Source organism: Aplidium turbinatum, chromosome 3, assembly GCF_918807975.1.
Source record: "Aplidium turbinatum chromosome 3, kaAplTurb1.1, whole genome shotgun sequence".
Lineage (NCBI taxonomy): Eukaryota > Metazoa > Chordata > Ascidiacea > Aplousobranchia > Polyclinidae > Aplidium > Aplidium turbinatum.
The window spans coordinates 5,001,309-5,289,666 of NC_137474.1; the positions used below are offsets into that span (position 1 = coordinate 5,001,309).

The following is a 288,358-nucleotide window of genomic DNA, read 5'->3' on the forward strand; positions in this document are numbered from 1 at the left end:
AGACCTCCCCGCCGCTGGGTGTCGCCTTCGGCGAACACGCTCTCAGGCTTCGCCTGCCGGCCGTCAACCTCCCCTCCCCTTTCAAAATACCTAGCTACGCCACTGATTTGGATCATTGTCATTGGGGCCCGCAAAGCATATTCCGCACAGACGCCGAAATACTCTAAGACCGAAACTGCAGAAAAAAGAAAGTGTCAAGAACTATTTGCTTTATTTCATTTATCAGAGTATACCCTATAGTTCTATTGTTTTCCAACATTTCAATAAAATCGAATTCACCCCAAAGCAATGGTTTTCATCTTAGGACAGTGGCAAGCTTTTCGTGGGGATGAATGATTCAGGCATAAACTTCAAAATAAATCATTTCATTTACCTGCTTGACCCCTATACCATTTGTTTCAAAATGACTAGGAGTAAAACATGTAATTGCACTTGCTCACAAATTCACTGATCGGTAGCGTTGACAAGGGATACGGAAAAGTTGACAAAACCTTTGGATATGGGCACGGCATGATTTTAGGGTCTCTTAATCTTTCCAAGGGGTCCGGGAGCTTGAAGAAACTGTCGCATATTTTTTGAATGTAGTGTGTTTTTCTTAGAAGTGTCTTGATTTGGGCTCGCGGTATTTCATTGGAGTCGAATCCAAATTCCCCTCTCAACCGCCATGTCTCTGATTGATAGCAGTATCCGCTCCGTGGTTACCTGCTCGGCTCAAGATCACGCGGCGTTGGTTCGACTCTCGGGGTGTGCGCTTGAGCAACGCATTTCAGGACTGCTCTCCATTCAGCGGCATCTAGTGAATGGAATAATTCCCCGGCAACAACACTTCAACAATCGGAAAACTTCACTCTGCCTATCTCCTATCTTGGTAACCGGCCCTGCATCAAGAGCCTCTACAAGTATGCGAAACTACCAGGGATAACCTATCAAGGCTTTGTCAGTCCGAGGATAAAGATTCAAAACCAAATTCACTTGCTTCCTGGCGTGTTTCATATCAACAATTATCACTTAGACGCTTATTTGTGCCAGTCGCTAAACGCTTACGGAGTGAAGCTGATAAACAATGTATCTTTGCGTCTTCATTAAGCTTATCGAGCGACGGTTAATCGAAACGACTGTTCATCGAACGGCGGTTAATCGAAATAACTGTTCATCGAACGACTAACCCTAGATAAAATTTGTTTCGGGAGATTCGTCGTCAGATAAACTGTCCTTCGATAAATTGTCGCCTCACGCTCGGAACCTAACGATCTTGGGCTTATTAAGCGGAAGATATTTTCTGTCACAGGAATCTAAGCATGTCAAACAGCATTGCCAGTCCTTAAGCATTCAAGAAGTTTGCTACTTTAAATTGTAAGCTACCTAAACTGTCAATAAGTATCCTAAGAAAAATTAAGTTGCAAAATTAACTTGTTTAACAATAATTCTTAAAACTCATCATTAGAATAAAAATAAAATTGCCTTTGAAAGCAATGATTGCCTGAAATGACATCTTTCGTCCCTTAGATACATTTTGAGGTTGTTAAAACCTCATGCGATACAAGGCATCTGGCATCCCTGATGCGATATCTCAAAAGATTCCTCTTTCAAACAGTTGTTGAGATTTTGATAGTTTTAGCTCACAAGATGGTGCTCTTGAGTAAAGAATAGCAAAACAGCAATAAATGCAACCTGGCATGACCGCCACAGCTGCAAATAGCCAATATTGTAGGCCTATACAACATGCTATAGCGAACGCCTGGTTATAGAGAACATATTTTGTATCGTTTTATTCATAAATATTGAAGTTGCAAAAAGTATGCTAGAACGCGATGGTCTTCGTCTATGTCAGGGTTTGGTTGCCTGAAATGTTGCCCATCTGTCTCAGCAGCCACTGATACGAAGAAACAAACGTTAATAAAAGTACGTTTTCTATAAAGTTTCAGTCTATAAGTTTACAAAAGGCACGTTGCAATCGCGTGAAACGTTTTGAGAGTTCCAGCAAACACGCGCCAATTTACATGCAAACAGGATGTACGGTACTAAACACGTCGTTTATTTTCCAAATGATGCAACACATTTTTATTTTATTTTACTAAAACTTTCAGGCTCATGCAAAGAATGAATTTAAGATGGCATTTCTCCAGATAAATTGTCATCTACCAAAGTTAAATGAATCAATGCATGTCCATTTTGCAATCGATTCTAATTTTCCACATGCTGCAACACAACATCAAGTTGTGGTAACGAGCCTATTATATAAACACTTTTCGTGATATCCCAAACAGCTTTTTGATCCGTCAAGATTACTTTCATTCAAACAGGCGTGATACATGCAAATCGTCGTCATAGTTACTGCATAGATTACGCAAAAAAGGCTCAAAACGAACAAACGATTACACTTTCACGCCCCGTCTTGAAAGCAAACCCCACTAGTAAGCAGAGTCGTTGGGAGAATAACTTGTTGGGAGAATAACTTGTTGGGAGAATAACTTGTTGGGAGAATAACTTGTTGGGAGAATAACTTGGGCACGGCACCAATGAGATCCCCGGACCTCAAATCATGACACACCTAAAATGAAACTATTTGATTCCATTTTATTTGAATACGGCACTAACGATGCTTTAAAGTTGTACAGCGAAATGCGTATGCCATAAATAGGGCTCTGCTGATTCTCCATGCATTTTTAATAATAAAGTACTAAAATGGAACTATATCCAAAGAATACGCTATGTTGCTTTCAAGTTTCTGGCCCCCTTGTAAAGGTTGCGGCCTGGTTTCAAACGCCTCAATCAACGCCCCTGCCAGTAAGTATGTAATGCACTGTAAAGAAAGATCCAAGTAATTAGCAAAAGGCAGAATATTAAAGTAAGGCAAATTCTAAGTAAAAATGAAGCATCGGAAAGCGAAACGTCACAAAACGTTACATTGTACTTGGCCCAGGCGAGCTAAGGCCACGAGAGTACCCATAAAAATGCTCAACACTGGCTGTTGCAAGGATTTTGTGACAACAAAATTCCAATCTACCAGAGCAGTTGTTCAGATTGCTTTTTCATTAACATTCATTCACATTGTATGAAAATAGATACAGATTGTAACATAAAACACTTGAGGTTTAGGCTATACCGGATGGGATTTAAAGTAGTGACACGCCTTATAACTCTAATAAAGTCTTTTGGTTTCTTCCCTGAAGTAAGCCCGTTGACAAGCATAAAACGTAAAAGCACCTAACACGACTTCAATTATTGTACGTCGTCTAGGAATGGACTAAGTTTGCAAAATTCACGAAATCCATAAATTTTTACTCGTTTAAAGATTTCCAGTTTGATTAATGTGGAAAACTTTCGAGCCTATTTCAGGTTTCAAACAAAAAATTCGAGTTGTGACGTTTTGTCAAATTAGGGCCTAAAATATCAGGCTCGCTTACAACCCGCAAAGGTTGATGATGAAAGAAAAACACGATATAGGACTTTGCCTACAGTATTACAGTTATTTTCCAAGTCTCATTCTTTTATCTTTCAGCGTCTCCCCTCAGAGGCTGTTATAACGTTTCCAAGCATTGACTGATGGTAAAATGTGACTTAGGGAAAATCTCAGTCATACTGTTCGCAAAAATCTGCCAAAGTCAGCAAAATGTGGCTAATCCTCAGCAGCCACGGAGTAAAACAATTACAACAAAAAAACACACAATTACAAAACCTATAATGCAGATCAACATTATTATCGATGTACAGTATTGCATTGATTATCATATATACAGGGTTTTGAGAATATTACGCCACTTTGAACTAAACCTTGTGGTCCATATTCAGCAATTGGGGTCGTAATGGCCGATGTTGATTCTAATTAGTGGGACTTGTCTTGAAAGAAATCGTCTTCAAGAAAAGGGATCCCTGTATATTTCCTAGTATTATAGTAGTCACTTTTATGTGAATTCGAGAAAATACAAAAATTGTTGACTGTAAAGGTGATCTACTTACTGCGCCTTGCCAGGGTAAGCCTTGAGAGTCCGCAGCGGTTTATGTAGTTTTAATGTGTGAATAAGTCGGTCAAAACTTGGGAATTAGATATCAAGTTAAAAACATGCGACTCACTAAGTTTTGTCATGCCACAAGAAATTAATCAAAATTAATTTGTAACCTAGACACTCCTCATAAAGCTACAAGTACCACAGTCATGAATGCAAGTCGATAAGAACACATGCTAACGTAAATTGGTGGCAGAAGGGTTCACTGGGTCACAATGGGCGCGAAAACCATCGTACGCTCATTTATGAACGCAAATTAGTGAACGTTTAACTTGTACTGAAAACTTGTTGCGTAATTTCATTCTAGACTACTATTGTTCGACGTCAATTAACCGATTTCAATGAAAACGCTTTTATCTGCCCACAAGGCAAACGCAAGTTGCGTATGAATCGACATTTCATTGTCGATAACGCTTAAATCAAATAACAGCTGACGACTTTGCTTCAAACTGTGCAAACAATGTGTCCCAGAGCCAGCAAACGTTGCCAATTTTTATACTTTCAACGTCGCTAAGCCTTGAAATGACATAAAAAAGCAGCTTTTCCTAATAGAAAAACATGTTTGACCGTGGCCTAGTATTTCATCCATAAAACATGCTGAAAACGATCCAACGTACGACAAATACAGTACCACACAATGAGAACACGCGAGTAAAAGTGCTTCAGAGTTGCAATGCTGCAGCAGAATTTCATCAACCTAACGCCATAAAATAAAAAATAAGCTTTAATAGTCTCGTAATGTCGATACAGAAAACAACAATGGTCGTTCAAAATGTATAAAATGGTAAAAAGCACTTTCTGCCCCAGTGGTAATTCAATACGACTAATAAAGCAACGTGACCCAGACAACAAAATCTGTAATTTTTACATTGATTCAACGTCTGCAGACGCTAAATCAACGTAAAAATTAACACTTAATGTAAAAATGACGGATGTTGCTGTCTGGGAACCTACAGCAGATGAAAGATGATGAATATCGGGCAGATTTTCGTTGACTGTCCCGGTCATTGTGTAAAAACATCTTTCAAGTACTTGTGTAAAGTCGCATTCCACAGAATGGAAACGTGTGTGTTTCCGGGCATGTCAAAGCCATAGACCGGTTGCTTTTGTTGGGCTTTCCATTTCAAGCACGCAGAGCCGCTCCATACGTTAACGGTCCCGTCTCCGCTTCCATCAACCAGCGACGGGGAATCGTCAGGAAATAAAGTCTCATCGTACACCAATGTCTGAAAATAAAATTTGGTGATATTTTTATGTTTTCAAAGCCATCAGACGTTTAATTAGAATGCAGTTAAAAAATCGATATGAAAAATAACCTTATTTTTCGAAAGAGGGGGTATTTTCCAGTCGAATTTTTTTCTGTATGGGTATGGTCCAGTCGGAATATTTTCCATTCCAGATATTTTTTATAAGGATATTTTATGCATGGGTTTGTTCCGTATGGATTTTTACCGATTACGGTTTAATTACATTGTTCTATTCATCTAGAATGCAAAAACGTATCCAATTTACACACTTTATCTACAAGTCATTAAAAGATGACAATGCACTTTCACTTGGTATACAATTAGCATGCGCCCACACTTCCCTTTGAGCATACTGTGCATAGGTTGCTACTGACAGATGATTTGTTAACATATTCAAACCATGCAATGCTTGACAAGATATTCCCTTCAAGGAAATCGAAATCAGAACTCACTTCCGGAGTGGGCGTTTCAGTTCCATATATACAATGCACTGGCACAGATGGCGGTTTTAGTAAGCCCAAAGTCTTTCCATTGTCCTTCCACATGTCCCAGCACCATGGGCACTTGATACGCTGGAACAACGCTTTGTAGTCGAAAATAGTGTAGTTTTTGGTTAATGTCACCATCAGTAGCTGTTTATCTTTCGGCCACACGTCAGGGTTGGGGAGCACGAATGGAAAGGCGGGAGCTGTTCTCACCACTGCGCGCACCTTCAACCTCGGAAGAACGAGATCGTGACCTTCTGTTTCGCCTACAACAACAAGCACGATTAGTGCTGCCAACTTTGGATATTTATCAGGATCCCCAGACAGCAAAATCCGTCATTTTTACATTGATTCAATGTCTGGAGACGTGGAATCAATGTAAAAATGACGGATTACTGGTGTCTGGGCATCTACTTACTCATCTGGCAACAGTTGCAATGTTGATCTGAAGAGAAAGTAAAAGAGTGAAAGCAGAGCCATGTGAGTTGTTACTGCTTCACTGACCTTTCGTCGCATCCTATTCGCTCTGAGGACGATTACTTTCATGGTACGCGAAATGTCAGAAGCAATAACACAATCCATATATTTGAATGTACGTTTTTTTTCTTGCTCAAACATTCATTTAGACGAGCATTATAACCATTACTAGAAATAAAAGCCAGGAAACAGTCACACTGAGAAAAGCTGTATACAACACACTGTCGTGACGTTCTGCTGTTACTCATGAACTGAATTATGCGTTCGGTGATTATGCGTGTAAACCAAAACAAATAGATGAAATCAAAACATACGGTGTGATATTTCGCACCAAGAGATGATCAACTTCCGTATATGTTTGACTCTAGCAAGTATTGATACAAAAGAATAAACAAAACTATGAAAGGTTGAAACCGTTAAAAGGCAATAAAATATATTGTTAAAAGAAGTGCTATGAATAATGCAACTCCTGCACATTTTATAACACAAGGTGAAAGAACATTGCTCCATACCATGTCATTGTTTGTTTGTTTGTTTGTTTATCTTTATCCTGCATTGCGGGAAAGCGGACTTGAGCGCTATGCATCGGTGTACGCCTTCCGACGTACACCTGACCCACGCTGCAGCTGACGGCAATGACTGTTTCCGGTTGTCTACTCTACTTATGACTTAAATTTGGTACTACCCATTACTCGAAATCGATCACTGGGTAGAGGCAATTATCGTAAAGTTTCTTGCCCAGAGAAACAACAGCAAGTGCGGGTGGCTGGAGTCGAACATGCAGGCTCTCGACTGCGAGCCCAACGCGCTAACCACTCGGCCATTGCTGCCGACCGTTATTTAACAATTATTAACAAATTTGTTAATCTTAACATGTAGACATGTTGATAGACTTTGTTACAAAGCAAGTGAGGGATGCGCTGTCCAATACATGAATGTACACTTGTACACAGTACAGCAATAAAAGCTGTGGGAAAATTACCCTTTGCTAAGTTAGAGAGTTGAAACTTGGTTTATTTGGCATAACAAACGTTATGTAATATAACCATGTCAGCAGAAATCTATAAAGGAAACAACCAAGTGCCAAAATAACTGGAACAAAGTGGATAGCTGGCTGGATGTCTGTCACGACCAAAGGGCAAAGTGTTGCAGTTGTGTGCTGTGCTGCTTACGTAGCATTACTCGTCATGTTGCAACACTGATGCTTCTTCTCCAGGTTAATGGCAACAAACAGGATAAAGGGTATTACTCATCAATCATCATCATCATCAACCAATTTTGATTATACAGGCCATGAATTAATCCTCATGTCGAGGGTGTGACCTGTCTGTCTGTCGAGAACGAAGTCTTCCCCTCCACACCTCGCGATTTATTGGGTTGGCAGAGTCCATGTTCAGGGCTACAAGGTAACGTTTTACAAGTTCTTCCCAAAAAAGTTTTGGTCTCCTTTGACCCCGCTGTGCTGCGATGTTGACACATCTGACCTGTGAGATCCAGCTTGAGCTGCGCTCAACGTGACCAAGCCATCTCAGTCTGCCTAATTGAAGGACTTCACTGATGTCTTTTAATTTGAGCTTTGATAGTAGAGTCTCAAAATGGCTCTGAAACGTGAGGAATGGGCCAAACCTCCAATATAAACTTTAAATGATAGGCATGCGTGGAATGCTTTTATTGTTACAGACCTAACTAATCCTCAATTTGTTATCGTTTGGTTAGTGAAATGGATATGCTATTAATTATCCTTTTAGAAAGTGAAATTTCGCCGCACAGCAATTTACACTGATTCATTTAACAGTTCTTTCATTCAAATTGCAAATTGGTTATTTTTTAAACAAACAATTTAGTGAGGTCAACCCTACACACAGTCTGTGAAAGGTATTATGTAATTGTGCGAAGTTCTAACTTTCACATTTTATATTTGCAAAGCTTGAAGAATAAAAAAGTCTTTCGGTACAACAGAATTTGTCGAAATACGTGAACCCACAGTAATCAAATACAATGTTTCTGCTTTTACTTTCGAATTTCATCAGATGAACGCTGCAACTACTGCTAGAAAAAATAAAAATATTTAAAACAAACCAAACTGACATGTACTTATTAACACAATTACCTGAAGTTAGAGCCTTGAGTGTTTTCACAGCACCCTGGTATGGGCCGCTCACAGATGCAAATGAGTCAACAAACTTTTGCTTCCAACTGTCTGGCTGATTGTTCAGGAAATACAACAAAAACATATTTCCAAGACTGTGACCAAATAAAACAACTTTCCTGTTGCCATTTGTATAATAAACTTTTTCAGTGAGAGAAACCACTTGCTTAAAGTAGTTATTTTGTTGATCTGAAACGACAGAAAAATTATAATGTTTTCTTTTGAACCCATTGTAACAATATACAGTGCACTGCAATTACCGGAATGGCCCGTTTCGGTGAGTCCGATCGTGGCCACGGTCCGATCCCTATTCGGTGATTTTTTCATTTTTTTTTTTAAATTATCGGGTACCGTAGCCTAATTATCATTGCCGTTTTAGGGTTAGGGGTTAGAGGTTAGGAACTCACCGCATCGGACTCACCGAATAGTAGCAGACCAGCAATTACAGGTGCAATAACATAGACAGCTAAACCAAGAGAAGCGACATGCACCCTTTGAGTCAATTGCTCCAACTTTTTTGGGGTGTCCTTGAGCGTCTTGCCCAGCCTAGTGCTCAGCAGCGGTATCGAACCAACACTCTTTCGAGCATGGTGACGTTCTCGACACTTGGCCACGCAACCAACAAAACGATTAATAATTTAAAATCAAAGTTGGCAAACAGCGTTAAAATCAAATTGGATTTACTCCACTGTATCGTAACGTCATTTTAAAGCTTGGTATGCTCACAGGGTGCAAGTCTCCAGTCAAACGGAGCTCCAGCTAAATCCTTCCCTCTTGTGTAGCCGAGGCTGTTCACCATGTACTCAACCAGTGGTGCAAAGTATTTGCTTCCTATGAGACAAAGCAGTAAAGACATTAGCAAAATATATTATAAAATACGGAAAGCCTTTGGTGCAGTTTATAATAAAACATGATGATCCAACCAAATGAAAACCTTTTTAGAAATGAAGAAATTTTTGACATAGGGGGAGTCACTGCACAGACAACTGGTCGACCCTGATGTTTCGGGATGAAGACCAGGCTGTTTTGAAGTAAAATGGAGAGAGAGAATATTTAGAAACATTTGAGATCATTAGATTAAGTTACTTCAATTTCTTGAGAAAATTGATCGCAATCCAATGTTCTGCATCAAACCCCAAACAGAGTTAGATAACACCTGGAGCATATTTATCTTCGTCCAAATATTCAAACGCCGTTGTTCCTCCAAAATCTGGAATACGAGTATCCACACCAGGGCTATTTTTAGAGGCCCTAGTGACATTGTTGTATTCCATCCTAGCAAGACAATTTGTTTGTGTTATTGAAATAATAAACAGTCAGTGAATGCACAAGGCCAAGCACCATATGGGTTTAAACCAATTAGTTTGAAAATATCACAGGTCATTCAGATATTCAAGGAGACCATGCCAGAAGTCTAATCCACAAGTGAAGTCACTAAAAGTTTAATAAATTATACGAAACTTATTCTTCTTCAACAGCGATTGTTCTGTTTGTTTTATTAGCAATTCCAGCATGCTTTCCATTCCCGTAATTTGCTTGATATTGTCAAAAAAAAATTCATTTCTTGTAGTCCTTTTATTCGTTTGTCTTGCACCAGATCCAGATCGGTCAACATTTTCCAATGAGTTACTTTTTACAATGTGTCCGAAATATCGTAGTTTTGTGAGGTTGATATAAGTGGGTCCACGTCTATTAGGCGCAGACAGTTAGGCGGTGGTCAAATAGGCGCGCACACTGTGGCGTTAGGATATTAAGGTGCGGAGCACTGTGGCGCCCGTTCATTTAGGTGCTATTCCTAGTAAAGTCTGCAGATTGTATCAGCTCAGTTTTGGCAAAACCTAGTCGGGGTTTTGACGGAAAACTAAGTTACTCTTCACTCAAGCCTACCATCCGCTTGAATATAGGCTACGGTATATTTTTTACTGATGTTTAGTGTAGTTATTATTTGACTTATATGACTAAAAGTTAACTCAGTCATGCTCGGAAACTTGAATAATTTATTGATAAAGCTTTCGCCAACGCAAACCTGGACTAACAACAAATAAATGCCGAACACGCCCATTAAAAAACCAATATATTTTTCTGTTCAATATAATAAGATTTTGTGTGAAAAGCATTGCCGGTTTAAGCAGCTTCACTCACCGAAGCCATGACATATTTTTCTGTTCAATACAACATTTTGTGTGAAAACTGAAAGCATTGCCGGTTTAAGCAGCTTCACTCACTGAAGCATGACTAACAACAAATAAATGCACGCGCATTAACAAAAGAACACATTTTTCTATTCAATATAACATTTTGTGTAAAAAGCATTGCCCTACCCGCCAAGCTGATACAATCTGCAGACTTTACTAGGAACAGCACCTAAATGAACAGGCGCCACAGTGCTCCGCACCTAAATATCCAGACGCCACAGTGTGCGCGCCTATTTGACAGGCGCCTAACTGTCTGCGCCTAAAAGACTTGCTCTCATATAAGTTAACTAGATTCCAGTTATCGTCTGGGTTCGATTCCAGGTCGGGTCATACCAAAAGACTTTAAAAACGGTACAGACTGTGTTCTTTCTTGCATAACGCAGTGAGGATAAATCGGGTAATAATCTGGTGACATATCACCCTCTTCCAATCTGCCTTGAGCCAGCATGGAAGCAGTATGGCTCATAAAATCACATGGAACCCTGTCAAGTAACCCATGCATGTTGATGCGCAATCTGCTGCAAGCGGAGATAGCGAATGACTATTAACTTCATTTGTTTTTCTTTCCATCCAGCTGATGCGCAATAGTCTCCTGTGATACCACGTTTCAAAATTTTTAACTTCCAGTGTCACGTTTTTTGCATGTCCAAATTTCATATTCGTATGTGGCATTTGAGAATGCAAGAGTTCGCAGTAAAATTAATTTTGTATTTTTGCCAATTGACCCCTGTTTCCACACCGTTGTGAGTAATGTCACAACTGTTTTTGCCATCGCAATCCGTCTGCTGATTTCTGTGCTATCATCACAAGTGTCTGTTCTGACACTACTCAGATAGCAGAAACTTTTAACATTTTCAATAGCATTTTCGCCAATGTGTTTGACTTGTGTAAGCCTGAACAAAGTTTATTTTGTTTTTATAATGGTTATCGTCTTTGTTTTTGCGGGATATAACTGCATACCATATTCTTCACTTGATCCTATTCAAATGTTCCTGTATTTCGGTTACACTTTCACCGACACTATGTCGTCAAAATATCCGAAGTCGGTTACCATTTTCCTCCAATTGTTACAGGGCCTTCAAAATTTTTCAAAGCTTTTCTCATTATGCATTCAGGATATATATACGTTGAAAAGATATGGTGACAAATGACAATATACATCCCTGTCTGACACCTTGTCTAATGGAATCCACTCACTAAGTTCATTTTTTTACTTATTACTGAAGTATAATATAAATTGCTAAATCAAAATTGGTCTAAATTAATATCAAGACAATGGATAAATAATAAATATAGTTCACTTTTTGTTCTCCGTTTTATCAAAGTTAATAAAAAAAAGGATTCACGACTATCCGACTGCGCCGACCTGCCGCAGAGACAACTCATGTTGTACATCTCACCCCAAGACTATTTGACGCAAATTTAACTTTTATTGAGCATATCTTGCCTTGTACAAATGCTTTTTGATACTCACACTGAAGTTGCTGAAATCATCTCCAGTATAACTGCTATTTTGTTAGGGCCTCTCCTTATATCACACAATTTCATGTTAGTATTTTCACAGACTATCAACGACCCCTGATAGCAAAATCCTTCATTCAACGTCTGCAGACGTTGAATCAATGTAAAAATGACGGATTTTGCTGTTTGGGACGTGTTTAAACAACCGAAACAACGATTCTGGCATCCTTCTGAGGCCATATGATTATTTTTGAACAGTTTCTTACTACCATTCCATGTAAGAGCCACTGGCTTCCATCCAGTGAAGCCAAATTACTGAATGTATCAACACAAAACATTATAATAGCATCGATACATTATTTCCTTCAAGTTGTAGGTTAGCTTTGATGTTTCTTCGTAGCTTGTATTGCCTTAATTAAAAAAATGAATAGGCTAATCTTTGGGTCATTACAAGTGTCTAGTAAAAACAATTTTGGTGAGAATTCAACACTGATAAACAAAAATGTCTGCACCATGCAAGATAAAAAAGAATTGACATCAAACAGTCTCGCTCTGAAATGTACCCTGCGACAGGTCGGTCGCGGTCAATTGTCTCGCGTTGTCGGCCATGACAGAATGTCTTGATCACATAAAAGTACTGGCAAAGTAAGTTTACTTTTGAAACGTTGTGACAGTTAATTATGACAATTGAATTTTATAAATCCCAGTAGAAATCAAAACGTTGCTTCTTGGAGTGGGAAAGTATAGTTTTGGTGACAGGAAAACTTTTCAGCGATAAGTAAAACAACAGAAAAAAGATTAATGATGCAAGATAACATAGCAGGGGTGTGCAAACCATGGTCTAAACAAAATTTTGTGCCACATAAAAGATTTAGGTTTTAATAGAAGGCCAAAGGTTTGGCCCAGAAACGAAGTCATTGCATCGACAATTTTTACTTCTGACTTAAATTTATCTAGTGTTAACTGTTTTTTGTTGGGCAACCCAATCTTTTTACTGACTTGGTAGTAGGCATGAGATGGCTGCATATTCATTTCCTATGTGCTTATTGGTCAAAATCATGTCTCACTTATGGTATCGAACTCATCTTTTATACCTGCCTGCAAATGGCTCCATGTGGTACTACAAATTTACACACCATTGTTTAAAAACATACAGTCTCAATGATGCAGTTTGAAAGTTGTATGTAGGCTACACAACTTCTGTCTTACTTCATAAGATCCACCCAACAGTCCACCTCAAATGGAACGAGATACTCTATATTCAGCCACAAACTAATGTAGTCTGAGGTCTCCTTTTTGCAGTAAAAAGGACAGTTTGGATTATCCAGTTTTGCTTCTATTCTGGAGCCAAGAATACCTGGAACTGCACAAACAACAAAAGCAGCTGATTGAAAGAGATACGCTATATAATTATGGTATGTGTCGTCATGGATAAAATAAACTAACAGTACCAGTAATCAGTATACTGTAGATCCCGTATCCATGATCCAGAGTAGAATTAGGCCTACTTAAAATTGCAAACAAATTTTTAATCAAATAAAAAGAAAAGTTCAGTGCCTGAAGCTTACCCATTAGAACGGGCTTTCTTTTAAAATCATTTTTTGATACAAGTTTAGTATTGTTCCAATTCTTGCTAGTGTTAGAAAAGTTGATGGAAGGCTTTGATTGGAGGTAGTGAGGTAGTAGAATACACCAAATATAACCAATCAGAAAATGTTTAAAAGATACAAAAGGCATACTGTGGAATAACTTAAAATATCTGCAGTATAAATAACAATATATGTACATATATTGATTTCCATTAAGGATATGCTAGGGGATCTCCTGACTAAGAAGCAGCGGGCCAGCGATTCTCCATCAAGTATCAATTAATCATTCTTTATTACAAAATACATGGAAAATCAGCAGAGCCCTATTGGCATATGCATTTCGCTCTAACTTTAGAGCATCTTTAGTGCCTAAAAAGCAAACATAAGAAAGCAAAACCTAAAAACTGTCACTAAATAAATAAATAAATGAATCTGCAGTAGCCTAAGATACTGACCAAGACTAACTGCCAAAACTAACTGGTAGAATACTGCGTAAATATTAACTGGCTGCGTAAAATATTTATAGGCAAATTTAAATTATATTTAAACTAAACTACACGAACCTAACTACTATGACAAAATAATGATGACAATGCGCAAAAACAAACCAAGGTTGATGAGAGTCGAATGGCTAAAGCAATACGTACAAAATGAAACTGTGTGAAGATAGCATGTCAAAATAAAACTAAGTGACAGAACATAGCAAAATCAATGGGTCCATGACCTAAGTGTTAAGTGCAAATCAATAAGATAGCGCAGCGATAAATTCACAATAAAATGAAGCTGGAAAAGCAGGACCAGCGATCAGAAACCTCTACTTAACAAGAGGCAAAATCATTCTCTTAATGTTAATCGAAGATTTGATTAGTGATGCCCGTTTATCTTCGCACATGTCCAAATCTGCAACGGGTGGCTTTTCAACAAATGTTACTGTGAAACAGTCTGCAATAGATGGTTTTGTGTTTATGTACAAAGAGTGGCAGGAGGCGTAATGTTTGAGTAATGCCGCCTTATCACCCCCCGGACTGGTGTCAAAAGTGTTCCATGCAGACCTATGGCCGGACCACCTGGTAGAAAAGCGATTGGAGGTTTGGCCAACATATTGTTCCGAGCAGAGTTTGCAGGAGGCAACATATATCCCGTAGTCGCTACAATTAAGGTCTTGCCGAAGTTTGATTACACTATCCCTAGATTGTATTACCCGGGTCCAAGGAACCATACTTTTATTATGGTTCCGGAAATTACCACACAAAGCACAATGTCCACATGGTTTAGAACAGCCGAGTGTCTTTTCAAGATTGTCCGAAAGTGCAATGGAACGGTAGTTGGTCAGGGTGTTGCCAAGAGTGAGAGGTCTTTTATAAACAATGCATGCTGTCGGTTGTAGGGCTTTTTCTTTGGCAGTAAGTTTCATGGTAGTGGAAAATGAAGAAGCCCAAATTGTGCGTTTATTGGTAGTTTTATGATTCTTGGGGCCAAACCGTTCCTTCCAATTTTTTGCTAATGTAGTGATGCGTTCTACCATGTCCTGTTTAAAACCAGAAAAATTACATTTATTCTGTAGTCTTCGTAAAGAGTTGAAAAAATAACGCATCACTACATTAGCAAAAAATTGGAAGGAACGGTTAATATTTTACGCAGCCAGTTAATATTTACGCAGTATTCTACCAGTTAGTTTTGGCAGTTAGTCTTGGTCAGTATCTTAGACTACTGCAGATTCATTTATTTAGTGACAGTTTTTAGGTTTTGCTTTCTTATGTTTGCTTTTTAGGCACTAAAGATGCTCTAAAGTTAGAGCGAAATGCATATGCCAATAGGGCTCTGCTGATTTTCCATGTATTTTGTAATAAAGAATGATCAATATAATTATGTACATTGCACAAGTAACACAAAACTTGATGAATAAACAGCACAAAAGCCAAACCAATCTGAACGCACATGCAAGGACATCAAGTCATAATATAACTATTGAAATGTCCATGACATATGCACTTAGGTTATTTGCATAGGTCATGGACTACTACATAGGACTACTACATGCCACAGTGGCTACACTTTGTACAATGTATCAAAGCAAATATTATGGGGTCTGCTACTATTCGGTGAGTCCGATTCGGTGAGTCCGATTCGGTGAGTCTGATTCGGTGAGTTCCTAACCTCTAACCCCTAACCCTAACTCCTAACCCCTAACCCTAAAACGGCAATGATAATTAGGCCACGGTACCAGATAATTAAAAAAAAAGATTGAAAAAATCCCCCGTTAAGGGATCGGACTCACCGAATCGGACTCACCGAATCGGGCCATTCCGAATATTATGGTATGCTTTGTTGACAGGCAGTGGATATAGCTATTGCAAATGATGCAAGGTTTTAATAACATATATGATACTATTACTATGTGACATGAATTAGTGGTGCAAACCGTGCAATGCTGATGAGCCCAGCCTCATGGGTAAAACATGTGTCTACTGCTGTTAATTGTTGCTACAATTGGCTGCCAAGAAACATATAGTTGATTGGATGGTCTTGGTAAGTAGCGTGAGAGGCTACACCATTATGGTTAGTGAAAATTTTGTAAGTTGCTAGATGTTCTAATGATAACAATAATATGATTTTTTAACTGTTTTGCTATTTGGTTATTGACTATAAAAATAAATTAATCTTCAACAGCTGTTTTGACATCGAAACATAGGTCACATCAAATAACCTACTAAAACAGATTTCGTTTCAGAAACTCTAGCTGGCCCCCAGAATACAATAGACTCAAACAAAGACTACCTACTAATGAATAAGACTAATCAAAACATAGCACAGTAAAATTTGGCATCCATTGCAAAGTCCCATTTGAAGTAGGCTACATGTAGACTTCAGTTAGTGTTTTCAGCTATAATGACACTTTTTGAAGGTCCCTTCAAGTTCAGTTCAGTTCAGTTCATTTATTTGTCACAAACACAAACATGAAAAGAATACAAAGTATACAATAATAATCGGTTGTGTGTCATATGACGAGGAGACTGCGAAAAGACCAAACGGTCATCTAGTCAGCAGCCACCTCAAGCTTGGTGATGTAGGCCTAAATAACATATATATATACAGTAAATACACAAACACACATACAAAAAAAGAAAATCAAGCATTTGGTGATACAGATACACATGTTTTCATTATGCAAAAGAGAAAAAAAAAAAAAGCAAACAAACTAAGCAGGTATAGTGAGTGTCACTATAGGCAAGCTATGGCATATACTATGTAAGTTTGTGGTGGTAATAATAATGTTGTTTGTTGACTTTTTGCTCTACAACTGTTATGATCATTTAAAAAACCTATTTTCAATTTTGTATCAAACTTACATTATGAGCACATCAGTAGGCAATTTATTCTCACCGCTTCCAGTAGCCTAAGCAAAAAATACAGTCATGGAAAGGTATACCCTACCAGAGTCAGCAGCACTCATTGCTGATCTCTTTTATCTTTTTCCAGACCCTTGCTATATTATGACAAGTGATATTTTTTGCTTTATTTTACTATTTATTTGGATCAGACAAGAATGTCCATATTCAAATCACAAATCATTCAAATCATATGCAGCTGTGATGCAAAAGTATTTAAAATGAAATTACGAGCTCATTTTGATCATACAACCAACCAATAAGATTTAACGTTATCAAATGATGACTGTTGATATCTTTGTGCCATGACAGCCTTCAACAGTACGCATAGTCTTATTGTAATGAAGACAGTAGTTCGATTTACAATAGCAGTTAGACCTCATCAGGGAGGCAACAATAGAGTTTGACGACGATTTGCATATTTCAACCAAAGGAAAAAACATATTTCCATACTAATGCATTAATAGATAGTTATAATGTTGCACAAGACTTGATGCTCAGGAATACTATATTGTTTGCGCAAATTGTGACTTTTCTAAATACGTTATTGAAGGCAACACTCAAGCAATTAATGTCACGTTAATAACAATTTTTTCACTTTGATGGTTAGAAATAAAACACGTAAAAAAACTAAGACTAAGAACCTTCTCATGATCCCAAACAAGCTGTCCAGGATGTTAGAGACTAGTAGGCTACTTCTGTAACTGTATTTGATGAGACTGAGGAAGATATATTGCCCAATAGCCTTGTCACCAGTGTGAGATAGGCAGCAAAACACTTGTCTACCCTGCCCGTATAACTATTCTTGTTCTCAACTAACACATTGTGGGCTACTGCATGTCTAAAACTAAATTGATTAATTTAACGTGACACTTTCTGCTGTTGATTATCCGTTCAGTCACAGCAGTCGAATTTCGTAATCTCACTAAGAGCATCTTACAATCTGACAAAAAGCAGTAGAGTTCACTGACCGCCAGTAACCTCGGTTCTTAACCAATCAAATTTTTAAAGTGGGCGTTACCAAATGTTAGACAAAGCATGGGTTTGGCAAGCAAGGAAAGGCTTGTTTACTTTTGCTAAATTTTGTTTGTTACATTTGACCTGTATTTTCCAATTACCACTTTTTAAGTGTGTGGTCAGTATAATTGCAAGACTAAAGTTTAGCTTTTTTGTTTCCTACTTGGCTGATTTAATTTCCTGTTGCGAAGGATGTCTCACCATGAGGGGTTAATATCGGTCAAATGCTTGTCAGCTGATTGCTAGTGCTTGAGTGGCAAATAGTAACCTTGTCTAAACTGAGAATCGATTACATGAAAAGCTTGACGGAAAAAAAAACCCAAAGTTGATTGGGCAATAACAGCAAATGTTTGCCTCTTCCCAGTTGGCAAAATTCGACTGCGTAGCCGAGTGGTGAGAACGTCTGCGCTACGTTCGAAAGGACGTGGGTTCGATACCGCTCCAGAGCATGCGGCTGTGTCTCGGCAAAGACATTTAATGGCAAGCCAAAATAAGGGGAGCAGCTGACTCGAAGACTATATGTCACTTCGCAGCTTCCTTTCGTCTGTTGCATCGCATCTGTGAGCACAGTATTCATTATATTATCGCAATGGGCGCAAACAAAAGCATGATTATTAAAAGAATATGTTTTTTAACGTTGATGCAACGTTTGTAGGCGTTGAATCACTTAAAAAAATAAGACAAGTCATCCCTTGTTTCGTTACCAAGTGTTATCAGATGCTCTTCGGATTCGCAACACAAGTGCCAAAATCTAGCACAACATACAATGAACAGTAAAAATGGGGATAGGGCAAAAATAGCACTAAATTGGCCAAAATTACACAAAACACACCCAAAGACTATTTTAGTCAGAACACATATTTATAACTGGCGATTCTGATTTCCATCAAGCGTCAAACACGTCAACGACAAGGGAACACGTGTCCAGAGGCGGATTAGCCCATTGAACGTTTTCGGGCTTTTTCGTTGGGCCGTTTAACTTCGGGCTTGTGCTGTGTGTAAGTGCAACTGTGTATGAGAGGTGTGGACCATTTTAATTTGAAAATGCGTGTACTTTCAAGTTTCAACCAAATACGTAAATTGTTATCGTCAAAAGAGTTGATCATTGTGCTGTGTTAAAAACGTCTGGTTTATAAAAAAAAAAATGAGACCAGTCTTGTTTTTAAATTTCCGATCTGACCAACCAGACTCACTTTTCTGATAAATTCCTACTCGTGTCCACGAATGGTTTAATGTTTGCTCTGACTAAAAAAATGTCCTACCGCTCGGAATATTTTCTTGTTGCATCCATATTGTACGACTATTAGGAATTAATCATGTTAACCCATCTGCAGCTGGCTAAAAACGCCCACTTCTGGTGAAAGTTGCTAACACAGCCATTGAAATCGGTGCTGACTTTATCATCACTGGAAAACGAATTTGGTTGACTTTACCAATTCAACAGAAACTAGTAACTACCGGTACTGAAAGTAATTTCTTTGCCACTATATAGACTAACCGAATGCAAACAGGAACACCCACTGCCCAGTAAACTACAACCTAGTTCACTAACAACAAAACAATCTGATGCAATTGAGCATGACAATAAATATGCCCTTGCGCATCTGACATGAAAGCTGTTAACCACCCAACCATGACTAAGCAAGCATGCATTTTGAGCGGTAGCCACTTTAACAAGTCGAAATTCTGCCACTGCGAATGACTACAATGCAACCGCCAACCAATCAGAACATGTTATAAGAGGCTACCGTCCAATTGTGACCCTTCTAGCACTCATCCAGAGAGTTAATGCTTGTTTTGAACTTTATTTGGTAATTACAGAAGAAAAAGAGCAATAGCAGTGGTGGGAATCGAACCCGCGTCAATGAAATGACTACTTTCTAGCCCTAACCCCTAAGCCAACCAGCTGACAAAAAATCCATCACTTAATTTGCTTTCTATCATCTTCTTTTCGCCATTTTTTACGTCACTTAAACCGTAGCTTATGATTGGTTGGCGGTTTCATTCTAGTCAAGTTTAGTGGCAGAATTTCGACTTGTTAAAGTGGCTACCATTTTGAGCCTGGTCTGGCCAACAAGAGGTTTGAGCTTGCATTTCAATGTGTGCGATCGACCAATGAAATGGCTTCAACACAAGAAAAATGACTAACACCGCGGATGTCCATTCTTGTAGAATAAACTTATTCAATAGACTAAGTGCAACTCTGATCTCTGAATAAAGGGCTATTACCCAATTAAATGGAAATTATTAAAACTGGTTAAACTCAATGAGTAGCTTAGATATGAATATGATGTACCGTAAGTAAATCATCATTGGCATTAAAGTAGTCTAAAGCTCTAGCCTAAACTAACCACGCAAAGGTTCTATATGCAATCTTAGCAAAACAGGGTAGGCCTAGTAATGCAATAGGCTACTTTGTCAAAAAGAACTACGGCCTGTTTAGTCTTTGTAGATCTAACAGCTCCATCCGATACTTTTTTGGCACTACGGATTGACTTGTAATCTGCTTCGTTTATGCAGACAAGCAACCGGCCAACGTACATAATCACGTAGCTTGTCAGCAACAGAAGTTTCACCAACATCAATGTGATTACGGCAAAACAGAGCCATTGAGAGAATAGTTTGAGCAGGGGCGCCGGAACGATTTTTGATTGGGGGGGGGCAAGATTACGAAAAAAGGGCACTTTTGTTTACTAAAAGGCCAATTTTTTTTCAAGTTTTAAGATAAGATATAGCGACAATGCTAATCTATCAGCTCACTATGTATTGAGTAGGCTAATGAATGATAGCCTACAAGTGTCCGGTATACAAAGAAGGGCATCATGCTATGTTATAATGATGTAACCTACTGTCAAGCCTTAAAGAAGCCTGCGGCCATGGCCGCTAAGTAGTGTTTGAATGACCGCCGGTGCTACCTCCTCAATCGGCCAAGTTTGGCCGCCGGTCTCTTCTAGCCAATTATTTAATTTCGCAATAGAATGATCGTAGATTAACTGTCGAAAATATGTAGTATCAAAGAGTGACGCAAAATTAGGTCAGCGCGTCATAATCGCCACTGTTGCATTGTGCGGGAATATTTGTTATTGATGGAATATATCCATCTGCGATCACCAGCGCTGTAAGTCTTGTTTGTAATACTAATTCCCGACGTTAATTTTAACAAAGTCTTAATCCGAAGTGCTAATTTACATCGGCTGGCAATATTGTCGTTTTTATGTCGATTCGATGTTGTCGGACATTAAAAAGGAGAACTAGGTTAGTTAGGAAGGAGAACTAGGTAAGTTGACATCCGAGGGGAAAACATTTTTTGATCATATTTTGCAAAAATTATGCTTCTTTTAGTAATGTCCTTCACATCATTGAAATACTTATTTTATTACCTTGCCGTCATCGTCAACACATGTCGAACGTTATGTTTCGTTGCTAAACAGAATTCTAGGGGAGTGGCGAACTTCTTTAAAATCAGCCACATTGGAGACACTCGTGCGAGTGTCGTTATACGGTTAGATGGTCCCGCAGTACTGGATTACAATCCCGATAAAGCAGTTATTGCGTGGTGCAACGATTCTATTGTAGGGGGACGTTCAAATATTACGTAACGCCTTCGAGGGGGAGGGGGGGAGTTATGCAAAGCGTTACGTTAGCGTCACATCGGGGGGGAGGGGGTTCAAGCAAAACGTTACGTAACGCTTTCGAGTACGGAATGGTAGTTTTTTGTGCTGAATTTGTAGTGAAAAAGCGTTACATGGGGGAGGGGGGGATTGAAAAAAGCGTTACGTTGGCGTTACATGGGGGAGGGAGGGGTCAAAAATTCGGAAAAAAAGCGTTACGTAATATTTGAACGTTCCCTAGGACGTCGCCCAGGCCCAGACTTCAACAACGCTAAGTGATCATTTTTGAATTGTTTCAAGTTTAATTCTATTTACTTGTGCTATTGTTACTTTTATTTTGTATTTTGGCCTCCAAGCACGCAAATTTGGCCGCCGAGAAGAAGCTCCCGGTAGGCCACGATGGCTGCCGAAAAAAAAACGAGTTTTAAGGCCTGTAGCCTACTAAAGCGAAAAGCAGAAATTGTTATATTGCAAAATGTGCAGTAGCTTACATGAATTTAAAAGGGGACCATTGCCCCCCCTTCCCCCCCGCTTCCGGCGCCCCTGAGTTTGAGCCTGGTACAAAGATCTCCGAGATTCATACCAGCGTGACAAGACTTCTTCCAAGGAAGGCAAAATACTAGGCTTATAATGAAGTCACCAAAGAAAGCGGTAGTTGTTCTCAAAAAAACACAAAAAAGAAACAGATAAACTAACATGGACTGGATGCCAGCGCAGCAGTAGCGTAGCCAGGAATTAAATCGAAAGGGGGGGGGGGGCTTTGACGGCCGGCGGGCAAAGCCCGACGGCGTTTTCGCCAAAGGCGACACCCAGCGGCGGGGGTCTGGGGGACCTCCCGCAGAAAATTTTGAAAAATTACTTTGAATTTGGTGCATTCTGAGAGCATTTTCAACAAAAATGTGGGTATAAATATTCCTGTAAAATGGTGCTGTCCGGTGGCATGGCAAAAGGATAAGATCATGTTTTCTTGGGCATTTTTCGGAAATAAAGCTAAGTTTCTATGTTTTCTTGTTGCTAATTTTTGGCTGAGTTATTTGAATGTTTGGTATTGGCAAAACTCGCTCTTTTAATGCAGTTTCGTTTAAAATTAGGCAAACTTTGTTTTAGAGACATAGAAACTGAAAGCATCATTCCCTATATCGCGACGTCACATGCGTGCCAAAGGGGGGGGGGGGGGGTTGTAACCCCCAATTGATTTCATCATTGAGCTATCAAAGATAATCAAACTAGTGTGTATCAAATGAGTGAAGACCTTTTTTTTGGAACTCCATCTCTGATTTGCCATTTTCGCCACCTTTTAAAGGAAATTTGGTTTTCAAAAGTGGGTGGGCCAGGCCCACCCAGAAAATAAAGTAGGTGGGCCCAGGCCCACGAGGCCCACGTGGTTCCTCCATCCCTGGCCAGATCCGCTATTAAATTTTGGAATACGGTATCTCTTCTTTCAGAGGAAAGGCACTGAGTAGTGAGTAGCCTGTTAAGAATAAAATGTCTACCGTAGCAAAGATCTCTCATGATAAAACTCTTGGCATGATCATACTGAGGATGCTGTGATAACAAAATCGATTTATGATTAAACATTGAGGCTGATAAACTGTTTGTTGCGTTGAGTACAGGGCTGTCAGATTGGAATAATTGATTTTAGATCTGGAATCAAAACGAACTGCCTAGTAGAGAAAAAAAAATGTCTGTAATCTGGAATAATTTTTAGAAGCAAATTGGGATTGTTTAGACAAGTCTAGATTGTTTCGGTAATTATCTTTTTTTTCATTGCATTTAGTAGGAATTAACAGGTTGACGGCTGCGGTCAGACTGAAGATTAGACACACTTGCCGACAAGTGTTCCATTTGGTGTTGTAAGCGATCAATCTGTTGCATTAGTTGAGCATTGGGATTTTTTTCTGTGGTATGCTGCACTGCGTTTGCTGTGGCATGGGAAACGTTTGTTAGTTTTGACATTTGATCGGCAGCTTTTGCTAATTCGTTTAATGACATTTCGAGGTTGCTGGTATTTACAACGTAGGCTATACTGCGTATTAAATGGTATTTTGTTTTAGACTTAAAATGAAATGTCTAGACCTGCAATCTGGAAGGGAAGGCTACAACTAATCTGACAACCCTGGTTGAGTACCAATGATACGAGACAGTCATCCGCTGCAAGTGGACAGTTTGCTGGATTGTGTCACAAAAACAGAAAGGTTTTATTAATCAAAGATCTCTCATTGTAGTAATTTTGTCATTTCTCACAATGTACCATAAAAACATATATACACACGTTATTAAACATGTTTACAATAAACATCTTAGCATACTTTGCTTTTCCCACGGATTACATTCAAATACAACAAAAGATATGTGTAAAGAAACTGCATCCTCAGACACTTTGTCTGGTTTGAATTTAACCAACCAGCAAAGGCTGCAGTTTTTACATCTAGCGACGTTAAAAAGCTGTAAAGATATGTTTTTCTGGATGATCTAAACTAAAGAGCATCCTATCACGTGGACAGCCATCATTCAGTTATACTCACTTACAAATAATAATTAAGCCTACTATAAAATAATAATTAATAAACAACTAAGCGTTAAAACGAACGTTGGAATAACGATGAAAGTTGCTGTTTAATTCAAAAAGGACACTACACTGCTCGAAATAAAAACACAGTGATAAGTAGAACTTGGACATTATTAACATACAATGCAGCACTAAAACTGAAGCAATTGGGTGGATTGAAAGACTTTGGAAGGTTAATATGGAAATAGAAAAACGAGTTTAAAACCCACTCTCAACCAAGGCTTTGTGGAATAGGAGTTCTGGAGTAGGATAAAGTTGGATCTAAAACATTGCGAAACATGGCATTGTTTTCTTTAATTTAGCCAGCCCTGGGCTCGGCTTAAATTTACCATAGAGCCATTTTTTGTCTTAAGGTTTACAAAATTACTATACACCTCAACTTGCTTTTCTAACATTAGTAATGGGCGAGTATTAAAAATGACTAGATTGAGGTTAGAAAAGTATTTCTCTTATTTCGTATGTTCCCACCATTGAAACGTATCAAAATGAGTTTGCTTGTGAGTTGCAGTTTTCAATGAACCATACTTCGGTAATAAAGTGTCGACCCCTGCATCCCTGAAGTCCTACGAAACTTCTATAATCCACCTACACAGTTGATTGTCAAACGCATGCAAGATGTTACGCCACTATTACCCAAACTTGTACGTTAAATATTTCCATTAGATTGTTTCAATGTTTCATTGGAACAACATAAAGAATTTGATTTAAAAGCAAGCCTGTAACGATGCTACAACTTAAAAAACAAAAATCTTCACTGGAAAACAAAAATATTACACAAAAGCATCAAGCAAACCAGGCCAACACTACTAAGATGTGACAACGTTTACAATAAGTTTACTGGAAGAATAGAAAAGGACTTTTTTCTAATTGTCAAAGCTATAATAATGTACAATAAACCGTAAGATGCAAAATGCATCAACAATGTCACAAAGTTTTCGTGCAGTAGCATTTGTGCTAATTTACAAGAAGTGCGAGTAGAGGCTTGGCACAAAGCAAGAAATATAACTTATCAAAGCAAAGCAACTTACATTTAACTTTCAGATTAGCAAATTAACTTGTTGGCGTCAAATCAAAAACACCAACAAGAAAGTTTATTGAACGCACAAAGTTATTTTCAATCGTGTTCTTCATTCTTGGTCTGTCTTGGTGAACAGTGCAATGTAACTTGAGGAAGTCGTACTCATGTTTGAAGTTTGACATTGCAGTGTCCAGTTTAATCATCCAGCTGGCACAGACAGGCCACACCCCTGTTGACCCAATGCGACGGAGTACCCCCACAAGGAAATCTGGGTGAAAAAAGTTTGTATACCTCACTTTTTTGCAATAAAAAAAAAAAACGATCATCAAAAGTCAAAGCGGTCATTTTAACTTATGATGTCACTGAAATAAGCTGAAAATAAATCAGCAAAACGTTAATATTGGTAAGATTTTTACGTTCAAAATACTGCAATGGAGTGAAATCTCATTGAAAGATATTTTGAATGGACAAGTTTTTTAAACAAATAAAAGCGTCTGTTTTCCTACATCTCATAACTTACTTAATCGTCAGGACGTAATTGGTTGAGTGACCAGTAGTCGAGAGAACACCTCTTCTGGCACTGGTCTTGTAAACTGGACAGTCATATATCTGTTCCTCTGCATCTTTTTTGTCTTTGATGGTAGTGGGCTCGAGCCATATCTGGCAAACTCAAAAGGTTAAAAAAACGTTTCATGTTTTACAAGATTACAACGTAGCCAGACGATGTAAAGAAGGTATCTTTTGCTGCTTGGGTTTAAGTTTGATAATAAAAGTTAGCAAACTTGAAAACTTTAGCTGTTTTGCATTGGAAAAGTCACCAAATATTCATCATGAGCTGAACAGGATGAGCGTAGCTGGTGCGTAGGCTAATCCGTAACATTCATACAGAAAATACTCACAAAGGAAAATATCCCGACTGGAAAATGCTCACACAGGAAAATTCCGACCAGAAAATATTCACTCTCTCAAAAAATAAGGATATTTTCATGTAGAGATTTTTCTGTATGGAGTTTTTCCGTGTGGATTTTTATTGATCTACATTCAATTGGCCTGCTCATACTGTATATTTCAACGGATAGACGTCTCTTCGAGGTGGGAATAGTTCTTTTTGGTGATGCGACAACGTATTGGAGAAAACAAAAGGGAAAGCACGGACTATAAGGTTAATTTAATTGGCTCTCAGCCATGTTCAAATGACAAGATAACTTGTTGGCTAAGAAAGCATTAGAAAGCATAAGCATTGGCTAAGAAAATAGAAATATCTAAACATGATGTTCTTCTAGGCACCTTGTCTCTTGACGCACTATGAAGCTTCGTAAAAATAGATTTATTGAAAAAAAATGAACGTTTCAGACTAACATGTCGAAATTTAATATTTCATAAATGTTACCGTTGGTATTTGATCATAAAGAATCTTCTTGTTTGATTCCACAATTTCGGCTCTTGCGCTGCTCCAACGTGCTCCTTCCATGTACAGCCCGTCAATAAAAACTCCAACGAACTAAAGGAATCAGAATAAGTTGAGATTTAACTCGACATGTTGCAAGCACTTCACCAAGTTCAGCATAGTCAAAACTACATGTGGAAGTATCGTTTGTACAAACTTCACTTATTATACAGATGCAATACGCTATATGATGGAGTGGACTCTTGGAGCGGTGTAATGGCACAACGGGTAAGACTCCTGCTTTCAAAAGACGCGATCCTGGTTTGGCTCCCAATTAGACTGGATGTCGAAAGAAACATCCCCCGCTATGCTTAGGGTGTAATAAATTGGGTAGGCGTAATTGCTGAAAAAAAGACAGCCCAGAGAAAGGACTGGCTGCCCTACTCTTGTTAGTGCCGAAGGCTCAGTATTACGAGGACCTTGCATTCTTTGATCTTTCTAAACGTGCCCACTCTACGTTAATGATTTCTTATAAAAGCGAGCTGCTAAATGCAACAATGGGCGTTACAACGTTTTCCCGCATTATCCTTTGTGCAAATTGCTGGGTTTGGTACTGGCAAGAAAGCAGGGGCGGGCCGGACCCGGCCGGCGACAAGATTGAGCGGCTCGCAGACAGTTTCCGGTTTTACATGATAACGTGGCAAGCAGACACAGTCTGCCGCAATTCCCTACTAGGCCTACTTGCTTACAACGTCAAATATTGGTGACAGTTTGTTTTCTTTGTGTTGTTTGATGCTTTGTTTTTGGTTTCTAGTCAAGTGACAAGCATGGAATGTTCCGTCATAAAGGGCCTTTTCATCTTTTTCTTTGTCTCTTGCTTGAATTTTCTTCAGTCTCAAGCCTTGCCTCAAGTGCAAGGCAAAAAAAGTAGATCAAAGTGAAATCTGGCTGATTAGTGTAATAATTAAAGGCGGAACGGACACAAATAATAGTGATCGTTAGTTATTCTGTAGTTTGGCCGGCCCGTCAGGTGCTTCATTTTTCCACATCGGGCCACCGACTGGAAAAGTTGCCCGCCCCTGCACTAAAGGCTACTGGAGGCACATAGTTTGGGGGCAAACTACAAGAAGATGTGCTAAAGGCATTGAGTTTGATATAACTTAGTGTTTGCACTGCAGAATTAATCTTAATAACAAACATTTAACCTGAGCAAGTAACTAAACTTGATTCAACAAAATTTTGCAGCAATAACGCCTAACAATACAGAAACTCAACAGACAGCATTCAAGACAGCAGCCTCAAGCCAAACAAAAGTGCAGCATAAAACCATGACTCACCGACTTCAACACCATTCGTCAATCGTCATAGCACATGACCAGGGAACTGTGTTCCGAAAGCTAGCGCAATTTGTTATTACCACAGCGAACTCGCAGCATCAGGCTAAAACAGGTCATTAATATCTACATTGTGAAGTAAGCAACGATCATGCTGCTAAAAGCGAAACTCAATCTATTGCATAACTAAGCTTAATTTATCATTACCGGTTGGGATTTCGGTGGCTGGGCGTTGACATGGAATTTAAACTTCAGTTTGTCAATCGGTATTTGATGTCTTCTTGCATAGTTTTGCATTGTTCCCGTGAGAAAGGACTGAGTGAAAAAGAAGCCAGATATCCAAAACACAGTTGGTTTGCCATTGATCACCCATTTCTGTAAGCATAAATAATAACAATAATAATATTGCATGTTTTTACATTGGGTTGTGTTGTATCCATAGCAGATATGCGTTGCTCCTCTCAGAGCTTTAGAAAGCAGACAGTGTCAAAGTAGCCATATATATGCGTTGTCGAGAATAGCCTACATTATATTGTTTTGAGTTCTTTCCTTTGCTAATTAAATGGTGATGACTATAGCCTACTCGCATGGCGTGTTCTGCAAAACCATCACATATTGATATTCGTTTGAGCACTCTGGCGGTTTCAGCACTCTGGAAAAGTGAGTGAAAGTATCCAAATGTCGTTCATTGCGTACCACACACGGAAAAATCACAACGCTGTAATAAGGCGTTCAAGTGTAGCGTACGTTTACTGCACTGATGAGTCCTTAAAGTGGGTCGAAACAATGACGTTCTGTCTGCACTCTGCAGTCGTGTATAACTCCATCTTGAACTCTGAGCGTTGCGAGAAAGAAGAAGATAAAAAAGAGTCCTTAAGGTCCTATTATGTTATTTCAGTGTTGCGCCTGACGATTGTACCTGACGATTGTAGCATGAATCCATGAGTAGCATGAAACCTGACGCCTGACGATTGTAGCATGAAACCTTAGGTAGCGCATAACTTAGCCAATAGCCATTTTACTTTTGTAATCACTAACTCTGCTACCTGCATTGAACACTTTGTTTAGCATTTGCTACAATCTATTCTTGGAAAGTATTATGTTGTACATACGTTGTGCAAATCTGGCCTATTGTTTTGTTACCCAGCCTATCGTTTTATCATCCAGGCTTTTTCTCGGTGGTTAAAGATTTAAAATAAGTAGAAGGGGGGTCAAGCAAGCTAAATCGTGTTTTCGAGACACATTTGGATGCTTTCAATCGGCGCTGAAGCAGTGCTTGTTCAAGTGTCGCACAGCGGTCACGCTCACCTCTTTGCCCATACCGACGATATACCGATGTTGATAAGACATATTTTTAAGCCAAAATCTAAAATATTTCACTGCAATTTTTCAATACATGTATGGTAAAGCTGTATTTAAATAAACAATATATCGAAACTGTCAAACTATGAATCTTTAAGCTTTTATGGATATCATCTTCGAATCATACTTTGAAAAATTGTATGCGTGAAATCAAGTCGCTGACGTAGCTTCCGAGTGGCTTTAAAGAAGGATAAGATTTGGCTGACCACAAGTTCGGGACTTTCCCCACCAGCATACTATCCAGCACTTCCTCTAGTTCTGACGACAAGAGAACTAAGCCACATAAAGCGCGTTTTAAATCCTGCAAAAAGCGAAAAACAATGTTTAGAATAAATTAGTTTGAATTGGTTAGAATGCATTGTGCACAGATTTATATCAGTCCTTTATTTTTCGCCCGATTCCATAGCCCTGGCTATGTCTGTCCTTATCGTTTGAGACTTTAACTCAAGAACAATGCTGTTATGAGAATAATTTGGGCGAGCTACAAATGAGATGTTTGGACCCCAAATGAAGACACTTAAAAAAACGCACTCAATCTAAAAAAATACGTTGTGGTTTCTTCAAGTTCTCGGGTCTAAAAGTAGCCCATGAGGTCTTTTGTCAACGCTACTGGTCGAGGGTCTACTCTTTAACTACTCCAGGGCGAAGTTTAGCCGGAAAATACCGAGAGGCTGCTTGTAAAGAACAACCAGCCCACAACCAGCCTTTCCAGGACAAGCAGGGGTTTAGCTCCATTTGGTGAACGGAGAATGATACAACAGTTGATGGTCGCTTTTTCTTCAAATATGTGATGAGTAGTCAAGTTTATATAAGAACCAGAACCCTTTTTAGACAAAAGCAAATTTTGTTGATTGTTGTTACCTACGTTGGTACCCTGCTTGTTATAATGTCTAAGGAAAGGTTAATAATGCTTAGTTTATTCAAATGATTTATTAATTCATGCATGCTTAGTTTTAAAACAAATTTAAAATTTCCGAAAAAAACTCATTCTTGTTTTGATTAGATGTACAAAAGGTTCACTATAGTTTATTAAGTGACCTGCAAAGTGCTTCTGACAACAGAGGTGAGGACATTGAACCGAATAAGTTCTTGCGCCAGTACAGTGTTCATACTCTCAGCATAATCAGTGGGATATTTCGTTTGGACTTCTTCTAGTTTAAACTCGGCTGGTAACTTTAAAAGGATGTCTGATGCCAATTCTTGCACAAGGTTCTAAAGAAAAAAAAGTATAACATTGTGTGTTTATGGAAAACAGTGTTGAGCAAACATTTTATGCAACGCCAAAATTCTTTTGGCACACAAGTTGACTTTCTTAACAGATTCTTCATTTTTTCAAGTCTTTTAAATTTTGTTGATATAATTCATTAACTATTAACATTGAAATAACTCACCATAAACCTAATTTATTCAACACTGTATTGCCTATTTTTCCTTCTTATTAGTTCATTTATAATTGCACAACGTTGGCAACGTAAAATAGCCAGAAAACGTAAATTTTACTTTCCACATGCCCTTGTACTTGATAGCATGTCACTGCTGTACCTGTGAAGATTTCCCTCCTCCAGTTGTCGTTTGCCGTGGTAAAGTGGCAAGAATTCCATGGAAAAGTTGTTGGGTTTCTTGTTGGTCTTTTGATATATCAGCATTCTCGTGGAACCCGAACACCTGAAGTTGTTATTAGTATTGTCCATTATCCGTTGTCAAATCGTAGCTTCGTTTTTTATTTATTATAAAACAAGGACTGGTGAAAAGATTTTTCTCTGGCAACTAAATAATACGAAAATAAAGTCACCTTGAACTTTTACCTAAAAACTGTATTCTTCTATCTCTAGCTCTAATTCAATTTCTAAAGAAAGAAGCCAACACAATTGTCATTTTTTCATCGCTTTAATGTCCCCAAATGATGTAAAATGGCAACTTATGTTCCCAGTACCAATTAAAACATCTATTTCATACTCTCCTTCCCACTGCAAGCTCTTATTTCATGTTTCCAGTTCTAGGCATATGTTTGCGTTAAGGCTAAAAGGTAGAACCTAACCTCTGGATGGGTATTGATTGGAAGAGTCTTAATGTGAGCAAGAAAATCGTCATAATCCGACTCTTGAGGAGCGAAATATAGTGGGCTCGTTGTGAGTTTGTAAGATGGCACTTCATATACTTCCGGACACAAGAATTTGCTTAGCAAACTCTGCAAGAGTCTCCGGTCATGATCATCTGTCACTCTTCCACCGTAGTTGCATTCACCTAGTTCAAAACAAATTTAAAAAAAGTGGAACATGAATATGATAAGGTCATGCAGCAAGTGAATCTCTTGTACCCTGGTACAAGGCGCGTAGACGTTGAATCGATGTAAAAATAACCGATCCGTTGAAGCGTTGACTGACCGAAGTCCAGGTCAGTAACAAGAAAATGTCCAAGCAGAAGTTTAAAATAAATAATAATAGTCGCATTCACCATTTTTTTTTATGACTTTATTTTTTCTATTGACATTCAGTGTGTTTCTTTCCAGCATAACAAAACAAAATAATTCAAACGCTTTCAGGCATAGATGTTCGGTAAATTTGCTCTGTGATTTGTTGTAGTTTTAATAATGTGATTCAACTGAATTCAACCCATCTGTTTTGTTGTTAAATATTCGATGATAGACCAAAAAGTTCTATTTAAAATTTATACTATTTGATAGAATTATACTTTCGTAACTGGTTGAAACTTACCGATCAAATACTTGAGTGCAACTAATGGCACTTCCGCATAATCCTTGAGGAACATTTGAGTTTGCCGGATACTTATCCGGAGATCGGATTCGTTGAATCCGTACGAGATGTTCCATCCCAAAGGACCAAAATTTCTTCTTTCTTGCACAAGAGCATGAAAAAAGCAAAGGGAAAAGAGAATACGTTTCCAGATCTAAGAAAAGGGAATGGTTATCACGTTGTATGAGCACCAAAGTTAGATCAATTACACAGTTGTCAGCTCAATTACATTACAATTAGGCTACATTGTTTTGAAATTTTGAAATTACAATTTTGAATTTTGAAGTATGATTTTTTACTACTTGTTTTTTTTTGCAAAGACAAGCAGAATTGCATTTGATAAAGATTAGGTTGCATGTGGAAGTCCCCTTTGGACCCCAACTAGCGGCTCAACAAAAGTACCGTAACTGATATCATGTGTGCTACTTAACAAATGTGCAGTAACTGTAATTTGGACCAAATTTTTTTAAAAGTACAATTACACAATGACAAAAAGTCTCAATTACAATTACATAAAATAAGTAATTAATTATATTCAATTACAATTGTAGTTGATCCAACTCTGATGAGCACTGTGTTCAGGCTAAGCTAGCCACGTGAGAGGTTAAACCAAGACGAGGGATTTAAAGGAGATTTTAGTTTTTTCAGAACTAAAAAAATAATTTTTTCTCACTCAAATCAGTTACGGTAAATCACATTAGCTAGACATTGATTTGCAATGATACGACGATTTCGTAGTTAACAGCACAAACTGTCCTAACTTTAAAGTAAAGGTTTAATCTTTTATTGCAATTTTATGGTCTCTTTTAATAATGCCCTTAAAAATTGAGAATAGCAAAACGAACCGTATCTTTCCCATCTTGGGCGCATGCATTGAAGAAGACAGGGTCGGATATCGGGTCGTTCTTGTACGACCTGACCAGGTTGGCACGCAATCCTTTTGGAGGTTCATTTGTCATTTTTACACTATTTTGTAAAACTGAAACGGGAAACTCTAGGGACGGGTAACTGGTCAACCATAACCGAAATTCGTCTCGAGTTGACTTGTCAGTTATTACCTGAAAAAAATTAACAAATTAAATGAAAAACAAAATGGATCGTGTGTAGCTTAGGACTTAGGTTACTGTAGATTCGTGACGCATTATTCACTTATTCAGATTTCGCGTTACAAATTTGTTGGGTAGTTTTCATACAGCATGTTAAGCTATATCAATCAAACACACTTTATATTCGTGATTTATTTAAATGGCATCTTGGTCAATCGCTAGTAGGCTAGTTGCATTATACCCTACAACCCTCATGCCAATGCTTTTTTTTACTTAAACTGCTGTAGATTTTGGCTAACAATTTATTTCTTTGTACAAAACGAAAGATCACCAAACGCTTTTCAGAATGGGCCAGGTAACTGTGAGAAGAGATGCCCTTGGGCAAGATAACTATTTTGTTCAGTAAAGATTCTTAATAATTCGATTCTTATTAAATCTTAATAAGTTTATTAATAACAAAATTCTTAATAAGATTAAATAATAAGGTTCTTAATAAATTAGATTCTTAATGAATTACACTAAGAGGTTAGACCGTTAGATTGTTGTGTAAATGTCAGCATTTGATGAATGCAAAATAGCAGTACCGGTACCATCTTTGATTAGTACAGTCGGCGTGATGGCCATTCAACAAAGTGAGTGTGATTTATCTAGCCGTAAGCAAGGCCGTTGGGCCGGTACTAATGAGATTCTTCGGCTCCAAAATCAAGACCTTTTTAAGAAAAACGCACCATATCCTATAAATACGTGTTGGCATCTTCAAGTTCCCGGGCTCCTTGGAAAGGTCACGGGCCCCTACAATGATCCCGGGCCCTGGTCCCCTAGACCCCTTGTCAACGCTACTGACCGTAAGCAACAATTGACACGTTTGGTCGTTGCAGGCGAATGGGTTAAGAAAAAACTCAATGTTTTTTCATAAACTCCAAAAGTCACTCAGAAACAACTAAAAATGTAATAAAAAAACAACCTGTATTAAACCAAGCAAACTCCATGAAACAAGACTTACTTCTTCACAGATTCTTCTAAGCTCTGGAAGCCAAGACACAGCGAGATGACAGTTCTGCAAAACTACCCAGGTACCATTTGTACGGGCCCATTCAATCATTCTCTCAGCTATTGGTCCTTGACCTTGTCCAAGAGAAATCGTCTGCATTCCAGAGGACATTCCTGTGACGGAGCACAATTACATCACATTTTATCAAATGAAACAGACTATTTTCGAAAGCAAAAAAATTAGTAAGTGCTTATGATTCGTTGTTAACAACACAATGCTAGCTGCAGCGAAAGGGTTATGACTGTACAGTAAAACAATATTGGATGTGGTTAAACATCTATCATTGTTTATCTGTTTAATGCAGGGGTGTCCAAACTATGCCCACGGGCAGTGCCGGTCTTAGGGTATTTCGGGCCCTGTGCGGAATATGCTTTGCGGGCCCCAATGACAATGATCCAATTCAGTAGTATAGCTAGGTATTTTGAAATGGGAGGGGGTGGTTTGACCGTCGGCAGACGAAGCCTGACGGCGTGTTCGCCGAAGACGACACCCAGCGGCAGGGGGTCTAGGGGACCTCCCCCAGAAAATTTTGAAAAATCACTTTGAATTTGGGGCATTCTGAGAGCATGTTCAAAATTTGGGTATGAATATTACTGTAAAATGGTGCTGTCCGGTGGCATAGCAAAAAGATAAGATCATGCATTCTTTGGCATTTTTCGGAAATAAAGCTATGTTGAGTCTGGATGCAACCTATTTCGTCCCCTGAAAAATTCGTACCCTGAAATCGGAGTGACAAAATCAAATTTCGACCTATTTCGTCCCCTGAAAAGATCGAGAGAAATTTGAAATGTTTGTGGCAACAACAATCAGCAACTTCGGCTATGTTGTTTTTTTTTCTCGATCTTTTCAGGGTACGAAATGTTCAGGGGACGAAATAGTTTGCACCCGTTGAGTCTCTATGTTTTCTTGTTGCTAATTCCTTTGTTGAATTCACGTGTTGAATTTTTCCATTGGAAATGACAAAATTACTGAATTTTCTGAGTAAATTGCGGGCCCCCTAATTTGCGGGCCCTGTGCGATCGCACGGTTTGCACACCCCAAAGACCGGCAGTGTCACGGCCAACTGCGGCCCGGGGTCCAGTTTTTATTGGCCAGCGGCAAATTTGGAAAATAAAATTGAATATGACCAGCACAAGAAGCTTGAAACTGAAACGTGCTACACAGTTGAGCTTAACACTAGATGGAGCTAGCCATGGAAACAGTGCTTCGCATCTGTTACCGCTACTAAACAAAATTAAGCAAAGAAATATTTTTGCCGCGAATCACCAGAACTGGCAACACTCAAAAAACGAAAATTAGCAAGTGAGTGTAGAAAATTTTAAACACGTTGGGAAGTGATTATTTTTTCAAAGAAATGTAATCGCGCCAAACAGATGTGGAAAAAACGTTAGCTACAAAACCTATTTTTAGTGGGAGTATGGTCCGTTTGAGTAAAGTAACGGTCCGTTAAGCGAAGAAAATTGTACAGAAAAATCAATTTAGATTCGGGATCAGCGGAAAATGGTCCGGTTAAGCTGGTAGTCAGTGGGCCAATTAGCCTAAGCGGGATTGATTGTATAAACTGAAAACGTTTCGTGACTGCCTTCCCTCAAATATGCAGTCTTGAAGCTAAGGCTGAATTTTAAGGAAAAAATTAGTGAAAAATGTAATGCGGCCTGCCAAGACTCACGAATAGCAAAATGCGGCCCGTGTCTACAAAACTTTGAGCACCCCTGGTTTATTGGCATAAAAAATTTAAAACCATAAAATCATGCGTTAAATGAAGATTAGTGTGATAAAACAACATGCAGATGAGTAGAAACATACTATTCCATATTCCACTTTCTTGGGTCTGATTTTGTGTTGCTTGGATGTCAGGAAGAGAAGGTGCAGTGTTGATGACTATACCAGTTGTTGAGTTTGTTGTGATGGGTTCTGTCGCATCTACACTTGCTGTTTTCCTTTCAACCTGAACTTCAACTAAGTTATTGCTTTTTGGTGGTAAAAGCAACGATGAAGTGCGACGAAGAAGCTTCTCTTGATCCAACGATCGCTTTCTCTTGGATTCGTTTACATAAGGAGGTCTAGGAGGAGACCTAGGTCTTAAGGATGCTCTTCTGGAGGATGGAGTTCGAGGAGTTTTAGGTGTCACAGATGCAATGCCACTTGGCTCAATCATTCCTGATGTTAATGGAAAAGTGATGTCAAAGATGATGAAAGCAACGTAAAAGCAACATGAAAGATGATGACACACCATGCATCATGCAATGACAAGTATTAGGAAGCACACAATCCATAAAAGTTACAAAGTATAACGTTAAAAGGAACAACAAATGAACCAAAATAAACTGATGCATTCTATTTTGATAAGCCTTTGTCTCAAGCCAGAAGCCAGTAAGATAACTTTGGATTTATTTTGACTAAACTTGTGTATTTAAAAAATATAAAAATATCGCACTTTATTTGCAATACAATTTATGGCATGAAACTTGGACTGCAAGGTGATGTTTTTCGGCCTATTACCAAGGCGTAAGCGACTTAAAATTTTCGGAAGGAACATGTGAAATTTGGTGGTAAAATTTTCGACATGATTTAGCTAACCCCTTACACACCCCGATAGCTCAGTTGGTTAGCGCGTGACTTCGTGAACAAAGAAGCTTCAAAAACAAGTCTCGCGGGTTCGACTCCTAGGCTGTGAGTTTGAGCAACGCATTCTAAGAACTGCTCTCTATTCAGCAGCACCTAATGAACGAATAACTCCCCGGCAACAACATTTTAGACAATTGGAAACTTCACTTTGACAAACTGGGTAACCGGCCATGAGTCTAAACCTCTTCAAGTATGCAAAAACTACCAGGAATAACCTATTAAGGCTTTGTCAGGCCGACGATAAAGATTCAAAACCAAACCAAGAAGTAGGCTTATGGCACTGGTGAATATGACTTTTCTAACAATTGAAGTAGCCTAGTATGCTAAGAAAATTTGAAACGTTCTTGTTGCTGCCAAGCTAACCTTTTTCCTCTGCAAACTTGAACAAACTTGCCATCGGGTCTGCTCCTGATGAGAGAATGAAAATGAGAGGCGTGGAGGAGCTGGAATCTTTGTAACTTGTATGGAGGTCAAAAGGAGGGGGCTCGATGTAGATTGCTCCCAATTTGTTGACAATAAAATCCTGAAATACAACAAAACAATTGCGATCAATGATGAACTCTGAACTTTCAAGTAGCTTATACTATATCCTATAGCAGCCTAATATTGTCTTCTGCAATCTGAAGGCAATCAAATAAAGTTGCTTTATCTAATCTTGCATTAGTCAGTTTTGCAGGAAAGTGAGCTTTGCTATTATAGTTTGGCAATAATTTCTTTGACCCACATCAAAGATTATACTAGCTCAGCAGCAAAGTGATTGGTGTCACCGTGGATTCACCTTTGATAATAATGAGCCTTGTTTTAATTAAAGTTGGGTCATTCAGAAGATTTTAAAAACAGTACCTATTTTATTTCCCCTGGAATGGCATAGGTAAGCGAGGTAATAATGTGGTCATATCGTGAATAAGTTGAACATTGAGTGATGTGCAGTTGTTCAAATAGTTTAGCTATTGTAAAGCGACCATAAATTAACCAAAACACTATTACTGTTATCAAGAAAAACAGATCTCGCTGATCGCTCTGATCGGTAGCCACTTTAACAAGTCGAAATTCTGCCACTGAAATTGATTAGAATGAAACCGCCAACCAATCACAAGCTACGGTTTAAGTGACGTAAAAAATGGCGAAAAGAAGATAATAGAAAGAAAATTAAGTGATGGATTTTTTGTCAGCTGGTTGGCTTAGGGGTTAGGGCTAGAAAGTAGTCATTTCATTGACGCGGGTTCGATTCCCACTACTGCTATTGCTCTTTTTCTTCTGTAATTACCAAATAAAGTTCAAAACAAGCATTAACTCTCTGGATGAGTGCGAGAAGGATCACAATTGGACGGTAGCCTCTTATAACATGTTCTGATTGGTTAGCGGTTGCATTCTAATCAATTTCAGTGGCAGAATTTCGACTTGTTAAAGTGGCTACCGCTCTGATCAGTGGCATCCCCAATGATTTTTTCTGCGTTAAAATGCAATGGCTGATGAAGCAAATCTTTACGATGAAATTAATGTTACAACCATTATTAAAAATTTTTTCTTTGAACAATGCTTGTGCAGCAGAAGTGCAAAAGTTAATACTTGTTTAACGTAACGTTTGCAGCAGCCGACAACCGAGATCGCTTTTCGGCAAACTGTGAGGGCGTTTATGAAGGCTGGTAAAACAAAAAATCAACCGAATTCAACTGGATTGTGATTGGAAAAAAATCAACCTACTCCAGTTGTAATTACCTGAATAGCTGGCACTACTTTGTCGGGTCTGATACATCGTAGAACGACCAGTTTCTGTAGCGTCGTTAATCTCTTGTCCCACGGCGACGGAAGGGTTTCAGTATGAGGTGAAGAAGAATCGTAAAACCTCTTCCATTGCGAAAGCTTAGTATTAATAATTTTGAGTAGTTAGAGTAAGAATACTAGTATTAAGAGTAACAAAACATGTGGGCAACTTTATCTAAAAAGGAGCATTCTTTCTGGCAATTAGCACAAGGCTGAGTAACTTACTCTATAGACCAGCGAGCGATTGCGATTCGCTAACCATAACGGTTTAGCTTCCACGCTAGCCATGAAGACTATCTAATTAACCATACTGTATATCGAATTTCCGCACAAATGCCAAAAGTTAGTTTCATGTTTGCACGGTAACAGCAGCACAAAATTATCCAGATATCACATAAATTTATTTTTTTCAGTCTTTGCATATATTGTATCGATTACTAATCGAATCAAGAGTTTATACAACCGACTTTGGCTCATGTCAAGCGTTAGCAGATGTAACGTTTGAAACTTGCATGTTGGCATGTTGGCCTGTGTATATAGGGTTGTATAACTTGAACTTGGGCTACAAGTGGTCTGACACTCATGCAAAAATTTTATCAGCAAAAGAAATAAAATTACTTGAAGAGGAATGTGTCTCATGATGTCTGCAAACTCAGGGATTTCATTCAGCCTTACAAGTTCCGCCCATGATTTATCAGACAGCCAATCAGGAGCCGGATTTGGGTTCGGATTATCAAGAGCGATTCCTCCAGTCAGCAGGAATCTCCAGTGGCTGTCTTTAACTTCTCCTCTGAAATCAATTTCTTTTGTTATATCAATTTAAAAAGCTCTTACTGTCAATCATTAGTTAATTTGAGCGAATATCGTTTATTATTTGGTTTCCGAGCGTTTCTCAGTTGCCTACTGCTGATGTGCCCACTTCGCACTTCTTTCAGGTTGCTCGCAAGTTATAATACGATATCTAAAAGTGAAATTCGGGTGACATATTTAAAGATGAGGAAACAACGTGAGCATAACTTTGACGAATAATTAATAAGCGGCTTTCATCTCGTGTTATTACCTAACTAGGCTTACATCTGTGAGTTACATTAGCACTACAGTTTTTTTGTCTACCATTTTTTATAAGATCGGTTTTCCATGTTCAGTAAATAAGAGGTATTGTTTAGTTAGCTTACCCTATTAGCATATGAACTACATCCAAATTAAGTTTCTTTGCAACTTGCCATTGAAAAATAAAACGAAAATAACACATAGCACAACTTAATAACAATATAAATTTTAGCTTTTGATAAAACGATAGCGGAAAAATATTGAAAGCATATTGCCACTCCATTCGAATGTTTTCGTATCTCACAAAAAAACATTGGACGCGTCACTCATGGTTTTCAGAAACCGTTGCAAACTTCACAGTGTAGGTTTTAACGTCTTGTTTTAGCCTGATGGCTAAATCAAGCTAAAACAGGTCGTTAAAATCTACATGGTGAAGTAAACTTTGATTTAACCAAAACATAAAAACAAAACTAATCACCTTCCTCGAAGTATTCCTATGCAAAGAAGAAAAGAAAAGAGGAGTTTATCTTTTTCAAACAGGGACCGGCACACATTGATGTAGATGACGTGTGTGAAGTGATCTTTGAGGTGGGCAACGCGTTGGTCCAAGTTCTTGGACTGAACGCTTTGCTGGATTGACTAAAATGTGCAGCAGTAAATAATTGACAAATCAAATCTTCGAATCAGAAACGGTATTTATGTAGATGAAAGCTTTTGAAATGTTAAAGCGTATGACCTACACGCCTCAAGCCTTTAGTCATGATGACATAGCTTCTCAGTAAATCAATGAAAAAAAATGACTTTAGAAGTTCATTTAGCATATAAATTAGCAACCAAATATTAGTCTATTATACTGTAGGCTATATTATTCCACTATGATAGCTGATAAAATGGAACCGCCTAACGCAAGTTTTCATCATTCTTAGAACATGGCTACCTGAAAACTAACCACTGCAATAGATTTAAAGCACGTGGTATCAACCATTACATTACCTGCATGTAGAGATTGATAAACCAAGACAAGGAATACTGGTACATTGGTTCAATGTGGGCAAGATCAGATATGACAAAGAATAGGATGGAAGAATGAATGGCAACAGGCTTGTAACCATTTCTGGTCTTGTCAATTTCTTGTTCAGTTTTGCTTGTTATTTCTTGCTTTTTCAAGATCTCTGTCGACAATTCTCTGCTCTCTGATAATATTCGGATCGCCGTTTCATTGTTTAAAATATCTCCTGAAAGACAGATTAATTAAAACATTCGATCTGGGCCGTTTTAAGAGTAGACTAATAAAAAAGTTTTACTTTCCCTTAATTCAAACAGAAAGCATTTTGCTTTCCAATAATTTCCTATGTTGTAGTCTATAGCCTATCACACCGGTTGTTAAGAATCAAGGAGTGATTGATAGTGCATTGATTTCCGTCAAGACAAAGTAGGCTAGCTTAAGACTACAAATGGCACTTAGCAACTAAGTTGACTCCAAAAGAGCAGGTTGTTACTACAGGTCGTTACATAAGTCGTTACAGAAAATCAGGTCGTTACATCACAAGACTACAGGAATGATTGAAAAAATATTCAGAGTAAGCTAAGCTCTACCGTTTAATATAAACTTTTACCAGTTTTTGATAGCACTTCAAGAATTCTATCTTCAATGTTCTTTAGTAATCTTTTGTTTTTCGCTCCTTCCATGATAAGTTCATTCTTTTGATGCTCAAGTTCTGGTCTTTCTTGTGCTGCCACCAATCTGAGCAGTTGATCCTCCAACCCAATTGATGTGATCATAAAGTTGATCAAAGTGACCTTAAAGAAATATTTCGTTGAAATATTTTTCAATAAAACTAATCTTTGTTTGTGGTACAAATATTGAAGTGTTTGAACACGTATTTATCACATACTAAGTGATGCACTTTGCAGGATTACAGAGTGTTTGTCCCATTTTTTCAATGTACTGTATAAGACTGGACTTAGACTACATATAGCACTTAGTGCAAAAAACGATGAAGTCTGCAGTGGTAATAAACTCAGCGCAGCAGCAACATAGAAAACAGCACGACGAGCCGCTATACGACCACTTTAAAGATATTGGTTGGTTTTGAATCTCTATCTTCGGACTGAGAAAATCATTTATGATTTTTTCGCATAGCCTACTTGCAAAGGCCTCCAACCATTGACAGAGTGAAGTTTCCGATTGTCGTCATGTTCTTGTGTGCAAATTAATGCACCTACTAGATGCATTGAATCGAGGGCAGTCCTTGGAATGCGTTTCTTAAGTGCTTGATCTAACTCTTTTCTAGCGCACAAAGTCGGACGCTTAACCAACTGAGCTATCGAAGTGGACTTGTCCGTTCTAATACTCTTGTATAACATGTTAGTTGACAGCTATTTGGCAACACTTACTTTCACCGAGACCTCCGGAAGATAATGTGGGTTCCTTATCTGTGTGCTGATGTATAGCTTGAAGTCTTGACTGTATTGAATAGTATTTTCACCCAGTTTGATGTATTCCATTCCATTTTGCTTGAATGTTTGACGTAATAGAACAGGCTCCAAGATTGGATCCAAGTGTTCCGGCACATTCTCGATCAACAACGGATTTGCAAACTGATGATGTACACAGAAAAAATGATTTATCAAGTAATGTTGTTATAATGTAAGATTTAAAATATGAATGCACAAACCAAAACCAAAATGCACACAGTAGATTGTAGTGCATTGGAAGATAACGTCATCAACGGTAATATTTGCAACGTCACTTTTTCTTAAACTCATCAGTTTTTTTTATTATGTTTTTCATATTGTAAAGTGGACCCTAGACTCCATAGCATAATACTTCTATTGAAGTATCTCAATTTTGTTATTGTTCCTTTTGCTTAAATTTTTTGCATTTTTGAAGCTCTGATACCCCTCTTTCTTCTATTTCACAAATAGATAAAGGGAGTCCAGTTGTCCACATCAGCATAGAGATTACACCGATTAGCTGTAATGTTACAATGGCAAATAGCTTATTTGTTTAAGGTTTTGTCGACACTTTGCTAATAATTGCCTGACCTGTATGCAGTTTTCCAGTGTTCGCAAGTAATCATGATCAGTGAGCTTACAAACGTGGAGGTTGTTCTTCTTTTCCATGTTCTTGACCCACTTACAAGCTTGCCCTTGAGGATCGATCATCAACGGCCATCTGCTCGCGTTGTTCACGATGATAGCGTTGTCAACTGATGACCTGTGTACCAGTGTTGTCAAATAAGCCGACTCTACTGATTCAACATTTTTAAATCATATTTATTTTTATTTTTAGCATTATCGCATTAGAAATGGTTTTTGATCGACAAATGACCAAATGCTTCTGAAATAAAGGAAGGATTTGCATTTAGAAAGTTAGTGGAATAATACGAATTTAAATAGATTTTTTGACGTTAATGAAGTTAAATACTCCATAACTTAAATAAGTTTACTCCATAGCTGTGTATGTTGAAACGATATTTCAATGTTTTAACATGTGAATAAACAACATTGGTGTTTCGCCACTGCTGATGTAAACCACTGTGCCCTGTAGGTGTCTAAAAGGCAGTAAAAATCACGCAAAGTTGCATCCTGATATGACACTTGACACGCTTGGAAGTAGACATGAAAATTGTTGTCTAATTTTTCTCACATTTGTAAATCTTACATAGCAAAAGCATCAGTGAGTCTAGCATCTGATCTAACTAAAGTAAAAAATTTAACTTGAGTCGAGACAAAAGTAGGAAAATTTGGACTTAATTTTTGTTATATTAAGGTCATTGCCAAGTGGTTGTAAAACTTAATTGCAGAAGGAAAGGCAGGAAGTTTCGATATTTGTCGTATCCAAGCTTCGAGAAAACAAAGAAGATAATCTTTGTGTCCACATATAAGTATGGCCTTCGTCATCTTATTCTTATTAGAATAATTTTGCGTTATCGGTGGATGCTAAACTGCATTTCTGGCACATTGCAGATATATTGTGTTAAAACAAAATTACTTGTCTTTTGGGAGTCCAGCAAGTTGCCATTCAATGATTTGAACAGGATCTCCCAAAGTATTAGCCAATGAAAACTCATCACTGATCGGAATACTTCTTTCTTTACATTCTTCCCACCATTTTTGCAATATTTCCTTTGAAAATATTGTTTGTTCAAGAATTATATGCTATAATAAATTATATAGCCTATTATTTACATGGTCATAGTGCATTCTTTACAATACAAGAGCTAATTAAAATAAAAGATTTCAAACCAAGTCACACCACGTCAAAGTGGAACCAAAAATATTTGGTGACATTCGCTAAAAATATAAATGAGCACACTCTGCCCTTGTCTTGGATAGATATTTTACGTAGATTTGTCCTTTTTTCTTTTAACATAGCTTAAAAAATATATTATTTCAGAATTTTTCTTTCTTTTCTTCTAAAACTTTAGATTAACGAAGCTGAGGTAAGCCTAATACATATATGTTTTATTATCGTACCAAAATGTTACCTGTTTGTATAAAAGTGTGAATAGAGATTCCAAAACTCTTTTTCTCTTAAACTTTCGACTAAAATACATAAAGTAGGCCTACGCTAGGCATAATAAACGTGTTTTCAAATCATAACAAAATGCTACCTGTCTGTACAAAGGTGTGAATGGGGCCAAATAAGCAACAACTCCTGACGAAAGTAAAACATCACCGACAATGTTGTGGTAAGTGTTGTGGAGTGTCTGAGACAGCTCTGACCACCGTTCTTTCTCGCCTCCTAATCCGCTGATCAACTTCTCAGCCCGGATCAGCTTCACTTTTATTTCATCAATTTCGTCTTCCAAATCCTATCCCATTGGCAAAGTTAGTTTGTTTTTACTTTCATCAGCAAAGTTTTGTTTAGTGTAATACCAGGTATGTATGATAGATCTACCACGCACGATGGATCCAGGAGAGATACTTGATTGTATTCCCTTCCAAAATGATAAGTAATATATTTTTTGTAATAAAACAAGATCAGTGGTTAAAATGTTGTAAGAGGAGCATCCTACAAATTAAACATTTTCTAATGGGCCCTTTCCTTCCAATTGTTTTGCAATATACTGTATAATTGTTTGAAAACTAAGTTGTCGTGTCTTAACCAATTGTTTAGATACGCCACTGCCTAAGCTTAGAGCATGGAGCACAACACGTGAGGCTTAAATAACAAAAGATTGCTTTATGACATTTTAGTCAACAGCAAGCTTATTTTAATTTTACAAATTTGGATTGGTTGCCGAGATACTTGCTCACCATCATGAAAACCTAATATTTCATCTGTTTTATCAAAATCGTTGACCATCTAGTCTCCTCATTACAAGCTAAACTTCATCTAACATACAGGAGTGAAATCTTTACTCTTGATTTAAAAATTCATGATTTTAAGAACAAAAACTACTTTGCGGTAGTTGTTCACTTTTCACACTTAACTTACAGTACCTTTTTTTTATCAATCTTTTCTTTGAGGTTGTCGTTAAGAATTCGAAGTTTGTCTTTTACTTTTTCCAACTCCCCTCGCTTCACTTCAAGCAGTTCCATTTCTCTTGCGAGGTCTTCTTCAGCTTCATATAAGCTTTGCTTTTTTGGAGCCACAACTTTTGCCACTCTGGTCAAAGTATTTCAGGTAACAACTACAAACCTTTAGCCAATGTTGGTTCAAACTGTATATAGAAAGTAGTGGCAAGGTTAAATTTCATCATCATATTATGTCATCTTGACATACTTTTTCGTTAACAATCAAAATCTCTTGCCTTGTCAAAAATAGTAGCCTAAACATTCATTTGATTGATCGATTGAATCTTTATCCTCGGACTGGAAAAGCTTCTTGCAGAGCTTAATCCTGGCAGTTTCGCATACTTGTAAAGGCTGTTGACGCAGGGTCGGTCACCGAGATTGACAGAATGAAGTTTCCGATTGTTGAAGTCTTGTTGCCGGGAAACTATTCCATCCATTAGATGCCGCTGAATGGAGAGCAGTCCATAACGTGCATTGCTCAAGCGCACACCCCGAGAGTCGAACCAGCGCCGCTTGATCTTGAAGCTTAATTCTTCGTTCCAGAAGTGGCCCTTTAGCCACATGAATGTTTCAAGTGCATTTCTAGCCGTAGTAGAGAAATAGGCCGTAAAAAGAGTATAAATTTAAAAACTTTAAAAGTACTTCTACTGATGTTTTTTTTGGATGATATTTTTGGAATTAAATTAATTGGAATTTTACCTGTCGTAAACCTCAATGGCGAGTACCCAGCTGCATAAGCCTTCACAGGCAGAAGAAACTTTTCTAATCAACTCGGGCCTGAAATGGCTGTCACCAATAAAGCGGTCTCGTATCTTCCGCATGACATTGACAGGAATATTGTCTTTATCGTACTCCTGAATGCAAAACGTGTATGATATTCACTGGAATAGTTTTAGTTATACAATCTTACTGTCCTACAGAACTAACGAAAAGCTGTTATGGTTAGTTTAAAATATAGGCTACAGCCAGATTTTCTTATTCACAAGAATCCTGGTATAACGCACGAGGTAAATGTACCAGAATAGCAGGTAGGTCTAATGAGCACTTTTTTTGTATCTTGGACACTTAATTTTATTTAAAAGATGAAGTGGACAGCTTGAACAACTGTGTGTGGTGAACTTTTCAATTCATTTCACAGGCAATTTTTTGAGCGCAAATACCAATTTGTTTGCGGTAACTATTTTTCGCCATTCCTCTAAACCAGTGGTTTTTAACCTTTTGCCTTGTCGGCACCACCTTGAAATTACCAACCAGTTCTCGCAACCCCTCCTAGGATTGGCTGAAAAGTAATAGTCGCCTACAGTTCGAAATTTTTGTTGAAACCTGGTAAAGCAACATTGCTTCTTACGTCATATTATAACAAATCTTGATAATTCAGTATCCCCGCACAGCCTAGGCATAGGTCTCACACCCCTTAGTGGCGCGTGCACCCCTGGTTAAGAACCCCTGCTCCAAACCAAGGGTCTCAAACACGCGGCCCGCGAGGACGTTTTGGTGCGGCCCGGGATACATTTTTGAACTTTCAAATAATTAACAATTAAAATTCACTCTTACTCACTGTTCACTTTATAAGATAATATTCACTCTAAAATTGTTACAAAAACCTGAAAACGCCCATCAAACTTCACACAACTTCTAAGCGCTAGGTTATTGTCCGCCATTTTATTGCGTACCACAAAGCCATATTGTTACATCACAATTACATGGTCTATTCACTTTTTGTGCCTTCATCGTAATAGTAACCTTGGTAGCTCATTTGCGGCGATCAGTTCTTTAACGATTTTGTTTTTTATGTCCTTTTTGAGACGTTGTTGCAAGATTTTTGCTCTCCAGGTTCAAGTCATTTTGTTTGCATTTTCTTTTGATTTTACAGTGTTATCTATTTTTTTGGTCTTACTATTATTTCTTTTTTTGCGATCTTACGTTTTTGGTGCGTTCTCACTATACCTCTTTTATTGCGCCCTTACTGTGTAATTTTGTTTATTGAACGGTGATGAATTGTTTTATCAGCATGGACAACGCACGAGTACAAAAGAATTGACTCGGCGAGAAGAACACAATAAACATGGCCAGGGCAGAGACTTAAAAGAACCGGCCTGCCACACCCGCGGCGGCGGAGAGCTGTGTGATTTTGTGGTGGCGATGCACCTGGGAAAAATCCACCAGCTTAGGTTGCAGGGGCCAGGCTGTGGAGTCGAGGTGATTGTGGAAGGAGAGTATGGATCAAAAATTCGTAGACTGTAGCACCAGTCCGCAAAATTTAGAATGGCAGAACTGGCCAGGGAAACAGGCTTAACTTTCTGCTATGCAAAAAGTATTGCGGTTCTCGAGTTAATTCACAAGCATTGATGTGGCCCTCAGTGCAATTTCAGTTTGAGAACCTTGTTTCAAACTATATTTATCGGGATAATGGAAAACTGGATATAAACTAGCCCAGTCCAGTTTTTTGAGATATTTCAAATTTTATTAAAAAAAAAAATCGATTTTTATATCTTTGGTTCACTATTTAATCAACTACTGTATGACTTTAAATGAAGGTGGTAGTTAAGTTTTCGATTCGCAGAGGTTTCTTAGTCCTTTAGAAGTCAGAAGGTCATTAATATCCTCCAAAAAATGCCAACGATAACTTAACAACTGTTAAGATAAAGTTACCTTCAACGAGTCCAAAAATTTCATGTCTCCAAGCATCTTCTTAGCTGCTGGCCAAAAGTCATCAAAAGCTCTTCCACTAGCGTCTGTTTTACGATCAGGCTTGATGCCCTGAAAGCATAAAGAGGCTACTCAATGCTACAATATAGGGCGGTAAGTTTACTACTGAGGGGAGGTCGGGGAAGCTGTGATAAATTATAATAAGCATTTATCAGCATTATCACAGCTATAGGGTTAAATATTCATCTCTGAAAACTTTTGTCGGATACGGGTCGTATTGAGAATGCAGTAATTTTGTGACAAGTTTCATAAAAAGAAAAACCAACGCATTGAAAGACATTCTGCGAGTTATTGGGACAATTTCAATCTTAGGACATGAACTTTTACATAAGAAGTTCTTGCTATAGACACTTTTAACATCCAATCAACGCCAACGCCAAATCAATCGAGTAAAGTAGCTAGGCCTACATCAATAGACTTAAGTGGCAGCCTAAATTAAACATAAAAATTATATAAATGTCACACTACTTAATATCATGAAAAGTGATAACCCTGGAACGGCAATCGAAAGGGCGCCGGTTCGACACCGCTCAAGAGCATGCGGCTGTGTCTGTGGCAGGACACTTAAAGGCATGCCTGAAGGTGGACACGAAGATTGCCTTCTTTGCCTTGCCGTCCACTTAATCTAAATCTTCAACCACCGAGTGTAAGCCTGGATACGACAAACAAAACAAATCATAAACATTAATAACTTGCACTTTGCCTACCTTCAAAATGCAAATGGCTTCCATAGTAAGTTTAACCCCGTCAGGAGGACTAGTCATTGTTTTGACAAGTGCAATATCTTGCTGTCTCAGTGTGTTGAGAGCAGCTATGGCAGCATTTAGAGCGGGCATGGCAATAGCTAACTTTTCTTCGCACTCGAGCTTGATTGCTTGCGCCGCTTCAGCCGCTATGAAAAATCATAAAGTTTTACAGATTAAATAAAATTATACCTGTACACAATGTACTGTACTTAGGCTACTGTAATATAAGAGTAACTATAAGAGTAACTACTGTTAACCTATACCACTTATTCTTGAATTACCAATTGGTAACATTAACTTATAATTTTTTGACATTTTCTACTCTGGCAACGCAATTAAATATGGCTTAAGAAGCTGAATCTTTTCAAGAAAAGAAAAGTAAACTAAACTAACTTACCAGCAGCTGCAACCGCTTCGTCGGCTTCAACGATCTTTCTTGCTATTTCCACCTCCGCACCTTCAGCTGTGATGTCGGCAACCAAAGTCTCAACCTCCTACAATGAGAGAAAATGAAAAGATCAGCTTGTGCAATGTGCACCCAATTCCAGCTAGTGGGACCTTATAGTGTAAAATTCTATTGGAGAGGAATGAACTAACTTGAGGACTATCAATACAACAGAAAGAACAACTCATCTCATAGGAGAAGAATTATAGATCGACTGAGTAGTGATCCGCCTTTTTATTCTTCGACTATGCGTTATCTGTGGCTCAGTGGTTATCGGCACCGGCACCCGTGGCTCAGTGGTTATCGCCTTCGGCTCTGGTGTTGGTGGCCCTGGGTTCGATTCCAGGTCGGGTCATACCAAAGACTTTAAAAATGGTACCGATTGTGTTGTTTCTTGCATAACGCAGTGAGGATAAATCGGGTAATAATCTGGTGACATATCACCCTCTTCCAATCTGCCTTGAGCCAGCATGGAAGCAGTACGGCTCATAAAATCACATGGAACCCTGTCAAGTAACCCATGCATGTTGATGCGCAATCTGCTGCAAGCGGAGATAGTGAATGATCAACCATGCGTTATCTTGTGTTCACATCTGTTTGTTCTGTATATGATTGGGAATTGCTCCGTTGATGATTTTCTCCATAATTGAAAAAACTTCACAATGTTAATTCAATCTTTAATTAACAAACCGAGCAATATTACAACCTTGTAGATAAATGAAACAAATAGATCTGCACGAAATAACTAAAACGTACAAGACAATGCCTTTCGAGCACAGGCTGTTTTTCAGATAGATATTTTTGCATTTCGTTGATTGCCAGCTCAGTGTTTTGAAGTTTCTCCAAGCCAACAACATAACGATTTTTGAACGAGAGAATATCAAAACGTTTCCGCTCCAACAGCCGTTTAAACGTTTTTATTAGTTCAAGGTAAGACGTTGGTGTGATGTAAGTTCGCCTTCGTAAGGATTCAAAGTATCTGTGAAACACAAAATATTTCCTGAGCAAAATAGTTGACTTTGTTTACTCTTGTTTAAGGGTAAATAGTGCTCTAATGTTTACTTTGTATTGTTTTGCGAATGTCACTGCCATAAACATTAAGCAAAGCATTGCAGTGACATTGGCTTTGCGTATACCAAGTAGCCTACATCTACTGGGTTGAGAACGGTTGACTTTTACTGTTTTTGCACTTTTTCTGTAATCCGTCAGCTCTGAATCGCAGCAACTTGAGCTACAAACTTTCAAAAACGTATCGAAATCATTTGCAGTGCTTGCAGAACAACAGCTTATCAAAAAAATAACAATCCAATTATCGTAATAAGTATTATAACATTCATTACTAAATAAAATGAAATATATCTTATGCTATTACATACTGCATGTAATTATAATCACAACGATTTTACCAAGTAGAGTCTATCTAAGCATTTTATGGAAGCAGTAGTCATACAGTAGCCTTAGCCAAAGTAGTTCCCAGTCAGAATAATTTTCAATTTTAAAACTGACTGAACATTTCAGCGATAGCCTCATTACTAAGCAAATAGTCTACGGCACCACTAAAAACTATCGTTTTTGTTGTTACAAGAGTTACGAGATAGAAATTTTTAATATTAAAACGGTTTTACTGTGTTACGGTCAACCGCCTTGTGTCTTTTTCAAAAAGAAACTAAATTCCCCTTTGGATTCGCCATTGAGGTTAAACTTACTTGTCAGAGAGTGATCTGACGTCCTGATGAAATCGCTTGCACATCTGAACCGCTTCTTGGCGCATACTTTGTCCCATTTCGACGTCATCTAAGAAATGATTTGCCACCATCTCCAAAGCATCATCTGGCCAAGCCTAACATTAAAACAAGAAGAAAGACCTTTCTATCTTACGAAAGCTTTACTGCGTTTTTTAAACCTAATACGTTCGATTTTGCCAAATTCTGTCTCATAAACAGCACTGTAGCTATATCATGTACAATACCGACTTAGCTCCGATGATTAGGCTGTTAAACATCACGCTATGCATAAAGAGCGACGAGACCTACGAACAATATTTCAATTCTCGGTGTTTACAGTTGTGCATTGTACTTGGAGAATAATAATTGTACATTCAGCTGCGCCTAATCGATGGCATAATTTTCAATCTACCAACCTCCATAAAATAATTAAATCCAGTCTATGTCAAAAATTCAAAGTTTTTACATGTACGAAAAATTGTCAAAATTAAGTTTCTAAAAAATTTTTCCAGTCTGAGGACAATAAATGTTTTGACAGTTAATGAGACAATTGATCACAGAACTTGCTTACTTGAAACCAATCAATGGTGCAGCAGTTGATGAGCGAAGGAAAATTTCGAAGTCTGGTTCGGAAATCTTCTCCAATTGGACTGAAAGCTAAGACGATGTGAAGACATCTAAAAAGATACAGAAATTAAATTGTCTTTTATTGCATAACATTCTTTCTTCGTCGTATGAGGTCATTGCATAACATGTGCAGCCTACATGATTGCTTCCACTATAAAAAAAAAACAAAAAAACTAAACTCTATTGAAAATACCATTTTATAGTCATAAGATCTCACCATCATATATATCACACTTTTCCACTTAGATACAATTAAAAAAATGTATTCAACGGTTCATTTTCTATTTTTGCTGTCTCCGAATGAAGGCGTGGGTTCGAATTCCTTTTCTGACACCATGTTGTGTTGGTCTCGTATGAATGACAAAAACATCAGCCACCCCTCAAGTAGCAGGTCTTGCGTCGCCCAACAGCAGTTTGTGCACAGTGCCACATAATTACCATTACGCGGCGTCTTTGGCCTATCAGTACATTATGCGTTTACACTATAGTACACTGTTAAAGGTTAGAATTTGATTCAAAGCGTTTGGAATTGGAGACAAATTCTCACCTTTTCACTCTTTCGATGAATTGTGAATACATGTTCAAAGGGGTAATCTCAGTCTTGTCGTCTTTGTTGATCTGTGTCTCTCTTTGCATCTTGTCAATGATTTCCAAGCGCTCTTCATTTTCAAAGATGTTGGGGATGTCACCAGTGTTCAGGAGAAGGTTTAAATCTTCCAGAAATGATTCGTCCTATTACAAGAATTGTCTATGTAAAAATACTTTATACTACGAGTAAAAAAGTTTTCTGTAAAGTTCATTTGTGATAATTTTTAGCGCTAAACAACTGAACATGGATACGGAAAGATGATTTGAAGAAAAGAAACACAGATGTTAAGTAAGTTATTGTAGGCTATGAATAACATTAGAAGAACAACTCCTATTGATGGTTTCAAGTTATTGATCAATCACGAAAAACGACACGGAAGTTTCCAAGTATTATGCAATCTTTAAAACTTTGGAGAACTATTGTATGTATTAATAGAATCAACGCTTTGTTCACTGTTTCGAGATTCACTTCTAATACTCAGTCAATAGCTGTTGCCATAAAACTAAATTCTAAGGTCAATACCTTGATCTGGTAATCCCCAAAAAGAAAGACGGTTGGTTTAAGATCTTCTCCAGCACTTCTTAATATTTTCTTCAGATCGTTTCTCCATTCCACGCACGAGTATGACTTTGTAACGTTAACTTGGAAGAGATCATACGAAGCCATGAAGGCGGCGATGCGAGCGGAGGATTGTCTCCCGCTGCCTCCGATTCCTGTCAAAGACGTTTTTGTTACGTCACAGAGAGATGTTTTTCAAACATTGTTCCTAACGAAAACCTTTGTACATCCAATTTCAACAATATAAACCAAATTGCACGATGATAAGATCACTTCTACCAGCAAGAAATTAACATTCAAGCAATTCCAATGTCGCACGTAAATGATTCATCATATTAATAAAGAAAAGAATTAAGTCTTTAAACTATTTTTTGTGCACTTGCAAACTACAAGGTATTTAAGTGCTACACAATTTCTTACCGACTAAAAGTGCGTGTCCATTTGGCTGCTTCAAAATTCGACTGATTCGACTGATGTGTTCAATGGCGAATTGAAACATTACCAAGTCCATTGGAGCTTTCGTCGTTCTATTGTATTCATCCAGATAGTGGTCGATTTTGGCGCGGAGTTCTGAAAAATATAAAAACCTTTGCATTGAGAATCAGTAGATAGAAAAAACCCGTATGGTACTGACATTATTTCTTGCTAACGTTTTGCTTTCATTACACTAAGGTCCGTTGAGAAGATAGTTTAGATCCGGTACCAATGAAATTCTCGGGCCCACAAATTGAGACAGTTCTAAGAAAAATGCACTATGTCCAAAGAATATGCAGAGGTTTCTTTAAGTTTTCGGACCCCTTTGAAACGTTCCGGACCCCTTTGAAAGGTTCCGGACTACGGACCCTTGGGGTTCCGGACCCCTTGAAAAGGTTACGAGCCCTTAATATTTTAGGGGAAGGCTCTTGTTTCCTATCCATAATATATTTGGCAAAGTGTTTGTCTTAATCATCTCGGGCCAGGATTCAAAAGAACATCATGGACCCCGTTGTCAACGCTACGGATTACATTACATAACAGAGGTCTTTAACTACTACGTTTTGTTTGATGCATTTTTCAAAATTTAGCTTGAGCAAGGCTTTAAGTTTGAACTGCTGTATTTTGAAAACGGTAACTGCCAGAAAAAAATCAAAACATGAAAGTTGTTGTATATCTACTGTAATAGTCTTTTGAAATAGGTTTACAAATTTTGTATATTTTGTCTCAAAAATGCCCTAAATGACTAAAAATTTTGACAAACTACAAACTGTTATCAACACATATTGCAAACAAAGATTTTTGATCAGTATTGTTTCATGGTATAATCCAGAATGGTGAGCGGCGTTTGTTCCGTCGAGCCATGTGTTCCATCTTTATGATTTAAAGTCACTTATGCAACTTCGCACAAAATCTAAACCGTTTGTTCCTAGTTCAGGTTGAAAATTCAAATTAATTAACAACATAGAGTTCCAAACTTACCCTCCATGTCTGTGATTTCATTGTAAAGTCGATCCTCAGGACCATCTTCAACCAAAGGAGTCATGTAATCCCCGAAGAAGATAGATCTCATATGAAGATCTGAAACATCACGCCGAGTATTCTTCCCACCTACCAAGTGCTGGAATATTATGTTCATCTTCTCTTTGAAGTGCACAGTTGTGGCGATCTGAAAAATGTTTCAAATTCATGGAAATTTATTTTGGGGGTGAAATCCAAAGTGTTCCTGCGCCATTAGTTAGTTAGCATACTGGAAACAGTAAAGAAAATGCAAAGAATTTGACAACCAACTTTATCTAACATTCCTACTGCGTGGGCAATTGACTTCCACACCGTATGGCTGTTTCGCATTGGCGTAGCGTGAGTTTTTTGCGTGCTTACTTTTTCAGTAAACTTTAAGCACATGATCTACTTGTATTTAAAAAAAAAAAAAAAAAATGGCTGTGACTCAGGTGAACCGCACCCAGGGTCTTTTTAAATGCAAGTCGACACAAATTTTTAAAAAGTGAACACCCAAAGAATGGTCACGCTGCGTCATTGTTGTTTTCTTAGTCTCCCTGTCAGCAACGTTGAGATTTGTGTATCGTAGAAGTACACTAGTCTACTGAAATATTCACTTATTAGCTTTAACTGAAATGAGCAGTTCCACCCGCGTCTGTGATGTATCAACAAGCAAGAATGAATACATTTGCTTGTTTTGGCATTTTAAATTTCGATGTCCCAACAGTGTTGGTGGCCTACGCCTAGTATGGGGATCCCAAACAACATGTCAATGTATTGTACTATGATGTTTAAGAGTTTCATTGTGTCATAAGTAAAATAATAAAATAAGCAAGCTATCAGAAGAATGACTGAAAATGGAATGATTTACATTTACACGAACCTATCTTCATTTTAGGACCTGCTTTTAGACTAAAAGAATATTTTTGTGAGTAACTTACTCGGACAATACCGAAAAACTTTTCTCGGTCTGCATCGTCGATTAGTCTGTCATAGAAGACGCGGTAGACTTCATGGACCCACAGCCTGGCAATCTTCATCGCTCCAGGAATTCCTTCTGGGCATCCATCGCTTCGGAACAGCAAGATTCCCTGATGAGTAGTTTTGGTTAGAACTTTCTAAGGACCATGCTTTTAGTGAGAGATTTCACTTAACTATGTACCCTAGAAAACTCTTTATGACGTTTTTAGTAATTCAGAATGTAATGGAGAAGAAATGAATAGGACTCATCTCATAAATAGCTCTGCGAATTAACATCCAGTTTTGCAAACCAACTTCAAATTGAAAAAGGATAGTTCAAATTGTGGGGGCCCTCTATGGTAACGCACTTCAAGGACAGCTCTCTATTTTGCATCAAGCATACACTAAACATTAAACACTGTACCAATCGCGATAAAAGTGCCATCGGTAAACCAAAGCCTCTGTAAGCATGCGAAACGGCCATAACTAAGCTTTTACACTTTACAGTGTTTTATTTTCAGTCTTAGGAACCACTTTCAATCGGTATTCGCTCGCCGCGATCGTGTCGCGGTAAACGGTAAAATCCCACATTTAATCTTGTACATCTAACATGTAGCCTATGTCATGTGTAAAGCAAGATGAAATCTTTGTCTGAATCTAGCCTTATCATAACTTCAAGCCATTGTGAAACTCATTTGCTGGAAGACGCTTTCAGTTAAACTCAAGCAATTGAAATAGAAAGTGTTTAAGGTAAAGGTAGTCTCATAGCCCAGGGCTTCCCAAAGTGGGGGTCGCGACCCCTTGAGGGGTCGCGTAACGAACTTCGGGGGTCGCAGAAAGTATACAAATTTTACACAAAGCACTGCATATTAACACTTATGTGCAAGATGCTGTGAAAGTTATTAATTTCATTAAGAGTCGTGCACTCAATAGGCTACCCGTATTTTGCAAGTTTATAATATAAACTTATTAAAGTGAAATATGGAATGGGAGTTTAAAACCCTCTTTGCTGCATTGTAAACGTGGATTTCAAAACTAAATTTTACCTTCTTTTTTTTTTAAACTAAAGCTAATGCTTTAAAAAGTTATTAGTGTTAAAAAATTAAGTGATTTTTCCAACGAGAAAAAAGTTTAGACTTTTCCGCCGTTTTTGGAAAGGCTTTTCAAATCATGCTATTTGTCAGGTTTGCTTGAATAAGGGAACTAATTTAATTTCTCCTTTCAAGGAGAAAATAGTAACATTTTCGATGTAAATAAAAAGAAAGTTTTTACATTGAAATCTAAAGTTAGAGCCAGTGCCGGTCTTTGGGGTGTGCAAACCGTGCGATCGCACAGGGCCCGCAAATTAGGGGGGCCGCAATTTACTCAGAAAATGCAGTAATTTTGTCATTTTCAATGGAAAAATTCAACAAAGGAATTAGCAACAAGAAAACATAGAGACTCAACAAATTCAACCTATTTCGTCCCCTGAACAATTCGTACCCTGAAAAGATCGAGAAAAAAAACGACATAGCCGAAGTCGCTGATCGGAGTTGCCGCAAACATTTCAAAATTTCTTGATCTTTTCAGGGGACGAAATAGGTCGAAATTTGATTTTGTTATACGATTTCACGGTGCGAAATCGGGGTACGAATTTTTCAGGGGACGAAATAGGTTGCATCCAGACTCAACATAGAGACATAGCTTTGCATTGGGGCCTGCAAAACATATTTCGCACAGGGCCCGAAATACCCTAAGACCGGCACTGGTTAGAGCCTTCATCAAAAATATAAACAGCTAGAAACAAAAGATTGAAAATGCTTTATCTGCAATATTCTCATTTACTGAAAAGTTTTTATCTAACAGTGATGTGGAATCAAACGTTATTAAAGGGGTACTAAAGGAAAAACCTGACTTGGCGATTTTCCACGTTCTTTGTGTTTAACATGCTACCATAAAACGATTTTCAATAAAATTTTGCCCCATTGCGGTCTGACCACCATTGTGCGCGTGCTTTTGTCAGAGCTTTCAAAACGAGATTGAGCCTGAGCAACGAAGCGTGCGACTGTACAGTCTACGTCATAAAGGCTAGCAATCAACCGATCACGCAATAATTGTTACTGCGGGCGATTTGACTGTAGGCTATGTATGTATGTACATCAAAACAGCACATTTTAACATCAAAACAGCAGACAGTTTGCTCAAAACATCAGATGTGGTAACGTGGCTTTTGTTATTGCTGGCTTTTATGACGTATTCTCGAGCAGTGTTTGCACGTTTTGGTCATTTTGAAAAAAATGAAAATAAATGAAACACTGGACTTTGGGCCTTGCCAACGCCATTGAAAACAAATTTTTTTCGGTAATTGTTTTTGAAATGTATTCTTGAATGTTCAGTTTACTTATTTTAATGCTTAATTCCGGTTTGAAATTTTCCTTTAGTATGCCTTTAAGCCTCTGGTTGTCGACACTTGCCAAGACTGTTGAAAGAGTTTAAACAGTATTTTCTTCTAAAATTGGACAATATGAATTTAGATTGGATCCAAAACCTATTTGCAATGCAAAAACAAAGTACCGAGCACCTCTCTTTAAAATCTCAGGAAAAATTTGCAGATTTATTATTTGACTCTTGAATTTTCTAGAAAAAGTTCCACACTATTTGGCTTAGCCTAACGTTAGAGCGAAATATTCACCATTATATGGCTAAGCACTAAGCAGTAGCCTAACCGCACTTCTGCCGTTTGTCTCCACGTATATGTGCGTGTCAGTGTTTTCAACGTTGAGAAAATACTGTTCCAGCGTAAGCAACATTGAAACTGCCTTGAGACCAGCATTGACAAACATCGAGCGACTTGCTTTGTAGCAGAAAGCAGTCGCACCCATCACACTGAATAAATGTGTTTACTTTTTGGTTTTGTTTCCAGCAGGCTACAAGTAGTAAAGTAAGTTTATTGGTTTCGAGTAGCCTACGGACACGGATAGCTTGTTTTTAGTTTTCGTTTAAATTAATCCTTTCAATAAACATCACAAACGTATATTTCGCATTGTTTATCCTTTTAACCGTAAAGGGGGTCGCGAAAAATTTTAGGAGATTAAAAGGGGTCGCAATCAAAAAAGTTTGGGAAGCCCTGTCATAGCCTACTCATTTGGCTTTGGAAAATGAGAAGATACTGTTCTCATCATACTAGGCCTTTGGCACTAACGAGAGTAGGGTAGCCAGTTCTTGTCTTTCGACCACCTTTCTTTCAGTAATTATGCCCACCCAATTTAGTACACCCTGGGTATAGAGGTGAACGGTGTTAAAACTACAACACAACAAATAGCCTAACTAACGCTTACTTGGATGACTCTGGCATAATCTCGTAGGTTGAACAAGTAATGCGATTTAGTTGGTGTAGGTAGAAATTGTGATATAGCTTGAGTGTATACGTCTGTGGTTGCCCATATGACAATGCGACCAAATCGTCTCAATGCATTGTCAAATCCCCTGAATCAAACACAATGCACGAGAACTAATCAGAACATTCACTGAACAATAAACTCAAACGTAGGTTTAAAATTATGTTGAATTTAGTGCACAACCTTTAGGCCTACTGAAGATTACATGAACGACAAAATTTTTATTCAAACCTATTGCTTTTTGTCAATCATCTCGCTCTGTTCAACACAAGTATTTCTCTTTAAAATTCATCATTTTTGTACGATCTTTGATCGCATATATTCCATGAATAATTAAATAAAAGTTCGCACCTGCTCTGCTTTTACAATAGATAGGTCTTCATGAGACAAATCGTAAGAACAGATTTACAAAACAAACATATAGGTCGTATAGGCTACCGAATGTATAGATGACCACAAATTGGTATAAAAACATGATTCAGGCATTTATTATGACTAATAGGCTAACATTAGCAGAAAGTCCAAGGGGTACTTAGGCCCCGTCATAGAAACATTTTAAAGGCCCTGGATCATTTTGAGCCTTGGAATCTTTCCAGGGGGCTAAAAACGAACCAAACACTACCTGTTGTCTGAAATTGTGCTTTCAGAGGTTTCTTATTTGATGACCTCAAATCTCTGGCTACTACCGAACCCAAAGGATCTTTTCAACGGCTCTTATTACGACAAAATGACTTTATCTACATACTTATGTATTCTGCAACCGACCTGTTAAAATGCCAATCCAGCATTGGGAGGAATATTGTTTTCATTGCTTCGTCATCAAACGCATGGATACCCAGCACATTGAAGTGGCGAAGAAACCGTTCTGTAATCTCGTTTCTACCACCGCCAGGTGGCGCCATGGCACACACCATCGACATGTTGGCTAAATGCAGAACGCTGGTGTCCTGAAATTCAGCATTTAACAAATTTAGTTTAGAAATACAGCACTCATCAGAACTCAAGTACTCATCAGTACAGCTATTAGTAAATTATAAGAAACATTTAGTCAAAGTAGAGGTAAAATTATCAGCTTTAACAATAGATAATTGTCCAACATTGAATGATTTAGCGCTTTTTTTAATGTTATGTAAAACGGGTAATAATTAAACCTATCAAGTTAAATACAAGTTTTGCGTTACAATTTTGCAATACCAGCTATGGATCACAAGTTCTGGACTACTATAGGCCTGCTGCAAAACATTTATGGAAATCTGATTTTCTTGGGAGTGGCAGCGCTACGACAAATTGTTGCAAATTAAAAACTAAATATTACCTTCATGTCAAACCAGTAGCCATGATCTTTCCACTGACGAAGCAATTCGATTGCTGGTTGAGCTCCATAGCGCTCCTTAGCGGGCATGTTTAGGTCATCAACAAAAACCACCATTTGTTTGCCCGGGGTCGGGCCGTATACTCCTTTGCGACGTCTACATACACAGAGTATAGCTTTTAAAACGGCAAATTATAAAAATACCTAAAATCTTCTGTTGACGCCTAACTAGTTCAGAATGGGGTAATTTTTTGCTAAATTGAAAATTTTCAATTTATCTTGTAGGCGTAAAACAAATTTGTTAATCCTTTGTCGTACAATCGTACGATATTTTAGAATAATGTGGAAGAATCAAGAAGTGTCTTTATCAAACGGTATTTTTTTCGCAAGTTCCATTGCCATAACACTTGGGGCTAGATGATCACAAGATTTATTGTTCTTTTCATACGAAGTCTTGAGTGTGCACGAGCTGGTATTGAAGCCACATTCCAATTCACGAAATCGCTTTTCCGCCGCGCAAGCAGATAAGTGCTTACTATAACTGCTCCACTCGATTATTTTAACTCTAAAACGCGGAAAATCTATTTTTATTTTCTCGTCCTTTTTTTAAAGTTTGTTTCTTCAGTGTGAACTGGAATGCAATTTTTCACCTTATGAGTAAAACCAATACGTTGACCCCCAAAGGTGCTGAATAGATTGTAGACTACAACTTATGCTGCTGAGCGACAGAGAAGACCAGACAGAGAAGACCAGATCGACAGACTTGGCCATTGATTTACCACATTGATGTAAAACGAATGGACTTTAACAGATGGGAACCTACGCAGTGAACAACCATTCAATAACAAGTGAAAAATTCTCCCTATTAACCTCAAAGTTTAGGTTTGTGTCAGTGGTTTAAAGCCACTACAAGTAGGTTAAAGCCTATTTCTATGAAAAAATACTTTGGTTAGGTTTAAAGGCCTTAGGCTTTGTTTAGGTTTAGGCTTGAAGACCCTTTCAGTCAGAGGGTAATTATTCCCACAACCAATCCATCAAATAAGTTACCTGTCTAATTTAGAAAAAATCATTTCCTGGGTCTGGCTGGCGCTTGTTTGCGCTGAAAAGTTCACATTAACTACGGTGTAGTCTTTTTTGGGTAAATTGCGGAGATAGCCGTTGGTGATGGCCGACTTGCCGGTCCCAGTTGGACCCACAATTAGCAGCGGTTGGTTTCCCGAGATGAACTTCCGCAGAAAGTACTCTTGCCGAAAAGTGTCCACTGTTTCGATAATCACGCTATTTAGCTGAAATTCAAAAATAATCATTAAAATCTTGAATATTAGTACATGAACGTTTGTAAGTGATGCAATACATCAATATGATACGACATAATTTCAAAAAATAAATAAGATATCACTGAAAAGTATCACTTGAAAGCTATATTAACTGCGCATATTGTAACTTAGGAAAATATAGATATGTAAAAATGATCTTATAATGGCCGCTTTTCTAAGATTGAACTTTGCTTTTCAATGCCACAAGCTGCGTGTGTGAAGAATCCGAGCTGCTGCTATTGTTTATACAGCAATGTAACCAGCGTATTAGCATTGACAGAGCGAACTTAAATTAAATGCAGTGCGAAAGGCATTTTTGATACTGCAATACTAACACATTGCACCAGCATATACATAATTGCAGATACAGTTTCTGTCAGCTAATACTGGTTTTATAGTTTACTACACTGATGAAATACTTAAATGATTTTAAAGAATAAACAAGACAATTAAGTGCCAAAGTAAATAAAACTGAAGTGACACTACACGAAAGAAATTGCGGCAGAAAGAAATAAAACGGAAGAGGAAAGTTTTCATGCAGAAATCTAGGAATCTCTTGCTTTTTATTCCTAATTGTTGTATCGATGTTTCTATCCTGCTGCGTATAATTACAAACTTCATCTTACCATTAACCGAACCATATTGTGATCTCCCTGCAGCAATGCCATGGCGCCACCATGCGAGAAGAAAAATAAAAGCGTTAACCAAACAATAAAAAGTTTTGCAGTCCATGAACTTCAAGTATAAATGATTAAGAAAAAAAAAAATGGCGACAAAAAAATTTAGAGACTAATGTCTTTAGACTCTGTGTTTGGTAAGTAGGCTACTGTATAAGCTAAACTTCACAAAATGCTCATGAGTGGTAGTTTGCTTATTTTTCAACGGTTTATCGTTTAGGTAGCCTACTACTGACTTCTTCAAGATATCTATCACGTTATGGCTACTGTCAGCTATGATCAAACGGAATTAATTTATAGACTGCAAAGCTTCCTACTGTTCTTAAGCAAAATTAGTACAGTCAGAAAAATAGCTTGTAGCCGTACAAGCTAAAGTTACAGTTCTAAAGTAATTTACAACACATTACAATACAGATTTGAGTGTCGTTTGTTTTGTATGCGAAGTCACTATGATCATTTCTAATCAGCATGCAGTGAGTAATGCGACCATAAATTTTCATTGACCTTAAACGTGTGGCCTGTAAGCATTGAAGTTACAACTTGCTATAAATCAATACTGATTAAATGACACAACGCAAGATCAAAAGATTCAATTCATGGAAATGCGTTTGTGATGTATGCTATGTTAACTTAGAAGCGCGTGAACGCGGTTTCGTGGCATGCATAGCCTAAGTGTCTACGCAAAGATGTAGTTACAGAAATATAGATTTTAAAAAATTATCATACGAAAAGAAACATTTATAAACCAAGAAAAATAATAAACATCTTAGTAGATCTGTTCATCGGCAATGAAAGAATCAATGTGTCAAACGAAACAATTTCATGCAATATCTTCTTTGTAAGTTTAATCTCTTAAGAAATTGATTAAACTGTGTTGTAACACCAATGGGACAGGCAGACTTGTTGCTAGCAATCAAAGACTTGCACTTTTGATTCAATGCAAAGAGCTTAAGGTTCATGCAATCAAAACATTTATACTTGACGCTGCAAGCTATAACCAAGAATCACTATCTCTTCATGCAAATGTCTTTTAAATTGTTTCTTAAGAAACGAAAATTAATGATTTCCCTATTCAAAAATGATTATACAGGGAAATTATGTACTGAGACCAGAATATTCTTCTAACCAGTGCTGTAGGTTTGGTTAAGTCGTTCAAGTCAAACTTGGCCTTACGACTGCACAAACCAGACCAAATTTAAGGCCTGACTTATGCAGACATTGAACATGTAGGCCATCTTACTTTTCGGCTAGTTTATTCAATCAGGAAATGTCACTTTCGACCCAATTTTGATTCCAAATAATTTTTCTGATTAGGAAGTGTTTCAACGCTATACGAGGGATTACATGCAACTCTGCTTTCAACTGAAGCAAACTATCCTAGACAACCACTTAATCTGGAACATATCTTCATCCAGATCTGGTAAAAATAGCCTATGTATCCGATAAAGTGGTCTCTGGGATATTACTTCCATTCCACAGATGAATACTCAATAAGTTAGAACCAGCAAATTTGTTCTCTATGTTTGCTTAAACGATGGCTACCTGGAGATGCAATCTGATTTGTTACATTTAACTGATTTTTACGAGTGTTTCTGTTTGACTGAAATTAGAAAAGCTAAAAAGCCTCCAGCATGTAACAACTCAGGTAGTATCTCAAGATAGCCATGGCTTAACAAATTCTAACATTAAAAGAACATCACAAAACGACATGATTCCAATGTGCAATAAATCAAGTATTCTGATACATCAAACATGATCATGTGATTTATATCTGTAACATATATTGTGCTAATATTTTATGCACTGAAATGGTCAAACATTCCATCAAAGTGCTTTACCTGTTTATCCAAAGATTCCTTTGCAATACATAAAGAATCAAGAAACAGTACAGATTAACCTATTTGTATCTTGATTGAACAAAAACGGTACTTAGATTGAATCTAAATTAGCTTCAAAGACTGGAATAACGCGTTTTTGACAGCACTATTGGGAGTTAAATTCCATTTCGTCGAAAACCGTGTCAAGTGATGATAATGTTTTTCCATCTAGTTTATTTCATGAAACGTTTTGCAAAATGAATTATTGAGAAAAGGCAGCAGCATTGAACGCATGCAAAATTAGTTTACTTAACGTAGAGAGGGGCACTGTGAGCTTGGGAAACAAATTTGTTATTTTTTATATCAATTTTGGCCGAGTACCAAAGTTGTTAGAAAGTCTATAACACGCTTAGAAGGACGTTGGTTCGATACCGTTCCAGAGCACGCCATTGAGTTTTCGGCAAGACACTTAATGAAATGCTTGAAAGCTTACACGACGATTCTTCTTTTTCCGTCTTTTTGATCGAAATTTTGAAACACTGGACAAATGTGGGTGAAAGTACCCAATTGTGGTTCCATGCGTACCACAAATGGAAAAACCACCACGCCAAGTGACCTAAACTGCACTGAGAAGACCTTAAAGTCGAAACAGTTACGTACTGTCTGCAGTTACGACAAAAAATATCTCTTTTTTTTCGTCGTATCCAGGCTTACACCTGGTGGTTGAAGATTTAGATTAAGTGGACGGGAAGGCAAGGAAGCCAATCTTCGTGTCCACCTTCAGGCATACCTTTTAGTGTCCTGCCAAAGACACAGCCGCATGCTCTTGAGCGGTGTCGAACCGGCGCCCTTTCGATTGCCGTGCTAGCGCTCTCACCACTCGGCTATGCAGCCGACAATATTTCATTGATAGAAACAAAACAAGCTTCAACGGGTTAAATATATCTTATTACACATAGAAATATAGCATAATTAAAATAAACTTAAATGTTTTCGACACGTACTTGTGTCCTCATCAAGAATTACTTGAAATCTGCAATATACATAAAATGAGAATTATAATTAATTAATATTACAGATTTAAAATAATTCCTGATAAGGACACAAGTACGTGTCGAAAACATTTGAGTTTATTTTAATTATGTTATAAATCTTTGTGTAATAAAGTATAAAACCCATTGAAGTTACTTTGTTTTGTCTATCAAATATATAATTGTCGTTCCCAACCAATAACAATCTTACCTTTGTTGAATCTGACAGCTCGGGAGGTTTGGTCAGACTTGCCCATCGATTCCATGATCCATACGTTTTCTTCACGTACACGTAATCAAACACGCTTCCTTTCTTCGGGATGAGGAGATTTCTTGGAATACGAAGTTCTCGAGGACGGGGAAATCCCATTTTTATACCATCAGAATCAAACAATTCCCGAAAGAAGTCATTGAACCTGTTGTTGTCAATCTTCACATTATGACATCACAAATAAAATGACAAAGAACATACAGTTTGCCTAATTGTAAGTGACACCATGGTGACACATTTTTTTGCTGTGGTTTGTAAAGACAAGATGAAAAGATAGGGGACGTTTCATCACATTAAATATCGGACTCAAAACAGTCAGCGAAATAATCGTATAGATCTCCCTTATCTAAGACAGTCGACTAATGTCAATAGTAAAGCTTTGGTAGAGAGTTTGCTTTGTTGAACCATAGAGAAATAAAACATAGTAACTTTAGCGGGTTTAGCATACTTTATTTCACACAAAATATAACATAATTAAATAAAATAAACTCAAACGTTTTCGACACGTACGTGTGTCCTCATCAGGAATTAAATCTGCAATACATAAAATGAAAAATCGTAAGATAAATTTGACTATGCACTGTAACTGTAACGACACTCTGGACTGAAAGCACAAACTGAACAAATGATACGAGAATGATTGCGAGTAAATTATGCGGTGGGAAACAGATCACGTGAGGGGTAGACTACAGGCATTGGACAAAACAATTAGAACACACACAAAAGGAACGATGAGCCACAGGCGAATAACTGCCAAACCTAACAACTAAAAGTGCAATAAACCCAAACCAAACCTAACAACTAAAATAAACCCAAACCTAACAACTAAAAGTGCAATTAAAGAGCACATCGCCTCTTGTGAAACGTGCACTGACAATGTCTCGATCGACCAATTTAAAATCATCTCTCGAGGCAGATCTGATTTTCAGACTAAGATCATGGAAGCCTTAAGAATCAAACGTAACAATCCATCTCTCAACCGGCAGTTATTCGCCTGTGGCTCATCGTTCCTTTTGTGTGTGTTCTAATTGTTTTGTCCAATGCCTGTAGTCTACACCTCACGTGATCTGTTTCCCACCGCATAATTTACTCGCAATCATTCTCGTATCATTTGTTCAGTTTGTGCTTTCAGTCCAGAGTGTCGTTACAGTTACAGTGCATAGTCAAATTTATCTTACGATTTTTCATTTTATGTATTGCAGATTTAATTCCTGATGAGGACACACGTACGTGTCGAAAACGTTTGAGTTTATTTTATTTAATTATGTTATATTTTGTGTGAAATAAAGTATGCTAAACCCGCTAAAGTTACTATGTTTTATTTCTCTAATGTCAATAGATTGAACAATGTACTGTATAGCTTGGACTGTCGCCTGAGTTAGGCTTCTTGACAGGCGGAAAAGTAAAAGTCAACTTTAGCACAAAACTCACCGATTACTTTGAAAGTGGAACAAAAATAGAATTCTACCTTCAGCCACCGCACCAGGCTTTGTTTTCATGGTTTTCTTTTTGTACAAAGCTTTGCTGCTTGGTATATTGTGTACAACGTTTGGATCAGAATACTAATTAAAACGCACCTTTCGTGGGAAACTGCATCTATGCATGCTCCAACGGACCATACTAAGGAGAATAGAAAATGGGCGACAATCATATTTCCATTTTCTTCGATGGTCTGTAAAACAGTGAATATCAACGAATGCTGTCGTCTTTGTTACAACATAGGCTAAAGTTTAAATTTATCGGCGTGATATTCACAGAAAGGACGTATTTGCACCTTTGCAAACCACATAATGACACTCTTGTATGTGAGTTAGATAGCAAATGTATTTGTCTGAATGTACAGTAGACATATAATTTCTATGATAAATATTTTCATGATATTAATAGTTTGAGGAACATTTTTCGGCTACATCACATTTTCCTTTGAGGAAATTATTTGTCGTAGGCACTTTTTACCGCGACGGATTTCTACCTGAATAATTTTACTGAATATTATTTTTTGACTCACAGTTAATTAAACATAACTTTTTTTTTCATTCACAGTGACGTGTAAACTAACTTATCGGTTGTGAAAACACAGTGGAATATTTAGCTTGGATATCTTCAGTAGCACAATTAGGCCTAAGCCATTTTACATCAATTTAACGTCAATAGACATCAAAAGGATCAATTATGCCAAAGTGGGTACTCGCCTTCATTTGCGAAGCAGAAACCTTTCCCTCCTGCGTGTCATCTGTCGTCATTGTTGATATGCTTGCTACGTCGTCTTCATCGAATGAACTGTCCCTTCAAAACAAACAGTCCATGTTATGTCCTGATGCTACATCTCTAACTTGGAGTGACGTCATTCAATAGTTTGAACATCATTATAATGTTATGGCTTATTTATTGTCGCTCTACAACGTCTAATACCTTTAAGGACAAAGCTCTTTTTTTATATCAGATTTACGATGTCACCACATTATTACTTGGCTTGTTCTCACTGTGTTATGCAAGAAAGGACACAATCGGTACCGTTTTTAAAGTCTTCGATATGACTGGAATGACCTAACTTGGAGTCGAACCCAGACCTACCAGCACGTGAGCGGAAAGCTATAACTGCTCGGCCACTGAGCTGGTCATATTTTGAACATAACAGTGCTGTGAAGCTACCCTTCTGTACAGAAAGGCTTGTTTCGTCGTTGATTGGATTTAGGTTAATGTTGCCAATGTGTTGAAAGATAAAAGAACACCACGAAAATTAATTAAAGTTTATCAATGCAAATTTTTTTAGAACAAATGCTTGAGGTTCAACAACAAAAAGAATAAGTACCAACTACCGACTCACGGCCTAGTGGCTCAAATGCCCGCTTCTGCATCGGTGGATGTGGGTTTGATTTCTTATTGGGTCATACCGAAGACTTTTTAAAAATGGTACTAAACTTCATTCTTGCTTGCCACTCAGCAGAAGAGTGGGTTACAGGTAGGTTCGCCATCACTGAGCATTCTGCTCTCTGTATCGGGGGATGAGCCCGCTTCTTTGCGGGCTGAACAAATAACGTTTAGACAAAAACGAGTATACCTTTAAAAAACCGCAGATAGTTGTTGCGATTTAAGACGAGTCTAAATTACTCAGCAAACAAGCACCATCAACTTACAACAGCTCTTGAAGCAATGCAGAATACAGTTTCAGTAGGTTGAGAGTCATGTGCATATTAGAAAGCTTGAGAATGTGCTGGCAATGTTTCTGTACGAACTGAAAGCATGGTGGCAGCTGCATGCAAAGAATATAATTTTAAACCTTTTTTAGCTAAAAAATTACTTTATTGATTAAAATAGTACATGCTTTTCAGTGATTAAAATATTGTTTCATAAAAGGAAAAGGGATCAAATCCTGAAGCTAAACTGGTGGCTTAGAAAAATGTTTCAGCAAGAAATCTGTAGCACTAAAATTTAATCAACTTGTCAATCTTCTAGAGGTGAGTTCTGGTAATTGATCCTTGTAATCAGACGGTTTGACAATAAATCGTGACAGAAATTGTCCTCATCAGCAAAAAGAAGACGCATTGTCTAATAGGTTGAAGAAAATTTAGCAATGGTGCTCAAAGGAGTTAAGTTTACTGACGTATTGCTAATTCAATCGTTTAGTTAATGCAGTATTAGGGCATTTTTTAATCAGATTGACGAACCTAGACAACAAGCGATTCAACTTAGATTTCACGTCGAGATAGACAATTTGAAGTTACAGACCCCCTTACCAGCCAATTGAATAACATCCGGACAGTGTCTTTTTGTTGCTTTGTGAAACACTCTGGCAAACTCGTCTGCATCCATGACGTCACGAGCGCTGTAGTGCCAAGTTCTTCTGGGTCCATGTATATCATTCCACACCTTATGAATTGCAAAGTGTAACTTGCACGAGCACGCACAGTTTTAAAACAAGCCTTTTTGTAATATACAAACGTATTTGTAAAAAACAGTTACAAATACAAACCCCACTCCAAGTTAACGAACATTTTTATGAGCAAAGCAAATTAAAAAGCACGAGTTTTTATTAAGACATACCAAAGCATTGTCATGCTGCAATTATGTAATAGACTGACCTGCTCACTGTAGCGGGAGAAGCTTGTTCCAAGTTTTCCGCTTCAAACATCATGTTCTGCTTGGAATTCATCGCAATGATTTCACCGCTCATCAAGCACAACTGCGACAAAGTTTAGTATTTTACTGCAAATAAGCAAAGCTAAGCGCAAGCAGGGAAGCTAAGTTGTATTAAAATTTATGCAAAAAGAGATTTTCGTATAGCTTGCAAAGTTTCTTACCTTTTTGTTGTCATCCAACACTGTGTTGAGATTTTCCACCCACACTGCATCTACTGGACCATCAAAGATCAACCACTTCCTTCTCTCATCAGTACTTGTGGCGTGTTCACGAAAAGTGTTTGCTAAAATGCCTACAACAAAAGTTTTTTTTATTATATTAGTCAGCTTTATCAATTTTGTATTTGAGCTATTTACACACCAATAAGGACAAAATATAGAAAAGGATTAAATAAACAAAACAAGTGAATTTACAGATATTGGAGACTACAGTCATTTTCGTTCTTTGAGCCGTTTTGTTTATTTTATATCATCCATAGTGTCCGTGTTTGCTTGGGTAACATTGAGAGGTTTGCACAATAGTGTCTTTTATGCAGTAATATTGCCCAAAACTAATGTAATGATTTCAGAGTAAAGACATACTATTTCTACAAGCGCACGTTATAGATTAAAAATATTTAAAACTTCTATAAGTCAGTAAGGTTTCATTTTTATTCATAAAGTAAAAACAAGAGTCTAAGTTTTCTATGCTGTTTTCTTTTCTAGTGTAATTATTTTGTGTGGAAAAAATATCGATCCAAGTTTTTCAAAGTTTCTTTAAAAATCTGAAAGGTTATGATTGGCATCATTTTAAAAACGTCAGCTATAGTATAGATAACACTTTTCAAAACAGCAGTTTATTGCCTCACCGTCCGACCATTCGTGCGACACCGGATCAAATCTTCCATACAGTAGAGCCATGCTTACTGCTTTGGGGTTGATAACACGATATCTTACCTATAGTTTAAATATTTTCTTAAAAATATCGTAAACTTGTATTTTCATGAAGCAAGATTCCATTGAACAAATGCAAAAAACTTATTATCAAACAGTGTGAGTGATATTTGCTTAAAAAAGGATGTGTATGGATTTAACAACACGTAAACTTATACTTAACAATTGTTCTCAAGAACAAAATGTACTTCCACTGATAAAAGATGAGGTCGATTACTAAAATATACGTTTAGCCTACGCTCAGTGTAGCTTAGGCTGTATGGTTACGCCAATTCTATTCAAAAGCAAGTCACACATATCATGAATAATTGGCCATAAAGCTGTCAGTTTACCTCAATTACAGTACATTTGCAGTGTCAGTCGTTTACGATATTTGATGCCATTAAGCAACTACATGTACGCCAACGCATTTCCAATTACCGGCAATTCTTCTACTTCGTCCAACACAGCTATTTCTTCCAACGCAGCACTTAGAACTTTGTAGGAAGTGGTTTTTCCTCCCAATGCTTTTCCTACGACCATAAAGCCGTGGCGCACTTTCATCATTTCATGCAGTTGGATAATTTTCTCCGTGAACCATGGAATGGGCTGCAAAGTAACATAAGAAAAGGAAACTGTGCAATGGTATACATGTTAGTAGATATTAAAATGTGAGCATTAATCTAAAATCACAAATGTAGATACTAACGACCTGTATTAGCCTGATGCTGCGAGTTTGCTGTGGTAATAGCGATTTGCACTGGCTTTCGGAACGCAATTTCCTAGTCATGTGCTATAGTAAACTGTGTTCCCAAAGCCAGTGCAAACCGCTACTACCACAGCGAACTCGCAGCATCAGGCTAAAACAAGTCGTTAATAATATCTACATTGTAAAGTTAGCAACGATCATGCTGCTAGAAGCGAAGCGTAATCTATCGCATTAATTTAATTAAAGCTTCAACTATAGAGAATAAGCTTGGATATGACAACTAACAATGTTATGGATTCTTCACACACCTGCAAGTGCATTTGCAAAATGTTGTTGTGAATTGCTTTTTCCAGAGCCCCATGGTCGGGTTTGGGTAACTTCACTCCAGGGAATAAATCTGAAATGATCCCGTCAAACAGTGGAATGTCATGAGATAAAAACTTCGGCAGATTGACGTCAGTGATGGCTCGAAGCATTAGTTCATCCTCACGCTGGTTGACGTACTTCAGTTTCAGATTTTCTGTTTTAAGCACAAAAATAAATGTTTTATTAAACAAACAAAACAAAAAAACTTGATAAGAGTGCAATTACTTAACAAAGATTATAACCTGCAGCAATTAAGTTATTCAGTCATACCACCGAAGTGGATGTTGGAGAAGTTTGTTTGTTTGTTTGTTTATTGGCCGCTGCGAAAAAATATGTACAATAAATCAAAACACAATGTACAGTAAAACTGTTGAAAAGTTTACAATAAAAAAAAAACGAGTAAAAAATGATGGTAGCATCACAGCAGCGGGAGGCTGCGAAGTGACCGTTCAAGGTCTTCAAGTCAAGCAGCCACCCTTAACTCATCAATGATAATTATAATTGAATAATTGAGACAAAGAGATAATAGTACATAAATAACGGTGAAGCTGTCCAAGATGATAAGAAGTCAAAAAACTGATTAGTAGGTTAATTTAGCATTGTAGGTTAATTTAGCATAGGTTAATTTAGCATAGTAGGTTAATTTAGAAGTGGGTTGGATACCGTGTCGGGTCATATAAAAAAAAACATAAAAATAACATTAGATTTGGTGTCCTCTTAATATTCAGTGAATGAGGGAATAGATTGCAATAAGGGTTATAACGTAACTAATAACGAGGGTGCTGAAAATACCCTTGTAAAGCGCTAACAGCAAAATATCTTTGATGGAAGCAACTCTATTTCCATTTTGCTTCAAAGATAGTTTCAACGCTATGTGAAATTAAACATTATACCTGCTGTCGTCAGTACTGACTTCACTGCTCGCATTCCATAATCGTAATGGTGCTGAGAAGACAACTGTTCCGAGCATAAGCGGTATGTTGCTACAATCTTGGCAGCCAGGTTCCGCGCATCAACAAATCCCATGGAATACAAAGAGATCTCCGCGATCAATGCGTAATCTGGAATCATCATCGCCACTGTACGAAATAGCACTTTCAGGTTGTCAGGTAGTTCGGCTCGCCCTTTAAAACATGCAACAACAAGTGTTTTTATTTCATTAAATGGATATGAGACAGATTTGAATCCTTGAAAGTTTTAAAAACCGTGCAAACAAAACCGATTAATTGCTCAACTAACACGATAAGTTTATGTATGTACGCTTAACTGATTCCATAATAGTTGGCTGTTCCATCCAGGCCGGCAAGAAGATATTTTGGGCCCGGTACCAATACAATTCTCGGGCCCCATATCAAACTATCTTTAAGAAAAGCATATTATATCCAAAGAATACACGGTGGTTTCTTTTAGTTCCCGGACATTTTGGAAAGGTTACGCCCCCCTCAGATCATCCCAGTTCCGAGTCCAAAAGTACTTCTTGGACCTCCTGTCAACGCTACAGGTTTCATCTATTTTTCTCCCAAAGAAACAACTAATCTCCGCCTACTCATTGACTCAACGAAAAAATAGCCTTTACTGTAGACGCTAACTATCCTGCTGACATCTAATTTCTTGTTTTACACTGATGGCTGACTGTTGTACACTGTTGTGCAAACTGTTGTACACACTGTTGTACACATAAACGACAACTGATGCGATGGATAGCTGTCCAAGATTTTAACATTAAATTGCTTCCGATATTTCTGAATGTTCATATACTCAAATGATTTTACAGTCAATCAGCATTAGGGTTAATTGATTTGGTCTGTGACCTGTTTGTGCAGATATTCAGTTATTATATGTAGTTATTGTCATTATTAAATGTACCGGCGTATCCAGGATTCATCGTGATGAAGATTGTGCATGATGGGTCCAGTGATATCTCCGTTCCTTCAAAAACAAAATGTTCCGCTTGGTCGGCTACAGCTCTTTGGATAGTTTGGATTTGTTGGGCAACCACAGACAAAACCTGCAATGGTAAGGTTTTTAAGAATTGTTCAAAACCAGAAGCCATGGTGAGGTTCATTGTTTTTTTCGTGCTTTGAATTAACCCTTTAACTGCCACGCATTTTTTGATGCATAAGAATAAGAGTGCAAAACGTTTTTTCAGTAGCCCGAAATATATTAAAGTAAAATAGTACTGTAGTATTTAAAATAACAATCATTAAGTTTTGTCAAATAGAAGTTAAAACAGATGTTTTTAAACATAAACAAAAACTCCAGTAAAACAAATCATGCCTTTCAGTGGAGAAGGAAATTCACTAGTTTACCACTACACGATTTAATTAATTCTGGATATTGTATAATTATCTTTGTTACTTTTTAATGCTTTGACCTTTAGTACTAAAGCAATCATTTCCAGTAACCGAACACAAATAAACAAGCCATCACCGCAATACACTCAAACCAACCACATAATGAAGTTGCTAATAAGATAAGCAATCCGAAGAGACAGTTCAAAAGATTAGGCTATAAAGCAAGAAGATTTTTACGTGACTTGTCTTTATCCAAATTAACCTCTTGAGCTGAGATTCTATTACGCGTCAATCCGTATTCACAACAATTGTTTTAATCAGTTTATCTAAATGCATGAACGCATAAAACTAAACAGCCCAACTCTAATATACAACAACCCGCTTTATTTGGTCACGACTAAGCCTATGACTTGTTTCAATGAATTCTTAGTAATGCAGATATGCAAAACGCAACCAAACATCGGAAGAAAGCATGGATTTCGTGCGAATAATATTTCCAAATTTAAATCAAATGAAAACTGCTTTGAGCAGTTTAACAAAATATTAAATTTAGTGTGAAAGTGTTCAAAATTTTTGTTTTGAAATAGTCATTTTGTGATGGTATGAAAACTATGCTCAGCATTAAGAATTTTACCTGTAGATTCTTTGAAAATCACCATATATTGTAGCTTATGTTTGTCATAACACGGTTGCGTATTGGGATACAATGCTAGCAATGCAAAGAGGTAGAGGTGTGTGGAAAAAAACTGTCAGGATAAGGAAACATTTCATTCAGTGTACAACAGATAGGAAGCTCTCAAATCTATGGACTCAACTGACTTTTATTTGAGTAAACAAAATAGTTGCAACCCGGAGTTCGGGTTCAGTGGTAATTATAACTTTTTTTGAAATATGAAATTCAACTGATTAAAGTTTGCGTTAACAATTGTCTGTTTTAATTCACCTTATCGCTATTTGGTCTACTCGTAGTATTTCTTTTTCAATGCAGATTTTACAATTTTTTACTGACTTAGTATACAGAAACTCCATACATTTTACCCAAGTTCAGAACGTTCTATTCGCTACGGTTTATTTCAGCATAAAAGACCAAGTTATATGAGTTCGTATTTCTAAGAATTTTAATAAGATTAATTATAGGGGGAGGTGTGGGACCGATGGGACATGGACACCGAAGGGACAGCGCGATATTTTGCCCCTTAGTAAATCATTTTTCGCAGTATTTATTTGTACTCGAGATATTTATCTCAGGTTGCGCATGTGAAAGGAAAAGAAACCAGCTCAAATATGCAATAAATGGCGGCAAAATACTAATTATAAGACACAAAAGTAAACTTTAGCTATAGGATAAAAAAAGGCCTGTGGAAAATATAAGAAATAACAATGGTTGACAGAGAAGTTCTTTAGAATTATTGATGTAAGAAGAATGGTTGGTGATACCAGGGAGTTTCAGATGTCAACAGTATGGATAGAAAAAGAATATTTCTCAAAATGGCCGATTGTGGGACCGATGGGGCAAACTGTTCTTTTCCAAACAATGAGGATGTTGCCTCAATTTCTCAAACAGATATAATAAAAAAATTATTATCGTTGCCACAACCAGTTTGTACAATAACACGCCTAAGCAGCATTCTACGTTTCTCAGAAAATGTTTCGTCTCCAGTTTACAAGTGGATAACGTCAGTAAGCAATTTGCCGTAGTAACCATAGCATCAATGTAAGTCTTCTTCGTGTATCATGCCGGTTCCCATCTTTGGCGTTCATGCACAGTTCTTTCTATTATCCCGGTATTTCACTCCAATTAAACTTGTTTTGTATGTAGGATGAACGTGATCCTTAGAGACTTTGAAAAATGTTTATTATTTTTAGAAATGTGTGAAAGCAAAACGTAGTTATTTTAAAAATGCTTGTGAACAGACAAATGAAACGGAGATTTTTCGTCCATTGTATCGTTATTTTCTTAAGCGTAATGGGTACAAAAGTTGGGGCTACTGATTTTTTGGGATGGAGTGCATGGACAGAATGCGATCCCGGTCCAGACTTGGATTGTACTTGGATTAGGCGCCAAAGATGCTCGAGCTTTGGAGTAATGATAAATTCATCGTTGTTGTGTGTGGGGCAAGACGAACCATTTATTGAATATATAACGGGATTCCCTTGCACAACCTTCTGTGAAGCAGAGGTGAGCCGTTGAAACCTTAAACCAGGAATATCAAACAACAGAATATGCGGCTCCGTCGTCTTTAACAAGAACTCATAATAATAATAATGATAATTTTATTTGCTTCTATTGTGACATCATACAGGGCGTAATATCATTACATATGTAATATAAGAGACAGGTAGAAGCCACGAAACACCGTCATCGAATTTTTTTCTCCCACTGTAACATGTCAAGAGTGACTAGTCAAAACACAGCGGCATGCTCTGGAGCGGTGTTGATTCAACGACTTTCGAATGTTGTTCAATAAGTTGTCGTTGTTTGTCTCTCAACAGCATTGCTTTCATTGTGACAACATAAACTGCATTGGAATTGCAATGCAACAGCTGGAAGCAATTGTCGAGTCATCGGGTCTTTTGACTCCTAATTTAGCATGTCTTTGAGTGTCTTTTCGGAACACAGACGAGTGCTCTGGAGCGGTGTCTAACTGACGTTCTTCTGAACGTTTTCCTGGCACTCTTACTACTCGGCCACGCAGTCTACAGAAAAGTGTAATCATAGACTATGTACTTGTACAGGTAAAGCAAGTTTAGTCTCGTTGTTTGGTATGTATGTAATTATAAATGTCTCTGGTTCAAATATATACTTTTTTTCATGACATTTGTTGTCACAAACTTTAATTATAAATATGAAGGATCAATTTGTTAAAAATTTAAGGTAAATACGAACACAAGGTGGCAGCAGTGAATTTATTTTGTCTTAAAAAGTTTTTTTCGATTGTATTTTAGGAAACGTTACAACAAGGAGAAGCATGTGGCCAAGGCAATTGCTATGATGCTTCTAAGTTTGACTCCATACAGTGCAATGACCAATGTATAAAAACTATTATTCGTCGCTGTTACGACGCAGAAACTTGCACCAGCAGTTGGGTAAACGTTGGGGAACCAACACGATGTTCGAGAACTTGTGGAAGTGGCACAAGAATGCGATACCGACGATGCTTTGAAGAACCAGGTAGAAAATAGCAATTAACCTACTTGTGTAGCCAAAATATTATCCTAACAAACTTGTTTTTGCAATAAATTGAGTTTCGCTTTAAGCAACCATCGTTGTTTATTTCACAAATATAGATACTAACGACCTGTTCTAGCCTGATGCTACGGGTTCGTCGTGGAACATTGGGATTGATGATATTTTTTCCGTCGGCTTGATCTAAATTTTCAACTACTGGACATTAACTTAGATGCAATACAAAAAATGAGTTGCTTTTTAATGAGTTAGTTTATTAAAAAATATGTTTACACAGTTGAAGCTGCAATGCAAATTTTTATCTGCAGTGTGGCAAAGACGCATTTCATATAATTGTCAAGGGTCGAACTTAAACGTGACAGCTATCAGCAGCATTTCGGAACCTTGCAATGACCAAGTATGTCCCATGTGGAGTCCATGGTCTGTCTCCGTCTGTTCTTCATCTTGTGGTAATGGACAAAGAAATAGAAGCTCAACATGTTTTTATATGAACAGCCTTAGTCGTCTTTGCAACGGAGGTAAGATAATTTTAGCAGTGCTGCCAAACATCTATCACCCTATAATGGAGTATAGTGATCCTGATTTTTTAGCGTAAAAGTAAAAAGTGAAACTAAGCATTGTAACTACGGGCTTTTTCAATTTGTTTTAGTTACAAAGCTTAGTGGTGGAAGCATATGTTAGATGTTCGAAAGAATGCCGGTTCGGTATTACTCGAAAGTATGTGAATGTCCATTAACAAGACACATAATGACATAAGTAAACGTAAAAAAGAAGATCGGCATCCTTCTCTTTCCTTACATGAAAATATCAACCACTCGACATAGCAGCTTAGACATAACAATGTAAAACCATGACCAAGTTTAAGATGAGATTTAAACTCGACCAACACTATCAACTTTTACAAATTTAGTAGCCTATTTGGTTTTAGAAGCTGAAAAAATCACTTTTATCGAAGACTGCAACAACGAACCTTGTGAAAATGAATCAGTTGTGAACCCCACTAGGTCTAGCTGCTGGACGGAGTGGTCACAGTGTAGCAAATCTTGTGGAGGACAAAGAGGAAGTCGTACAAGAAGGTATTCATGTCAAGTTATTTAACTAACCCTTGTTATTCTGTTTTTGTCAAAGGTGAGTAGTAGCTCGCTACTTTTGTAGCGCCGCTGCTTTTTTGGTAGCGATAGCGGTATTACATGTTTGTTGATGGAAGCAGTAGCGACTGTTTTTTACCCAATGTAGCGGTAGCGAATGGTCGCTACATTTGTACCAATCATACTTCCGCTACCCGCTACTTTTCAATTTAAAGTAGATAAAATGAATCGATTTTAAAGAATTTTGACGAAAACAATTGCATAAGAATGAAATTTCACAACGACTTTGAAATGGTAGTGCTAGCAAATATGGTATTGAAACGTGACATCTGAAAACGTGACAACGTGAAACGTGACAACGTGAAACGTGACAACGTGAAACGTGACAACGTGAAACGTGACAACGTGAAACGTGACAACGTGAAACGTGACAACGTGAAACGTGACAACGTGAAACGTAACAATGAAACGTGACATCATTCGTTTTCAAGGTAATTTAACTTCACAAGGTTCTTGAATAGAGCTTTCCAGTGTCAACTCAAGCCAACAGTAGCGCCTAAACGTAGCGGGAGCGTGAGGTACTTTTGATCCGAGTAGTGGTAGCAATAACGCGCTACTTTTAAAGTAGCAGATGCCTACATCTGGTTGTGGTAATAATAACTTTCAATCAAAAAGCATATTAGTTCAATGTCAAATTTATAAATCTGCAATTGGGTTGTAAATTTTTTCTATGACAGGCAAATTAACAAATTACAGTTTATAACAATTATAGATAAGATTTTGTTACTAATTACAGGAGATGTGGAGATGAAGTCACACTTTTTAGAAGAATTCCAGAAACAGAGCAATGTTCATCTAATGTGTCATGCAACAGATCAGCAGACATGTAAAGTAGAAATAGTAGATGTATGCTTTCGACTAGGTGTATTATATTGTGTTCATCGGATCATATTCATTGCTTACTGACAACACGGCTTGGGTAGTCTACACTCATAAGGATAATCGCTACAACAGCCACAGAAAGATATTTCTCCACAACAAAACACGTTTAAGGGCAGACGGGTTGGAACGCCTGGTTAATCTGATAAAAAAATGAAGATGCTAAACTCATTTTAAGCTCTTGTTTAGCAAACGTTTCGAAAACTACTGGCTTCATCTTCATGCTATAAATGTTCAGCAAATTTATAGCACTGAAGATGAAGACAGTACAGTTTTCGAAACGTTTTCTAAACAAGAGTTTAGTATCTACAATACATCTTAGACTCTTTATTTTTTGATCAGAACAGCACGATGAGTTGGACGATGGTAAGATTTCGAGGCTATGTTATACAGCATGTGTACGGTCAAAAATACAATTTTTATATTGGCTCACTTGATAACTTTTTGACCAACATGAGCTGCATTGCACAGGATGAAATTAAATGCACTGAAAAACTACTTGTAGTTGTTATTAGTACAATACATTTACAACACAGATGCAATGAAAACATCCCATGCAGTAATTGGGGGACATGGCAAACGTTAACAGATTGTTCAACATCTGATACAAGTAAGATCTTTACCAAACATTTGTAAAAATAGTTGAAGTTGTTATATTTACGATTTAAAACAATGACAGAAACAACTAGAATATTTCTGCTCTTCTATTCAGTGAATGACAGAAAACTTATAATTAATTGTTACGTCACAGATGTGTCGCGAAGAGATTGTCTGAGTATATGGAACATTCAGTTCACGGATACTTCTTGTCCTGATCACCAGTATATCAGAAATCAAACATGTCCACCTTCACTTCAACTACCTGTTACACAACTTTTAAGCTTCAGACTTGGCATTTCGAGTAACTATACTATCAAAACTGCTTGTCATTTTGTTTCAAAATGTTGTTGTTGTTGATGTAATGAGTTGACAGAAGATTTAAACGTATAGACTTAGAACTTTTACTTTGCTCACTGCAACTAACTTTACACCATACGGGATTATGCGCCATGTTAGAAAAACTTGAAACTCTTTTTATTATCTCAGTTGGAGCTGGGGTGCTTGTCATTGTAGTGATCGGAGGTTATGTCTTACTTTGGAGGAAGAAGAAAAATAAATATGAGCAAACTCTCTCAAACAGCAACAACACATTTCGGTAAGGCTGCAGTTCACTTTAGTCGTGGGACTGTGCTAACAGAGATGTACGTATACGCCGCAAATTCTACGCCGCATACTTGCGGCGTAGACATTTTGTTTACGCTAACGCTTACGGCCACATTTTTTGGATAGTTTGCGCTTGAAGCTACGCCGTAAAGTTTTCGCGGTTTTTTAGCGCATAGCGTCAACGCATACTTTTTAATGTATTTTTTTTTCGCTACAACACGCCAATACCTTCCAGCGCTGCAGTTGAAAGAATGTTTTCAATGGGCAAAGACATATTGGAACCAAAACACAGCAAAATGTCAGATGAACACTTTCAGATGCTTGTGTTTCTTCGTGGAAATTCAAAATAAAACTTGTTTGTTTCGAGTGGTTTATACCGTGAATATTTGGCACCTAGCAAACAAAATTAGTTTACGCTAGTGTATGCGCTGACGCTGACGCCGCCAACTTTTTTTACAAGTTGCGTTGACGCATACAGCGTATGGTTTTTCGAACGTTTGCGTTAACGCTGACGGCGTCAATATTTTTTGTATGCGCGTACATCACTGGTGCTAGATATAAGTCCTCATTCAAAATTTGTGTTTTCCTCTGTCTACAATTCTAGTTTAGGCTACAAACAAATTTCTTTTGTGAAGTTTGATTGGGCCTACAAACTGGGGATTCATGTTCATCCATTCTTATATAAGCCTACTTTTTGTTTAAATCACATCATAAGACTTATATATCATAAGTGTTCTAAACAGGTATAGCTGAAATCATTTCACAAAATGTACCGAAGATGAACAATCATAGACACAGTCAAGTTTTGTAGCCTACTTTCCACAAAAAATGATCCTCTTTTGGTGTTTTACGAAACATGAGCAATAAATTTAGCTCTTGATACCACTAAATTTTTTAAAGATAAGAATTATTGAATTTACATAATAAAAAGTTTAGAAATTCCGACAAACGAACTACTGCAAGAAAGTTAAATCACTAAATGATTGTGACAAAAACAAAAAAGAAAGTGGCGTTTGTTCAAGTAGGCAATCTTAAACATAAGTAGCATCTTGTGTTATTTTTTAATTTACTTTCCAGAAATTCAACACCGCCTTCCAGAACATCTTTAGACAACCCGCAATCAACTCCAGAAAATCTTTCTCACACCTTACCAAGTAAAACTACACATTTTAAGCAGATGGAAGCACGATTAAAATAATTTTTGTTTCAAATCAATGTAAAATAAGATAATAAAAATCTCAGAGAAAATTTGCATTTATTATCCAGTCGGGGTAGGTTATTGTATTAGTTTTTACAAATATGTTGAGATAATTTTTGAGTAATGCTACTGGTTTATATTTAAGGTTATGATTACGAAGTTGTTCAATTTCCCTCGGTGCTCCCAACTGAAAATTTGAGCAACAACTTCGCTGCAAACAGTTCACCTTACGCAATGACAACCTACGAAAGAAATGCAAATAACAAGTAAGTTAAATGTACGAATGAAGTGCCATTTGAGAGTAAATGGTTTGATGCTTTTAAGATGATAACGATGCAAAATGATAAAACGTCTATTTTAATGTTTGTTTATGTTAAACTTATGTAAAAACAACTGTAAAACGATTTTGTGAACTTTTTCTGTTCATAATTTAATACTAGACTTCCCTTTTTTAGGTACAATTTTGGTAAAAAACGTTACTTTGTTGAAAGATAAGCGAACAAACTAAGCAACTCTAGGCTACTTATCATGGTACAAATGAAAAAGTACAAATGAAAAAGAAATACAAACCTTTTCGGCTATACGCATCTAGCCATCGTCAAGAAATTGAATCCTAATCTTATTATTTGCAATTAATTGAAATCAAACTAACTGAAAACGAAATGAAGCTACAATACTAGAAAGAGATCACCAAAGCAGTGTACTTTCGTATACAAGGACAATACGTGGCTGGTAAACGTAAAAGAACAGGTCTACGATTACTATTTTAATTGTCACAGTCCAAGTTATGAAGAAAGTAGCAACCCTAGAGGAATAAGTGGCTACGTGGATTTTGATGGAGCAGTAGAAGACGCAACCTTCGAAGGATACTTGAGGCCAATTGAAAGGTATACAGTATTAAGTAAATAGGCTTTTGTCAACGTAACTACTTCACATAAACTAGCCTTGTGTTTTTGTGAAATTATTACTATTATTATTAGGTAATCTTATGAAAAATGAAAAAGCATTGCTGCACTTGAAAAACAGTTTTGAAAAACCTTCTGCGTGTGACCATATAAAACATGAGCAAGTAGTAGCTAAAGTGTTACTTTGGTCAATTGAAGAATCAAAATAAAAATGTGACCACAGAAAGATAATGATAATCATGCAAATATTTTTAGAAATCACATCTTGGAAGGTCAGTCTCGTGCAACTTCAAGAACTTTACTTTAACAAAGATGCGACGTGGCAACTCATAAACCGTTTAATACTAGTTTTAATAATGCTTAATAAAAGTTTACCACATATGAAGAATTACCTTTATTTGAAGCAGATATCTTAAAGACTTTTTTTACTGCAAAAACACTGAGGGTTTTTGCTTGGATACCGCAATGTGAAGCGAAAGAGTAAAGGGTTCTTCCATTGAAATGTCGAAACATGTTTGAAGTTTGTATTGCTGCTATGCTGCGATACTACAATAGCCTACAGTAGGCTACATATCGGTAATAGCTTTGCATCGCTTTCAATGGTGTCCGACAAATTGTTCGTAAGCAGTTGTTCGTAAAGCAATTGTTCGTAAGCAATTGTTCGTAAAACAATTCTTCGTAAAATTAATTCTTCGTAAAACAATTCTTCCTAAAGCATTTTTTCGTGCATGCAGTTAAAATTTGATGTATACGAAGAAACGCTTTACGAAGAATTGTTTTATGGATTTCATTTTACGAAAAACAGTTTACGAACAATTGTTTTACGAACAATTGCTTACGAACAATTTGCCTATAACCGCTTTCAACTGGTCATTCAAGGAAACTAAAAAAGGATGGCTATAACAACAGAAACCCGGTATTAAAGAAGTTGAATTTTAACTCTGACCTAGAATTAATTTTTGTGTCTATTTAAAAAGAGTAATTGATTTTTGCTAAGCCTATGCAAAGATGTTTTATCTAACTTTAAGAGCGCTGAATGGGTATTGATCATTCATAGATGAAGGGAGTGGTCACTTAGCGATTGTATCAGAGTTGCTGAAGCCAGAAGCTAATAGCAACATCAATAAATTTCTGAATGTTTAGTTGGTAAAAAAATCTTTGTTCTACCACGGTGAATGCAATTTAGCTTGTTAAAGCCTTGTCTTTCAAGCAACTTAAAAGTAAATTGTATTGCATGGTATTTCCTGCCTTGAACAATGAAAGCATCTTAAATAGCCTGTGACAAAACGCGTACGTTGTGACATGCTTGAAACCAAAGCAAATAAGTTAGGGAAGTGATGTGTCAGGGCATGTGTGGTAACTCATTATCATTGGAGTCTTAAAAGTTACTGATTTATCACTTCACATTCCAAAACTTTGAAAAATCGATTAATGTTGGTACTAAATGATCGATTAATGTGCTTGATAGTTTATAAAATTGTCAGAAAAAGTAATATGTGACGTCAGCCGCTTTTGCATTTCAAAAATCTATCCTTTACTGCAGCTGTTTAAGTTAGTTAATTTTTTTAATTTTGGGTGAATCTAACTTGGAAGATAACCTTCCTGTAGTGCACTCCCTGTAACCATGGTTGCTTTCGTTCACGATCTCGCATCAAACATGAAAGATCCTTTGTATGGACATATGCCAAACAACTGACACAGCTTATCAAAGCTGCAGCATAAAGAGAATACCAAAATAAAATCAGCTTATCCTTCACACCCTTTTGAAACAATTGAATGTCTCAAAGAAAAAAACAAAATACTAGAATTAAGTCGTGAAAGGTAGTCATCCAAATACCCTAAAACAGTTGAAACGTTTTTGGCAACAAAATGTGTAGGCTATTGACTAGTGTTATTTTTATCGCTATTACTCTTTCTTGATGGTTGTGACTAAAATTTCACAGGAACTCAATTTTGTATAAAGCTCTCCTGATAAAGCGATAGGCTTCTCAAAATTGAAGAGGTTTGCAACTGCACGTGAGATCTCAAACTTGATGTGGAAAGTTAAATCAATCAGTTGTACTGAAGAGTACAAAAATTATGCAGTTGTACTGAAGAGTGCTAAAATTATGCAGTTGTAGTGAAGAGGATTCAATATCTGAAATCACGATCTGCAACATGATAATTTGTTATTGTCTTGCGCCAGCCCTGCCCAGACTACTGTTGAGTGCGTGCAGCCGCTTCGAACCGTTTATGACGTAAACATAAACATAGTCATAAAACGATCCAATGATACTTTAGTAACTAAAGTATTTAATTAGATGCGTTTAGTGAAGAAATGCTTGAACGTTTATATGCTACCGAAGATCAGTGTTTTCATGAGCAGAATGAATTTTGGACAGACATAAGCCTGGCAGCTACCTTAGTCGTGGAGAACTCATTCAATGGTGTTTTCAGATTTATAGATGTGGTAATAAAAGATTACTAAGATAGCGATAAAGCTGTATGTAATTTTAAAACTCTTGTCTAATCTACAGTACAAGCTGATTTGTTTTCAAATGCTTAGAATGGAAAAAATTAATTTGTCCAAGTCAATTTGCAAAATAATGTTAAAAATGCCGTGTACGATCAGTTATTTAAATTTTAAAACAGGCGGCACAGCATACGGCCTGTGGCCCACATGTGACCCGTGAAACTTTGATGGGGTACTCTCACAGGTGATAACAATAGTGAAGAGTTTTAACGACGATACTTTTTTCAGCATTGTATCATATTTACAGTGTGACCACAATGTTATTCCAACTAATACTAGTTGAGTTTTGCACAAAAGAATACAATTTTTACTGCCTGGAAAGCCAGTGGCATGACCCTATCAGGCTGCAAACCAAGGTTTTGTAGCACCAAAGGAGAAAACACCAACTACTGTGTTACCACTGGGTTAATATTTTGCGTTTGTATTGCATACCTACGAGTTATTTTCCAGTGTAAATAGAAGAGAATGACGATTTTAGATTGACCTTTTTACTGTTTAATTTCAAAGGGAAAGAAATAGTCAAAATGAATAGTATTAAATACTTTGTTGTACTGTACACTTGGCATAATTTTATGCAGACAAGCTGTCTAGTATGTAACAGGGGTGCCGTAATAAATTCTACATATATATCCGTTGATACCAATACCGTGCTTTCGATGGTATGTCTAAACGAAAAACATATGTGTGTTCGTGGTGAAGCAACTGGTGTTCATCGCAATGTTACTAGTAAGTAGAATTAGTTTTATTGAAACTTGTAATTTTTTTTTTTGTGTTTGTAATACTTTATGGTAGCCTATAGTTTATTTATCTCTCTTCTGATCATAGGACCCCACTTTGTGCGCAAAGAAACAACACCAAGCGGCGCCGGTTTGACTCTCGGAATGTGCGCTTGAGCAACGCATTTCAAGAACAGCTCTCCGTGGTTTGAATAATTCAGACAACAAGTCGACAATCGGAAACTTCACTCTGCCGATCTCGGTTACCGAACATGGTTCAAGCTTCTGCACTACAAGGATACGAAACTTCCAGGTATTACATTTCAGAGGCTTTTTCAGTCCGAGAACAAAGATTCAAAACTAACCAAGATCTTTTAGTACTCTTTCCGCTTTGTATCATTTTTACGGTCTGCCAACATTTTTACCAGCCTTGTCCCCATTGGTTTACGCAGGCATAAGAACACAATCGGTACTGATTGTAAAATTTGCTTGCAATGGAGAAAACTATTGCTGTACTTTTAAAATTTGTTGCCTCGGTTAAGTTTTGCATTCTATTGTAGCCTATGTGTGTGTACTTGAAACGCCATAGATAGTTTTACCACGCACACACGTCGCTCGTAAGGATGAGATCCCGAAAATCCCGATCCCAAATCCTGGAATTTTAAAGTATTTTTTAAGATAGCGACTTTAACATGAATAAATTTTGCCACTGCTGCCACTGAAACCTAATCATAATCTACGTTGTCTCTGACGTGGAAGTGGCTGTCGCCTTTGGTGACCTATCCCTGGATCTATCTAGTACTCATCCAGAGATAATCATTGCTTTGAACTTTGGTAACTACGAAAGAAAAAAGAATAATGGTAGCGGTGGGGATCGAACATACGCCATCGAAACGACTATACTTTCCTAAACCTAACCAGCTAGTCCACGCTGCCGACAGCGAAAGGTTTACTTAGGCTAATTTACTTTCTGCTAATTGCCTTTTCACGCCTTTTCACGTCACGGAGTCGGATGCATAGCCGAGTGGTGAGAGCCCTGGAACGGCAATCGAAAGGGTGCCGGTTCGACACCGCTCAAGAGCATGCGGCTGTGTCTTTGGCAGGACATTCAAAAGCATGCCTGAAGGTGGACACGAAGATTGGCTTCCTTGCCTTCCCGTCCACTTAATCTAAATCTTCAACCACCGGGTGTAAGCCTGGATACGACAAACAAACAAAAAAACGTCACGGAAAACATAGTTTATAACTGGTTGATTGGTTTTTCAATGATTCAGTTGAGATTTTGGTCCTTGCTTGCGTTAATTCAGTGCGCTGCGAAGGAGATTGCATGCGGTTGGTTCAAGACCTATCCGAGAACGAATCACGATTTCATATTCAAAACTTGACCTTAACGTAAGTTGTTTGTATTTTCCGAAAACATAACATCTTCTTACTAAAGTAGGCTACAATAAATTGGATAATATATCAACAAATATCACTGATTGTAATAATAAACACCATTAACCAATATTTAACATTATAAAATGTAGAATTTGACACTCGAGCACTTACATATATCTACAGTTTAGTTTACTACTTTAAAATCTTTAAAATTATTTATATCAGTTTTATCAGTTTAATGTGTTTTTAGCAAGAAAAAGGTGTTTTAGCATACTTTGCAAAATATTCGACTGTGCATTTGGCGTAGTACCAACTATGAACTTTTTATTTAGGTACTAAACAGTTGATACAAACTGATAGAAGTTTTCTTCCTTGAGCTGTATCTTATAGTACTTGTATTTGTAATTATTTATTATTACCAACTTCAATAACTGTTCAAATTCCTTAGTATGCTAGAATTTTTGCATTTTTTTAGCTGATATAATTTGTGTTTTCAAACAAAACCAATGTGCGGTATGTTGATCTTCTAGTTTTAAAAACTTTCTTCGTAAATACTTCATTTGATTGTTCATGTTCATGCGCAAGGCAATGTTTTCAATTTTAAGCGACATTTGAAACAACCTTGTATTCAGTTCATGCAGACGACGATGTTGTGATAACCATAACTGCAATTTAATGCGAATACCAGCTGTCGAAGAAATTCCAGATCTAACTTCCAGTCCAATGCAAGCCACTACTTCAAGTAAACATTGCAATTTACTCGCATAGCTGGTACATGGTTGCAACTGTAAATCTGCAACCTTTACCTTGATTACCATGTAGCCTACCTTACCATTTACCATGTTTTAATCTTATTATTAACACCAAATTATATTCAATTATTTTTATTCTTAGAATGTTAAGAAACGCTGCATGGTTTATGAGATTAGTCTGATAAAGAATGGGGTTGTTCGATTTGCTTTTTTAAACTACTTTTTATGTAAATCATAACGATTATTTGTGATGAACTTTTACTTTGAGAAGCGATTTCAAATGAAACAAAGCATTGTAACTGGTTTTACTTCAAAACAAAACCAATTTTTTCACTGAGAAATTTAATTCAGTAAAACAGAACTGAACACAGACAACTAAATTTAAGTGAAAAACGAAAGGCATACTTTGGTTACGAGCATAGGCATAGCCAGGGGGGCGAAAGGGGCCATGCCCCCCCCCAAATTTTCAAACTTTGGATTCCGAAGTTGAGCCCTTTGTTGAAAATATAATAAAATTTGTAGAAATTTATAACGTTTTCCGAGACATCTGGCTATTAACATCTCCAAGGACTTGTTTTAGACACACAGAAGGACACCAATAAATTTTGCAAATCGTAAATGGCGCAAAATTTACGCGATTTACGTTTCTTTTAACTAATTTGTGGAAGCAATTTCAGAATGGCTTACTCTGTTGGGTTTTTGTGTAGTTAATGAGTTTTTGTGTAGCTGAGTTTTTGGTGTTCTCTAATTTTAGCTGCAGTTTTTGCCCGTTCGTGTTTAAGAGCTACCTTTAATAAGTTAATAGCTGTTTATCTGCTAATAAATTTCATACAAATATTACTCTAAAAGTGTTTCCAGAAAGCGCTATAATCCATTATTTGAGTGTAATTTTGCAAAAAAATTTCCGGGGGAGCATGCCCCCGGACCCCCCTAGAATACGCGTGCCTTCGGCACGCTCTACCTCCACCACTTTTGTTGCTTTCCTGCTCAACCCACCAGGATACGCCACTGCACATCAGGCGCCGGTGGTTTAAGTCAAACACTTTGTCGTTCTCTTCAATTCATTAAATATTTGGTCCGCCCCAATTTTTTTTTCTGGCTACGCCACTGGTTACGAGTAATCCTGTTGATATACTAAGCCAGTGTGGTCCAACTACAGGCCCGCGGGCCGCGTGCGGCCCGTGAGCTTTCACAGTATTGATTTAAAGTAAAAAGGTAAAGGGTAAAGGGGGGTCCCATACTTGATTCAAGTGTCGGGTATGAGAAGATAAGGTTCTTATTGTACTAAGCCTTCGGCACTAAGGAGAGTAGGGTGGCCAGTTCCTTTCTCTCGGCCGCCTTTACTTCAGCAACTACGCCCACCCAATTTATTACACCCTGGGTAGAGGTGAGCGGTGTTTTTCAACAACCAGCTGAAGCCGGGAGTCGAACCAGGTTTGCATAATTGGAAAGCCAACGCCTTATCCGTTGAGCCATCCCACCGCTAGTATTGATTTAATTTGTATTTATGTTACAGAAAGTAATTTTAATTAAAACAAGTATAGCATTTGGACAAAAAGTGTCAAAAATTTAATTCAAAGTTGTAGACAGCAGGGCCTATACTGTTTCAACCTATCAGGTCTCGTCAGTACAACTGGGCTTCTTAAAGGCTGATATATACCTAGTGTTAAAGGCTGATATGTACCTTATGTGCCTAAACTTCCTGTGCAATCTTGCTTTCCTTACAGACATGACAATGCACATGAATGTGTTAAACCTAAATTTGCAGGGGCAAAATGAAACCTCAGAGTGCTTCTGGAAATTAGTCAGCAAGGATAGATTTCCCAAACTGAAAATTTTTGCATTAAAAATGCACTCAATGTTTGGAAGCACATACATGTGTGAGAGTACATTTTCTAGAATTCAGCAAGTCAAGTCTAAAAACAGAAATCCAACGATAGACGAAACACTGGAAGATAGTCTCCGACTTGCTACCACTAACATTGAAATTGATGTAGAAACGATAGTATCAGAGAAACCTCGACCACAGGCATCTCACTGATAGAGCTTTGAAATAAATTTCAATTTGCTATTAATTTTAACAATTTCGACTTTTAACAACTTTAACAATTTTGATTACGCACTCACTATCATTTTATTGGAAATGGCCCGCATGTTGTCACGTTTTTGTAAAGTGGCCCGTAAGTTAAAAGTAGTTGGACCACGCTGTACTAAGCTATTGAAGCTGAGAGAATTATTGAAATCATGGGATTCTCTGCGAGGTGTTGGGATCTCAATTGTAGAGGTTAGCTGCTAGATAGATCAGATGAATGGAACTGTCTGAAGGACGTTTGTTGGCTATGAGCCACGGCCACCTGAAGACACTGTTTGGCCCTGATTTGTCACATTTCACCAACGGTTGCTAACTGTTTGACTGAAATCCGCTAAAAATCACATTTTCTTTTACTACCTCATGGCCACCTGGAGATGCGGCCTGATTTGTCACATTTTGCAGATTGTGATTGCAGCTACTGCTAGAGCTTGACTGACATTTTTTGAGATGTTTTTACTTTTTGCTGTCGCCTAATGACAAAAAACTTTTTTTTTGCCTTGTGGAAGCAATAGCAAATGAGAAAAAGTAAGTTGAAAAACGCAAAATCAGACTGTTATTGAAAATTAACAGTCTGACTAAAATTTACAAAATCAAATTTTCTTTGTTTTTCAACATGTGAGGATGTTAAAACTTATTGTGTCATCTGGGGAAAAGAATGAAGAAAGCGTAAAAATCTAATTTTTAGAAAAATTTATTTAAACGTGCGCCCAAAGTTAGAAAAACCTGGAAATTTCTGCAAAATGTGACAAATCAGGCCGTATCTTTAGGTGGCCATGACTACCTATTAAACTGACAACACCTTCAATTCTTTGGCGTGCGCAGGAAAAGACGAAAAAATGTAACGTTTAGAAAATTAACAGTTAGCAACAATTTGAAACAGTGAACAAGAAACTTCAAAATGTGACACATTAGACATTGTATTCAATTCAATGTTATTTTTCTTCGCTGGAAAGCAAAAAACAATAACATAAACAAAACCAAAAGAAAAAGTGGCAAAACCACAATAGTTCAAGTCGTGCGTATAATATAAAGATGAAGATCTAAGATGTAGGTAACTGTTGTTAGATGAAAACAATTTGGTACTGGCACCAAACCTTGGTCGTAGTAGCGCCTAAGCCGAGCGAATACAAAACAATATTGTAAGCAACTATTACTAGGTAAAATTTGAAAAAGACCAAAACCAAAAACTTGTACAAACTTAATACTTCGATATAGCAGAAAAACTCACTTATCTGACGATTATAACAACGAACTGTATTAAGGTGAACCGGTTGTGAACCCCACTAAGCCTAGCTGCTGGACGGAGTGGTCACAATGCAGCACAACTTGTGCGGGACAAAAAGGGAGACGTACAAGAAGGTATTCGTGCTAAAGTTAAGGTTATTTAGATTTTGCAACTGAAATTCTGTTCAATAACAATGAATCTACTCAGACAGCAAATCAGTCGTTTTTTTACATCGATTCAACATTTACAGACGTTGGATCAGTGTAAAAAACGACATTTGCTGTTTGGATAAGATCGAGTTTTGTGTCAAAAAACTCACTTTTTATGTCGCCTACCGTACTTTGGAATACCGTACACAGGGCTGTTGAGGGAATATTTTGGGCCTGATACTAACGACATCATCGGGTCCCAAATCGAGGCAAATTTAAGAAAAGTTCACTAAATTGATAGAATTCTTGGAGTTGTTTTAAAGTTCCGGGCCATAAAGATTAAGGACCCCTAAAATCATGCCGGGCCCAGGTTCAAAAGTACCTCTTGGACTCCCCCCCCGTCAGCGCTACTGACCGTACATAACTAAACAGTTCAGTAAACTATTTGTCATTTATCGCATAAACTGCTTTGTTACTGATTGCAGGAGATGTGAAAATGAAACCACACTTCTTGACACAAGTTCAAGCAAAGAAACAGAGGAATGCTTGTCTATTACGCTTTGCAAGAACTCACAGGGCAGGTAAATTAAACTTCTGTTCGAGTAAATGCAATACTTCATATCTATGGTAAGGCTGTTTGAAGCGAATTTTGTTCGGTTGAAAAGCTTTTTTTTTAAGAATTGTCTTCGAAATGAAGTCAAAACAAAACAATTAATTTTTGTGAACTAAAACAAAGCGATTTTATTTTTGAAGCAAAACGAGCCCAAAAAAGAAATTTTGCACATAAACAAAACATATTGAAAATTGGAAATATTCCTTTTTTGAAGACGTTTATATATTAGAGAGTAATAAAAAAACTTTTATTCCGTTTGTTGTGAGAATATTATAATTAATATTAGGGGGGAGGGTAATTGGCTTCTCTTCAAACCCAACTTCAGCCCTGATTTTAAAATGCAATAGTATTATTTCAAGATTTCTAATAGGCTATCACGTCTTTTTTTGTTTATAGTATTTAAAGTTTAAATATTGTTTACTACTGTTTACTAAGTGTAAATATTGTTTACTACTGTACTACTGTTTAAATATTGTTTACTACACGTTAAAAGCGATGCAAGACGGTCGTAAACAGTTTGACTGTAAAGTGGTTATTTCGATTATGTCACATTTTTGCGCATACGCAAAAATGTGACGTAAACGCAAATAATTTGTGTGAAAGTGGTTATAGACTATTTAAGCCGCCGTAAATAGACTAAACCTTATCTTTAAAATTTGGACAAAACATCAAAAAAATCATACTAGAGGTCTTAGAGTATAGACTACTGTTGTATCTTAAAATCAGGGCTAAAGTTGAAATTAAAGTTACCCCCTTCCCTACTAGTATGCATAGCTAAGCTTGCTAGTAGTAAGTGACTAAACGAGGAAGAGTATTATCATTGCTACAATAAATCTCTATAAAATGCAACATTAGGCATAAACCATACACATTATTTTGTTCTCAAACTGATTTGAAATTTCGGAAATGTGTCATCGAGAAAAATGAGGCGCTTTTTCATCATCATCATAATGAATTTTTGTCTTTATAAATTGCAAAGCTAAATGTTGGTAAGTTTTCACCAACATAAGCTACATTACACGGCAGGAATACAGTCAGAAAAACGAACTGTAGTTATTATCATATATTTTCAACACAGATGCAATGAAAACATTCCATGCCATAATTGGGGGACATGGCAAACCTTAACAGACTGTTCAACATCAGATACAAGTAAGATTTTTACCAAAGGAATCGATAGAAAGAGTTGAGATTGTTTTAAAACATAAATATAGCGCTGATACAAATAATGATTTTTAAACAAAAACACGTCATAATTTTCAACATTTTTTGTATACTCGTACCTCACTGATGTTTACTAATATTTACACATTTAGTAAATATGTTAAATCTGGCTTTGTTACTAGGCTTTTTGTGTTTATGGTACTACAAGACAAAGTCCCTACCAAAGTTGTGTGATTGATTGTTATGTCACAGATGTGTCGCGAAGAGATTGTCTGAGTATATGGAACATTCAGTTCACGGATACTTCTTGTCCTAATCACCAGTATATCAGAAATCAAACATGTCCACCTTCACTCCAACCACCAGTTACACAACTTTTGAGCTTCAAACTTGGCATTTCTAGTAAGAATGCTTTTTAAAATTATTGTAATCTTTTGTTGCTAAACGCAAGTGATGACTGAAGTGCCATGTTTACAGCCTTGCAAATTTCAAGATAATTAAGTTAGTTAAACACATTTTCATAGAATATATTTTCTTGAATTTATCAATGATCTTAATAGAATTTATCAATAATCTAAAACAATCAAAGAAATAAAGAGTAAGCTACCAGAGAAACTGGATAAAATCCAATTTGCATTTATTCACAACTTTCCCATTGGAAATTATAACTAAGCTTACATCATACAAGATTATCATTGATTTGGTAGCCTTTTTTTACAGGTAAGATTTGTATGGTAAAATTCAATTTTTTTTTTTTTTTTTAGTTGCATTTGGAGTGTTTGCAATTGTGGCAATCGGAGGTTTTGTCTTTTTTTGGAGGAAAAGGAAAGCTAAGAATGAACGAGCTCTTTCAAACAACACGTTTGAGTAAGGTTGTTATTCATTTTGGGTGTAAAGAACATACGCCTATATTTGTCCATGTTTACAATTACGACACACAAGTGGAGGCCATCTGCCAGCAGTGGCATGATTGGCTGATGGTGATGGTGGATTGTGAACCAAAGGAGTCGTTTCAAAACTGTACTGTACTGTAAATGAACAAACTGTATTCACGAGTACAGTTTGTTTCATTTATACTCGTAACTATAGTTGTGTTTAGTGATTTTTTAAAAAGCTGTTTTTTTGTAATTTGGTACGGAAGCATTGATTGCGGGAATCTTTATCCTTGAACTGAGAAAACTTCTTTGATAGCTTAATCTTGGCACCTTCGCATAGAAGCTTTGAACCACTGACGCAGGTACGGTCGCGAATTTTTTTCCCACGAACTTTTTGTCTCATTTGCATATATTTGTAAGTGTAGCCATCACTGATTACCGCGTGGCGCGCGTAACAAAGTAAAGTTTCCGATTTGTTGAAGTGTTGTTGGCTTGAAGTATTCCATCCACTAGATTCCGCTGAATGGAAAGCAGACCTCAAGCGCACATCCCGAGAGTCGAACCAGCGCCCCTTGATCTTGCAGTTTTTCCGTTCAAACAGCCAGGCGCTTAGCCAACTGAGCTATCGGAGCGGATTAAAATGGTTTGTACGCAAAGCCAGTAAAGTTAAAAATCCCTGGATTTTCAAAAAATTTGAACTGCTGTTACAACTACAGTTCTAACAGTCGCCTACATACTGCAAGTGAGTAAACTATTGCAGGTGAATGAGTTAAAGGAAAAAGAAAGGGTCAAAGGAAGAAAAAAGTTTTATCCTTGGAAAGGATAGCCTATGTTAAAACCTTTCATGTCATACTTTACTCAAAAAATTCCAAAAATAGCCTTTTTTGTTACAATTGGTTAAAGTTGCGTCACGGATGAGTGATTACAGGAACGTAGACTTGGAAAAATGTCTGTTGAATCACTCAACCGTGATCAAAGTTGCTTGAAATTTGCATATAACAATTATGATGCAATAACAACAAGTCGATCAAATTCCATTTTCATAAAGTGAAAACAATGTTTGTTGTAGTAATTTTAAGCGTAATTGGATTTATGTTTTAAATTTCATTCTTGAGTGATAACAAAAATTCTCCATTTTTAAAGGGCTATAACTTTAAAACCATTGACCCAATTTTTCTCAAATTAGTATTATTTTGTTCAGAAATTAACCTCTACAACTGTGTACAGTTTCATGAAAAATCTGTGACTATGGTGACAAAATTCAAAAATTTTTGGATGATTTTACAAAGAATGTCCCAAAGATATTTATCCCTCGATTTGGAAGTTTTAAACGCTCAACTTGCTTCTGTCTGCAAAGCAGCATGCCTAATAGCCTACTCAGATAACTCTGTGGATTCCAGCAGATACTCAAACAACCAAAAAGACGTAAAAATCAAGTTCAGGACATGCTCAGGACAAGGGTTACTTTAAGACGAATAATCAACTTCAAGTGGACTTAGAACTTGCACAATCAAAATTAACGTAGTGCTAAGGGCATAAAACGTAGCCAGGTGCCTGGGTCTTATATACTAATTGTAACGATAAGAAAATTGTGTGGACCTCTTCGGAAGGTCATTATGGAACCTCAGAGGTCCATGGACCCTCATTTAAGAAGTTCTGCTCTATAAGCATGTTGTAACTTTTTAAATTCACTTTTCAGAGCTTCATTGCCGCCTAAAAGTCTATCTTCAGAACACACGCAATCATCCCCGGAAGACTTTCACAAGCTTTCAGGTGAAAATTCAGGTTTTAATTTCATATTAACTGAGGTGTAAATTTGTTTTCTAAAGTAGGCTACATTTTGTGTATTAAGAATGTATGTATTCTAAATAGTTAAAGTTCCTGAACTATAATCTGAAAAATGTTGATGAAAGTAAAATCAACTTTAGATAGTTGACCAAGGGTTAAATAAAAAGTAAAAAGGGCTGGAAACATTTGATTAAACGCAATCAAAGCAATGTAGGATACGCCTTTGATTGATTAGATCAATCGGTTTTAAATCGCATGAACACTTTGCTGCAGGGTTTGTACTACCCCGGGTTAGATGATTCATGATTGCACAATGTTAGCTTTTTATGTAGAGGCTGGTTACGAGGTTGTTCAACTCCATTCCACACGTCCGACTGTAGAGTTAAGCAACAACATCCCTACCAACAATTCGACTTACGCAAAGACGGAATACGAAAGAGACCCAACTTATTATAGGTAAGTTGCCTTTTAAAGCACATTCTACTAGAGTAAAAAAATATTCTTCCAAACTCGGTTTTGCTTACGTGAAGAAAGCTGATTAAAGTAACTTGCTGGACCTTTGTAGTTATAACTCTGTGCCTCAGTTTTAGGCGTCTTAGAATTAAAGTACTTTTCTGATAAGTGAAACCACAATATCACACAAAACATATTCCAATAAAAAAAAATACGTTGAGCACAAAACATTACTAAAGCAAAAAAAAAATTTATATGTTTTTGTCTTTGCTTTCTAATTCATAGGATGAACACTATCTCTGCTGCTAAAAATGTATATTTCCTTGTTTTAGTTCACCATATGAAGGAAATCACGACTTCCCAGAAACGGACGGCTACGTGGATTTTGATGGAGCAACAGATGACAGCAATTTCGATGGGTATTTGAGGCCAATTCAAAGGTATAGAAAAACGATGGATATACAGTAATTGAGCGTAACTCAATTCAGGTTAACTTTGTTTGCGCAAACATATTTTTTGTGGTATCAATCATTACATCCATACATGCGGTTATCTTGAGTCTGCCGTTTTCTAATTAGCCTATTATGCATGGACGACGATCAGCATCTTAATTTGACCAATAAGTCTCTGTTTAATGCTGTTTTATGACTGTCGGGTAAATATGACTATTTAGCATCCCTGGTCTAGCTGATTGAAAGAAATAGTCGCGATTACTGACGAAACGTTAGAAATATATTAAGTTTCTACTTTCAATATCTTGTAGCAGCTTGCAGTCGCCAGAACACGAGAAACTTCAAGATCAAATAATAATAAATTAACACTTTTAAGATATTTCTACTCTAATAATGTACTAAGCACGCTGACACTGTCTGCTTTGAAAAGCGCTTAAAGCAACACATATTTGCAATGTATAGACTACCAAGCTATAAAAAATACACATTATTATTGTTATTATGTATACATGCGAGTGTGCAAGACTTAGAAACTTCGTTTTGCTCAGTGAAGTGTTACAGGTACTTTGAAAATTTCAAGTTGGAAATAGCAGTGTAACCACATGAAGATCACAATCATATAATTTGTTTTAGAACTCGATTCTTGGAAGACCATCCTAATACAACGTCAACAACTTCACATTAATAGCAAAGATGTGAAATGGAAAACCATTAAACCGCTGAAGAAGGACAATTTTAATGACGTATAATAAAAAGTTTACTGACTTTGTCGAATCAAATCAAAACAAAGATTTCTGACTCGAAGAGACAACTGACAAGACTTGTGTGAAACACCAGTAAGAGACAGTACACCTCATTATGCTGACAAAAATATGATGTATGCTGCTGTATATATACAGTTTTTAGATATCTAATTCGTGCCATTTTTTCTGAATTTAAACCGCCATTTATTATACTGTAAAAAGCATGACCTTTTTTGACACTCCACCGGTGATTTTTGACCCAGAGAGAAATCAAAAGATATTTCCTGTCGGTACGTATGAAATGCCTGGTGGCTTTGCTCGCTACACCGATATGCATGAGCCTTAGGTCGGCTGCATAGCCGAGTGGTGAGAACGTCTGCGCGACGTTCGAAAGGACGTGGGTTCGACACCGCTCCAGAGCACGCGGCTGTGTCTCGGCAAAGACACTTAATGGCAAGCCGAAATAAGGGGAGCAGCTGACTCGAAGACTATATGTCACTTCGCTGCTTCCTGTCGTCTGTTGTATCGCATCTGTGATTGCAGAGTTAGATTGTATGTTATTGCAATGGGCGCAAATAAAAGCATGATTATTATTATTATTATTTGGTAGTGCCGTTGAGAAGTTGGCTTATGCTCGGCACCAATGAGAAACATCCCCTGAAACTCCCTGTCAACGCTACTGGCCTTAGGCCAAACGCAGCCAGCAAATCAATCACTTTTTACATTGATTCAACGTCTGCAGATGATTTGCTGAGTGAGGATGATCCAAACAACTATATTTATGCACGCTTTAAAAGCCTATTTTTGACACTTTCCCTTTCATTTTTGTGGTTGTATGTTGCTTGTTAAAGCTGATACCTTTTTTCATCGAGGACAAGTTATGACGAGAAATAGAAAAGAATCAATCAGATTCTAACATAAAACCATGCAAATTTTAAGTCTGTTTGCGAAGTATTATCGTCAATATTTCACAACATATATGTACTAGTACTATTGTGATGTATAAAATTACATGAAGTGTAATGTACTTTTTTCAAAAGTAAACTAAAGTGTTACTTTGGTCATTTAAAGAATTAAAATAAAAACGAGACCACAGGAAGATATAATAATCATGCGAATAGTTTTAAAAATCACATCTTGGATGGTCAGTCTCGTGCAACTTCAAGAACTTTACTTTGACAAAGATGTGATGTGAAAATTCATTAACCATTTAATGATGCTTAATAAAAATTTGCTTCTGTTTAAAGCACCTATTTTAAAGGAGAATTTGTTTACTGCAAAAACACTAAAGGTTTTTGCTTGCATATGGCACATTAGGAAGCGCAAGAGTAGGGGCTCTTGCATAGAAACCTATTGCTGCTATGCTACATGTCTGCAACAGCTTTGCATCGCTTTCAATTGGATATTCAGCAAAATCAAAAGAAGGGTAGGCTACAACCATAGAGTTTAACTCTCACATATGATTAATTTGTGTCAACTTAAAAAAGTTAGTTTCTTTTTATTTAGGCTGCACAAGATACAAATCTTTTATCTAACTTTAACCGTATCTGTTACTGCTTCCTTTTGGCGGCAAGAGTTACTAGCCGAGACCATCAGGTCTACGTCTTTCTTATTGCTATAATTACTCCGTCGGCTTATATCAAATAACAACGGGAAAAAGTAAGCCGATGGTCAAAAGCCTTATCTATCACTTCAATCAATTTATTTCGCAAAATATATTCGTGATTGTGTATTTTAGGTAGAAAAGGTGATAAAGACTTAGTTTTTGAACTATTTTCGCCATTTCTTGGTCAAATTTCTCAGTTCACATTTTATTTTGAAAGTCTTCTTGCGTTGAACACAGAATTTCATCAATTTTTTTTTCCGTTTTTGTGCAAACAGTATTCCATGCACTTTTTGCACTACAACAAGCAACGCATTCTGCGATGGAAACAGCGCTATATAAAAACTAACATTATTATTATTATTATTACAAAGCAATTTGCGCAAATAACAAATTACCTTCCTAATTATTGTCTGCCAGCAAAGAATGACTCATAACGCGTCAGATCGCGACTCCCTACCCAGACAGCAAAATCGACATTGAAAATGACGGATTTTGCTGCCTGGGTACAGAATGGAATTTTAGCGCCGCCGACAAACACAAAATGAAACCGCACGCTAACAGTAAACTGTCAATCAAGCTATTGAATATCTGCAAATTTCTTGCATTTCATAACTGGCTGTGACAAAAGGTTTATTGTGAACTTCACAATTATCCGATACCAACATAATCGGGATTAAAAGTTGGGGCAAGAAAAAAAAGTAAAAGTCAAGAAATCTCAGGTTTCTAGCGTCACTGCTTCTATGTGAAATTGCTGAATTAGCAGAGGGCGAGACCATAGGGTCTACGCCAGTAACAGGTACGGTTAAGAAAGTCAAGCGGATATTACTCATCATTAGACGAAAAGAATCATCATTTAACGATTGTATGAGAGTTGATGAAGAGAGAGAAAACTTTAACTTCGTATGTTGCGAAAATAGTATGGTACAATTATAAATAATCAATAAGAATAAAATAGCACCATAGCAATCTAGATTCCACAACAGACAGGAATCAGCAAAATATTATATCAGTCATCGAGTCAGCTGCTTCCCAGAAGCATAATGTAATAGCAACTTCAATAAATTTTTGAATGTTTAATTGGTAAAAAAAAAATCATTATTCCACCACTGTAGGCTACATCAAAGTTGGTTTAATGTAAAAGCATTATTTGTCAAGCAACTGAAGATTGGTTAAAATTAAATCTTTGCATGGCATTTCCTGCTTTGTACACTGAAAGCATTGTGAATAGCCTCATATCAGCAGACTCAAAAGAAGCATGTTCTGTGTAGGTTATGCCAAACGGAGCCAGCTGCTCAGCAATCGTTTATTTAGTTGCACAAAAAGTGTTTGAAAAGCTAAAAAATCTCTGGTAAGCATTTTTACTTGACCAACAAAGACTATTTACCCGTTCAAGAATGCAAAAGAATGCAAATAATGCAAAATTCGTCAGATGAAGGCTGCAAGTACTGCTAGAAATGATAATGTTCCTAATGAACACCCAAACTTTTCAGTAAGCACACAAAGATAGGTATAATAATCATACAATTTGTTGTAGAACCCGGTTCTTGGAAGACCACCCCAATACAACTTCAATAACTTCACGTTAGCAAATCTGTGACATGGAGACCCGCTGGACTGCTCGAGAAGAGTGATTTTGAGGACGTAGCTTATAATAAAAGATTTACAATTGGAAAGAAATTACTTTGTTGAATCAAATAAATTTGGTAACTCGTAGAGACAACTAACAAGACTTGTTTGAAAAACCGATAAGATTCAGTACACCCCATTGCGTTGACAAAAATATAATATATGCTACTGTATTCATACAGCTCTTAGATGTCTTATTGACATTCTTTCTAAGCACACAATCCATTGGCTGCTGTACCTGGATATAACAACGTGATCTGCGGTGACCTCAGATGCAAAAAGAAGGTTCTTTTTGAATTTGAATCTGTCTTTATTATAAAAAGCATAAGCTTTTTTGTCACTCCACCCGTGATGTTTTGAGCCAGATAGAAAATAAGAAGTATTTTCTGTTTGTATGTATGGAATGGCTGGTGGCTTTGCTCGTTACCGACACGAATGAGCCTCAGGCAAGACCATTGAGAAGATGATTAGGGAGGGGTATCAAAGAGATCCTAAAAGATCCTTGAGGTCGAAATCAAGACACTTCTAAGAAAAATGTTACAATATCCAAAGAGTATGCGGTGATTACTTTAAATTCCCGAAGCACTAAGAAAGTTTACCGGTCCTTAAAATCATCCCGGGCCGGGGTCCAACATTGCCTCCTGGATACTTTCCTGTCAACGCTGTGGCCTAAGGTCTTTCGCTGCCATCAATGGTCTTTCGCTGCCATCCTTGTTGTGCGAATTTTGTGTTTATTGTGTTTTTGTACATTGTTGTTTTTTTTCTTTCTTTTTCGCCAACAAAACAAAATAAATTAAACTGAACTGAACTAAGGCCTAAGATCCAAACAATTACTGTACTGTATATTACTGCACGCTTTGAAACACCTTCAACGTTTTTCCGTTCATATTTGTATCGGTATGTCGCTTGTTCCAGCTGATACTTTGGCTTCATCACGGACAAGTTATGACGAAAAATACAAAAGTGTATGACACGAAATCACACAAATTTTAAGTCTGTTGCTGAACTACAACTACAAATATTGCACAGCATGTATGCACTATTGTTACGTGGAAAATTACATTTAAGTGTAACATTTGTTGAACGAATGCTACAAGCTTTTGTTCTTTTTAGCATTTGAATATTTAGGGAACTGAAAAATCTGCAGTTGCAGTTGCTTTCAGATTATAAGGAAACAACTTTTTTTGTCTTGCTAGAATTTGGCAAAACATTGCAGCTTTGATCTGCTTTAGTTATAATTATTAATATCCACAGTTTCAAGAAACTGAAAAAAAAACACAAGTCTATGCTTCTATTTCTTGTTAGAAAATAAACTCAGCACTTCGACACTCTGGCACAGAAATCGCTTGCGATTCTTGTGACGTCACAATTTGGATTGAAGCTTGCAACTTCCTTTGGTGACGTAACAGAGCGTATAAAGTAAGACTTCGATTAAATGGATATGTAATGGCGTTTCTTGTGCATTTCGTACCAACTTTATCTTAGAACGAAGTCAGAAATTAAGCGATATTACCAGAGTTGATGAATTCGAGAAAGAGGTGCTACTAAAGTGTATAGGTGGTTTCATTAGTCAGTTGCACGCTGCAAAGAAAAGGTTAAAAAAACAAAGAATTAATTTTTGCAAGCTAATATTTTAATACATTGGACATTCAAAATTAAATCAAATCAAAGTTTGAAAAAATTACTCGTTCAAATGATGTGAGCTTGAAATCACTTTGCGTTGCAAAATTGGCAGCTCATTCATTGATTAAAAACTGCACAACAAACTTTATATTTTTGTGACATTTAACTGATAACGGCGCCTTTTGCTTGTGTCATCTGTCAGTAATTATACGAAACAGAGAGTGGTAGCAGCAAAAGAATGCAATTGTTTTTAAAAAAGTTGTCAATTGTTGACGTGTGCTTCAACATCACACTTGTAAGCACAATTTTTATCAACGTTGGCAAAAGCGAGTCATTTGGATGGAGTAATTGGTCAGACTGCTCTCTCGTTGATATCAGGGGCTGCACAAGACAACGCTATAAAACTTGCTCGGGGTTCGAACCTTCCATTAACTCATCATTGTTGTGCGTTGGGCAAGGAGAAGGTTTTTTAGAAACAACACTGGGATTTCCATGTCCGTCTTCATGTGAAAATCAAGTAAGTACAAAAAAAATGTTATGCATAGACTTGGAAATAAAAGGAGATATTCCGCCAAAGTTGAAATTAGGCTAAGAGGGTTGGTCGTTGTTTTTTTCTTTCTTAATTTTGTTAGATAAAGCAATAAATAATTCGTTGAAAAGACGTTTGTAAAAAGACTGATCAAGATGTTAACGATCGCTTTCTAGTTTCCATTTTGTGTAATCCACCACAGCAGAAAACTACAACCGCCAAACTACATGGTCACCAAACTTGTAATTGCAATACTCAGTGACGCAAAGGGGTGGTTCTGCAGTATTTTTTGATACGTACCGAAAACCACATTATGGAAGCGAAAAAAATCAAGAAAACATAGCCTATTCTTCTAATTTTGTACGTTTGCACCTAATGTATTTGTTTAGACAAGGTAATATCTTGATATTTGGGAGAGAGCTAGCTCTTTTCTCGATGACCCTTACACGTATTGTATTTTAAAGTAACATTTTAAATTTGTTTAAACTTTAAAGGATTCATATATTTTGGAGGCTTATGGCAGATAAAGATCACAAATTACCCTCTAAACAGCTCTGGCTGCACTGGTACATTTCAATAGACAAAGATGGTCCGTATTATGTTTAGATACCTGTTCGTGACGTCAGTTGTGGAGTGGGAGATTGCTACGATGCTTTCAAGATAGAGATAATCCAGTGCAATGCAAGATGTGTTAAAACGTATTTCTATCGATGTTATAACCCAGAAACTTGTTTTGGTAGTTGGTTAGAGCTCGAAGGACCAACACAATGCTCACAAACATGTGGTGGCGGCATGCAAGTTAAACGAAGACGCTGCTATATACAGACAGGTAGACAGTCCACTCAATATAACATTTTTTATAACAGGTTCTTAGCAAAAAAAAGTGGAAATTTGTTCTTAAACCAAAATAACAATAACATTAGGCCTAATGCTAACATTTATTTAGCCTACTGCCGCTGCACAGCAATTCAAAGTCATTTAGTGATTTTCAATTTCACAATTTCAAATTTGCAATTGCAAGGTTAGGCCTACCACATTGTCATTCCAACTTATTCGTTAATGTTTGTGGAACAAAAACACAATTGGTAGCTTATTATCATTTAAGTGTTTCGTGTGACCCAACTTGGAGTCGAACCAAGTTTTATCAGAAGCAGTAGGACAGCAACTGGTGAATTACCAAACCGTGGAGGTATTGGCGATACCTCAACCGCCCAAGAACTGGCATTGACAGGTGTAAAACATTGATGTAACACTGGGGGCATTCTATTGAAAGCACAAGTTGCAAATACGGACAGGAGCAAACGATGCAACATCTACTCGAATGTCCTGTCCTAAAAGCAAGGTGCTCTACACAACATTTAACCGAGTTCCACAATAGACAACAAGAGCTTGCGTGATGCTCTGAGCTGCGGCCGTATGACACGCGACAAAGAAGACTAAGCCGGTGAGGTTTGATAAAAATTTGGATAACATCTGGAACTTCAAAGATGTATAGGATTCTATTGAGCTCTACAAGAAAAATATAGTCAGAGCTTAACAGCAGCCTGCAGTAAAAATGACCTTTGATAGATAGTTTCTTTCGTTCAAATTTCTACAGTAACTAGTTTTCATATAATTTCTAACGGTAGCAAAAATTTCATATGTTAAATTTTATTTTCGTCTCGTTATAAAATTTTAAAAAAAATGGAACATTTTTTGGTAGACGAAGACGAAAGAAAATCCTCCTATAACTGCAGAGGGTCAGGTATGAACGAAACCACAATTCACACAACAACTCAAACATGCAACGACCAAGCATGCCCTTCATGGAGCGCGTGGTCAGTGTCTGATTGTTCAGCATCATGTGGGGAAGGATTAAGAACTCGGAGCTCGACCTGCATGTACAAAGGGAATGCCAGCCGATTGTGCCTTGCAGGTTAGATTTGTGTTTTTTCAAAAAGACAATCGATTGTCTGAAATACTATACTGTAAAACTGGCAGGGTAATAGAATGGAGTGGAAGGGCTAGTCAATACAAAATGTAGAATCTGGTACCTCTTTTGTTTATATTTTAAGTCAAGATTTTTCATTTGCATAAAAAAATGTGGCCTGTGGACTCCAGATAAGTGTCTTTCCAGTACTCCTTTCCAGCACAAGAGAAAATCGCGTAGGCTGCATTGATAGGCAAGTAGAATGCAATCATTAAAGAGCTTCATAGCAATAAAAATTGCCTTTTTTTAACAGACACTGAAAATTTAGTCCTAATTGAAAAGTGCAATGATGGACCATGTGAAGAGTCTGATATGCCTGACAGAGATGGATTAGACAATATGTGGCTACAATGGTCCCAGTGTAACAGCACGTGCAATGGACATTCTGGAAGCAGAACAAGAATAAAAAGGTTTGCATTGACATTATGTACAACAATACTGCATTGACATTATGTATAAACAATACTGCATTGACATTATGTATAAACAATACTGCATTGGCATTATGTATAAACAATACTTTACGCATGTCAAATACTGCATTGGTAAATTGACAAAACTATGCTGGATTGTAGGTCGTGGCAAAAACTATGACAAGCTGAGAAAGTACTATGATGCAAGAAAAGAATTACCCTATAGGCTATTCTTAGATTTTCTATGGTATAAATATTCAATGAAAAGATGCAGCCTACTTGTAAGTCATTACCAAATACTGCTAACTCTCAGACGCACTCAAGCTTGACAAGGACAGGCTAAGTTGTTGAATTTTAATATTTTGCCCTTAAATGTACACACATATAATGATGAGAATTAAGTCATTCAATTTTCAGCATAAGTCGGGACTTCATTGATATGATGGCTCATAAAACGATAGCCACTAGAACCGTGAGAGTTCAAAAATTTAATTAAACCAAACAAACCCACTTGCCATTCTGTTATGGGATCAAAAGTGATATACTCATACATAGGCTATATTGGAAGTATAGTTTGGATTACTTTCTTTGTTTACAGAAAATGTTTGGATAATGGTGAAACCGACTGCGAATGCCCAGATCGGGAGATCGTGGAATGCTCATCCAATATAACGTGTAATGGGTGAGGTTTAAACTATTCCCTCGTTATTGCGGTCATTCGATGAAACTACTATTTTAACTTAAGAGGCTTACCCAAAACCGCGAATATTTTTTTTTAATTTGATGAAAGCGCCTACAATTCGCACCTAATGCTTTAAGTAAGCAAAATTTAGTAGTCTTAAATGAAGATAGCTTAACTCTAATAACCTGACAATGCTGAAAACTATTGCTTTCTTGTACCAAAGACAGGCAAGACACAACAATACAACAGGGTTGAGAATTATAACAATATATTTTACATATTTGCAAATAGCTTTTAACAGTCGAACGTTTTCGGCTTAGCTTGATGAGAACTTAAGTTAAGCCGAAAACGTTCGACTGTTAAAAGCTATTTGCAAATATGTAAAATATATTGTTATAATTCTCAACCCTGTTGTATTGTCGTGTCTTGCCTGTCTTTGGTACAAGAAAGCAAACTCTCTCCCGAAACTATATTACATTGTTGGTCTCGACTGATCAAGTTGTTTTAAGCAATTTTTGCACAACCAGCATAAATAACTATGATCAGGGAGTCGAACCGAACCCGAACCGGATTTTTGTAAACCGGTTTTGGTGCGATTTTGTCTAAACCTTAACCGGAACTGAACCGAAAATTTGAGTTAGCTTAAACACTAACCGAACCCGAACCGGTTGAAAAAAGCGGTTCACTCCAGCATTACGTCATTGTTCGCATTGTGGTAAGTGAAGTTGTACGTAGCATGTTGTTATCTTGGAGGCCACATTGTACGGATGAATTATAGCCTATTCCGTAACACACGATCCACTATCATCGATGCTTTGGAGAGGAATTTTTTGAGGTAAGCAACTTCTGTTCTGTGACATCATAGACAATATAAGCCTAATTTTATCGGACCCGAACCGGAACTTATAAAACCGGTGTTGAGACTATTTTTGTCGAAACCGAACCGTACCCGAACCACAAATCATTGTTGTTGAACCGGAGCTAAACCGGAACTCTTAAGTTTCTTCGAACCCAAACCGGAACTGAACCAAATTTTGAAACAATCTTTGAACCAGAACCGGACCCGAACCGGAAAAATCAAACGGTTCGACTCCCTGACTATGATACGTCACAAACATTTGCTTTATTACGTCAGAAACATTTGTTATTGTACGTCACAAACATTTGCTTGCTTTTACGTAGATGCACAGAAAACGTTCCTTGCGATAATTGGGGACCGTGGCATGCAACTTCAAACTGTTCGACATCACCACAAAGTAAGAAATTACAACATAAGATCTTATGTGTTAGTAGTAAAAATTGCTTATCTTGCAGACAGTTATGGTAAAGAGCTCTTCAGAGAATAACTGATTATTTTGTTTCTACAAAAAAAAATGCGAAAAGTTCCCAGACGACAAATCAACTGTTTTTCACGTTGATTTAATGTCTGCAGACGTTAAATTAATATATAAAACGCTTGATTTTCTGTCTGGGTTACGTTTGACACCATTGGTTAAAAAACGCTACATGATAAAATCCTAGAAAAGCCAGAACAGCTATTCGATATTGTTACCCAGCGTTGCCAGATGGAACATTGCGCCCAATTTGGGAAAATTGGGAAGATTTAATAGCCCTTTCTTTAAAAAAAGTCACTAGTAGACATTGAGTATCAGTGGTAGTTGGTTTTTATTTAGTCGGCATTCGTTATATATTTGTAGATGTATTTCGAAGAGAGTGTATGAGTGTTTGGAACATTCAACGTACAAACAACTCATGCCCGAATCATCAGTATGTGAGAAGTGTGCCATGCACCAGCTCAAACTATCTTCTTGTCACACAATCTTTCGGATTCAAAATTGGAATTTCTGGTACGAAATTTTTAAGTTTTTTTTTATCACACAACTACACAAATTAACTTAGTACTGTTTTAATACACCACCAACTAATAACTTCTTTCAGCATGTCAACCTATCAATTAAGACTTTGGACAATAAAATGAAATATTTTCAAATGTATATTTTTGCATGCATTCACTACTTTTGCACAAAAACATGATAATGCTCAATTCACTTTTGAAATGTTACCGCATTTGCAATCAACTGAATTCAATCAACTAAAAGATTTTAAAATGTCAATAATGCGAAAATTTCCTATAACATGTGCCAAAAATATCACCTATATTTATTTGTTAATTTAGACCTACTGTACTCAGTTGTATCAACGTATGTACTATACTCCGTACGTAGGCTACTCAGTTGCGCCTCTATACAGCTGCATTGACACTGTATGCTTTGCAAAGCGCTGAGGAGCAACCCATTCTGCGATGGATACAGCACTATATAAATCCAAGCATTATTATTATTATTGGGCTACATTATTAAAAACAACTTTGCGTTAACTTTTGCTTATCTGTCCTAGAAGTTTCTACTTTCTTCCACCATAGTATTTTTATTTTAGTTGCATGATAATGTTGTGGCACTCTTTAAATTGTAGGTTTGATGTCGCTTGAAATTGAAATGGCACTTTATTCTTGATGGGGTAACTTTGAACCGTAGCTTGTAGTGATGAAACTAATTCAAGTTTAACATCATATCTAAATCGTAATTGGTTACAAACCGTAAAATTTTCATATATAGGCTAACGGTATTGACATCTTAGCCGATGACATCGAATGCTACAGACTGATACTTGAAAACGTTGCAACTTTTCAATATTATCCAAATTCCTTGTAAAATGCCATAAAGTAACCACAGTGGAATATTTAATACGACATGACACAATTTAATACAGTGATCTTGCCATCACTGAAATAAAAAGCATTAGCATGAAATACGATGATATCTATTTCTTTGTACATTTTTGCAGTTGGAGTGGCTGTTATAATCTGTGGTGTTGGAGTTGTATTGTGTTTCAAGAAGAAAATAAAACCGCTCGTTTTGTGCAACAAAAGGACACCCAAGTATGAACTAAAATAATTTGTATTGTGGCATTACAATAATTGTCAAATCAGTTTAACTAATTGAAACTGTAATTTTTTCTGATTAAACTGTTGCGGAATGAACTAATATGGCCTACAGAAGTTGGATATGTCACTCAGATGAAAATCGAGTTTAGCATTATTTAAGATTGAAAGATACAAGTGTTTTTGATAACTCCTACTTTTCTGTTTTTTTAGATCTACGTCCAACAAGAGATTGTCATCTGCCAATTCGCAAGCAACTGATGCTGTTTTTCTCCCCCAGTCATTAGGTAGGAAAAGTTTTTGATGGATTGCATATTAAAACAATGTGTTGATATATAATCATCAAGTACTCGTTTGCGTGATTGAGCTTTCGTTAATTCTTTTTATTGCAAATAACAAGATGTGGGATACGAAAGCGCGCGCGACGTCAATTACGTTTTTGCACGTGATGCAGCAGACAATGGAATCCCTTCTACCAGCTCCGGATACGAAATGACAGCCTACGACATGAATGGAATCCAAAGGTGAACAATAAATGCTATTAAAACTGCAAAAAGTGCTCAATGCCAAACAAAAAGTCAAGCAGAGCGAATTACATCAAATATAGTTTCTATTCTCTACAACCCTATAGCCTGTTTCACCATAAAAGGGGATCATCAGAAGGTGCTTATTAAATACAATCGTTTCTTCTATTTTTGGATTCTATTTGAATAAATACCTTATGATGATTCCCCTTTTAGGGTGAAACGTACTGTAGAGGTGTAGAGAATAGTAACTATATTTGATGGAATCCAAAGGTGATGTTTTTATATCATCCACCGCAGCTGTTTAGATTTAAAAAGTATCGATTATGAAAACCAGCAATAAGATGTTTGTTATAAATGGAGTTCAATTTGTCAAATCTACGGCTGGCATAAGTTTGGACTTTGGTCAACGTAAAAGAAGTGGATTTAAAGATTATTGGAGTAATTTATTGAAACAGGGGCATTTCTGCTTGAAATGTGTTTATAAATAGAAAAAAGTGACATAAACTTTTGGGTTTGTAACCAAACTGTATTCAAATAATATCAAAATTTGTGAATGGTTGAGACATTTGTAAGTTCTTACAAAGATATAATGACGTATAAGAAGCAATACCAACATTGGGGTTTCAATATTTTCATTCTAAAATATTGCTAAAATAATAAATTCATCTTCGCCAAATACTTTTAGAACGAATTTTAGAAAATTATTGTTAGTTAGTTATTGTTAGTTTAATCTTGAATTAGTAAATTTATCTTTTTGGGGTTTCAATATTTTCATTCTCAGTAGCATTGCTAAAATAATAAGTTCATCTTCGCCAAATACTTTTAGAACGAATTTTAGAAAATTATTGTTAGTTAGTTATTGTTAGTTTAATCTTGAATTAGTAAATTTATCTTTTTGAGGGATGACATTTACACTCGATGTGTAAGTTTAGCCCCAGTTTAGTGCACTTGGTATACTTCATACATTACAGCTTGTGCTTCGTTTATGCTGATGCCCAGGCGCAGCTTTTAATATGCTCTTAAAAACTTTCCTTATTGGTAGACAAAACGACACTGAAAAGGTTCAATATGCAACAATATCTGATCATGTGGAACGCGAAGATGTGATGTCGCATACGACTTTTGACCCACAAACTCATCCTAATCAAAGGTAGCCTCTTCAAGTATTTTCAAACAAGCTTCCACATTTTTTTACTGTATTTTAACACAAACAATGCAATACTGTAGAAGTTTCAAGGCTTACACATAGCTTATTTGCAAAACAAGATAGTTTTCGAATTTTTACAAAAATTATTTGTTTTGAATCTGTTGTTCAAACCTGATTGCATGAAAGACCAACATATATCATCAATTTTTGTCTTATCTCAACTAATGTTGGGAAAGCTAAAGATTAAAGGAAGTGAGCGAATGTGTGTGGTGTGACTATCGCCATATACAAATGAAAACCTTGAAAACAGAAACTTTGGTTAAGCTGAATTTTTTTTTGTTTAGGTAAAAAAAGCAGAAAAGTGAAAGTACTGCAATAAAAGTACATCAGAATGGCATTCGATAACCCCACCTCTTTACTGATATTATCAATTACCAACTATCCTTTTGCACACAAAAACCTTTACAATTTATTTTTAGGTTGCCACCAATGGGCGAAATTTCTCAGACCTCTTCAAGAGCTCAAAGCTCAGACTTGCTAGCAGAAGGAAAATCAGCGTTATGATTATTTCATCTGTAAAGAGTTGAGCTTGCTACCCAAGAAGTAGCAGTAGAATGTGCACCTTTGAGTGGTTACAGTGTAACCCACATTTAAGAAAACTCACGCACCAATTTAACTAAAACCCGAACTTTGCCAATACAAAGGAAACATAACTTATCTTTTTCAGTAACATTGGGAAATCGGAACAGAGGCATCAGTGTCTACACCAGTGGTGAAAAACCTGCGGCCCGTCAAAGAATCTTGTGCGGCCCGCAAAACAATTTGACAATCGCTCATGCATTACAGACAAAAGACATCTCAAAGCTGTTTTATGCCTTCACTGGTACACCTTTCCTTTGCTATTTTCTTGCCTTAAACACTAACATTCAGGGTTTGAAGTTAGAAAATATGAAAGCTATAAGGTAAAGTTGCGAAAACACTATTCACCAAATTCAACTTGTATTTTTGGTCGATTACGACAAAAAGTCGTTACAGGTCGAGGCTGGCAGATGAAAATCTTAGTATGCAGTTGAGAGTTGCCACATCGTCTGTTCGACCTAATATTGAACGCTTAGTCAAGCAAAAAACTTTCCAAAAATCCCACTAAGCAAAAAAGTTCAATGCTTCAATGTTATTTTTTCATATTTTATGCTTCAATGCTGCATTAGATAGCTTCAGCTGTATGATTCGCATGGGCTTTTGTTTGTTGTTGGAAAAAGAAATTTCATTTTAAACTTATTTGTTGTTTCGGAGCATAATGGTGGAAACATTTAGTCAAATTGAGCACAAAGGATAGAGCGAAAAAAAGAAGAAATCATACTCATATGAAAACAAACGCTTCGAAAATTGAACTGTCGTCATTATCAGTGCAAGTACTGTTGCTCTATCCTTTTTGCTCAAGTTGATTTGTTTTTATTTTTTACTGTTGTATGTTTCGATTCTGCGTAAGATAATTTCGAGTTTTATTACTTTCATCTGTCGTTTGTTACTTTTCATGAGTAATATCTTGAGTCGCTTCTAAAAGATTTCATAGTAGGTTACGATTAAAAAGTTGTGTGGCCCAATATCTCATGTGTAATTGACAAAGTGGCCCGCAACCGCAAAAAGGTTCGTCACCCCTGGTCTACACCATCACTCAAAAAACATGCATTAGCTTTGTAAGCAAATGCTCTGCGTCGGTAAAGTGCTCTCAAACCAACACAGCAAAGAAAGAAAATGCTATAAACCAGAAGGTTTCAACAATAGGTCCAAAGACTATAGGGATAGGCTATAAGACGTTGGTAACGAGGCAGTATGTATAATATACCTGTGGCGGGAAGTTTTAAAACTTTGTTTATCAATAAGATATTTACCCCTCTAGCCGCATAGTCCTTGCTTTCAGCTTGTCCTTGCTTTCAGCTTGTCCCTGCCACTAGGTCAAAACTGTAAGTTGCTGTTTCGATACTTCATAAAAATTGTTAATAATCGTGTTCACTAAGTGTTACTGCTACACTGAATAGATGTTTTGATTTGCTAGTTTAACGAAGATTTTTCATTGAATTAACTTTTTTGTTGAAGTCAAGTCGCAACAGTTAGTGCTAAGAGAAAATATTGCAACGTTCACGCATGACGATGAATTAGTTAAGTAAATATTCTTGAACTTGGATTTAAAATATTCATAACATTTTTACACAAAGCATGTAAAATATTCCCAAAGATAAATTATAAAATCCTTTGTTTATGTGTTGCTGATGATACACTGAAATTATTAGAAATGATTCATCCAAGGCAGCTGGCAAGGAGCGGAACTTCTTACAGAACACACTGCTATACGTACACTACATTGTGGTAATATCTCTGGCAAATAGGCTAGCACAAGCAATCGTACATTAAACTGGTGTAATATAATAAGCTTACACATCGATTTATGGAAAATATATAAAATAAACAACAATTATCTGTCTGAATGCCTTGATTCTAAGAAGAACTAGAGAGGAGATGTCATTTAAGTTGCATTTAGCAGATATATATAAAGAAGAGGGAAAATTGTTACTCCATAAAAGAGGTAACAAGCCACAGACAGAAAATACCGAGCGCAAATTTTGGAATTGTTAACGAAAACACGTTTAAATTGATAAAGACACTTCTTAAGCGTTAATAGTTTTCATTAAAGCTATTGCGTTTAATCTAAAATGCAATAATAAAAAAGATAACACTAAAAATGTATTGAAGCTGTATATGTTGATGCATTAGATCTGCAGCCAGTTAAAAAGAAGGTTACATGAGCAGTGCCCATGGGAAGTTGATCAAATGATCATCGTTTACCGGACAAAAATAAACTTAGTAAATTGATCGTAAGCAATATTGCATAAAAATATATAAAATAATAAGTATTAAAGACGAGGAAAAGTCAGGAAAACCAAGTCAGGAAAACCCTACACACTTGCTAACCATTTTTATTAGTTTCTCTAAACCAGGACGTAAATAGAAAGTTTTGCTGTGTCCATTGGGAGACATACAACTACACAAAGTTCCGTAATTGGTTGGTGTGAGTGTGCCTTAAGAGCCATGGAAAGTTCATTGTAACCGACTTGCTAAGTTGTGGATAGATGAAATAGGGTTGAAAAACATCAATTTTGGTCATGAGAAAACTTTGTATAAGAACAAGTTTTCTCTTTACGATGTTCTTCAAAATCGTTATTGGTCAATGGAGTTCATGGGCAACATGCGGATCTATACCGGGCTGCTTCCAAAGAAGGGTGCTCCTATGCACAATCGGTGATACCCTCACTGAAGGAGTGCAGTGCGCTTCCATATCCTCTGGGATATTCGAACAAATTACACAAACGGGTTGTGACATTGAGTGTATCACAAACGACGCCTGGGTATCAACAAGGGTAAGTTGACTTTTATAGCAGTATTTACAAGAAATTTATGAAATATTACTGAAGGATGGCTCAGCAGATAAGACGTTGGCTTTTTAATAATGCAAACCTGGTTTTCCTCCCAGTTTAAGTTTGTTCATGATAAACACCGCTCAATCTATCCAGGGTGTAATAAATTGGGTGGGAATAGTTTCCAAAAGGCGGTCGAGAGAAGAGAACTGGACAACCTACTCTTGTTAGTACAGAATGTCTAGTCTAGTGTGATGAGAACCGTATCTTTCATTCCCCAAAGCTCAGCAACAGAGTATGGAACCATCTTAACTTTTTATGTGCTTTTTGTATTTACGCTGAACACCATTCAATTTGTAAAAGAAAAATATCTTAGAAAGTAAGAGTAACAATGTACTTTTGATGTCTCTCAAACCTCCACTCTGGCTTCTCAATGTTAGAGGAATTGCAGATTTTACTAGAATCCATGTATAACTATAAGGAATAAGGATGCGACCAAACGAATAAAATCAGTAAATAAAACAATCAGGTTTGACAACTAAATAAAACAATCATCAGTACTCTTATTTAAATAAAATACTGCTTTTAAAGTAAATTAATGATTCTCAACTAATTAGCGGACTCTTTTTGTACTTAATTGTGTTATTCTTACCCACGGCACTGAAGCAAAAATTACTTTAAGCGGATATATTTGAAACGATTTTATTACATTGCTGATTGACGCATTAGCTTATTGGCCTAGGCCCTACATGTTGTAGCTAGTTGTTGTTATCATACGTTGTTCCTATAGTGGTGTCCATGACAAAAATGAATCATTAAAAAACTGAAAATCAAGATAGAAAAAAACATTGGCAACACTCAAATACTCTTGCACTTAAGTAAGCGTTTTCAGTCTGTCCACTTGCAATGTTTAGACTGCACAAACCTGTCGGGGAAATTGCTATGACGCGAATATGGTGATTCAAGCCACATGTGCAACAAACAGCGCTTGTAGACTGCGGAGTTCGTTTCGATGCTATGATGAAAATTCTTGCGTGGATTCTTGGTCTCGAACAAAAGCACAAACCGAATGTACCTCTTTTTGTGGAGGGGGAACTCTAATTTGGACAACTGCTTGCAGAAATGCTCTAGGTGAGGTTTCTAGCTAATAAAATACTGCATCACACACACACAGTTCCAAAATGTGTCTCTAAAACTTATATTCAGCCCCTACTGTGTTTTTTTTTTAAGTTTTAAAAAAAACAGTTTGTTATTTATAGCTGTCCATTACAACTAAGCTTTTTAATTTATGTTTTTTGCTATACGATTTAAAATGTTGGTCCATTACCTATTGACAAAACGTCAATGAAAATACCACACTACAAACACATTGTAAATACATTTTTCGATACATTGTATTATTTTCATGTTTAGCAGTGCAACTTGTTTCTCTTCCTTTTATCAGCAAAAACTAAATGTTCAGTTTATAACAGGTGATCCATCTTACAATTGCAATGGAACTGATGGTGATATAAACGCAGTATCGTCCGAAGTTGTTCAATGTAACACCAACCCTTGCATTGCGTCATGGGGCAACTGGGCTGCGGTTGGCCAATGTTCAAAAAGTTGCGATGGTGGATTACAAGCTTTTATGTCAACCTGCACTTACAATCAAACCACAACAGAAGCTACAATTTGCAGTGGTAAACATAATAGATACTTTCAAAGTCGGCACCGTTATAAAGTTATTCTGATAACATTGAGAAAAGTAACTTTTTTTAGTAGGCTCATCGAAACCATGCTGTGTGCAGAATTACAGAAAGTGATGTATATGTAGTTTGATGCGAGCATATAAACAAAGACTCTTATTCAAATAATAATAATGCTTGTTTTATATAGCGCTGTATTGCAGAATGCGTTGCTCCTCAGGGCACTTCTTTACAAAGCAGACAGTGTTAATGCAGTCGTATAGAGGCGCATCTGAGTACATTATTACCCGAATCCATTCCATTGCTCAGTACCAAGCAGGAATTAGATTCAGTACCAATTTAAAAAGTCTTTGATGTGACCCGACAAGGTTTCGAACCCATGTCTACCGATTCAGAGGCGGGTGCATTAGCCACTAAGCCACCGAGCCGGTTTAAGGCAATTTTTTTCTTTTTTTTGGTTGAGGTTTATCATAAAAAATTGCTGACTCGAAGACCAATGTAGTTACAAATTTTTTTAAGTTGCAACGTTCAAACCACTTCATGGTCTTGGTGAAGGCCAGACAAAGATTAACTCAAGAGTATATGTTTACTGCCTTAGAGTAGCCAATCTACTGTATTAAAATTGAAAGTCCGAACAGAATTCATCGACATTGTTTGAGTTTGAATTTAAAAAATAATTAATCAGGCCAGGTTTGGGCCTAACTTTAGTAGAGTTTCTAAATATTTATACTGGACAATTCTTCTATTCCATTATTATTCAATTCAAACAATTTGTGTTTTGGGTCAATTTAAAGTTTTGATAAACTGATAAAGTGAGACCAGGTTCTTACATAGATTTTCTGGTTCGCACTGAATATACAGAGCCTGTTCACCAGTTATTTAAAAACATATCTGTATGTTTAAAATGAGTTGTGAACATTTTTAATCATTTTTTGCCAAGGAAGTAACGGTCTAACCACAAGAAGCAGAATGACTGAATGTAATACGGTGCTGTGTGACGATTTGTTTGGGCAATGGACTCTATGGACAAGTTGCCGAAATTGCAGTGGAGTAAGAAGTCGAGAAAGGTAAGAAAGAGAAATCTTTTCATTCGCTTGACAAAAATCGGACTGTAAATTTTTTTATCAAGTTGTAGCGAAGATTTACAATAAGACGACTTGAAGAAAAACTTGTTAAGATGAAAAAATTTATGTTTCAAAATAGTCCTGGTTCTACTTCTCCAAACTTATCGCATGTAATTGAAAATTTGAATTAAGCGGACGGGAGATAAGAATATCAATTTCTATGTTCATTTTTCAATGTTTTATTAAGTGTATTTCTAAGACACATGACGTGCTTTGACGATCTATCCAAAACATTTTTAAAAACGCTTATTTAAAACAAAGCAAGATGAAAAATGTTTAAAATTGTAGAAAGCTTGGTGAATATTATTAAGAAGTAGATGTATGTTCTTCCATTGAATCAAACTTGATATATCTGAAAGGTTATGTGACACTTGCTCAGAAGGAGATCTCGATTTTGTTACTGAATCATGCGAATCCACTCCAGAATGTTCAAATTCACCGGTAAAGTAAGTAAAGCAACACAAGTCAAAAGAAAATCATTCGCACAAACCTGATAGGAACGCTGTCTTTCACAATGAAATTAATTTTCAACTGAAATAACAAACTTATAAACTTATAGTCGCTTATGGTCTTTCGCTATTATCTTGATCGTTATATTATGTATATATTACGTACGGTAACGTATTGTTCTATTCACTCTATAATTGGCGCCAACAAAAATAAATAAATTGACTTAACTTGAATGACTTGACTGAATCCTTGTGCATTAAAATCAATTTAAAAAACTACAAGAAACTTACAAATTACAATGCAGCAACCATCCAACCACAACATTTACGGATTGTGACGTTAGTGGCTGCGGAAAAGCGTCATTTTTGACAGGTAATACAACTGTATTTCACCATTTATTAACCAATATTCTCTGAAATGTTTGACATTCATGTATAAACTATTATTTTGAAAAAATAGTTTAAATAAAGTTTGACAAAAATGTTCGCATCAACAATTCATGACTGTTTTGGTGGTGACATTCAAACAACCTAAACTTCTAAGCAATTTGTAATAATGAGAAAATACTGAAAAAATGTGTAAAATAAACAACAAACAGCACTGTTAGCTCATTAGAGCGCTTGCTAGACTTGCATCTTCAACATCTGTTTATAGTTTATCAAAAGCCACGGATATGATACATTACATACAATAATGAAAGTGACAAAAACAAGGGCTTTTGTGTAATAAATTTCTTGAGTTTTTAACTCACATTAGTTTTTACTTTGTAGAACCGTATTTTATTCCAATGGTGGCTTCTATTGGTGGAGTCCTGGTCATACTGGTTGTATTTGGATTGATTTGTTTAGTAAAGAAACGAAAGAAAAAACTGTCTCCAACATCTAATGTACAATTTGACACTTTTCAAAATCGTAACTCATTTGGAAGCTTGCAATCCAGTGAACCCCATTCTGGAAGAAACAGTGGTAGAGCAAGGTAGGCTAAAAATGAGACATAAAATAACTCAAATTAATTGATCGAGGTCAGGCCAAAATACTTTTCACAAAATTTACGATCAATGTGTTCGGTAAATTGTAGCACAATGGACTCAACCACCCCGTTCGCTAAAGCAACCACCAAGAAAATAAAAGACGAAAAATCAATCAACCCTGACCTTACTTATCTATCCAGTAAGTTGTCTGATGTAAAATATAATCTCTCAAACATTGTCTCATATTGCAAATCTTCATAAGCAATGCAAACATCAATAGGTGAAGTAGGTTACGTTAATAGAAGTAATGGTAGTTTAAATATGTGAAAACATTGCACTGTGGACTTGTGAACACACAAACCTGCTTTCTCATTTCGTGCACGCAACTTTGAAGAATTGACATCAATTTTGCAAAACTGTTTTTTACACTCATGTGATCACAATTCAAAGTATGTGTCCTTACTTTATTGTTATTATAGGGACGGTACATTACGGGACGCGCAACTCCGTTGTTCCTTCAACATTAGAAGGGTCAATTGCCAATTTGACATTTTTTTACGCTTTACTACTGGCTTGCTTTCAACTAAAACCTTAAATTACTTTAAAACCAACTTCACTCTTCTTATGTAACCCATAAAAAGTAAAATATTTTGTAAATTACAAAAAAACGTAACCCTTCTACTGTTGCGGATAAGCCAAAAGCGGATGAAGTTTCGCATGCCTATGATCTACAATCCCTATGTTATTATAACAATGTGATTTATTTCAAACTTATGGGGCAGTAGATGTTGCACAAAGCCAAATACAGTAATAGTAATCATAACATCCAACTCGTGTAAGTGCATACTGCTTATGGAGGATGGCAATAATACAAGCAATAGTTGATTTAATCTGCTGTGTTAATCTGCTGTGTTAATCTGCTGTGTTAACCTGCTGATGTGTTTCATATTTCCGCTTTCAGCTAGTCTTACGATTCATTCTTTACAAAAAACACTGGTCCACAACAAGACAAAAGCTTGCAGTGATCCAAGTGGCCAGTAGAAGCTTATCTCGTAGACATTAATTGATTTTGAAACGCTGTGTATAATTTTATTTCAGACGGAAAGGTAAACTTGAGTTTTGAACCAACTGACCAATATGCTAAAATTGAAGACATTCACACAAATCAAGATAATAAAACTTCATCGTTATCCGGTCAGAGTGAGTTTTTTTGTGCTGTGGTTGAAGCTTTATAAAACAGTTCATCCAAATTAATTTTGAAGTGGAAAGAAATGCAAAGGTTTCAATTGCTGTGATACTAATCTTCTAGATAACAATACTCAATATCCCATTGATGACCCCTATGAAGAAATTTCAACTACAAAGATAAAACGGCCTTCCGTTACCACAGGTAAAAACACCACTTGTACGTTTTATTTTATTTTCACTGAAAAAGCTTTCCACTGCAATGCCCTAGACCAGGGGTCACCAACCTTTTTTGCATGCGGGCCACTTTGGCACTTAGGAGAGCTGTGGCGGGCCGCACTAATAAAATTTTAGGTAGGTTGACTCTTATGCTAGAAAAGAACGCATTTCGTACCCAGTATCCAGCGTTACATGTTGTTACTATTTATCTTAGAATACCGCAACAACAAAATTAGTCGATCAACGCTACTGCCAGGCCAAGCTCCTTTAACAACACTTTTGACTTTGTGAAGAAAGGCGTTCTTCCCGGCTATCAGCACAAGGCTGATTACTCACTAGCACAGCGAGCAGCAGTAACGCTTCGCTAACCAGAACGGTGTAGCTTCCACGCTAGCCATTGAGACCTCCAATAAACGTTTAAGTTATTTTGGCAGCCGATTGTAGCATCGAATAGACAGCGATAGAAACGTGTTTCGCCCATTGAGCCCAGCCTCATGGGCGAAACACGTGTCTATCGCTGTCTATTCGATGCTACAATCGGCTGCCAAAAACTTAAACTTTTGACTTTTTTAACAATGCCTAATAAACGAGGCCGCTTGTTTTGCGCACTTATAGCGAAGCGAGCGGTTTCATCAGAATACTCATCGCCAAGCAAGAGTGATGTTGTCACTTCGCTTCAGAAAATATATCTTACCATTAACAGTTTCAGTAAACATGGAAATGTTTGACACATCGCAATACAGGCAACAATAGTGACATGCAAACATATCAGCAAAAAATAGGCTCCAATAACAGGGAGAAAGAAACCAGGCTCCATGAAACAAACGCTTGTGGAAATCACCGAAAAAACGTTTCTATCGTAACTCATGAACAGTCTTCCCTCTAAAAAAGCAATGAATTGGTTTTTCATCTTTTTGTGAGAGTCTATAAAACCGTCTTTCCTTGATTATTAGACCAATGTCACTTGCGGTGCTTATTACCATGACAAGAATTGTTGATTAACAACATTTTGCAGTACTATGCTAAATATTTTCATAATACCAATATTTTTCCAATTTATTATAAATTGAGTTGGCACACCGACCTATTTTGCCAACAAAAACTTGCATAAAGGAATACTGCTCAGGAAACCCAATAACGGTGAAACGCACACTAGTGTTTACAGGACATTTACAAACTTAAAATAAGCAACCCTATGCTCACAGACATTTTCGAAATTCAAAAACAGACGTTTTAATCAACCACTGGGACAGTGTGGCTGGACTTCGCATTGGAATAACTTTAAACAACCCCTACCTAGAACTACAATCTGATTGGTTGGTCGGTGGAATCGTATGCAAAGCGAAACTATGCTTCCCTGAAAGTTTTTTTTGCCTTTATGCTCTTTAACTCTTCAAGAAAAGTATTTTTGGTTATACTTGTGCGCTGATACCGTTTGCGGGCGCACATAAAATACGTGGCGGGCCGCATGCGGCCCGCGGGCAGCCAGTTGGTGACCCCTGCCCTAGACACGTGGTACGGTTAAGATATTTGCAAACTGGAACAGCTGCTTGCCACTTCATTTCTTCCATGTGCAAATGTGCATTACATTTAAAAAAAATACTTAATTTCACTCTGTGAAGGTCATCTTGCTTTGTACTCTCTTTCTTCAGTAACTGTTTGTACACACACGGTTTTTAATTAAAAAAAAGTTTATATGTCTGAGAAAAAATGAATTTGTGTTACAGTTTGCTATTTTTGCCTACAGCTTAAAGTTTTTGTTTGTAGGCTAACATCCTTAGAACAAGTTTTATGCATTGTAGGCTAACAGTTGTCAGCTGAAACATGTTCGAAAAAATTTTATGTTTCTCGTCTAAGGAAATTTCATGACATTTTTAGGAGAAAGTGCTTGGGCTCCGTCAAAAAGTGGGGTGAAACCGGGTGTGGGGTACACATCAATGCATGATATGATCGATCCCGCCTACACAAGTCTCAGGCCTGACCAGTGGGTAGAGTAATTTATTAGACTGGTTTTATATAGCAGGCAATCAAAAGAATCACTTTGTGTTAAATAACAGAAGATCAGTGTCTCGCAAAATTTTAGACTTAAGCATAACAAGAGTTTATTTTGAGTTAGTGGTCAAAAGTTAAAGGATTATTTCTAATGATTGCGAGATAAAATCTTCCAAAGAATAGACATACACATTTTTCCTTTCATCTGGTTAATATTGGCCGTACCAAAAAGAAGAGTTATTGCAAACCACACTTTAAGTGGGCTAAGAGGCCACTTACTTTGGGTCATCAAATCATGTAAAAGACTTAATTTTTTCTGCTTTAACAGCCCCAAGTATTAAAGCAACAAAGATTTCACATATTTTTGCAACAAATCAAGTTTACAAAAGCATAACCCACCATTTATAATACACCAAACAATTGATATACTGTGCTGTATAGTAGGTTTTATAGCATTAAATACATTCGCAGGCCAAATGCTATTATCATTTCGTTGTGTAACACAATCTTACCACGATAACACCAGTTAAAAGACGTAAGATGCTTAATCATATCCGGAAAGAGTCATTATGATGAGTATCTATTTGTTTACTAAACAATTGATAAAGTAAACCATGAAACAAAGCATATTTTTTTGTTTCAAATTCTGTCAACTATGTTGTAACTATCAAGCTTATACAGTTTACTAGACTTACGAAAAAAAAACATTCTCTATGAAAAAGATGGAAGGCTATATTACGTGTTGATCACAATCCCAAATAAAGGTTTGTGAAAAATATTGTTGTTTGTCTGAAGTATTTCGTTCACTGTTCCTTGTTTTTGGTTATTGCTTGCAGAATATCTAGACAGGGGAGCGTGGCTTCACATCTTACCCGGCCAAGTGATTCGGAAGACGAATCTTGGGGTAAGAATACAAAGTTTGGTTTTGTGTGTTCGCTTACGCAACTTACAACCTTGTATCTTCCATTTTTAAACATCTCTAAATAACTTTTACGCATTGCCAAATAAAAAAAACTTCACATTGTTTAAGGCTATGTATTGTTCTTGTTGGTCTGCCCAATGCATGTGCACTGCAACAAACTTGTCTGATGTGGCCATTGGCGTATGGTGACTATTTTTCTTGGGTGTTTACGTTTTAGAAAGCATTAAAAAACACTATGTCTGCATTTCGCTCAATGGTTGTCCACATTATATCAAAATAAACTGATGTATAGTACGATACGAAGAGTCATTGTGCAAATCAAGTATGTGTTCGAAACTTTCAAAAACAGTGAACGCCCAACCAAAAGGTCACCGAACGCCTCTGCATGTGGCCTATCTTTCACAGATTGCAAGCGCTTTCTTGTAATGGGTACCAGTTTGTATTATATGTGTTCAATCGTCCGATAGATGAAAATGCACGTTATAGTTTCCAACATCCCTTTACTTTAGTTTGCATTGAAACAACGTTTTTATTCCAAAATATTTTATTGTCATTGCCTGCAAAGGTTAGCAAGCTTCAACTATTAAACAGTTGATGAGTTTGAAATTAATCTCATTCCAAACACCGCTTGGCTCCTAAGGTATCTTCCCAACAAGAATTATAAATTTGATAGTTATGGTCAAAATTGTGACAAGATTAACAGCTTTTATTTTATTGAAGCATGACAACTTTGTGCAGAATCATCAACTGGTTCCGGAAGTGACTTTCCTCCTGAAGATGATGTCTCTCACTCCAACCATGCGGTTAGTAATATGTACGCAACTACCATGTCACCGACCAGGGAGAAGAAAAGTAATGGTGAAAGAGACATCCCGAACTCTACTGGGAGGAGAAATGTGCTCATGTACTCGACAATAGATCCACACAATAAAACCACAAAAAAAATAAGTGTTCACAAAAAATCAAGAAAAAGCAGAAAAAGCTCAAGAAGAACTGAATTCACAAGAGGCACAAGTACTCGATTATCTTCTAATAAAGGATTATCAAAAGTGAGATCCTCCTCAAGAGCTCTAGCTTATCCATCAATCCCAGAAGATAAAATGGACTTGCCTCCATCCCATGAACCTTATGAGGTAATTGATGAGAATGTTTTTAATAACAAGCGGAATTTGCGTAAATACAACTGTATCAATATCTTCATTTTGAGGTTTTTAAAAAATGTTTTAGAATCGACTTTCTTAATCTAATGAAATACATTGGTATGTTTTGTGGCAAGACTAAACATTTATTTTCTAACCATGACTTCATGTGAATACTTAAAATAACGCATTGGAACACACACCTAACAAGAAAAAAGCATCATTGAACTTCAGTAGAGGTTTTCAAATCCGGGGTCATTCACTTCCCAAATATAAATTATCCCATTGTAGAAGCAAATTTAAAAAAGGGGAAAATATAAACCATCGGCGGTATAGTGAAAAGATATGGACCTTATAATGGCTTGCTGAAGTAATGCAATCTTTGAAAAGTCTGTCATGATTAAATGACGGTAAAAGGATTCAGACTTCTGAAGTGATCATGTTTTCAAAAACAATACTACTCTGTATTTTAGGTAATGAAAAGCAACGTCATGATCGAATCTCCTTACGAAAATAATGAAAACAAGAAATCTACTACAACAGCATCACCATCAAATATCTCAAGCGAAAAGCGTTCAACTGCCAAGTCATCTGGTGACATAGATCAGCGATCACCAATGCCAATACCCAGAATATTAACCAAGAAATTAAAAATGGCGGCAGAAAGTGACAGCCCGTACGCAGAAGTGCAAGCTGATGAGGATGAGGTGGATAATTATCCTAGTGCTAGTGGACAAAACTATTAGAGATTTGGTAGAGAACTTTTCGAAGGACTCAGATGTCTTCCAAAACTTGCAACACCATGCAAAATTGGTCAGCTTTTGCAATTATAGTCTGTGTAAACCTTTTCAACCACATCTAGAATATTTTATGCGTAAACCTATAAACTACATTTCAACCTATAGCAATAAGCAAATGCCACAATTTATTGAATTTTTGCGGATAGAAAATCATCGTTTGCCTCCAAATAATTTTGAAAGCAACTTGTTACTGTGTGACTGTAATACCCTTTAGCCATGTGACCACCTTTCCTTGCTTATGCTTAGCATAAGTTTGGTCAAAAGTAGTTGCCTTTTCTGATTGTCAACTATTTTGTTTAAAGATGTCTAATTGTCTATGGTGGTTGTAGGTTATAAATTCAAGTTATGCAAATTTTTTGAAAACTGAAAATAATTATAATATTTATTTTGCATTAAAATTGGTTATACACATCAATAAAAGTCTCCATCTTTAGCAATTCTCAGCTAAACTAACTATCAAATAGCAATGCTAACTACCGTGCCGAGTTTTGTTTTCTTTCATTTAATATACGTCGTACTACGTTGTTTATTACAATGTGTATAAATTGTACACACACAAAAACTGTTGCAAAGTTAAATTAATCTCCGACAACTCGACTTACAGCTTCTGATCGAAGATACAGACGCTTTTATCTAACAAACTTTGAAATTACTTTCGGCTTAGTTTTTTTTAGATTTTTAATGAAACTGCAATGTGCTACTTACTATAAAATACGTCACTACCATTAAACTATTGTATGTCTAATTTAGAAAAGCATTACCAAGCATGACGTAGTGCCTCTGTAGTACTTTCAATATAATTACGGGTTATATAACTTTAAGAAAAGATATGTTTTTCTTTTAGTTGGGCAATAAGGGAGTATCACCCTTTTTTGTTAGTGCGTTAGCCAAGAAATTGTAGTCAACAGCATTTTGTGTCAAGCTGTAAATCTTTTTTTGACTTTGCAAGCATTAAACGACTACTCGTTTAATCGCTGAATGAACAGAATGGCAGTCAACAGATACGAGTATCGAACCTATGTCTTCAGTACAGAACGTACAGTAATCAAATAATTTAACAACTAGAACTAGAACATCTATTTTAAACAGTATTCGCCAATAAAACCAATCAAAATATCGCCATCATATAAACACGTAGGCTACTAATACTGTTGGAAATTTCACCGACACAAGGTGACCTCTAAGGCTCTACGGTAGACTTAAACACGTAAAAGTTGCCTTTGCACGGTATAACTAAGAATTTATAGCTTTCTTCATGAAAGCGTTTGCTAGCCTACTTACTTGTGCTACTTTTGCTTAGTAAACTACAACTTTTCATTACATTGAACGTCCTATGCCATAGACCAGAGGTCACCAAACTACGGCCCCGGACCAGAACCGGCTCGCGAACAGATTTCATCCGGCCCGTCACGTGCTGCGGAAATAACAGCTGCACTACAACTGTTAAGGAAAAAGTCACCAAGCTTTTCTAAAGGACTAACGTTGCTGTTGAGCTACCATCACATTGCACCTTTATCACTAGGCCACCACAAATGGGGACAGCCTAGACCAAATTTGGAAAGGTGTAATGTTTTTTCAAGAGCACGATGCCCTGTAGTGTATCGCAGCAGGGAATAACTTTTCCAGCAACCTTTCGATTTTCATCACAACTTTGCTATTCCACCGCTGACTTTGTTATTGTGTTCAATTCAAGTCAATGGAGATTCTAAATAGTTGTATATCTTTTCGCAATTTGCATCCGGCCCGCAGCAGTTAATCTCGCAGCAATCCAGCCCTCAGAGCAAAAAGTTTGGTGACCCCTGCCATAGACCAAGACAAAATATGCAACATATTTCAGTATATCTGAAGTCTTTCTTTTTCAACCAACAATTGTACCGTTTTGTTATACAACGTTTTGTTAACACGTTAACACTGTTTTGTTATACATAAAAATACATCAAAGTTTAAGAAAAATGTTCCACTAGCAATTGTTGCAAAATTTCCTTTTCAATAAGCACAAACAAGCAAAAATCGTTTTCCAGTCTTTCAAGTCAACATTAACGAAGTTATGTGAAATGTGTAGTTCTATCTGGCTATATATCATTGAACACCTTCTAGTACAGCAAGCATATAGTACATGGTTGACTGCATATATACATGCAGGTGCAGCTTGCACACCACGCATCGTCTGCCGATATACACTTAATGCATGCAAACTAAAAATAAAAACTTTTAATGCAACTGCAAATGGGAGTCGGTGAGTATGGATAATTTTCTTCTTTTTTTTATCTGCTATTTGATTTACTCTTACCTCAAGATCAATTCTGTTGAATTCGTCAAAGCACGCCCAAGCTCCAGATTGTGCCAGGCCTTTGAAAAACTTCCCCATCGCTTTGTAGTCCAGGCCGTCGGAACAGTTGAACACAACACATTGTTTGGCGACCGCTTTGGCCAAATCTTTGCAGGTTTCAGTTTTTCCAGTTCCGGCAGGTCCTTCAGGGGCGCCTCCAAGGTTCAGCTGAAGGGCTCCCATTAAAGTTCTGTACAAATTAAATATCATATCAACAATGCTTTGGATCACTGTATGTCATCTTATTTCTTTATGTTTTGGTAATGCTTTGAGTGCAGATTGATATCTGCTGCTTTTTTGGAAAAAAATAATGAGATTTATGAGAAGTTTAGGTTCAACCTTAACAAATATCATGCAGACCTACAGCGAGTTAAAATGGTTAAAACATATAACATAGAAGATAACATAAGAATAATGCTTGATATCACTTTTTGGTATACGTTTGCAAGTACGGTTTTAAATAATACACTCTTTCGTCAAAATCTGGCATAACATTTGATTTTAAATTGTCCAAATGAGTACCTTAAACTGAAAACTTAAAAAATCTGACCTGTAACATCGTTCTGTTAGGGGAGTGATCACCAATCTTCCAGTGTTGCCAAGATACTCGTAGTCGTAAGGTACTGTGGTTGACATCATGCGCACCATTACGACGCTGTCCTCCCAATAATACCGCATTTGTGCTATCCAGTTGAAATCTCTGGCATCACTGATTCCTTCTTCAGCAAGACTTGCAACTACGTCCCGAGCTTCGAAAAATGATTTTAAATCGAAAGCAGCTTAAATTTTAGAAAAGTTGCATGAAACATCATTCACATACAGTACAAGCGTTTATAATTTAAGGTTTACATACTCTTTGGAAGGACTGCTTGCGTAAAACGTTGTTGTTTCATAGAAGTAAGTTAAGGTCTAATATAAAATTATTATTTAATAAAACTAAATCAATTTTTCATTTTGTTAGAAATTTCTGGATTATTTTCTAATGGACCTCTGGAAATCATGGAAATTCGTTAAAAGACAAAAAAAAGTCGTTTTTTGTTGTTTGGAGATAGCACTTACAAAATAGCTTTTACAGTCATTTTTAAGACTTCATCAAATATTTAAATTGTCCAGTCATCAGATTCACTGTTGATAAAAGACGTTTAAACATTTTTGAATGCTTTCGTTTGTTGAAATGATCAAATCTTTTAGTAATATTTTAATCCAACCTCAGTGGATGAATGCAACAGCTGTAGTTTAAAAAATTTAAATCAAATAGAAAAGATTTTGTCAAAAAATATTCTTATGAAAGCAACACAAACCAAAGTGTATCTCACCATGTACGTCAATAGTAACCAAAGCACCAAGGGTAACTCTATTCATCTTGCTAAGTTTCCCTCGCACAAGTTGTATGATGTCATCAATGTGACTAACGCAAACTTCCAAGTATCTTTTCAGTCCACATTCCTCCTTGATAGCCTGTGACATCACATAGCAACTTCGTATATAGCGTATGTCAAACTATAGGCTATGCACATTTCTTCAAAAATTATGGACAAAAAGTAGGCTATAAGCGTGAAAGAAAAGTAATTTTGCTGAAGAATAAGCATAAATCCTAAGTGTGACAGGTCAAGCATTAGGGAAACGATTTAGCAGATCGCAATGAAATACTGTTTCTGCATTTTTTTTTTTTTTTAGTAATTGTTTTTATCAAATTTATCTTCAATACAATACAGATATTGTGCTAAGGTTGATAGCGGGCTGAGCCGGTGAAGGCCTCAATTGCTGTGAGGACTCAAATTCGTAAAGGAAAAGAAAAGCCAGAAAGAGCTCGGATGCCCATTCTTGTAGTGGGCAATATTACAAAACTTACAAGAACTGCTGCAATGGAACAGTCAGTTTCTAATCTAAACAAAGAACAAAAATGCACATAGATGTATTTTCGATAGCTTCAAGTAAATATTTGTCACTAAATAAGGTTTCTTCAGTCAGTTTGGTTTGTTTTTATTTCTGACCATCACAAAGAAAAAGAATGTATGCCAAGCACGCCAAGCATGGCAGAAGTCTAGAAAATGGTAGAAGAAACAAAACGCAAAAGAAAAGATAAAAGTTTATCGCTAGAGTTTAATAAGGGTGATGGGCTATGAAAATTTGCTTATTCATAAAGTTTCAGTGTGTTCAAAATATTGCGTGGTACTAACTTGGGTAACTTCAGCCGTCCAGTAAATGTTGCTTGTGGCCAATACTACCTGACCTGGCCAGCACAAACACCATTTTTTAAAGGGGAGGTCAGGATAAGAATCAATTGCTCTTCCCATCTCTTCTTGGATGCTTAACTTCATCTCTTCTTCAACCTGCAGCAGATGAAAATATGAAGTAGGCTATAACGTATTTTTGATTCTTGAAAATTCGTTTTCTAAAGTTACCAGTCGTGTAGGCTACTGTCGACTCACAAACCAACGTTCTCTCATTTTTCTTAAAGTTAAATTCCTTAGGTTGTCACTTTTGCTTGAGGTTGTGACTATCTCATAAAATCGCTTGAAACACGACAATAAAACAATTTTTCATGTCATCTCACGTAACATAACAAATGTATTGGAGACCAGTCTGCGAAACGGTCTGGAAATGTCAGTTCGAAACCCATCAAAAGCATGCCAATGTCAGTTAGTCATCCCATCCAGGTTTGCTTCTGGTGGTTGAAGATTTAAGTTAAATAGACAGGAAGACAAGAAAAACAATCTTTGTGTCCATTTTGAGGCATCTTATTGAGTGTATTGCTAAAGACACAGTCACACCCCCTTTAGCAAGACACAGTCACATCCCCCTGAGTATTAAACAAACGCCTTTTCAAGAGTCGTACTAGGACTCTCATTACTCGGCTATACAACCGATAATGTCGATGGATGTATTTTGGCAAGACACTTAAAACATGCTTGACAATTGATGAGGGTTGGAATTGTTGTCTAAGCGTTCACTTAATTATAATCTTCAACTCTCATGTACAACATTGGACACCAAAGTAAACACAACAACTAAAATAGGTCGTTAGTATCTTCATTGTGCAGTAAGCAACAATCATGCTGCTAAAGCGAAACTAAATCTATTGCATAAACACAACAAATTTAGATACCTTTTGTTTGATTCAATTCACAAAAGCACCTGTTTTAGCCATATCTCAACCAGTCCACGAGCATCTGCTGGTATGATGACCTTTGTCAGTTCCACTTTTTCATCTTCGGCTGATTGCATGGCAAGTATTCTCTTGTCATCAGTGAAAACAAGGCGGGCGATGCCTTCAAAGCATTTCTTCAAATGAGGTTGAACACGTAAGGGATCTCTTGTCTCAGAAAGGATTTCAAGCAATTCATCGTTGGAAAGAAAGAAAAACCTGAAATAATAAAAAGCTGGTTAAAATAAACAATAACTGACAATCAAACATTTGTTTAGACAGAATATGCCTGATTACAATGCAAAACTTTAATAGTAGTTACTACAATTATATCTGTCAGTTATCACAAGTGCTGCGACTGTTTCAGAACTCCTAATTTAGTTCTGTTTTGACAAGAAAATTTATAAATCTAGCAAAAAACTGATTGAAATATGGCTCATGGGCGACCGGTTTGAGTACAATGGCTTATGCGTTTATAAATTAATCCCTGGAATAAACCAACGTCGTGTTTATGCTGCTAGCAAGTTAGTTAAGCGCCTGACTACAAACGAAGAAACTGCAAGATCAAGCGGCGCTGGTTCGACTCTCGGGGTGTGCGCTTGAGCAACGCATTTGAAGGACAGCTCTCCGTTTAGCGGCACTTACTGGGTGGAATAATTCACACACAACAACACTTCAACAATCGAAAAACTTCACTTTGCCAATCTCGGTGACTCGGCCTGCGTCAGTGGTTCAAAGCCTCTACAAGTATGCGAAACTGTCAGGATTAAGGTTTCAAAGGGATAAAGATTCAATCCATCAATCAATTACCTTGGAAAGAATATCCGCTTGGTTTCCAAATAGTCATTCAAACCTTTCTGAATGTCTTCTAGAAGGGATTGCGACTCTTTGAGTTTGCCCAACATTCCGAATTGCCCGAGGACGACCATGGCTTTAGGATTTTCGGCGGCTTTTTGCATGATTGCTCGGTAATGTGCATCAACCTTTGACAAAACAAGATGCACAAATGGTACTTGACGCATTCAAAAAGACTTCATTGCGAGCATAATGTTAGTTTGTAACGTACAATTACAAACAACTACAAATGTTTTACGACGGTTATGTTATATATAAAGGTTAGATCATGGAGTTGTTACTCATTTCAAATCAGTCAAATAAAAATTTATTTACAGTAGCGTGGTTGAGTGGTGACAATATCTGACCGAAATTCCAAAGGATGTCATTTCTACAGTCCTTGAAACTACTAGACTGTGTTATGGTAAGACATTTGATGATAGTCTATAGTAATACTATAGCCTACCAGAAAAATGGACACCAAGACTGAAAAGTTCATTTCGCAGAAAGCTGCATCAAGTTGTTGCGCATATAGTACCTGAGTAAACTTTTTTCCTTCCTTCGGAATTTGATTTCGGATATCTTCAGATCCAAATATTGGCTCCAAGTAAAGCCAAGCTGCTTGGACAGTTAGCCAGCAATCGATCTTCTCTCTTGCACTTTGCTGTACAGAAATCATGTTTATGAACGAATATATACGTTCGCCGTTCGTTTTGACGACAAACATAGCCATTCTTATCCTGGTGGGTAGTATCTCATATATGAACATTTTATGATATTTGTGCAAAATTACGTTACTGCATCGCTGTTCACATCTGTACATGTTAGCCTACAGTATAAAAATTTGCTGTATTGTTTTTTGCTAAAGAAGCAACAGACTAACTGCATTAAAATCCAAAGCAATTTAAAATTATTTAACACTTGTTGGCACAGGTTTGCAATCTTCCGAAGTAACATATCAGAATAGGAGTGACGATCATTATGAATCACAACAGAAAGAAACTGTACAGACGCAACCATCGCATGTAGAGTAGCTTATAGCATAAAGACAGATAAAACCAAGCAACCACACGGCATTTAACATCATACAATTAGAGTGAACATAATCTATAAACTACGAACGTTTTCGGCCATACTCAAGTTAGCCCTTCTCAAGACCTCACCGTGTGGTTGCTTGGTTTTATCTGTCTATGGTTAAAGAAAATCACCTCTCTACCAAAATTGTCTTATAGCATATAGTTCAAAACATAAACATGTGACATAATTCACCAGAGTTTTTTCCCATTCATCAATTTCGTCAACAAATGGTAGAATGAATGGTGATCCCTTCATGGTATGTGTCTTCACCACATGGTCATCGAGTAGCATCTGAATGTCGTCCACTGCCGAGAGGATTTGCAGATTGCTGTCACGGTAGGTGACCAAGCTGAAGTCAACGGAATCCCAATCTTGTTTCATCTTCATCAAGGCCTGGAATGAAACGATGACCTTGTTCAAACCAGTTGTAATATTTTCCAAGTAAATGTCACAAAGAATTGTTTAAATGAAAGCGTTCAAGAATTACAATCTTGACATCATCAACAGCATTATTCCAATTAAACAATACAAGAATATAGCTTATTTTATAACATGACATATGCACTATGCAGTGCCTTTGCACTCCATTTCTTTACTTATCTGATAGTACAGTATTTTTACATATATATGATGGGAGAAAGCGGCCTATTTTTTACAACAATTTTTTTTAATATATTAGACATTATTATTTACTTGACATTACAGTTTATTGATATTAAGAAGAAATAATCTTATCAGACATTTAAAATTTATATGGTAATTATATTGGCCGTTCTTCGATCAATCGGATTAGAATTGTCTATAATGACTCATTTCTAATTCTACACAATATGCCTCGCTTTACTAGTGCACGTGAATGTCAAGTTAATGCAAATGTTATAACTTTTGATGCTCTATTGCGGAAAACAGTTTATGCCTTTGTGCAACGTTGTTACAAATCTCTCAATTCTCTTATCATAGCATTAATGTCCTCAGACGCTTTCTATAAAACGACATTTTTTCAGCACTATAATGATATGTTGCACATGTCATCCAAGTGTGTTTTTTGTGTTTTGGTTTTAGTATGGACAACCTTGTCTGATACAAATAAATAATAATAATAATGAAAAATACGAATTTTTGCATAGAAGTTTATTTTTATTGTACCGTAGCTATGTTTTGTACGTTTGCAACCATAAAACTACTGAGGTTGCTTTAGGAAGTTTGAGTCTTCTTGATGCGAAACAACGTAGAGTAGCCTATTTCTCAATACGTTTCACACCTTTTCAAGTGCATATTCTTTTCGTGCTTGATTGCTTATCTCACTTAGACCTTCCAAATGCTTTTCCAACTTCATTTGTAACATCACACTGAGAGTTGTCTGTTCTCCCGGTGTCATGTCGACATTGGCCTGAAAGTAAAAACTATCGGTTAAAAGCCTCATTATCGTATAATATACCAAATAAAATAGAAAAACGTAAAAATCATCTTTGTGTTTATCATGATAAAGGTCATGCCTATTGAAATTCAGGAAGTTATTCTTTTATAAATTGGTAATGATTCATATACACTGTATATAATGCAGCATATTTTGAACTTATTGTCAGTAGACTACTTATAGACATATGTCTTTACTAACCAATTTTTTTAAATTTGACTTTTCTTAAAAAAATTGTATTTCTTACCCTTTGTGACATTAGATCCCAATGTCTTGACTTGAGACCTGGATTGCACAACGCGGTGATAAGGGGCATGTTGATCTTAAACTTTTCAAGTTTGTTTTTGATCGTCGCTGCCGCTTTTAAAGGTCCCGGATGCTGAAATCGTTTCATCAACTTGTAGCTTGTTTTCCATAGCTCTTTGATCTGTAACATTTTGATTAATTTGATGAAAGCTGTCCAGCCTTGATGTTATGTTACACGAAAACCAATCCTAACGATATTGAGAAGAAACTAAGGAACAGGCAAGTGTTCTGTACTGTCAATTGGTTAAATGAAAATTTCAACAGAAAACTACAATTTGTTTAATGTAACCATGTGACTACATAATATTGCTTGCACCTTTTCGTCTACATCTTCTGCGTTGACTTCCAGCAGGGGTCCATTCATCCACTTGTCATACATTTTGTTAAACTCAACTACGTTTTTCCACAACCTGTCATACGGCTCTTTCTTGGCAATAATTTCTTGAATTTGATGGTAAGGACTCACATGGCCAACGTCCAGCAGAATTTCTTCTCGATTTACTTTTTGCTTCTATAATAATTAATGAAAGGTTATTTTTACACTATTATTAGGCTAAATTTTTTTGTAGCAGGTTATTAAAGATCAACAAGAAAAAAAAACGTTTCAAAATACATTTAATCCAGGCTCAATATTAGAAACTATTCAAACATGCAAAACGTTAGAAATACACTGAAATCTAAAGTTTAAACGGACTAGTACTTCTTTCAAAAACTGCAAAAAAAATTTTTGCACAGTCAGTTCATAGAGTTCCACCATGAGTGGTAACATGACACGTTATTCAAATAGAATGTAGTTAAATCAGTTTGAAACTTTTCATTAAATGCAGACTAAAGACCACCCATCGGTAGAATATGAACTAATTGTTCTGATCTATTCCAAAAAAATTCACCCGATATGAACTTAGAGGTGTTATTCATAGAGGTAGGAAATTCATTGGTAAGAGGAATGGTGGTAAGCCTATGGGACTCCTGGTGGCTAATATTTTGCATCAAAACACATGAATTGTATGAGCTAAACGTTTCCAGTACAAACACTTTCCTGAGGTTTTTGCATGGTCTATTTCTAGGCCTATTAAGACTGAGGATTCGAAACCGCTCCATATTATTACCTCTTCCATGAATCCGTGTATCTTTGCTTGTATTTCATCAAGAAGATCAACGTATCTCTGCGATTCCGTCATCCTTTCTTTCTTCTGAAATTCTTTTACTTCATTTGCAACATCCTCTAATCGTTTCTCCAGGTCACGTTGCCAGGTTTTTAACTTACTCACTTTCAAATCGTGTTCTTTCTGCAGCCGTTGTTCGCTAGAGACATATGCAGTGATTAAAACCTATTCACTCATTTCAGGATACTTAATTTATTGTGAATATAGAAGTTTTAGAATAGTGTGATATTTTTAGAAAAACCTCTTGAGTTTCCATTCCAGTAAATATGATTGATCGACAAGTTTGCCATAGGCCATTACACTTGAAATAGAAGTAATGTAGGGTAGCCTACAGCCGAGACAGATTGTGCGGTGGACTAGCAGTATATTTCGTGGATCTGCTGTGTCGTGCTTTCATAGCATTCAGCAAGTATACACAGACCATTCATGTATTCCAACATAATGCACCGCCATTAAATTAATATTGTATGAATATATATCACGACATATTTGTTTTTTTATTTTATTTTTTTATTTGCATTAGACTCAAGATGGTCCATATAACAATCAAACATTAAAAGTAGAAGCAAAGCAGATACTCAACTCCGAAGAGCTGAGTCGTATGAGTTTAACGCCGGGAGTTATTAATTACGATATGACTGACCATTACCCAGTTTTCTGTCTCATCACGAGTTGCAATTCCTCATCTAAGTATTCAACAACCTACTCACGCGACAAACGAAATTTTGAATTAGATAGTTATTGCCAAGAAATTTCTGATTGTGTGGAAAAATTGTGAAATTTTTCCATTGGAAATAAGAAAAAAATCACCTAACTCATTTGAAAATTTTTATAAAAATTTACTACTATCATTTAACCAATGATGATGGCTTCAGGACTATGTAGAACTTTTATTAGATGGTGTATTTTGTGTTCATTCAAGCAATTATACCGTAAATTTATGTTTTAGATTCTTTTGCCTCGCTTCATTGATGTTTAATTTGTTACCTTTTCTTTTGTTGAGGGTGGCTGCTCGACTAGAAGACCTTCCAGGTCACTTCGCAGCCACCCGTTGCAGTATCCACACATAATACATTCTACGTTATCGTTTGTTTTATCCGATTTTGTTGAATATGTGTGTTTATACTCGCAACAAATAAAATGTCAATCAATCAATCAATCGTAATGTACCAAATACGAAGATTGATAGTAACAGTCTGTTCGCATTTTAGTGCATAGATCCATTGATGGAAGACAAGTTACATCGGGTTATAAACTGGTATAATTTTTTACGAATGAGAGCTTGAAAGGTTGTGATATTGTTATCAACGAATGCAGAAGTGATGCTGCATCGTATATTGTAATACAGTATATTGTAATCGTATATTATTATATATTATATTGTAATACAGTTGTTGCATCATCTATTACCTGTTTCTGATGATGGGTATGATTCGGTCTGGCCATGAAAACGTGTTGTCATTCAGAAGTACATCGTCTTTTTGTAGGTGAGCATAATCCATGAGGAAAAGCAAGTTTTTAGCTGCTATGTCCAATTTTTCTTTCAGTTTTAAGAGCTCGACTGAAGCGAGATTGTCAATGTATTCTTGAAGCTCCACCAGACCGTTAGTGCTGTAAATAATGTTCTAGTCATTTTCTGAACAATGCTTGAACAAAGCTGAAAATGATTTTAGTGTATATTTGTTTGACCATATGTGGCTTGAAGTGTTTGATAAAAACTGTTTGTTCAGCTATTTATTGATACATTTCTTCACATTTATTTATTTTTAATGTGATATATGTGAATGACAGCAATGAAGTCCAGCTATAAATTTATATGCTTTGTATGATATTTTAAAACAACCAAAAAATCATTGAAATGGAAACCCCAAACAAATAAGTTCAATTGTTCAGTTGCATCCTAAATGAAGAATCTTTGTTAATCTTAAGTATTTTCCAGGGATTCATAGCATCCCTAAACTGGAACAGAAGTAGAGAGGTATTAACGTCTATTTCATCACAAATGTTACAATTTTTTTAAGTGTAAAGTAACCTTTCCACGTGAGATGTGATACGTTTCACAATTTCATCGTAAGTCGTGCAAATCGACCGATTGAACTTCCGCGAAATCTCAATCACATTGTCAATCATCATCTTTTGAAGAAATCTGCTGCGTTCCAGTAGCCACTGAAAAGTGATTTACGTTACTTCTGTAATAACTACTGTAAGGCTACCATATTCACCCATACATTACTGTCATAAAAGGCCGACTATCCAAAACAACATAAATTTGTATTTAAACAATAAATACTATTACTGTAACACCATAAAAAGTACTCAATGTCAAGAAAAAAATCCAGCAGAGCCAATCACATCAAATACACGTAGTTGATAGTCATCTAACAACCTTTGCATCCTGTTTCACCCAAATTACATATTTAGATGTAACCTCTATGTTTTAAATATAAAGAATGTTACTATGATAGATTATTGAAACATATTATAACTTATTTATGTATTTAATAGTACTATAGTAGATTATACTGTATATTAATACCATACCTATATTAATAAAGTAATATTAATTAATATATTACTTCCACGAGCTTATAATTTTGCACTTTTGTACAAAAAAATTATGCTGATAAGTAGAGAAAGTGCCGTTGACCGGAGATCCAGGCAGTGCTTTTGGACGGGGCCCGAGATGATTTAGGGGCTCGTAACCTTTTCAAGCTTGTAGAAACTGTCGCATATTCTTTGGATGTAATGCATTTTTCTTAGAGGTGTCTTGATGTGGGGCCCGAGGGTCCCATTGGTACCGGGCCCAAAGTATTTTTTAACGGCCCTGAGTACAGATGTAAAAATGGAGATGCTCACTGAAAGCAGAAATACTCATTCTTCGTTTGGTCTGCAATATGTCTTCAACTTTTTCCTCTTGTAGCCCTACTGAGTATAATTTTAACAAAGCGCAGTTACTTTGTTGAACTATAAGCAAAATATGAAACCAAGGTGTGACTGCCGATTTTGATTAGTTTCTTTTGCTTATAGCCCTAATAAAGATTACCATTAACTACATAGATCGCGTACCTCATTCAGACTTTCGCAGTCGAGAAGAAACAGATGCATGGGTACATGAACTGGGAGGCTGCTGATATGCTTAGCCATGCTTTTTAACTTATCCAATTCTTTGATATAACTTCTCAAAGGTGGTTCTCTTTTGATAAAGTGAGCAACTTTGTCGGTAGTTTTTGCGTTGAGCAAGTGATGATAAGAAGGTTCATAGATAGAGCGGTACCTAAGAAAATAAAAATGTCGTGGCTTGAGGTTTCAACAAGAAAGGATTTAATGTCGTGGCTTGAGGTTTCAACAAGAAAGGATTTAATAGAATAAAAAATCTCAATGGAAATTTTCGTTATTTCAGTCAATAGAGAGCCGATCTTATGCTTATATTCACGTCTCATTTTCTAGTGGAACAGTTGCTTGTTGCGGGAATGAGGTTATCAGTGGACACCAGGCACTCACCGAGAGGGTCCAAAGCTGTTATTCTGAACAACGGCACTGATACGTTGCTTGGCAACTATCACGAGTTCATCTTCCACTTTGACAGAAGACAAGTGTGCCACGCTGATGTCTTCGACTGCTTGAAATAAAAAGTTTTCCACTCTTGGGAGACCTTGTACACTCTGAGAAAAAACGTACTTTAGCTAGTTCTCGAAGGACAGAATGGTTTATGATAAACATTTGATGTAACATTTGAATATTGATTTTAGTCACGGTGTAAACAAATTTGTAAACTTACCAGAACCATAACATCAATTACGTCATGCAGGTGGCTTATGACGCCATCAAAACCAGGTTCAAAGGTCGTGCAATCACCATTTACGTCAGGACGCTGCAATGGAAAAACAAAGTAATAAAAAAGTTTCTACTGGTAGAAACTAACATCTTTCAGATGCCATCAACATAAATTGGCGGAAGCCGACTCGGTATCCTCAAAAGATATTTTGCTTTTTTGGTTTGGTTTTAATGTCACATTCCAGTATAGATTCTAGTACTGCGGAACGCAAAAAATACGTTGATTGATTGATCTAAAACAATAAGCACTTTTCAACCTATATCATTGCACACACACTGTTACTTATCCGTTATAATTTACCAGAATTTGTAACTTTTTGGGAACAGTTTACTCATAAGCTTATGATTAAAATATAAAATAAACCTAGCTACTAGTATACGATATGCATTATGCAATAGCTTCGAAATTGTCTATCCGAAGAGGTGCATAGTGGCGAAACGATAGTGCAGTGGGGAAGTGTCATAAAAGTGAAACTCTTACCATAAAGAGTTTCAACGGGTGTGGTCTGGACGGAAGTTGAAATCCACTGTTGTCATAGGAAACGTCTTCGTACTTGTTGCCATGCCTACGTAAATTGCAATTGTCGAATTAATTTGATCAACGAAACTCAACATCAATTTCTTGAAGTTGGAACCCCATTTATCAAAATCAACCTAGAGGTTACTGTTAACCTTGTCAGACCCTATTGGGATGTTGGTCGGATTAAGCGGGTGATTTTAATAAATGAGAAGGTTACACACTACATAGTCAAATACGTTTGGGAGGAGTGATCAGCAGTCGGTTTAAGTGAGTGGTCTTTCTGAACGTGGGCCAGTTGTGTGGGATCGACTGCATTGCATGTTGATGATTTTGCCATTTCTTCCCATATATCGAACACCATTTTAACAAACTATGTTCACCAATTAATGTGTAGCCTAGTCTATTAAGAGAATCATGGCACTTTACATGTGTGATACGCACTGCATAACACCTTTGAATTCACATTAACTTATTCTTGAGAAGTTATATTGAGAGAGGAAGAGAAGAAAGAAGATCCAATATTGAAAGAAGAAGAGGAAGAAGAAAGAAGAAGAGAAGGAAGAAGATGCGATGTACAGAATGAGATGGAGAATAAGAGTGAGGGCAATCGCTGCAAGGAGAGAATCGGCTACCCCGACTAGTGAAAAAAAAACGAATTTAGATGATGATCCACATTCACCTGTACAGCTCAAACAGATATACAACGTCGTGGATGGATTTTCTCACTAATTCTCTGATTAGATTAGACATAAGTGTTGCCAAGCAACCAAAAAAGTGATCCATGCGGTCCATACGCAGTTCCTTCAAAATAAACAATAACTGATTGAAGTTCTCATATCTTACAGTTTGCTTGATACAACTTTCATTATTTTGCACAAACTAATGCATAGTAGCTTATACGTACTGTACATATTATTTAATGCACACACTCAGGCATTTAATCGAAGTTTTCTGTGTTCTTCTTACTGTTTCACCGTTTTATCTGAACTTTTAAAACTGACGGATAACTCCAATATGCGCTAAACCCGAATATCGGTTTAGGTTACTTTTACCAAGTAAGGTTTTTGAGATATGACAAGAAAAATGTGTTACGTTTATACTTGGCGTTGCGTGTACCACCTGTTATTGACAACCAGTGTCATTTACACTACTACACAACTATGAAGGTCAGCGCCGGAGAGGCAAAAATAGCTTAAATAAGGTTTGTGGCCGCAGTTTTGCTTGAAGTTTGTGATTTGATGCTAAACATTGTCACAGAGGGTACCCAGATGATTCTTTAGCTTTTTTAAGTTGTTTCTCCTTCTTTGTTATAAGTTTGAGTCATTAAACAATTAACACCAAAATTGTAGCCAGTGGATGTATTTCTACTTTTTCTAGAAGCACAAAAATTATTGGATATACACCAGAAATGTAGGCTTCGTACGTGTAACAAATGTGCGTCAAATGTGCCACTTTTAACAAAAACAATTGTTTCTTTCCATATCTTTAAAATCTGACAAGATGCAAGAGAAATCATGTTAGCCCAGAGGAGGATCCAGCAAGTGGCATAAAGGAGGGAGGCGATTTTAACAAAATACAATGATGTGTAGGTCTACATTAATCCGACCTTGCCAATACACCGAAAAACATAGTTATATTTCTACGGTTTATCACTTCAATCGACCCCGCTCACTGGATTCCCTCTTATGTTGACCAAACGAAATCAATTTATTCAAACAAATGAACATATTACTTCATTATCATCTTTCACCACGCTTTCTATATCGTCTTTGCTTTCGCGGACAATATCTGCGCATTCTTCTATCCACTCCTCCCTGAGCCGAACGGTTGCTTTGGCACTCCCGCGTTGGACTTCTGCCAGTAGATCTTCCACTGTTAGAGGCATCAAAGAGTAAATGCGAGGAATGTCCAGCAAGCGGAATGTGGCATATCTGAAATAGAGTGCATTATATGCCAGTACAAAATGGTATACTTTGAAGCAGGAGAAAAACAAGTTGAATTCTTATAAAACCGCGGTTCATCTTTATTTCCAAGTAGCATTAAATGCATCTATTGATATTCCGCTGTGCAGCAACATCGCTGGCGTATTTGGCGTAAACATGCGAAACTTTAATCACAAGTGGGACCAGTGGGCCTGCTTTAGCCATGCTTCCCTTTGCCGTAAATCAGTAGCTACGTCATGCAAAATCTGACTAAAAGGCGTGAAAGCTATAGGCTACAAAAGAGAAAATACCACTGCAGTATAGCAAGTAAAAGCTGATAAAAAAGTATTCTGTTTTCGTGTTATGTTTGAACTTTAAGGAGTCCAGTACACTACTTTTGTTGTGTGGCCATAGCATATGAATTGTAAGTATCATAGTTTACGTGTGACATGACTTTCATTTTGTGCTTATTCGCACTCATGAATGGTCTAGTCACAGCTTTGTTCCTCCGAGCCGCATTTGCAGGTTACAAAATATACTAAAATTACTTGGTAAATTTGAACCAAAATAAATGAATATCTAAAAAAAAAACTTAATAACTAAATAGTGATTGGTTTTACTTTGTCTCCCATCTATGGAGTATCTTTGCATTAACACGGTGGTTGATGTAAAGAGTAGATTTCATTGCTCTTCTAGAGTGGTTGAGGGTTTCATACCATGGGTACCTCCATCTCCCAGCTGAGTGAGACGGCTGAAATCATAGTTAACGTCAAGAAATATAATTTATCAACAGACTTAATGAAGAAATACTGAAACTACTACGGTAACTATTGAACACAAGTCAGTAGACGAGTCCACTTTGTATAGCATAGTTAAATGTATCAATCTAATTTGTGAATCAAGCTTTCGTTTTAATAAAAACTGAAAATCTTCTCATGAGAGTTGCGCTACAAGCCAGGATTTTTCGAGAAAGTTGAAGACTGTTCCTTTTTTTGACAAAGGCCTAAAAAGTGGCCACATAGCTTTGTGCAGTGTGCCGGACATTTTTTGCTACATTCTGACCAGTAGCCTACTCTGCTATTCATTGCTTTAAAGGCATACTAAATGAAAATTTCAAACCGGAATTAAGCATTAAAATGAGTAAACTGAACATTCAAGAATACATTTCAAAAACAATTACCCAAAAAAAATTGTTTTCAATGGCGCTGGCAAGGCCCAAAGTCCAATGTTTCATTTATTTTCATTTTTTTCAAAATGACCAAAACGTGCAAACACTGCTCGAGAATACGTAATAAAAGACAGCAATAACAAAAGCCACGTTACCACATCTGATGTTTTGAGCAAACTGTCTGCTGTTTTGATGTTGAAATGCGCTGTTTTGATGTACATACATACATAGCCTACAGTCAAATCGCCCGCAGTAATAATTATGACGTGATCGGTTGATTGCTAGTCTTTTGTTACGTAGACTGTACAGTAAGCAGGGGCGCCGGAACGATTTTTGACTGGGGGGCAGGATTATGAAAAAAAGGCACTTTTTTAAGTTTTAAGGTAGGCTAAGTCATAGCGATAATGCTGGGCAGTTAGTTAATCGTTTTTCCCCAATTAGCCATATAAATTGAAATGCGAGACAGATGAAGATAAATGAATGAAACATATTGACATAGCTTGAACAAGTAGAAACGAAAGATAAATTTCACGTTCACAGCGTCACAATCTGCTGCAAAGTATAAAATGTGTCTAGGGATAATTTGTATACAGTATATAGACAAATATCAAACCAATCCAAAGTGCAGCTTACGGGCGTCGGTGGCTCGGATGAGCTCATTTGCAACAGCTTCTAAGTAAATGGTGTCCATCACCTGTTTGTGAATAGTCGCAAACATTCAGTTATTTAAATTGTTGTCTGTCATTGTGGTACGAATGCACATTTTTACTCGCCTTATGGTGCTAAAACTGCGTTCAGCATTCACCTTTCCTAATTTGACCCTATACCATAACGGCTTACTTACACTTTTCCTTCTAAAAAATTTTAACTTCTATAAGGTTCTCACACTCTTTGCTATGCCAAGACGTTTCTAAGCTACCATTCCTTAACTTTCCTACAATTCTGTATCCCTCATATCTTTTTTCTAACTAAAACCAAGACCACGAGGAACATTTTCTTTTCTCATAAGTCAGCCATCAACAATATCCCGACCATCCGGCCCAAACTTTGGTCCTATGCAATGCAAAACGGTCCTTATAGTGGTGCCTCGAATCATTGGCGTTTGATTTTTACAGCTGGTTGTAACATCAAACATAGTTGTGACAAAACCGTCATTGAAGAAGCATAGGAGTGTAGAATTTCAATAAATTATGTTTGTGACCTACACAATAGCTCATTCTCGAGTAGCCTACCGTCATGATACAAGAACTACATACCGGTATACAAATAAGAATGGCACGAAAGGGCATCATGTAATCTACTGTGATATAGAATTTTGTGTGTGAATATAAGTGGGGTAATATATATTAATTATTTTTGAGGCAACAATGAAAGATTGTAATTGGGCTAAAAGCGAATAGCAGAAATTGTTATATTGAAAAATATGTGCAGTAGCTCACATACCATTGCCCCCCCATCAAGAGAAAATTTGAGGGCAGGGGGGGCGATCGCCCCCTCTGCCCCCCCGCTTCCGGCGCCCCTGACACTGTACAGTCGCACGCTTCGTTGCTCAGGCCCAATCTCATTTTGAAAGCTCTGACAAAAGCACGCGCACAACGATGGTCAGACCGCAATGGGGCAAAATTTTATTGAAAATCGTTTTATGGTAGCATGTTAAACACAAAGAACGTGGAAAATCGCCAAGTCAGGTTTTTCCTTTAGTACCCTTTTAAGACAGTCACTTGCTTTTAAATGGTTAGACGTGTTGCAACAGATATCCTCTATTTTTGTTTTGTTTTCATTACTCAATCAATCGTAAAGATGTGGGGATTTGTTGAAGTCATTAAGGAATCGAACGAATGAAAGTGCACCACTGATGAGTCCAATGAAAGTGCACCACTGATGAGTCCAAACGAAGGTGAAACTCGAGTATGGTGATGTCCATTTTCGTTCAATCGTGGTTTTAATGTTAATCAATTGTCTTTGCAACAGTAAAAACTGCCAATATATAAATAAATACTTTAATAGATTTGGCCCGAGTATTAAACGAATTCATTTCTACCTTGTTTGGAACGCGTATTCCTAATCTTGTTTGTTCTTGAGAATCGAGAAGAATATAGTCCAAGACGGATTTCTTCAGACTTTCAGCAAACAGAAACTCCACTTCCTGTGACGCAAAGTTATTAAACGGTTAAGGTGCATTTGATTTTATTTGAAACACAATTCTTTAAGTGAGTGTCGCACTGCAGCTGTGTATTGTAATATGTAGTCCATGCTAGGTGATTTGTGCAAAAAAAAGGATAACTTACCTGAATCAATTTCTCTGAAATGAGAAACGGATCTCTTCGTAGATCTGAGGAAAGCAATTGCATCGCGCTTTCAATCCATTCTTTTGGCAATGGGGATATCATTGAACCATCGATTGCAGTGTGCATGATAGAATAAAATCTATAAGACAAACAAGAAACAATTGATGATAATTTTCTTGCTACAATTAATTTTTGCTAAAAATTAAGCTAAAAAATCTTTTTTTGTCATTGTTCGAAAAATATTATTATACATCACGGTAATTGTTTTGTACAGCTTTTACGTGTTGAACACCATCAATCCAAAAGTATGATAGATGAAGCCTATGCAACGAAATGGACCTGTGAATTTTATTTTCTTATAACTAAATTCAATATTATTCAATTTTTACGTTAGCACATCTAGGGGCGGATTCAGAAAGTAGCCTTAAAGAGGGGTGGCGACTTCAAAACACAATGATGTGCTGAGTAGGTCTGCATTAATCTTACTTTGCAAACACACCGCAGATAAAGTTATACATTGCCCAAATGGCCCCCCTTCTCCTGGATCCGCCACTGAGCACATCTTAAGTACGATGTGAAAGTGGTTGGTTGGTTTTTGAATCTTTATCTTCCGACTGACAAAGCCTTGATAGTCTGGGAGCCTACGACAGAAGATTTCACCCCATAAGGTACAAAAGGTTTGACCCCTTGAAGTTACTGGGGTCAACCATGTCACTCACAAAAAGTATGGAAGATTGACCGCACCGGGTGGATCTGGACCCTAGAGCCCCCTAAAAAGCCCAAAAAGGGGGTTAATTTCACCCCATAAAGTACATGGACCAAACTTGGTGAAAACGAAGTTCTATGTCAGGACATCACAAAAATATCAAATCTAACAATATTTTCGAGTGGAAAGGTGATGTAAGACTCCCCCCAAAGTGACCCCCCAGGGGGTTAATTTCACCCCATAAGGTACATGGACCAAAGTTGGTCAAAACGAAGTCTTATGTCAGGACATCACAAAAATATCAAATCTAACAATATTTTCGGGTGGAAAGGTGATGTAAGATGCCTTCAAAGTGACTTCCCTTAATGTGACCCCCTCGGAAGGTTTATTCCACCCCATAAGGTACATGGACCAAACTTGGTCAAAATGAAGTCTTATGTCAGGACATCACAAAAATATCAAATCTAACAATATTTTCGGGTGGAAAGGTGATGTAAGATGCCTTCAAAGTGACTTCCCTTAATGTGACCCCCTCGGAAGGTTTATTCCACCCCATAAGGTACATGGACCAAACTTGGTCAAAATGAAGTCTTATGTCAGGACATCACAAAAATATCAAATCTAACAATATTTTCGGGTGGAAAGGTGGTGTAAGATGACTTCAAAGTGACTTTCCTTAATGTGACCCCCTCGGAAGGTGTATTTCACCCCATAAAGTACATGGACCAAACTTGGTCAAAACGAAGTCTTATGTCAGGACATCACAAAAATATCAAATCTAACAATATTTTCGGGTGGAAAGGTGATGTAAGATGTCATCAAAGTGACCCCCAGAGGGTTTATTTCACCATAGAGTACATGGACCAAACGTGGTCAAAACGAAGTCTTCTAGGGCACCACAAAATATCAAATCTAACAATACTCTCAGTTGGAAAGGTGATTAAAGACCTACCCAAAAGTGAATCTCCTCCTATAGTTTAATTTACTTCATCCCTTTCTCGAACCAACCTTGGTGTAACGAAAGTGCTATGCCAGGACAGTACGAATGGATTAAATTTAAAAATATTTTTATATAGGTTTTGATGAAATACATTCACAAGCTGTCCCATGATGCATGAAATGGAACTATAGCCTACTTTACAAAAAGTTTTTGTATAAATCATATTAAGTCAATCGAAAAAAGGCAACAGGACATGACAATACATGGCTTTGTAACACCAAAAACAGAAAGTACACAAGAAGCATATAGGCTACAGTAGCCAGAAAATTGATCCAAGATCTTGATACCACCACTAAATGTGGACTTAATCGAACAGCTGACTATCCAAATCAAAACGTTTCGAAATGAATCATTTGGAACGTTAATTTAGGCAGTAATGAACATTTTCCAGCTGCTACAATAAATAACCTAATAAACCCAATGCAGTAAATTTTTATTTAATGCCATTTGCTTCATGTCTCCAATCAGTTATCGTAACTGTTCATTCATAAACAGAGATTGTTCGTGTAAATGTAAACGGTCGTTTCTTTATTCTTCATTGTCACTGCTGTCGCTTTCACTTTCTTCATCTTATTCTTCAGATTCATACAATTCTCCTGTTATATACAGAGATAAAGCAAGCTGTCTGCGATGTACCAGCCCCAAGCAATGTGGTTATCCGCACGTCTGACACTGACTGTCTTGTAATTGGCTTAGGTTGCTATGGAACTTTTGATCCTTCATTAAAGATATGGATAGAAGCTGGCTTGCAAAGCAATAACACGCAGCGGTACATCAACATCAACCAGCTGCATAGGCCTACCGCACTTGGAGTGACGATTTGCAAGTGTTTACCTGCATATCATGCCTTTACAGATTCTGATTACACCTCGTCATTTAGCAGGAAAGGGAAAGTGCGGCCGCTGAAATTACTCCAAGGAAACCACGAAGCGCAGGCAGCTTTTAGCCAACTCGGACACGACAAAGAAATTAGTGAAGACACTATCATCGCCATAGAGAACTTTGTGTGTAACATGTACAAAAACAAGAAAATTAATTATGTCAACGAAGTCCGTTTACAAATGTTTTTAGACGGCTACAAACCCAAAAAAGAAAATGAAAGGATATCATGCATACCAGAAGCTACTGTAGATAGTAGTACTCTACCACTTTGTTTACGAGTACTTCTCCAGAAGACAAGGCGCACACATCTCATCACAAGATGGTGGTTATCTTCAACTAGAAGTGAACAAGCAGCAACGTTGCTGCTAGAGTATGGCTGGAAAGAAGAAGGAGGTTCTTATAAAGTGGTGTGGTTTGAAGGTAAAGGTATAAAGCATCTTTAGATGTCTCTGCGTGGAATCTGATCTCATCCAGGAAAGTCAAGAAGAAGGTAAACAGCATTGGATGTCGCTTGGGTTACCCTTTATAAATATAAAACTTTCTCCTGGTCTATCAGTCGTTTACTTTCTTACTGTAAACATTAGCCAATAACTGGCTGTAAAGTTTCGTTTTAGGAACCTATAACCAATAGTTTCTGCAATCTTGAGAAAAATGCCTGGGTGCACTAAATAACAAATAAATGTTGAACTTTTTCCAGTTAATAGTAAGTTGCAATGTTGCATTATTCGAAGAAAAATAGACGTCTGTAAAAGATAATAAAATTACTATTGTATGTTACGCATATCTGTAGTGCATAATAGCAATTGTTTCGTACAGTCTTTATTTCTCTGTATATAACAGGAGAATTGTATGAATCTGAAGAATAAGACGAAGAAAGTAAAAGCGACACCAGTGATTGATTGATTGATTGAATCTTTATCCTCGGACTGGGAAAGCTTCTTGCAGAGCTTAATCCTGGCAGTTTCGCATACTTGTAGAGGCTTTGAATCACTGGCGCAGGCCCGGTCACCGAGATTGACAGAGTGAAGTTTCCGATTGTTGAAGGCTTGTTGTCGGGGAATTATTCCATCCATTAGATGCCGCTGAATGGAGAGCAGACCTTAACGTGCGTTGCTCAAGCGCACACCCCGAGAGTCGAACCAGCGCCGCTATTGATCTTGAAGCTTCTTCGTTTCAGAAGTGACGCGCTAACCAATTGAGTTACCGTTTACATTTACACAAACAATCTCTGTTTATGAATGAACAGTTACAATAACTGATTGGAGACATGAAGCAAATGGCATTAAACAAAAATTTACTACATTGGGTTTATTGGGTTATTTATTGTAGCAGCTGGAAAATGTTCATTACTGCCTAAATTAACGTTCCAAATGATTCATTTCGAAACGTTTTGATTTGGATAGTCAGTTGTTCGATTAAGTCCACATTTAGTGGTGGTATCAAGATCTTGGATCAATTTTCTGGCTACTGTAGCCTATATGCTTCTTACGTACTTTCTGTTTTTGGTGTTACAAAGCCATGTATTGTCATGTCCTGTTGCCTTTTTTCGATTGACTTAATATGATTTATACAAAAACTTTTTGTAAAGTAGGCTATAGTTCCATTTCATGCATCATGGGACAGCTTGTGAATGTATTTCATCAAAACCTATATAAAAATATTTTTAAATTTAATCCATTCGTACTATCCTGGCATAGCACTTTCGTTACACCAAGGTTGGTTCGAGAAAGGGATGAAGTAAATTAAACTATAGGAGGAGATTCACTTTTGGGTAGGTCTTTTATCACCTTTCCAACTGAGAGTATTGTTAGATTTGATATTTTGTGGTGCCCTAGAAGACTTCGTTTTGACCACGTTTGGTCCATGTACTCTATGGTGAAATAAACCCTCTGGGGGTCACTTTGATGACATCTTACATCACCTTTCCACCCGAAAATATTGTTAGATTTGATATTTTTGTGATGTCCTGACATAAGACTTCGTTTTGACCAAGTTTGGTCCATGTACTTTATGGGGTGAAATACACCTTCCGAGGGGGTCACATTAAGGAAAGTCACTTTGAAGTCATCTTACACCACCTTTCCACCCGAAAATATTGTTAGATTTGATATTTTTGTGATGTCCTGACATAAGACTTCATTTTGACCAAGTTTGGTCCATGTACCTTATGGGGTGGAATAAACCTTCCGAGGGGGTCACATTAAGGGAAGTCACTTTGAAGGCATCTTACATCACCTTTCCACCCGAAAATATTGTTAGATTTGATATTTTTGTGATGTCCTGACATAAGACTTCATTTTGACCAAGTTTGGTCCATGTACCTTATGGGGTGGAATAAACCTTCCGAGGGGGTCACATTAAGGGAAGTCACTTTGAAGGCATCTTACATCACCTTTCCACCCGAAAATATTGTTAGATTTGATATTTTTGTGATGTCCTGACATAAGACTTCGTTTTGACCAACTTTGGTCCATGTACCTTATGGGGTGAAATTAACCCCCTGGGGGGTCACTTTGGGGGGAGTCTTACATCACCTTTCCACTCGAAAATATTGTTAGATTTGATATTTTTGTGATGTCCTGACATAGAACTTCGTTTTCACCAAGTTTGGTCCATGTACCTTATGGGGTGAAATTAACCCCCTTTTTGGGCTTTTTAGGGGGCTCTAGGGTCCAGATCCACCCGGTGCGGTCAATCTTCCATACTTTTTGTGAGTGACATGGTTGACCCCAGTAACTTCAAGGGGTCAAACCTTTTGTACCTTATGGGGTGAAATCTTCTGTCGTAGGCTCTCGGTCTATGACAGGTCATTCCTGGTAGTTTCGCATACTTGTATAGGCTCTTGACGCAGGGCCGGTTACCGAGATTGGCAGAGTGAAGTTTTCCGATTGTTGAAGTGTTGTTGCCGGGGAATTATTCCATTCACTAGGTGCCGCTGAATGGAGAGCAGTCCTGAAATGCATTGCTCAAGCGCACACCCTCGAGAGCCGAACCAGCGCCGCGTGATTTTGAACCGGGCGCGTAACCACTGAGCTAACGGGGCGGACAATAGTGAGTGATTTTAAGCTTTCTGCTAACCATTTAGTGCAATAAAAATCAAGTTAAGGCAGTTAGTTATTTACTTGGGAAGGGAATCTGGTTCTGGAGTTGCCGGTCTTGATAATCCGTGAGTGGAAAAAGTGTAGGGTGGAAAATCTGTTTCTAAAACAGCTAAGGATGCCTCGTCGTGAACTCTGTGAAGCAAAACGTCTTCAGGATAATGTTTGACCAAAGTGTTTGAAATCAATATCTACGTTAGGTTAATTTATTGTTTAAAACATATTATTCAATCCCATTAATTTGTTGTCAATTTTCTGTCTGTATTATTCAAAAATTAATTCTCTTCCAAAACCTATCCCTATTTATATATTTCGTCAACACCATTTGTTGTAATTAAAAAATAAACTTTTATTTCAATGAACTGGTAATAGTTAATAGTTGTTAGTTTAATGTCGTAGGGTAGGATTGAATTCTAACTTTTTGTCAAGCAATATTTATGTCAGTAGAATCACGCTTTGTTGACTGCTAGTGAAAGGCCGCAATGGCGTAGTTAATAGTTGAGCACTGTCCATAGGTTATTTTACGATTCTATTTCTTTCTTTTTATACCACAGAAGCTTTTATCTTTTTTCTTTGGTGCTACCGGGGTAAGCCTAAATAAGGACAGTACATTACGGGACCCGCAACTCCGCTGTTCCGGCAACATTAGAACAACAAAAAGGTCAGTTGCCAATTTGACAATTTTTACTCGTCGCTACTGGCCTGCTGTCAACTAAAAACCTTAAATCACTTCAACACCAACTTTATGCCTCTTATATAACCCACAAAAAGTGCATTATTTTTGTAAAGCAGAAAAAAATGCAACCATAGTCTAGTGTTGGGGATAAGCCAAAAGCGGATGTAGTTTTGCATCCCCATGATCTACAATCCTTAGCCTAAATGGCACACAGCACAGAATATACCAACAAAAATACCAATCAATTGAACAAATCTGATAAAACCAAACTTTCTGTCATTTTATGTTAATGTCCAGTTTTAATTCATGCCAAAGAAAATCACAATCATCTTTCAATTCTTATCTGAAACATTCTTAAAAAAAAAAACTTAACACTAAATTTAAGCCGCAGCAAAGTTTTTCACCTAAAAATTATTTTCAAAACTTGTTTTCAATTTAAACTCGTGAACAAGCACAATGTTTGTGTTACATGCATTTTGAATGCTACTTAAATACGCTCTATGCAACCGTCTTTATAATTTTGGACTGCTTTGCCAATATAAATGAAAAGAATAGAATTTCAACGCACAAGCAAAACTTATGCTTCAGGAAACATTTTAAAAACTAAATTGTTTAGTGAAACTCAAGTTTTCCATCTCACAATTAAATTTTAGCATTTCAGAAAAAAATAGTTGAATTGTTGAAGAGTTTACTTAGTCATGAACTTTATAATCTCAAAAACTTTTCAAAACCCGTGTCAAGATAGTTTCACCTTGCTCCTTCAAATTCACTATCGGCTGCATCTTCTTCCTCTTCTTCTGATCCTGAAGATTGTGTGTAGTGGTTGGAGGAGCTATCCAAAGTTGATTCCCGACTTGCTGTACCGACTCCGCTTGTTTCAGAGATCAACTCAACATGTTTTTGAGATTCCATTTTGAAGAAATCTGACGTAAGCAAATGTCGTGTTTCGTAAAATTTACTCAATGATATTTCATTAGAAATAACATCATCATTGAGTTTCTAGATTCTGAGCAAACAATAAGTAACGGGCTATACAGCAAAATCCGTCATTTTGTAAAAATAACGGATTTTGCTTTCTGGGAAGGGAATACTTTATTTGTGGATAAATAGGATTAAAATAAGTTAGTAAGCTTGTTTTGGTTGAGAATTAAAAGAAATCATTGACTAACAGATGGAATAAGATATTTTTCAAATATGCAAGACACAAACAAAGATATGATTGCAATGCAATGGATACGGTACATCAAGAGAAGTTAAAACCTTTCTTGAAAGACATTTACCCTTCAAAGACGATTGTAGAAAAGATAATTTTCTGCGTTATATGCCGTAAAAAATGATCTTCCATAACGTAACTTAAACTGTAGACTTATAATTTATATACTGTACTAAACTCTACTGATTGCGACAACCTCTTTTACCACTTTTTACATCATCAGATTCCATTTCTTGATATTGAGATTCGCCTTCAAAAAGGTTTTGTTGGCCTTCATCATCATCATACTCTTTGGGGTCTTGCTTATCATAAGAAAAGACGGGATGCACAGTTCGTGGCTCCACGTCTTTTGCATTGTTGAATTTACTATTTTGATTCGGGAACGGGGAAGCAGGTGATGACTTGAGACTCTGCTGACTTGACATCTGTAAGCCACAACTATTTTCATCAAAACTTATTCAGTTTATTAAATTCCATTACATTTTTTTTTATATTCTGTTCAACAGTGACATATTTATAGATAGGTACTCGAAGGACAATCCCTAATCAAAGAGCCCCTAGTTACCATGCTTTTGTTTTAAATGTTTAACTTAAAACGTAAGAAAATGAGACAAGAGTTTCCATGTTTATATTTCCAGGAGGGTTGCCATTCCTTCTTTTCAAATTATGTTGCTGCTTTAATTTTGACAGCCACCATACTGTACTAATGCTTCGTTTATTTATTTTGTTTAATTGTATCAAAAATTATGCTTGGTCTGGAATTTAGATCAACTATTAACCATGAAGACAAGAAATAGAGTATTTGTACCAACTATCAAAAAACACGATTCAATTTATTGATTTAAAAAGAGGCGGTAGTAAAAAATTATTGATCTCTTGTATTTTTTATCATTATTTACAATTAAGAAATAACAATTACAAGAGAAACCAGGCAATTTATATAAATTAGTCAATCTTTGAGGTCGGTATTGTACAATTTTTTTTAATAAGTTACAGAAAAAAAGTATCTAGTTAAGTTCCGTTTGTACAATACATCAACGTTTGTGCGTTTTTTTTAACTTTCAACAGCTGCATGCTTTAAATCTATTTAAATTTTTCGTCAGGATCTTCTTTCATATATTTTGCATCTACTCCTCACCATTTTATGTTTGTTTATTGAAGAGATGGATTCTTTCGTGGTTGATGATGTGAACAATGATGAACGACTTTCATTTGTGAAAACGTAAAACGCTTCTGGAGTTCTTTCATGACTTTTATACCTTGCTCTTCTATTCTTTTCGAAATCAAAATGTGGCATTCTGTTTTCCTCTGCAGAATGTCCTGATTAAAAGCAAATGTTGTTACTTGTAAATTTATCACCTGGAGCTATAACCTCGAGTTAGCTAATGTAGAATTGCGAATTTTGTACATAGTTCACATATCAAGACTGAATACTGAAAAGTTTGGATGTTTATCAAGATTATTATCATTTCAGCAATGATTATTTTTATATCGTTTTGAAACAGTTGACATAAGAGCGAGCCTTTCTAAGCACGTTGTTCCCATGCTTTGCTAAAAAAATATATCTAAAATAATATTACACTAACTCAATCATTGGAAAATGCCCGACAATTTTGGGTAGCCTACTTTTCTATCTTTTTATTTGTATCGGATAAAATTGTTCATATTAAAAAAAACACAAACCAGTAGTTGCAGACGACAAAATGAAAAATAGCTCAATGGCTGTGCGGGCAACTTAAGCTTGAGCCAACGTGGAATGGCACGATACGACAAAAGAAAAAGGTTGACATATCTGTGCGGTATACCAAGCTGTAAAACTGGCTAGAGAACATTAACATCGCTACACCTCATATACGACTGGACGACTTTACAGTTTTAATGATAAACGTTGTTGCATTAATGCAATGCAATCAAAATCGTAAGAACGATAGCTTACCACCACCGATTCTGTGAAAACTTTTCAGACTTTGAGATCTTTGGTGCAAGTTGTTGAAAGTCAGATCGAAATTGTTTGAATCAACAGAGCCATGGGTTGCTTCATGACTCGCATCTTTCTGGAGGATGAAACTTCGCATCCGTTTCCGCCTCATCTCCGAACTTCTTGTGGGAGTAGCGGATATGCTACAAGCAAAAAAATCATTTAAAAAAGTTTGATTGAGAAAACCGAAAAACAACTGCCCCAGTATTGATAGGAAAACAACGTTCTCCAACGTGGCTTAAAGTAAGATGATATTGTTGCCTTCAAGTAACTTACTTATAGTTAAAAAACAGTCACATCTTATGAGAACAAGGTTCCTGCATTTACTGTTATTCCGCGTTTTATTGTCGCTACAATATTCAACTACATCAACAAACAACACAGACACTCGTCTAATTTCCGCATGGCAACACTGGGATTTTGTTTCAGTTTAAGTGAACTCATCAGTCGAAACAAGAGTTTTCAGAATAAAATCAGTTCATTTTCTCAATCCTATCAGCAACCTGGAACATTATTTGGTCATATCGCGATTATTTCAGTCGCAAGCTACCGCTGAATAGAAAGTTGTTCATGAAGTGCATTACTGGACTGCACACATCAGCGAGTAGAACCATCGTCGCTAGAACATTGTCTTTAGATGTTTTCACCCACCGAGTATATAATGGGGACTAGCGTCTTTTACTGCTTGCAGACCACATCATCAACGATTGCATCGTCTTCAACCCACCCAACCAAGCAAAAGGTCTGCATGCTTTGGATGGTGAGATCAAAAACTGTCTGCTCGTTAGTAGCCTTCCATTATAGCCGGGAACATTGTGAATCTGTGGTGGAAAAAGGATAGACCCTCGGCCCCAGAAGCTCAAACGAAAAAAAGCTCATTAAACTTTTGGAGCAAACCGGTTTGTTTTCAAAGTTTTTAGACAATTTTCAGCTATCAAAACTTACACTTTCGCTGAAAACGCTCGATCATAACCGGCTTTCAATGCATTGGCGGAGGTTTGAGAACGATTTATTCGCGGAGACCCGGACGATGACCGGGTGGGGAAGCGATTGTTGGAGGAATGATGATTTCGTTGCAGTTCTTTGTTAAGCCAAGATTGGTTGTCTGAGCGTTGAGTTGTTGGGGCTAAACAAAAAGAAAAGTTTATAACAGGGAGTAGCAGCAGTTGTAAGTCAATTAGCCACAGAAAATAACACTTTCAAATTGTTTTTTTAATATTTTTGTGACGGAGTATTAAATTTCTTATTCTTATGTCTCATGCAAATCTTCCATTCTCAGAGACGTGTTCGCAGCTGTTGCGCGGCATCACTGCAAGCCACCACAGTTAAAAAACTAAAAACAGTCAACATTTACACAACATAAAATCTATAATGACTCTCTGCATACTGCATTATTGTTAGCGACGCTGTTGTTGCCCTAATCCAGTACAAATACAATCCGTTGAAACCGCAATAGCATGAGATTGGTAACCATTATACGAGGTTATTTTTCTACAGCTACTAAACCATGCTTGAAGGTAGCCTACAGATGGTGTTATTCGTAATTTAAAAAACTTACATAACTTAAGTTTGTTATAAAGTAATGACGTTGTGAGGTCACGTGCTTGAGGGCTGTAGTTGTTTCCAATCGAGTCGCTGTAACGAAAATCCAAGATTATGCAAAACGTACGCAAAAAATCAAATAGGTTTTAAAACAAGTCTTTGCTGTGATACAGAACTTAAATATGAAGGAAGGATGATTTTTCATAGCTTGAAGCTGCAATACTTTTCCTCTAACTCGCTTTAGGAGGTTACTGTCAGAATAAATTTAAGCTAAATGTGTTTCCATATTGGCATGACTGGATTCTGACGACAAGTTCCTGGAGAAAATCAGACAAAAATTACTCCAGCTTCGAGCAACGAAAAACCCTCTCCGCGCCATATTTAAATATTTTTTGTTTTTCCTGAAAATCCATTGCTTGATCTTTACCACCTCTGAGCTCAATGGGTTATTCGTAGGCTTACTTTGCAGCAAATATGAACTTTATTTCTATCAACATGCATGTTGTAATCCAGAAGCGCTAGATCTCACTCTCGTTTGGGAAAGAGTAATGTTTTGTATTTATTTTCTAGATCGGCCATTGCGTCTGACTACAAAATATTGACTGAAATTTGATTGAAACCCGGCAAATAAAGCTTGGATGAAATAGTCTGATAGCCGTATGACTAATCTTCCAGAAGGTGGCAAACCTATTCAAGAATTTAATCTGTCAAAGTTATTTCCACTTCAGTTTCTTCAACGTTTCAATCAATTGTAGCTTGTAGCAAGACGTAAACAACTTGCTCTGACCTGACGTGTCTGAAGTGCTTTTGCTCTTTAAATGGTGCCGCCGTTGTTCGAGTACCACGCTGTAAGACGATGGGCTTTTCGCTCCGGCCAAACTACAATAAAAAATAAATGAAGTTTTATAATGATGTCACAATTTCATCCTTTATAACTTTTTACTAAAAGTCAAAGAAAAACAAACTCTTTATGTTTAAAAATAGGCTAAAACAGGAAATTTTTATTATTGTATTGTAAAAATTGTATTTCATTTTTCTTTCAAAAGTCATATAATGTGTTGTTTTCGTTTTTTTAATGAGAAGTCGATTACCAAATCCTACCAAACTGTTTTTCACCATTAGTAATAGTTTTACTATAGTCATCAGCTGGTTACATGATATTACCAACGCCAATGGGTGCCATTTTCAATCAACCTAATTGTTCATTAAAACAGGTTTCTTAAGTAAGCTGAAATAAAAAAAAAATCAGATCGTAGGCTCAAAAACCTGTGCCAAGTATTAACTGTGCCGTGGGTATCCATACTGTGCCAAATTCTGTTTGAATAGGATTAAGGTGCAACAGCCAGAAGACAGCAAAGATTTTAATGCTTTTTGTGTGACTCAGTTTGTTGTCGAACCCAGGTAAACCAAAGAAGCTGCATTACTAGCCTTGAAACAATGGAACAGCTGCGCTTTCGTTGTATGCGCAAGCAGGGCCGTTGAGAGGATAATTTGGGCCTGGTACCAATGAGATCCTCGGATCCTAAATCGACACTTCTAACAAGGCACTCGATCCAAAGAATATGAAATGGTTTCTTCAAGTTCTTTGTTCTTAGAAAGGTTACTGATCCCTAAAGTACTCCCAGACCCAGGTCCATAGTATATTTCCAATTAAACTTTTTTAAATTATTTTTCCGCTTGTAGCGTATCCTTTCTAGCGCTAGTTGCAACGTTCATCTGATGAAAGTGAAAGTAAAAGAAGCAACAAACAGGTTGATTTATTGCTTCACTGATGTTTCGCGCACCATGACAAATGCGTGACACCATTCGCGAGGAGCGAATGTTTTTTCGATCTGAGGATGCGCATTGTCATGGTGCGCAAAACGTCAGTGAAGCGATAAATCAACCTGTATGTTGTTGCTTTTACTTACAATTTCATCAGATAAACGTTGCAACTAGCGCTAGAAACGATAATTGTCCTGACGAACACCTAAACTTTTCAATATTTTGCACCATATCCGTTATTCTCACAAGAAGTTCGGAGATGAGGAGGATATGGATGCGAAGATTTATCCTCCAGAAAGATGCGAGTCATAAAGCGACCCATGGCTCCTGTCAACGCTGCTGGAAACATGGGATGTTTCATGTTTGTGAGCAGCAGCAGATTCAAGGAAAGGCACTTGGCCACGTGCCTGCAAAGCCGAGAAAAAAGCATAGCCTACAACGTTTTTACTTTTTTGCAAAAAGTTTTGTTAAAACTCTGGTGTCTCAAAATTTTTTTTCTGGATCTGCTACTGTCTATGTCTCTATGAGCAAGTATTCGTTGAAAAAAAAGCAAAAAACATGAATTTTTTCGACAAGGTTGAAAAACTTAAGCCACGTTCGGTAAACCATGACCTGCAATCATAGCTGTAAGAGAGGGGTCGGTCGCTCTCCCGCTGAAAAAGAAACGTTGCGAATTTGGAAAAAAATATCCAGTTATTTGGGCAAATCAACCTTACCATGATGTTTCGATATCTCACCAGTTTACAAACGTTACATAATTGTCATAAATTTTGAGATACATTGATATTTTTCAATAAATGTAAAATGTATTATCATCGATTTGGGAAACTATTACATGTTGTAGGCTACTGCAATTTGGGCAGAATGATAAGTTTCGATTCAACATTTTCAAAAAGTAAGTGTAAAAGAGCATAATTAGCGAGCAAAAGTAAGCTTATTCACTGGCATGCAGTAGGTTACATTTCTTCACGGGTAAGATTCAAAAGCCTGCTTGGTACTGGTAACCTTATGAAGTTTCAGGTTTAGCATCGGAAACCTGTTTAGGTTTTTGATTTTTTGTCCATGTCCTACTAATGCAATTATTTGTAAAAATATTTGGGAAAAAATGTCCAGTTACGTAAAGATGGTATTAAAAGAACATTGACTATGATTTCATTGTAACATTACATCAAATACTAAAAGTAGTTTTGTTTAAAGGGGCACGTTTGATGCAAGAAATTCGATTTAATAGTTTATTTACAGCAATAGGAACGCAGACAGGTCTATGAATGTAGATTAAAGTTAAGTCAGCCTTGTTTATCGGGCCCTGTATTTTCGTAGATTGCCAAGTTGATGACTGTGGAGTTATTGGAGTGTTGGGAACCCATGGTTCGCGAGCCATATTTGGCTCTTTGTGACGGCATTTGGCTGACAGAAAATTATATCTTAACTTTTCATTACAACTTAAAACTGAAAATACACTCAAAATGCAATAAGTTAAATGCATTTCTTTAAAATTTTCTGGGGGAGGTTCTGTAGCCCCCCCCCCCCCCCGCTGTTTTTCTTATCCTCAGTAAACACATAACCCCGCTTTCACAATTCATCACCTACCACTACATGTTAGTTGTATTAACTATTAAAGCATTATATGGTTCTTACGGGAATAAATTTCCCAAATTGTACCTTTCACGGTTCTTATGGTTCTTACGGGAATAAATTTCCAAAAATGTACCTTTCACGGCTCTCGTACCTAAAAAGGTTCCCGGCGGCTGTTTCAGACTATCCACTACCTCAGAGATTGTGAATAATGTTGCGTTTTTCAAAGTATATTTGCAAAGACAAAAATTTGGGCAAATTTTGTTTGCTACTTCAAAACGATTTACTCTCCTACGGCTATGCCTAGCATCATCAGCAAAATTGTTCAAACTTAGCTTCCAAGAAGACTCCAGCTCCATTGTTTAACCATGCAAGTAGGCTTTGTACTTGAAATCATTCAATGACTAGAATCACGTTTAATCAGTTCTAAGTGCTTTGTTCACAAACAAAAGACTTCACAGGTAAAACACTTTACTCTTCAGACCACATATCGCTTTTCCATTTATCCAATTTGATATGCAAACAGCCTCTTAGCTTTTTCTACTTTATTATGTAAATATGGAAGAAAGCTGTTGTAGTATTTGAACCGTTAAATTCAAGTTTGTTGTGACATTTTGCTACTAGACTTAAGTAGGACAAGCTTTAACAGTTGCTGCATTTGGTCACTCATTGCCTACTAAGACAAATACCAAATACAGGTCTATTTGTACAAATTTATACAAGTCTAATCGCACTTTAGATAAAAACGCCCAAACAAAAATGGTTAGGCTAATATTTTCCTAAGAAGAACAATGCTTGTAATACTTTGCTCTACTTGGTTAAGTTAGATTTTTGTTTGGCATGGAGCACACTATTTGAAGCATATTTAGTTATCATACTATCAAGCACATTTGTACTCTACATTTGTAATTACATATAATGTATGTCTTTCCAGTCAAAACCTCATTTACACTACCAAAGCTGTATTTGGGAAAAAATTCATACCGCAAAGTCCCGTATGCAAAGCTAAGTTTGAAAAAGTTTATAAAAAATATAAATTTGCCAGAATAAGCATACAATTGCGTATTATTTGTAAATCACCTTGGGTAAGTTCAGTGGCGGCAAATGTGTAATGGAAGTTTGATCCTTTTGAATTTCCGAACTTGGACGTGAGCGAACGTCATAACTTGTTGAGGATATTTCCATGATAATTTAAACTTATTTCTTTTCCTTCATTGCACGCAAAAGTGTTGTTTCTTGTTGAATGTTGATATACAACGTGAGACAGCGTAAATAAATATCATCAGCAATCAATAAAAAAGATGCTACATCTGAAAAACAAATGTTTGATTTAGTCTCGTAATAATTTATAACTTGATTGATTGCAATAAATGTAGCATGCTTGGCCGGCTGGTGTGCTGGAGTTGCCCAAGAACTCGAGATGTGATGCGATATGCTGTCAGAATTTGACATCCATATAACCTACAAACAATTTCTTTAATTGTGCCTTCCAAACGAGCAAAGAAGCAATTTTCTTCAAATTGTTTTTGTTCATTTATTGCATCGCTTAATCTCGTACTAATGTCAAACAAAAAAACTACCTAGGCCTACAGGTTTATAGTATTTGCTGTTTCTGCTCCGGCCTTTGCACATCTATGCTATTATCATTGTACAGTAATGTGATTATTACGGTATTATGAAGGTTGTGATACACAAGGAAAGATTATACAGCAGCCTTCAACCCTGTTACAAAACAAAGTGGTTTATAATTTATTTTAATCGTTCAGTCCGTGTCGATTCTAAATCACTCCATCAACCATTTCTCTCAATAACTCTCGATCTCCAGAACTGAACTGATCTCACGCAACTTTCTTCAACTCATACATTTTTTTATAAATTTTGTAATAATAAAATCAAAATGTATCTTATTTCCGCTTTTAAAACATCGTTTGAATTTAATTTTACAATGAAAATATCTGTCCAGAGCTGGTATTCCTTGCAAGTCTATGGTTATTACTAACCAATTTTCAAGAAGGTAGTCAACACAAAATTTTCTGAAATATTGTTTTGCCAAGCCAACGACCCTTGTCATTTAAACAATAAGTATAGGGATTTAGAAAAAATAAATGTGACTGAACAAAAGCCCTTGTGAATACAAGAAGTATTGACACAAGGTCTAGATAAGAACAGAATCTTATAATGCCCTAAAAGTCAGCATTGGTCCAACACAATTAAAGCAGAAGTTATTATACAAACATTGATTCTTTAGTCTCTAACGTTTGTATTGAGTACTGTTGGATTTAAATGTTAAGGATTTCCATAAGAAACTTTTAAAGCTTTTGCTAATTATTATGGCTGTACGAGTGAAAGCTAAAAATCCCACAAAAACAGTGATTACACTAATAAATACTGGAACACTTGCACCTTAAACTAGTTCTTAGTTTGGTTAAAATTTAGCCCATTTGTGGAATTCACAGCAGAATACGAATGCAAAGTTATTGAAGTACTGACGGTCAATTGCAGCCTTTCAAACAAAAGTCACATGACTTTGATAGGTTGACATAAGAAAAAGTACAAGTGGAATTGAATTATATTAAAATGTGTTGAAATATAAACCCAGCGACAAAGCACCGGAGAACAAGAGAAAATGATTTGTCTTGGACAGATAGATTGAAACTCTCGATCGGGCCAAGAACTAAATTTCAACTTACTTCAGTACAGCCCCATGCTTCTATAGTTTGTGAACAAACTGAAAAACATTAAACTTGCAAGACAACATTTTTCGTCATGAATGTCATGCTCTGTGCGCTTTTCCCAAGAAAATGTAATATAAAATGAAACAATTTGTGAAATATTTTAAGCGCAATTAAAAATGGTATCAAACCGTATTATCATGTATCAAGTTTTGCTTGTATACTGGGCACACATTCATACCATAGCTATTATCATGTTTCTAAGTACCACAAGCTCCAAGTAAGGCAAAGGTGAACATATTCGTTTATTTTCAAGCACTCTATTACCACAAATAATGAAACTATCACAAGGCTACTGTAACTTAATTATAACTTCCATTCAACGCTTTAACACTTTGCAACTCATGATTCCTATCTTTGATATCTAATAAATATCGACTTGAAAAAAGTCTTAGACATATTGCTCGATAAACTAGTTCTTATTTGTTGTATGAATGATATGTTACACTACTCAATACAAAAAGGACTAAACTTTATAAGCCCGCACGAAGATAGCTATTATTTCTTGACTTGTTGTGATTGTAAGACTCTACAAAGCATCTTTAGACAAAAAATTCCACGATTAGCTACTATCTTACTAGCTAATCCTAATACATAAGTTGACAATGCCGAGACGTGTAATTTGTTCTCGTAAGATTAGCAGTTGATGACAGAACAGCAAGCTTACTAAACCAAAACCGCCCAAGATAACGAGGTCTTGAAATGATGTTGTCTATGCAGATCAATATTTGAACAAGGATGAGACGAAATAACTCTAATTGCTCAACGGTAGTTTGGCTGGTTGTCGATCTAATTAATTGTGTTTTCATAACTTTTACTGTTTTAATGTTATTGCTGATTACCTTTTAATGCCGGTTAAGTTACGACTTGCTGAGCGTTGGTTACTGGTTAGGCGCCACTCAGCTACTGCTCATTTTAACCAAGTTTTGACAATTGAATTTACAAAACTATTTGGTCTAAGGTCAGATTAAATAACCGTCTTTAGCTAAATTGTTCAGAATAGATGCAACACTTTTGATTACTTTTGACCGTAGTAGGTGCAGAATTTCCGTCCCTTTTTACATATTTAACGTGTGCAAATGTACTCTAAATAGAATCACTATTATCAAAGCAACCTGTACAGGCTGTACACTGTACAGTGTACATACTGTACAGCCTGTTGGTACAGCCCGTTTCACCCTTTGCGGGATAATCAGAAGGTGCTTATTCAAATAGAACTGATTTACAGGCCGGGGAAAACAAATATTGCAGTTTAGTGAGATACGTTCAGTGTTTTTTTTAATGCAACTGCAAATAGGCTAACATCGTTTTACGCGGATTTTGTTTTTGCAAACTCTTTAGCTCATAGATTGCAGTCCACTAATCGCTGATACAAACACCCATTTCTCTGTAGCCTAGGCTACTGTACTACGATACATCGGTTGACATTTTTTTGGTTTATTGGAGTTTTGTAATTTTTTCAAAAATTAAAAGCTTGATGGGGTTACCATTAGCCGACTTTAAATTTGCAAGGAAAATCGGTTAGCAAAAAAAGAACTACGGACTGAGAAGAAAGAACCATGCTTCGTAGAGAAAAGACTAAAACTATTTTGGAATCCCTTAGAAAAACATCTTTTCGCTTTGTGCAATCAGAGAAATTCTTCAGTAACAGTGCTGTATGGTGATAATAAATTTGAAAGTAAAGATGCTTCAATTAACTGAGCCTTGCAACCTGGGCGTAACTAATAAGACAAACTATAGCCTAAGCCAGCGTTTCTTAACCTTTTCTGACTTTAGCACCCCTGTAAATAGGCCTGAACAGTCTAGCACCCCCTAACTATCATTAACATACGACTATACTGCAATGCCGGATAAACGTTTAGTAGAAGCCGAAATTTTGACATGCCTGCAGATCGCTGGCGATATATTTTGTAATGAAGTCTCTTGTTGTCTAACAAACTGTGCTGTTGTTTGAACGAAGTTGATGCAGAATTTGGCATTTGACTTTCATTCACCATTATGTAAGTGAATCAACTCTCTTAAAACAACAGAACAGTTTGTTAGACAAGAAACCTCACTACAAAATATATCGCCAGCGATCAAAAAGCATGTCAAAATACGGGCGCCGCCATTAACCTTTGGTGAAGGAAAAAAGCGATGTACAAATGCATCATTTGTTTATTCTTCAAAAGTACTCTTCAGGGATACACGGGTCCTAAAAAAACAAAATTTCTGTGTTTCAATGCGCGCAATTCACGCATGGTGAGATTCTGCAGGTGAATACAAAACTGCAGGTATGCACCCACCAGGGAAGTTCGCACAAACTAGCCTACTCAGGATCAAGTTGCGCAGGGAGATGACTACAATAACAGCAAACCAGGTATCAGGCTACTTCGAAACAGCAATTATTGATATGACAACTGCTGATACTGGCAGAAAGACGAAAAAATGCAAAAAAGTAAAATGACATTTTTTGATATTATGCTGCATGCATTTAGCACCCCCTCCAGTCTATTCCAGCACCCCCAGGGGGTGCTAGCACCCCCGGTTAAGAAACGCTGGCCTAAGCTATCTTTCCTGGCAAAGCTGTAACCAACGTGAAAACTCAAGTATTTTCTTCACCTATAGCCTACAAACTAGTCCATTGAACACTGATTCATTCAACGTCTGCAAACGTTAAATTGCTTAGATAGCAGCTAAACGTCAACTAACCTTCAGTAACTTAAATGTCTTGTCAGCATCTGATACGATTTTAAGCTCAAGAATTAATGTAAACTCATAGTAGCCTAAACTAGAAAAGATCACAGCAAAGCACATGTTTAGCAAACTAGTAGCTGGCGTTAGAACAAAGATGTTTATTTCTGACCGCAAAGTTTGCTACATTATCTCATCAGTTTCTACTACACTTTTTCCTCAACACGTTTCAAGTCTCTTCAGAAGCACTCTGCCGATGACGACAGCCCTCACAACAAACTCTCAAAGTGTTTTGACTTCAGCGAAATCGCTTGTTGAAATCTGGTGCTATTTCATTCAAAGCACATAAGCCTATTGGATTTTACACGTTTCTGTTACGTTGACAAACGTCAGATGAACAAATCGTTGCTGCAGCTTTCTGTGGGAGTTTTTCACACAAACGATGTAGGCTACTGGTGTTGCCCAAACCAATGTAACTTTAGGTTTCAAATTCATTGCATGATCATCTGGTTTAATATTGTTATTGATATCAAAGCAATTTAAACCCTGTTTTTATATTTGTAGTCATGGCAATTCACACATAAAATTGAAACTGATATTGCAATCGCCATGTAAAAATTAATTTTGTGTCATTAAACAAGCAGCCACTTTTGTAACCTTTTATCACAAAGCAAAATTTGTCCTTTTCACATTGACCCAAGTCTGAAGACGTTGAATCAACAAAATAGTTCAACAAAAAAAAGACTTCTTGTAGAATCAAGTCGGCAGCAGGGTAGCTTACCGCCTTATCGCAAACTTTCGAAATTTGCCAGATTGTTCCTTCCACAACATGTGGCTCTTTTTAGTTTGGAATAATCGGCTGTAATACCATCGTTGTCTTTAGCAGCTACTCTAGTGACATCATTGCCTTCACATCTATGAGGGGCAGGGGGGGCAATGGTGCCCTTTTAAATTCATGTAAGCTACTGCACATTTTGCAATATAACAATTTCTGCTATTCGCTTTTAGCCTAATTATAAATTAATCATTCATTTTTGCCTCAAAATAATATTTACCGCACAAAATTTTGCAACACAGTACAGGCCTTAAAACTCGTTTTTTTTGCGGCAGCCGTCGTGGCCTACCGGGAGCTTCTTCTCGGCGGCCAAATCTGCGTGCTTGAAGGCCAAAATACAAAATAACGATAGCACAAGTAAATAGAATTAAAATTGAAACAATGCAAAAATGATCACTTAGCGTTGTTGAAGTCTGGGCCTGGGCGACGTCCTACAATAGAATCGTTGCACCACGCAATAACTGCTTTATCGGGATTGTAATCCAGTACTGCGGGACTATCTAACGACACTCGCACGAGTGTCTCCAATGTGGCTGATTTTAAGGAAGTTCGCCACTCCGCTAGAATTCTCTTTAGCAACGAAATATAACGTTCGACATATGTTGACGATGACGGCAAGGTAATAAAATAAGTATTTCAATGATGTGAAGGACATTACTAAAAGAAGCATAATTTTTGCCAAATATGATCAAAAAATGTTTTCCCCTCGGATGTCAACTAACCTAGTTCTCCTTCCTAACTAACCTAGTTCTCCTTTTTAATGTCCGACAACATCGAATTGACATAAAAACGACAATATTGCCAGCCGACGTAAATTAGCACTTCGGATTAAGACTTTGTTAAAATAAACGTCGGGAATTACAAACAAGACTTACAGTGCTGGTGATCGCAGATGAATATATTCCATCAGACCATCAATAACAAATATTCCTGCACAATGCAACAGTGGCGATTATGACGCGCTGACCTAATTCTGCGTCACTCTTTGATACTACATAAGTACATATTTTCGACAGTTAATCCACGATCATTCTATTGCGAAATTAAATAATTGGCTAGAAGAGACCGGCGGCCAAACTTAGCCGATTGAGGAGGTAGCACCGGCGGTCATTCAAGCACTACTTAGCGGCCATGGCCGCAGACTGCTTTAAGGCTTGACAGTAGGTTACATCATTATAACATAGCATGATGCCTTTTTTTATATACCGGACACTTGTAGGCTATCATTACTCAATACATAGTGAGCTGATAGATTAGCATTGTCGCTATATCTTATCTTACAACTTGAAAAAAAATTGGCCTTTTAGTAAAAAAAGTGCCCTTTTTTCGTAATCTTGCCCCCCCAGTCAAAAATCGTTCCGGCGCCCTTGCCTCTGACTCTTCTCAAAGCGTCAGTCTTCGAGAAAATAATCAGATCGTGTTCTAACATCTTGAAGCCAGAAAGACCATGGCCGAGCGGTGAAAGCCCTGGTAGGATACTCGAAAGGGCGCCGGCTGCAACTTTTCAAAAGGTACCATAAAAAATCCCCTACTTTGAATTTTGACCAATCAGAGTCGCGCTGATCAGTAGGGTAGACACTTTAACATTTATTTCTTTGAACTTTGTTTGGTAATTAGTTACAGAAGGAAAAAGAGCAATAGCAGTGGTGGGAATCAAACCCACATGAAGGAAATGACTACCATCGCCCTAACCCCTCTGCGCCAAGTCATCCGATGGCAAATCGATGACTTAATTTAGCTAGCATTTGCGTTTTTCCTTTGTTTTTTTCAAAGTTTCAACATAGGGGATTTTTTTATGGTAGGGTACCTTTTAGAAAGTTGCTCCCCGACTCTCGCATTTGTAATCTGAAGATCGCTGCAGCAGATGAGGTTAATAAACCAATCAGAAGGCAAGATTTAAATTAGCTGATCGCAGTCATGTGACTCATGCACGTAACGCCGTCGGCAGCATGGCCTAGACCAGTGTTTCTCAACCTTTTTTGGCCCAACGCCCCGTTCATGAGCTGGCAAAATTTTACCGCCCCCCCAACAATAACGATTAATTACGAAAAGCAAATATAAAACAATAAATACCGTACTATTAATACTACAAAAAGTGCTCAATGTCAAGCAAAAAGCCAAGCAGAACGAATTACATTAAATATAGGCTATTACCAGTCTTTAAAACCCTTACAGCCTGTTTTACCCTAAAAGGTGGATCATCAGAACGTCCTTATTCAAATAGAATTCTATTGGAATATAGGGACCTTCTGATGATCCCCCTGTTAGGGTGAAACAGGCTGTAAGGGTTTTGGAGACTAGTAACTATATTTGATGAAAAACAAATATATATTTGCGAGCATGAAAACAGTATAGGCCCTACTGATAGTCAATGTGAACCTTGGGCTTGGTGAGAAAGTGCCAGTTTCTTCACCTCCGGTGTAAAGCCAGTGAGAAACATTCGAAGTTCACCTCTTATGTCAAGTGGGTTTCGCTGTTTGGTGTGGCAGAACAGCACAGCTGAATCCCTTTTCCACCAGCTATGAGGTAGGAAATGCTACCACGAAGATACGAGCTCTTTGACGAAATGGTTACGCTGGGCGATAGATGGGTTAAACCAGAATGGTCCCTAATAATCAAAACGCCCCCCTTAAGCCGAGGTAATCATACCGCCCCCCTGAAAAATCAAAACGCCCCCTGGGGGGCGGTACCGCCCCCGTTGAGAATCACTGGCCTAGACGTTAGAAGATTAAAGAAGTAGTCATTTCGATAACGTGGGTTCGATTCCCACCCTTGCCATTATTTTTTTTTCTGGAATTACCAAACAAAGTTTAAAGCAAGAATCAACTCTCTCGAGTGCTAAAAGGATCACAATGACTGTGCCAGTAAGCTAGTTCATAGGGAAAATGTGAGATGTTAAAACGTCTACGCTGGTTGGGGCATGTATCCAGAATGAAGGATGGGCGCATTCCAAAGGACATTCTGTACAGTGAACTTGCCACAGGGAAACGCCCAGTAGGACGACCCGCACTGCGTTACAGAGACGTTTGCAAACGAGACCTGAAGCAGACTGACATAGACCCTGCCAGCTGGGAACTGATCGCAGCAAATCGCAACAGATGGCGCTACGAAGTCAGTGCGGGTCTAGCAAAGGGTCAGTCGAGGCGGAGGAAGCAACTAGAGGAAAGAAGACAAAGAAGAAAAGAGAGACAGCAGCCTCAGAACTCCTCTGATTTCATATGTCCAAACTGTGGACGAGACTGCCACGCCAGGATTGGACTTCAGAGCCATATGAGAAGCTGCCGTACCCAGAGTGCTACCATCATCTGAAAAGATGGAAGGATGCCTACTAAAACGTCTACCGGTCAAAACACCCCAGCTGCTGCAGCGACCTAAAGCTTACGAATAAGCCGCCGGTACGACACCGCTCAAGAGCACTGGGTCTGCGTGATGTGTCTTTGGCAGGACACCTTAAGACATGCCTGAAGGTGGGCACAAAAATTAGCTTTCTTGTCTTCCGTCGACTTAATCTAAACCTTCAACTACCAGTCGTAAGCCTGGACAGTGGACACAACAATAAAAACACTAAAGACGATGCCAATCCGTCTCTTAAACGTCTTTCCGCAGTGGAACACTTTTGTAATCACGTCACTTCATTGGCCGTCAAAGTTAAACAAATATTATTTCGAGCTCGTGCTTTTATTAATAATAAACACAACGAAAAGTATAAATCAAATACAAAGGTGGAGAGCCAAAAACATTGAATTGACGAGCAAAAGCAATGAGGAGTTTCAAATCAGAAACCAACAAAATTGTCATAAAATAGATTGATACAAAAAGTCCTGTTTTATTGAATGACATTTCAGGCCTTCCCAAAGCAAAGGGAACCCCTTACCTAGTAGTCAGTCAGTCGCTTAACAAATCGTTAACAAATCAGTCGCTTTTTACATTGATGTAACGCCTGTAGACGTTGGCTGGCTGAGCAGTTACGTTAAATTTACTCCCATTGAGATAACTTTCAACGTCATATTTTCAAACATAATGTAAGAAACTATTGCTTCTGAAAGACTATCTTTTTGAATTGCAACGGAAATTCAGTGTTTCAGCTCTTGTATTGCTTCGAAGTACAGGTATGGAAACATGCTTATAAATTTTACTGCAAATAAATAGCGACAAAAGAAAACCACAAAATACCAGACAACGATTGTGAAGAAAAGTTCAGATGTGTGACAAAACAGCAGTTTAACGTATTATAAATGTAGAAAGGCAAACAAAAGTATAAATACTTGTCTTCTTCAACAAGCAAAAAGCACGCAGACGAGTGGAAGATGGCTAAGTAAGTGTAGAACACGCTTTTTTCCAATGACAATTTTTTTTACTGTAATCTCCAGAGCAAAATAGGTTTGTTATTGGCAAATAGGTAACGTGCTCTAAAACGATCACGACAAAGCCCAGCAGTGGCAAGACAACTTTGTTCCTGATTGTACGTTTTCAAAACACAGTGATGGGATAAGATGATTGACAAAATGTGCTGTTTTCACATAACAGTTGAGACGTATAGGGTTGCAGAAGCAGTACATTTTAACTTCCCTGACAGCAAAATTTTGCCGTATGGGTTGGGTAATTACTAAATATATAAGCTTTTTTTGTGATCAACCAAGGACATTTTTCGTACAAATCCAGCGAGAAAGTTACACCTTTACATCGCATAAACGTCAACAGACATAGAAACGATGCAAAACTAGCAACATCCCAAGCTGGGAAGTGATGTCGTAGAAATCCGATAGATTGAAATCACTTTGCTGTGACGCTATTACCGCAGAAGTAGAAAAAATAAACTTTTCAACTTGCAATGAAATGAACAAGGAGGACACAAAAATAGTTTACAACAACAAAATCCAAACAAGCAGCAATTTGTAAATTAACTTATCAATAAATAAAACATAATGCAAAAAAACGAAAGTTATCTAATAACTCAAGACGTAGCACATCACGCTAAATCTTTAACAATAATCCAATAATCAAGACATGTATTGTATACTGCAGAAATGGCATCACTGCGAAATAGAACATTGGAGAAGTTGCACTGTCTCTAATATAAAGTACAAATAAAATAACCTCATATTACGTCAAACTGTACCGCGGCTGGCAAAGTTGATATTTTCACAACGTTTGGTTACGTGAAATCAATGTAGAAATAACAACTTCGTAGACTGGGCTGAGTATCACAGTAGCTGAGGGTTGCAACAAAGGTTGAATGTTCTTCATACTTTCAAACCGTTTCCCGGACAGCAAATCAACCATTTCTTTACATTGATTCAACGTCTGCAGACGTAGAATGCAGAATCAAAAAAATGGTTGATTTGCTGTCTGGGTTAGCAACATTATTGGGTGACATGGATTTTCTTTTGTTACATTCGCTTTCATGTAGAATAGGGCTTAAAAAAAAATACAGAAATTAAAAGAAAAAAACTAACAAAATGTATTGAGAAGATAATGTCTTACAAATGAATGTGAAGGCTTACATCCATGGCAAATATCTTATATTTTCTATGATGATATTATTGAGTGGCAAGAAATTGAGTAGGTAAATTTTGCTGATACATTGTGGTAATTGTGTTCATATGACGATTGAATGCTTTTGTATGAGATTTAGCGCTACCTGTTGACATGAGCAAGAAAACAACTAAGACACTAGAGGCAGTTTCAAAAGAGTGACGTTGCAATCTCTCGATGCGCAATGGGTGAAATGGTATCCAACGTCTTGTGTAATACGAAACAAGCCAGCAAATCTGTCCTTTTTACATTGATTTAACGTCTGCAGACGTTGAGTCAATGTAAAAAGAAGCTCTTAAGGTGCCATCAACATATACAACATATAAATAAGTAAACAAAAGCAGAAAGACGTGTAGATTTTGCATTGCATGGTAAAGAACGAAATGTGATTGCTCGTTTAAAGAGGCTTGAAGAGGCAGATGCAGCAAAATTTCAAAGCAGCAAGGCAGGAAACGACAATCTCAAAGTTGTGAAAAGCACGTTGCCTGATTTTTCACATTCAAATCCCATCGGTTAGAATTACACCACATCAGTTATCGAGCCAATGTAATCGTTTGAAAGTTGTTGATTTGTTGATCCGTTTTTTCCGTTCTCCGTTCCGCTAAGAGACTCATCCGTGCTTCTGTTAAGAGAGCTGTCGTGGCGGAGTTCTTTGAGATGCGTGCTGGATTGATGAACAGCAGAACTGTGATGATGAAGTTGTTCTTCTAGGACACTGATCTCTTTCCTGTTCAGAGAGCGACCAATCAATCAATTGCACAACAAAAGCTACGACAAAGCTGACAATTTTTTTGTCTATTTACATCGTTTTAACATCTAGCGACGTCAAAAAAAGCAAAAGTGATTGCATAGTTGATGCCAATCTTCGAGAAATAAGAAAATAAGATTTTCATCAAAGCGACGTAAAAACGATGCAAAAAAAAGTTTGTCAGCTAGTGCTATGGATTTAAGATTTAAATTATGCTGCGTTATAAAAAGTCTAATTTGTTATTACTCGCAGCTTGTATACAATAGTTGTTGACAGGAAGAATTACATAACATTGCGATCAAACTAATTTGAAGAAAATACCATGAATTGATTCTTTCATCAACCCAAAACAGTAGCTTCCCAGACAGCAAAATCCGTCATTTTTACATTGGTTCAACGTCTACAGACGTCGAATCAATGTATAAATGACGGATTCTGCTGTCTGGATTGTTGCTACAACAACACACTAGATTGACTGGTAGGTAAACAGAAAGAAGGTACCTTAAATCTTTTAAGCTGTCGTCAATTTCTTTCATCGTATCTGAAGACTTGAAGCTGGCTGTCAGTTCTCCATCACTTTGAGCTGCAATGTTGTGTTGGTTAGCGATGAACAGCACGACCTTACATTTGACAAACGTGTTTCATACGCTACTGAAACCAAATTTAAGAATATGTTCTTTCTAGGTAAAGAAAACCTTTCATCTCTGCACAAATAAACCTCTTGTGGTGTCTATCTAGGCTTTGAACCAAAAACTCAGATCCGATCGTATCCAGGGTTACGAGTGAGTGGACGGGAAGGTAAGGGAGCCAATCTTCTTGTCCACTTTCAAGCATACCTTTAATTGTCTTGCCAAAGACACAGCCGCATGTTCTTTAGCGGTGTCAAACCGGCGCCCTTTTTGACCAGGGTTCTCACCACTCAGCTATGCAAACTGGGTCACCGAGGTTAACGACGTAAAGTTTTCGCTTGTATTGTTGTCAGAAAACTGCTTTCTCTACTAAACAGTAAACACTGCTGCACACAGAACTCTGTTCTTGAAGTGCGTTGCAAAAGCTAAAAGTTGAATGACTGATTTTGACATTTCTTCGTTCACAGAGCTAAACGCGTATCGCTCATTATCATTATTAACGTTGTGAAACTTACATCTCTCAGTCAACTTTGTGCCGCAAGTTTCTTTATAAGACGGTAGCCATGACAACGAGCGGAACTCTGCTCTGTATTTCCGCGAGCGGATCTGATACCGGAGTTTCTCTCGGCGGCATATCTCCAACTGTTGTACACTGCTGGACAACTTGATCTACAAAACAAACAGTAATTTAATGTATAAATTATCATTAGTGTTTATGTATTATATTGCTCAACAGATTATTACGTTTTGTCTTTTTAGGTGAATTTTCTTATTTTCCTGATGAGGCCACACCACTTTGCAGACAGCGTTAAAATTTATTTTGTTAATTTTTCTCTGCATTGTTTGAATACAGTTCTTCAACTCCATTGATTTGTTGCCTGCGATCTGTTTGCGTTATTGTAAGAATAGTTTCATGAGAAAAGAAACTTTCACACGCTAATGATGCAAAAGTAAGCGAAAGTGAAACACATACAACAACACAATGCCTGTTTATCAACAGCTGCATCAAGTCACCAAGGCAAGTCACCGCTTCAAGGGTGATGAAAGGAAAAGCCCCTCGACCTTTGAACTGACGAAAAAAGGTTCATACGAAGCAGAAACAAGAAAACTTTGACATACAATTCGTTTTCTAAAATTGCCAGTATATCTTTCAAACCGTTCCCATTATGTCGTACCTAGAACCTTTCTTGGCGATAGAAGGTTTGGATGAAGTAGATGTGGTGACGTCATCACAATGACGTCATTCTGTCATCGCAAAATGAGCAATAGAAATAATCACCTGTAATTTATTCAGACTCTTCCTTAAACCCTCATTTGCGTCTACGAGAGCTCTCATCTTCTCATTCGCCTCTTTCAACTTCTTCTCCTGCAACATCCGATTCGCTTTGTTCTTCCTCTTCATGTTGTTCATCTCTGCTTCCTGCTTCTTCATCAATTGATCAATTTCGATCTAGAGACAAATGAGAAACAATTAAAGTTACGTACAGCAACTTATTCATGAAATTTTCAATTTTCACACCGCTACGTCTGTGTCCACCTCTCAGATGTTAATTAGAAATGAGAAGTAAAGGCTACAAACAACTTCAGTTTATGTTGTGCTGAAAAGCAAGCTATTGCGTTACAAGCCATCAATGAAAGACGACTAACTGTTTGGTTACTGTGATTATGAAGTGCTTATTAACTATGAGCGGCATATAAAAGTTAGGATCTATTCTATAATTGCAAAATACAAGATGAAGTGTTGCAAAAAATTCTCAACTGACTCTCACCTGCAAAAAAACATTCCGCTCATCGCCTTTCTTAGCGAAGGCTTTCCACTGATTCAGTTCTTCGGCTAATCTCGTCGTTTCGTCATTATCTCGATCATTCTTTGGAGCAACGTCTGCTTCGCTAGAGCAACGCTGCACGTTACCTTTGCCAACAGCGCAATCCAACTTGGACCGCAGACCTTCTATTTCGTTAATTTGCTGCAAACTTTTCTTCTCCGCTTGCTTCAGCTTCTTCCGTAGAACATTGACTGTTTGCTTGTACGCCTTCAGCTTTGCCGCGTCTTCTGCGTGAAGCTGGCTCATGACGTCACTCGGATTCGGCAATGGAGGAAGTGACGTGTCTATAACCGGAGATGACGTTTGGGTGCTCGATTCGTTGAAGAAAGCAGGTTCATTGACGTCATATTGGACTTGAGGTTTAAGCATAGAACTACCACAGTGTCTACATACTAAGGAAGAAAGATCGTTAGAAATCTCATCGTTCAGACAATTTGTTTGCTGTAAGCTGTTTCTCACTTCTTTTACAGTGGCAGTTTGTGTTTCAGTATCTTTCAGTTCATGCATTTCAGAAAATGTTTTCTCGGCATTCATGTGACCGACTACTTCAGATTCGTGATCCGTCTGAGTAAAAGAATCGTTGAGAGAGGGAATCGAAGTGGGAAAACGAGGTAGTGGTGTTTCAAACCCATCACTTTCAGTTTGTGCAAACGAGTTTGCAACTTCAGACTGGTTGGAACCGGTTTGAGTGGCTATGTCATCAACCTTACGAGAGCATAAGGTGCCGTACTTATCGTATCTGGATAAACTACCAACAATTTCCTCGTCATGGTCGGTTTGTACGCATACGTCACTCCTTGATACGTCACCAGGTTTAGTATCCAAGCCAGAACCAATGGTGGTCTGTGAGAAAGAATCTGACAATTCCGGAAGCTCTTGCGGCACTGGGTTAGTTTGAAGAAAGGACGAAGCAAAGGCAACTCGTTGATTAGTTTGCATAGATTGAGTAACAGGCGAGCTACGTTGTGGTAATTCATTGTCAAGCGCAAAACCTTGCGACGAAACTAGTTCCAGATCATGATCTGTTTGCGCAGAAGCATCGCAATCGGTTTGGTGAGACTGCGACAACAACGGCTCTGGTAGGTTGAAAGGGCTCTTTGTTTGGGAAGAAAACACCATCACTTCATCTTCCGGCAACAGTCCCTTATCCAGCGATGCACTCAAGCGTCCCAGATCAATCTGAGTGGCAGTATCGGTTTCATGCTTGTTATCGTCATAAGAGCAAACGTCTTCTGCAGGAGACAGCACTTTTTGCAGGGCGTACGCTCCACCTACAACATCGCATGCGTGGTCGGTCTGAGTGCCAAACTCAGTGATATCTGGAGGAAAATAAATGGCAAGTTTTTTGCTCATTGGTGTTTGGGTTTGACTATCTCTCTTTTCGTATAATATTTTGGCAGTTCCACCACTGCTGCCAAGATACAGTTTTCCAACTACTTCGTGGTCGTGGTCTGTTTGAGAGAAGCTGTCAGTCATGTTTTCAGTCACGCCTTCTGGTTCGAAAGTAGACGCGTCCCTGTCGTAAACGATGTGCAGGTCGTAAGTCGTTTGTGTATCGCCATCGACTAGCTTACGCTTCGGTAGCAGCAAGGCTCGTTGAGGTAAAGTGATGGCTTGAGGGGCAAGCGATTGAAAACTTTGAGTTGCGACTGTGGGAACCCGCGGGACAGTTTGCGTAGAAACACCAACACCCGGTGCTGGTGGAGGAGAAAAAGGGTCTCGGAGATTGGCTGGTTCTAGAAAGTCTCTGTATAGAAGTGAGCAATCGCTGGAAGATGGTTTTGGCTTACTTGAATCAAACGCATCACCTTGTGGGCCTGCGAGAAAATGTGATCGACATTGTTCGCACACTTGTATCTCATTGGTGGTTCGGGTTGGATTTTTGGCGGGACTGCCGCTGATTGGTCTTTCGTCATGGCTTGTCTGAGTGGATATACTATTCGATATTATTCTTTCAGTAGAAATAGAGTTTCCGGTTGGAGGAAAGGGTTTGCATTCGTGGTCAGTCTGCGATCCATGGTCTAAATATACATAGCATGTAACAATGCATTTCTATTGCTAATATTTAAGAGTTAATAGCATATCAAACTTGTGTGCCACATTTCAAAGCGAGTTAACATCATGGGAACTAAGGTTTGTTTCTAGTTTGAATTGAGAAAAGTTGTTGGACACATGACAAGCAGCTATTTGTGTGGAGAAAACTTTTGAAACTAAAAATGTTTGCATCATTTTTTCAACGGTGCGACGGGTTCTGCGGTTTACAACCCTTGACATACAGTACAAGGGTAAGTCAAGAGTTAGAGTTTAAGATATGCGCTTCATTAGAAAACGGTTCAGCACTACGCCTGACAAAGACTTGACGTCAAAACAATGCCAAACGTTGTTTCCAAAGCGGTGTTGAGAAAAATATGAAAACTAATGAATTTAGTGCAAAACAATAGCAATGCTTTAAAAATCGTTGTTGTATGTTTGGCGTTGATTGTAGACTGTGGAGCGTTACAAAAAACTTAGGCCGCTTTATTTAGAACGTTACCCACCGCGTGTTTCGACGTTTCTCCTGCTGAAGGAATCATTTTCCACAACCTGGAACTTGGCGGCCGCGTCGTAAGCCCATTGCTGGTAGTGCGTCTGTAGCGACGCGACATAGCGCTGCAGTTGCTCCACCGCCTCTCGTAGCTTGTCACGTTCCAGCGTCATCACGCAAAGTTGGTCTCCTGAAGACACAAAAAACTTACAAGAACCTCAAGATCTAAAACAAAAAGGATAGAAAATGTACTCGGTGGCATATAGCTGCTCAACGAGAGATGTTATGAGAGATGAGAATCGTACGAAAGGGACAAACACGTATTTTGTAGCCCTGGCAAAAGTGATCAATACTCTGCGTTACTCCCACCAGGGCATGATACAATCGCATTTTCAACGTTTTGTGAGCGCAACAGTCTTGATAAGAAGGAGATAAAGCCAGTGAAATAACTGATGCTATACCAAAAAAAAAGTTAAACTTGCATGGCAGTTTCAGTTAGTTTTAAACAGAATGTTACCAGCAAGAACTTAATTTCAATGAAAACTCATGTCAAACGAAGACAGCTTAAAGTTAAAGCAGGTGTTAAAGAATAGTTATCATTCACATACTAATATCATTATCTTCGTCGCCTTCCGTATTTTTCTTGTGTTCCATCTCATCGATTTGTCTCAACGTCACTGAGTTGATTTCCATTTTCGCAATCGCCAGCTCTTCCCGCAAGTCCATGTTTTGTTTAGAGAGTGTTTCCATTTTCTAAAAAAGAAAAAAACAAAACTACAACCAAATCGCAACCCTGAAAAAACTGTTCACTCACGACAGTTTCAGATAAATAACACAGTAACACAGTACAGATAATTAATTCAGTAAACAACGACATGGTTGAATAGTATGACGTTGCTGAGTATTCCATTAGCCCTCGCCAACCTGGGGTGAATAAAAGCAGCCCTTTGAGCTCTGACCAAGAAAATAAGAACATTTTCTTTGTCAGAGTAACGGCTCGACCATTTAACGTCTCCGGGATAAGATATGGACCAGATGCCAAGACAACGATCAAACAAGGATTGCGTTGTTTTATCATGGACGTTAATTCGGTGTAATTTATCATCTGATCGATGAAATGAAATGTGATTGATGCAATGGTAAATTATTATCAAACAATTGACAGTAAATTGGAAACCGAAAAATGTTCAACCGAAAGATGTCTGTACCAAGAAAATTTCAAAAACTTTAGTAACAATAAAATGCACAAAAAGAGCAAAGTAAGAGTACAGCAATGCACTATTGCAAAATCCATAGCGAGAACTTTGCAAATTATACGGTGTACACAATACACATACCTTTACGTTAGCTTCTAAGTCCGCTTTCGAAAGTTGCAAGTCTTGTTCTTCATCAGCAAGTCTGTCTTGCAAAGCACTGACTTGCTGAGACAATTTTAGAACTTTGTCACTTTTGTTGGCTAGTTTCTCTTCAAGACTTTCCAGTTGCTGCAAATAAGGAGAACATGAGGTTTCATTCATCAAAGCGACTGCAACCAACTTCTGACTAACAATCGCTGCTTTAGGCGGCAACAAAACCAGCAGAAAAGCAACTGAAATGAACTTCTCAATCCAAACATAATTAAAAATTCAAAAACCCATTACTCTATTGTCAGCCAGCAAAAACCATCATTGATCACATTGATTCAACGTCTGCAAACTGATTTTCTTGCTGAGCTGTCTCAAACACTTTTACCGTGTTGCAATAAAATACATTTATTCGCCGCATGTTTAATAAACTTTCCTTTACCAGTCTCATTTTGGCCGTGGCCACTTACTTGGGCATTACATGGAACATGTGCGGATCTCACGGGTTGGCAACATGATAAAGTAGCAGCCAACTCATCATCGTAAAAGCGGAATGTCGTCAGTCTGTGCTAATACATCCCGCTTCCCAATGTTTATCACAGTTTGAGTTGTTGCTGGCTTTAGTTGAGACTCTGAGTTTCGATGACTGATTTCTTACCGTTAGATGTTGGTGTTTGTCTTCATTTTTTTCTTTTTCCAAATTTTCGTATCGTTTTCTCTCCTCTTGAAATTCTTTATCTTTTGCTTCCACTAAGAAGATTTGCTCCTTTTTCTCTTGGTTGAGTGTCTCTTTTTCCTTCTTCATCCGATTTATCTCTTCCGACAGATCCCTCCTGGACGCTTGGAGCTCAGCCAACATCTGCTGGCTGGACTCATTCAAACTGTCGTCGGAGAAAGATTTCGCTTCGTGGTATTTCGCTGCAGTGTCTTTGCACTCTTCGAGCTTGAAACATAAAACATGCACCAATTTCAGAATTGACTCGCTGCACGAATATTTTAGTCTCGTACTGCGGTATCGGAATTAACTATAAAGAACACAACGCCCTGTTAGTGAAGCGATATATTACATTTGATGGAGGTCGTGGAACAAAAAACAAACATCTTCTTTCCTGTACCCGGTTCGGAAAAGGTGCGCCGCTACACTTTCAAAAAGTTTTGGTTTTCAACTTTTTTGTACGAGCGGTAATGTTAATCAAGAGTTTCATATCGCCATGACAAGACATGCAACGCTGCTCGATAAATACAGTAGTTGCTACTTACTTATCTGGTAAAAAAAAAAAACAAGGAATTATACATTTATCAGAAATCTTTCCTTTCCAGACTGCATTGAAACATTCTACAACAAACTACGCTTCACATAGAGAATGACTTTTACTGTTAACACAATTCTTACTTCAGTGGAACGACCCTAGAAAAGGGAATATTATCGACAAAATAAAGTTTAGAGAGCAATATTAGACGGATTTGGCTTCAACATCTGGATGGTTTAGTCTTAAAGTTGCGTATTGAAAGAAAATTTGGCCGCGGGCCGCATGAAAGATCTCGCAAGAGGCATGTGGCGGCCGGTTCCCCACACCTGATTTGATCTAAGCCTTTAACAATCAAGTGTTAGCCAAGATATGACGAAAAAGTTGACGCATATAATGCTATAAAGATATTACTTTTCACCTGTTTCTCAAGTGTTGTAATGACGTTATCTTTCGCTTTGCTGACGTCATCGTCGTCACTGAGCATGACTTGGCATTTTTTCAAGTCGCTTTCCAAAGCAGCGATTTTCTTTTCCTTGCTAGACAGCAACAACACTTTCTCTTGGTTGGACTTCTACATAAACAGAAACACTTCTTACAAATGAAAATAAGAAGTAAAGGCGTAAATATTTTGTGGCCCTGGAACAAGTGAGCGGTACTTTTCATCGCCTCAGTCATATAAACATATGATTGGCAACAAAGTAATTGGGTTAAAAAAACATTAACCAAATTCTAAAAAAGGTTGCAAAAGAACCAATTCAACGTTTTCGACTCACCACCAAGCCCTCGTCAAAAAACTAATTATGATCAACTAAATCTGAGAAAAAAATCAATAACTTTAGTCAGTTTTAACTGATGACTGAAAATCAGGGTTGATCGGTTTAAACCGGGGCGGTTTAAACCGCCCGGTTAAAACCGGTTAAAACCTGGTTTAAACCGGGCAGTTTTGACCACCTATTACTGGTCAAAACCCCTTTAGTGTATGAATCAAGTTGCTTTTCCATTGAATTAAAAATATTACCCTCCATGTTTAGTAATGATGTTCAACTATATTTTGTTTTAATCAACAATAACCTAAATGCTGGATTTGGAACAAAAAATATTCAATTTCTCTGTTCATTTTTGATATTTCAATCAGTTGGTTATTTTAATTATCGAGAAAATTCAAATTCTAAAAATAAGTTTCTGATGAACCAAAAAATGCTTGGTAAAACGATAAACCAGTTGCACAGCCAACTGAAGTACAAGAATTTATTCCAACAAATTTTTTTTTATGAAAAACATTTGCCATTAATTTTTCCATGAAATTTGCGCAACATTTGCCCTCCCGTTGCGTAGCACATAAGACGTAGCACGACATGTAATTAAGGTAGCAGTCTTAACGCTGTTTGATGTCTTGTTTTTGGCGGCGCTGAAACAAGAGAAAAATCCAAGATAAATATAATCTTTCGTACGAATTTTACAGGCAGCTATCTGTGGCTGCCTGACAGGTCGGTATTGGCGGCCATTAATGAAAGTTCAGGCGGCCATGGCCGCCAGCTATTTCGAGGCCTGCATATCAAAATGGTCACAACTCACAGCTGCTTTTATATTTCCTAAATAGCCCATAGCTCAGGTAGCCGACCATTTACTACATAAAAATATTTTTCTGGGTTTTGACCGGTTTAAACCTAGTTTTCACTGGTTAAAACCAGGTTTAAACCGCTTAGTGGTCAAAACCAGTTTTGACCACTTAGAGATCAACCCTGCTGAAAATGTTTGCTGACAACTTACAAACCTCCAACTTATGCTGATTGGAAGTGGCAGTTGCTAGAAGTGATGAAATTTCTTTCAACTGCTCCTTAGCTTCGGAAAGAGCTTTAGATTTTCCTTCTGCTAACCTAAAAAGTGACAAAATACACTGAGCTCCACGCACACACGGGAGAACAATTGTTTCACAGTGTGGCATAGATTGTAGAGCTTCAATTTGGAATTTCCGACCAAGACTTTGCAAATAAAAAGAAAACATACGAACAGACAACTGAGAACTTAAATACACTCAAGATCCTGCCCCAACGATTGTTCTTGCACAACTTCGCTGATGGAACAGAGATATCTAGAAGGAAACGTGTGCAAACGTAGACTGAATGTAAAACCAGCTGGCTGGGACAAAGTTGATCTTTTCCATAGAGCGAAAACAACTGAACTGGTTTCACAGGTTCCCAACACGTAACAAGTTGCAAAGGCAGAAGACATGCTCACGGGACGTTCATTAGCACGAACACTTTAGTGGCTGATTGGTTGGTATCTTCGGCTCAAGTTCTAACAGGTCCAGGTTCGATTCTAAGTTGAATCATGTGGAAGATTTTGAGAATGAGCGCGTAGCCTAGTGCTTCTGTCTTAAGCAGAACGATGTCGAAAGTACATTATACAGCTCAGTGAAAAGAAGTCGAGGTAACAAAAGCGTTTAATTCTAAGATATTTACAATACAAAAAAAAAACACAATTGCTATAAAAAAACTATTTTTATTTTAGAGCGACAAACACAAAACCGTTGTATCACCAAGCTTGCAACAAGCAACTTACCTCGAGAACTTTCCCTCTTGCTCGACAGCTTTCAACCATGAGCTTTCGTTGACAGCAATGTGAGATTGTAACACACCGAGTTCCTGTTCGACCTTTCGTTTAGACATAGTGGCCGTCTTCAGCTGGGCGAGCAAATGCGTGATCTGCAAGTTATATCGAACTGGTTTAAGATTTGTCAAAGCATGCACTTCGAAGTTGATAGCTGACAGATTGACTGTGCTTCCCAATCAAAGCTAACTCGCAGTTTTGAAATGATACCCCGTGTTCAAATAACTATAGTTAGAAACTTAGAAAGATAGCAGACTAGAGAGAGCCGTGGGTACTCATTAGTTTGAGAGGTGGACTTTTGTGAAACAACGGGCTGTGACAGTTTTTCAATTATCTACCAAAGCCTTGCAGGCCGTGAATGGCTTATTTTTCTCGGCGAAAAACTGAAGTATTGTTGTGACCTTATCTTAATGTTTGGAAGCAACGAGAGGAACATTAGATGACTGAGATAAGATGCAGAGATGCATATGACTAGGGAACTGTGCTCCGAAAGCTAGTACAAACTGCTGTTACCACAGCGAACTCGCAGCATCAGGCTAAAACAGGTCGTTAATATCTACGTTGTAAAGTAAGCAACGATCATGCTGCTAAAAGCAAAACTCAATCTAGAGAATTATTTATTTCATCTCAATAACAAACCTGATTGTTCTTGTCCCCAATTCGTTGCGCATGCGCAGTAGATTCCAACCTGAGATGATCCAATTCAGTTTTTAAACTTACAATTTGTCCTTCAAGTTGAGATTTCAACGAGCATTCCCGCTGGGCAATTCCAGACTATAAAAACATGGGAAATTGAAAATCATCAACAAAATCAAGAATATATAATATTCGTCACAGCACATGTCTATTGTCTAGGGAACTGTGTTCCGAAAGCTAGCGATAAACTGCTACCAACATAGCGAACCCGCAGTATCAGGCTAAAACAGGTCGTTCGTTTCTACTGTACATTTGTGAAAAACCGAGATTGCTTTTGCTAAGTAGGACTGTGGACATTTCGGAAATTGGCATTTGCCAATTGATACGCTTATTGCGTATGAAGAATTGAAACACACAATGTATTCGCAGAGCCAGAAAGACAAGTTATGTGAGTTGCAAAGTCGCACAGCCTTAAAACTTTCCAAGCTTCTCACAGAACAACAACAGTTCCATTGCAAGAATAATAGTACTCGAAGGTTGGGTTAGTAACCCTATAGGTTAGTAACCCTATAGGTTACTAACCCACCAGGCTCATTAACAATGCCAGTTTACCTTTTGCACCATGTCTTTTCTTATCTTCACAAACCCATTCTCCACACGAGACAAATCTCCGTGTAAACGGGATACAGCGCCATCTAACGCTTCTTTCTCTTTCATCACAGTGGACACTTGAAATTGCAATTTCCGCGAAAGGTCATCTTTCTGTGACAAGGTCTTGTCCAATACTTCTCTCTCCGCCAACAATAACGTATTCGTTTTGACCACATCAGATAGCCTACAATTGTCCGAAAACACATACCCCGTTATAACTTTAATCTCGCTAACGTTAAGATAACTGCAACAGCTGATGCAATTGCCAAACTTTGAGCTTGGCAAGAAGATTGTTTGTAGCTTTACGTTTTAAAATATGATCAAACAGTTTCATTGCATTGCACGTTTCGGAGGTTACAAGGATATAACCCTGAAAGGCAACATTTACACTTTTCTAAAGTTCCATAGACTCTTAAGATAGCAGGGTAGACTTCGATAAAACAGTAAACTTTGGCATTGAAATGATAAACACGGAACTAAACTAGTACGGTTGCTATTTAGCCTTTTTCAAACTGGACCTAAAGATCAAATGATGAATCTTGGGAGATTTATTATATTTTGAGGCCTCATTTTGCAGCAATACCGTACGTTACGCACGGATCGTGCTTCACACAAACGGTTTTTCTAAAGAGTAATAAACTTTGCGAAAGAAGACAACTTTATTTTTATTAGTCATAATTGAGTATAGAGTTTCAGAGGTACCAAAATGAGGTCAGAACTCGCAGCAAACAACGAATTACCAATTAACATACCGATCTTCTAACAACTTTATAGTGGTTTCCTTGTTTATCATTTCTCTCTCTTGCTTTTGCAATTCTTTGGCATAGTCGTCGCGTTCTTCACGAATAGAATTAATGTAACTATTGTTTCCACTGCTATCTTCATTGGCCTGCTCTAAGAGGCGCTCCAGCTTTAAGTTCCTATTCATCGAATTGTTGGCCTGTGAAAACGCAACAGGACAGTTTTGATCGTACCTTGCTGTTGGTGCAGTCTGTTATCAGGGTACTGAACATAAAAAATTGAAAAGATATATACAGCTACAATAACAAGAAGTTTAAGTGATTTAGATTTTTCTATGCAGGCCGAAAAAACATGTGGGAATAAACGTACCGGTTAAAATTATTTGAAACAACAAACTGACATTTGGAAAAAAAATCTCTACTATACCGGTATACTATTCAAAATAAAAGACGAAATTCGTCACTAAGCGACAACCCGAAACAAACTTTTGTTTCCAGGAATTTTAGTTTTAGACAACTCCAAGCCCTAATAATTAGGAAATCATCCTAGAGGGCAACTTAAGTTCACATACTTTTGAATTTTACGAGATTTTCGTGCGTTTCCATTTTGTTTTAAGATTACAAGACTGTATAGGTTTTAAAGCTAACAAAACCTTTACTAAAAACTTGCTTTTCAACAAAATCAAGAATAAGTATTAAGTAACTTTCACCATCAACTGAATGTGTTCCACAAAGTTGCGTTTGTTAGAGTTCATGCTTCTCAATTTATCAAATGTAAATACCTCTTTCTCCATATGTTTGAGCTTAGCTTGAGATAATTTCAAATCACTTTCGTTTTCAATGTTTTTGTTATGTAATCGATCTTTCTCCACGGATGCGGCTTCCAGTTCCTTTGATAGTTTTTCACATTTCGTTTTCAGGATTTCGAAATTATTTTTCAGCTCTTGAAATTCGTGGATATGCTTTTCCTAAACATAGATATCGAAAAAAAAAGTTTTGCATTTAAAGCAAGACAATGTACATGAATACAGAAGCATTTGATAGTTCAATACGGTCTGATAGGAAAAACACTGCGCAAGCAAAAATGGACTAATTATTTAATGCTTCACTGACGTTTCCAACAACACACAAATTTTCATCCTTTGGGCCTCAGATTGAAAGAAGACAAATTCATCACACCATAAAAATTACAAGTAAGTAGTATTATATAACTTGTATGTTTTCTCCAAAAAAAAAACATGCTTCAGTTCATGAAGTACAGTCAATGTCTAGTCTTTACTGCAATGATAACACTGGTCATAACGATTTTTGCAGTATAAACTGTGAAAACTGATATCTGATCTCATAGTGTTTTCTATCACGTCAAGTTTTTGAGATCTGATAACAAAATGTTACTTTTGCCAATAGTGGAAGATTCGACGTTGCATCTGTCACACACAAACACTGTGCTATATCTAGTAATCGGTACCATGGATTGTACTGTATATTGTCTAAATAGCTGAAATACATCCCGACCTACAATTTTGAGACAAATTTGTTTTTGACGCAAAATGTTTAACCAAAAAGTAATGACACGCTAAAAGGGAAGGTAAAAGTATAACACTTAGCAGCCTCTGTCAATCTTTTGCATGAAATCACAAAGATGGAAACAAGCCTTTGGCAATGCTTGTCCAATAACCTCATTTAAGCATTACATCAAATCTTGGCAAAAATAAAGTATTTTTGTTATCATATCTAAAAATGTGAAAGAAATCAGAGTTCAGATTCAGCACCTTAAAATTACCCTAAATCAGCTTTTAAAGTCCAAACAGCAAAAAAAGTGTTCTGCAGACCAGTGTAATAATAGCCATATATTTGTTCCAAAATTTATCAAATATATATAATAATAAAAATAAAACAATGAAAACTATTAATACTACAAAAAGTGCTCAATGCCAAGCAAAAAGGCAAAGCAGAGCGAATTAATTTTTGAAACTATATTTGAATATTTTGATTATATCAGGCCTCGAAATTCACGGCGGACACGGCGGTCATGTCCGCCGTCACAGCATGTGATGTCCGCGGGAAGTACCATCTAGATCGGTCATATTTGTCCGCCGAGAAATAACACAGGAACTAGCGATACAAATCGCCGTTGCATAGCACGAACAATTGTTGCAAAAATATTATTTCCCGCGCATTTCAGCGCGCATCTACAAAATGTGAATGCTGTATTATATCCCTTAGCTTCAATTCAAGCAGAAAAATTTTCGATTTTTACATTGCTTCAACGATTGATGACATTGAATCAGCGTAACAAAGGTGAATTCTTCGCCAAGAATCGATGGGAGTACCGGTACTTCTACACTAATCACGCGCAATTTAGTTCAAGTCTTACGTCACAATGTCTAGCTTTCATCTCCGAGTAATATTGATAAGGCAAGGTTGGTTACAAAATTAGATTGTAAGAGTAGGCTATTACAGCAAGACGCAGCAAAATTTGTTAAGTTTTGGTATTGCAGTAGGAAAGAAAAGGCCCAGTGAATATTCACTTTCGCTCACATGATACACAAAAATAAATCTAGAAAAAGCTTAGTGAAACTTTGCACAGCAGAAAATAATAGCGTTAGTGTAGAAGTTTTCCGACTTGTGCCCAGAGCATTGTGACGCAAGAGGCCATACGACCTCGTTAGGTGGAAATTAATCAGTTATGCGGCGTATTAAGCAGCTAGCTGGCGCTTTGACTCTTCAAGCGCACGTCGTTGGTCTGATGAAAGCTTTTCAGAGTGACTTTGCTGAAATTTTAGAAAGCCTTCCACACTGTAGCTATAGTTCTCAAATGGCAAAGAATTATCAAGATAAAGTGATTAAGCATGATGATCGACGTTAAAACTCGTGTGTCCGTCGAGAGACTTAATTTGTCCGCCGAGATAGCTGCTCAGACCGGACACGTTTGTCCGCCGTCAACAAAAACGAATTTCGAGGCCTGTTATATATTATATATATATTATATATTATAATATATTATATTAGAAACTATATTTGAATATATTATATTTGATTATATATTATATATATATTATATATTATAATATATTATATTAGAAACTATATTTGATTTAATAAAAAAAATAAATGTACTTTAATAATGCATATACTCTATCTGCAAATTATATGCTTCATAATAATGCGACATACAATGCTTAGTAATAAACTAAGTTGAACAAAAACTTGGAGCTTTGATAACATCACAGCCTAATTTATTTTTATTTACCTGAGCCACTTCTTTCGTTCTTGTCAAAACAGCAGCATTTGTTTTACTTTCTGCAGCTTCTTGGAGAGCTCCTTGAAGTTTTTCTTTCAGCAACTTATTTGCTTCATTCAAGTCATAATTGTCAAGTTGTAATTGCTGTTTCGACGACACTAAAATGGCAGTGTCAGCCTCTGCTAGCTGTTATTACAGAAAAAATAAAATATAATAAGTGGTAGATCATACAACACTGATATATGTACTAAATGCACAGACAGGTAATGACCAAAGTTATGACGATAAATTAAACAAGAATACCTAATAAACTAGTGACAAAATGGTCTAATGACAAAATTAATTCACCCATCCAATTCACACCAGAGCGAGAACACAGAACACACATAATTATGCGCTGCAACTGCTCCATATACAATCAGTTTTAGTTTCAACAATATACAGTCAGCGATCGGTGTACTCACTCACCTTCAAAGCTTGTTTTAGTTCTCTGACTTCCTTGGCATAATTCACGAGTGGAGCCTGCTGCTCATGAGGAAAATTTAGCATCTAAAAAGAAAAAGGTTGTTTTCAGTGGGAAACTAGTAAACAATGCAATATCCAGACTAATCATACAGTTTTAAACATTTATTTTGTAACATACAAGATGCAGTGGTAGTGCATAAAATCAAAAGGACTATAGTTCAACAAATAACATATTAAGCACCAAGGAAATTAACTACTAAATGTTTACCAATACTTTTTATGTTTATTGCCTTGTTGATGTATATTGGTTGTCTAATTTATTTTTGATGTTTCAAGACATACCGGCATGTTATTTGGCTTTTACCACCACATACTTGACATAAATTCATATACTCTGTTTTGAAATTGTTGTAGCATTGAAAAATGCTATGACTAGACATTTGAGCTTACGTTGAGATTTTGTCTATTTCCATTATAATCACTCAGCATAGTTCCATCCTGATCCAAAGACATGGATGAACATGAATAAGAAGAATATTCAGATGATTTATCCACTGACTCAATATCTAAATCATCCAAACTGAAATGCTTGGATTGCAACACAGTGTCCTTTGTTGGGATGCTTAAAGTTGGTAGAAAGTTTCCTTCAATTTGTGAAATTGGCAAGGATATTGAAGGTGACAGCTGCACTGTCTTCATGGAATTAGCTTCATCATGAGCTGAAAAAACATTGCTTAGATTGTTCTCATCAAAAGATTTTTCCAGGTCTTGTTTCAAAAATAAAGATGGATACGGTTGTTCATGGTGCGTGTCAAGTTTGGAGCACAGTTGATCATCGGCATTATTCATCTTTGTTGAAGTTAATGTTTGATCAAAGTCATCGTCACCAAATGACGATAAATCAGAAACAAAATTTGCCGAGTCTGTTATGCTGTCTTTAGTTGAACACGTTTCAGAATCCTTATTCAAACCTGAAAGTCGGACAGGTCTCCCAGGCTGCAAATCTTGAGATGGAGATGTCTTATCAGTGTTTAAAGAAACAGAAGATCGAGAAGATAGTTGACTAAGTAAATGTGGTTTCTCCCCATACACTCTAAAAGCCGATTGAGGAGTGAGAAGAACTGCTTTTGCTTCAATAATTCTTTCTTTACTCATACTGCATGTACCTTGACTACTCATTTCATTTGAATCATTTCGAAAAACACGCTTTTTAGAACTCGGAACAGTGTTGGATATATGACTTTTGTGGTTGGAAGAAGGATGCAGAAGAAAAGACTTTTCATCAATATCTTGCAGTTGAGAGGTGTGATCACTAAAATTATATGATATATATAAACAAAACAGGTTAATCTGCCCAAGTAAATACGTCTCTAACATCAGTCAGATATTTATGGTTATAAGGAATTCAACATTCTACTGCAATTGCATCCTATAATTTTATAGATATGCATTTTTATAAAGACTGCTTTGATTATTTTAGAGTAAAATATCTAAAGCATACTAAGCAAATCAAAGTATGGTACCGGTACGGTAAGTAATATGTCTGAAAAAAATAAAATAATCAATTGAAAGAAATTTCAATATGTTACTTCCTTTCCATACAACATTGAGAATCAGTAGATGTTTAAAATATCATTTTCTCTATTTGATACAGCTTGATTTAAAATTATTACATTCTAGTATTATTGTTTGCAGAATGCTCTTAAAATTGCATTGATAAAGCTGTCAAATGTCAATAAGTACAGAAAAAAATTCATTTTAAAATGGATTGATTATATATTATACAATTTTTTTCACAACTACACCATTGTTAAGAAATAAATTTAAATGCTTCAAAATTGCTATTTGTATCATAGCCTATTAAATTGAACACTCAATGACCTTTTTTAAAATTTAATTATGTAACTATCTCCATTCTCTATCAAATTCAGGTCTTCTTGAATCAAATCCAATCAAATGTTTTGCTTCAATAGAACAAAGCCATATAAAACTATAAGCATATTCTTGGAACAATGTGATGCACATCAGTACTTTAAGGCACATTAAAGAATATAAAAACAAAATATTATGCGTTATAAACAGTCTGTCAAAACTTCAAAATAAAACAATTTCATACAGGCTCGTAGATTGACATGTGTAGAAAGCACATTTTAATTAAGCTACATTTTTGTTAATAACTTGATGACACGGACGTGAAGTTAAAAATATCCAGATGGTACGGGGGTGCAACCTAGTTCGTACCTTGAACAGTTCGTACCCCCAGTTCGTACCCTGAAAAGATCGAGAAAAAATAGAAAAAAGCCGAAGTCGCTGATCGCAGTTTAATAGCACAAAGCCGAAGTCGCTGATCGCAGTTTTCCCAAACAATTTGAAACAAACTGGAGGGTTAGGTTTAGCGGAAACTGCAGAAAAATGTTTGCGGAAACTGCGATCAGCGAGGGTTAGGGTAAGAGCATAGATTACTCTATAGTTAGGTTTAGCGGAAACTGCGGAAAAAGGTTTGCGGAAACTGCGATCAGCGAGGGTTAGGGTAAGAGCATAGATTACTCTATAGTTAGGGTTAGCTGAAACTGCGGGAAAATGTTTTCGGAAACTGCGATCGGCGAGGGTTAAAGCATAGATTACCGTATTTTACGGACCATAAGGCGCACCGGACTATAAGGCGCACTGTCAATAAACTGCTTTGATTAGTTTTTTGTTCATACATAAGGCGCACCGGACTATAAGGCGCACCGGACTATAAGGCGCACCGGACCATAAGGCGCACCGGACCATATATAATAGTATATCGGTACTGGTTTTGAGTGTAGGCAATAAAGCACTACCGCACTTGATCCATACATAAGGCGCATCGGACCATAAGGCGCACGATCAATTTATGAGGGAAAAAAAGAATTTAAAGTGCGCCTTATGGTCCATAAAATACGGTACTCTATAGCAGTGGTTCCCAACCTGGGGTTCGCGGACCCCTTGGGGGTCCGTGAAAAAGCATTTGGGGTTCCGTGATTACCTTGATGAATTTTGAAAAAAAAAACAACTTTGTTTTATATGGACGGATGGAGCACCAGCTATGCTCGGGAACAAATCCGGATTTGCTGCTTTAGTAAAAACGAAGCTCCTCGGGTAGCTGTTACCAATTGCTTCTTACACAGGTAGGCCTACGCCTTAGCAGCAAAAACTTTACTAGCAAGTCTCAAAGAAATTCTGACGAATTGCGTGAAAATCGCTAATTTCATCAATAGCAGAGCTGTAAGCCACCGTACTTTTAAAGCACTCCGTCAAGTAGGGTCAGATTACGGAGTAATTTTGTATCATTCTGAGGTACGTTGGATATCTAGAGAAGGTTTAAAACGACTGCAGCAGCTAAAAAATAAGGTGTCAAGTCTTTTGAAAGCAAAAGGAAGTCCCCTCTAGAAATTGTTCGAGAGTAAAAGTTTTCTATACAGGCATGGCCTACTTAGCCGATATTTTCGGTCATATTAACAATGTTAATTGTGGCATTCAAGGACCAGGTGTGACAATAATAATTGATGGAGCTGAAAAACTGAAAGCGTTTTTAGCCAAGTTGCCGGTTTGGAAACGCAGATTGGAAGCAGTCAATTACGCTAACTTTCCAATGTTAGAAGATCTTATCTTGATGGATGAAACTCAAAGAGAATGTACTCTTCTGATCTCTATGAGAGAAAAATTTTGCGCACACTTGAAACCCTGCAAATCTCATTTCAACGTTATTTTAATTTAGAACACCTGCCGAACGAAGTTGAAACATGGATTCGAAATCCGTTTCTTTTTGACTTGAACAACATTAGCGATGACGATCTCAGTAAAGATGACCTAATTGATTTGAGATCAAAAGAGTTATAACGCACAGAATTTCATTCAAAAACTGTGGAAGAATTTTGGTGCTCACAACTGCAAACCTATCCATTCTTGGCAAAGCAAGCGATTATTGTTTTGTTACCATTCATAACCACTTACCTTTGCGAGGCAGGATTCTCAGTTCTTGTTACAATAAAAACAACATCGAAATCGCCTGGACAGAGGACGTTAAAGATGACATGCGTGTTGCATTGTTAAAACTCAACCGCAGTTCAGTCGTTTAGTTCAGGAAAGGCAACAACAACCATCTCATTAAATTTGCTTACGTTGAAAAAAGTTTCGGCATGGTACTTTGGCATAGGCGCCGGGTTTTGAAAATTGCCGGGGGGGCAAACTTTCTAGCCGACTGATTGCTTACATTCAAAATACTGATGTTTGTTTGTCAGCATTGATGTTTGTTTGCGTCTATCTGCCATTGTATATCGCCAAGCTTTATAATGTAGGCTCAGGCCTCGAAATTCACGGCGGACATGTCCGCCGTCACAGCATGTGATGTTCGCGGGAAGTACCATCTAGATCGGTCATATTTGTCCGCCGAGAAATAGCACAGGAACTAGCGATACAAATCGTCATTGCATAGCACGAACAATCGAACATTCGAACAATTGTTGCAATAATATATTTTCCAGCGCATTCTAGCGCGCATCTAGAAAATGTGAATCCTGTATCCCTTAGCTTCCATTCAAGGAGGAAAACTTTCGATTTTTACGTTGCTTCAACGATTGATGACATTGAATCAGCATAACCAAGGTGAATTCTTCGCTAAGAATCGATAGGAGTGCAGTTACTTCTACACTAATCACGCGCAATTTAGTTCACGTTTTACGTCACAATGTCTGGCTTTGATCTCCGAGTAATAATGATACGGCAAGGTTGGTTACTGAGTTAGATTATACGAGTAGGCTATAACAGCAAGACGCAACAAAACTTGTTAAGTTTTGGTATTACAGTAAGAAAGAAAAGACCCAAGAAAAAGTCACTTTCGCTCACATGACACGCAAAAATAAACTTAAAGAAAAAAGCCTGTAAAACTTTGCACAGCAGAAAATAGCGTTGGTGTAGAAATTTTCCGACTCCTGCCCAGAGCATTGTGACGCAATAAGCAACACGACCTCGTTCGGTGGAAGTTAATCAGTTATGTGACGTATTGACCAGCTACACGGCGATTTGGCTCTTCAAGCGCAAGTCGTTGGTCTGATGAAAGCCTTTCAGAGTGACTTTACTGATTTTTTAAAAAGCCTTCTAAAACCGTAGTTAGAGTTCTGAAATGGCGAAGAATTATTATCAAGATAAAGTGATTAAGCATGACGATCGACGCTAAAACTGGTGTGTCCGCAGTGAGACTTAATTTGTCCGCTGAGATAGCTGCTCAGACCGGACACCTTTGTCCGCCGTCAACAAAGAACGAATTTCGAGGCCTGTAGGCTACTTCGAATTATAATGCTGGTCACTTTGAACTTTAGCTCTTAATACGCGTAGATACTAAACTGAGCAAACTGCACCTCGTTGTTGACACTCCCAAGAAAAAAAAAAGCGGAAGAAATCAAGAAAAACGTTTTTCGATCATCGTTTGCTTCAACGGCACCATGCTGGCGTTTATCAGCTACCGTACTTCTGTTTCTTTTGTTATCTTAGGAGCAGCGCTCTTGTTGCAACAAGTAGATCTTTTAAATGAGATCGATCCGCAATGAAGGTCAAACTAACGCAAATCTAAACTTAGAAATATTTGATTTAGGATTTTTTTTTAATAATTTGCGGGGGGGCAGCCACCCCAAGCTAAATTCACGGGGGGGCACCGCCCCTCTGCCCCCCCGGAGTCGGCGCCTATGTACTTTGGGTTACCTTAATATTCAAATACTGCTGACATTTCTTGAACAATCCATTCATTTTCTTATTTGAGCAGCTGTTAACCTGATATTTCCCGCAGGAGTCACCGCGGCAATGCAATATGACACCGTACAGTAGTTAAGTAGCATAATTATTATAATAGTCAATAGTACTGTGATTGAACTATGACTGTTGTGAAAATAAATTTCTTTGCAATAGTCAATAGTATAAACAGAGAGAGACTGTTCACCAGGCATTTTATAATAAAAGTAATTTGCGTTCTTCTGGTGACTATTTACTAGGTTACCTCCTGATGTTAAAGATGATAACTAGCTTTTGTATTTCCGACGTTTCGTCAGTCAGCACGACTGATTTTATCAAGGTGGCTAAAACAGGTTAACACAACCTGTTAACACAACAACAACACAACAACAACACAACACTGTTAACAACACAACAACAACACAACAACACAACCTGTTAACACAACCTGTTAACACACAACCTGTTAACACGGTTAACACAAATCGTTGCTGAACAGGTTGTGTTAACCTGTTTTAGCCACCTTGATAAAGTCAGTCGTGCTGACTGACGAAACGTCGGAAATACAAAAGCTAGTTATCATCTTTAACATCAGGAGGTAACCTAGTAAATAGTCACCAGAAGAACGCAAATTACTTTTATTAGTCAATAGTATGTTAATTGAGTTTCAGGCAAAATTTAGGTAGGGGTCCGCAGAATTAATAATTTGTCTATAGGGGTCCGTGACAACAAACAGGTTGGGAACCACTGCTCTATCATATAGTTAGGGTAAGCGGAAACTGCGGAAAATTGTTTGCGGAAACTGCGATCAGCGAGGGTTAGGGTTAGATTATAGATCACTCTATGGTTAGGGTTAGCAGAAACTGCGGAAAAATGTTTGCGGAAACTGCGATCAGCGAGGGTTAGGGTTAGAGCATAGATTACTCTACATAGTTAGAGTTAGGGTAAAGGTTAGCAGAAACTGCGGTTAGCGGAAACTGCGGAAAAATGTTTGCGGAAACTGCGATTAGCGAGGGTTAGAGCATAGATTACTCTATAGTTAGGGTTAGCAGAAACTGCGGAAAATTGTTTGCGGAAACTGCGATCAGCGAGGGTTAGGGTTAGAGCATAGATTACTCTATAGTTAGAGTTAGCGGAAACTGCGGGAAAATGTTTGCGGAAATTGCGATCAGCGAGGGTTAGGGTTAGAGCATAGATTACTCTATAGTTAGGGTTAGCAGAAACTGCGGAAAATTGTTAGCGGAAACTGCGATCAGCGAGGGTTAGGGTTAGAGCATAGATTACTCTATGGTTAGGGTTAGCAGAAACTGCGGAAAAATGTTTGCGGAAACTACGATGAGCGAGGGTTAGGGTTAGAGCATAGATTACTCTACATGGTTAGAGTTAGGGTAAAGGTTGGCAGAAACTGCGGTTAGCGGAAACTGCGGAAAAATGTTTGCGGAAACTGCGATTAGCGAGGGTTAGGGTTAGAGCATAGATTACTCTATAGTTAGGGTTAGCAGAAACTGCGGAAAATTGTTTGCGGAAACTGCGATCAGCGGGGTCCCACGAATTACCCATAAGCCCCATAAGTACCCATAAGCACCATAAGTCGCGTCGAATTACCCATAAGTCGCGTCGAATTACCCATAAGCCCCATAAGTCGCGTCAAATTACCCATAAGCCCCATAAGTAGCGTCGAATTACCCATAAGCCCCATAAGTCGCGTCGAATTACCCATAAGCCCCGTAAGTCGCGTCGAATTACCCATAAGCCCCGTAAGTCGCGTCGAATTACCCATAAGCCCCATAAGTCGCGTCGAATTACCCATAGGCACCATAAGTAGCATTGAATTACATAGAAGTAACGTCGAATTACCCATAAGCCTGTATAGTGTAGAGTGTAGTCTATAGCCGTCTAGAAGCCTAGTAGTCGGCTGCATAGCCGAGTGGTGAGGAGCACGGGCTGGGCGTTCCAAAATATAGTTCGACACCGCTCAAGAGCAGGACACTTGAAGGCATGCCTAAAGGTGGACACGAAGATTGGCTTCGTTGCCTTCCCGTCCACTTATGTGTAATCTGCAGTTTGCTGCAGCAGATGGAGTGTTTTGTCCGATAAAACACCTTAACATTGGGCAATTTTCCCTATGAACCAGGTGATTGCAGCATAGCAATCGTTCTCGCACTCAGCTAGAGACTTAATTCTTGCTTTGAACTTGATAATTAAAGAAAAAAAAGAATAATGGCAAGGGTGGGAATCAAACCCGTGTCACCAAATTCAATAGCCTTTGCCTTAACCACTCATCCACGCAAACGCTCAGGAAATCTTCGCTTAATTTGTTTATATGGGTAATGTTTCGAGAACGCTCACAATATTATCAGTTTAGTTTGTTTTTATTTCTGACCATCACAACGAAAAAACAATACACGACAAACTTAGCACAGATCTATAAAAGGTAGAAGCGACAAAACGCGGACGTTATAACGTGCACAATACCAAAGCCTGCAGATTACATATACGCTGACATGAGGCGTAAGTAATTCCACGTTGCTTATGGGTAATTCGACGCGACTTATGGGGCATTTGGGTAATTCGACGCGACTTATGGAGCTTATGGGTAATTCGACGCGACTTATGGGGCTTATGGATAATTCGACTCGCGTCGAATTACCCATAAGTCGCGTCGAATTACCCATAAGCAACGTGGAATTACTTACGCCTTCATGTCAGCGTATATGTAATCTGCAAGTCGCTGTTGCGACTTGCGATCGTGTCACTTAAACTGATTGTCCTGCTTTGGTATCGTGCACGTTATTACGTCCGCGTTTTGTCGCTTCTACCTTTTATAGATCTGTGCTAAGTTTGTCGTGTATTGTTTTTTTGTTGCGATGGTCAGAAATAAAAACAAACTAAACTGATAATATTGTGAGCGTTCTCGAAACATTACCCATATAAACAAATTAAGCGAAGATTTCCCGAGCGTTTGCGTGGCTGAGTGGTTAAGGCAAAGGCTATTGAATTTGGTGACACGGGTTTGATTCCCACCCTTGCCATTATTCTTTTTTTCTTTAATTATCAAGTTCAAAGCAAGAATTAAGTCTCTGGCTGAGTGCGAGAACGATTGCTATGCTGCAGTCACCTGGTTCATAGGGAAAATTGTCCAATGTTAAGGTGTTTTATCGGACAAAACACTCCATCTGCTGCAGCAAACTGCAGATTACACATAAGCGGACGGGAAGGCAACGAAGCCAATCTTTGTGTCCACCTTTAGGCATGCCTTCAAGTGTCCTGCTCTTGAGCGGTGTCGAACTATATTTTGGAACGCCCAGCCAGTGCTCCTCACCACTCGGCTATGCAGCCGACTACTAGGCTTCTAGACGGCTATAGACTACACTCTACACTATACAGGCTTATGGGTAATTCGACATTACTTCTATGTAATTCAATGCTACTTATGGTGCCTATGGGTAATTCGACGCGACTTATGGGGCTTATGGGTAATTCGACGCGACTTACGGGGCTTATGGGTAATTCGACGCGACTTATGGGGCTTATGGGTAATTCGACGCGACTTATGGGGCTTATGGGTAATTTGACGCGACTTATGGGTACTTATGGGTAATTCGACGCGACTTATGGGGCTTATGGGTACTTATGGTGCTTATGGGTACTTATGGGTAATTCGTGGGACCGGATCAAAGCGAGGGTTAGGGTTAGAGCATAGATTACTCTATGGTTAGGGTTAGCAGAAACTGCGGAAAAATGTTTGCGGAAACTACAATGAGCAAGGGTTAACGTTAGGGTTAGCAGAAACTGTGATCATTTCGCTTTTTTAATTTTTTCTCTCGATCTTTTCAGGGTACGAACTGGGGGTACGAACTGTTCAGAGTACGAACTAGGTTGCATCCATGGTACAGTACGGTACCTTTCTAAAATGATGCTTTCCTTATCACTTGCCACTTCCACATTTCTTTGCATTGGTGGAATAAAACTGTCTTTATTAACTTGTAAATTGAAATTCATTAAGAATTGTTATGGAACATAAAAAACATGTTAACTAATAACTATACCGGTGGACCATACGGTATACCATTCCAACTGGCCTTAAAAGACCAACAGATCAAAGTTAATTAAAATGCAGTGCACTTTATTTTCATCACCATCATGAATTCATCATTATCGTTGTTAGCAAAAAAAACAAAACTATACCGCTACAAAACAAAATATTTGCAAAACAAGGATGGCAGTGAAAAACCAAAAGCTCAATAAATTCAGCTGCCACCAAAAGAAACTATAAAACATAACTTAAAAATTTAGAAACAAAGGAAAGATGTTTTAAAGCACAGTGTTAACTACAATTTTTTCAGTTAACTAATGTTCACAAAGGTAATTATCAATTGCAATTTGCAAACTACCTACTGCACTACTCAAAGACTAAAAGAGTCAAGTCAAGACTTCTGAAATCTGAATGCTAAATTTGGCTTGGATTGGATTGAGAAAAAACTAGTGTTGCCAGACGATGAAAAAGTTTTCCACAACCAGAATGTTTTCGTCGCAAATCAGTTTTTCTTGCTTCAAGTTTAATTTTATTTTCAACAAAAAGGTTTTTACTTTATTTTGAGGCTGCTTAGCTTACACAAAATGATAACTGAAGAAGTACGCAGCACAACGGGTCGGGTATTTGAGAGGTAAAATTAATTCATTGTTCAGAAAAGGACTTAAGCAGATAACGCAAGATGGATGAAGCTCAACATGAGATAGTGGCACAAAGAAAGCAAAAATACGAGAAGAAGACGTGACAATTCGATCAAAAACTGTTAAAAGATAGCTCCTCCAGCAAATAATTCCCTGTTGAGCCCTAGGTTGAAAGATTTGATGATGAATGTGTTGGTCACAGCGGTAAACCATAATCTCTTCGTGGGAAAATTGTAACATAAAGTTCCCGGATCCGTTTGTCTGCATATAGTGACCGAAAAAGAAACACTTCTTGAAACGTCTATTCTTAAAGTGTATTCCTGTAAAATTAGCCCGCGGCTATCGAAATTAAGATGCAATGCGTACACCTCTAAAACTGTCACTACGATACAGATTACTTGGATAAAAGACGGAGAATTTGTCCAGCTAGCAAGCACCAAATAAACCAGTTAAATGTGCGACCGACTTCCAGCAAACAACTTCGAGAATGAATCAGAAAAATTTGTGATAACTCAAAGGCACGCCAGCAGTTCGTGACGCAATATTTCATGTTTAAACCGGTTTCAACAAGTTTGACACAGGTCTTACGGACGATGGTGCAATTTTGGCTCATGTTTTAGGAATTTCCATGACGTAATATTCAGTAGACCCGAACGGTTTCTACATGACGTTTGACCAGGCGAACAACCGTCTGGAACATAGCGGCCCCTAGTTATGACAGTCTGACATGGCATAACTAAAAAAGAATTGACGACAATTGTGAGCCAATGAATAAAAACACATGATACACAAATTGTTTGAATCACTCACGTTTAAGTTAATACGCAAATACAAAGGGCATGCAAAGAATGAACAGCAATAAGAATAAACACGACGATACATGAAACTGGTACCATAGGTATTAGGTACACGCAAAAATGACGCTATCTACAATGGTTGCGATAATAACCGACTTTTCCGGGCTCAGACAAGGGTCGGCCACCGCAGACAAAACCAGGCTCAAACCCTAACACTTAGGTGGTGTTCTTTACGGGGGCGAGGCACGAAATATCCCTCAACACATAGTCTACTTTCACTTTCCCCGTACTCTCATCATAGTTGCAGGCGGCAACTTTAGCTCTACGAACCACAGGCTTCCCTTTCCTAATTTGTGGAACTACCTCATGCACCCTCCCAAGTTGATACTTCCCACGTTTACCAATGTCCTGGAGAGAACCTACCACTACAAGTTGACCAGGCTCCAAATTCTCGGCCATTTTTAGCCATTTTTTCCGGCCCTGGAGACCTGGCAAGTAAAAATCGATCCATTTACACCAAAACTGCTGAGAAAGTGACAAATTGAACCGATAATCCCTTCTTAATTGGTCACGATCATGCGGTTGCCCAACAGCACAGTATGGGTCTAAGTATGGGGTCAAAAGTGAGGCAGGGGTGATGACAGTAAAATCCCTAGGGTCGTCACTCAAAGGTACCAAAGGGCGTTCGTTCACGATCCGAACGGCACTGCCTGTGTACGTAAGCAGTTCAATAAAATTGGGCTTAGGAATTGAAGAGTCCAAAATGTGAAAAAATGCAATTTTAAATTGTTTAACCATTGCCTCCCAGGCGCCACCTTGCGCCGGAGCATACGGAGGTATAAATTCCCAGTTTATCTCTCTCTGTCTCAGGGCGTTGTGAAATTCAGCTGATTCTATCAACTAGGGTAACTTTATTTGAAAGAAGCATTTAGTCACATCAGCCATGAGACCAAACCTACCAAGCCGAAATCTAGCCAAGACATCTGTTACGGCCAATCTCTGTACAAATCAAACGTCATATAAAACCGTTCAAGTCTACTGAATATTACGTCATGGAAGTTGCTAGAAAATGTGCCAAAATTGCACCAGCGTTCATAAGAATTGTGTCAAACCTGTCAGACCTGTTTGGGCCTGTTTAAACAGGAAATATTACATCAGCTTTAAACACCTGTTGGAATGACTTCATAATTGTCTTTCATTATTGCGTCACAGTACTGCATACGTGAATTTGAGATATTGCTATCTATTCTGGTCATTCGTAAAATGATTGTTTGAAAGTTGGCCGCACATTTAACTGTTGGCTTAGTGCTTGCTAGCTGGACAAAAGTTCCGTCTTTTATCCAAGTAATTTGTATTGTAGTGACAGTTTTTAGGTGTACGGCGTTGCACCAGTCATTTCGATAGCCTCGGGCTAATTTTACTGGAATACACTTTTGAATAGACGTTTCGAAAGTGTGTTTATTTTTGGGTCATTGCATGCAGACGAACGGATTTGGGAATCTTACGTTACAATTTTCCCACGAAGAGATTATGGTTTACCGCTGTGACCAACATCTACCAGAGGGTTTAACAAGTCAGGACCCGAAAACATTACATCATTAACACAAGTTCCTCGAAATTCAGACTTGCCATGGTAAACAATGCGCTTTTTTAATTGTGACGTAACAAAGTATGGTAAATACCATTCAAATCCCTTGACATTTCCTGCTTCACCAGTACGCTCAATATAGCCATTTGATTTAAGATCTTTCATGGTGTCAGTAAGGAAATCACGAAGTTCAGGTTGTTTTAAAGCCTTCTTCCTTAAAGCAGCAACTCTATCTGACGCCAACACAAAATTGTTAGGTAGATCAATATCTTCCTTCAACGGAACAGGTATCTCAAATCGACCATCTTTCAACTCAATATTCGGTTCAACAAGTTCTCTAGCCAAATTATCATTGCGAGACAATTCACAGGTTTCATTTTGCAACGTCAAATCCTGAATGACTTTATTCAGGTCTGCTATTTCCATATCACGAGACTCAATTTTACGCTGAAAGCCAGAGATGACACCCGACTCTGAAGACGTCTGCACTCTGCACACTTTAGCAACGCTTTCCTCTAAGGGTGACTTCCACCACAAGCCAACCAACCGAGAGGAGTGAGTAAAGCATGCGGTTCACTACGATTTTCACCAACACGTTCTTCTTTTGCCCACATCAAATAAGCGTTGTCGTTGCCAATCAGTACATCTACAGTACTACAATCATTCAAATGAAACATATTCATGTCATGAAAATGACGGAAACCATTTAAATCTTGTTTATGCGGTAAAGTTTTAACATCATCAGCCCAAGCTGGGTTAACCACCGAGGTTATATCACAAAACAGTTCATCTGTCTCTAACGACTGGATGTTGAGTTTGACAAGGTCAGCACAAGTAGCTTTCTGACCAGCCAGGGTATCCATTTTAAACGACGCTTTATCGTACGGTTTAAGATCAAGTTCACACACCAAATCACTCGAAACAAACGTCAACTGCGAACCAGGATCATGCTGACAATACACCAACTTCGATTTGCCAGTCATTGGATTCAAAACACGAGCAGCAGTAACGCGGTTAAAGGCTGCTTTAACATTTCCAATCTTAACATTACGCACAGGAACTCTGGCACGAGCATCATCTTTCCCAACCGAATCCAGAGAATCACGTGACGTCACATAAAAATCATGCAGAAGAAAATAGTGTTTCCTATCGTTGTTAGGCCCACACTTACGACAGTTATTTGCATGAACGCAATCCCTAACCATATGCTGGCGCAAACAATTCAAGCATTTGCCAGCTTTCACAATGACATCTCTCCGATCTTTAGGTGTCAAGCGCAAAAATTCTTTACAATTAGACAAAAAATGATATTCAACTTGACCACGTGACGAACAACAAATGCATGCCGGTAGGTTTTTACGTCTGGCTTCACCACCGCGCGGTGCGCCAACAACAGTCGAGTACTGCGAACTCCCTGACATCACATCATCGTGGGGTTTTACGGACGTCTGCCTAACCGGACATGAAGGCAATTTTCCTTTGCCAAACTTTTTAAAATGCTGCGACTCACCAGAATCGCCCATTAGCATAATGCTAAAATCAGTCGACTTACGCGTTTCCTCTCGTACAACAAAATCGAACAAACTCTGAAAAGTAGGCTCATTAGTGCCACCATACTGATCACCTAAAAAGTCAAGATAACGCTGCTTAGCGTCAAACGGGAGTCGCTTAGCCAAATCCAAAACAAAACGTCCTTCCAATTTGTCACGCTGACCATAAGCTTGCGCGTAAAGCAAACACTGCGATAATTCATCTTTAAACTCTTTCAGATCACTGGAAGAGGTCGAAGTCAATTTGCTACCATAGCGATACTTTCTAATTTCCGGTTCTTCAAAAAGACCTCCACGAACCCCAAAACGCTGGGACAAGCGAGCTAACGACATTTCTATCCTGTCTTCCTCTGACAAGCCAGGGGTGTCAGAAACCAAATTAGCAATCGTTTGCGCAGCTGTCCTAACACAAGCTGCTTGTAACAAAGTCAAACGAGTCCCCTTAAAGGGCGAAGCTGCCATTAAGGCCGTAACACGATTTTTAAAGAAGATAAATGGCATATTATTACCATCGTAACCAATCAAGGCCGCCTTATCGAAAAACGTCCTACTATTTTGGTATTCAAAAAAGCAATCCTGCTGTTGAGAACTCGATTTAGCGGGAGAAGACAAGCTATATCCCTTAAGGGGCTGAGTGGGCTCAGTCACATGCACAGCCCGACCACGATCCTCACACACGTTAAAATCAGGAGACGCAATACGCCTCTCACAACCACCCAAATTACGTGTAGCTGGGCGATCAAAACCTAGCGGCGCAGAAAACTGTGAAGGGGGCAAAGCATTACTACTAATGGCGGCCCCGTGACCTGTACGCTCTGGGGGAGGAGTTCGGTTGTAATTCGCAGACCTTGGCTCTACAGCATTCGGAAGACCCTTAGCCGCGGCCCCGAGACCTCCTGAAACAGCTGGAAAACGTGTGGATTGCCCTGGTCCACTCACAGGTTGAACGGGCGTTTGGAAAAGGTTATGTAAATTAAACTGCGATTGATGTTCATTTCTGGAATGCCTAGAAGAGCCCTTCTTAGAGCTACGCCGAGAGCCCACCTCTGATCGATATTCAGCTAAAACTACCTCTTTACGTTGTTCAGCCCTCAACTGAGCGTCTTTGAGTGCGAACTCAGCAGCTCTCGCTTCGGCTCTCGCGGCGGCCTCAGCTGCTCTCGCTTCGGCCTCAGCTCTCGCGGCAGCCTCAGCTCGAATGGCCTCAGCAGCTCTCGCTTCGGCCTCAGCTCTCGCGGCAGCCTCAGCTTGAATGGCCTCAGCTCTCGCGGCAGCCTCAGCAGCTCTCGCTTCGGCCTCAGCTTGTATCTGGAGCTCCTCTCGTCTTAGCTGCAGGTTAATTTGTGCCACTATCCGAGACGAAGTCATAGACATCCTAGTGCTTACATTTGAGGCGCTATCCTCAGGATGTATGTCAGCATCCAACATATCTGAGAACTCACTTTCTTTTTGTTCAAAGTTATTTTTTAACGAGTTAAATTCGGGGTCTACCCTATCACGAAGTTCTGCCAAGATCGCAGAGTTAAAGATTTTAGTCAAAAGAGCATGGAAATGCCGTAATTCCTCTTCTAAAGTAGATAACTTAGATCTAAAAATTAACAGTTCCTGCTTATCACTCAAAGAACCTAGGGCTACAGAAAGTTCCCCAATTTGAGTCAAAATATCCCGTCTAAGATGCCGGGCCTCTCGAACTGACTTAGCCTCATCGTTAATGGGCCCCTCCCCAGAATGGCCTGCCCGACCGCAAAGAACATCATCAGGCTTAAACTCAGTCGAGTCTACGGCGGTCGAGTCCTTGTCGCCACCGAGTGTAGACATATTAAATGTTGGGGCTAAATTAACAATTAAAAAAATTAAGTTACACAAACACACAAAATTATTAGGCTACAGTAGTTATAAAAAACTTAACTGCAAAGACCGTAAAAATACAAAAAAGAATTTAAATGCACGATACCGTAGCTGTACGAGTATGAAGTCCTAAAGTCCACAAACTTGCTTGGATTCTTCCACTTGAATCTACAAGCACAGATGGATTGTCTTTAATCTTCTTTCTTGCCAATGAATGTCAAAGTTATTTTTCTTCAGTACCAAACTGAGAAGAAATGTCTTTACTTTTCTTTGCTTCTGTAAGAGTGTAGACTACCAACCAACAAATCTTCTTTTATTATTTCTTGTACTTCTAAGTAGTTCTTCTGCACTAGCTGACAACAAACACGTCGTTTATTTTTATGCCTTCAAGTGCTTCTTGGCCCACCAGCTAACAAGAATCGTCGTTTATTTTTCTTGCTTTAATTTCTTCTTGACCTACCAACTGATAAGAACTCGTCTTTTATTTTTATGCCTTCAAGTGCTTTTTGGCCCACCAGCTAACAAGAACTCGTCTTTTATTTTTTATGGTCACAGCGGTAAACCATAATCTCTTCGTGGGAAAATTGTAACATAAAGTTCCCGGATCCGTTTGTCTGCATATAGTGACCGAAAAAGAAACACTTCTTGAAACGTCTATTCTTAAAGTGTATTCCTGTAAAATTAGCCCGCGGCTATCGAAATTAAGATGCAATGCGTACACCTCTAAAACTGTCACTACGATACAGATTACTTGGATAAAAGACGGAGAATTTGTCCAGCTAGCAAGCACCAAATAAACCAGTTAAATGTGCGACCGACTTCCAACAAACAACTTCGAGAATGAATCAGAAAAATTTGTGATAACTCAAAGGCACGCCAGCAGTTCGTGACGCAATATTTCATGTTTAAACCGGTTTCAACAGGTTTGACACAGGTCTTACGGACGATGGTGCAATTTTGGCTCATGTTTTAGGAATTTCCATGACGTAATATTCAGTAGACCCGAACGGTTTCTACATGACGTTTGACCAGGCGAACAACCGTCTGGAACATGTGTATAAGGACCCATGATGAATGTTCAATGTTTTCGGCCTTATGAAAAGCGTTTTTCTCTTATAATATTTGCTTTCTTTAATAATATCCAACTGAGCTTTCATGGAAGTATTCGATTAACCTGGTTGGTGGAATATTTCCTCTGCAACTAGAGATGTACCGATATTTCTGTATCGGCATCGGTATCGGTGATATCAGCCATTTTTTGAGTATCGGTATCGGCATCGGTATCGGCAAAATTTGGCCGATACTGTGGCCGAAAATAAACATGCAAAAAAAGGGCGTTTGCTGCTGATTTTCTGCAGAAGCAAAGATATAGATTTTTTAAAGTAGTAACTAACGTCACATTGATGTAGAAAAATAACAACTTGTTCAAAATTTTGATACCTCACACTCCCATGACTTCATGCGCGCAACTTCTGGCATTGTTTGTTTACAGTGATTCTTTCAATTTTGGTAAAGAGGTCATTTTCTTCAACTACAGACATATACAGCCAAGCAACCACACGGCATTTAACATAATCCATTATAATTGAACATAAACTATAAGCTACAAACGTTTTCGGTTATGGTTATGGTTTTATTTATTGTCGCTCTACAACAGCTAAGGTCTTTTAGCGACAGGGCTCATTTTTAATTTGTATCAGGTTTACGATGTTATCACATTATTACCCGACTCATTCTCACTGCGCTATGCAGGATAGAACACAATCGGTACCGTTTTTAAAGTCTTCGGTTTGACCCGACCTGGAATCGATCTCAGATCTACCAGCACCAGAGCCGAAGGCGAAACCACTCGGCCACTGAGCTGGTATGAAAATGAATAACTGATCTAAACACTGAATTGAAAAACGAAATGCAAAATGAAACGGCAGAGCATAGGAGAAAGGCACATCACATGGCGTTTAAATTACACGAGGCAAAGACGCATCATATGACGTATCAAGAAAAGACGTTGAGTAAATAAGAAGCGCCTGAGGCAAACAACTGTGTATTGAGGCGAGGATTATATGATTTTATTAGCAAAGCCTCGTGGATTTTAGTGTCGAATTCGGTGGAACATTTACGCATTTATGCGTATTTATGCGCATTTATTTATGCGCATTTATGCGACACGAAAATCCATGAGGCTTTGCTAATAAAATCATACAATCCTCGCCTCAATACACAGTTGTTTGCCTCAGGCGCTTCTTATTTACTCAACGTCTTTTCTTGATACGTCATATGATGCGTCTTTGCCTCGTGTAATTTAAACGCCATGTGATGTGCCTTTCTCCTATGCTCTGCCGTTTCATTTTGCATTTCGTTTGTCAATTCAGTGTTTAGATCAGTTATTCATTTTCATTGTAGATATGATAAGCAGTTATTTTTGTTGCTTGATAAGGGCTAACGTGTGTATGGCCGAAAACGTTTGTAACTTATAATTTATGTTCAATTTTAATGGATTATGTTAAATGCCGTGTGGTTGCTTGGTTGTATATGTCTGTGATTCTTTCACTCAAACAAAACGTTTTGTTTCAGCAGTGTTGCGTTGTTCGATTCTTAAGCTGTGAAGGAGATTCAATTTCTCCAATATTTATCATTTGTGTTTCTTTTTTACTCTCAGCAGAGGATAAACCCAGGCCAAGACTACCCATTTAGCAAAAATGTATAATTTTGCATCGTTTTTACGTTGCTAAACGTTTAAAAAAACCGTGTACGGCTACTTGGTTGTTTTTAGTAAGCTGGTTCTATCAGTTTTTGATTTAATTTCTCGGTGACTGCCCTGGGTCAATGCCTCTACAAGTATGCCTAAATTTGCTTGCGTTTAGATACCTTGCCAGGATTTCATTATTTTCTGTAAAATTTACGTTTTTGCATTCAAAACTTTAAAAAAGTACGTTCTGGCATCCTGCTCCGTTCAAAGAATAGGATCCTATTCCTTTTTTTGTGGATGTGTGCTGTAGTTGCACGCAGGCTTGCCACTTGGCTATTTTCATAGCCAAATTTCACGAATTTGGCCATTTTTTTATGTGACTTGGCTGTTAAATATATTTTTTTAATAGCCAAGCCTACTTGGCTATATTTGGTTTTTTTGACCTGCTGGCCAGAAACATGGTTTTTATAAGACATATCAAAAGTTCTACTGGTGAAAGATAAAGTTTATCTTCAGCGTTTCCGCTGACTTATAGCCTACAGCCCTACAGTATGCACTATGCAGAAGTTACAACCTCTCGCATTTTCCACGATTAACGATCATTTTAACAAGTCGTTGAGGTTGACACCAAAACACGATCAGGTATTGTGCTTTCAAGTTTGAATTGAATTCAGTTGAATTGGTGTTAATCAGCTGTTAATCTGATTGATGATCTTACCAAAAAATGCGGAAGGATATCCATCCAACATAGTTTCAATGAATTTGCACGATTATTATACACTGTCCATCGTACCTTACTACTCCAGTCAGCAATGCAGTGGTGGAAAGGTTTTTTTCTGTGTTGGCAATTGTGAAAAATAAGAGTAGAAATTTGATTGGTAATAAGACATTGAATGCAATACTAAAAATCCGTACACATTTGCTATTTCAAAATATGTGTCGTGTTAATTTTAAAGTTACTTCAAAAATGTTGAAACTTTTTACAACACACAATATGTATCCTGATTGTGATAAAAGTGATGCATTTGTAGTCATTTTTGACATTTAGATGAGCTTGATTTATCATTGTAACTTTATGATTAAGACTTGGCTATAATTTGGCTATATTTTGGAAGTAGCTTGGCTATTTCCTCAGTTGGCCACCTGGCAACTCTGGTTGCACGACGCACAGCATTTGTCAACCTTGAGATTTCCTGCAAGTTTGGGCTTGTTTTTTTTAAGAAGTGGCTATTTTTTCTCAGTTAATGCCATGGTTACAATCAGGTGTTGCCAGAGTGAGGAATAAGATTAGTGTTTTGATCTTTGCCCAGGACTAAAAAAAAATTTCCAAAATACAAGTTTTTGTTTTCAACAGCTTTAAACTTTTCTCAAATTAGGGCAGAATTCATTATCTGGCAACACTATTGAGGCTACTATTACACTAGCCTAGTGTAAATATAGCCACAGCCTTTTTTTATCTTTGTGTATTTTATTTTGAATTTACGGGTTGGTTGTATTTTTGCAAGTTTCTTTTTTATCTAACTTGTTTTTGGCAATGAAACTAAAAGTTTTTTATTGAGTTACATTAACATTGCATCCCTTCCTTGCGCCCCGATAGCTCAATTGGTTAGCGCGTCACTTCTGGAACGAAGAAACTTCAAGACCAACAGCGGCGCTGGTTCGACTCTCGGGGTGTGCGCTTGAGCAACGCACGTTAAGGACTGCTCTCCATTCAGCGGCATCTAATGGATGGAATAATTCACCAGCTACAAGACTTCAACAATCGGAAACTTCACTCTGTCAATCTCGGTGACCGGGCCTGCGTCAGTGAGTCAAAGCCTCTACAAGTATGCGAAACTGCCAGGATTAAGCTCTGCAAGAAGCTTTCCCAGTCCGAGGATAAAGTATCAATCTTTCAAGATAAATATTGCATATGATGGTGTAATTGATTGATTGATTGAATTTTTATCTTAGGACTGTGGAAGCTTCTTTGAGAGCTTAATACTGGCAGTTTCACATACTTGTACAATCTACAGGCTTTGAACCATTAACGCAGGCCCAGTCACAGAGTGAAGTTTCCGAATTGTTAAATTGTTGTTGTCGGGGAATTATTCCACCCTTTAGTAGGTGCCGTTGAATAGAAAGCAGTCCTTAGAATGCATTGCTCAAGCACACACCCCGAGAGTTGAACCAGTGCCGCATAATTTGGAAGCTTTTTCATTTGCAAAGTCACACGCTATCCAACTGAGTCATCAGGGCAAAATTTCAGTCTTGAAGTAAATGTGATTTATAGATTGTAAAAGTTTTATTTACAATTAAATTGTACCGTGATACTGCGTGCTTGACACTGATTGGTGATGTTTGCATTTTATTAGGCTTGTTTTTGTGTTGATTTGCTTGTTTTAGACTTGTTTTTTTGATTCCATTGCTTGTTTGCAAAAAATAACTTGACATCACTGCTGTTGTACTTTTCGGGTGCAACCTACCGTAATTCATACCATAAACAATTCGTACCGTCAGTTCGTATCTTGATAAGATCGAGAGAAAAAATTAAAAAAAGCCAAAGTTGCTGATCGCAGTTTCCGCAAGGTTAGGGTATCGATAGTTAGGGTTAGGGCATCGGAGTATCGGTATCCGCAAATAAACAAACTAAAAAGATCGAGAGAAAAATAGAACATCGCTGATTGCAGTTTTCGTTTTTCCGCAGTTTCCGCAAACATTTTAAAATTTCCGGTAATGATCCTAAGAGTTTGCTGAAGTCGCTGATCGCAGTTTCCGCAAACATTTTAAAAGGGTTAGGGTTGATTGAAGTTTCCGCAAACATTTTAAAAGGGTTAGGGTGTTTCCGCAAACAAGCAAACTGAAAAGATTGAGAGAAAAAAATAGAACATCGCTGATTGCAGTTTCCGTTTATCCGCAGTTTCCGCAAACATTTTAAAATTTTCGGTATTGATCCTAAGAGTTTGCTGAAGTCGCTGATTGCAGTTTCCGCAAACATTTTAAACAGGTTAGGGTTGATCGAAGTTTCCGCAAACATTTTAAAAGGGTTAGGGTGTTTCCGCAAACTGAAAAGGTCGAGAGAAAAAAATAGAACAAAGCCGAAGTCGCTCATCGCAGTTTCCGCAAACATTTTAAAATTTCCGGTAATGATCCTAAGAGTTCGCCGAAGTCGCTGATTGCAGTTTCCGCAAACATTTAAAAAAGGTTAGGGTAGATCTGATTAATGCCAACAAATTGGGGAGCAAGTCTTTTAGGCGCAGACAGTTAGGCTCCGGTCAAATAGGTGCGCACACTGTGGTGTCTGGATATTTAGGTGGGGAGCTCTGTGGTGCTCGTTCATTTAGGTGCTATTCCTAGTAAAGTCTGCAGATCGTATCAGCTTAGCAGGTAGGGCAATTGCTTTTCACATAAAATGTTATATTGAACAGAAAAATATGTTGTTTTGTTAATGCGCGTGCATTTATTTGTTGTTAGTCATGGCTTCACTAAGTGAAGCTGCTTAAACCGGCAATGCTTTTCACACAAATTGTTATATTGAACAGAAAAATATATTTTTTTTTTAATGGGCGTGTTCGGCATTTATTTGTTGTTAGTCCAGATTTGCGTCGGCGAAAGCTTTATCAATAAATTATTTAAGTTTCCGAACATGACTGAGTTCAATTTTAGTTATATAAGTCAAATAATTTTTTTTACGATCTGGGATGGATTCGCCTTGGAGTACTATGATGATTGGAGTACTTGGAGTACTAATGAGATTCGCCTTGGAGAAGAAATAAAAAATATACCGTAGCCTATATTCAAGTGGGTGGTAGGCTTGAGTGAAGAGTAACTTAGTTTTCCGTAAAAACCCCGACTAGGTTTTGCCAAAGCTGAGCTGATACAATCTGAAGACTTTAAGCACCTAAATGAACGGGCACCAGGAATAGCACCAGGAATGGCACTGAAGGAATAGCACCTAAATGAACGGGCACCACAGTGCTCCGCGCCTAAATATCCTGACGCCACAGTGTGCCTAATTGACCGGCGCCTAACTGTCTGCGCCTAAAAGACGTGGACCCACAAATTGACCAATGACCATTAATGCCTCTAAATCCAATCTATTAGTAATTCCTCCTAAAAAAGGCTACAACAAATTTGATGAATTCCATGTTTTCTATAGGGCTGTTGATTGATCGAATTTTTATGCTCGGACTGGGAAAGCTTCTTGCAGAGCTTAATCCTGGCAGTTTCGCATACTTGTAAAGTAAAGGCTTCGAATCACTGACGCAGGCCCGGTCACCGAGATTGACAGAGTGAAGTTTCTGATTGTTGAAGTCTTGTTGCTGGAAAATTATTCCATCCATTAGATGCCGCTGAATGGAGAGCAGTCCTTAACGTGCGTTGCTCAAGCACACACCCCGAGAGTCGAACCAGCGCCGCTTGATCTTAAAGCTTCTTCGTTCCAGAAGTGACGCGCTAACCAACTGAGCTATCTGAGCTAGAAACCGTCGACCACGCTAAGTATCTTGGAATAATAATTGATAAACAGCTCTCATTCGAACCTCACATTCATGCTCTTAGATCTAAACTTGCTAGATCTGTTGGTATTTTATCGAAACTTAAACACTTTCTTCCTTTCAATGCTAGACTGCAGTTATATTATTCGCTCATACAAACACATATTATGAATGGAATAGCCATTTGGGGCTCTACATACAAAGCATATATATATCGAGAAACTACAAAAGTTGCAAAACAAAGCAATAAAAATAGTTGCTGGAGGGTTGTGGTCAGAACACGTTACACCATACTTCAAGCAGGTAAAAGTTCTAAAAATAAAAGACATTCACAAACTAGAAATTGCTAAATTAATGTTTAAATACAACCATAATTCTTTACCCTGTACTTTTTCGAATTACTTCAAAAAAACATCAAACGTTCATAATCGCTCAACTAGATGTTCAATCAAAAATGATAATTACTTTGTTCCTCTGTATGCTACTACAAAACTTCAACGAAGCATCAAGTATAGTGGAGTAAAAATATGGAACTCAATCCCACTAGATATTAAAAAAAAATCTTTTGACTCATTTAAAAAACTTGACAAAAACTATCTAATTGCATAATATTAAAGTTGATTGCAGTGTAATTTACTAATGTGGTCCGATACTCTTTAAGCTTTTAATCGTTGACTATCAACACCTAATATTGGAACTTGTACTTTTGACATATCATGGATGCAAGTTTGTTTCTGTCTTGACTCTTTGTTGCTAGTGTAGATATTTTAGTGTAATGTTTACTAAATGTTTTATCATCGACTTGGCTGAGGGTGGCTGCTTGACTCGAAGATCGTCATGGTCACTTCGCAGCTTCCCGTTGTGATTTACTTACTTCAACGATGCAGTGTACATTTGTTATTTTTTTTTTGTTTCACTTTGTGTTCGTTAAGCGTGCTGCATCATTTAATGATTTTGCTGTTATGATATTGCACAACAAAATAAACCAATCAATCAATCAGAGTTTCCGCAAACATTTTAAAATTTCTGGTAATGATCCTAAAATTTTTTGTTTGGTTGCGGAAAATCTTAAATGTTTGCGGAAACTGCGATCAGCGACTTCGGCTTTTTTTAATTTTTTCTCTCGATGTTTTCAAAGTACGAACTGACGGTACGAATTATTCATGGTACGAATTAGGTTGCATCCGTACTTTTCTCTGACTTGAAGTTTCATATCATTGAGCTGAACTGAGAGTTCGCCTCGATGTTGACCAACTGTGTATAATGTTAAATAACTATGAGAAATAGTTACAATTCGTTACTCTAACCAGCTTAGAAAGACAGTTACAAACAAACTAAAGAAATAGACACCATGGCTGCATAGATCAGTGGTTCCAACTTTTTTACTCTTTTGCTGCATAGATCAGTGGTTCCAACTATCAAGGCACCCGCTAATATTTTTTAAATGTTTTCTGACCAACAACAGAAGGTTTGTAGTAATGACAGATATGGTGTTCAGACAAGTTTTGAAATTAAAACAGCAATCACAAAATGTGCTATTGTACGGCAACTTTAATTCACACAACTTATACCACTAAATATTACACAGTTAAGGGTATGGAAATATCTTTCTAACAAAAGAAAGAGTAACTGTTTCAGTTAACTAATAAGTTTTTCAGAGATGCTTGAAAATAAATGGTTTCAAATATATATCATATTAACCTTAAATCGTAACCAATACAATAGTTACTAATCACAACTTCTAAATCTATTTTGCCTGAGACACTCGAACATAAAGTTTGTATAGAAGTACTCACTCCAAATTTCTGATCAAGTTCTTGCATAATATGCAATCATTTTTTGATTGCCGACACACATCTATGAAAATAAAAAATGTGCAGGTTTTGCATCTACAAAAGAGATATATGGCTAAATCAAGAAGTTTGAAATATTACAGTAATCCCCGAATGATTATTGGGTTAAATCTGAATCTGAACCCTGTCTTAATTTGTCAAATTTGATCTGCTTATACCATTCTTTAATTGAAAGTAACCTGAGGTATTGCATTACGACTTGGAAATATGGCAACGAAGGACTTATACAAAAACTTCAAAAAATCTGTGACAAATTTCATCGTATTTTCCGTCCCAACAATGATAGTTGTAGCAAGATCCCGATATCAATTGAGCAATTGTTCAAACTGGAAATTGGTGTTTTCATGTTTAAATTTCACAACAATTTACTACCAGATTGCTTCTCCAACCTTTTTAAATATGTCGAAGAGGTTCACAGCCTGTCTACAAGAAACCATGATAACGATTCTCTAAACATTCCATATCATACTTCTCAAAAACGCTTACTCAGCATTCAATAGAATTCACAGGTGCGAAAACATGGAACGAATTTCCTTCTTCAATTAGAAAGACTGATACAAAGTCACTCTTTATTCACAAACTAAAACAACATTTAAGCAAAACGGACACGCAGTAAAAAGACAACGTAGAAAGGCTTTCTTGCATTCTTGTGAAGATTTTAGTGGAAATCCAAAATTATTTACAAAAGATTAAGGTTACCTAACAATAATATCGATTGCTTGTGCTGTACTTTTATGTTTGTAGATATTAACAGCAAACGCAACACGACACGTCACAAAAGGGGATGAGAGCTTCATCAACACCATCAGGACATCATCATCTACCAGCTCATCCATTCCATCACCCACCAGGACAAGAAACAATAACTTAAACTGGATATCAAACCTCAATCGTCTTAGGCTACTGTGTGATGTGCAGTCTGACCATAGAAAGAGCTCAACACCTGCTCTCCTGGGCCACATCGAAACGTGCTTTTGCCTGAGGATGGGTTTCTTTTATGTCCGGTTTTCTTTCTCCATCCTATTATTATTATTATGACTGCTCATCCACATCAATATTAGAACTGGCAAATTCAATCCACAACACTTTTCATTAGGCTGTCATTCATTACTACATGTGTGCTTCTCTCTGTTTTTGTTTTATTTTTTGCTATTTGTTTTTTTGGTTTTGTGGCCGTGCTAACTACTGATATATAGCCTACTACATAATTTTTCATTCAGGCACGTTTTAAACCTTTCAAGGTTTTGCCACCTTTTCCCGTTCATTAACGTGCTGGTAGGTCTATATCGATTTTTGTAGTTAGTATCTTTTTCGTCCCGGACGCGTTAATGACAAAAAATAAAATGATTGATTGAATGAACCCAGTAGAAGAATGTCAATAGTAACTTTTTGGATTCTTAACATTTTGACCACCAACTTCGGGAACTCTTCAATCATTGTGTTTTAAGGAATATAAGGGGCTTGCTGGTTTTAAGCCACCTGCCATTTTATAAGAGAGAAATACATGAAAGACATTGTCAACATACGCGCCGACTTCCTGGGGGGCGGCGGCCCCCGTAAATTTATGGTTGAGGGGCAACAAAAATGTCTATTACAAGTGGTGTTTCAAAGATAAAATACTTCGCGAAAGAGGTTTAGATCATCTAAACGGATTTAAAGAATACCGAAAGCGAAAAACAGCCTACGTTGCCTACCGCAAAACAGCAGCTGATCGCATGGCTTTCTCTGGCAGGGAATGAAATGGAAGACAGATTTTGGGATGGGCGATGGAAAATGTCAAGGATGGAAGACACTCTTCCATCATTCCATCCCAATTCCATCATTAACTTTCTGACGCTTTATCAAGACATGCAAAATATTACGTTGCTTGCTGAAATAATTCGATTTTCGGTTTGTATTAAATCAATGGGACTGTTGCCTGACGCGTATTTGTCAAACCTACTGTCGCTAGGCAGAATTGACCAATCAGAAAGCAATAAACGATTCACACTTCTCCCAAGAGGAGGAAACTTCTTGACGTTTGATAGCATTCCGTCACAGGACATTTGTGTTCTATGTTTGGAGATTCTCGTGGGTTTTATTTCAGTTAAACGAAATAGATTTTTGTACATTTCGAAACGAAAAACTACAAAAGACAAAAAGAGAATTGTTGAAATTGAGATATAAAAAAATGATTCAAGTCATTCACAGCAGCTTGGTGTAGCAGCTAAGCAGATCAATTTGCTTATTGGCTTTGAAATTCTTTTCTGGCTTCAAATAATGTAGGCTATCCTACTACCATGTCGTTACCGGTAATTAGGCTAATTTTCTTTATCAATATTAGTTACATACAATAATAACTTACTTTGTAATGTAGCAGAATTTATTATCTTATCTCTTTGCAATCTCAGCTTACTTGGATGAGGGTGAATGATTTATTTGTTGCAATTTTAATTTCCTGCGTGTTTTTTCTTTTTGTTGCCATTAAGCTACTGATACATGCAATGCAGCTTATGTAATTTTTTGTGGCTGCCACCCATCAGTAGCCTACTATTGTTTTTGTTTGTGAAACTCACGCAGGACTAGCTTCAACCATATCATCCGATGATGATGACTATAACTTGTGCTTTTATTACACCGATTGTCCGCGATGCTTCTCAAGTATTTTCGTTACTTTTTTATCTTCTCCAACATAGACTGCTAGCCTACTACAGTTTCTTTAACTTTGCTACGTGTTGTTTGTTTCTGTATTTATAGAATCAATCTACGCTTCTAGTTCTATTAACACCAAACGGTACGTAATCCTTAGGAAAATACTGCTGTTAAATTTTTAGCTTAAATTTAGCCTATGGTTTTAGGTTTATTTGTAGCATATTCAACGTGGAGATCACAAAATGTGAAGATGGAATGGAAGAAAATCTAAGGATGGAAGATGGAAAAAAACGTCTTCCATCCCATACCCTGTTCTCTGGAACGTGAATTACTACTGAGAGTGAGATGCGCACGGCACGCACGCTCACAGCCTCACACTGCTTATTTTCACTCGCGTAAGCAGCAACTTCAAAGTCAAAACGCGTGGTAGCGAAAAAGCGAATGCGAGGTTGAATGTTTATTCTCATTTCACAAGTTATCAAACGTCCATTAAATTTTTTTTGTGACTTCAAACATGAAATCGATTCTAGCGAACTTTATCGAGGTGAAACTACGATACAACGAACAATTACGTCAATACAGCTTAAAGAAAAAATGCATTTTTCAAAACTGTCCATCATGAACTGTCATCCGTGTTTTGCTTCAATAAGCACTGTATTGATGTATATATTTTGAAAATATATACATCTCATACACTCATCAATATACACTCATCTATGTGACACTCCTGCACTACCGTGTAGCCTATACTTGAGTATAGGTCAATCTCGTGTATAAGTCGAACCCCTACTTTTGAGCCGAAAATTGGTAATATTTCCTTCTCCCGTGTATAAGTCGAATAGCTTATTCTCGACACTACCATTCTATGGTTCATCTAAGTTTTGGCATTGACATACGGTAAGGAAATTTCAAAGTAGATCGTAGAGTAACTTACGCTACTGGAATAGTCACGTAACTATTCACGTTGGCAGCAGTGGCCGAGTGGTTAGCATGTTACGGAAGGCGTACACTGATGCATAGCGCTCAAGTCCGCTTTCCCGCAATGCAGGATAAATATATGAAAAACACGGCAATATTAAGTAAACCAACTAAATTAGACGCGCTATTTTCAACGAGGTCTTCCCGCTGTGAGATCAATTATGATTGAACAGAACGCATTGTTTTGTTCGCAATGTGTGAGAATTAAATCGAAAACCGATAAAAGAAAATATGTTTAATGGTCTTGGTCGCAGATATTGCCTGCATTAATGACGTCTTTTACCGCTATTATCACCTAGCCAACCTGACATCATTGTTTTATGCGGCCGCTAAGGTTTGACATCGACTTTAACTCAACGATCATGGAATGTTACGTAATAAGAACGATTATATCCTACACGCAAAAATAAAAAAATTGATCTCTTGAAACAGCTCTTTCTGCTGTTTTGTCTCGTGAGCTTTGCTCAATAGGGTGTAACGCTCCGACCAACTTACTTGTTGGCTAGTTATTGTGGTTTGCGAAATGACCTAACTTGATCAATGGAAAAAAAAATTTGGAAAAAAAATATTGTTTAAGCAGGCCACGCTCCCCGTTTTTGTTGCGAAATCCCCATTACCCCACAATTTGCTATATCTCGTATTCTGGTGGAGATAGAGAGCTGCTTTTGCCACCAAAAGATGCAGAATACCAAAGTTTCTATCCGACTTATGAACATGCTACAGCCCTAAAACCTTTACTTCTTTCTATAATTGAGAAAAACTGTTTTGAGAGTAAAATCTGTCATTTTTGAAGCAAAATGCTTGTATTTCAGATCTTGGCTTGCACGATTGTCATTCAGTCATTAAAAACATAACCTTTATAAATCAAACTTGTAAGCTGTATAAGAACAGTGATGTTTTATTCAATAATGAGGCAGGAAACAATCAACACAAAACTATACAATACATGCTAGACCAGTGGTTCTCAACCGGGGGTCCGCGAAAGTTTTCGAGTTTTCAGCATGATTGATAAATTACGAAATTTAAAAATTGTTTGTGCTTTGTTTATGTATCATATTAGCTTACAGTGATTCTCAAACTGTAAGTTGCAACCCACTGGTGCGTCGTTTAAAATTGCAAAGAACATTGCACAAAGGTTTGATTTTTTAACTAAAAAATATCATATAAATGACTTAAACCTTTTAATAAAGCAATGTTGGCTATGTTCAACTTAATTCTTTTGAGACAGCAGATTGTTGATCAATGATTAACTTGGAAATGCAACTCACATATTTTGCAATGACTGTGATTATAACGAATTAATATTGATTACAAATGAAAAAAGAGAGAAATTCTTTGTAACGGTCACAAGTATTCTATTAACTTTTAATAAAATTTATAGAAAAACATCCTCAGCATATAGATTACTGATGTTTGATCCTGTGTGCCAACAAATTATAGCTCATAAGTCATAACATAATTTCATCAATCGTCAAGTGGGTCATTCCATGTCAAATCACCCAAAAAAATTGAAATTTTAAACACCACCTTCTCCGATTTTGATGAAATTTGGCACGTTTGTTGCATATGGGCAGAAACCCCCAAATATTAAATTTTATCGCGATCGGACCATTCGTTCTGGAGATATTGACCTTTGAACTTTTGACCTTTTCGACGAGGCGCCAAATTATAAAATTCAATATCTCATTAACCACTTGACCAATACCCATGTGTGAGGTATCATATTAAAGGGAATTGACTCAGGAATTCATTTTTGACAATAAAATCTGAATTTAACTTTGTTTAGAAGTAATGACCTTTTCACCTATATTTTGACCTTGAATTTCACCCTGTGGAACAAGTTCGATTTTTATTTTGAAACACCCAAATTGTAGTCAAGGTAATGGACTTTTACTTCTGTAAAAATCAAAACACTATTATTTTTCGTTTTTGAGATATGTGGATGTAAAAATTCTGTATTTGTCGAAAAAAAAAATTTTTTCGGTAAAATTTTTTGCAAACTCAAATATGGTATCTGAATGATTGCTAACTTGAAGTCTAAACTTCAGGACTGAATCACAAAATAGTTTCACAATAAATACATCAGAAAAGAGCATTGATCTTTGATGTTTTATCATTATTCTCCTGCATGATAACGCAACAGCGGCAGTATATAATTATATTGGATGAATCTGCATCCATGTAGGAGTTTTCCAATTGCTTGATATGCATAAATTCACAATGATATGACACAACCGTGTAATATCATACATCTTAAGTACAGAATTAATAGGCTGAATTACAGTGCTTGAAGAATAGTTGAGAATTTTTCAAATTTGAGATGTTTTGTGATATTTACGACCTTCCTGACTAATTTACAGACTTATACTAATTATTAATTTAGTATGTTTGAATGTTAATCTAAGTTACAAATGTGTTTTTAAACGTTTTTGTTGTTTTTTGACTTCGCTATTTACCTGCAATATTTGGTACAAATACAATGCTCAAATTATGAAAAAATGCATGAGCTATAATTAGCATGCATATTTTCAAGACAAAGAAAAATTGCAATTAACACAATGACAAAAATGTTATTTTTCTGATTTCAATGATAGTAATGTACGGTACAAGGTTACTATGGGTAAAATATCCAGCAAGACATTAGATAGTGAGCACAAGAGTTGATGATCATTTTAACCAATTTGAGAAAGTGGTAAGTGGTTACTGAAAAAACAGTTTTACTTTTACTCTTCTGCAATGGAGGAATTAAGGGACCAATTTGGGCAAACTTTGGATATTTGCAGTAGATCATATCTGCTCAGCATGTAGTTGCGCGATGATGAAGAAGTCAAAGATGGGGTATTAACTATGCACAGAATATCTTTTTCTGGTAGCCAACATCGATCTACTTGTAATGGCCACCGGAACTGAGTAGATGGTCCGTGTGGATGCATAAAAATGATTAGGAAATCACCAAACTCTTCAGATACCTTCTCCACCATTCCTATCCAGGGAAACTCATCATACATGCAACACACATAAGTTTGTTCCTTTATTATGAAAGGAACCTGCAATATTTCATCACTGCAAACCATAGGTTCAACATCTGAAATCGGAACCAGCTTAGGAGGAGTAGTTTGAGAGCTGGTTTTAAATGCTTTAAGAGTTGCACTTGTTGCAGGAACAAAGCGATGGTATTGGAGTGTACCTGGAATAGTTTTCGCACACTCAAATCTAGGTCGCAATTCCTCTTCTGAAATAGCTACTTCAGCCATGTCAACATGGAAAAAATAAATGCCAGAAATGTTGTGGTAGGGTGGAGTGAAAAAATTTTTTTTTAGAAATTCAAAAAATCTCCGTTGTCAATGCCTGGCAAATAGGCTAAAAACTATATAAAAATTGGTTTTGGGTGGTTGCCATTTTTTTTGGCCTGGCAACCGGCCCGAACGTGCCCGTGAGGGGCCAAATTGCAATAACTTCGGAATGATTCATGCTAGAAGGTTCACCGAGGGCTCAAAAGTTGCGGAATCATCACTAGGTATTATCTCTAATAGAAACTTTTTCCTGATTTTGATTAGAAAAAAAGTTATTAGTCAAAAACCATATTTTTCATGAAAATCAACACAAAATTTGCATATTATATAAACTTTTGGCCGTGCAACTGTTACTAAATATTTTGGAATGATACCAGCAGATACATTAATAGCAACAATAATATTATTTGTTTTTTATCATGACAATCATTATCATTTTTGTCATGACAATGATAAGAAACTTGACTTTATTAATTTTTTCAGATCTGATTACTATTAATACTGTATTACCATAGCTCTAGCTTTTGATTTACCAACTGCCGTGTAACATACGAACTAGCAATGGAGACACGTAGAAGTGCATCTAATACCAAGGTTTTACACAGTGGACATAGCTTCACCAGTATTGAAAGTTTTCCTCCTGGAATACTGCCAACAAATAGGCAAGTTATAGAACGAATTCTTCACTGGAAGAATTTTAGAACAGAAGATGCTGCGAGAGCGATTGCCAAAGAACTGCATGACAGATGGATCTGGTGTAATGTGTATCCACTTCAAATCGTAACTATTACAAAGAAGATTAAGGCTATAGTTACTTTGTTTAGCTCGCTTGATCGCTGGTCAAAAAAGAAGCGGGGTGATACATTCTTGGATAGGGAGTCCCAGTTTATGCAGGATGCCGACCAACTTTTTGATGTGTACTGCAGTGATGCGGCACAACGTAGGAAGATGGAAAAAAAATTCAAATTAAGAATGCAGGTCGAAGATAATGATTTTTACATTGATCAAAGTGGCCCCCGTCTTGCTAAATGCTTAGCTGATGTGGTACCATTAACGCCATCTGACCTCAAATTCACCAGTAGATCAACATCCCCAAGTGCAAATACACCACTATCATCATCAATTTGGAACGAATTACCAGCTGACGATCTATGTGATGCAGCATCAACATCGACATTAGAATCCGAATCCTCCATTCATTCAGTGTTTGTTGCAGGTAACTCCATGGAACTTGTACAACAAAACCGAATCAAGTGGAGCAATCTGGCCAGAATGTGCGAGCGTTATCAGATATCTGATAGGGCTGCTGCTGCGATTGCCAATAGCGCATTGCAGGATGTTGGTTTTATATCCAATAATGATCAGACTAATGTCATTTATCGTAGCAAGCTTAGAAGAGAACGTGATAGATGTAGAAAAGAAATAAGAAAAGATGATCAAGAAAATTTCAAGTTTGTGGATGCGCTGTACTTTGATGGCCGCAAGGATGCAACCCAAACTATCACTCAAGGTCCAAACAGGAAGCTATATCGGAGAGTACAGCTAGAGGAGCACTATGCTGTAGTTGGGGAGCCGGGTGAGTATTATATCAGTCACCTAACACCCTCCAATGGAAAAGGACGAACAATTGCGGGAGATCTTTTTAAATTATTTAAAGGGACGGAGTTGGAGAATAAGTTGGCAATTGTTGGATCAGATGGCACTGCGTCAATGACCGGAAAATATAATGGTTGTATACGTGCTCTAGAAGAATTGATGGAAAAGCCACTTCAGTGGGTTATTTGCCTTCATCATGCCAATGAACTTCCCCTGCGCCATGTATTTACAACTCTTGACGGAACAACAAATAGTCCGGATACCTTTACTGGAGAAATTGGAAAATGCTTGAGTGGAACTGTATCTGACTGGCCAGTTGTGGATTTTAGACCAATATTATATCCACACTTTCCGGAATTACCACAAACAGTTGTTGAAGATCTCAGTACCGATCAACATTATGCATACAGAATTTCTGTGGCTGTTATCATTGGGTCTGTAGACAGTGACCTTCAATTCCTTGAAGTTGGGCCAATTGTACATTCGCGGTGGTTGACCCTTGCCTGTCGAATTCTCCGGCATTATGTGTCGGTCGAGAAGCCCTCTGCAAGTTTGTCGTCTCTTGCAGAGTTTTGTATCCAGGTGTATTTCCCAACTTGGTTTCAAATTAAACAGAACAACAAATTAATCCATGGATCAAAGAATTTTTTCAATTTGATCCAAAGAATCCTCAAGGTTTCCAATAGGAAAGTAAGAGAGATTGCGTTGAAAGTTATGCAGAGAAATGCCTTTTTTGCACATCCAGAGAATGTCATACTTGCAATGTTGGGTGATGGTGATGAGGAAATCCGTAGACTTGCTGTAAATAAAGTACAGGCATTACGTGGAAAGATACCTTCATTTGATATTCCAAATGGAAATTTTGAAGGTGGGAATATTGATCGTGAAGACGAAGATTTCGGTGCGGTAGCTGCTTCTGTGCCTAGAAGTAGTCACATTCGATTATACCATGTGCCTGAAATAAATCTCAATGCAAAGGCATACTACAAAATGGTAAATTTAAATTCAGCAGACGTCCAAGAACCACCGGCCATCAAGATCTTGACGGATGCAGACATTGAAAAAATCAGAAGTGATCAGCTGATTCTAGATCACCCATGTCACAACCAAGCCGTTGAAAGACACGTCAAGTTGATTACTGAAGCATCAGCACAGGTAGCTGGCTTTGAACGAAGAGATGGTCTCATTCGTCAGAAAATCAAGTCCCGCAAGTTGATGAAAAAATTTGACACAAAAAAGCACTTTGTAGAGTCATTGTCGACTGCCACTGACTAAACTGGCATCCCTCGCTTGCTTTGTGGGTAGGACGGCTAGACACCCTGCAAGACTTTAAATCACCTGCAAAGGGCAGATGAACTCTTATGAGTCAATGGCCATCAAGCGACCAGTTATATGCCTATTGGGGAAGGGTCTGGTAAAAAAAACCAACGCGCCATGATTAACTACCTCTTTTAACTGTCAAGTCTAGCCTTTTCAGTTAATAGGTGGTGAGGAAATGTTACTCAGATGCGGAATCGCGGATCAGATAATTGTGTATTGTTTCTGTTGAGGCTTCTACTAAAATTTTAAAAATGTTTGATTACAGTTGCACGGCCAAAAATTTGTATAATATGGAAATTTTGTGTTGATTTTCATAAAAAATATGGTTTTTGACTAATAACTTTTTTTCTAATCAAAATCAGGAAAAAGTTTCTATTAGAGATAATACCTAGTGATGATTCCGCAACTTTTGAGCCCTCGGTGAACCTTCTAGCATGAATCGTTCCGAAGTTATTGCAATTTGGCCCCTCACGGGCACGTTCGGGCCGGTTGCCAGGCCAAAAAAAATGGCAACCACCCAAAACCAATTTTTATATAGTTTTTAGCCTATTTGCCAGGCATTGACAACGGAGATTTTTTAAATTTCTAAAAAAAAAATTTTTCACTCCACCCTAATGTTGTGGAGGCACCATTCGAACATTGATGTGGTGGTTAAAATATGATCAGTGGAGGGTCTTTGGAGGCTTGCTTTACGAACAAGCCTTTTGACTGTACCTCCAATGCCATCGCAGGCACTCTTGCCATGCGAGGTTGCAAAAAAGTTCCATTCGCACTCTAGGTCAAAGTCTGCTTGGTGGTAACACAAATTGATAAAATTGTATTTATTCTTGTATTGACCACTGCACCCGTCTGTAAAGTAGTGAATTTTTTCAACTTGTGGAAGTTTAAGTTTCAGATAGGGGATTACATGCTTTAGAAAGGTGTGGACTACCACAGTGTTGTGTTCCTTGCAGTTACTGATAACACACATGTTAAGGTGTTCAAGGCTTTCATCGTCAGAGCGGTAGTATGCAACAAAGGGGTGGAGAGTAGCTTGTGAGTTTTCCCAATGGTAACTTTGAATCTCGTCTTGGATAACAAAGGAATAGTTTTCTGCAAAATCACCTTGTACAACAGCTTCTTTCATGGGCGTCATAGTAGATTTGAGATTGTTCATGTAACCTTTTTGAGATTTAGCAATATAGCTGTGACGTGTAAGTTTTGAAATCTGATTACTCAATGTATCTACAAATTCTTCTTTTGGTTCTACAATGGTGATTAATTGAGTACGATCAACACTCACCCATTGCTTATAACCTATATCATCCAGATCTGCTAATTCACCACAATTTTGCAAAAAATCGATAGTTCCCTGTTTGCTAGGGCAACTCTTACAATAGCCCATCATGCACGCTTCATTTTCAGTGGAACAAACACAACTTGCCATTAATTGATTTGTTGTGAAACTGAATGATTCCACCATGAGTTTTGGATTTTGATGTATCCTACACACGCACACAGAGTGTGTCCCTGAAGTTCCAGCTAATACGCACCATTTTGGTCGAAGAGTCGCAAATGTAGAAAACCCTACTTTGCTCAAACCAAACTGCATTTGAGTCGCATTAAAAGCTGCATGTAGCTCCTTCAAATTACATAGAACCAAACGTTTCTGGTGTTCTTCTTTTTCCCCATTTTTGTTACGAACACTTACTTTCTCCTTCGCTCCTGGACACATACGGCTGTTGTCATCATTTTCATAAAAATGTAGTATTTTATCCCGCAGTGTCAAATCCATAGCTTTTCCCTTCTTTTTGTCACATTGGCCTAATATTCCTTTTTCCTTTTTGACAGTCCTGCTCTTTTTAACCATGTAGTTTGTTGCTTCAAATAGTTGCATTGTGCGCTCAATGGTGAACGGAGAGAGAGTCAGTATTTGAACACGTTCAGCATAGGAATTACTTTGTTTGAATCTATTTTTCAGCTCATTGAACATAGAATTGTATAGTTCAAGATCGTGGTTTTCATTATCAGTCTCTGATTCTGATGATTCCAGTTGAGTTTCATAGAGCTTTTCCAGACCACGCCTTAGTTTGATTGTTCCTCTTTTTAGCTTCTGTTTTCCTTTTGATTTTTTGCTTGATGGTGCCAAGCCTCCGGTTTTGACGGGTGTTTCATCGAGCCGAACTAATGCAGCATTTATGTTAGTTAAAGAAGTGTTTTTTTCTGGTGAACTAAACTCTGTTGTACTCATAAGCTCACTGCTTTCGGTGTCAACTGATTCATCATCATGCATTTGTGTTGGATCTGAACATGTTGCCGCTGATGGAGTGCTAGTTTCATCAGGTGTTTGTTTTAATTTTATCATGCATGCACAACACACCTTCTCTCCTGGTATAACACATTCTGGTGGATTCATTAGGCTGCCATATGCAACAGCAGTCACAACTTGCAATGACTTTCTTCTGATTTTGCTGTGGCTTGAATAAGGATCACAACATTTCCTCTTCAGTGTTGAAAACTTCTTTATAAGCAGTTGATCGTGATGGCAACATATGGTTTCAATATCAGCTTCAGATATTTTGGTTCTTAATGCCAACAATTGAAGTTCATCGTCTTCCACATTTCGCATGGTCTTTTTTTCTGTGTGAGTGTTCTGATGACACGGACTATCTTTACTGTTAAAACTACAATTCTTTACCATCTTAAATCTAAATTTACTTTTAGCTTATATTGGTACTGCTATCAAATTAGTAAAAATTAACACCTGAAAAATGAAGATATTGAAAATATTTGCTAAATAATCACAACTTATAAAAAATAAAGGACTTCAAATGCTAAATCGCATGATTGCACCACACGTATCATGTGAATTGGCCCTAACGTTATGTTGCAGAGCGAACAGCATGCTTAACAACAGTTTCTTCCAAATAAACCTTTTCCAGTGATATTTCTCCATAATTAAAGTAGTACTATATATAATTAATTTTAAAAATGGTTGATCTGATCGTTTTGCAAAAAATTTCGCACTTGTGGCAAAAAAAAATTTTTTTTCACCGAATACAGAATTTTTACATCCACATATCTCAAAAACGAAAAATAATAGTGTTCTGATTTTTACAGAAGTAAAAGTCCATTACCTTGACTACAATTTGGGTGTTTCAAAATAAAAATCGAACTTGTTCCACAGGGTGAAATTCAAGGTCAAAATATAGGTGAAAAGGTCATTACTTCTAAACAAAGTTAAATTCAGATTTTATTGTCAAAAATGAATTCCTGAGTCAATTCCCTTTAATATGATACCTCACACATGGGTATTGGTCAAGTGGTTAATGAGATATTGAATTTTATAATTTGGCGCCTCGTCGAAAAGGTCAAAAGTTCAAAGGTCAATATCTCCAGAACGAATGGTCCGATCGCGATAAAATTTAATATTTGGGGGTTTCTGCCCATATGCAACAAACGTGCCAAATTTCATCAAAATCGGAGAAGGTGGTGTTTAACCCATTGGGTGATTTGACATGGAATGACCCAAGTGCGTTGCGAATTCAGCAAATTCTTCTCAGTGTGTTCCTTCGAAACTTATATAACATATGATTCCATAAGGAGACGCGATATACCAAAATTTCAAATAAAAATTGTTAGGGGTCTGCGACTGCTTCGAAGGCACCAAAAGAGGTCCCACCAAGACAAAAAGGTTGAGAACCACTGTGCTGGACAAAGTACATTGTCCTGTTAATTTCTCATTGCGAATAGTATGCATTGTTAATGTAACTCTTTGTCTTTATGTCAACATCACTTGTGTCACGAATTTTTTGCTATTAATTGTTTCCTTCATGTGGCCTATCAATCGATCACAAGAAGTATTGTTGTTTCGAAACACTTCCTAATCATCCTTACTCCCTGGTGTCAGATATAGTGAAAATGCAGAAGTTGCATCCATAAATGCCGCCAGCGGACGGTTTGACCACAACAGAGCTTTGGTGTCTGCTTTATTTGCTGTTGAAATCCTAGATACATCAATGTTGGCATGCAGTGCACCCAACACAGCTGTCTTTGGGTTCAGCCATTTCTCACTGTGGTCAATGAAGCATTTCTTCGCTGGCTCAGAAGCATTACATGCTTTCATGAAGCTTCTCATTTTTAAGACAACTGATGAACCTTGTACGGCACTGGGATGCAAGTCTTTTGTCTGTTAATTTACAAACATTAGAACTCACAAGGTGTGATGATGTTGAAGCAATTTCCTCTTCACTGCCACTCATACACTCAAATTCACTGGATGATGACTTTGGCATTTCCTCTTCAAAAGATGTCTCTAATTCATCACTGTTACCAGTAAGATCAAAATCATCACTAGCGTGTTTATGGCAAGTTCTGAGAGTTCTGTTTTGTATTTGCTTCAAATGTATTTGCTTCAGACAGCCACATCAACACTACCAATCACCATGTTACGTTCTGAGCGCTGATCTAAAAGAAGTCTTAGCTCTTTTGGATGAACTCTTGAAGACATTGGACAAGAGCAAATAACCTTTGTTCTCCAATGGTCTGTGCACTGTGCAGGGGCGAAATGGCCTGTTTCGGCTAGTCCGATTCGGCTAGTCTAGTATATACATTTAAGTAATGCTGAAAGAGTTTCTATCACAGACATATTGCTGAGTATATTTTGATGTGATATTTAACACCAGCAGTTTTAAAACCTGAGGTAATTACTTAACCAGCTTAAAAAGCATTATTTTGGTGACCTGGGGAAAATTCATTATTCGACTTCTTACATCTTTGTAATCAATTTTGAGATAAACATCATAAAATTTTGTATACCAGTGCACAGTGCTGTATATTGGTGAAGGAAACTTGTAAAATTATACTGATTCAATTCTGTGAAAAAGTTTGAGAACAACAATACTGTCTTCTGTTCAATGACTGTACTAGTTACACAGTTGTGAGTTTGAATAAAGGCTATCTGTAATGGCTGAATGACATTCATCTAAGCCATGACCTGAAATACAAGCATTTGGTTACGAAAGATGCAAATTTTACTGTCAAAAACAGTTTTTCTCAATTATAGAAAAAACTAAAGGGTTTAGGGCTATGGTACATTCATAAGTTGGATATAAACTTTTGTATTCTGCATCTTTTGGTGGCAAAATTAGCTCTCTACCTCCATCGTGGGATGAAATATAGCAAATAGTGGGGTTGTTGGGGTTTCGCCACAAAAATGGGGAGCGTGGCCTGCTTAAATGATTTTTTTTTTCAAAAATTTTTTCCCCCTTGATCAAGTTAGGTAATTTTGCAAACCACAATAACTAGCCAGTAGCAATTTGTAAAAAAAGTGTGTAAAGTGTTACACCCTATTGCTCAACAAGTGCATAAAGTTTAGAATTGACAAGAAATCATTAAATTTGAAAATTAAGGTTGAATCACTGCAAATAAACGTATTCAAAACTTTTGCTTCGGCCGACACCATTTCACCTTCCGTAATCTACTTCGGCAATTTTGCCGCAGCAAAAATGCGTTCATTTTGTAAACTGCCTGGAAAAAAACAGCTTGTCCCGTGTATAAGTTCAACCTGTTATTTTGAGGTGAACATCTCGACCTATAGGCTACTCGAGTATATACGGTATTCGATAAAAGACTATAAAGACTTTCGATAAAAAACAAGAGAAAACACTTCGCCGTTGTTAACGCTTTGAAGGTAAGTAATTAGCAAAACGAGGTTAATAAAACTGATGGCGGGTTTCCACTCTGCTTGAGATCATGATTTTTGCGTTTTATTTCGATAACTTCACTGTCTTGACCGTTGTTATGCACTCGCATAAAAAGGAAATTAATAGGCTTGTTTTCCAACTGTTCCAATTATGACCTAACAATATCAAAATTTTTACGACTAGGCGTACTGCATGCGTAAAACTAATCGTTTCAAGCAGCGGTTTTAATAAATTCAGTTTGCGACCTACGTGTCAATATAAACAAGACAGTAAGCTAAATCAAAGACTATTTTAATTGAGTAAAATAGCGTTATGGTTATGACGTCATCACCTTTCTCGCCCCCAAGGTTTTTTGAAAAGTTGGCTTCTATGATTGTCAACCATTGGGCTCGGGTGACTTAAAACCGACAAGCGCCAAAAATAAAAAGAATGATCATTTAATGTTCCTGTATGTATTTTCACCACTGATGACTCCGGCTTGATACAAAACTAACAATGAATAATAAAACTTTTGTCAAAATATTATTTTTTGTTCTTTGTATTACGCTCTGAAGTTTTACTCTTGTAATATATACCGTACTCTGTTTGTTCTCGTCAGTTTTTGTAAAAGTCACTGTTTCGATTGCAACTTCAGCAAAATTAATTTTTTTAAATATAATAATGAGCAGGTACAAAAACTTTTAAAAAATTGGCGATACTGAAGGTCAAGCCGGCTAGTTATAAATCGAGGAGTTGTCAGAGTTGTATGTTTTTTGCTCAACTCCACGGCCTTGGTCAAAACAAAAGTAGCAGTTTGATGCGGTTTCGAACCAGAATCCCCACGATCTAGGTGTTGACCACTGTGGCTTGACATGTAAAAAGCTAAAGCACAATGCTATTAAATCTGCTTGTGTTTGTTGTTGAACATGCAAAATACATAAAGAAAAAACAATTTCACCAACTTCATGCTTGAGTGACCCTGGAAACACAACGTCAGAGAGTATAATTTCTTTTTGCAGCATCAACAATCATATTTATATATATGTTCATATTTTATTATATTCATATTTATGTACAAATTCTACATATTTTATCTTCAGGTAATTTTTACAATCAATTTTTGTTGGCAATAGGATTTTATCAATCCATAGGACACAATGGGTTGCAATTATGATATCGATTGTGATTTTGGTCTCTATCAGAAATGTTGCTTTGGCACATGCGTTACAAGCAGCGTCTGTGATGACGTCAGAGGATTAAGGTATTATGAATAACAAAAACTACATCTAATCTAGCTCAATTGATTTTTAGCATCCTGGTCTTCATTTGAAATTTAAATGAAAATGTCGGGGCACGTGCAACACCGTAGCGGACATTCACAACAAACTGCATCTCAATCAGAGAATTTTATAGTAATTTTGGAAGATTGGTTATCTGATTTTTTACCGTTTATGATCGGGTTAACTGGTTAGCAGAAATATAAATATCCAGATAGTAAAAATTAAGTGATACCGGTATCCAAAGTAACCCTAGTCTAGGTTATGTCATGTAGATTCTTTGTTTGAATAAGAAATTCATCAAGCGTCTTCAGGTTACCATAAAAAGTACCAGGGCTGGGGAGCCACTGCAAAAAAGCATAGGCTCCAGCTCCGGACCTATCAAGCATTCATCCACCAGCTCCGGCTCCGGAGCTATAAATTTTTAAACAGCGGCTCCATGCTCCGGCTCCATACTTTATCCGACTTATTCTTTTAAGCGGTATTTGCTTAACCGATGTTTTTACTTTACAGTGCCGGCAAAAAAAAATCTTTACATTCAGTCGGCAAAAAAAAAACTTTACATGTAAAATCTGCAGAAGTTCTTGGCTTACTGTTCCCGCCAAAAGCATTGCGTCACAAAAATGCTTATAGTTACATCATTAGCTACTCTCCGGCATCACTTCGCCGTAAAGCCATTGCTCTGCGTGCGTAGTGTTGCTTTCCAGCTTCGTGAATAGTAAGGGGGGTGAAATCGCACAATATTTTTCATTTTCTTAAAGTTTCGAGGTCTTGCAAAAAAATTTTCAAAAAAATGGGTTGAAAGAAGAAGCAAATGGAAGAAAAACCTCGTGCCTTGACTTTGTTAGAGAAGATAGATTCTTTGATTGCTGTAGCCAGAGATATTGGGGTCTCAAGAGAGGCAACTTATCAATTAAAAAGGTGAAATATTCTCTCATTGCAAAGATTTTGGTGATACATTGCCTCTCTGAAGACCCCAATATCTCTGGCTACAGCAATCACAGAATCTCCCTTCTTTCACAAAGTCAAGGCACGAGGTTTTTCTTCCATTTGCTTCTTCTTTCAACCCATTTTAGTTTTTGAAAAAAAATTTGCAAGACCTCGAAACTTTAAGAAAATGAAAAATTTTGTGCGATTTCACCCCCCTTACTATTCACGATGCTGGAAAGCAACACTACGCACGCAGAGCAATGGCTTTACGGCGAAGTGTTGCCAGAGAGTAGCTAATGATGTAACTATAAGCGTTTTTGTGACGCAATGCTTTTGGCGGGAACAGTAAGCTAAGAACTTCTGCAGATTTTACATGTAAAATTTTTTTTGCCGACTGAATGTAAAGATTTTTTTTGCCGGCACTGTACATCAGATTGGATTTGGTTTGGGATTTCAGGTTTTGATTCAAATAAACAATTGATACGTTTAAGCTGTATACTATTAACCAATTTCGTCTGTATTCAATACTGGAGCTGGAGCTGATAAATATTTTGTAGCTCCAGCTCCGGCTCCACAAGAAATGTTTAAAAAGGCTCCAGCTCCGGAGAAAATGCTTGGCTCCAACGCTCCAGGCTCCAGCTCCGGCTCCAGCTCCCCAGCCCTGAAAGTAACACAATCGAGGTTGAAAATTGAATGAGGCTGTTCACCAGGCATTTTGTTAAATAACATGATGCGTTCTACTGATGCAAATTAAGCTTAACTATTACATCGTCTCTAATAAGCTTAACTATCGTAACTCCAAAAATGCAGTTTTGAGAAAATTGAATTTTAAAGTTCACGCTGTGTTTGCTGTACATTCATTTACGATAGTTCATCGTTCTGTATCATCAAAACTAAAGTAGATAGAGTTACGATGCTTTAACAAAATGAACTGTAGTCTATAAAGATACCAAATCAATCAAAAATGCAATTTTGAAAAATTTGGACTTGCGATAGTTCAGCTTATTAGAAACGACATGATGTATAAAGTGACAATCTGCATTTATTTTGACGTTTCGTCAATGAGACACAGCCCCCTGAATAAGTCAGTCATGTCTGATTGACGAAACGTCGGAATGAAAGCAGATTGTTACTTTGTGATAGTTCAGCTTAATTTGCACCAGTAGAATGCATCATGTTATTTAACAACCGAGGCTGGTAAACTGATGTTTTAATGGTAATGACAAATGTTCCTTTATTAATATCAATCAGCCGCTTTAATTCAGACAGTTTGCCCAGGCTAGGTTTGTAGGACTACCCCCATTAGTGGGGACCAAGTCGAATTTGGACGCTGATGAGAAAGGGTTTATTTGATTGACTGTGTGGATTTTACAGAACTTTATCAAATTTGTTTCTTACAATGAGGTAAAGTATATACGTAAAACCATTCTAATATACGTATGCGCTTGGTTTAATGATACAATGGAATGATGTGCAGCCAATGCGAAGAATGTTGAATATTATGTAATTTATATGATACAAAGATCGGAATAAGAGAAATGAACATTCCATCCATCACTTTGTAATTTTCTATCGTTTTTGTATTTCAGCATTGGAATAATCATTGCGATTGCTGTCGGATCTTTTCTATCCCTTGCAGCTTGTATTGCTTGCTGTGTCTGCTGTTGTTGCAGGAACAGTCAAAATAGGGCTCCGCAAGCATACACCACCACTGCGGTGACCACGACAGGTATTGGCTCTGCCTCTCTTCTGTTGAAGGTTTAATTTATTTTTTAATTGACATTTTGGTGATTTACAAATCTTGCTAGATACAAAATATACATCGACTGTTATAATTATACATGGGTAGACTGTCTAAATCTAATGTCATGTCATACAGTTTCCATTTTAAACATCCCAGACAGCAAAAGCGTCTGCACTCTGCAGACGTTGAATCAATGTTAAAATGATGGATTTTCCTGTATGGCATAGCATACTAATGTTGATTTTGGTTGCAAAGGATTCTTTTAAACAAGTTTTATTAGTAAAAATGAATTCATAATTTTAATTATTTAAAGTACTGTACTGTCATTTCAAAATTCTGTTTTATTACAATTTAATTAGAAATGAGCTGATTTTTCAATCAGATTTTTCAAGTTCAAGCATATTGCATATTATACACTAGGTAGCATATAGGCCTACCATTTTGCGGAAATTTTTTCCATTTATTATGCAAAATTAATGTGTCAGCATCACATCACAGTACAATTAAGTTATGCAGAACATAACTAGAAACTTGTCTCTGTGCGTGTGTTTGTTGTAAAAGTGACTTTACGATTTTCAATGTTCATGAATAGAGCCTGCAAAAGTCAAAACATTTTAAGGACCTCTTTTATCCACAAATCAAAGAATAAAGTTGTTTTCAGCACCTAGGGGACTGTTTCCAAGAAGTTTATAGGTCAAAATATAGTCAAAATTGACAATAAAGTCAAAATTTTCAATAAAGTCAAAAATTGTCAAATTATAGCTTTTGACAAACTTTTTGTGTTTCTTGATCAAGTAATTTTTGTCAAAATCCTTGTGGGAGCATTGTAAATCAGGAACTGCGACACAATTAACCCATAAAAGCAGGAAATATGTCACAATGCCCACTTAGATCAGCAGTAACTTTTACCCCAAATTTTCTCTTGTTTATTCATTGTCACGTATTTAAATATTTTTTATAAAACACTCTCTCTTCACAAACGTGGTCTTTTCGAAGATCAACAGTTTGGATTAAATTAGGAATAGCCTACTGACATTCTGTAATACAAAAATGCCTAAGCAAGCTAAATCGTCTTCAGCAAAAGTTAGACAGATTTGTCAGGATTTTCTTATCGCCAAAAAATACGACACACTTTTTATAATCCAAAAAACACCTTGGCTTTTCAACAAAATATTACGTTTGGGTCCAGTGGCGTACATTCAGGGTGTTCAAGGTGTGCACTGCACACCCCAAGAAATCCAGAAAAAAAGAAAATTTCCATCGGTTGTCGATGTTCTTTACTTTCATGATATTCTAACATCTTGCTGCATGCTGATTGCTTTTTTTTCAATTGCAAAACTCTTCCCCTTCTAATTTTAATACTCCAACGTTTGAGGTCATTGCCTTTAATTTTTTTCGGTCATTACCTTTAAGCTGGGTGTGCACTGACAGCTTTGCGAGTGCTATTTAAAATAAACAATTAAGAAAAATGACGTCACAAGGCAGCGAAAACAGCAATGGTTTTAGGTCAGCCAGGCTGTGCACTCGCTGATCTGCACACCTTGGCGCGTCATTGGGGGAATCCCAGGCAATAGCAAGTTTTAGCTTGTTGGATTAGAGTTTGAGGTGATCAGCGTTGGAAACAACTTTTGCTAGAACTAAAGCAAAAGCAAGCTTTCTACGACGATGTAATTCAAAAATTTATTGCACAAACAAGAAGAATCGAATTATGCTATAGATGAATTTTCCTTCTGTAGTCGAGGTGTTAAACATTTTCGTTTTTACTAAGTAGTACGGCGGATAAAAGTACAGCCGACCAACATAGTAATCGACTTTCTTTTCTTGTTTATTATCGAGTTGCTTTGCTATTGTTTTTTGTTTTAACTTTCACCTGTTTGTTTTTAATTCGCTTGTACATTTCTCAAGGTGTTGCGACCGTGCCTAATCCTTGCATGAAGTAAATCATTTCCATCTCGAGCACGCTTTAACTTTCGCGTTTTTTCAGACTCCTGCTGTGTTATGGCAAGTAATATTGTTCGTTTTGATGGTCGGAAATAAAAAGTGAACTGAAGTATGTGACTTTAGAAATGCAACTTAATGTTTGATATTATTAAGTCTTTCATTCAATGCGCTGTCAAATAAATATCTAGGCCAATTTTGTATTCTTCTCCATTCCGACAACATTATTTTTGTCAATTCTGTTCATGTTCAGAATTTGTGCTGAAAATGCTCTCTGAACGCACCAAATTCAATGTTAATGTTAAAAATTTTCTGGGGGAGGCCCCCAGACCCCCCGCTGTTGCTTTGCCGTCACTGAACACCCTGTCAAAGTGGTCACGGTACGCCACTGTTTGGGTCTGAGATTGACAAAATATTATGTTTGGGTAACTGGTATCAATTCAAGGAAGAACTGTGCCCTCTACAAATATGCAATTTCGTTAGGTCAAAATAAAGTGAAAATTTGATAAAAATAAAGCTAAAAAAATTTTTATAGGTCAACATAAAAATGGCCCTATTCATGAATAAACACCTTATTGTATTTTCTATTATTCAACTACACGAGACTTTTTACAAGCATCATCAACCAAGTCAAGTTAACATACGAACTAAGAAAAGAAAATATGTAGGGACAGATTGTAGTTAAGATTGCAGAAATGGGTTGTGAATTGGTGACGTATAAGCTGGAAGCTGGCAGCCGTATTGTGCTGTAAAGGTATGATAACAACCAATAGCTAAGCAAAACAGTCGTTTTTTGCATCGATTCTGTAGGTGTTGAATCAATGTAAAAAACGGCTGATTTGCTGTCTGAGAATAAACTCCTGGTAATAGAGGTCACGTGACTTTCATTTCCTAGAAAATGTTGTGCTGAACTGAAGTCACGCTTCATGTAATATTGACGTTCTTTAAAATGAATTGATACACGAATTCATGATAATTATGCAATGATATGTGGGCGGGTTTCCTTGTGGTAAAAAGGTTACCTACTCCGCGTGTGATAACTGTAGTACCGTATGTAATGTCACAAGCTAATGTCAATTCAAACGTGTTATGGCGAATAGACAAATATGCAGTAGCTTGAATACGGTACTATAGCTGTGGTTGTGTCTTGTGTGATTTGGTTTGGAATTGTTTGTTTTGACTGGACAGTTTTGAAGGGCTTTTGGTGTCGTTTTCATACAATTTTTACTTAAACAATCTGTTTAGTGCCACGCCAGCAGTTTGTGCAAGCTCCCCCAACTCACTTTCAAGGACAACAGCCATTAGGGGGATATCCACCTCAGCAGCAGCCGTATTCTCCCCAGCCGATTATGCAACAACCACTTCAAAACGTAAATCCAGGCTTTTCTGGGCAAATGGCATACCCCCCTCAATCCCCACAAGGTCAAATCTTCTCCCAACCAGCAACCAACCCTGATTACAAGCCTTTGCTTGATACGTCGACAGCGTCGTTCCCTGCCGGACCACCGCCACCTTATCAATGAAAATGCAAGCTGTCTGGTTTGGTTTGAGATAATAAAACACTTGCCGTAATTGTATAACAAACTTGTGTTCTGAGTTTGAATGTGCCTTGTCGTTTAAGAACTGTTTTTTTTTCGTAGGCACTTGCTACACTCATCAGTTGATTTTCTTTGTAATAGTTCACTTTGTGCGTGCTATCGTAGCCTTAAAAAGAACTACTGATTGTTACTATAAAACTAAACGATGTCTTTGACAACTATTGTATTGAGAAATCATAATCATGTATTCTGATGATGCTCGTTTCGGTTTGTCTTGCCCAGGGTTTTACTGAACGTTATGGCGTTCATCTTTATTCGTTGCGTAGTTCAGCCCAATCAAACTAAACCTTTTCATTTAAGTTTTTCGTGCTGTCGAAAACTTATAAACTGGAAAGCAACATGTTGAACTACTTGGTTAATCTAAAGATACATACTGAGCTCAGAATTTAGAATTGAGTTTTATTTAGCTTTTGAATTTCTCAAATTGCAAAGAACACTGTTAAAAAAAAATCTTTAGAAAAAGCGAAAAAATTGAAGTAGATACATGTCGTTTTTCTTCGTATTTTTTTGCTTGCAAAGGTAAATGGGCAACTTGAAGTTATTTTCATCAAGTAGAAAATCCTTTCAGTTTTGGAAATCAAACTTTTATTGCATAAGTGAGAATGTAAATGAAAGAAAACTTGGACACTGCTATGTTCTATAATCCCAAACTGTAGATTACTGTACCGTACAGTTGTCATTTGTTTTTCATTTTGTGTTATTCAGCACCAATCGTGTATATTTGTGCTCTTTTCAAAACATAGCCTTTATTCTAACTATAAACGACTGGACAGTACAGTGGACTAACTATAAACGACTGGACAGAACAGTGACTGGATGCGATTATTTGCATACCGTAAACAAATTTTCTTCCGGCCAAAGTTTCTGTATATTTTACATATTAAATTTCAACATTGCATTCATCATGGTTGCCTACCGAAACATCAACAAGCAGTATTCTCCACACAGGTGAACTTTTTTATGATTTATAATTCCATGCTGTGCGTTTATATTCTTCTGTGACTGTGCATATTTGGTTTTTGCTGCATAATAAGGTCCGCCGGCGGCAGTACAATGCATGAAATCTTCACATATAACTGTGGTACGCATTTTTCGCCAAAGCAATTGCCCGTTGTTCATATTGGCAAACTCCGGTTCTAAAGATGACATGTTTGACTGATCTTCTGGTTGTCTAAACTCATGTCACTTGGTCATCTCCCAGCTGAAGTCTGGCTGTCAACTGTTTCCACCAGCCGCAACACCAACATTGTATTGTGAAATATGCTTTAGCAGTTTAGCTGATGAGGTGCTGTTAAAAATATCATATGGTTCCATTGTCTCGCATTTTTCACTCTTTCCCAAAGTCATAATGCTGTATATGAACCGCTCCTTAGCGTAACCAACTAACCATAAGTTATTGCACAGTGTGATTAATGTTCAAGGAATTGCATGTTTCCCTCACTTTAGCAAATTTTTGCAACTTTTGCATGAACTAGTTACATGAAATGCTAAGAATATAAATAAGCTAAACTGCTGTGTTTTCACTGTATGCCTTATATCCAGGGGCATGCCCACTGGTTAAAAGTTTGTGAAGTGGACTAGAATGCAAGAAAGCCATCTTCGTGTCCACTTTCAAGCAAACACAGTCCTTGCTCTGGATAGGTGTCTGTCGAACTAAGTTCCTTTCAGGCCTGTCCAGTGTCCAGGCTTTCTCGTATTCCGTCCACTCAATGAACCATTGTTTCAAGCTTCGCTACGTTTTATTAACAATATTGCCATGGTTATTTTAACCATGTTTCTTACCTTATTGTGTACACATAAATCATTGCATTTGTATCAGTGACGTAGCTTGAAAAAAAGTTTTGGGGGTGGGAAAAAGCAATTGTTGGTGGGGGGACAAAAGTAATTCTACATAAATTATAGTGATAAACGTTCCAATTGTATGAAAACGTTTCAATACTATTAATACTTTTTTGAAGGTGGGTAAAATAATTTTTGCAGGCGAAGTGATTGCCCCAAGCCGCCCTTGGCTACGTCCCTGACTTGTATATAATAATTGATATTATCAATGGCAAAAACAATAAAATAATCTGAGTGCTGAAATATGTTCTGGTCAAGGTAGAGTTTTTCAGCAAAAAACGTTGTGACAATGCTTTAATGTCGGAGGAATGGTATTCTGTTTTCTGTTACCAGGTCTTCCTGTTATATTTAACCAGCCCTTACGAACAATCGAATTGAAAAGGTGCTTGGTCGGCAGAGTTGCAACGTCATCGGGTAAAACTTGAAGCTTCTGCATGAAGCGGAAGTAGGCATACAATACAATTGGACCTCTGAAACAATGAAAAGACTCACAACTTTCCAAAATCACATGAGAAGCATGACCAAAAAATGACTACTTGACCAAATGAAAATAGATGACCTATTGACTGTAACGAAGCTACATCCAATTGCAGCAACAATAAAATCAAAAATTCTAAAACTTTTCATAATGAAAATATAAGATGAAAATACACAGTCAGCAAAATCTGCATGGAAAGTAAAGTTAACGGAAAAAGAAAAAGAGTCAAACCACCAAGGCGATGGCGTGACAACATCCAGGCATGGAACGAACTCAATTTGACGACACTGGGCGAGCTAGCTAAAAACAGTGACTCAAACAGATAACTCATGTTGATGCTCAATCTGCTTCAAGTGGAGATAGCGATTGAATATACTATAGGCTTACCTAATTCTAAGGCGCGGTGATAAAATCAGTGTTTTTGGCCAAATCATAAACAACGCATAGGCTACAAAACACAGAGCAGATTTATTTTCTGTTTTTTTTTTCAAAAACCAAGCAGTGTAAAATCAATTTCGCGTGAAGTTGTCTAATCTATTTCAATTCAATTTTTTTTCGATTTCAATGTATTTTTTCTTTGTCGGAAAACAATAGCAATGATAAAGTTACAAATAGTGTAAGCCTGTAAGGGAACAAAACAACTATGATGTAATAATGTCCGTCTGGCTTTTATCAGGTCATTTAAGGAGCGAACGTGAGTCTTCGCATCAGACAATCGCTAGTAGCTCTTGAATGATTCGATTTGTGTAAACATTTTAACAAACAGTCTGAAAAACAAATAGGTTACATCTAGGCTACATAACTTTTATCCTTATAGAAGCTACACTGTGTAGGCACTAAAAAAACGCTGTTACCCAAGACTCGGCAGGAGTGGCCGAGTGGTTAGCGCGTTGGGCTCGCAGTCGAGAGCCTGCGCGTTCGACTCCAGCCACCCGCACTTGCTGTTGTTTTTCTGGGCAAGAAACTTTACGATAATTGCCTCTACCCAGTGATCGATTTCGCGTAATGGGTAGTACCAAATTTAAGTCATAAATAGAGTAGACAACCGGAAACAGACATTGCAGTCGGCTGCAGCGTGGGTCAGGTGTAGCCTACGTCGGAAGGCGTACACCGATGCATAGCGCTCAAGTCCGGTTTCCCGCAATGCAGGATAAAGATAATAAAACAAAACAAACAAACAAAGGTGACCTCACAAATTTAAATTAAACGCTCCACCAACTACCCAAAACATATTGATGTTGACGTTGCATTTGGAGACATTGAAAAAACTAAACAGTTATTTTTAAATTAGGAGTGAGGTAGGCTACTCCTAATGTTTCACAGAAATGGGGAGAACACAGACAACAGCCACTCCCACACTGCACGCATTCTACCTCGTTGCGCTCCGTGCATAAACGTTGAAGTTGCACAAACAAAATGTGGCACGAAGCAGCTAAATCCGTTTTCGGGATTTTGCCCTACTTCGGTACCACAAACTTAAGTTGTTTCTGATAGAACAGAAGGGTCGATTCGCCTAAATACGAGCTCTCGATGTTGACTTTCTCAATGAGGGAAAGTCGACCCTTCTGTTCTATCAGAAACGTACCGAAGTAGGGCTATAGTTGCATGGAGCGCAACGAGGTAGAATGCGTGCAGTGTAAGAGTGGCTGTTGTCTGTATTCTCCCCATTCCTGTGAAACTTTTAACACATCGATAAACATGATTTCCCGATCAACTCGATGCAACCTCCAAAGTTTCATCCCACTATTCTATATTTTTCCTGGTAACGTAGCCTAGTTATATCTACGCTTCGATCGCTAGTCCCCCCGACCCATCTGGGCGAACCTGCCTCAACGTCTGGCCAGTGCAACATCCGTGCTCGTTGGTTCAACGTCAACACTTTTCCAGTAAGTAAAGCATACAATATATTCTCACATACCTTCTTTTTTTTACACCAATTAATTGAGCCTTTGCTCCAGATTTTATATAATTTTCGTCTCCCACGAGTATTCAAATCGTCCTTGTAGCTAAGCTTCTCTTCCTCGTGGGAGACCCCAAAGTTTATCCGCTCTGCCAACGGGCAGACCGGGTATAGGAGTCAAACGTACCTGTGTTACGGTCACGTGCTGGAGACGTGGGCCCTGCCTGGCTTTATAAAACTTCTGTCGCCCAGCCCGTCGTGAGCTGACCGTTTTGCGTTTGCAGAAAGCTGGGCCCGTCTCCCTGGCCCGTTCCGCCATTCTAACTTTTGCGGACGAATCGCACAAAATTCTCGATCCACACTTTCTTTCCACAGGTATCTAGACTCCCCAGCCTGGCCCCCGCGACCTAAGCTGGTGGACTTCCCTTCCGGGTGCATCGCCACCCCATAATCATGCCGCTCCCCGCCTCCACGGGGCGTAGCAGGCCGGTTCTTTAAAGTCTCTGACCTGGCTATGTTTATTGTGTTCTTCTCGCCGTGTCAATTATTTGTACTCGTGCGTCGTTGATCGAAATAAAACAGTTCATCATCATTAGGAGTAGCCCACCTCACTTCTAATTTAAAAATAACAGTTTAGTTTTTCACCTGTTTTACTATCGAAATGCAAGTGGTTGGTTATCGCCTTAACCAAGAGTGAGGCAACCATAAAAGCCGCTTTTGCATAAGTTTGCAATTTCATAATTTTCATGGCATTATGCAACTGATAAAGCTTTGGAAGAGAGTTTGCTTTGTTAAACCATATAGAGACATAAAACAGAGTAGGCTAACCTGAGCGGGTTTGTTAAACTTTAACATACTTTTTTTTCACACAAAAATATAACATATTAAAATAAACTCAAACGTTTTCGACACGTAGGCCTACGTGTGTCCTCATCAGGAATTAAATCTGCAAAAGGCTACACATAAAATCAATCAATGTTTTATTTGTCAGTAACAGGAACATAGGTAGCCTAGCCTATAGCCTACATGTTTGAAATATGCAAGTAATAGGCTATACACAATGCAAAAGTTACACAAGTTCCCATACCGACTGGCAGACAACGAGACGACCATACGATCTACTAGTCAATTGCCACCTTACGGAAATGACAATTTTGCCATAATAAGCTTTCAAGAGAAAAAATAAATAAAAAGGTAAAACGTTCCTGCGCTTCAACATAGCCTACGCACCAAAAAAAAGCGTATTTAAGATGACGTAGGCCTAGTAGTCTGAGCGTAAAATGCGAAAATATAGGGCCGCCTGGAATAAATTGCGACCTTAACAAATTTGGTATCGTTGGAAAGCTTAATTCCTCTAGTTTAGGATTATCACTCTCCTCTAACCAGGGACCATTGGCAAAAAAAGTTGTGGCCGTTTTTTAAGCAACACCTTGCGCCGCTAGTGGCGCAGCTAATCTAGCTATGTTTTCAGCAGAAACAGCAAGCCGTGTAAAATTCTGGCAGTCGAAGTTGCTCCGGTGACCACTGACCAGCTTATTAGCCATGTAGTGGTATCCATCTTGAACTCTGAGCGTTGCACAAAAAGAAAAAAAAATAGCCATGAGGTTTGTAAGTAACTAGGCAGTACTGAGTAGGTTTGGGACAGCAAAGATTCTTGATCTACCACTCTGCACTGGCTGCAGTACTAGCCTAAATATCACAGAACTGAGTACCGTACCAGGCAAGCCTACCGTAGTTTAATTTGTTTTGGGAATTGTTTGCAAGAACATCATTATCGGTACCGTAAGTTATGTCAGGTTATTCATTTAATTTGGTTTGCAACAGAAGTCAAAACGTTAGATAGGGTTCCGGGCAGCAGGCGATACACATTACACAGGTGCACTAGGCCTATAACAGTGTACAGTACGGTATGCTGGGCTATGATGAAAGTTAAAGGAAACAGGTCTAAATGTTTTTTACATGCAGCATGTCTTATCATCTCTAGCTTATGTTAAATTTTTGAATTTACTGTTGTTCTTTTAGTTGAGTTCTCTTTCATTTAACATCTTGGATTTTAAATGGCATTGCATGCAGGTGTGAAGTATTTGTACCAATGAATGCAGTATGGTAGTAGTAGTAGGCCACTGTTACCAGTGCACTGGTGCACAAACTGACAAAGGAAGGGTGTTTATTGAGACCTGGTAGCTTCTAGTGATATCCATGCAACAATACGTTTTCTGGTAATTGCACACACTATCAGTTAAATAAGGAGGCCAGCCTACCAGTAGGAGCTATGGTTCTTGTTACTTCTGAGACCACCTGTAAAGGCTATAACATATTCAGATATAGATTAAGTTTGAAAGAGCAAATGTTCTGTGTGGCCATTTTTTTCCCAGGTCTGATGTTAGTTTTCTCTCTTTACAGCTTTAAAGATTTTTATGAAATACCGGTAATGATTTCTAAGTTGTATAGCTTAGTTTATTAAACAGTTAAAATTGATAAACTAGTTTTCAGGTGTTATGGAGATAATTGAATAATGGAAAATCAGAATCAAGCTTTTTGTAATGAAAGTTTATGCATCAAATGCCAATCTCATAATGTATCAAAGCTACAAGAAGTGAAACGAGGTGGACTGAAGACATTAATCAGCTATGCACAAAACATTGGTGACAGTCATCTTTATCAATATCTAAAAGAAAAAGAAGAGAGCGAAAGTAGTTGTAAGGTGCATGAGGTGTGTCAAAAATTACTTGCTGTTTGCTCATGCTTGGAGTGGATGTGATACAACTTCTGCAATATATCAACAAGGTACCAATATAATTAATCAGCTTTGGTAGCAGTACATTTTAATCTTGCTTTCAGTGTTTTATCTATAGTGTTTGTTACAGTGTTTTATATATTTCTGAACTGCTTAAACCATGCTTGTCTGAAAGTAAATACATTTTTACCATTTTCTGATCAGCTTTTAAAAGATATGCAAGAATTCAGATGGCAGTCATTACCAAATCTACTCAATATTATTCTAATATTGTAATACTTTTATTTGGAATGCCAATGCATGGAGTGTATGCACACATTATTTGGTGACAAAGATTAATTATGTCATCTGTCTTGTTGCTTAGGAAAGCTAAAGATGTTCAATTACCTGAAGAAGGAAGAATTTCAACAATCTGCTGATGTATTTGGGAGATTAGATTCTACACGTGAGCAAATAACTGATGCTGGAAGAGATTTGTTATTGAAAAGGTTAGTTACTGGTACTGTATTGGTGCACAGTTAATTAAATAAGAAGAAATGAAAATGTTGCTGAGTAGCCTACCAGTCTGAATGAGATTCACCGATAGTAATGCTATATTTTGTTGATCCATCAAGCTTTAGTGCAAAACCTGCCGATTCACTTGGCCAACTACGGTACGTCAAGTACATGCAGATGGTTGCAACAGCTTCCACTGTTCATCCTGAAAGATTGCCACCCACCGAAGCTGCAATTCGTTTTCATTCCTTCAGAGTACATTTGCAGGTGAAATAATAGTGCGTAGCCTAATGGTATTGTAACACAATACCCGTAATCATTTAGTATAAAAGCGTCTTTGCTCTATAGATTATACCACTTGAAGATATTTTTCAAAAATTGTTTACTGTCGGTAACTTCAAAATATTACAGCAAATTGCGCTATTAAACTGCGGTAAGGAAAAGATGCAAGTTATAGCAAAACAAGTTGCGTTATAATATGACTAGCATAAACATGTGGTGTAGGCTACTACAAATCAAAAATTTTATGGCAGCAAGACTTGATTTATCTAAGTTGATATAAAACTGTTGCTTCAGGTATGTCAGTGGAAGCATCTTGACACTGAAATCTTGGATCTCGCACAATGGGGATGGAAAGCTGACGCAGCAGGTGCAGTTATGCCAATAAAGGCCAATTTAGATCCGGCACCAGAATGGCTATTGAACGTTGTACGATGCAAATGCAAAAAAGGAACAAAAAATCAATGTGGTACAATGTCTTGCAGCTGCAGAAAACATGGCTTAAAGTGCGTACAGCATGTGGAGAGTGTCGTGGGGAAACTTGTTGCAATCTCAGTTGTGTACAAGAAGACTGCCCTGAGGATTGCGACGGTTTGATCATGTTTCAATAAATTATCTGTTCTGCCAACAAATTAAAATCAAAATTTTACAAGTGCTCCAGTGATATTAAAAACGTTCTATTCCGTTCATATTGTACTCCAATGTATGCATGTCATCTGTGGGAAAATTATCATCAACGTAACATTAATCGCCTGCGTGTTGCCTTCAATAATGCATTTAGAATTATACACAATTTGCCTAAACATTATAGCGTACGTGAACATCAAGTCTTGTGCAACATTATAACATTTCATGCATTACTTCGGAAATATGTTTTTTCTTTTGTTGGAAGATGCGAAGTATCCGAGTGGTTAGCGCGTTGGGCTCGCATTCGAGAGCCTGCATGTTCGACTCCAGCCACCCGCACTTGCTGTTGTTTCTCTGGGCAAGAAACTTAACGATCATTGCCTCTACCCAGTGATCGATTTCGAGTAATGGGTAGTACCAAATTTAAGTCATAAGTAGAGTAGACAACCGGAAACAAACATTGCCGTCGGCTGCAGCGTGGGTCAGGTGTATGTCGGAAGGCGTACACCGATGCATAGCGCTCAAGTCCGCTTTCCCGCAATGCAGGATAAAGATAAACAAACAAACAAACTCTATTGTTGCCTCCCTGATGAGGTCCGATTGCCATCGTATATCAAATTATCGTCTTCATTATAATTATTCTATGTATGCTGATATCTAGTTTTGATGGCTGCCATGTCATCTGATTGTTTTTATCGTTCTGAATACTTTCAGTTCTTCTAACTTGCAACACTACCGTACCATTGTCTGTAAACTTGTAACATTAGATAGCCTATTTAGTGAGATTTTGTGCATTTGCAGTTTGTGTATTATTTCGTTGTTGTTGTTCGTTATTTGTGCATTTGCAGTTTGTGTATTATTTCTTTATTTTGTATATTGACAGCTTTGTCTGATGCAAATAAATATTATTATTTGTGTAGCCTATTGCCCAAATTTGAGCTACCGGAAAGATTCCACTGGATAGTTGAGCTGTACTCCTCAGACATGGCATATCCACTAGCAGTGTGAGTCGAATTTTCACCGTCGACAAGAACAATAGTTACACGCCTTGAGCACTGGCAGCAGTGACCGAGTGGTTAGCGCGTTGGGCTCGCAGTCGAGAGCCTGCATGTTCGACTCCAGCCACCCGCATTTGCTGTTGTTTCTCTGGGCAAGAAACTTTACGATAATTGCTTCTACCCAGTGATCGATTTCGAGTAATGGGTAGTACCAAATTTAAGTCATAAGTAGAGTAGACAACCGGAAACAGACCTTGCAGTCGGCTGCAGCGTGGGTCAGGTGTACGTCGGAAAGCGTACACCGATGCATAGCGCTCAAGTCCGCTTTCCCGCAATGCAGGATAAAGATAATAAAACAAAACACTCCACGGCATAATTATTGAAGTAAAGTTTTAAAAATTTTCGCATTTTTTGTATAATGCCCATAATATAGCCACTTGTAGCGTTTAGTTTTGTCATTAAACCGGACCTGGGGTCAAAATGCCCCCTTGAATCATTATATGAAGCTCCGTTATGTCTAAAAACGATTTTTTAAAACAAATGTATTGGATCTGCAATTATCAATGGGCTGAGAGTAATAGGTAAGCAATTTTAATTTGATGACGTCAGAGTGACGTCATTTAAATATAAATAATATTTTATCATATGTGAGTTGTCTCTTTCTTATACACATAGGGAAAAAAGTTAAAAATGAGCCTAAAAACTTGTGCAAAAGGAAAAATACAGTTTCGCCACTAGCGGCGCAAGGTGTTGCTTCAAAAACGGCCATAACTTTTTTTGCCAAGGGTCTCTGATTGGAGGAGAGTAAAAATCTTAATCTAGAGGAGTTAAGCTTTCCAACGATACCTAGTTTGTTAAGGTCGCAATTTATTCCAGGTCAAAACGTTTTACGCTTAGACTATAGACCTAAACACAAATGACAAGTTGGTTTCCATGACATATCACTTTACGATGCACTGTAGCTTTGTAAAATTAACGTTTTGATCTCGTTTTTGAAACAATGAAATGATAAGTTTTTTAGCCTACTTGGAACCTCTGACCAGACCATTGGTCCCAATACCTGCATGGACTTTTTGCCAAGTTTTGTGTTTGATCTATTTATAAAATAGTTGTTGCTTGTTTGATAGCTTGTGTTATGCTGATGAATGGATGAAGCATTTGTAAATAAATCACAATACGTAGACGGATACTGATTCATATGAACTTTCAACTTTGTACATATGTTTTTTTTGTCTTTTAGTTTCAAGATGTTCATTTTAAAAATTAAAAAATTAAATGAAAAATCGTGAGATAAATTTGACTTTGCACTATAACTGTAACGACACTCTGGACTGAAAAGCACAAACTGAACAAGTGATATGTTAAACCCGCTAAGGTTACTCTGTTTTATTTCTCATTTTGTAACTGTTTTCTAAGAAAATGTTGAATGATAAAAATTCCTTAAAATTAGGTAGGCTATGGATGTAGGCCTAGGTTATGACCAAATTAAAACTTTATGAAGCCCGTGCATCAGAACAAAGCCAAAGGTTGATGACAAGCATCTTCAGTTTAACTTTGAACAAGGCGGAATTGCAATAGAAATACTGTGGAGCGGGGTATTAAAATTAAAGCAGAGTCTGACAACCAAACGTGGACAATTATATAGCGCGCTATTTTTTGATAACGCCGCTACATTTTTGTAAGGGTAGGGCTGCAGGAGCGAGATTTATTTTTCCCAATGTAGCGGAGAGGCGCTGCATTTGCTTCAGTCGTAGCCGATTTGCGCCACTTTTCAGTTTAGTGTGAAAAAAAGGAATCGTTTTAGACATTTTTGATGAAAACACTGGAGAATGAAATTTCACCAAGATGGAACTTGTTTTGCAGAATGCAGATCTAGAACGAATAAACAATGTTTGAGATATTTAGTTTAGTTTAGCATAAATACTTTAGCACAGGGGTCACCAAATGGCGGGCCGCATGCGGCCCGCCACGCTGTATTGCTGCGGCCCGCGGAAGGTATCAGCATACAAGTATAGCCTAACAAAAAATACTTTTCTTGAGGAGTTAAAGAGCACGAAGGCAAAAAATACTTTCCAGGAAGCATATTTTCGCTTTGCATACGATTCCACCGACCTACCAATCAGATTATAGTTCTAGGTGGGTGTTGCTTAAAGTTATTCCAATGCGATGTCCAGCCACACTGTTCCAGTGGTTGATTAAAACGTCTGTTTTCGAATTTCGAAATTGTCTGTGAGCATAAGGTTGCTTGTTTTAAGCTTGCAAATGTCATGTTAACACTAGTGTGCGTTTCGCAGTTATTGTGTTTCACGAGCAGTCTTGTGTCAAGAGAGCCGCAACAAGATTGGCGAAGTGTTTTGTTTGTGGGAAATGCAGTAAAGGAAGGAATGAAGTGGAAGGCCATGATGATGAGTTCTGCCATGGCATCGAAACAGTGACAGACTTCTGTTATCTGGGTGATCGGATAAATGGAAGTGGTGGATGTGAAGCAGCGGTGACAACAAGGGCAAGATTGGGCTGGGCAAAGTTCAGGGAATGTGGGGAAATGTTGCATGGCAGAAAATTTTCACTAAGGATGAAAGGAAAAGTATATCGGAGCTGTGTGCGGCCTGCAATGCTATATGGTAGCGAGACATGGGTATTGAGAGAGAGTGAACTGGCAATCCTGAGAAGAACGGAAAGGTCAATGGTGAGAGCAATGTGTGGGGTGAAAACGAGAAGGGAATAAAGGACTGAAGAATTGTTGGATATGCTAGAGATGAGAGAGACCATAGACCAACTGGCAAGGGCAAATGGAGTAAGATGGTATGGACATGTGATAAGGAGGGAGGAAGGAAGTTTTCTTAGAAAGGCACTAGATCTAAAGGTGGATGGGAAGAGGAAACGCGGTCGTCCAAGAAGAACGTGGAAACAACAAGTGAAGGATGAGTTTAAAAAAGTCGGACTGAAGGAGGAAGATGCAAGGGACAGGGTGAAATGGAGAAAAGGGATTAAGACAATTGCTGCGCGGAAACAATCGGCCACCCCCACTAGTGGGGAACAAACCGACGATGGATTATGATGATGATGATGACGAGCAGTGTTCTCTTTATGCAAGTTTTTGTTGGAAAATTAGGTCGGTGTGCCAACTCAATTTATAATAAATTGGCAAAATATTATATATGAATTTAAAGACTTTTCTGATTGTATTATGAAAATGTTTAGCTTAGTACTGCAAAATGTTTTTTTTTTAAGAAATATGGAACGCTTCACGATTTTGCGTGTCATCCTTGCACAGGGACCATGCTAATCTTCTCTGTATTGTTCCAATTTTAGTACTGTATACAGTAGGGTGGGCCGTCAATGCACTTTTTTTGTCAAATCACTTAGCAACTCGGCTCAGATAGGAGGCTTAGGTCACAAACAATTAATCTAAAAATTTTTTTTAGATCGGGCGGCGGGAAGACGCCGCACAAAAAAATCAATATCACCTAAATACAATAAAAAACGTTTTTTTTTTCCAAAAAAAAATAAAAAGTGCGGTAATTAAAAAAGTAAAAAATACACAAAACGACGTAAACACAGTCAAAAACAATCACAGAACGTAATCTTTCTTTGACTCAAAACGTGAACGCTGTGAGCGAGCAGCAGTTCGCGTCAGAATGAGTTCATGTCTGCGGTCATGGCCGATGACTTCATCGCTCACTTCGGTGACGAGTTTGATTGCGCGCTCAACTGCTTGTGTGCAGCACGGAAAACTGTCAATCGATGTAGGAAAATCGGTCTCGACGAAAAGCTCTGTGAGCTGTTGGATGCTGAAATCGCGTAAAATTGGTGGCTCAGTGAGCTTCTGCTCGCTCCACCGGAGCAACGAGTTTGTTGTCAAGTCTGTGTACTCAAAGTTTATTTTGGGAATTTCGAAACGACGTATCCCACCCGTGTAATCGTCCCTTGCTTTCTGGATCCGATGAACTGCGAGCTTACGCATTGGCTTAGACTCGTCATGCAGAAGAGCCAACACTACATTCTCCGGATGCGCAGCGAAGGCGTTTGTCTGTAGGCAACTGTCGACGACTTTTTTTAATTGGCCTGTCAGATAGCGAGTCAGCTTAACCAACCGAAGGAAAGACCGAGCAGCGAAGTGAATCTTATTGTTTCGCTTGATAGTAAACCACATGGGAGCGTAAACTTTAACGATGTACTTCGTCATTTCTATCAGCGCCTCTGTTGGTTCTGGCTCCGAGATATAAAGTCGGCATATCCTTGAAGCGAGAGTAAGCCATCGTGCATGACCCTGTTTTCCTGGATCACGGAATCGAATGCTTTCTGGAGGCAGACTTCCCTCGATGACCAACACGATATCGAGCAGATACTTTTGATCGCCGCTAATATCCATCACCTCATCGACTTCTGTCAGGTTGGATTTTATCTTCTCGAACTCGACGACTGCAAATTCTCCCATTTTGTACTTATCATTAGCGACGACACGGCCGATAAATCCTTTGAAGGTTTGCGGTCCTGTTTTTTGTTTTTTATCCACTACCATCATCCGATTGAAATCATCTTTTGTGTCCAGTAATGTTGCGGTGGCGAGGGCAGCTGCTGCTCTACTCGAAATTCCATACCTTTCCGCCTCACGTGCAACTGTACGAAGATCGAAAGTACATCGCTCCTGCTCTTCTTCGATTTCTTCTCTGCCGATCGAGCACTCTGAAGGGAAGCGCCTTCTAGGAGTTTCTTCTGTATTGTCGTCATCCGAGTCTTGAGTACATTCTTCGCGTTCTTCCCGCTCTTTTTCTCGCTTCTCTCTCAAAAGCAATTGCTCCTTCCGCTCGTCCCTCTTCTTCTCAGATTTTTCCACCTTCCAATCGACGTTTCCAATGAAACCAATGCGTGCTCCGCGTTGGTCTTTAACAAAATCAACCTCGCGTGAATGCAGCGATTTGTCGTCAACGACGTCGAAAAGAGTGTCGAGGCAAAGACTGGCCTTCATTGAAGCTTTCCATTCAGCCGTCTTTCTCGCCGTGGGGATTTTATTCTTCATCTTAACCATGGCCCATTGCTTCAGAATCTTCTTGATCACTCCCTCACGCGTAATGATCGCCACTGTGGCGAAATTGTAGATGCTTGTTATCTTAGTCGCCACTGCTTCCGCCATTTCGCGCAGCCCCATTTCCTTCTTGCAATCTCCGGTGTCCTTCTTCTTCATGATTTTGTATTGTTCTTTCACTTGGGCGCAATATCGGAGAACGTCACCACTGGTGGGAAGAACCAGTTCATTCATTTCTTTGGCAAAGCCGAACACCGGATCAGCAGATCGAGTATATGCGGCCATGTTATAACTATTGCAGACCAATTAACTGCAATTAATTGGTAAACTGCCACCGGTAGCCTACTGATTACTTGTATTCAATCAATCAATGTAAAATTCGACGTAGGCTACCGCCACCACTACGAATTACTGTACTGAATACCTGTAATAAATTGCGAATTTTGTTTTAAATTTCCCTCCACTATTGTGAATAAACTTTTCACTGAAACAGAACCCAATTATACTTGCTTCAGTCAGTAGGCCAATACCCTACCTGTTTGCCTTCTCTGAGCACTAATATATACCTGATACCTGAGTACTGTGAGTAGTCCATATTACCTTGCCTTCACTTTTATATCTACCTTACCTGCAATGCTCATACCAAACCTTCACCTTTTATATAGGCTACCAAGAAGCCTACTTACTTGTATACCCTGCCATCACCTTTTATATAGGCTACCAAGTACTTAGGCTACTTGTATACCCTGCCTTCACCATTTATATAGGCTACCAAGTAGCCTACTTGCATGTTTAACTGTATGATGATTGATGAATCAACCATGTTTGATGGGTGTGCGGCACACAAACTCTGAATATACGCCACTGCAATATCTAGGGTTGCCATCGACATGAACCCCAAAATAAGGACAACAGAAAAATTAAATTTTCATACAAAGTAAAACAAACGTTTTTGAACAAACCTCAGCATTTATACGAGCCATTATATATCACATGCCATATTGTTTGCCAGAAACAATGTGTTCCAGCAACTCATTGTTCGTAAAAAAATACTTTGTGCATCTCAAGACAACTCAGGTCTAGGTTTACTTTTACTGTAGTAGGGATTTGGCTGTCATTCCACTAAGTTTATTCACTAATTGTTGAAAATAAGACAAAATAAGGACTCAAGTCAAAAAGAAGGACATTTCCTAGCAATAAGGACAGTAATATTTTCTAAGATAGAGTTCTTCAAAATAAGGACAAATCTTAGAAATAAGGACGTTATGGCAACCCTGTCAATATCCCTGGAATGGGGTGATTTACCGATTAGGTCCCAGTTGTGCGCCGTCTTCCTGGCGTTCAATTAAAAAATGGTTTTCGATTTTGCCATTTACTCGACAAACCTCCTAAGAAACTCGAGTTGCTAAGCGATCTGTTTCCGACAGCCCACCCTAGTATACAGTCCTCGAAATTAGCGGCGGCACTCGGCAATTGCCGTGGTAAATGCCGCCGTAAACGTCATAATGGCCATTCTGCTACGGCAATAAAAATGCCGCCGCAAAATGAGCACTTAATTAGAACAAAACTTGTTTAAAATTTCTTCCTGTGTTATTTACTCGCAGCGGGAGTTTAATCAGCAGAAACATCGCACCAAGACCTCACCTCGGACTATTTTAGTTGCTGTGAACACTCACGCAGTCTTCGAAAATACTATATTTTATAGCATATTTTTACTTGGCAAGAACTTTGCCGAGGCCAAACGGCAAAAGTTGAAATTGCGTCGGCAATTGCTCTGAACGTTTATTACGAAACAATTGTACCAAAACATGTGAAACGAGAAGAGAAAAGTATACTAGAGTAGTCTATCACGACCGCATCGTTTGATTTGTTGTGATGTAATAATACTTAAAGTAGCGATAAAACGAGCAACGCAATACGCACGCTGTTACGTTAATTCACGTAAAATAGCTCAGGGGAAAAGTAAGTTAATTTTGGGTTGATTCAACGTTCGAGTCAGCACAAATCGATTTACAATTTTCCCGGCGGGTTATATTGCGCACCCAGACAGCAAAACCATCATTTCTACATCGATTCAACGTCTACAGACGCAAAATCAATGCAAAAATAACGAATTATGCTGCCTGGGTAACAACAATGCCCAATAAGAAATTTACGTTTGTTTTTCGACATCTAGCGACGTTGAACCATCATAAAATAACGTTAATTGCTCAAACAGGTACCGGTAACAAATTAATAGCTCCTTGCGAAAAGATTGGCTCGATTTATGTTTATCCTAACATAATTTCGGCACAATTGGGATACTGCGTGCGAGCAACACAAAGTCTGTTGGATAAAATGGATAAAGAACTAGTCGGATATCATATATATCGGAATCATCAGATGCTGTATCGGAGGATGAGGTTGTCGCGTCGTCACTGGATTGAAGACGCAAAACTGCCCGTTCGTGAACGCGCAATGCCATATGATCGGAAGCATTATTTTACTGCCGAAGAACCATTTATCCAATCTTGTTCTACTTTTTTAACTTGACCCCTTAGCTTTTCTAATTCCGATTTGTTTCCGTCATAAAATTCTTTATAAATTTTGTAAAATACCACACTAACTTTTTCCTTTTGTTCCCTCTGTTTGATAACCTATAGCAGGTAAATTCTACTTTTCAACTGTATCCTTCACCATGATTTATATTCGCAACGACACCGGTAAACAATAAGCATTCGATGTAACAATAACTTTTTCGTAACAATTAAGCCAGTATTTACAAGGTTGCAAACTTTTTACAGTTTACAAGAGCATTGTCAGCGCGTAAAATAGCTTGCGTGATGCTCTCCGCTACTGCCGTATGAAACACGAAGAATAAACGATTAAAAGTTCGTTTGTTTAAACTTTAAAGCATACGGCAATTGCCGCCGCAATCTAAGGTTTGCTGATTTGGCGACGGCAATGTTTTTGCCGTCGTAGATGGAAGCTAATTTCGAGGGCTGTGTATAGTGTATATGTACTGCCGAAGCAAGTCCTGCAAAACGTTGTTAATCATCAATTCTTGCCACGCTGATAAGCACCGCAAGTGACAGTTGTCAATAATCAAAAAAAGACGGTTTTATACACTCTCACAAAAAGGATGAAAACCAGCTCATTGCTTTTTTAAAGGGAAGACTGTTTAAGAATTACGATAGAATTACAATTTTTCGGTGATTTCCACAAACGTTTGTTTCATGGTTGCCTGGTTTCTTTTTCCCTGTTATTGGAGCCTATTTTTCGCTGATATGTTTGCAGGTCACTATTGTTGCCTATATTGCAATGTGTCAAACATTTCCTTGTTTAATGAAATTGCTAATTGCAAAATATCTTTTGTGAAGCGAAGTGACAACTCCACTCTTGTTTGGCGATGAATATTCTAATTTTTTTGTTTGTAGTATCCAGGTTTACACCTGGTAGTTGAAGATTTAGATTAGCCTAAGTGGACGGGAAGGCAAGGAAGTCAATCTGGGTACGAAATGCGTTCTTTTCTAGCATAAGAGTCAACCTACCTAACATTTTATTAGTGCGGCCGCCACAGCTCTCCTTAGTGCCAAAGTGGCCCGCATGCAAAAAAGGTTGGTGACCCCTGCTTTAGCATAAATACTTTAAAAAATACACACTGTAAATGACTGTGAAAAGTGTTCAAAGTAGACTAAAGTAGGTAGTGTAGCTTACATTTAATGAGTGTGGAGTTCTTAGACTACACTATCGTATCTCAGAGATTGTGAGTAATATTGAGTTTTTGACCATATATTTGCGAAGGCCAAATTTGGGCAAAGTTTGTTCGCCCTCCCCCCCCCCCCCAAAAAAAATGTTTTACTCTCCTACGGCTTTGACTTCAGGGCTCTGACTTTTAAAGAAATTTAGTTCCATTTTGAAATTTTAAGGACTTTTAGCACTCACTAGCACCATTGGCTGTCATTTTTTTACATTATGCATGTAAATGATCGTGTATTTATGATACTAGTGTTTTTTGTGTAAAACTAGTGTTTTTTTCAGTCAAATCTAGCACTTTTCCATGACAAGAGAGTGGCAACATGGACGATGTTGAATTGGCAGCTGTAAAGAAATGTGGGTGCAAGTATAGAATCCGCCATCCTAGGGTGGCGGATTCTATACTTGCATCGTAGCGGTAGTGCATTACTTTTCATCGACGGGTAGCACTGCTCTTTAGGCACATAGCAATAGCGCGCTACTTTCAACATATCGGATGACCTATGACAATGCAAACTTCTCTCACGTCTACTCAGATAAAGATTTACAGCAATGAAAACTTTATTGCAAATCATTTTTATTAGTCACCAAACCTGTCTGCTTTCATTTACCAGTTTTGCTTGGTAAGTAACAACTTATTGCACTGTCCTTCATAGGGTGTAATAAAGCTACCTGGTTACATGAGTAGGTGCTCACTGCCTACCTACAATCCCTCCTCGGTCTGCCTGAATCATACTTGCAATTGTTTCTTGTTGTTTTTTGATTTATTGAGCGCGAGTTGGGATAAAAACCTGATTTTGTATAAACTTACAATGGCTTTAACACGACAACTTAAATCCGTGGTACACATTCATTTCTCTAGCTTGCTTTTTTCGATAATGAAATGAAACTCAACACACAATGGCAAATACTCTCCAGAAACCACGGCTCCCGGCACGCGGCAAATGCGACAATCAGAAATTAAACGTCTTGGTCAGAAGGCGCGCCACGTAACGTATAACAGTGAAAGAACGCAAATTCAACGTTGCTTAATTCAACAAACCAAGTTACAAATTTCATCACAATTTCAATTCTAATCAAGAGGGCAATCGACCCGCCGGAACATTGCGGCCCCTAATTATGGCACATAATTAAATAAAGGTTGAAGTAGAAGGGTCGATTCCCGACATGCAATACACAGAAAGTATGTACATTAAAACTACACAAAAACGGTGATTATCTTTTGATAGCAGTGCAAGGCACTTGGACACCCTGGCCACAATGGCCTGGCGAATACTTACACGATTAACGATTAATATCTACGTTAGCTTCATGAGACACACATAGTAGCAAACAACTCAGACGCACTACACAGTACCTAACTAGCTACTTATAATGACGCAAATTACTGAGATCGCTTGCGAATACTTACACGGTTAGCATTTACATCATTTGCATGAAACACACAATAGCAAACAAATCAAATGCATTACACAGTAGGCCTAACTAACTAGCTACTTATAACGAGGCCGATGACTGAGATTGCTGTAGAGCATACGTTACTAAGACATGTTGTTGAGTTACGCATATTGGAGTCCTGCGGATGACACATAGAAATACGCAGGTTAATAACAGATTTGCGCGGTACATATCTACAATACACTACAAATTTAAATGAAAGGCAAGGGTGGTACAGATGCCTCGACGACACCAGCTAACAACAGACCAGGGCGTGGCCGGGTCCTGAACGCAGTCAAGCATCCCCCACAGGAGCAACGCACGATATATCCCTTAGGACCAGGTCCACTTTGACCTCACCCGATGCCTCATCCACCACTGAGACTGCCACCCTGACGCGCCTGACAATCGGTTTTCCTTTTCTAATTTGGGGGATGATCTCATGGACTCTCCCCAGACGGTACCTTCCTCTCTTAGTTATATCTTCTGGAGAACCAACCACCACTAATTGGCCAGGCTGTAGGTTTTCCACCAAACTGGCCCACTTTTTTCTACCCTGCAGGGAAGGTAAATAGAAAGAGATCCATTTCTCCCAGAAACTGTGAGATAGAGCCAGGTTGTACCTATAGTCTCTCCGTAACTCATCTCGGTCATGAGGATTTCCTACTGATGAAAATGGGCTCAAGAATGGGTTAAGGAGGGCGGCTGGGGTGATAACAGTAGAATCCTTAGGGTCATCACAGACAGGGACTAAAGGTCTTTCGTTGACTATTCTTGTGGCACTACCAGTAAATGTAAGAAGTTCAACAAAGTTGGGTTTCCGTGATGAGTTCCCAATAACGTGGGAAAAGGCAATTTTGAATTGCTTGACCATTGCTTCCCAGGCCCCTCCCTGGGCCGGGGCATACGGAGGAATGAACTCCCAGTTAATTCCCTTTTTTCGCAAAGAAGTTTGAATTTCAGAAGACTCCAAAATTTCTGGTAGTCTTTTAGCTGCCGCTTGAAATGTGGTCCCGTTATCTGAGTACATGTTACGTATAGATCCACGCAAGTCTACAAATCTGGTAAATGCTAAAACAAATTCACTGTAAGATAGTGACGTCACAAGTTCCACATGGATTGCTCTACTCGCAAGGCAGGTAAATAACAATCCCCATGCTTTCTTTTGGCTTCTTCCCTCCACAAACGTCATTGGACCAAAATAATCTACGCCACTGTTGAAGAAGGGTTTGTTATAGGCCGTGGTTCGTGGTAATGGTAGATCCGACATAAGCTGCCTGATAGGCTTTGCTTTCTCTAAGGCACATGGAGCGCAGTCATGCAAATAGTGTTTCACCGAGGAATTACCGTTTGCAATCCAAAAACGTTGACGAGTAGATAACAGTGTCTGTTGCACACCACAGTGATAGCTATCACAATGAGCGTCAAGGACAACTAGCCGTGTCAATGCGTGCCTCGAAGGCAAAATAAGAGGATGCTTCGCATCGACAGTTATTTCGGGAGACTTACTCAATCGACCTTCAATACGAAGTCTCCCCCGTGTGTCCACACAAGGACGATACTTTTTTAGAGAGCGCAACTCCTTCAGGCACTGTTTATCAGCGCCAGCTTTGCTCGAAGCAAGACGTTTTGTTACCACATCGATCGACTCCGGCAGGCCGTCACAACTTAACAAATCTCTATACACTACTTTTTGTACGTAAGAAACAACCCTATTTAAAGCGTCCTCAAGATAGGATGCATTTAACTTTGGTTTTACATACCCATGTTTCTTGCATTTGGATACAATGAACTCCGTGAAAGCTACAAGATAGGCGGCTCTTTTTTTCAACACGTACAAAGTAGGTGCGGTTTCGATCATCTTGCTAATGGAGCCAGCAGTTGCATTTTCACTTACCGTTATCGCCGGCGACAGTTCCATTTTACGAATAGCAGCATCTGCTCCATTCACCGTTGGGACCTCGCCCTCCTGCATGAGAAAAGATGGACCGCTCAACCACATCTCTCTGGAACCTGTTTTGGTGATGGCATTCGGTCTGGTTCCAACGTCTGCCGAGTTGAGATGTGTCGGACAAAAATGCCATTCTCTCACCTCTGACAAGAGTAAAATACGATTTAACCTACGAGTAACAAACTTGCATAATCGTAAATCAGGATTTCTGATCCACTGAAGGACAGTATTCGAGTCACACCAGAAATGTTTTCTAAGATCAGGCAGGTGTAGTGCATTAGCTGCCTGGTTTAACAGTTCCGTAGTATTAAGCGCGGCTACAAGCTCCTTTCTGGCAATCGGCCATGCACTTTGATGCTTGAGGACAACCCTACTTTTGCCAAAAACGAAGGATACGCAAGGGACTCCGTTACACAGCCTACGTATATACACAACGGAGGCAAAGGAGTGATTGGAGGCATCACTGAATCCATGTAACTGATATACGATATCATCGTCTGCACAACACGGCTCTGTGTTTACAAAATACCATCTAGGTATGGAAAATTCTTTAAGTAAATCTAATGAATGAATCCACGACTTCCACTCTTTTATGTAGCTTTGTGGCACTTCGGTGTCCCAATCGAGGCCTTCAATAGCCAAACGCTGCAGAATTAACTTAGCTTTAAGGAAGAATGGAGCGCCGAACCCTAGTGGATCGAAATTTTGGCCAAGTTGGCTTAACATTGAGCGACGTGTGTACTTCTCTAAAGGTTGGAGAGAGCACTTAATGAAGAATGAATCTGACTCGGTTTGCCACACACAACCTAGAGTTTTTGCTACTGGTAAGTCTGTGTCGTCTTTTTCGAGGTCGACATCGCGAAAGGAGGAAGCCAGCATCTCTTTTTTAAAGTCCGACAAAACATCCAACGCCCCTTTGTTGGCACTCCATTTCACCAAACTAAAGCCTCGGCTATCGAACAAGTCAATGGCTTGTTTAGCAATCTCACTGACCTCATCAAGGCTATTTCCAGAGAATATCAGATCGTCCATATACATATTTTTTCGAATGGCACGCAGGGTCAGGTCACTGGCTCCAGTGGGGTTTTGTTCAATCATCTTTTGAATGGCTAAGCAGGCGACGTATGGACTGCTTTTAATTCCCCAAGGGTGTACACAAAATCTAAACGGAATTACTTTGCCCTTTTCGATATCATTATTCTCAAACCACAGCAAACGGAACAAGTCGCGTTGTTCCATTGGTAATTGAATCTGGAAGAAGCACTTGGTTAGGTCTGCCATTAGGCCAAACTTTCCCAATCTAAAGCGAGCCAGAACTTGTGTTAAAGGGTTTAATATGTCTGGGCCCGACAAAATCACATCATTAACACACCTACCCTTAAACTCAGATTTGCCGTCATATACCACTCGCTTTTTTGCTTGGGATGTCACAAAATATGGTAAGTACCACACACATGCTGATGAGTCATCGTCTTTTACCGGCTCAATGTACTCACTGGACTGCATTTCAGTCATCGTTTCTACTAAGAATATTCGAACATCAAATTGCTTTAAAGCCTTTCGTCGTAAGCTCAGAACACGGTCAAAAGCCAAAGAGTGGTTATCCGGTAATTCAAAGTCGGTTTTTAAAGGTACGGGCATTTCAAATCTCCCATCTTCAACTTTCATTTGCGTCTCAACAAATTTTTGTGCTATGACATCATTGCGGGACAGTTCTATCGTTTCATCTGTTAGGGTTAAATCCTTTATTACATGTTTTAAACGACTGATTTCAATCTCCTGCGCATCAAAACTGTCAAGACTAAGTGACTCCTCAGCGACGTTACCATTAATGGCAACACGACGTACTTTAGAATCACCAGAGATCATAGAACCTCGACCTCCACTAGCCAGCCAGCCCAGTGGGGTTAAAATAGCATGGGGCTCTTCCCGAGTCATGCCAACACGTTCTTCTAATACTCGCATCAAGTAAGCATGGTCATTCCCGATTAGAATATCGACCGACATTTTGTTAGGTAACGAAATCAATTCAACATTATCGAAATGTGAAAACCTATTTAAGTCTTGATGCTGCGGCAATGTTTCGACATGGTCACTCCAAGGTGCATTTACCACTGCTTCCACATCACCATACAGTTCGTCAGTAACTAAGGATTGGATATTAAATTTAACCAGATCAGAGTGTATTTCTTGTTTGCCTGCTAGAGTGTCCATGCGGAAGGATACATTATCCGTGGCTTTTAGATACAATTCTTTAGCCAATCGGCTTGAAACAAATGTGAGCTGAGAGCCTGGGTCGTGTTGACAGTAAACCAGAGTGGTCTCTCCATTAGATGGGTTTATGACCCGCGCAGCCGTGACACGATTAAACACTGCCCTCTTATGAGCGATGCTTACGCTACGATTAGTGACGGCAGGTGCCGTTCTAAGATCATTGCCATTGCCCGATGTTCCTTGAGGATTCACATAGGCGTCGTGCAGTAGATAATAGTGCTTAAATCGGAAATGTTCGCCGCAGCGCCTACAATTACATGATTGGGTGCAGTTTTTTGCTTCGTGTCCTAGACGTAGGCAGTTTAGACAACGACCAGTCGTGGCGATGACATCTCGGCGTCGCGACGGCGTCAAGTTTAGGAACTCAGGACAATTGGGTAGTCTGTGACGCTCTTGCTTATTCCTACTCTCACAATAGATACAAAGTATGTCCTTCCTCGTACCCTCAAAAGAGCGGCTACCAAACGTTTCTTCTCGGCTCCCAGAACAAAAGCCAGACCCGCGACTGCTACCTTGGGTGACATTTCTGACAGGCTGTGCTGAGGTTTGACGAATACGCATAATGTGATTATCACTTGCCGACCGTTTTGTATCTTTTCTAGCAACGACTTCCTCCATTAAGCGTATGGCGAAGTCCGTAGAGCGACACGTCTCTTCGCAATTTACGAAATCCATTAGGCTTTGGAAGCTTGGTTCCTCGGTGCTACCATATTGCTCTTTCAGATAGTACAAAAAGTCTTTCTTCGCATATCCAGGTAATCGACCTGCTAAGTCTAGTACAAAACGTCCTTCTAGCTGATGACGCTGGTTATACGCTCTAGCGAAGAGGGTACACTGAGCCAGCTCGTCTTTGAATTCCTTTATTGAGGATGATGACATCCCAGATAATTTATTGCCATGCCGTATCCGCCGAATCTCCGGCTCCGCGAGAAATCCGCCTCTAACACCAAAGCGCTGGGACAAGCGATCCAGCGACATATCGATCCTTTCCTTTTCGCTCCAACCAGAAGTATCCGATGCTAAGTTTGAGATGGTTTGCGCGGCGCTACGTACGCAGGCTGCCTGTAGCAAAGTCAGCCGATTTCCCTCAAATGGGCAACTCTCCATTAGTGATTCAATACGGTTTTTAAAAAATATAAATGGCATGTTGTTGCCGTCATAGTTGATCAATGCGGCCCTGTCATAGAAAGTGCGACAATTATGATATTTATAGAACCAGTTTTGTTGATCCTCAGCACCTCTGTTTGCATTAAGCCCTGGCGGGGATGTCATAACATGTCTAGTTTCACGGCCATCATCTTTAACTAGTGGTGAATTACATCTCTCACCTTTAAGATCTTTCCATACAGTTAAGGGGCATGTTTGTGACGGTTTCACAACCTTCTCTCTATAAAAATCACGTTGATAATCATAATGAGGTTCTCTTTCAGCGGCCCCATGGGTCCCCCCGGGCGGTTTTGCCAAAAAATTATCTTTAGTCCACGTTCTATACTTGTTTGTGAGGGCGTTTCCTGGAAAGAGCTTTCTTAGGGGAGTTTCTCTATGTGGCGGTTCCATTAAATTCTCCTGTTTAGCCTGGCTCTGTTTAGGTTGGGCATCTATGCTAGCGGCCCCATGAATGTCATGGGATCTCCCAGGCGGATTGATAATGTCAGCGTCCCACCTCTGGACCTTTTCTATCGCTGTAGGGATGTAGTCGGTGACTCCGAGACTACTGGCCGTAGGCCGTCGTTGCCCGCGCTCCGACCCTTGGTCCGATCCACATTGTGAAAACAAGTCAAGCTTACTTTGCCTTGCTCTCAGTTCGGCTGCCTTGATCTGCATTTCAATTTCGGCTCTGGCTTCGGCTTCCTCTGCTTTGGCTTTGTTCACCCGCATCTGTTTTTTCCACCGCAACTTTTCCATTTCGAGCCGGATTTCAATCTCTTCTTCTTTTGAACGGCGCGAGCGACTACTCGAGGCACTGGTGGTTGATTTTCCTTTTATTGTACCTAATTTTGTATCTACCTTGGAGATTTGCTTCTGTTTTATAGTACGTCTCAATTCCTCAATCTCTGACCTGACCTGTTCTGTAGCTTCAGATATCATAGTGCTATCCTTTAGTTTATTCGCAAGTTCTAACAGTTCTCCAAAGTTGCCCTCTAACTCCGCCATATCAACCAAGGCCCGCTCTAGCAACGCTTCATCATGTACCATGGGGAGACCTCTCCTTAATTCTCCAACCCCCTGCAGCACCTCTCTTTTTTGGTGTCTGACGTCCCTGAGCACAGCTTCTGCACTGGAATCAGCATGGGTAAGGCTGCCATGAACCCCCTGAGGATACACCTGCCCAACGCCCGGGTGTTCCGCCGCACCACCCCCAGACGCAGCGCCCCCTGTCCCACTGCCAACGGGAAGCGTACGAGACACCGGATGGCCACCGTCACCTTCCATTTATCAATTTAAGAAATTACACTACTGTATACTACAGCCTACACACAGTAATATCGACACACGTAACGTAATGGACAGCGTAACCAACATTAATTAGTAACTTACCGCTCTCTGAGTTACGGTGGAGCAAGCCTTTTGACAAACAATACAGTATTTTACACAAGTTATTATACACAATTAGGCTCCGGTACAATAGAGTTCCAGTTTACAACACAATTAAAGTACGGTTATATTAAAGTCCTTTCGTTGCAGGGATGTGCTGACCACCCCTTCAGAAGTCTTCCTTGGTTGAAATTTAAATTTGTTAGTCTTTAAGTTAGTCCTTTAGTTCTTGTTCTTTCAATTCTGTCAATTTTGTTAGTTCTTTTAATTCTTTTATTTCGTTATTTAGATACTTTATAGTTCTTTACTTCAGTTGTCCAATTATCAGGTTTTTATTTTTGGTTACATGAGTAGGTGCTCACTGCCTACCTACAATCCCTCCTCGGTCTGCCTGAATCATACTTGCAATTGTTTCTTGTTGTTTTTTGATTTATTGAGCGCGAGTTGGGATAAAAACCTGATTTTGTATAAACTTACAATGGCTTTAACACGACAACTTAAATCCGTGGTACACATTCATTTCTCTAGCTTGCTTTTTTCGATAATGAAATGAAACTCAACACACAATGGCAAATACTCTCCAGAAACCACGGCTCCCGGCACGCGGCAAATGCGACAATCAGAAATTAAACGTCTTGGTCAGAAGGCGCGCCACGTAACGTATAACAGTGAAAGAACGCAAATTCAACGTTGCTTAATTCAACCAACCAAGTTACAAATTTCATCACAATTTCAATTCTAATCAAGAGGGCAATCGACCCGCCGGAACACTACCTATGGTAGCTTAATTAGAACTGAACTGAACTTAATTGATCAGAACTGAAGATGCACTGAATAAGTGCGAAATATATTTTCTGTAACATCTACTGACAACTGATCCCTGTTACCTTAGCAATTGAGGTTTTAGCTATGGTAGCTTAATGTTGATATAAAGTATAAGGTTTGTCTGTTTTACTTAGTAGGTAGCTTTCTTACAGTAGGGTTACCACATTTAATAATAGTGTTGGGCGATATTGAAAAAAAAAGATACAATATTTGAAAAAATGCTTGATATTTCGATACTTTTCGATATTTTTGTTCTAATTAAGAAAAGAGTTTCTCAGTCTTCGAAATTAGTGCCGGCAATTGCTGAGGTGATTGCAGATGCATGAATGGCGCATTAGCTTCGGCAATAAAAATGCCGAGGCCACACGAGCGCTTGAAGGTTAGGGTTAGACATTCCTCCTAATCGTTATGCCACAGCCATAGATTCGCTCCTTAGTCAACACCCTGATAGAGCTCTGCGAAAGAGGCGTATGGATGGGTATCAAAGCACGAAAGCGGCAAAACGTGGACACTTCATTGCGAACGGCGAAGACGGTGTAGATTTACAGCCAAGCGATGAGCCTCTTGATGTGTCCGATTCCAGTGATGACACGACAACCTCATCCTCCGATACAGCATCAGATGATTCCCATTCTGACAGCTAGTTTTTCTTCAAACAGACTTTGTGTTGCTCGCAGTATCCCAATTGTGCCGAAATTATGTTAATGCATACGTAAATCGAGGCAATCTTCTCGCAGGGAGCTATTAATTTGTTAGCGGTACTTGGTTGAGCAATTAACGTTATTTTATGATAATTCAACGCCGCTAGATGTCGAATTAATGTAAAACAAACGTAAATTTCTTATTGGGCATTGTTGTTACGCAATATAGCCCGCCGGGAAAATTAAATCAATTTGTGCTGACTCGAACGTTGAATCAACCCAAAATTAACTTACTTTTCCTCCCCTATTCAACGTGAATTACTGTAACAGTGTGCGTATTGCGTTGTTTGCTTTATCGCTACTTTTGGTATTATTACATCACAACAAATCAAACAATGCGGTCGTGATAGACTACTCTAGTATATTTTTCGCTTCTCGATTTACATGTTTTGGTACAATTTTTTTCGTAATAAATGTTCACAGTAGTTGCCGAGGTAATTTCAACTTTTGCCGTTTGGCCTCGGCAACGTTTTTGTAGGGGTTTGCAGTTACGAGTTAGGGCTGTAATAGTTAAAATATCGAACGATATTGAAATAAATATCGATATTGAAAAGATATCATATCGAACATTCGATATATCGCCCAACACTATTTAATGATGCACAATCTTTGACGAACTTTAGGATATTTCCAAAGCACATTGCCGTAAACGCTTTTTATGATAGGAAGAAAAAAAGAAACAGTTTAAAAACAGCAAGAATCGTTGCATTTTACTGTACCAAATGCCAGTTTTCAGCTAAACAGTAACATTTTTTGAAAAGAAAAATAGTACAAAATTATTTTGTAACACTCCGAGAAAACTGTGCAGTTTTTAAACAATAGCCTACTCTCTCGACACAAATTTTTTCAAAAATCTGATGTTCTTCAATAAGCTACACCTTCTAAACATCCACTGCTCGCAGGAACGTGCTCCTCCTCTTGAATATTTATCCCGAATTTCTACAGTGGAGTAGGAGTGTAGGACGCTAGGGAAAAATTATCCCAATCACACTGTGACCTCACAATACTCAATTACACCTAAGACAAAGCTAATTATCACGTTATTGTGTTTTTTCACATTGTAATGATTCTGTCGAGTACCGGTAGTGGTTTCTCAATGATGCGCTTGGTGGTTTGAGTATCAAAATCCTGGACATTTAAGCACTTTTTACATTTCTCCCTGATGCAGATTTGAACTTTAAATTCCGTTACATGTCAAGGAAAATCCTGACACATAGCAACCATAACGTACAAACACGTATATAGTTTATATCTGGGTTTTTTTTTTCGCTGACACTTTTCGGTCATTTGTCCGAAATGACTTGAAAAAATTCGGTCATTTTTTCTGAGGAAAATATTTCCTTTCAAGTAGCTGATACAAACCAAAATTTGCACTTCCTGACTAGCTACAGCATAGGCGCCAACTTTTTATGATGTATTGATACATAAAACAATAGATGAACTAGCGATCGGCAGCAGGACAACATTTTTTGAATGCAAACCGCAACAGCTTCGCGATAAATAATCACTAGAACGAGTAGGATACTACAATTCCACACCAGACAAAATCTGTCATTTTTACATTGATTTAACGTCTGCAGACGTTGAATCAATGTAAAAATGACTGATTTTGCTGCCTGCGACATAGCAAAAATCTACCATTTTGTGTCGATTCAATGTCATCAGATGTTGAATGCACCCAAAAACAACATAATTTGCTACGTAGACGGAGCGTGCGTTTAGCTTTACGCGCTTGCAAACAGACTCGATGTTGCTTTCGAAAGTCGAAACCTCTGCAGTGAATTGTCGCGGCAGTGAACCGCTCGCTGTGAAAATGAACTTGAAGTCTCGGCACGACGTAAACACCAACCAACGCAACAAGGGCTGGTACAAACCGCATTGCGCACATGCGGAATAATCAACGCAACAACGGACTCGCGCAAACTGCATGGCGCACACACGACCGTTGCCATAGAAACCTGATCAAAGGCGGGAATATGCGCATCTTTTGTTTCATCTGCAACACAAAAACAGGTCAACCATAAAGTTGAAAGCAGGTCAGTCATAAGTTGCGATATTGTAGTGAAAAGGGAGCTATAATCAAACGTCTCTCCGTAACTATTTTTCAAGAGCTGTTTACGGATGTCAGCAACTTCTAAATTTATTCAAGGTGACGTGCTGTTGAATTGATGTAAACGTGAATGATTTTACTTTCAACAGGTACATTTTCAAGCGTATAATCAAGTTAGTACTTGCATTCCATTTTCAAGACATTGTCATTCCATTTACAGTATACCTTTTACTTTTTAGTAAACCTTTTCGTCTCTTATTTCATGGTAATAAATCTAATTCGTTGCTAAACTTTATGTTGTGCTTAGCTTAAAGAGTCGCAGTCCATCAACCGCTAGTTTACGCAGACGCATGGCATGTGTTTGCTTAACCGAAGTGGTCGAGTTTTGTTTATAATAATTAACGGTACCGGTAGGTCGAACGTAGCGATAACTCCGAGTGTGGCAATAAAAGCAATCCTAGTGTGACGACATAATTATGTCATCCATCTGCGTGACATTTTGCTGAATTTACGTTGCTGCTGATGAAACATGCTTTCGCCCCCACGGCCAAAAAAATAGTTAGGCGCCTATGAGCTACAACATTAAGTTTCGCTGAGAAACGTTGTCGTGTTTTATCTGAGAAAACTTTCTTCAACGTTCATCAGCGAAACTCAACCTTGCAACACCCGAATTGACTATATATTTTTCGGACATTTTGACCGAATTGACTATATTTTTTTCGGACATTTTGCTAAAAAATCGGTCAATGACCGATAAATGACCGAAAAAAAAAACCCAGGTTTATATTTTTGAATGCTTTTATCCATTTTCAGTTTGCTGTTTCAATGCTTTTGACGTAGAAATTTTGCTAGCTAATTATAATGGAATAGGCTACTTTAGTCTTCGAAGATGAATTACTTGCCAATACCAGGTCATGGAAAATACTATGATCTTAATTTACCTGCTGACAACTTGAAAACCACAAGAAAAAAGTTGCTGATGCTTGTTCAGCTTGGTTATGAGGTTGTAGCACTCACAAAATATTGGGAATGCCCAAAAGTCTCATCAAAAGGTTTGTGGATTATTGAATTACTTTTAGAAGTATATACCTGATGATGAATCGTTTTATCTGTTTCTTACCACCAGCATCAGTTTCTGCTGTGTAAAAAAACTAGGCTTGGGCTGGTGGCGTATCATCAAGTCACTTACCAGAATGGGAACATAGATCACGTAAGCACACTGATTAAAATGCCATATAATGACACGGTGCAACCTAGTTCGTACCTTGAACCATTCGGACAGTCAGTTGTACCAGTCAGTTCTACAGTCGTACCCTGAAAAGATCAAGAGAAAAAATTAAAAAAAAGCTGAAGCCGCTGATCGCAGTTCAATAGCACAAAGCCGAAGTCGCTGATCGGAGTTTCCCAAACAATTTGAGACAAACTCGAGGCTTAGGGTTAGCGGAAACTGCGGAAAAATGTTTGCGGAAACTGCGATCAGCGAGGGTTAGGGTTAGAGCATAGATTACTCTATGGTTAGAGTTAGGGTAAGTGGAAACTGCAGTTAGCGGAAAAATGTTTGCGGAAACTGCGATCAGTTAGGGTTAGAGCATAGATTACTCTATGGTTAGAATTCGGGTAAGGGTTAACAGAAACTGCGGTTAGCGGAAACTGCGGAAAATGTTTTGCGAAAACTGCGATCAGTTAGGGTTAGAGCATAGATTACTCTATGGTTAGGGTTAGCAGAAGCTGCGGAAAATGTTTTGCGAAAACTGCGATCAGCGAGGGTTAGGGTTAGAGCATAGATTACTCTATGGTTAGGGTTAGCGGAAACTGCGGAAAAATGTTTGCAGAAACTAGGATCAGCGGACTTCGGCTTTGAGCTATTTTTTCTCTCAATCTTTTCAGGGAAAATTTTTTAAATGATTGCGGAAGCTGCGATCAGCTACTTCGGCTTTTTTTAATTTTTTCTCTCGATCTTTTCAAGGTACGAACTATTGGTACGAACTAGGTTGCATCCTAATGACACAAAGTATAAATAAAAAAAAATGGCCCAGCAGCACCTTCACATTTTACCATGCTTGCCAGAGGACAATATATTCCCTTTGTCAATTACACACATTGAACACATAATTACACACATGAAATTGAATTAATTTAGTGTTGATTGATTTTAAACATGACATTCTTTTAGTTCAAATTTTAGAAAGCTATCTATTCTTATCACTACTATAAATGCATGACCATATCACCAATGAATTTATTTGAATAACGTGTATTGGTAATGTTATACATGTAGTATGATATGATTATGTGATAATAGTGATATAAGGCATTGGTATCTGTATGGATCCACGTCTTTTAGGCGCAGACAGTTAGGCTCCGGTCAAATAGGCGCGCACACTGTGGCGTCTGGATATTTAGGTGCGGAGCACTGTGGCGCCCATTCATTTAGGTGCTATTCCTAGTAAAGTCTGCAGATTGTATCAGCTTGGCAGTTAGGGCAATGCTTTTCACACAAAATGTTATATTGAACAGAAAAATATGTTGTTTTGTTAATGCGCGTGTGGAGATGAGGTGCGAGAGAGCGCTCTACTACTCTTGATATTAGCACATCTCCGCAGGACATTTGCTATGCATCCTGAACACAGGTTGCAGCCAGATAGAACCTTACTTAATCTGTTATCTTTCGCAATTACTTCTACTCGGGATTGATTGGTCGTGTGGCGAGTACGTATGAGACAACGCTCTACTACATGAATACATTTCTATAGGGCGTGAACCCTAGCTACAAGTTGCAAGCATAATGGTGCGACTTTGCTCGTTATTTAACCTAGTCGGGGTTTTGACGGAAAACTAAGTTACTCTTCACTCAAGCCTACCACCCGCTTGAATATAGGCTACGGTATATTTTTGACTGATGTTTAGTGTAGTTATTATTTGACTCACTAAAAGTGAACTCAGTCATGTTTGGAAACTTGAATAAATTATTGATAAAGCTTTCGCTGATGCAAAGCTGGACAAACAACAAATAAATGCCGAACACGCGCTTTCAAATACAATATATATATTTTTCTGTTTAATGTAACATTTTGTGTGAAAAGCATTGCCGGTTTAAGCAGCTTCACTCACAGAAGTCATGACATAGTTTTTTGTTCAATATAACATTTTGTGTGAAAAGCATTGCCGGTTTAAGCAGCTTCACTCACGGAAGCCATGACATATTTTTCTGTTCAATTCAACATTTTGTGTGAAAAGCATTGCCCTACCTGCCAAGCTGATACAATCTGCAGACTTTACTAGGATTAGCACCTAAATGAATGGGCGCCACAGTGCTCCGCACCTAAATATCCAGATGCCACAGTGTGCGCGCCTATTTGACCGGAGCCTAACTGTCTGCGCCTAAAAGACTTGCTCCCAACTGTATCGCAGTTGTTAGGTTTAAACCAAACCGGAATGGCCCGTTTCGGCGAGTCCGATTCGGAGAGTTCCCTATTCGGAGACACCCTTTTTCGGAGAGTTCCCTATTTAGAGATTTTTTGAAAATCCAACAACGCCTTCTGTTTATTTAGAGAATTTTGTATTTTATTCCACAATATCGTTTCTTTTGCGTTCGGACAAGGAAAAATTAATTGAATTGAAATTTAGCAAAAAATAAAAAGCGAATTAAATTTATTTTTGAGCTATTAAATTAAAATGTTTGCTCACATAAAATTGACATGTATCCTGCGTCGCCGTCTGTATGCAAACGAATTTTGGATTTTATTTTTATTTTTTTATAATTTTAATTTTTAAAAAATCTCCAAATAAGGAACTCTCCGAAAAAGGCTGTCTCCGAATAGGCAACTCTCCGAATCGGACTCGCTGAATAGTAGCAGACCCAAACCAAACATATACGTGATAAAGATTAAAGATTATTCTTACAAACATATATTCAATTTTTAGGTCGGGAGAAAATTGCTGTTCCAAAACCTCCAGAAAAAATTGAAGAAACTGCAGAAATTCGCAAGATTTTAAAAACAAAAAATCAATCTTTGATGCAGTTAACAAGACTTACAATTGAATTACGGGAACTAGATGATGTGATTAAGGTATGCTTAATCAACTGCACCATCGTTGTTCTTCGATAGTTTGAGTAAACATTTCTATAAGTTTTACTTACAGTTACTCATTTGGTCACTATTCATCAGTTTTCACAGATAAAATACAGTACCTTGTCAAATTTATGAAAGAAACAATAAGCATGAAGCCCTGTGCATTCAGTCTGAAACATCAGAAAAAATCACGGAGTGATGACAATGCCGTTCATATCTAATAAGTACAGTAAAGAACACTTGGTCCAGTGTTTCTCAACCTTCATTTGTGGCGACCCAAATATGTAGGTTAAATTAATAGCGAAGATTTGGCGACCCTATTTTTAAAACTACGTTTCGCACAACGTTTTGTAAGCATGAAAAAATGAGCCACACTCGTATATAACACGAGAACATAACAACAAAATGTCAAATTTAATTAATGTGAGCCTTGACTTTGTATTGTTTCAACAATTTTGTCAAAATTTGGAGCTATTTGCTTAGTGCCAATCTCATGTTATCTAATATCTTCACGCTGAAGACAATTTCTCTTTGTTTTGATGTGAGTAAGCGCAGAAAACCCGCTCACAGGCAGGCAGTAACACATGGCAGGAGAGCTTTTGCTGCGTGCGTGCGTGCCAACAACAGTCTTTTCATTCTTGACTTTTGTCCAAAATTGACCAAGGGTGTCTTTCTTAAAACAGTTCATCAGTACACTGTCGCACTGAAAGTCAAATCCGTTGCAATTTTAGGGATAATCAAATTCTCGTATCAATGAACCCAAATGCCTTTCTATGACAAGCTGGACATCGTCAAAGCCTTAACTCCGTATCTTCCAGTAACTAATTCAAAACAGTAAACGATGCTATTTCCTGGGACGCGATCTTTATGTTTAGTGTGGTTTTTGAAGCAATTAATTGTTACAATTCCCTAGTGCTGTAGTGTGTACTGTTGTATACAGTACTGTGTACGCCTACACTTTATCCAAAATGCGTGTGGCAAAATCCGTTAGTGAAACCTGCGGCGTAGTTTGAATAGTGGAAATTACGAAAACTAAAGTAGCTAGTGGTAGGCAGTTTTAATTTTTCTCAAGGGACATTATCTTTTATTACCACATCTTACAGCGACCCAGCCAAATGAAACGGTGACCCAGTTTTGGGTCGCGACCCAGGGGTTGAGAAGCGCTGACTTAGTCCATAGCATAAATGTCCAACACAGCAATCTACCAAGGCAAAATGATCACCATGTGGTAGATTGTTAGGGTCTGCTACTATTCGGTGAGTCCGATTCGGTGAGTTTCTAACCTCTAACCCCTAACCCTAAAACGGCAATGATAATTAGGCTACGGTACCCGATAATTTAAAAAAAAAATTGAAAAAATCCCCCGTTAAGGGATCGGACTCACCGAAACGGGCCATTCCGCAATACAACACTAAGCTAAAAACTGTAAAATAAATGCAATTTTAACAACAATCATTTGATTGTGTGGTAATTATTTCATTTTTCATGTCTGATGTTGCAAAATTTATCTTGTTCCAAGGTGCGAGATGCAATAAACAGTGGATTGTATGACATTCTGGCCGTCCATCCTCACTCTGATAAACTATTTCATGCCTGCTGTAAAGACCAAAACATAGACATCATATGTGTAGACGGCCTCAACAAACTTTCTTTTATTCCGCATCATACTCCTATTAAGTGTGCACTGAACAGGGGAATATATTTTGAGGTAAGGTGACTTTCAAAATGTTATGACAATTATCTCCATAAAATGCATAAAGGTTTTTCTAATTCAGATAGAGACATTGTCCTTGTCCTAGTCAGAAAATCAGTCTGCTTTCACATGAAAAAGTCTGGTTTGCTTTCTGGACTTATATCCATGTTAAATTAACGTTGTTTATGATGTTAATCAATATACTTCAAATTATGAGCATGATGGAATGCAACCGTTTGCCTTCAAAAATGTTCACTCTCTTGTCTCGTCGTCGTCGTGTGAGCCTCTGGGGCCGAGGGTCTATCCTTTTACCACCCCAGATTCACGATGTTCCCGGACTACACTGGAAGGCTACTAGAGAGCAGCCAGTCTTTGGTTTCATCATCCATGTCACGCAGACCTTCCGCTTCGTTAGGTAGCTTGAAGATGGAGCAGTCATTGATGATGTGGTCTGCGGTCTGTTCCTCGGCACCACATTCACAGGAGGAGAAAGAGGCCATTCCCCATTGGTGCATGGTTGAGCGGAAACGCTCTGTCTGAAATTAGAGAATAGATTAATCAATTTCATTGTTATTATTTTGATCTTGTTGTTTAAATGATTTTGCTGAAGATGTTTTGTTGTTTCAGCAAGGGCACAGACATTTTACTGTGTTATTTTATAAAACACTTCATTACTATCATTAGAATGAGATACTTTCACTTTGGAGTGTTGACACATGGTATTGCTCTTGTTCCTCGTGTATTACTCATTATTGTAGAAGTAGAATACTGTATATATACACAATACACATTATGTGTCATAGAGATAAAATGCAGCCGTTACAAATACAGCGCTCAATGCAACAGGCAGAGCAAAAGCATTTGCAGGAAATTGCTGTAAATGTTATATGCCATACAATACATATCAACAGGAAAAATCAAAATGAAATTTAAATAATATCACAGGATAGTGAATTAACCCAGTTATGCAATCAATTGCTGTGATTACAATTTTGGTCGCCTTTATTAGTGTTTATGTGGTGTCAAAGTTAGAACTATCGAGGAAATACTGTATCAAACAGTTCTGTTTCAGACTTGCTACTCGCTCATGATGAGGGACCTTGCATGTCGACGGGTAGCAATCACCAACACACAGAGGATGCTGCAAACGTCCAACGGAAAAAACTTTATTTTATCTAGTGGAGCAGTGCAAGCAATTGAAATCCGAGCACCGTAAGTTAAAATCAGTTAAAAAAACGTTTTGTTTCGTTATGAGTTCGAAATTAGACGACATACCTACTACATTTTAAATCAGGCTCACGAGTATTCAGTACATCGGTATGCATTTTGTTTTTGACGCAACTTTCTTTGTGTTGATTTAGTTTCATTTTAAATTCTTGCTGAATAATTTTGTTTTGATTTGAAACCTAAACCAACCCTTAAAAAAAACCTAACCCTAACCCTAATTTGAAACCTAACCCTAACCTAAACCCTAATTTGAAACCTAACCCTAACCCAAAAAACGGCTTTTCGAACAACTCAATTTTTTAAAATGAGCTGTCCATAAAGGACTGGTTGCAAATTGCGGACTTTTCTTCGACGCAGTGCGGACATAAGTGAGAGGAGGGGGGCATATTTTTGCAATTTTATGAGGACGTATTTATGGACAACCCCTAACGAAAAAGTTGTTCTGCTTGAATCACAAAATTAGTTGTTGTTGGAACGTAAAACGACCTTCAACTCTTTTTCATTATTGTGAATACAGCCTTTGTTATTGAATACTGAAAAGTTTGGGTGTTCATCAGGACAATAAATTATCGTTTCTAGCACTAGTTGCAACTTTCATCTGATGAAATTGAAATTAAAAGCAACAACAAACAGGATGGTTTATTGCTTCACTGACGTTTCACTTCAATAGCTCTAAGTTCAATACAAAATCAAAATAAGAAATTCATGTAGGCTACAAATTGAAATTTATCGAAATCAAGCTGTGATTCGCATTGATAATAATTTTCCCATATTTCCTAGGTATGATGTTGCAAATTTAAACTCTCTCTTTGGAACTAAAGAATCAACTTACATGGATACAATATCGAAGCATTGCAGAGCTGCTGTCGTCCATGGTTTCTGCAGGAAAACTGCGAAGGGGGCGATATATATCGAAAAAATGCCCAAAACAACCAGTGATGAAAACCCGGACGACAAGGCTGCTGAAATAGTTCCAAAAGCGACAGATGAAGTTGAAATTGTTACTAACCTGGCTACTGATAATATCATTAATAAGAAGATTGGAGAAGATGCTGTGATTGCATCTTCAAGCTCTCCTGTTTTAACTCATGATTCCAAGTCACTAAAGAAAAAGAGAACTCTTTCTTCCCACAAAACTAACGAGAAGTCGCCAAAAAAGAAAAAGAAGACCAATTCATGACACTTACGTTTATATAGTTTTGATAATAAATTCTAAACAATATTCAATGGGTTTTGTTTTGCGTCACAGTGGCAAGGACTTGCTCAACGTTAGAATAAAGGAAATAGGAGCATGAGGGCTGTTGAGCTTATTTTCACGATTGAGTAGTTTGTCCTGCAGGCTATGCAGTAGCTGGAACGGGCGAGCAAAGTTAAGAAACTTAAATCGTGTATCATAATTTGTGATTTTAGATCAGATTAAATACGGTTCTGTGTCTGCTCTTCTTGGTAATGTAGTAAGTAGTCCAGTTTTAATCCGGTGATGTCCCCGTTACCGAGGGTGGCCGGATTCACCTCCAAGTGCCGCAATCGTCTTCACACCCTGCCTCCACATCGATCTGTCTAGCGCGTCCTCTCTTGTCAAGCCCACCTTGCTGCTTTCTTCCTCAACTTGCTTTTTCCATGTTTTCTTTGGTCTTCCTTGTTTTCTACGACCTTCCACTTGCAACTCCAGCGCTCTTCTCAAAACATCATCTTCATCCCTTCTCAAAACATGCCCATACCACCTCACTCCATTCGAAATAAGAAATCGAACTCTGGTCCGCGTGAGCATTTAATTCAATTTAAAAAATTTATGGCCCAATGCCCACCCCCCCCCCCCCCCCCCCTGCGTACGCCACTGGTTGTATGCATTGCTCTCGGTGCTTGACAAAAAAAAACAGTTAACAAAGCCAAGCACCCTACAATATTGTGTGTTGCTGAGTGCCGAGCATCAGCAAAGTGAGCTACAGTAACATTGCCAAGTAGGCCACTGATCGGGTTGGAGAGGAAGATCGCGTAATTGGTGGATGGAAGCGATTTCAAACAAAATCGCCCTACTTTTGCATCAACAGTGAGAACACCGTAAGGCGAGAAGATGAGATCCATCTGTATACAGTAAAAATTAGTTGACTCTAATTTCTATCCGCTAGACAGGGCAAAAGAGCCGTGTTAAGTTAAATAAACAAAATTCTTATAATAAATCGGTTTGTGGTTAAAATCAGCTGCAAACAAAGCAAGGTGCTAGGATCAACGTGTGACCAGACAACAAAAGCACGATATCACACAAACAAGACTGAGAATTTCTTGGAACCGGCTAAAGAAGAAGAAGATGGTGACACCTGGGCTACTGTTTTCAGCTGGATCAAGGAAAACGAATATGTTTAACCAAATGTGGGTAAATTAGGTGAGCTAATGTGCTGCACTATGAGATACGGAATTTCAATCAAAAACTGTTTTCTTTGATATGCGCTTTATTGGCTGCAGGGGGGAGCCTGTAATATCCTCGGACTGACAAAGCCTTGGTAGGTTATTCCTGGTAGTTGCGCATAGGCCACTTTTGTAGAGGCTTTCGACGCAGTGCCTTTTATCGAGATTGACAGAGTGAAATTTCCGATTGTTGAAGTGTTGTTTCCGGGGAATTATTCCATCCATTAGGTGCCGCTGAGTAGAGAGCAGTCCTTAGAATGCGTTGTTCAAGCGCACACCCCGAGAGTCGAACCAGCGCCGCTTGATCTTGAAGCTTCTTCGTTCATGAAGCCACGCGCTAACTAACTGAGCTATCGGGGCGGACAATTTTATATCTACACTGCCGAAATGCAAATTAATAAAAAAAATTGTCGGATTCTAGCGTTACAATTAGGGCTAATTTTATGCTAATACGATCTGTAGCAGCGTGTGTTGTAGACCACATTGTTTAATAATAATAAAAAGCACATGTAAGCTAGGCTTACTTCTGTTTGAAAACCGTCTCAAGACTAGTCCGAAGTGTAGGTTCCCGAGCCCCTTTAGAAAGGTTACCGGCCCCTCAAATTATACCGAGCCTAGAGGTCCTACCCCCCTGAACTTCACTGGCAACGCTACTGCCAAAGTGTATTTCATTATTTTGATGTTTGAAACGTTTCCTGTGTAGAGACTTTTATTCAATGTTTCATAAAAATTTTAGCAAGGTTCTAGCTATTCGCAGTAGGACTCGACCGCGATCCCCGCAAATACGGAAAGATCGCTGTAGGATCTATTGGCCTACTCTCTGCAGTAGGCTATATTCTGTACAGAGAACAAACATACTTGGTCAACAAGCGTTTTCCTAAAAAAATGTCGCTGCAATATACCAGTAGCTTAACAATACAGTATATCAGCTGCATTCTCCTAAATGTTAATAGAGAAAACGAAGTGTATATATTTTGTATAGTTTAATAGATAGAGTTCCTGAAACAATAATAATAAAGGTATAGATCGCTAAAAGCACAAAAACATGATAGTCAAAGCAAAAATAAAACTCTTTGTATTTGCCAGGCGATATCAAATACTGCACTTCATCATGAATATATAGGTAAGAAAAGTATTTGATAAATTAATAAAATGAAGCTACTTGTACTTTCTTAAAACTCTGCCAAGAGAAAATAAAACTGCAGTAAATAAAAGCGAGAACCATAGCATTAGACTGGCAAGTGTGTGTTTTTAATTTAAAGACGATTTAGTTCCTTCTTCCAGCATCAAACCTTTGTGAGCGCTCAAGAACTTTAACAGTGGCATTGTCGAATTTTGCCTGCTCTGATTTAGATGAGAAATTTTTCTAAAATGAGTCTTAGCACATGCAAATGACTGAGCACTGCGTCGATTCACTTTGTAGAGCTTGAGGTAGCGCGATGATGATGATGTCACTTTTAGAATGACGTGTCTTCCCATTCCAAGGATATGATTACGGTGTTTTTTTAGAGTTTGCGTGGTTGAAGTTTGTTCTCAACAGGAAAAGGGGATACTTCGTCAGAATTCTTGAAAAAATCTCGGCATTCTCAAGGATTGGATCCTCGTTCTCACAGTGTTGATGCAGAGCAGAAGGAAAAGGCAATCAAGAGCTGGCAGTTCGGTTATTTTGATGCTGCTCCAGAAGGACTCGGGATGCAGATTGAAGATCCCATTTTGTAGTTTGTAGAATCCGGTGACAGTTTTCCCAAGTTGAAATTCCAACACGGAATAGTTGTTCAACCTAAAAAAAGACAATGTTGAATTTTGTTTTGCATTTTATGATGATGCAACCTTGTTGGGTCATGAACAAAGCCTTTCAAAGACAAATATTGTCACAGATGTTTAACGGTTTAACAGATATTACGCGTTTGTGGCGTCTATCTTTTATCCAAACCCGTGCTAAGTTATACCAAGTGATACTTTTTTTTGCTTTGATTTCAGAAATAAAAGACATGATGATGATAATGAAAATATCTATTTTACCAATGATTTGATCACCCAAAGCCTAAATATGCGTCGGTAGTACGCTCTGTCACAAGTACAAAAAGCGATGTGCAAGCATTCATAGTACGAGACTCACCATTAAATATTTTATCGACTTTATAACATCCCATTTATTGAGTCTCAGTGCAGCCTGACATTCTTCATCGGTAACTCCGAAGACTTCTGACTGAAGAGCAACTACTTTCTGCCCAGGAGCCATGTCACAGTAACGTGGAACAGGGGAGTGTGAGCCGTTGAAAGAAGGGTCATGGGGAGATTTAATTAAAGGAGGTGATCTTTTGGAAGGAGGATACGTGGAGGCAGAATGGGAAGAAAAAATGGAATGATCAGGAATTGAAGAGCGAGTGGTGATTGAAGTATTGTTTGAATCTAAAAAAAAATAACCAAACAATGTTAATCTTTTCAAAGAAGATGTACTGTATAAGTGGCGTGAATGCAATGTAAGCTTTCAAAATAAAGCTTATATTATACGTTAATCAAAGGACAAATGAATGTTCGAAGATTCAGAAGAGCTTCTATTATAAGTTCAAGGCTTTGCTATTCTGCCGAGTGTGCAAGAGCTGCAAGCATAATTAAAAACTAACTGAATCACAGATACCGAATTGAAGCACAAACGATTAATGTTTTTGAATGAGATGAAGATGCTACCATGGAGAGAACGATTCTTAAAATAATAAACATATAGTACAAAGCAAAGAAACAAGGTTCTTGTGCAACCACCAGCATCTAGTACAAACTCATGGATGCAAAATAGCAAAACACACCTGGAGATCCATTGAAAAGTGAACCAGTGGGGGGTGGAGGTCTTGGAGGAGCTGATCCTCCTGAACGGTTGAACGAGGAAGACATCGTAGATGGATTAGGGCGAGCAATTCCGATGAGAGGCTCAAGCGCAGGCCGTGGCGGTCTTTGATGTTTTGGAACAGACTGCAATAAATCATTAATAATAATTATGTTGATAATAATATTAAGCAGGGATATAAACTTATAGAGGGCTCACACAACACAGTAATTCTTAAAACTTTTTTTAAACTCATTATAACTTTCATCTTAGAAAATTACCTCTTCATCTTCTAGAAGATAGTAGTGGGTGAAGCTTTCCTGTTTCCCGTCTTTCATGATTGGAAGGATAACGGGATTTGAACCAGTCATGTTTGGAGGAAGAGCAGAAAACACTGGAGTTGTGCATGACGGAGCTTGCTCTTTCGAACGGCTGCTTTCAAAATGAGCTGAAGAAGAAAGACGTATCGCTGGTGGTGTGGAAGTGCGTGGGGGCGTGGGAGGAGACGGAGTGGACAAGTTCCGGGGAGCACTGCGTGAGTGGCGCACTGGCTCACGAGGGGGAAGTAAAGGAGGAATGTCGCTCCAATTCACATTTTTATTTGCAACTGAGGTGGAAAAAGCTCGTCGAGGCGAAGGTGAGTTGGTTGCTGCACAATTGTTCCTTTGCATTTTACCAGCTGTATTAAGCCGCTTTCTTTGTTCAAAGGTTTGTGCTCTTGCAGCCCTCTGTTCATCGCAAATAGCTCGAACCGTTTCAAATGATGCGGTCGCTCGATCAACCGACGTCGTTATCGAGCTCGCTGATTCAGAAGACGACAAAGACGACATACTCCCGGTCCGTGGGCCTATAGCACTTTCAGCAATGATATGAGCAGCATTGTTAAAGTACGTTTTCATCATTTCGTTGTTTAAGTCCTCTATGTCATTAGTGGATTGCAATAAAGGTCTTTTACAATTATCTCCTAAACTCTCCTCTTCCAAAGAACTGATTTTCATGTTTCGCAACAGATTGAGAGTTTCATCATCCGAATCACCAGCACTGTCTCCAAATCGTTTTTCCCCAGTATTTTTTCCTGCAAAAAATTACAAATATATATATTCGGAGAACTAAAATAGATTTCAAAAACAGTTCGCCCACTTTCAAACTGAACTAGTAAACTGAGTGGTGTTACAATTGTATTTTATTTCAACTTCAACATAAACAACCAAATAGTTTCAGCTTCGATAACCTCATACCGCACACGTACTTTCAGTGTTAAACTAACCTTATAACGCTAACCTGTGGTATATAATTGTTCCATATGTTTATGGTATCAAAAAGTAAATTCTCTATCAAAACCTTGCCACTAAAAACATTCCTAAAAAGAAATATTTGCAAATTCAAAATTGATAATTGGGTTCTGCCAGGAAGAGTTAATGCATTGGTTGCTTTCAGTTATTTTGAGTGGATTTTGAAAAACAGCAGACGAGTTTGGAAAGCTTGCCTACCTGTAAGAGGCCACGTTGGAGATGACTGGGAAAATACATCATCTTGGGAAGAAGAGAGTTCTTCGCTTTCTGGTAAATCGCATCCGAGGGAGAATTTTGTTACGTTGCTCGTGTTCTGCAATAAACATACACGTTTTGTTGAAATGTTTTACACAACTAATGCACAGACCATGTAAGCCAAGAACAAGAACAGCTTGTAAGCCAAGGCGCCATTTTGAAAAATTAAAAATCTCAAAGTTTACATGCTGAATTCCGTACCTTTCTTCCGAGAGGGTTTGCGTTGCTGTCAAATGCCGATATTTTATCACTATTTTCCCGCAGTGCAGACCTTTCAACGACCGATGTTGAACAGAACGGATTCATCGGATTACCTAAAAAAACAAACCATTTCATAAACTTACTTTTAGGTTCAAAAAAAAAAATTTCTTTAATAAGAAAGCACCAACCGTTTGATTTCCAACTAAACAATAAAGTGCTTAAAACGTACAAGGTTGAGCATTTAGATTTTGTGTTACATTTGAATTACTCAGAAAGAAAATACTCACCAGAATTTTTACTTCCCATCACTTCTTCTTTGGAAGAAGGTGCAGAAAGTTGGTTGCTAACTGGACTTTTTGTACGAGGTGTATTCCGCTTAGGCGCTGGAGGGGGTACTTCTGCTGGGACTGATGGCAGAGCCACTGTGGGAGGTGGAGGTGTTTCTATCACGTATGGATTCTTTGGAGGAGTTTTTGGCGGTGTTTTGGGAGGTTTTGATAACTGTTGCCATTTTGGCCTGTCGAAAAAATGTTGGGGTTTGTTAATACGAATTCTTCAACTTACTGTCACTAACAAAACGCTTTGACATTGAATAACTGTGACTAGTACTTACCGGTGCACGCTTCTTTTGCTTGCTTTGTGTAGCTTTTTAGTTTGATACGTTTTTTCATCATTTGTTTCATATGCTCCATCTATGTAAAAAAACAAACAATGTTAACAACTTTGTATGGACAATCTGGCAACCTCTCATGCAGAGACTCATTTCTCACAACTATTTCCGTCACTGACATCCACTCTTTTCGCTTGTGCAGCAGGCACTTTCCTTTCAAAATAGGCTCAACGACTGTTACTGTAATAAACAATTTCTCAAGCAAGTTAGGCATCTTAGGTTTACACCATGCATTGAGGAACAACTTACCCGAGTCAGCATGTCTTGTAACGCAGGTATACATAGCTTTAAGTTTCATATTGGCGAGCAGAGATTTTCAACACGAGTACCAAACCTACTGATAATGCGACAGCAAAGATTTTTTTCGATGACAGCATCAGAATAAATACTACAATAAACTTAATTCTGTTTCAAGACAAAATGGGTTAGTTATTATAATAATCCTTGCTGTATCCTATTTATAAAACGATAATATGCGATTATGGTAATAGGCTTTGTTTAGAAAACAAGTTATGTAAATACGTTCTCACACCAGCCTTATTTTATCTGATATAACCTCCCGACACCATTATCGATCCTCACTAAATTCTGGTTTACTGATATGGCTCTCTAATTAAAAACAATTTTTTCCGTTGTTCTATAAAAAGAAAATTCAATTTCCCAAAATGTCATTACCAGTGCGAATGGATCAATATACCAAGAACATATCAGACAAATTAGGCTCCCTCCTTTCTGCGCTGAAGCCTGAGAGAAATAAAACTGAACAGAGCAGCCGCAGTAGCAGTCTATGTCTAGCCCACAATCTCATAAAAGAAAAAAAGCGAGCCTTTACTCACTACGCAAGTCACTGCGCACACACACTACTCTCTGATGACCTCGCTTCACGGCGTTCATCATACCAAGGAAGTATGTTCACACTATTTCGACGTACACTTACGTTGCAACAACGCAATATTTACGAGTTTTTCAAAAGAATATAACCACCAGTTTGTTTTGTGAATGGACAAAAGCGTGTGCAACACAACGGCTGAGTTATACCGTAATCAGTATTTCTTTTGCAATTTTATGAATGGTGTGGCAGCTTCAGTATGTGTCGTGCTGGGGATTAACTTCCTGTCTCTGAGTTTATCTTCTTATTCACCGCATGGCACTGGCCACGTAATTAATTGTTCGCTTTTACTTTTACTGTTTTCAAAGTTCAATTGGTGGTGCAGCTCTTTTTTCTTTTGTATCCATCGGAAACTTGAACTCTTTCATTGAGAAAAAATACGGGAAAGTGGACGGATTCGTCCAAACCACAATCACAGGAGCTTATTTATCAAAGACATGAAAAGTGTTAAAAGTCCCTTGTGACAAGATGTGACAATGAAAGCACAATAAACCCCCAAGAATGGAGAAATATGATATAGCATGGTGAAAGAGAAATCAGAGCAGACGGTTTAAATATCTTATTCTTTCAGGGTATTTACATATTATCCAAAGGTAATTTCGTTATCAATTGTCGCAACAGTACTTGGTATATTGAACATTAACTTACAACTGAGACGGTTATTTGCTTTTCAAATCAACTGGCCAGGTGGCCAAACAATTAGACAAAGTGTTCACACAAACAAAGAGTTGTAAAGCAGCTATTTGATGGTAAATGACCGTTACTTTTGGTGCTGAGCAACAGAGCGACAGACTTTTATTTTTTCAGTCAAAATATGAATTTGTTTATAATAAAAAAGCAACTCTGTGTTCACCGCACATGGGATAATACACAACGCTTGTCTAACCAATGCAGTAAGATCGCTGAAGAATTACTTCAAGTCTTGGCGGTGTGTGTTCATTTCCGAACTAGTGTTTGGATTCAAAACGACGCTGTTGGTTGTTTTGAAAGCATCAAATTTTGGTCTTTAAATTGAGAAAGTCACAAATCTAGTGAACAGATATACTTCTAAAATTGCTTTTTCATGGTAAAATTTGAAACCACGTAATAGAGGAAAAGGAAATGACCAATAACGAATTCTTAAATGAAATCAATAATTCTGCGCTTTCAGAGAGTGTTTCGAAACTACAGTTTCTACACAGAATCGTTAGAATTTCACTTTCTTTATCTTGGGTTCCTTCTAGGCGTTTTCCAACGTTGTTAAAATTTAATGACAACAAGACAAATACAAAAGTGGTAGGGCTACATAGCAAAAATGCTTTTGGCTAGCTGGCAATGTACTTTTTCCTAATTTATGGAAATTGGGAAGTATTGTAAAATTGTTTGCATTGATGCAACATCTGCACACATTGAATCAATATAAAAAACGCAATGTTGTTAAGTAAAAGTTGCTAGTAGACCTGTGAGAAGAACTTTTGCCTCTTTGGTGTGGACTTTGGCTGTAAGGAGTCTGCTGAATCAACTTAACATAATTTAATTCTAAACGCAATATATATTCAACTTATACGGAGGTACGTCCGGACATTACGTCACAATGTCTTCACGTCATTCAATGACTGCACGCTACACACGTCACACCAACATGACTTGTTGAATGCGTTTTATGACCCAAACGGATCCGAAATATTCTTTGCTGGTTCAAACAGTCATGAAGATTCTTGCCTGATGCCTTAAAAACGAATTCTTGTTATGTAAGTGGATCGAATGTGCTCGGTGAAGACGGGCTATTTTTAGCTGCATATTAAATTGGGATGAACGGCTTTAATTGAATGTATCCGACAACAGACGAGATCAAATCAAACTAAATGAGATTTGATGCAAAAATAAAAGCGAAATAGCGAATGCTATTTAAATCATGCTTCAAAAAAACAATCCTTTTGCATGCTTAATAAACAAATCCAATATAGGCCTCATAATTCTCCACCGTCCTAAAATATTCCTCGAAATGTCAAGTCAAGTAAACAAAACAGATCTAGCATTAATTTTAGAAAAAATTTATTAAATATTTTTTAAAAACGTTTCAGAAATAAATAAATCTAAAAAATCAAGATTAAAACAGACACCTTAACAAAACATATTGCAGTTACCTACCACAAATTACAATGGTCTAATAGTAATATGACTCGAAGCATATAACCAATTTATTTTTGATGGGTTCGCAATGAAATTTAAGTCAGCAGTCGGATGAAATTGGTTATTTTCTGGAAATTTTACGTTTGATAACGGTTCATGAAACAGCCAAATACATTGCTTGCCATTATAACCGCGGAAAGCATCACGATTTAACCGTTGCTGAAAACTAAAATACTCACAAAGTATCATGGCCAGAAAGCCATTGAAGCTTCTTAGACTACCTGACATTTATCGCCAAGACAAAACCTCTGTTGAACCCACAATAGTGCCATTGTAAAAAGCAGACACAAATACCAGATCAATTGTTTTTTTTAGATTGGTATACTGGGTTGAGTGCGTTGACCGACCGCGCACAAATTCCTATTCTCACGTCGGTTTCAGCGCTGCCATATGGTGTAGCTGTGCAGCAAGAACAACTTGTGTTTTCCAGAGGCAGAAAATGCAAAGTCATTGGTTGTATGTGAAACGTTTTAAGCACTGCTGAACATATCATGGGAATTCAAAAAACACGATAGATTCAACTCTTCTTTCCAAAGCAACATGAACTGCTTCGAAGAACGTGACATGGCTTCCAGTGCCAAACTCAGCCAGTAATGTGACTTTAAAATGGCCACTATGCGAGCTGGGGTAAGTTTTCCCACAACACAACGTTGGAATTTTGGAATCTAACTAGACCAGCGGTTCTTAACCTTTTGTCTTGTCGGCACCACCTTGAAATTACCAACCAGTTCTCTCACCCCCTCCTATAGGATTGGCTGAAAAGTAATAGTCGCCTACAGTTCGAAATTTTTGTTGAAACCTGATAAAACAACTTTGCTTCTTACGTCATATTATAACAAATCTTGATAATAATTTAGCATCCCCGCACCGTCTAGGCATAGGTCTCGCACCCCTTAGTGGTGCGTGCACCCCTGGTTAAGAACCCCTGAACTAGACCAAAGACACATTTTTGAAACAATCGCCAGAGCTATGAGACGCGGCTATTAGAGTGATGAAGTGAATAACGTGAAAGTAATTGTCATAACTAGATTAGATTATTATCAGCAATCACTTTGAAAGGCCAACGACGACTTTACAAAGCAGGGATAACTCATGTTCCGATTGAAGGTGCACCGATTATGATAAAATTAATCAATTTTACAGTCTTTACGTCATCTTACGATGGCGACAGGATCGTAAATATTGACAGGAATTTTTTTGTTGCCTCAACGCAAATACAGTTTATCAAACGGTAAAATCTACGTCAAAAGGCATCATTTTTCCATGATGGTTCCAGCACTTAATTGACATCAACAAACAAACACCACCTTGATCCTGAGAAACATCAGTTGGAATCATCGAAAAAACAGCATAGACGACACTGGCAACAAAATCTGATGATACACGTAGTGCGGCAGAAGGTTCAACCAGAGTTGCCAGATGTTCTTTAAATTTCCAACCAAATTGCAACTGAAAAGTCACCCGAAAGTATCCCAATTGTGACAAGTGATGAAACAAGCCCAAAATATGATAAATTTGCGCAAAATATAGTCAAAAGCGAAAAAAATTGGTAAAAATGGAACGAAACTAAACGAAAAACAACCGCAACTGCTAAAATTTTCTCGCGACTCCAAAACAAAACTGGTCCAATTCCACGAGAAAACCTCGAAACTGGCAACTCTGGTTCAGGTGGTCAATCACTTTGATCAACGCACATTCATGAAATAGCGTGAGAAACATGTATACTTTTAAAGCAAAGGCAAGGGTAGTAGACAAATATTATTGGTTCTATGTTTTGTTGATTTATGGTATGGAGAATATCTGTGGGTTTGGCAGACTAGGTATTTGCACAAAGCAGAGTATCGGTAGTTCAATAGTCAAGTTTTTCCTTGTGCTGTATTAAACAAATATTCAACATGAATAAACCTCAATCCTTGTCTAGACTGAAGGAAATGTCTCCAACAACATTAAAATTTTCAAATAAATATGCTAATAATATATGAAGAAACGGTCGAAAATTAAAAGAGAAGTAAGTAAAACATACGATTTTCTTTACAAAAATGTGGGCTAAATACTGCAGACCATATTAGAAGCTCGTTGTTTTATTAACAAAACTCCCAAACTGCCTTTCAACTTCAGAAACAGAAAGTGTGGTCACCATAAAAAAAATTCAAGACCAATGCGACAATATATCAAAAATAAATTAAAACAAAAAGCCAACTTCAAACTTGAAAAAAAATAAAGTTTTACATTCATGTAAAAACTTTGCAGTTTTGTTATCGCCTTATGTGGCCTGTTTTTATACCTAAGCTTCTCACATTGCTGCTCAAAGGAAGTTATGGAGATAGGATGTTTTTGTTGACAACATCTCTTGTAAACAAGACATCAGCAACATTCAGCATGTGTTCTGATGCGTCACAGAAGCGCAGGCGGTGAAACGTTGACCATCACAATATGGTTCGCACATCTGAGCTTCTCTGCTGAGATTCCACTTTATAAAGAGCCGACAGAGCGAATGTCAAGTCGAAACGATGCTGCTGGTAAATCTCAAAGTATTTTTAAAACAGAAATGTTAAGAGCTTTCGTTTCAATCGGAAGCTACGCTCACCAAACAAATGAAGTCTGTAACTTAACAACGATTTTGTCCAAAGGACATGTTAAAATCTGACAAGAGAATAATTTAAGTTGCCTTCATGTTATACACCGTAAAAATTGTGCTCACAGATATTTCTGACCAAACCTCTTGCTCACTTACGAATCCTTGAGCAAATGGAACATATGTGGCGACGATGCTTGTCAGAATGATATTTATATGAGGAGCCTTTTTTTACTTGAAAGCCGAACTTATCGCAAACTTTCTTAATCAGGAACGGAAAAAATGACCAAAACCGAAGGGAGAAAAGTAAGGGAGTCTCTTCTGTTATAAAAGAGTTTGGGCAAAGCTTCAAAATTTTGAAAAAATAGATCCAGTTTATCGGGTTTGTTCAACTAATTTCGCAGTGTTTTATTTTAAAATGTTGTGAAATATTAGCTTAAAAGTCAGATAAGGACATATAAATCAGACATGAACAACTTTCTTACAAAGCAAGCGACACCTTTTTTAAATGTTTGAGTTTTTTTCAAACGCAAGAAAAACCTTCTTGTTCAAATTCCACAGAAAACTAATGGGTGCGGTCGTGCATCAATTCAGGCCTAACAATCCAAACCTGATTTTTGAAATCTACAAGATAAACCCGATCTAGATTGTCAGTCGTTATATCCTTCAATATCTTGTTGGTAGCCTAGCTTAGTCTCAAGAAGAACCATGGCAAAACATTTTTTCATTATCTCTGTTGTTTGATTTTTTTCAAATTTACAAGGTAGGCAATTGGTTAAAATAAACTTGCACAACTCACCACCCTAGACTAAAACTGAGTCCTAAAGCAAGCAACTTTTCCATGGGGACACCGTTTCAGTGTTAAATAGCTTTTATGGCAATCAAATTCATGTCTTTTTTAATTGAAACACAAACACACAGGAAAATTTTGCAATATGCGAACTTACACCAACTGTAGCCACTACCTGCAGCTTTTGTGAAACTTTACACATTCAATTAAAAAAAAAAAAAAAAAACACACGATACTCTCAATTGAAAAAAAAAAAAAAAAAACGATACTCTAGAATAGATTCTTTAGAGAATGATTGAATGGGTCGCAATAAAAAAGAATTCCCAAAATTGATACTGTATTGAACGAACAACTGATACTCCCTAAGGAAATGACGAAAGTCATTTGCCAAAGCAACCTGGCGTAAAAACCAATATATTAGATTTCACAGAACAACAGGTAACGGCCAATTTACTCAAAATCACGGTCTCTTGAATGAAAAAGAACGATTAGTTTTTAACAAGTCAACTATTTTGATACATTGAATAGAAGTAAAACTTGTTTAAATTGGAGAATGGGATAAGTCTGTCGTCACTTTATTAGCAAGTAGCTGGTCTTAGTTGGTCGTGGTGAACATGACACAATTTGTTACCCTCTTTACATTAAACATTCTTTGAGTTACAGCCGTTTCATGGGTAAATTGCACAAACAAATAAAACATAAAAGCTAAAAATAAGAAGAAAATAAATCAACAAAATGCTGAAATAAAAGTTGGTTACTGACGTTTCATAAAAAATCACATTTTTTCTTTTCCTAAATAACAAATCTTGTATCAACTCCCAATGACGGATTGGATGCTATTGCTGCCAACATTGATAAACGAAGGTTTGATAATTCCTGGCGAGGGCATAATGAGATGTTAAAACAAGAAACCAGACGTGATTTTTGGTTAGTACAAGTGTGAAACAGTAGATTGGTAAGTCTACATCATAAATATTAGCACACTTGTACGTTGTAGGCCTACTTTGCTGCGCCGCCATTGTAGCTGCGTTGGCCTTATCTGCTTTGTAAAGCGCTAAGAGCAAAGTACTGTATATCTGCTATAAATTCACTGCTATATAAAAACACGCATTATTATTATTAAAACCATGTGTTCAACTAACCAATAATTTTAAAAATAATATTAGCTAGAAATGTGTACATCTAACGCGGCCCATGACCTTGGCAATTCTATTCTTCGTTTTACAAAGTGGATACCAGTGTGTGACTCCACTTTAATTGCTTTACGACTGAACATTATGAATTACCGGTTCAAGATAAAGCCCAAGAACACACGATAACAAAATAAATTGCAACAAAATCGTTTTTCTTGCTTGAATGGTTTTTCTTGCTGTGGTTGCTTGAAAAACAAATATTGAAAATCACTTCAAAAATACGTAACATACTTTGACGTTTTCCTTCGGTCACCACAGATGATCGCGCAAGAAACTAAATTAGTCTCGCCACATCGTACGTTTGAGTAAAACAGAATGAAAGCAGGAAGTCACAAATAATAAAACATTTTTTGTCTTTGTCAATAGCCTACTTGAGTTGTGTAAAAACTATGGAATAAAAGAAAAGAATGATAATTAGGCAGTGCGCACAGCACCACTTATTCCACAAGCTAGTAATGTGAGGCTTGTTGTTTTGCTAAGAGCATCGCCCATACGTTGCATAAGCCCCCACATTAACATTGCATCTAATGCCAGCACATTGGGATTCTGCAACTCGATATTGAGAAAGTCTTATTTTAAAAAACATCTCAAAAAAATCAATGAAAATATGAATCACAACTTTGCTGGTGTGGAGAAATATAAGAAGCGATGCTTGATTTTGAATGTAACACAACAATAACAACCATAGTTCGGTGAAAAAAATGTCAATCAAGATACTGTAAGTGTAACCAGAGCCGAGAAAGGATAATTTGGGCCGGTGCCAATGCCATCCTCGTGCCCCAAATTAAGGCACTTTCAAGAAAAAACGCACTATATCCAAATAATAATGATTTCTTTAAGTTCCAGGCCCCTTAGAAAGGTTTACGGGTTCCAAAGTCATCCCGGCCCTAGGTCGAAAAATTTCTGGAATCCCTCTGGAATCCCTCTGTCACCGTTACTGACTGTAACTACTGCAACTTAAGGTACTGTACCTGTTGCAAATAAGATTTTATCGAACTTCAAAATTCTGTTAAAACTAAACAAATGAAAAAGTCACATCATCAATTGGGATCTTCAATTGGATCAACATAACTTGGAGCCTATAAATCCAGAGCCTTTTAATTTGCATCGTCTTAAAATCCAGACTGTAGTACTAGACACACATAAATACATTGACCTCGCCAAGAAAATCTCCTTATGACGTTTTGATGAGTAAAGCAAGATTGGATTTTCATTCAATTAGTGAAATTTACTTTTGCGAATGATGAATTATTTACAAAATGGTGATAAACAAACGTGTTTGATCATCAGACAATATTGAACCACACGTCAGCGCTTTGTGACGTCACATAAACAGCAGCTCAACCGCTTTTGTGTTGTTCAAATATAAACTTGGAGACACTGCATCTGAAATAAATCACAAACTGAATGACCTCTCTGGAAGATGACGTTTACCCCCTTCCACTAGAGATTAATCGATAAAAGTTGAAAAAAGTTTTGTTGTGTTGTTTTGTTGAAAAAAGCGACAGGCTCCAATGACAAGGGTTCTATTCTAGGCGCGTACTGTTGAAACGTAGATTCAACGTCTGCAG

At 37.8% G+C, this 288,358-nt stretch overlaps 8 protein-coding genes and 1 pseudogene across 9 annotated transcripts; 4 read left to right on the top strand and 5 right to left on the bottom strand.

Annotated features, from left to right (window-relative positions):
- Positions 1–1,792: 1,792 nt before the first annotated feature.
- Positions 1,793–14,628, bottom strand: LOC145767177 (lysosomal phospholipase A and acyltransferase-like). The gene is made up of 7 exons (XM_082578951.1): positions 13,590–14,628; positions 13,231–13,384; positions 9,522–9,640; positions 9,092–9,196; positions 8,327–8,554; positions 5,707–6,005; positions 1,793–5,233 (listed from the first exon to the last, which is right to left on the bottom strand). Exons 1-7 carry the CDS (start codon positions 13,807–13,809, stop codon positions 5,012–5,014), a joined length of 1,347 nt encoding a protein of 448 aa, XP_082435077.1. The 5' UTR covers positions 13,810–14,628; the 3' UTR covers positions 1,793–5,011.
- A 9,177-nt stretch (positions 14,629–23,805) lies between these two features.
- LOC145766099 (dynein axonemal heavy chain 3-like) lies at positions 23,806–159,194 on the bottom strand. The gene is made up of 85 exons (XM_082577758.1): positions 159,090–159,194; positions 155,458–155,549; positions 154,687–154,763; positions 154,074–154,254; positions 153,087–153,271; positions 152,289–152,470; positions 151,356–151,575; positions 150,689–150,860; positions 149,286–149,396; positions 143,576–143,714; positions 143,329–143,433; positions 140,740–140,870; positions 139,930–140,128; positions 138,877–138,998; positions 138,159–138,243; positions 137,622–137,714; positions 137,345–137,505; positions 136,910–137,117; positions 135,876–136,009; positions 135,254–135,454; positions 133,787–133,982; positions 132,994–133,188; positions 132,619–132,798; positions 132,216–132,344; positions 131,147–131,347; positions 130,416–130,541; positions 129,854–130,026; positions 129,034–129,262; positions 128,076–128,228; positions 127,212–127,353; positions 126,446–126,644; positions 125,857–126,085; positions 72,740–72,881; positions 71,767–71,997; positions 70,816–71,027; positions 70,240–70,407; positions 69,735–69,822; positions 69,049–69,179; positions 68,830–68,930; positions 68,485–68,617; positions 67,885–68,000; positions 66,940–67,033; positions 66,325–66,419; positions 64,688–64,892; positions 63,467–63,484; positions 61,578–61,604; positions 60,683–60,921; positions 59,639–59,792; positions 59,089–59,270; positions 58,264–58,411; positions 54,928–55,077; positions 53,969–54,155; positions 52,934–53,083; positions 52,478–52,668; positions 51,914–52,098; positions 51,311–51,416; positions 50,722–50,855; positions 49,772–49,994; positions 48,968–49,064; positions 48,532–48,716; positions 47,768–47,875; positions 45,815–45,969; positions 45,041–45,206; positions 44,209–44,409; positions 43,587–43,720; positions 42,638–42,809; positions 41,987–42,190; positions 41,206–41,389; positions 40,583–40,824; positions 40,068–40,228; positions 39,158–39,329; positions 38,495–38,638; positions 37,139–37,298; positions 35,954–36,307; positions 34,100–34,260; positions 32,896–33,108; positions 32,012–32,204; positions 31,336–31,541; positions 30,840–30,962; positions 30,336–30,509; positions 29,425–29,598; positions 28,143–28,310; positions 26,605–26,715; positions 25,735–25,874; positions 23,806–25,482 (listed from the first exon to the last, which is right to left on the bottom strand). The coding sequence occupies exons 1-85, from the start codon at positions 159,192–159,194 to the stop codon at positions 25,410–25,412; spliced, it is 13,440 nt and encodes a 4,479-aa protein (XP_082433884.1). The 3' UTR covers positions 23,806–25,409.
- Positions 117,574–123,512, top strand: LOC145765936 (uncharacterized). Its single transcript, XM_082577597.1, has 7 exons — positions 117,574–117,589; positions 118,408–118,509; positions 118,619–118,699; positions 120,592–120,697; positions 121,542–121,609; positions 122,366–122,760; positions 123,240–123,512. Exons 1-7 carry the CDS (start codon positions 117,574–117,576, stop codon positions 123,510–123,512), a joined length of 1,041 nt encoding a protein of 346 aa, XP_082433723.1.
- An 8,720-nt stretch (positions 159,195–167,914) lies between the features above and the next one.
- Positions 167,915–187,605, bottom strand: LOC145766100 (uncharacterized). Its single transcript, XM_082577759.1, has 19 exons — positions 186,901–187,605; positions 186,454–186,534; positions 185,995–186,171; positions 183,524–183,709; positions 182,754–182,941; positions 181,963–182,185; positions 181,354–181,488; positions 180,667–180,809; positions 179,879–179,981; positions 178,523–178,675; positions 177,513–177,797; positions 176,849–176,995; positions 176,120–176,264; positions 175,525–175,701; positions 172,931–175,008; positions 172,441–172,611; positions 171,677–171,830; positions 171,034–171,115; positions 167,915–170,511 (listed from the first exon to the last, which is right to left on the bottom strand). The coding sequence occupies exons 1-19, from the start codon at positions 187,603–187,605 to the stop codon at positions 170,304–170,306; spliced, it is 5,541 nt and encodes a 1,846-aa protein (XP_082433885.1). The 3' UTR covers positions 167,915–170,303.
- A 39,742-nt stretch (positions 187,606–227,347) lies between these two features.
- On the top strand, positions 227,348–236,713 carry LOC145767466 (uncharacterized). 2 transcript variants are annotated; one of them, XM_082579291.1, is made up of 3 exons: positions 227,348–228,414; positions 230,950–231,089; positions 234,288–236,713. In XM_082579291.1, exons 1-3 carry the CDS (start codon positions 228,311–228,313, stop codon positions 234,563–234,565), a joined length of 522 nt encoding a protein of 173 aa, XP_082435417.1. In that variant the 5' UTR covers positions 227,348–228,310; the 3' UTR covers positions 234,566–236,713. The 2 variants fall into 2 exon arrangements, with proteins under 2 accessions (XP_082435417.1, XP_082435418.1); XM_082579292.1 differs by lacking the exon at positions 227,348–228,414 and adding an exon at positions 230,696–230,764.
- Positions 236,714–241,445: 4,732 nt separating this feature from the next.
- Positions 241,446–243,339, top strand: LOC145767509 (uncharacterized). Its single transcript, XM_082579341.1, has 4 exons — positions 241,446–241,644; positions 241,959–242,082; positions 242,209–242,356; positions 242,666–243,339. The coding sequence occupies exons 1-4, from the start codon at positions 241,566–241,568 to the stop codon at positions 242,963–242,965; spliced, it is 651 nt and encodes a 216-aa protein (XP_082435467.1). The 5' UTR covers positions 241,446–241,565; the 3' UTR covers positions 242,966–243,339.
- Positions 243,340–247,222: 3,883 nt separating this feature from the next.
- LOC145767753 (U6 spliceosomal RNA) lies at positions 247,223–247,319 on the bottom strand (annotated as a pseudogene).
- Positions 247,320–265,345: 18,026 nt separating this feature from the next.
- LOC145767322 (ribonuclease P protein subunit p30-like) lies at positions 265,346–272,740 on the top strand. The gene is made up of 5 exons (XM_082579119.1): positions 265,346–265,579; positions 268,452–268,597; positions 270,120–270,308; positions 271,366–271,505; positions 272,301–272,740. The coding sequence occupies exons 1-5, from the start codon at positions 265,417–265,419 to the stop codon at positions 272,698–272,700; spliced, it is 1,038 nt and encodes a 345-aa protein (XP_082435245.1). The 5' UTR covers positions 265,346–265,416; the 3' UTR covers positions 272,701–272,740.
- Positions 272,741–274,894: 2,154 nt separating this feature from the next.
- LOC145766431 (uncharacterized) lies at positions 274,895–279,569 on the bottom strand. The gene is made up of 9 exons (XM_082578141.1): positions 279,418–279,569; positions 279,112–279,190; positions 278,786–279,015; positions 278,499–278,611; positions 278,241–278,355; positions 277,032–277,825; positions 276,734–276,896; positions 276,046–276,338; positions 274,895–275,706 (listed from the first exon to the last, which is right to left on the bottom strand). Exons 1-9 carry the CDS (start codon positions 279,464–279,466, stop codon positions 275,569–275,571), a joined length of 1,974 nt encoding a protein of 657 aa, XP_082434267.1. The 5' UTR covers positions 279,467–279,569; the 3' UTR covers positions 274,895–275,568.
- Positions 279,570–288,358: the final 8,789 nt, after the last annotated feature.

Excerpts from the sequence above, each read along its gene's own strand:
- LOC145766099 (XM_082577758.1), bottom strand. The coding sequence starts at position 159,194 with ATGGAAATATCCTCAACAAGTTATGACGTTCGCTCACGTCCAAGTTCG. Across the intron at positions 136,010-136,909 it reads ACTGCGAAAGTCTGAATGAG|TGGCTACTGGAACGCAGCAG; the intron begins GTACGCGATCTA and ends ATCACTTTTCAG. Across the intron at positions 59,271-59,638 it reads GCTACTGGTTTGACATGAAG|GACACCAGCGTTCTGCATTT; the intron begins GTAATATTTAGT and ends GCTGAATTTCAG.
- LOC145767466 (XM_082579291.1), top strand. The coding sequence starts at position 228,311 with ATGGGTTGCAATTATGATATCGATTGTGATTTTGGTCTCTATCAGAAA. Across the intron at positions 228,415-230,949 it reads GATGACGTCAGAGGATTAAG|CATTGGAATAATCATTGCGA; the intron begins GTATTATGAATA and ends TTTGTATTTCAG. Across the intron at positions 231,090-234,287 it reads CACTGCGGTGACCACGACAG|TGCCACGCCAGCAGTTTGTG; the intron begins GTATTGGCTCTG and ends CAATCTGTTTAG.
- LOC145766431 (XM_082578141.1), bottom strand. The coding sequence starts at position 279,466 with ATGAAACTTAAAGCTATGTATACCTGCGTTACAAGACATGCTGACTCG. Across the intron at positions 278,612-278,785 it reads GATGGGAAGTAAAAATTCTG|GTAATCCGATGAATCCGTTC; the intron begins GTGAGTATTTTC and ends TTGTTTTTTTAG. Across the intron at positions 278,356-278,498 it reads CAAACCCTCTCGGAAGAAAG|AACACGAGCAACGTAACAAA; the intron begins GTACGGAATTCA and ends TGTTTATTGCAG.
- LOC145766100 (XM_082577759.1), bottom strand. The coding sequence starts at position 187,605 with ATGAGTAAAGAAAGAATTATTGAAGCAAAAGCAGTTCTTCTCACTCCT. Across the intron at positions 178,676-179,878 it reads CCAATCAGCATAAGTTGGAG|AAGTCCAACCAAGAGAAAGT; the intron begins GTTTGTAAGTTG and ends CTGTTTATGTAG. Across the intron at positions 171,831-172,440 it reads AGAGTCTGAATAAATTACAG|ATCAAGTTGTCCAGCAGTGT; the intron begins GTGATTATTTCT and ends TTTGTTTTGTAG.
- LOC145767322 (XM_082579119.1), top strand. The coding sequence starts at position 265,417 with ATGAATTACTTGCCAATACCAGGTCATGGAAAATACTATGATCTTAAT. Across the intron at positions 265,580-268,451 it reads CCCAAAAGTCTCATCAAAAG|GTCGGGAGAAAATTGCTGTT; the intron begins GTTTGTGGATTA and ends TTCAATTTTTAG. Across the intron at positions 270,309-271,365 it reads ACAGGGGAATATATTTTGAG|ACTTGCTACTCGCTCATGAT; the intron begins GTAAGGTGACTT and ends GTTCTGTTTCAG.
- LOC145765936 (XM_082577597.1), top strand. Across the intron at positions 118,510-118,618 it reads TTCATCGTTATCCGGTCAGA|ATAACAATACTCAATATCCC; the intron begins GTGAGTTTTTTT and ends CTAATCTTCTAG. Across the intron at positions 120,698-121,541 it reads ACAAGTCTCAGGCCTGACCA|AATATCTAGACAGGGGAGCG; the intron begins GTGGGTAGAGTA and ends TATTGCTTGCAG.
- LOC145767177 (XM_082578951.1), bottom strand. The coding sequence starts at position 13,809 with ATGTACATATATTGTTATTTATACTGCAGATATTTTAAGTTATTCCAC. Across the intron at positions 13,385-13,589 it reads AAGAAAGCCCGTTCTAATGG|TTCCAGGTATTCTTGGCTCC; the intron begins GTAAGCTTCAGG and ends TTGTTTGTGCAG. Across the intron at positions 8,555-9,091 it reads TGACTGGAGACTTGCACCCT|ATCAACAAAATAACTACTTT; the intron begins GTGAGCATACCA and ends CTGTCGTTTCAG.
- LOC145767509 (XM_082579341.1), top strand. The coding sequence starts at position 241,566 with ATGAGGTGTGTCAAAAATTACTTGCTGTTTGCTCATGCTTGGAGTGGA. Across the intron at positions 242,083-242,208 it reads AGAGATTTGTTATTGAAAAG|CTTTAGTGCAAAACCTGCCG; the intron begins GTTAGTTACTGG and ends TGATCCATCAAG. Across the intron at positions 242,357-242,665 it reads CCTTCAGAGTACATTTGCAG|GTATGTCAGTGGAAGCATCT; the intron begins GTGAAATAATAG and ends CTGTTGCTTCAG.